At 49.2% G+C, this 213,867-nt stretch overlaps 2 protein-coding genes across 6 annotated transcripts; one reads left to right on the forward strand and one right to left on the reverse strand.

Annotated features, from left to right (window-relative positions):
- Nucleotides 1-3,814: 3,814 nt before the first annotated feature.
- On the forward strand, nucleotides 3,815-4,702 carry SMAD7 (SMAD family member 7; the record flags this gene model as incomplete). Its single annotated transcript, XM_009980345.2, has 1 exon — nucleotides 3,815-4,702. A coding segment is annotated over one exon (645 nt), but the record flags the coding sequence as incomplete, so codon positions are not given.
- A 32,155-nt stretch (nucleotides 4,703-36,857) lies between these two features.
- Nucleotides 36,858-160,897, reverse strand: CTIF (cap binding complex dependent translation initiation factor). Of its 5 annotated transcripts, none has more exons than XM_086629553.1 (12): nucleotides 160,709-160,897; nucleotides 155,486-155,569; nucleotides 141,226-141,348; nucleotides 136,824-136,897; nucleotides 135,295-135,399; nucleotides 131,801-131,876; nucleotides 105,271-105,347; nucleotides 77,335-77,776; nucleotides 75,262-75,591; nucleotides 54,230-54,385; nucleotides 38,923-38,976; nucleotides 36,858-37,073 (listed from the first exon to the last, which is right to left on the reverse strand). In XM_086629553.1, exons 1-12 carry the CDS (start codon nucleotides 160,886-160,888, stop codon nucleotides 36,858-36,860), a joined length of 1,917 nt encoding a protein of 638 aa, XP_086485679.1. In that variant the 5' UTR covers nucleotides 160,889-160,897. The 5 variants fall into 5 exon arrangements, with proteins under 5 accessions (XP_086485679.1, XP_086485678.1, XP_086485676.1 ...); XM_086629552.1 differs by lacking the exon at nucleotides 141,226-141,348 and adding an exon at nucleotides 150,518-150,531 and having other exon boundaries at nucleotides 75,262-75,561; nucleotides 155,512-155,569; nucleotides 160,709-160,888; XM_086629550.1 differs by lacking the exon at nucleotides 141,226-141,348 and adding an exon at nucleotides 150,518-150,531 and having other exon boundaries at nucleotides 155,512-155,569; nucleotides 160,709-160,888.
- Between the last annotated feature and the right edge of the window lie 52,970 nt (nucleotides 160,898-213,867).

The following is a 213,867-nucleotide window of genomic DNA, read 5'->3' on the forward strand; positions in this document are numbered from 1 at the left end:
GCATTCTCTCTCTTGTTTCTCATCCTCCGGGATTTCTGTGTGGATGTAGCATTCTCTGCAGCATCCCTCCCTGGTGCAGGATGATGCTCTGAGCCCTCGGGCAGCACGTGCACACCCAGTGCTCAAAAAGTCCTGGCTCTGGCCTTTTTTTTTGAGCAACTTCGGGCAGGACTTGAGGTTTGCAAAGGTCAAGAGAGGTGGTGGGAAGCCCTCTTGGTCTCTCAAGCTGGTAGGTGTGTTGGGAGGTAGCTGGGACGATGCTTTTGTGGAGCACGCTCCTTCCTCACTGAGCGACACGCTGGTAGAAGTCAGGGTAACCCCTCAGGAAAATTCAGCAGGGTGTAAAAAATAGGGGAAAAAAATCAGTTTTTCAATGGGAATGTGATATTGAATAACGTGGTTGTGATGGGGCATCACCATCTTCACCACTATCCACACCAGACTTCCAAAAAATGTTATTTTGGAAGGAAACACGAAACTATTGCCTTGATTTTTTCCCTTCCATGCAGAATTGTGCTCTGCTTCGGGTGGCTGTTCTCTTGAGACCCAACTGTGAGTGATCAATACCACTAATTTTCTGAATTCCTGAGGGCAGATCTGCTTTATTTTGAGTTATTTATATTTATTTTTTTCACAATAAGCTTGCGCAATGTGCCGGGGGGGGAGCCTGACGGAGCCCCTGGGCAGGCTCTAATGCAAACCATGGAAAATAGTAATAAACCAATGATAGCAGCAAATGGGAGAGATGCTTAATAACGAAATAATAGCGTGGATGTTTATAGCATTAAACATTATCATTGTTTGCTGGAATATGGGAACGCTCCCAGTTTGCTGGGAGTTTTCCAGGCATTCAGAAAGGGATGTGTTTGCTCCGAGGAGCTCCTAAAAACGATGCTTTTAACTCAAAAGAAGAATCCCAATGTTTTTCTCAGTTGTTGCGGGGCTGGCACACACGAGGGTATGTTGTGGGTGATGTGGCTGCAGATTTCCCGGGATCTGGGTTTTTGTGTGGGTTTGCAGCATGCTGAGACAGGAGTTGGATGGTGGGTCCAGATGAGTCTGGCGGGGCGTTTTGGGGCAAAATCCACCTCTTTGCTTCATTTGCCCAGACCCATAGTCATGGTCACCAAAAAAGCCTATTGGGGAAAAATAAAAAATCTCCATCCCTATAGGAAGCATCTCTGCATCATTTTTTTCTTTTCTACCGCAACCTCCTCTCCTGTCTCCACTGCCTGAGTGGTGGCACCAGCTTTTCCCATCCCTTTTCCTGGCGGATGCCAGAATCGGGGAGGCGGGTGGGAGCAGGGAGGCTTTGCCGGGGTCCCAGCAACCGTGAAAAGCAGCTCTGGTGGTGGCTGGCAGGGAGGCCTGATCCTGTTTATCCGAGCTCAACCCTTGTATTCCCATGGCTTTTTGACTAGACATCCAGTCAACAGCCGAAGCCCGCAAACGGAAGAGGCTCTGGCATATTTATACTGTGTGCTGGCATTGGCTCCTTAAAAAAAAAAAAACCATCCCGGATTACCTAAGACTTGTCCTTGAGGTCTGGTCACCCCATGTCATTGAAAAACCTAGTGGGATTCATTCATGAACTTCCAGTCTTCCATAAAGGTCTGTTCATTCATAGCCAAGGTAGTTTTCTTTTTTTTCTCCCTGCCCCCCCCCCCCGTTTGTTTTTTCTTTTTTTTTTTTTAAATGCACTGGCAATTAAATAACTCTTTGTAAGCAGCAATGAGCTACTTGTTAAGTGGTCTTCACTAATACAAACACAAATATAAGGTGAAAAGTCTTTTTTTTTTTCCCCTCACCACCTCCTCCTGAAAGGGATGCTTTTATGTTCGAATAAATAAAAACCTATAGGAATTTCAGTGGTGTTCTATAGCTGCTGCTCCAAAATTCCCTCAACTGCCATAAAACAAAAACCAACAAGCTCTGAGCATGGCTGGCAGGCAGTCGGTGCAGGGGCTGCGGCGGAGGGATGTGATGGGTGGTTGAGATGGGGATGGATCCAGGAGAATCCCTTCCCCCTGGAGCCAGGAGTATCCTTCCACCCTGGATCCAGGAGCATCCCCCCACCCTGGATCCAGGAGCATCAACCCCTCTGGATCCAGGAACGTCCGCTCCCCTGGAGCCAGGAGCATCCCCCTGCCCTGAATCCAGGAGCATCCCCCCGCCCAGATCCAGGAGCATCCTCCCCAGATTTCTGTCTCCCAGGCAGTGCTCCCCCCCCCCCCCCCAATTCCTCTATCTCCCAGGTGGATGGGGGAAACGCCATCCTGGGGGTGTTTCTTACCCCTCCAGGTGCACTCTTGGGTGAGGGGTACCCCATTTGGGTTAGAGGGGATGTAACTCAAACTGCCCACCCTGTCCCCCTCGATCCCTCGCCCAGTGCCAGGTTTGAGCAGAATGTAAAATTATTCACAACAAAGTCTCGGGAGGCACTGGAAAGGGGAGATGGAAGAAGGGCAAACCGGGGCGCACCTCAACGAATACTGTCTCGGTGGCCACCCCCCCACTGCTGGGACCCCCATCCCTGGTTTTACCCGGGAGTGAGGGTCCTTGGTTTGGGGCATACGCAGTCAGGCCCGTTTTTAGTAGCTGCCTCCAGCAACTGGAGAAGTATTTTCCTTGCTGGCAGAGAAATGAGGAAATTAAAAGTGTGTGGCTGGACTTTTTTTTTTTTTTAAAAAAAAAAAAGCATAGTGCAGGGTTTGAAGCACAACTCGGAGACGGGAGGAAAATGCCTGCACTGGGAAAACTGGCTTATTAATAGAAAAAAAAAATAGAGAAAACAGGGCTGTCACTCGTGCTCGGGAGGGTTTTGGGGTCACCCACCACCCCCAGTCCCATAGCTGTTCCCATGGGGCAGGGGATTATTTCACTAGTGCTCACTAACTTGCATTCCCAGCTTGATTTTTTTTTTTTTTTTAAATACAATTACAGAGATGAATAGTTCCCAGGTCTTAACATGCCTGGTGAGGCTGGGGAGGAATTACCTGCTGAGCAGCACTGGGCTGCTCAGGATCCTCCGTTGGGAAAAGGGGCTTTTTCATGTTTCTCATTCCCCCCCCTGCTTTTTCCTCCTCGGTTGTGTCCTCGTTCCTCGCAGGGGGTGAGCTGTGGACGAGGGGGGCGAAAGAAGGGCTCTGCAAATATGACTTTTTGGGGATTTTCTGGGTTTTTTTTTTTTGGTTTTAGTCCATTTCTGTCCAGAGAGATTTTTGGTCCCCACCCTGCCACCATCTGATGGTGCTTCCCCACCGGTCAGGTCTCCATCATCTCCATCACCCAGGCTCTGTCTGCAGGCAGGGCAAAGCCCCATGAACTAGAGCAGGCGAGTCCTTGTCCCGCCTGGTCCCACAGGGTGACCTTCAACGTGGTTTTTGTAGCAGCACCTCTTTTTTAATTTTTTTTGCTGTCTGTGCATAGTGGGTAGTTACTTATGGAAACAGATTCTTCATCTGGTGGGTGCAAATAAGGATTTTAGGGTGTTTGGTCTTGGATGCTGGCTGGAGCATCTCATCTCTTTTGTTGGCACTGAAGGTGGTCCTCATGATGGTTTGGGTGAGGGATGGCTGCAGCATGGGAGCTTCTGGTGAGTCTCAAGCCACTTCTGAAGGTGGACCTGGTGATTCTTGTATCGACCTGGAGAATCCATAACTGCTACATCCCTAAACCAGAGCTAGGCAGTGAAGCAGCACAGTTGACCCAAACCTGGGTCAACTTAAATGGTCTTAACAGTGGCCTTAGCACATTGCTTTGGGAAACGGTGGATGCGCTGTGGACATTGGTGTGTGCGTGGAGAGTGTCATGAAGACATGGGCAGGCAAGGACCTGCCAGCGTTGCATCTGTTTTGGGTCATGTTATCCCCACGGTCCTCAATTTCTCCTTTTCTTCCTTTTTTCCTCCTGTTCTGTAGATTCTCAAATTCTTCAGGAGCCAGGGGATAGGTCACACTGGTGTGTGGTGGCATACTGGGAAGAGAAGACGCGCGTGGGTCGGCTGTACTCTGTCCAAGAGCCCTCCCTGGATATCTTCTATGATCTACCTCAGGGGAATGGTTTCTGCCTCGGACAGCTCAACTCCGACAACAAAAGCCAACTGGTGCAGAAGGTCCGCAGCAAGATCGGCTATGGAATCCAGCTCACCAAGGAAGTGGACGGCGTGTGGGTGTACAACCGCAGCAGTTACCCCATCTTCATCAAGTCGGCCACACTGGACAACCCCGACTCCAGGACGTTGCTGGTTCACAAAGTGTTTCCAGGTTTTTCCATCAAGGCTTTTGACTACGAGAAGGCGTACAGCTTGCAGAGACCCAACGACCATGAGTTCATGCAGCAGCCATGGACCGGATTTACTGTTCAGATCAGCTTTGTGAAAGGCTGGGGCCAGTGCTACACGAGACAGTTTATCAGCAGTTGCCCATGCTGGTTGGAGGTTATTTTTAATAACCGATGACTCGAGACAAGAGTGGACTCATGACATTTATACTACTTTGCTGCTATTATTTCCTTCTGAGTGCTTGCTTTTCATGCAAACTTTTTGTTTTTGTTTTGTTTTGTTTGTTCCACCCCCACCCCTGCCTTTTGAGAAATAGCTTATGGAAAGATTTTTTTTTTTTGCCTTGGGTATTTTGATAAATATATCTATTTTTTAAAAGTGTGAATGACCAATAACTCAGAAGGGCAAGAGAAGGGTGCAGGGTGGGGGGTGGGGGGGTACTGGATTGCATACGATAATTATTTCACGCCTCTGAAAGGATTATCCTATGTGATCCATGGATTCGGAAGCCACTTGCTATATGTTACAGCTCCTTCTCTTGGATAAAACAACAAGATACCTGCATTTTTTTTTATGCACCACCTACCCCTTGCTGCGAGTCGTCCCTGATGACAGTGACACCGAGACTCCCTTCCCCAGTGGTGCTAACCCCACATTGCCGCTGAAGGATGCTGCAAAACCTTCCCAATCGGTTTTTTACCCACTCTTTTAATTTAATATTTTTTTTTCCTTGTCGCTGGGTTCACGTCTTGTCACTGTGTTCATCCTTCCACTGCTTTTTTTTTGTTTGTTTGTTTTGTTGTTTGTTTTTTTTTTTTTTTTACGGTCATGGATTGATGCAAGGGGAGAAAACAACAGCAGAGAAACCTCGTGCGTGGCCCGTGCTTTACAATTTGAGCTGAGATGTGAAGCGACAGAAGCCTAAGCCTGAAACAAAACAAAACAAAACCAAACCAACAAAACGAATGAAAAACAAAGGGGAAAACAAAAGAAAAAGTGTTCATGATAGTTGGTCTGTTGTAACCTGCTTAAATCAGGTTATCCCAGTACCATCCTATCTGGAAATGCAGTTGTGATTTCATTTCTTCTTGAATTCATACACGAGTATGATACTTTTACACTGTTCTTAGCTCAATGAGCATGTTTAGACCTTAACATAAGCTATTTTTCTAAATATAAAGGTTTAAATGAACAAGAGAGCATTCTCATTGGAACTTTAGCATTGTAGTGCTTTGAAAATAAAAGACACAAAAAAAAAAAGGACTCCTTAAAAAAACCCTGAGATTTATTAAAGAAAAAAAATGTATTTTATGTTATATATAAATATATTATTACTTGTAAATATAAAGACGTTTTATAAGCATCATTATTTATGTATTGTGCAATGTGTATAAACAAGAAAAAAATAAGAAAGATGCACTTTGCTTTAATATAAATGCAAATAACAAATGCCAAATTAAAAAAAAAAAAAAAAGAACACGAGGTTGGTGTTTTTTTCTATGGGTGTTATCATCCAGATGAATGTTTTTTCTAAAGGAGTTTATGTTCCATTAAAAAAATAAAAACGTACACTTGATCCCAGGCTGTGCCGAGTGGCTTTTTTAGTGGGGATGAGGCAGGCAGGAGTGGTGCTGCTCTACATGGGTACTACGTGGAGTCAGTGGTGGGGACACTCTCCCCAGCCCCGTGTGGGACCACTCTGGCGTGGGTAGCCAGACTTCTTCCCATCCTTCACCCTTCATCTCCTGTGCCTCTGGAAATAAATGTTTTTTTTTCCCTTACGCCCCTCTCACCCTACCTTCAGGCCTTCACTGCTCCACTGTGTCACATCCCACCTGGAGGTGTTCAAGGCCAGGTGGGATGAGGCTTTGAGCAACCTGATGGAGTGGAGGGTTTCCCTGCCCATGGCAGGGGGGTTGGAACTAGATGATCTTTTGAGGTTCTTTCCAACCCAAACCGTTCTGTGATTCTATGCACCTCTGCCAGGGAGAAGGTCCTGCAGCTGGCTCCAGTCTTTTGTGGAGAGGAACCTTGAGTGGAAACCATCAAGAGTCTTGAAGGATTTGGAGAAGTAGAAGGCCCAGATGGGCTTGGAAGGTCCCTCCCTGCCAAAGCAGCTGGACCCCAGGAATGTGACTTCCAGCCTTTGCTGTCGAGGAAGAGCACTCCTGCCCATGTGCTTGACACCCAGGAAACACACTATCAGAGGCCCTGCAGATGAAGGATAAAGCAGGAGGCTATTGCAAAGCTGGCTGGTGACTCCTCTGAGCTTTTCACAGAATCCCAGAATGTCAGGGATTGGAAGGGACCTCAAAGGATCATCTAGTCCAATCCCCCCGCCGGAGCAGGACCACCTAGATCAGATCACACAAGAACGCGTCCAGGCGGGTTTGGAATATCTCCAGAGAAGGGAGACTCCACAACCTCTCTGGGCAGCCTGTTCCAGTGTTCTGTTGCCCTTACTGGGAAGAAGTTCTTCCTCATGTTTAAGCGGAACCTCTTATGATCCAGCTTATATCCATTTCCCCTTGTCCCAGTATTGGATGCCAGTGAGAAGAGCCTGGCTCCATCCTCATGACAGTCACCCTTTCTATATTTATAAACATGAATGAGGTCCCCCCTCAGCCTCCTCTTCTCCAAGCTAAAGAGACCCAGCTCCCTCAGCCTTTCCTCATAAGGGAGATGCTCCACTCCCTTCATCATCTTTGTGGCCCTGCGCTGGGCTCTCTCAAGCAGTTTCTTGTCCTTCTTGAACTGAGGGGCCCAGAACTGGACACAATATTCCAGACGCGGCCTCACCAGGGCAGAGCAGAGGGGGAGGAGAACCCCTCTTGACCTACTAACCACACCCGTTTGTCTGCAGGAGGAGGGCTGCACAGGCACTATGGAACTTGGGTTAGAAAGATTCATAGAATGGTTCGGGTTGAAAGGGACCTTAAGGATTACCTTGTTCCAACCCCCCTGCCATGGGCAGGGACACCTGCCAGTACACCAGGTTGCTCAAAGCCTCATCCAACCTGGCCTTGAACACTTCCAGGGATGGGGCAGCCACAGCTTCTCTGGGCAACCTGTTCCAGTGCCTCACCACTCTCAGAGTGTAGAAGTTCCTACTTAGATCTAATCTAAATCTCCCCTCTTTAAGTTTAAAGCCGTTGCCCCGTGTCCTATCACTACACGCCCTTGCAAAAAGTCCCTCTCCAGCTTTCCTGTAGCCCCTTTAGGTACTGGAAGGCTGCTGGAAGGTCTCCCCGGAGCCTTCTCCAGGCTGAAAAGCCCCAACTCTCTCAGCCTGTCTCCACAGCAGAGGTGCTCCAGCCCTCAGATTATCAGGCCTTCTTGGCCTCCTCTGGATGTGCTCCAACAGCTCCATGTCCTTCTGATGTTGGGGGCCCCAGAGCTGAACACAGCACTGCAGGTGGGGTCTCAGGAGAGCAGAGTAGACTTCCTCCAAGTCTAGGGGCTGCCAGGTCGATGGCCACACTGGGGTTACGATCAGCTGACTGAGAAGCTGGATTTTGCTCTGGCGTAACCAAAGGATAGGGAATATTTGTCTCACTCGTACTTCTCCCTCACCCCAAGTTTCCCTGTTGTGCTGGCACATAGGCATGGGTCTTTACCCAGCAGAGATGAGATGACAGTTTTGTCTTTAATGTGCGATACCAAAGTTGCAGTGAGCTACTTGGGCACACCAGAGGACACTGTTTCAGAGACATTTTGCAGACGTTTCCACCTTGTTCCATGAGGTACGTACCATCTCATGGTGATTGAAGCCCTGAAGGCTGGAGATTTGGGTTCTTGTCCCCACTGATCAATCCATGAAATGTGACCAAATCATTTAACCTCACTGTTTCTCAGGACACCCACTTGTGAGACACAGAGGCTACAAACCGTAGCTCCTCCCAAGACCTGAAAGCAGAGGATGGAAATACTGTACCCCTAAATGAAAACTCCTCATAGCAGCTTTCCAAAATACACTAAGGGCCACAAAAAACATCAGAGGGCTTTAGCACCTCTCTTACGAGGAAAGGCTGAGAGATTTGGGGCTGTTCCACCCAGAGAAGAGAAGGCTCCAGAGAGACCTTCTAGCAGCGTTCCAGGTCTTAGGAGATGGGAACAGACATTTTAGTAGGACCTGTAGTGCTAGGTCAAGAGGCAATGGTTTTAAACTAAAAGAGAAGGGATTCAGACCAGATAGAAGAATTTTTTTACAATGAGGGTTGTGAAACACTGGGACAGGTTGCCCAGAGCAGTGGTAGATGCCCCATCCCTGGAGACATTCAAGGTCAGGTTGGACTGGGCTCTGAGCAACCTGATCTAGTACCCCTGCTCACTGCAGGGAGGTTGGACAAGATGATCTTTAAAGGTTCCTTCCAACCTAAACCATTCTGTGATTTTACGATAATGCGAAGAGGAAAAATGATCCAGCAAAGTCCAGAGCCTGGATGTGGAGGTGACCCCAGGATGGCTGCAGTGCTGGTGGGCTGTTGTATCACTTGCAAGGTGCAGCGAGGGTCTGCTGGGCCTGGGGTATCCACCACTTACCCCATTTTACACCTTGTCCTATGTGAATACCCCTGGCCGTGCCTGGAGACATGTTGAGTTGTCTGGACCTTCAGCTGGACGTGGCCTTCCAGGTCAAACGTTACAGTGCTCGTCTGGAGAATGAGCTGAAACACCTCGCAGAGGGCTTTATTTTATGAGGTCCTTACTTGCTTTTATCCATCAAAATAAAAGATCAGGCAATGCTGTTTGCAGTAAGAAAGTTGGGAAATAAGCAGCAAAACTGTGGCTTTTCAATACCACGGCAGCATGAGCTAAAACATTCCAGTCCTCGCCTCCTGCTGAGCTGATTTTAGCCTTCATTTGATGCAAAAATAAAATTAAAAAATAACAAAAAAGAGCATGACAGAAGGATGCTGAGCACCAGCTCAGCCGTGTCCCCTTTCACCCAGCGCTTGTTCAGCTCTAGGGCTGGCAGATGCAGGGTGGGAAGCAGTCTGAAGGCTGAAACAGAGATTGGAGCTTAAAGTGAGGATGAATTTCCCCTTGGTGGGGCTTTGCCAATGCTGTAAATCCATCATTAGGGCTCAGAAAAGCTGCAGCCACGTAAAGCAAAGTGCTGACCTGGTGTAAACCTGGTCCGACATGGCTGGAGACTTGGTCTGGTTGAACCACTCTTACGTGATGTTGGGTCCCTCTGCAGCTGGCACAAAGCCAGGCTGAAACACACGCAGAGCGCTAGAGGTGATTTCTCGGAAACGCAGTTATGCGGCCGCTCTTCATCTGGTCAAATTTGGATGATCCAGTTAATGGCCGGATGAAGGAGCAGAACCACAGATGTGACCTGCCCTTGGGTGGAGGAGCTGTGGGCGAGGGCAGAGCTGGCTCCTTCCCAAATGAAAACGCTGATGTCCAGCCTCCTTGTCACTCCCAGCAACATGATGTCCTTCTTTCTCCATACCCACAGTACCTAAATTCAGGCAACCTCCCCAGGTGTAAGCACCCCTAGCTCCATGGATATCCACGGGCATCTTCCAGCCACCCAGATGGTGGCCCTGGGACCTCATTCATCGTCGTGCTCTGTATGACTTAGCTGTGGTTTCCACTCTTCCCTCCTTGGAAATCACCTTACTGAAAGCTCATTCACTTAAGAGGCTTAGACACAAGCTGGCTGAGACAGTCTGAAGTCCTGATTTCCCAGTGGATGGTGAGACATGTCTCCCTCCTCTCTTCCTTATAAAAGGATTTATCTGGAAATTTGGGATGTCTGAAAACAGTCTGTTCTAGTCAACTGCACTCTTGCTTTGGACCACGGGTCCAGCATAATCAGTGCTGAATCTTCTAATGATATCCTGCAGGCCAGTAAACCACAGCACAGCTGGGCCTTTTTTCCCCAGTGTTGCCGAGCGGTGATTGGAGAGCGCAACAGAAAAGGGTCAAGCGATGTAGCCTTTTGGTGCTAAATCATATGTGAAATATGCTCAAACTGTCAACAGCCGACAAAAGATATCACTTATAATGGCTCCTGTACGGCAAGGGAAGGAAGTAAACCTCCACCATCTTGAGATGATGGTTTTCCACACGGGAAAACCGTTTGCAAATGGATTCCCACTGGAATCATGGCTCTGCACCATGATCCCAGTCTCATTTAGGTGATGCTCAGTATCTGGCTTGCTCCCCATGTACTCCGAGTCATCTGTGGGATCTTGTCTTGCAGTTTGCAGGCAAGCCTGTTAGGTGGATGGACCCTCCTATACATACCAGATGATGTGGTGGTTATGAGTTGGCGGCTTCACACAATTCAAAGAGTGAGTAGTTGGAAAAGTATTTACTTTATGCTGGTTGCACTTTGCTCTCAGTGTTTACCGGTGTAAAGTTGCCCCAGTGGAGCTTAGCTCAGTCTGCAGCCAATATCTCAGTTGGGTCTATATGTACATGCATGTCCTCGTCTGCAAGGGCTTCTGGAGGCAAAGTGGTGAAGAACTGGCTTAAGATGAGTTGATAAAACCCACCTGTATATGGAAACAGCATTTGCTTTGTGTTGTCTACATGTGTTTAAAGATATGTTCTGGTTTACTGGACACAGGGTTGGAGACAAGATGTCATGGTGAGGATAGATCTCTGGTTGTTCAAGGGAGGAGATGGATGTGGGCTGGAATGACTGATTGGGAGATATGTTCACAGCAAGAAGTGATGGATGAAACTATTCCTGTGCCATTTACTTGCACAGTGTAAGAGGGACTCACATGGGGTCCTGAGCCTTTTTGGGCCAGACATTATGAAGAGAAAGACCTTGCCCAAGCAGTCTGTGCATGAGCGGTAAAGAGAGGTGTTGTGCTGGGGTTGACAGTCAAGGCCAGGATCAGATCCAACCCCCAGTCCATGGTGGGAGAGATCTGTCCCCTGTGACCCCACAGTGTCACCAGGCTTTGACAGAAGGATGTCCCTGCCCAGCTTTTGCCCATTTGCACAAAGGAGTCAGAGGGACATCCCTGGGCACTCCAGTGAGTCATCATGCAACTTTCTGGGTGGCTTAAAGATCAAACAAAACAGAAACTGAAACACTTCAGAAGTTCGAGTAGCTTTTGTGGTTAACAGGGAAGTCACCAGTGTGTCATGTTTGCCAGCCAAGGTCCCTGTCACCAGCTTTGGTGGAAAATCCCGGGACATTTCCTCTTTGTTGTGTTGACTGGACCAGCATCATAAATGGCCAAATTACTCCTGGTGATGAATCTGACCATCCTCTTTTTTTTTAGAGACTCTGGTTTCTGAAAGCCAAGAGTCTTCAATTGTCACATATCCATCTGACCATCAGCTGCACACCCAATAACTCTCGAACCTTGCGATGTCATCAGACCTGAAAATGTGGTGGAAATCTGGGAGCAAATTCAACCTTCCAGGAATGAAAAAGGTTGGCTGGAGGGAGAAGACCTAAATCAGCAACTGTCCTGGCGCAGAGGCAGATCAAGCTGAGCCATGACTTGTCCTCCTTGAAGGACCTCGTGGTGAGAATAAGGGTGTGCTTTGCCATCTGGGGCAGTGGTCTTTTGGCAGCCGGGCTTTTGAGATGCTTGTTGGATCAGGGAGCAAGGAAGAGCAGGACCAAGTGGATGCAGGACTGTAGCTCAGTGGTTAAGACACCTTGTGCAAAGGGACGTTGATGTCCCTGTCCCAGCTCTGGCGTGAGCCTGGTGCCATGTGCCATAGTGAGATATTTATTGCAGAAGACGGAGGATGGAAAACCCATGCACTCTCTCCTGTAAACGCACACCCATCTAGGCTGAAACAAGAGGGGGTCCCCTTGCACCCACTCACAGCTCAGTCCGTTGGCACCACTGGGAGGTGGGAGCTCTGAGCTCCTTCAGCCAAGAGGATCTGAGCCTCTATGAGCCCGGTCAAGCCTAATGTTGCAGGCAGATGCTTAAAGCCCTCAGCTCCATCACTTGCAGTCTTGTGTCTGTGCAGGGTTAGGGCTAAAGGGAAGGAGGTTGAGGCCCGTTGGGTGTTAGAGCAGCTCTGAGAGTAAAATCTGGCTGGTTTCATCAGCTTTCAGTGGGGGGCAAAGTGTTCGTGGGGTTTCTTGGTATCAGAAAGGAACAAAGCAGCCGAAGTCTTCACTGGGAGGGTGATGAGGCACTGGACCAAGTTGCCCAGAGAAGTTGTGGCTGCTCCATCCCTGGAAGTGTTCAAGGCCAGGTTGGATGAGGCTTTGGGCAACCTGGTGTAGTGGCAGGTGTCCCTGCCCATGGCAGGGGGGTTGAAACTAGATGACCTTTGAGGTCCCTTCCAACCCAAACCCTTAAAAAAAAAAATATTAAAAGAAGGTGCTATGGGTGCTATGGGTTTCACATGTGGGAAAAATGAAAAAAAAAAAATCTCATATATTGCAAGGACTTAACTATTAATTTTCCTGTAGTGGCAATACTTACGATTGGCATTACCACAGATGTATTTATATTCTCTGTCCTGTAGAAAATACATAGGTTATTCTGAGGAATGTATATACCTGGAGCTGGAGCTGGGCCACCGGAGACCTCCGGGGAGTTGTTGTGTGAGAGCTGAGAGGGTCCCCTGGTACTCCCTACAGCTGCCCAGATGAGAATGCCGATCTGAATATGCTTAAAATTAGAAAAAAAACCACATTCTAACCCCAAAGGTATCTGTTTGCATAAGACACCCTCAAAACAAAGGAGTAGGACAGCTCGCGGTCCCATCATTCAACCAGCGAACGGACATCACTGGCACCCAGCATCACACAAACTGAAGCTTGTTAGCTCAGTTTACAGCCAACCTCCAGGGGAAAATGGGTCAGCAAACGAGTTTTGCCTCCCATCAGCGAGACAAGCCAAAGCTGAGAGCTTGTAAGAGGTGGGAAACAGAAAATAAAGCCATTGCAAAAGGTGTCCAGAGAAAGAAAGCAGAAACAAGGTGTCAAGGCGTTTGCCAGAGCCTGATGGAGGTGAAAGAGCAACCACCCTTCTTGATCTTGATGGGAGCTGGAGGAGCCGGGAGGGTGGTGGGGCCCCACACAGCAGTGGGTGGGGAGGGTGCTCGACCGAGGTGGAACACTGGTGCCAACACCACCAAACCCCTGGAGATGCCCCAGCACCCCAAAAAGCCCCACTGGAAGTGGTATTCACTCCTTCCCCCAAAAGCGCAAGGCCCTGTGGTTTGATTTTTCCAGCCCAGCACGCCATGGAGAAGCTGAGATGAATTTCATGGTTGGAGAATCTTCTGGTTTTAATAATCGATCAAGAGCGAGCAGTGGGAGGGAAAGGCCTCATGTGGCAACTCGCTGCCCGCGGGCTCCCCAGCCAAACCGCTTCCAGTGGCGAGACGACGTCGAGTGGGGCTGGAGACGGGGCATCCATCGCCTCGGCGGGATGGGCTATTAAGGGCTTAGTGCCTCCACCACCAGGCAGAGGGGATGGCTTTCATCTTCCTGCCTGCAACATCTGGAGCCTGGACTCGTAAAACTTTCATTGTTACTTTAACCCTTCGGGCCCTTTTTTTGGGGGGGGAACGTGAGGCTGCTGTTGGTGGAGCACTGAGCCCACATGACAACATTGCTGGCTGGAGACGCCACTGGCTCCGTCTGCTGCCTATGGAGAGAGGGACAGTGGGGACTCAACCCACAGTAGGGATCATTCCCTGGAGACCTTTGGTCAAAGAGGCTGTTGGGCTGGACTGCCAGCAAACACTGATGTTTTAGTGGGTATTCTATAAAAACAACATTTCTTGGGACTTCTGAGGTCTTTTGCAGGGATGCATCACCATTCTCAGCCCACGGCTCCAGGGTTGGATCGATTTTCAGCACGGTCAACCCTGATGCTCTTAATCCAAAGCCTTTGGGCTCTTGGAGGCAAATTTCTCACCTGGAGCATATTTTTGTTGGAGGAAAACAGATCTCCAGATAGGGACCAGCAAGTTTGCAGATGACACCAAGTTGTGTGCTGTTGTGGACATGCTGGAGGGAAGGGATGCCATCCAGAGGGACCTGGACAGACTGGAGAGGTGGGCCTGTGAGAACCTCATGAAGTTCAACAAGGCCAAGTGTAAGGTCCTGCACATGGGTCGGGGCAATCCCATGCACAAGTCCAGGCTGGGCGGAGAATGGATTGAGAGCAGCCCTGAGGAAATGGACTTGGGAGTGCTGGTGGATGAGAAGCTCACCATGAGCCGGCAATGTGCGCTGGCAGCCCAGAAAACCAACCGTGTCCTGGGCTGCATCCAAAGCAGAGCAGAGGGGCAGAATCCCCTCCCTCGACCTGCTGCTCTGCTCTCCTGAGACACCCCATGTGGAATAATACTGTGTTCAGCTCTGGAGTCCCCAGCACAAGAAGGACATGGAGCTACTGGAGCGGGTCCAGAGGAGGCCACGAAGATGATCAGAGGGCTGGAGCACCTCTGCTATGGAGACAGGCTGAGAGAGTTGGGGCTGTTCAGCCTGGAGAAGAGAAGGCTCCGGGGTGATCTTATTGCAGCCTTCCAGTACTTAAAGAGGGCCTACAGGCAAGCTGGAGAGGGACTTTTTACAAGGGTGTGTAGTGACAAGACAAGGGGCAATGGCTTTAAACTGAAAGAGGGCAGATTTTGATTAGATCTAAGGAAGAAATTTTTCACTCTGAGGTTGGTGAGGCACTGGAACAGGTTGCCCAGAGGAGTTGAGGCTGCCCCATCCCTGGAAGTGTTCAAGGCCAGGTTGGATGAGGCTTTGGGCAACCTGGTATAGTGGAGGGTGTCCCTGCCCATGGCAGGGGGGTTGGAACTAGATGATCTTTAAGGTCCCTTCCAACCCAAACCATTCTGTGATTCTATGATTCTATGACTTGCTTTGTTACAGGGAACTGATCTCCAGATAGGGACCTGCTTGTAGCTTGGGAAACTCCAGGAAGACGGAAATAGGGTGATTTTGGTGTTCAGAGCTCAGAAGCTTCAAATACAATCACCTCCTTCCAGTGCAGATAGACAGTCCAGTAAAACAACCTCAGCTGAAGCAATAAGGGGCACAGGATCATGATGAGGCAGAATTTGAGGAATGTCTAAAATGGGCTTGGAAGTGAAGATGGATGACGAGCAGGAAACCACAGGGATCAGCAGATCTTGGTCATACGCTTCTGCCCCAAAGTCTCAGCTGCTTTTTTTAAGCTCTGTGCAGCGTCCCCCACCCTGTGGGCTCTGCTTGGTGGCTCCTGGATGTCTATCACAGGCCCACAAGCATCTGAGAGCTCCAGGAGCTGTGTGGGTATGAAAAAGCTGAAAGCACACACAACTCTCCGGTCCTCTGATGGCAGGAGAAGTTTGAAAAGTGCAGGCTGAAGACTCAGAGGCTGGATGGGTGAGAAAAAAGAAGGGTTATTAGGAGCTATCTTGACTTTTAAGTCAGCCTGAGGGTGATAAATACACGTATTTTTTTCAATTGATGAGTTGGCAGGGCTTGGCTGGGCTCTGGGACTTCTGGTGGGAGTAGCTGAGGGCAGACCCAGGCTTGACATGCCCAGAGGTATGCAAAAGCTTCTCTGTCAGGCACTTAAACCTCCTAAAATGGATGATATGAGAGATTCACCTGGTCCAAGTGAGCTGCGCTGGTCTGGGTGATGGGGGTGGAGGAAAAATGGGAGACCTTACATGGAAACGAAACGTCACACTGGCTATGGATATATCCTTCCACATCCATCATCTCCTGACGCAACAAATTTCTGCCCCTCTGTGGTTTTGCTTTCAGTGGTTGTATCTAAGGGTCTGCCCCAGAACCCTAAAAGCTGGACTTCAAGCTTGGCTTTTGGTATCTGGCCCATGAGGGTGACCAGCATCTCGCAGTTACACAGCGGTCCATGGTCGCCTCGCTCTGCCAGTTCCTCCCACTGCTGCAGACTTTCGGATTCATCCCTAAGCTTGTCACATAGCAGAAATGCTCTGAACAACCTCGGGCAAGCTGCTTCTGCCTCAGTTTCCCCTTCATCCCATGTATCGGCCCCTGTGCCCTTGACAGCATCTGGGATGACTTTCCTCCACCAGTTTATTTTAGAGGCTGGTGATGGCTTCTCCCCGGTCTATTTACACACCTGCTGCCCCACTGAGTGCTGGAGATGAAGGCTGCGTGGCTTCCCGAAGGAGAACGTGCCATGGGAAGGCATGTTAGTGCGTTAGTGCTGCCGCTGCTGCCGTGGCCGGTGTTTGTAAAACCTCCACGCCAGGAGACATCAAAGAGGGTATGGCACCCTGGGCTGCAGGCAGCGGGGAGGTGAAATGCCCTTCCAGTTCAGGCATGCCTGAGAGTTTGCTAAAAAAAACCCGCTTCTTATTAATCTGCGATTGAAACCGTAATTATGTCATTGCTCTGAACAACCCCATCGGCAAGTTCGGGCACGGGGAGAACCGGAACGGTGGGGGCTGGAGCGCCGCGCGCAGCTGGGGCTGGCCGGCTCTCCCACGCTCACCATCAGGGTTGATTGGGCTGGCAAACCCCACCGTGGTCCACGGTGTCCTCTCCAGTGGGGTCAAAACTTGTCCCGGGCGGGTGAAGCTGCCTGTGGAAGGTGTGATGGACTCGCGTGGTGCGTGGTCACCGTCCCCCAGCACCATCGCTGTGGTCTCGTGGTTGTCCCCACCCTCGTGACACAAATCTGGGTGCTCAGCTGTCTCCAGCCTGCCTTCTTCAAGGTTGGCTTCCTCTGTTTCGTGCTGGAGCTGGCGAAAGGAGCCTGCGTCCCTTTGCAGACGTGGGGCTCGACTGCTTCTGCAGGGTGCTCGATCCGGATAGCAGACCCCCAATGCACTCAGCACCTCGGCTGGGTGGTGCCTGAGTCCCAAAAGGGCCTCAGTTTCTGATGCTGCTGGTGTCCTACCTCCCTAAGTGCCACCTCGGGTGGCTGGTGCTGCCCCTACGCCATGCACAGCCCCAGGAGCCATCACACATGGAGCATCTCCCGTCCTGGTGATGCTCAGTCCCTCATCCTGGGCTGTTTGACCCAGCAATCCCCCAAAACCACATCTCTGAGCTTTTCTCTCCCCAGGAGCTTCCACCTCTTCATAGAATCATAGAATCATAGAATCATAGAATGGTTAGGGCTGGAAGGGACCTTCAAAGGTCATCTAGTCCAACCCCCCTGCAAGGAACAGGGATATCTCCAACTAGATCAGGTTGCTCAGGGCTTCATCCAACCTGGCCTTGAACGTCTCCAAGGATGGAGCATCCACCACCTCTCTGGGCAACCTGGTCCAGTGTTCTACAACTCTCATGGTAAAAAATTTTTTCCTAATATCCAACCTGAATCTACCTCCCTCTATTTTAAAACCATTACCCCTTGTCCTATCACAACAGGCCCTCCTGAACAGCCTCTCCCCATCTTTCTTGTAGGCCCCCTTGAGGTACTGGAAGACCGCTATAAGGTCACCCCGGAGCCTCCTCTTCTGCAGGCTGAACAGCCCCAACTCTTTCAGCCTGTCCTCATAGGAAAGGTACTCCAGCCCTCTTATCATCTTCGTGGCCCTCCTCTGGACCCAAAGGTGCCCCTCATCCCCCCGGGAAGCCAACCCGGCTCCCAAAGCCCCACTCTTGCCTTGGTTTGCTCCAAAAACACTGGTTTCAGCTTTCCTTGCTCTCAGATGTTTTTTTGGACCTTATTAAATAACATTGCAAACACTGATGTTAATTAAAATTCCTCCTAACCGCTCCCTGCTCATCCTCATCTAGTAACCCCTCCTTAAAACCTCATTCATTTTTGGGACCTTCCCAAGCTGAGACTCTCCAGACCCAGCTTTATTCATGGTGTTTCTTCATGCCATGTGCCTCCTCCGTAAAAAAAAAAAACAAACCTCCGGGTTACAAAGCACTGTCTGTTTTTTCTTCACCATCATCTCACTATCATTTTGTCTGCCCTTGGACCTTAAGCTTGAGGAACATCAAAACGATTTATTACGTTTATGCTGGTCTTTATCTGTGCCAGGAACACAAGAGCCCTCACTATCGACAGATACATAACGTCTCATGGAAATAAGTCTCCATCTCCTGCACGCAGGGTGTACGTCTCTCCGAAAGATGATATTTTAGGAAGCTCCCATCTGTTCAGCATTGGACCTTAAATATCTGGAATAACGTCTACTAAATCCCCCGCGTTTGTCGTTGTTAGGAATCTCTGCTCTAGGTTTTTCAGCCCCCTGAGTGTCCTTCGGAGATTCGTTAGCCTTGCCGGAGGAGAAGACATCTTCCCTGCAGGAAGACTGGTCTGCAGACAAAGGAGAAAAATGCTAAAAAGTGAGACATTCCCATAAATTTCACAATGCAAAGCAATCAAGGAAGAAGAATGAACTGAATAATAGAAAATGGGGCTGGAAGAGAGCACTGAAAATCAGCTAATCTACCTCAAAACCCAAGGGCAATTCAGCTGTCCTTAAACCAAGCCGTTCTTAAAAATCTCAAACACAACTTCACTCTTTTCTCAGACCACTTTTCCAAACCTAACTATCCCCTTGGCTGGCAAACTGCCCTCTCTCACCCAGGCTGCATCTTCCTTCCTGCGGTTTAAGCCCGTGGCTTCTCGGCCCTTCCCCTGCGATGACGAAGAGTTTATCTCCTTTCTCTCAATAGATGCATTTTATGATTTAACTATGTCCCCTCACCCTTTTTATTCTCGAGACTAAACAACCCCACCTCCTTCAAGCTTCCTTTCTGGGACGTCTTTTAATTTCCTAAGCACTTTACGCACTCTCCTCCAGACTCCCTCTATCACTGCTTCACCTCCTTTATTACGGAATCGTTACCTAGCGTTCATTAGACATTACTTATTCAGGTAAATGCTATTTATTGCAATACCTTTATTCCTCTCATTATTATGGAATATAATAGCTGTTGTCCAGCCATCTGCCAGCTCTTTATGTCTTCGCAGAGGTGAGGGATGGGTGTGCTGAGGGCACTTATTCTCAGCACCAAATTGCAATAGGACCACGGGGAGCTTTCAGGGGTTTTAATGAGAACCAGCTCAGCGGTTCCCAGGCTTCCCAGTCATGGCTCAGATGTGCTTGAGGACCCCGTTCCCAAAAGGGTGTGAAACACACTCTAGAAATTCGTTGTTCCTATGAGGTCTATGTGGTTTTGGGAAACCTCTGGACTGGTCCAGTCTCGGCTTGCAGGGTCCCATGGAAAACTGGGCTGAAGTCCACAGATTTGTGCTGGGCAGGGAGGAGCACAGCGGCCCAGCCAGGCATTGAATGAAAACAGGGACAAAACCACCGCTTTCTATCCATTTTCAAATGATGTTTTCCTCCACAAAGGCATTTTGATAAAAAGTATGTCATGTTGTTTGTCGCAATTAGCTCTGAGCATACAGTTGACTCCGCTGAAGATAAGGACCCTCGACTGCAGAAAACACTGTCACCAGTGAGATGAGCAACAGCCATCAGTGCTCAGCGGGTCTCCATCTCAGACAGAGGATGACAGACCCCCTGACAGAATAAAAAATGTCGAGCCCTACCCAAACACACGCAGCAAGAAGTATTTTTTCCAGTTGAAGACTTGGCCTGGGATCTGTAGGACAAGCAGCGAGTCGTCGTGCGTTCACTGCATGTCTCCTAAAGATATTCTGAATGCGAAAACAACACAGTGCATTTTTTTTTTTTTTCTTGAAAGGTGTATTTTTGGCAGAGAAGTCTGTACACATTGCAGAGGTTTAGGTCAAAGAGCTCCATTTACTCTCCCACAGATTTTAATCCAGGCCATTTGTGACACCTTAAAATACACCTAACCACGTCTTCACTAGCATTTTTGATGGTGTCATCTCCATCATGGGTGACAATCCTGAATCAGACTTTCTGAGGCTCTGTTTCAAGCCTGCTGGTGCTCAAAGAGGTGGGAGGAGGCTGAGGTGTCCATGAAGTGGAGCTGAGGCACCTCCACTAATGACGGGCAGAGCAGTGAATTGCCCCAGAGTCCTGCTCCTTGGAGCAAACACGTTGGATCTGGGAAGAGGTGGCTCCCAGGAGAGTTTGGACATCTGAGATGCTTAGTGATGTCCTGCCAGAGCATTACTTGAGAGGGAGAAGATTGGTATTAGGGATACGGAGGGGGAACGCCAGGAGCAGAGGGCCAGGGAGGAGGCATGAATTTCTCTGTGGGATCCTGGTGGCTTTGTCACTCCTTGCTTCACCTTCCTCCTCTTTTTTCCCCCGTCTTTCTCCTTCCCTCAGGCCAGGATAAGATCTTTTCTTTTGTAAGTTCCAGGCACCTTTGTGAAGTGACCCTTAGACCAGGTAGTTTTAGCTGAGCAAAGCCCCTGCCAGCCGCTGCCGATTAATTATTACTTCCATCCTCCTGCTTCTCAACCTTGGGAAAATGCTCCCATTGGGTAATTCCTACTTTTTTTTTTTTTTCATAATTGGACAACAGTCAAAATATAACTTGTCCTGGCTTTAAAAAACTATTTCCTACCAAAACCGCAAGACGGAGACAAGAGGCTCTTTTGGAAAGGGGTCCATGGACGGCGGGATGCCCATGGGGATGTCCCACCTTGGAGGTGAAGGTTAATCTGCACCAGGGCAGCAGCATCTGGGAGCAAGATTCCATGGTGACATTGGTGGCCTGGCAAAGGGACACAGCGGAGGCTGGCTCTTACGACACTGAGCGCTTCAGCCCTCGGCACAATTTCCATTGGCACCTGTGTCAGGAGCCAAGCAGGAGACCCTTCCTACTAACTATTTCATTTTAATTAAAGGTATTCACCAGGCAGCTGGGAGACTAAATGGGTGGTCCCTAACTATTCCACCTGTTTTTTTTTTCACTAATCTGGGTGGTTTTGGTATTGCAGAGTTGGGGAGGAGATGGGCGTAAAGGGGGTGCTTAGGAAAAGATGTGTGAGGTTGTGCTGGAGCTTTTGGGGAGGAAAGGGAGGAAAACCCTTATGCACAGGGATGAAGTACTGAGCCATGCACAAGCTCCCTTAGTCCAGCCTGAACTTGAACCCTCTCCTCGTATATTATTGTGAACGGCCAGTTTTGGGTGTGCACACCCAAGAAGGAGGGTGAATGCATCACCCCAACCTACCCCGAGTGCTGTGGTCCCGATGCCACCCAGCTGTCCCAAAGGGCTGGGGAGATGAGGCTGCCCACGCCGTGCCCACCCCCTGCCACAGGGCTGCAAGTGCCGCTCCGACGGTGTCCCCTCCATGCTGACATCTGTCCCTTGTGAGTTGGGAGGAGGGGACAGCAGCAGGGTGACCAGGCTGTTGGCTGGCCCTTATCTCCTTCCTCTGCCTTATCTGCTTCCAGTAGAGATTGGATTGGGAACAGGTGCCCTGGGAGTGAGGGGGGAGCGGGGGGCTCAAAATGAAGTGGCCGATGGAGGTGGCTGATAATGGTGTTTCCTGGAGACGGAGCACTTGGGCAAGGACTTCTTGACAGCTCGCAGGGATGGCAAAGCCAAGATGGGTGAGACTGAAAAAAAAGCCCCTCTGCAGCGCTGGATTCCTCACCTGCCTGAAAAACAGCTGGCGCTGAGGTCCCGACTGACACCTTGGAGGCAAAACGAAGTGGCGAGAGACCTGAGGAGGTGGGATGACCCCACGAGGCTGAGGAGGATGGATGACACCAGTGGTCAAAGCTGCAGCTCTTGTGAACCTGGGGGTGGAGAGGGCAGCTCATGCATCTGAAGCAGCACAGAGATGTGGGTTATGACTGGGGATCTAGACTTGTCTCAAAAAACACGAGGTGACTTCCTGTAGGGTGAGAGATGTGGGTCCAAGTCGTGGTAAGTGTCCCTTGTAGGCAAGGACGGGTACAGTGCCCTGGGACCAGTGATGCAAACACGAGTGGGATTTGCACCAGGGCAGCTGACGGCTCTGCGCCCTCACTCCATGGACAGGTGGTCATCGAATCATAGAATCATAGAATGGTTTGGGTTGGAAGGGGACTCAAAGATCATCTAGTTCCAACCCCCCTGCCATGGGCAGGGACACCCTCCACTACACCAGGTTGCTCAAAGCCTCATCCAACCTGGCCTGGAACACTTCCAGGGATGGGGCAGCCACAGCTTCTCTGGGCAACCTGTCCCAGTGCCTCACCACCCTCAGTGTAAAAAATTTCATCCTTAGATCTAACCTAAATCTCCCCTCTTTCAGTTTAAATCTATTGCCCCTTGTTCTATCACTGCACACCCTTGTCAAAAGCCCCTCTCCAGCTTTCTTGTCAACCCCCATGCGTTGGGGTGCAAATCACCCCCTGGCAAGACTTCAGGCTGTCGCAGGGTCGGGGTTTATGCACACAAGGGTGACAGTAAGGGACAGAGGCCACTGGTTGTCCTCTGGAGACCCCGTCTGAGCTCCCTGGGTGAAAAGCACGGCGGTGCCCTGCCGTCTGGGCTCCTGTCCAGGCTCGTCATGGGACTCCCAGCAAATCCCTCGGGGCAATCCGATCTCTGGGACGGCCGGGCACCTATCCCTCCCTCTGGCACGTTGGGTTTTCCAGGGTTTAAGGTGCCAAAGTTCATCGAGAGTCCTGGTGACTTGGGCACACCCGCAGCCCGTGCCACCCGTGGTGGGACAGGGCAGGTCACCCGCCCAGGAGAAAAGAAAACAAACGAGAAAGCCACTTTGTGCCCCTATATAAAACCTTGGGGGAAAAAAAACAATAGTAACTCACTCTCGTGCCACATCCTACGTAAACACCAGAGGTTGTGTGGCTCCTCGTTGATATTAGCCGGTCTTGTCTCACGGAGCAGTCAGACTTGATGATGAAACTCGGTCTGAAGCTTCGTGGAGACAAATGACACGTTTCCCAGTAGTCCTTGAATGGCTATCAAATGTGTCATAGTTAGGAGCCAGCCTGCAGGGACTTTTTCTCCAGTAGCTCCTATTCCAGGAAATGTGTCTGCCCTGTGCGTTCCTTAAATCCATCAGTCATCCAGGACGCGTCTTTGTTGAAATTAGAAGGTCCATTTTGGTGAAGTTTCTACTAACTCCTGAGTAATTCAGGAGGTGAAATAACCAGGCAGTAAAATTCTCCTGTTTTTCACAGGCTCGTTGGGAAACACGACTCGCCTGGATGCAGTGCTGTTGGTCCCTTTGCAGATCCGCTGCGAAACTTCTGCCGCCGCGTCCTCACGCTGCTGCTGGCACCAGCTCCCACGGCCCAGAGGGGACCATCGCTCCCCGAGCAAGGGGCACAGCCCCGTACCTGCTCCCTGCACCTTCACACGGATGCCAGCCGCTTGCACAACCCACGGGGCCGGGGTCAGGGACGTGGAGCACGGCTCTGGCTCCCAGGACCCTCGGCGCACGTCCAGGCAGGCAAATTCATCTCCGCTCTGGGGTGGCCACGTGAAAACTGAGGAATAGGAATAGTGTCAGGTCGATACGAGCCCCGCGGCAATGCTGGAAGGTTGCCTGGAGGTCCACTTAGTTGGCACGGGATGAAAAGGAAGAATTTTTTGCACTGAAGGTGGTGAACCGCTGGGACAGGTCACCCAGAGGGGTGGTAGAGAGGTGGTAGAGAGCTGGAAACAAGGTCAGGCTGGACGGGGCGCTGAGCAACCTGATCTAGTGGAGGATGTCCCTGCTCATTGCAGGAGGGTTGGAATAGATGATGTTTAAAGGTCCCTTCCAGCCCAAACCATCCTATGATCCTATGAAAACTGTGCCAAAAAGCCCTCAAAGCATCCTTAGAGTGGAGAAGTGCAGTCCTTTTGGACAGTGTGGTACCCATCAAAACCACTCTAGTTTTCCCCTTTGCCTTCCCATCCTGGGCTGGGCCGGGACAGACCCAGGGCTGAGCTGAGGGCAGCACAGGGAAGGCTTGGTCAACTCTGCACTATCCCAGCCCCAAATATCTGACATGAAATAAATGACTGTGGCAGTATTTGAGCCACCACATCACCATCTCGAACTGGAAATACTGTGGGAAAAGCCTTTCCAAGCAGATGAGCAGTCAAACTCCAGCAAAATCACAGAAAGAGCAGGGTTTTTTTTTTAAAAAAAAATCCACTGTCCCTCCCTCGTCTCCCTCCCCACAAACTCTTTTGAACTGGGAATAACCAAAACAAAACAGTGCTGAGTTCAGCCTCAGTTCAAGTCATAGATAAAGTTCAACCTACTTCTAATTTTATCCCGATGGTTTCCACCAGAAAAGAGCCTCTGGCGTGGCATCATGGGGGTAAACCAGTCCTTAACCTTACCCCTCCACCAGCCTCTCTTGGTGTCCCCAAAGCCCCCTACCCACCATCTGCCATGTCCAGCTGGGACAGCGAGCACGAGGCCACATGCTCCAGCTACCCCATGGGACCTTCTCCTCTGGACTGGTCTCCACGTGGTGACCTCTGTTGGACTTGCCTTTGCTCAGGGTTCCTCTGGGTTCCATTTTTCATCACTCCCCTTAGGAGGGTGCTTTGATCCAGTGCCATGAGGGCAATGAGGTGGAGGACAGGATAATGAGGGGAGAAACTGGGAAGCAGTGGGTTGTGCATGGAGAGGCAGGAGGAGTCAGGGGACACAAGGGTCCCTGCAACCTCCTCACAGCATTTCCACGGATGACAGCAAGGTACATGGGTGGTGGCCATTGCTGGTGGGATTTTGGAATGCAAACCCAGCACACTCCCACCAAAGGGTTTGCTGCAGCAAAAAATGTTAAAAAGGGATAAAACTCTCGTGCAAGCTGCTGGGGATCTAAATGGGAACCACAGGGATCAGGGATGGTCACCTGTCCCCAGAAAGGTGAGCGCAGGTGGGGACTGGCACAAGGAGAAGCCATCATCCCCGAGGAGGAGACATCCTTGGCTATGGAGAGGGAGCTGAGGCAGCCAACATGGAGCCCCATCTGCAAACACAGAGGGAGCGAAGGGAAATTTAAGTTACAGGACAGGGAGCAAATGGGGGAAAAAACGGGTAAATTGGGCTGAAAAACAGCACCCAAGCAGCAGAGAGGGTTTATTTGGGCTTACGCCCCCCAGGAGAGCGGTGAGTCCCTGCAGCACTGCTTTGAAGTGCTCACAGGAGCAACAGAAACGCAATTTTTTTGTAAAGAACATACACAGGAAGATGAGTCCATGCGAAGGACTGTAGGAACCACTCACAGCCTCCACATGCAACACAAACCCTGTCCCAAACGCTTCGCCGCCCCGGGAAAAATCAGACCACGTTTATCTTCAGGGAATTGTCACAAAACCCGTGTTTCCAACAAACGCGGCGCATTTTCGTGCTTTAAGGGAGGAGCAGAGCAGACCCGCGAAGCGGGGTTGGATGTCCCACACGGGTTGTAAAACACAGCCCCGGGGACAGAAGCTGAAGTGTTTCAGCTGTAAAACGATCCGCTGGCTGGTGGATTTCACAACCTCCTCGTCTCTCCCTCCCTAGAGCAGTATTTTACAGCGTTTGCCCCCAAACCAGTTTTTCATTGGACGACACGTGTAATTACCACCAGGCAGGTTTTCGGTATCCCATCTCCTGACGCACTTCTCCCTCCCACCCTCCTGCTAAGGAGCCGCCAATTTACACAATCTGGCCTCTTCCAGGCTTGCCTTGAAAGGTGAATTTGACTCAAAATCCAAAGATATCAAAAAACGTTATTCCAAAATCGAACTCTCAGCCTCTTCCAGACTTGCCTTGAAAGGTGAATTTGACTCAAAACTCAAAGATATCAAAAAATACAGGTTGCCCAGAGAGGTGGTGGATGCTCCATCCCTGGAGACGTTCAAGGCCAGGTTGGACGAGGCCCTGAGCAACCTGATCTAGTTGGAGATATCCCTGTTCCTTGCAGGGGGGTTGGACTAGATGACCTTTGAAGGTCCCTTCCAGCCCTAACCATTCTATGATTCTATGAATCCTATTCCGAAATCGTACTCTTAGCTTGAAGGGTGTTCTTCTCGCCACAGCACACCGGTGGCATTAACTACTGGGAGACGTGGTGTCAATTCTCTGTCCATGGGGCTGATGGATGAGGAGAAATGCCTGGAGGTCTCTGCAGGATTAAGGATTGGGCTGGGAGTTTTTGGGAGGGCCAGGCCCCAGCAACGGTCTCTGATTGCCCAGGAGGGTTTGGAGAAGAGATGGTAGGTGAAGAGGATGGTCCTGCAAGGCTGCTGGAGGGGATGAACCTCCAGAAGACTGGATCCATCCCTTCTGCAATGCATTAAAACACGATTTTCCCCTCAGCCGCAGCACTGGGACATCTTTGGGACACACTCACCTGCAGTAAGGGGGATCTGCAGCTCTTGGGCACAGCTGGACAGCACACAGGAGGGTTTCTCCCTACCCATGATAGGTCCCACCTACAGGAGAACCACAAGTATTCAGATGTTATCAAGGCAGGGAGTAGTAGATGCCAATCAGGATTTCTTTTGGGTTTCATCCCACGGACAAAAAAGTGTCAACAGCAGATGATTTGGTTGTGGTTGACACACGGACCTGGGGAAACCCCAGCTCGGCCGATGGCTGACCGTGGCACATCAGGCCGATGCTGGTCACGACCTACCTGTGCATGGCACCCTGGCTCTGGCTCCTGCACAGGGGGATGCACATCTAATGTTGGAGCATGAGGCTGTGTGCCAAGACAGTCCAGGCTCTGGCAGAGCTCACTACTATTTTTTAAAGATAAGAGAAAGCTGCTCGTTCTCCATCTCCAAGCATAGGACAATAGCCAGAAGGAAGTCCTCTCTGGTGGCCGCATGAAGCAAGAGGTGATGGGATTCGTCTCTTGGACCAGGAAGCCTGGGGAACCCACTGGTACCTCTGAGCATCGCCCGAGTAAAACCCAGGCTCGGTGCTGCCTGCAGAAGTGTGGAAAACGGTCTCCATAACCACCTATTTGGACTTTGCACAGGTCCTAGATGCCAGGAAATCTCATGGACTGCTTTCTCCACCTCTCATGCACATGTAGATGCTCGTTGCAGTCCAGTTCCTCATCTGACTGTATTCACCACATCTCTGTCAGTTGCAAAGGCATTGATCTGCTCCAGGACCTGGTTTCTTCTCGCAACTCAATCATCAATGGCTACTGTGGAGTCACCAGCAGCACCAGCAGGGTCTGTGCAGCTCCCTCCCCATGTTAGTCTGCATCCAAAGCAGCGTGGGCAGTAGGTCGGCGGAGGGGATTCTGCTCTACTCTGCTCTCATGAGACCCCACCTGCAGTGCTGCCTTCAGCTCTGGGGCCCCATCACAAGATGGACATGGAGCTGCTGGAGCAGGTCCAGAGCAGGGCCATGAAGATGATCAGAGGGCTGGAGCACCTCTGCTATGGAGACAGGCTGAGAGAGTTGGGGCTGTTCAGCCTGGAGAAGAGAAGGCTCCGGGGAGACCTTCTGGCAGCCTTCCATACCTGAAGGGGCTACAAGAAAGCTGGAGAGAGACTTTTGACAAGGGCGTGTAGTGACAGGACACGGGGCAATGGATTTAAACTGAAAGAGGGGAGATTTAGATTAAAGGATTATTTAGAAGTTGTGGCTGCCCCATCCCTGGAAGTGTTCAAGGCCAGGTTGGATGAGGCTTTGAGCAATCTGGTCTAGTGGCAGGTGTCCCTGCCCATGGCAGGGGGCTTGGAACTGGATGATCTTTGAGGTCGCCTCTAGCCCAAACCATACTATGATTCTCTCTTGGCTGGGAGGGCACGCGTTCATGTCATGTATTTGGATGTCTAAGAATGACACGTTCGGCAACAGATATTAAAGGCCAAGGAATTTCCTTCTGGAAAGGCTGGGAGAAGAGGCGCAGAGGCTGAAGCAAGCCCAGGACTACGCAAGTCACAGTGGAGGTGATTGCTCCCACCAGACCGTCGCCACCTCCCGCATCGCTTCCCCAAAGCGGAAACTTTTGATGGGAAAGCTCTACGGGAAGTTATTGAAAAGGTCTGTGCTAGTGAAGTCCAAACTTTAAACTTTGTTTAAATGTTATTGCTACAGCAACACAACATACATCGAAATGAAATGCTTTGTTTGGTGAAAAACTCGGACGATTTGGGACAGAATGGAATTCTGAAATCTCAGCATTTCTCTTGAGAGCGACTTTGCATTTTTTCCCCATTAACTCTGTGGCATGGCTACGACTGGTGGGAAAGGGTCAGCACAGGATGAGGCATCGGCTTAGCATCCAATGCGCCAAGGCTGTGCCCTGTGCAATGCCAATAACCTCCCTCGATGGCTGCAGCACCGAGGGGAGTGATGATTTTGCATGAGATGGAGGATTTTTCTCTGGTGGTCTGCCCTGGAGCCATCCATCCTTGAGACCCTGCACTCACCTTTAACAGCCAGGATAACCAGAGCAGCTCCCCAAGAGTTAACAAGAAGTGTCTGCATCCCTGGAAATGTTTGAATAATTAAATTATAGACCAAGGATGTGGTATTTTTTGCAGAAATCCGGCTCCAGGAATTAATTCAGAGAAATCCTGAGGAGTGGGGTGGGCGTGAAGCTAGGCTCAGTAGTCACATTTATGCAGCTACACAAGTCTCCGGCTTTATAATTAGTGATCCCAACGCAGGACCTGAAAGAAAGAGGTCATACAGTGCTATAATGTGCATTTTAATATCGTTGCTCTGGTTGCACCCCAAGCAACAACAGTTTAAGCTACAGTCCAGCTTGCCAACATGGCAGCAATGCTGCTTTACATGAAGTATGAATGTGTTTTAAGATTTATCTTTGTTATCCGTTTTGCGAGCAGTCAACAACTCCGCTTATTATTCAGTGTTAGAAGTGGAGCTGCTGGAAAAGGAGAACATCTCGGCTGTTTGCAGGTTTGCTGTGTTTCAGGAAAGCCAAGCAAACTTACTCTGATTCATGGAGTTTCTTTATTTGCTGCTGTCTGGGTTTTTGGCAGCCACGAGGAATTAACAGAAATACTCCTGTGTCTTGAAAGCTTCAGATCTGCAGCAATGCCCATCCATCTGCTCCAAAATCTCATGTTTCCTGCAGGTTGATTTCTTATTTAATATATGTCGGTGGTCCCAGGCACCATCCTTGCTCTTGGCTTGGCTGCTCCCAGCCCAACACCAGTGTCGAGAAGCTCTTTCTGAAGCTGATCCAGATGCTCACAACCTTGATTTGGTGCAATCAATCGAACTCCAGCTCCAGCACACTAAGGAGCTGTAGGGTCCAGCTGTAGGCTGGGGACATTTAGGGATGGCTTTGAAGGAGAGATTTGGATGGTTTCATCCCTCATTTACCAACAGTGACTTGTCTCACTTGCTACAAAACTTTCTCCAGCCCAGTTGATCCAGCAACAGAAATTATGGGAAGGACCCGTTCAGCTGAGTACTGCTCTCAGCTCTGGAGTCCCCAGCACAAGAAGGACAACTTGCTGGAGCAAGTTCAGAGGAGGCCATAAAGATGATTTGAGGGCTGGAGCACCTCTGCTATGAAGACAGGCTGAGAGAGCTGGGGCTGTTCAGCCTGGAGAAGAGAAGGCTCCGGGGTGATCTTATTGCAGCCTTCCAGTACTTAAAGAGGGCCTACAGGAAAGCTGGAGAGGGACTTCTGACAAGGGCGTGTAGTGATAGGACAAGGGGCAACGGCTTTAAACTAAAAGAGGGCAGATTTAGATTGGATATAAGGAAGAAATTTTTCACTCAGAGGGTGGTGAGGCACTGGACCAGGTTTCCCAGAGAAGTTGTGGCTGCCCCATCCCTGGCAGTGTTCAAGGCCAGGCTGGATGAGGCTTTGAGCAACCTGGTGTAGTGGGAGGTGTCACTGCCTGTGGCAGCGGTGTTGGAACTAGATGATCTTTGAGGTCCCTTCCAACCCGAACCATTCTATGATTCCATGATTCTATGACCCAAGAGTAATTAGAAGTAACATGACAAAACCAGTTCCTACTGGGTCAGCTTTTCAGCTGCAGGTGACACGGACCAGCTTATTATTTTTTCCTGTGCTATCATCAAAATAACCCAAAGCAACATCTGGTGACTCTCTGAAGGACTAAACACGGCATTTATAGACTTCCAATTTATAGACCTACATAAACATCCAAGAATGACCTCACTGTTCATCATAAGACATTTTTGGGAGTCAATGGGCAATCTGCCCTCCATCACCAGAGGTTTTTTACATGCAGGTTGGACAAACTCCCCCATGTAGGGTGCTGATGTGGTTGGTCCTCCTTTGGGGCAGAAGGATGGACGAGGTCATGCCCTGCATCATGAGCAATGCTGCCTGGAAGGTCATGTCATCTACCTTCCATGTCAGTACAGAGAAGATGAGGTGTGGGGACACTGTTGTCCCCTGCGCAGGGGAACCAGCCTGGATGGGAGGGAGCTGTAGCTGGAAACGAGCTTTTTGGGGCAAATAAAACACAGGGGTTATGAACAGGGAAAGCAAACATCAAGGATCAACTCAGTTACATTAAGGACATGGGTCACTCTCCACCACCTGACCTTGGCTATGTCTAATTTACCAGTGTGGATGCTGCTTATGATGGCTGAGACCATGACCGCAGGCAGAAGAGCAGAAAACAGTGGGTTCTTTGGCAAATTGAGTTACGCTCGTCTAAAATGCTTTGCGTGGACTCTAAGGTTAACATCTAGCTTCCAGGAGATGCAAGAGGAGATGATCCTGAAAGCCAGCAGCACAAGTCAGGAAGCATTTGGCAAAGCCAACGCTCTTTCCCTACACAGATATGGGGTTGCACGGAGCACTGGGTGACCTGCACTGCTTGCAGGTGGCCCACAGCTCCTTTTAACATCTCAGCTATTTATTCATGGTCTTACCGCAACGAGCTGAGCCTCCAGCCAGCAGCGGGGATCGCTCTGACACGGCTCCACCTTCTTCCACCTCCTTTTTATATTTATTTCGCACGCCGGCTGCGTTGCAGTGAGCTCCGAGCCCACACACACGGCCATGGACAGCATCTCACAAGAATATTTCTCCAAAAGCAGGGATTGCTTCGCCTCCGATTGTCTGGTCGGAGCCTGATGACGCACGGGCACAAACTGCTCGCCTCCAGCGACCCGCGTGGCCTCCCAGGCCAACTCACGCGTTTCGATTAGCCAAAAATTAATTGGCTTGGGCTAGAGAAGGGTTTTCCAGAGGAGATTTCTTAGGAAAAAAAGCTTTTTCTTTTTTTTTTTTTCTCTTTTTTTAAAGGAGGTTGAACGGAGTGAAAGGCAGAAGGGGTTTGCCAGCCTTCGGCGCTGCTGCACGCTGTGGCGTTGGGTGAAATGGATGTGACAGATGGAGGGGTCCTCCAACAGACATCCAGGTCCAGCCGAGGTAGGACACAAATAGAAGGGAAATTCCCTTGGGACAGAGGCCAGGGAGTGAATGGTTGTGGTGGCCAAGCCAGGACAGGGACCCAACCCATCACCCACGGACCTCCAAGCCCTTTGCACCGCTCCCACGGGCTTCCTCCTCACCCTTGTGAGAAGTGATGGGGAGTGGGACCAACCCCAACAGGAGACACAGCACCGCGGCAGGATCCGACCCGGCGCCAAGAGCATGGGCTGAGCCATCCCGGCAGAGAGAAGGATCCATCCCTCTGCTACATCTCTAAGGAGACATCATTAGGGATATTCCATCCGCCTCACATCTTCCTTTTCTTCCACCCTAAACAAAGGGAAGGTCTCTCCCAGACCACGGCAAGCGATAGCGCGCACCCACAAAGAGATGGGGAAATGTCAAGCTTTAAACATTTATTACTCAGATGATGTGTTTTATAGCATACAGTGGGTCTGGATGTTCTATAAACAAAGACTGAACCACCACAAAGAGTTGTTAGCTCCCTTGTTTTAACAGTCTCTGAAATGCTGGAAACGACGAGTTTGTGTTTTGTCTAGTATGAATATCTAGTCTTTATTCTCCCCAAAACCTTTTTCCTTTTTTTTTTTTTAAAATTTTTTTTTAATATTTTTTTTAAAGCGCTTAGTTTAACAAATATGATTAAATTAAAAATGTCGCTTTTCCAAATGCAAATAAATACATTTAAAAAAAGAAAAAGAATTGCTAGCGTTAACTCCACGTTCTGCAGGACACCGCAGCTCCCTTGGCTATCCACAGTGGACTCTGCAACCCTTAGCGTTGTTTCTTCTGAAAAAAATACTGAAAGTATCTCCGGGACTGGCTAATAGCTAACACCAAGAAGAGCAAAATTAGTGTAAAACCATAAAATACCCAGCAGGGAAAAAAAAAATAAAATACCGTATTTAAGATTTTGAGAGACTTCCAAGTGAGGGATGTTATAAAAATAAGCATGAAAATAAATCATAAGTTATTCTGACAAGTTTTCCTTCAAAGCCATCAATCATGCCAAGAATAGATACTAATTAATCTCCTTTGGGGGAAGAGGGAAACCAAGCAAATAGCTTACTTTTCCTTTTTATCCCCATTTTCATTTCACCTCCATATACATAAGACTTCTCCAAAAAGGGGTGAAATCCTTTTTGGGGAAACCGAGCAAGTCACTTCATAAGTAGCAAAAATCTTCATTTTGGAAAAAATTTCGCCAGGAATGAGGCGAATTAGATGCTGGGGAGTCTGGCAGGGAGCTGGCAAACCTGCTCTGCATCCAAAGGGGGACAGGCAGGGCGGTGGCGCAGAGCATCGCTCCTCCACAGATGCTTCAGCCACTCACCTTTACACCAGCCCGCGGTTTGGCCCCACACATATTTGGCCCAAGGAGGTTATTTTCTCCGTTGCTGATGTAGCCATATGGGACAACGTATTAAACCCCACACGGATACTTACTGAGCAATGAAGATTGAAGCTGGCTAGTAACGACCAGGGAGATGTAGCTGGTGGCTCCACACCTTCAAAACTACACATTGTAGAACTACACTTTTTGGCGACTGTATCCTGGGCTGCATCCAAAGCAGTGTGGCCAGTAGGTCGAGGTGGGGGATTATGCCCCTCTACTCTTCTCTCCTGAGAATCCCCTGCAGTGCTGCATTCAGCTCTGGGGTCTCCAACACAAGAAGGACATGGAGCTGCTGGAGCGGGTCCAGAGGAGGCCACCAAAATGATCCGAGGGCTGGAGCACCTCTGCTATGGAGACAGGCTGAGAGAGTTGGGGCTCTTCAGCCTGGAGAAGAGAAGGCTCTGGGGAGACCTTCCAGCAGCCTTCCAGTACCTAAAGCGGCTGCAAAAAAGCTGGAGAGGGACTTCTGACAAGGACATGTAGTGATAGGACACGGGCCAATGGCTTTAAACTGAAAGAGGGGAGATTTAGATTATATAGAGGGAAGAAATTTTTCACTCTGAGGGTGGTGAGGCACTGGAACAGGTTTCCCAGAGAAGTTGTAGATGCCCCATCCCTGGGTGTGTTCAAGGCCAGGTCGGATGGGGCTTTGGGCAACCTGGTGTAGTGGAGGGTGTCCCTGCCCATGGCAGGGGGTTGGAACTGGATGATCTTTTGAGGTCCCTTCCAACCCAAACCATTCCGTGATTCTGTGATTCTCTGACTGTTTCTAAAGAAAACAGAAAAAAAAAGAGAAGAAAATACTGGATGACACCCCTAGGTGGTCTCACCAGATATCCTGAAAACTTCCCACTGCCATTCCCCATCAAATGACCTCATAGTACCTCTTTTCCCAACATGGTACCATAGTTAATGACGTCATGTGCCCACCAGCTCCTTACTGATGGAATTCAGAAAGATACCATTGGCAGCACGTAATTTTGGGGAAACGCCCCCATTTTTGGTCAACATTTTGATTCTCATGTATCGACAGAGCAACTGACAGACCAAAGCAGTTAATGGCTGCACGAGGGTACGTTAATAGCAGAGATAAATGGCAAGACATTAAAAAAATGATGAATTTCACATAGAAGTTCTTTGCTGGGAGAAATCCCAGTACTGGAGGGGAATGTCACAGGCCAAGCCTGGTCGGCGAGGGTTTCAGGATTGCATACCAATGGGAAAACTGAATAAACCCTCATGGCTGGTATAGGTAGAGAAAAGTTGAAGCAGAAATACTGCCCTGCGGCTTACACTTCACTGCTGAATGCCTCCTGATACACTGATGGGTGAAAATTCAGGTTTTTAGAAGAAAATTTTCCCATGTTCTGGGATTTTCTTTTTTTCTATTTCTTCTTTCACTACCTCTTGAGGGCAAATTCTAGGGGAAGGGAGAAGCTGTAGGGGCCGGAGCAGTGGTCTGGATCGCTGCCGGCAGGATCCCTGGCACCCCGACCCATCAGGCTGTGTCCCCGTTATAGGACTTTTCTGTTCTTTAAAAAAAAAAAAAATCAAGACAAAACCAGTTTTCAGGTCTTCTCCCAGAAGACTGACGCTGTGAGTGGGCACTCTGTGATGGGTGCTAAATCCCCTTCTCCTCTGCTCCCCAACAAATCAGGGAGCAGGAAAGCCAACAGCAACAGGTACAATCCTGAGCCTTATAATACTGATGGGCTTTGCAGCCTAAATCAAGTTCAGCTGCTCATTAATATTATCAAACCCCGTTGCTATTAACGAAGCTGACCCAACGCAAGGCGCCATCACCACTTGAAGCTCCTGGGCTCAAATCCACGAAGTAGAAATTAATTTTTCCAGACAAGTCCAGTGCATCCAGCAATAATTTTGCTGCTTTCTGGGTAGACGGGAAAACTGAAGCTCTTGTTTCCAGCTCCCTTCTCTTGCTCCATGCACGGCTTAGAAACCGCATCAGCAGACGACCAGACGAAAAGTCAAATAGTTTTGGAACTGCAGCATCAGGACCTCTGCCATTACCTCCTGAAATACATCTTCTGCTGAATGTCTCTGCCCTTTAAATTTTGCAGCGAAAGCTTCCTTCCCGTCACAGACAGACCAACACATTCATAAGGCACCCGAGAACATACCGCACATCCAAAGAGGTCGGGGTGAAATCTCTCTTCTCTACAAGCCAGCAGAAATTCAACACCTTGCTTGGAAAAAACGGGTTTGAGCTGCTGAGTTCAGACCCAGCCTGCCTGCTCCAAGGTCCATGTGTACCGGCGCCGTGGCATAAATTTTCTTTTTATCATTGGGAAAGGAAAGTAAATTGAATAACGGGAAGAAAACAGGACGAGCTGCCGGCCTCGTGCCTTCCTTGGCTTCACTTCCACCGCACAGACGGGACAGGGCAGCTTATATCCCCATTAGGCTTCACCAAAATAAGCACCAGAAGCGATTTAGTAGGTAAAGGCGTTGCTAGACAAGCAAATAAGGAGGTCGTCAAGTCTTGTTCGTGACTAAGGGAGCGATGCAACGGTGCGGTGTGTCCCTCCATCCCTGCATCCTTGCCCTCTGGGCATTTTCTTGCCATCATCCCCCTGCAGCCGCCCTCTCCCTGGTGATGCTCCAGCATGGAGCAACCTGGGGATCCCCGAGCAAACTCTCCCCCTCCGAACACACCGCCCATCCCTTGAGGACACGATGCCACTTAGACTGACCACAGGACAGGGCCATTCCTGTACACCGCACACCTAGGAACACCATCGAGCAAATCCATCTAGTGAGAAGCCAGGCTCAAAACCTCTATTTCTGGCTTCTTCTGTTTTTTCCTCTTCTTTTCTCCTCCTTTTTGCTATTCACATCTTGTCTTCTTTTTCACAGTCCCCAAAGAAGAACATCAAACCTTCATTTCTCCCTCGCCCTGTACATTATTAGGCCTGACTACGACAGGCCTGGATTTAAATGCATAATTACAACCATGACAGTAATTACAATAAAGCACTCCTTCAATGGAAACAACAAAAAAAAGACATTACCAAAAAACCAAAAAAGTTTATAGTTTAGCGGCTGAGGGGTAACAGAGCTGCAGAATCTCCTTTTTCTTAGAGCTCCCAGCTCAGAGGACATGTTTCTCAACCCATTGAGGTTACTGGCAAGACGATGGTGGCTATGTTACTTCTGCAGTGGCTTTTGGACTCCTTTAAAATACTCCTTCTGCTTCAGCATCTTCACGCAAACCGCGAGTCAGCTCGCGGGAAGGCGTTGCTTTCCCCGCCTCCGAGCTGCTCACAATTGTCCGCTCAATGATACAACAAAACAGGAAGAAAATACAAACGCTCGAGAAAAAAAGAAAACCCAGTGCAAATACGAAAGTCGTCCCGCTCTCCGATCCGCTTCCGAAGGGGTGGCGAGCAGGGTCGGAGGGACACACACGGAAAGTCGAAGACAAGAGGAGGGGTGGGAAAACAAACCTAACGCAAGCCCCGCTCGACAAAAGCCATCAATTACGAGCGTCTGGTGTGGTGTGTGTCTGGCTTTGTCCTCCCGAGACATCTGCTGCCTGCTGTCTCCTGCCAGTTGGCCGGGGCAAGGCAGGAGGATGGCGTGAAAACAATACTAGCCCCCACTTGGATTCAGGATCTTTTGTTTTGATTCGAGTTTTTTTTTTTGTTTTTTGTTTCCAAATTCTCCTGTCTTCTTTCGAAAGCCAAACAATAACCCGGCGGGATGCGTTGCTGCTGCTTGAGCAATGAGTTCAGAAAAAGAAATCCCTAAAACAAAACCACGGCGGGGAAGAGGGGTGGCACTTGGCGACGCAGCTGAAAAAGAAACATGCTTCTCCCTCCCCACCCCACCCCACGAACATATTCTCGAGCATGCTGGGGTTTGGTCTGCTGGGGGATTTAAATTGGAAAAGCTCTTGCCAGATCATGTCAAGGTGCGTGTCTTCTTCTCATCCCTTCCCACCCCACCTTGCCCTGCCCCTCAAGCCGTTAGTTTTTGGATGGTCTTGTTGTAGTACTGTGTGATGGTGGGCGTCAGGGGGTTCCAGTTGTTGGCGTGCAGCTCGATGACCTCCAGCAGCAGGGACCGCGTCAGCATGGACTCGGAAGGACACAGCATCTTGTCGCGGGCTATGGCCAACAGCTCCGTCATCATCTCGGGCAGCTGCTCCTCCAGCAGCCGGCCAGAGCTCTGCAGCTGTCAGGAGAAGAAGGGGTCAACCATGGCATATTGATCCTTACGGGTCCCTTCCAACTTGAGAGAGATTCTACGATGCTATGACACTAAAACACCACGCTGGCTTTCGTAGACACCCTCCACCCCTCCAATTCTCCCCTGCTCGATGCGGTGGGGCGGGCAGGCAAGGTTAAAGGCGTCGTGGCTTTTGAAAACCAAAACCACCCGGCAGCAGGCTCCAAGAGCTGAACACTGCGGGCGAGGTTTTCAAAAAGCATCCACGCCGGGTTGCTGGAGGAGCGAATGGTTCAGCTCCCACTGACTTCAAAGGCGGCAATGCTGGATTGCTTTTGGAAAAAAAGAAAAAAAAAATCCCACCTAAAAATCATGCTATTGTCAAAACAAAGTGCAGGCTGTGATGTGGTATTCCTGTCTTCTACCTGGCCCTTCATTTACTCGCTGATTCACAGCTGCCAGTGACTCCCAGTCATTAATCGGAGTAAGCAGAGCCCTCCTGTATGCATAACAAATCCTGCCTGCCAAGATCTGCATTTATACCTGTCGTGCTGCTTCTCTGAGAACAGTCAAGGGTTTTTTAAAATGATTACTCCTTGGAGAGCCTCCATGGAGCAGCATAAGCCCTAGGTGGTCCCATGGAGGAGAAGGTCCAAGCATGGACTGGACAGCAACAAGTTCACCATCACAGAAGGCTCGTGGGGCTTGAAGGCAGAGATCCTCAAAGTCCTAATCTTAAAAATTCAAACTCTTCTCCTCAGTTGCCTGTCGCTTTGCTGACAGTTGCTGTAGTGGAGGGTGTCCCTGCCCATGGCAGGGAGGTTGAGGTCTCTTCCAACCCAAACCATTCTATGATTCTATGATTTTAATTCCAATAATTTAGACTGCAATTTCAACCATTCTCTCCAAGAGAAGCATGCATCCCTGCAGATCAATCACTTCCCAAAAGCAAATCTAATGAAACTCTGCTATGTTTGTATCAGCATTTCTCTTCAAAGCTGCTGCTGGGCACAGCAAATCTCTCCACGTGAGCCTTGTGCTTAAAATACAAATGCAAAGTGAGATTTGAACGAACCAGGATAGTGTAATTCTGGGATGGGATCCCAGCTACCAAACTTTTTGCATCCATTTACATGTATCAAAAGTGCAGTGATACAGTCTCAAGGGCCATCTCTTATCTCACGGTGATGATGTCTTTTATCTACTCTGCTCTGGTGAGATCCCACCTGCAGTGCTGCGTTCAGCTCTGGAGCCCCCAACACAAGAAGGACATGGAGCTGCTGGAGTGTGTCCAGAGGAGGTCATGAAGAAGATGAGAGGGCTGGAGCACCTCTGCTATGGAGACAGGCTGAGAGAGTTGGGGCTGTTCACTCTGGAGAAGAGAAGGCTCCAGGGAGACCTTATTTCAGCTTTGTGGTACTTGAAAGAAGCTTATAAGAAAGCTGGGAACAGACTTTTCAGTGAGGCCTGTTGCGCTAGGGCAAGGGCCAATGGTTTTAAACTAAAAGAGGGGAGACTCAGAGTGGATAGAAGGAAGAAATTGTTTACGTTCAGGGCGGTGACACACTGGGACAGGTTGCCCAGAGAGGTGGTATATGCCCCATCCCTGGAAATAACCCAGGGCAGGTTGGATGAGGCTTTGAGCAACATGATCTAGTGGAAGACATCCCTGCTCACTGCAGGGACGTTGGTGCAGATGACCTTTAAAGGTCCCTTCAACCCGAACTATTCGATGATTCTACAATGCAGAGGCAACATGGCTGTTTGGGTTTGGAATCATCTAATAGCTGTCTAGCAAAGGACAGAAGGGGCAAAGCAATGAGGACTGAGGCAGATGGTGCAGGTGCTTCCCTACCTCCATGGAGCAGCAAAGCACAGCATCTTCCTTCACATCCTGAGATTGCAACAACTGCAAAGGAGAGAAGAGAGAGACAGTGAGAAATGCGTGACCTCTTCCTTCTCCCTTACGACCTCCCTGCCATCTCTTCATCCAGCTTGGCTCTTGCCACTTCCAGGAGGAAAGCACAGAACATCAGAAAGAGGGGAGAAAAGAGATTATCACCACCAAAAAGTAATATAAACAGTGACAAAATGCAAGGTAAAGGGCATCGCCAGCGTAGCCACTGCTGAGAGCCAGTGGGGCAGAATATAGAGAATTTAGATTAACAACTTTCAAAATAGACTTTATTTAGGTTACATTACTTTTTTTATCCCATGGCAGGCAATGAGAAAGTGGACTTTTTTCACATACACAGTGACAAAATAGAACCATCAGACGACAGCGCTGGAGCAGCACAGCCCTGGGAGCGACTGCTTGGAAGGGAAGGGCTCTGCCCGAGAGGCAGCCACCCACCTCCAAACCTCTCTGTCCCTGTGGGGACACTTCTAACAGCCACGAAATCACCTGATGGGAAAGCCTTACATCCAATACACCGTGATTAATACAGCTCCTTCTAGACTGATTATACAGTGGTGCAAGTGCAATGGGTTGCAGTGAAACTATGGTGTCTCAGGTGCACCAACTCCAACCCTGCTCTGCTCTCCATGGACTTTGCGTTACAGATATGAGCTTGCCAAGCGTGAGGAACTTTCATGAGAGATCCAAAATGTTGCTGTGCATGGCATAGGATGGTGAGGGAAGATGCTCGCTCCTCTTGGTTCAGATCCAGGGTGTGCAGTGAGGGTCAATGGCTCTACCCAGTCATGGCAAAGCGTAGGAGCTCAGCACATCTCACCACACAAACCCAGAAACCATGAGCAAGGACCTTCGAAACCGTATCAAAAATACACATCTTTCTTGCTTTTCATCTTTATGACTTTGTCACACATGCAAAGACGCCGTTTCAGGCTTTTTTTTTTCTAAAACCACAAGAGAAAGCACAGTTTTCTGGTTGTTTTTCAAGCAGATAAAAAATACTGAGATTCCCAGTCGGCCAACAAAATGAGATGAAGTGTTGTGAAAAACGCTGTATGAGGCGGCTGATAAAATCACTGGTGCTGGCAACACTTGAAGATACGATGCTTTCACTCCATCACCTTGGGTTGAACAAGCCTTGCTGGCCCTGAGCTAATCTCTGCGTGAAGCAGGGAGCTTAGCACGTGCACTAAACACAGAAAAAGAAGAAAAATTGGGAAAACTGAAATTCACCAGAATTTGGAAAAGCAGTTGGACTAATTAAAACGCCCCATATAAATATTGCTCAGCTTAACTAAGGGTGCTCCAAAGTCATGCCCTTCAGTTCAAATCATAATTCTGATTCTCAGTCTTATCATCTCCCCTTTCCAATCTCATCTTTTCATGTTTCCTTTCCTTTACATAAATAGGAAACATGTAAAACAAATAGGCAAATAAATACCCATTTGTTTACCAGATCCATGACTGCTGGAAAACAGCTAGGGAAAAAGGAGTTAATTCAAGGAATTATCATTGCTCTCAAAGTTTTGTCTTCACCCTCTTCTGTTTTCAGCAGACAGCGGTTTGTTTGCTTTGAAAATGATGTTTACAGCATCTCGATGAGCGCGCCGTCCATCGTCTTTTATCTCACGTTAGCCAAAGGTTCAGCCAGGGTTGTGAAGACACGCAACAGTCCCCTCACCACCCCAAGTTTATCCTTCTGATGAGTTGTTTGGAAAATGTTAGTTAAGCCCAAGCCGCACGCTCTGAGATAAGTTCTCACAAACAGTTCACGGATTCCTCGCGAAAAGACATGAGATTATTTTAAACTCGACAACAACAAGAGAAAAAACATAAATTAGGGACAAATACAAAAAAAAAATCACTTGTGGAGTATTTAGCTCATGAGCATGGCATGAAGCAGGGCTGCAAAACAAACATATATTCACCTTTCCTGGTTTTGCTATTCTTCAGTAAAGAATATAACGTGAAAATTAATGGAAGAAAAGTGGAGCTAGGATTGATTAGGAAGGACCTGCGGTAGCCCGATTCCAGCCCTTCCTCTGCCATGGTCTCCTCAATGATCCTGCTTTCTGCCACGGATATGTGGTCAGTGAAAGGCTGCAGCTTCACTTGAGTTTTCCTTGCCCCAGCTTCCCACCTGCAGGGCTGGGACATGCTTCTCCATCTCAAAAGGTGGTTGTGAGGATTAGTGTGTCACTGTCAAGTGCTTGGATATTTGGCCAGTGAGGAATAGTCTTATCTAAGATGAAACAGAGACTATATCCTACTCCCAGGCTTGGGCAGGCACCCTCCACCTTCACACTGTCCTCCTGAACCTCATCTGATGTGACTTGGCTGAAAAAGGAGAATGCATGTGCTCCATCTTGTGCGTCCGGGCAACATGTGCTCCACCTCATCCACTGAGACACCATGTGCTCCACCTCATCCATCCAAGCACCATGTGCTCCACTGCTCCATTGAGGCACGATGTGCTTCACCTTGTCCATTCAGGCACCATGTGTCCCACCTTGTCCATCCAGGCACCATGTGCTCCACCGCTCCATCGAGACACCAAAAGATACCAGTCCCAAGGGCCACAGTTCAACCTCTGTGATATGTGGGTTGGGGAGGCCCACAACATGCCTACCAAACCCCAGCACAGCCCTGTGCAGCAGAGCAGGGCCCAGCAGGCAGATCTGCTGGTGCTCTGGGAACCAGAGTCCAAGTCTATGCCCACAGATGGTTGCCAGCCACCTGCATCAGTGCAATGGTCTGAAACCAGGAGCATCAGAAAGATGTCACTGTTTCTCTGCATGTTCCTGATCATAACTATGTTTTTACCATGCTGGAGAGGGGCTCTGGAGCTTCCCTGGGCTGTTAGCACCAGCTATCTGCTGCTGACCCCTGCATGCCAGGATGGGAGGAGATGGAGGAGCCCAGTTTGCTCTCCCTAGCCTGGTATGGGCACTGAACTGCTGCTGAGAACAGACAGCAAGGGTTGCACTGCAAGAACCATGCTGCCTGGGGTCCTGCCATCAATGTCCTCAACCACTGATGAGGTCCTGCACGTATTTCTCCAAGGGTGCTTTGTCCCCACCCCACCCCACGCTGCCCTACGCCGGCACCGGGCACCCCAAAGCAACGAGGTGGTTGCTTCAGCAAGCACGCAGCGTTTCCCAAAGCTCTTTGACCCCCGTGTCAGCCCTGATGGCACTGCAAGAAAAACTGGTGCAAATGCTTCAAGACCTCTGGGGAAATCACAGCCCTGAAGTACCGGCACCGGCGTGACCATAAACCTGAACCCGACCGAATATATTAATTGTTTGCAATCTAATTCATATTTACTTGAAATATTTTAACGTAAACACACCAGACCCATGAAACTAGCACTCCCACACCGGAATTATTATTTATTTAACTATTAATAACCGCTCCTCCCTGCTTCTGCATCTGCCCAAATCCCACCACGGGCACCGTCCCAGCCCTCTCCACCAGGTTCCCACACGGTTCGAACCAGCTGATGATGATGGACGAGGGAGTTGGAAAAGGAGTGTGAGGCAGACAGCAGGGCAGGTGAGCTGAGACTCGCACGCTTCTCCGTTTAACCCGTCATCATCCCCTCCAGGCTGGGGCTGTCTGTGAGGAAAACTTCCCTTTGCTCTCCAGCCGGTTTCCCCTGTATCGGGCGAAGCCGGGCAACGAAAGTGGCAGTTCCTGCTGGAAAGCAGACAAAGAGTCTGCTTGATTTCCTAAGAGAGGAGGCTGCATGCCAGAATCTGCCCGGCTAGTCCTATAATACCCGACCTCGGTTGCGAAAGTCATCTCGCTTTTGTTTCTGGCGCTGGACTAGCAGCTTTGCAGACTGGTGGAAGATACCCAGCTCCTCCTCTCCCAAATTTCTCTGTCCTACTAAGAGAAGGAGCACTCAGTGTGCCTGGATGGATTCTGGGTGCTAAATATTTCCATAAGCAACCCAAAATAAATCGTAGAGTCTGCTCCTGGCAGCGTTGCGTGCGGTGGGGGAGCTGCAGCGGTGGCTATTGAGTGCAACTGGTTTCTGTGGCACGCTACTGGGACCAGTCTCCCCTCGCCTCCGTGGCCCCAAAACCTGCTCTTTCCATCTTTTCATCAATAAGCCCCATGGAGTGGGTATGCAACAGCGGCTGAGGGGGCAAAGAAGCCCCAAAACTGTAGCTCTGCTTCATCATGGAGACAACCAGCCTGGTCCTCCTGAGCAGGAACGGATGCACATGTCTGCGGTGCAGACCACCAGGGGCAAACCAGAGAGCCAAGCTGATGGGATTCATCTGCCCACGAATATTTGGGCTTATTATCTGCTTTCTCACGTTACCTGGGCTGCTGAGAAGCTAAAGCGCTTACTTGGTATTCTCAGGGGTGCCCACGCCATGAGCAGGACCGGAGAACCTGTCCCACTGCCCCTTATCACCAAACTTCTCAGGTTTAATTGTGTTCTTCAGCAGTTCTCCCTGGGAGAAGGAGTGGGAGCAGACCAATGCATACATTACCCTTTCCAGCTGCAATGATATTTCTCCTGCAAAGCACAGTACTAATTATTATGTGCGATACTGCTTGCAAAATGACATATAAGCAATGCTTGCCACAAACTACCTCTTAGCACGCAGCGTCTTCTGAAGCTTTGGTGATGACTCCAGCGTGAAAGCACTGAAAGCTTGAAAATATCCACCGAGAGCCGTGGAGAGGTTGGGATGTCTTTGAGACATCTTTGGCTGGACCAACCGCAGCCCACACGCTGCTTGCCCCAGCTCCCCGACGGGCATCTCAGGTTCGTCCATCCAGGTGGCTACACACATGGACATCCAGACAGCCTCAGGCATGAAGCTCCAGCCTCGCAACCGCTCTGCGGTCCCTGCCCACAGGTATGCTTTACATCTAATGCGTAGGTCACGAGGAGGTGCCTGCCAGTATTCCCCCTGGGCAACGTGGACCATGACCACAGAGGACCCAACGTGTTGCAAATGCATCATCCAGGTGTAGCAACCAGCTCACTGGTGTAAAACCAGGCAATGGGAGAAAGTGGAGACACATTTCGATTGGGAAGAAGGAAAAGAACTTGTGCCGCTCGGAGCTCAAGCACAATGAACATAGGTACTTGAAAAGGTGCAGGAGAGATGGTGCTTCCCAGTCTTGTTTTTAACCAGAGAAGACCTTGCCATGGCCGTGGTGGACTTTGTCCTCAACAAGACGGATTGGTTCCAGCTCTGCAGTTGGGATTGTCACCAAGACCCCCTTATAAGGAAGCTTATAAGAAAGATTGGGACAGACTTTTTAGTAGGGCTTATAGCGTTAGAACAAGGGGTAATGGTTTTAAACTGAAAGAGGGGAGATTCAGACTGGATGTAAGGAAGAAATGTTTTAGGCTGAGGGTGGCGAAACACTGCGACCGGTTGCCCAGAGAGGCTGAAGATGCCCCATCCCTGGAAACATTCAAGGCCAGGTTGGACCGGGCTCTGAGCAACCTGATCTAGTTGAAGATGTCCCTCCTTGTTGCAGGGAAGTTGGCGTAGATGACCTTCAAAGGTCCCTTCCAACCCAAACCATTCTGTGATTCTACGGTTCTACGATCACCCCCTACAACCGGGAGCGCTGTCAAGGCACAGGATGTGCTGTCCTGCTGACACGGCTCTGCAGGCACTCTCGGTGGTCTAATGGACCACAGTCAGGGAACTCCTATCCCAAAAACCTCCTGGAAGCCCTATGGTCTGCTAGATGGGTCCTCCTGAGACCACAAGTGAGTTCTGCTCTTTACAAGCTCTCTGCAGAAAGACATCGACAGCAATTTTCTGCTTTTTCAGCAGCCCCTTATTGACCTACTGTCGCAAGTCTTTAAGGAAGATGCCTGAGATAAGACCCATGGGACTGCTTGGCTGCTCTGCATGGGGAGAGTCACGCACTTCTCTGAGCTACAAGTCATTGCTACAACTCCACCTTTCTTATTGTCACAAAGCAACGGGGTGGTGAAAACAGCCAAGACTGGGGAAAATGCGAAGTACAAACGAGGGTGTGGGGGATGAGTAAATACAAAACACTCCACCAGCAAGGCCAGTTTCAGGATTTCTGCAATCTGCTCCCATTAGAAGTATCAACTTCTTGACCCAGGACATGAGAAGGTCAGATGGGCTGATCCTGCAGCCACCAACAAGCTGTGACAGTGCCACCCTCTCTAAAGGGGTACCAAGTCCCTCTCCAGGCATACACTGGGAGCTAGGGAAGTCAGGTGAGACCTTTCCCTAGAGAAGAAACAAGTGAGTACTTGGAAACAGAAGCCCTTTAGAAGTCCACAGGAGTTAGTGGCATCTTCTCTGCTCACCCATTTGATGCTGAGGTTGCTCAAACACTAAGTTTTGGGGAAAACCCTTCCCTTATGGAGCTGCCTGTGCTGATCTCTGCAAGAGGCACAGGCTCTGCTGTGCTCCAAAATGTTATTTCTTGGGCTTCGAAAACCCAGCTGGGCTGGGAGAGCCAAGCTACGTCAGGCTGCGTCCACCAGCAGTGGTGCTTCTCTTCACACAGCCTTCTGCTCACGCCTCTCTGGGGATCTGGCGAAGTCTTCAAATCCACTAAAGATGCACACGGTGCCACCAGTCCATGCATCTCATGGGGGGGGTCCCTCCTCCCAGTTCCCTAACCAAGCTGGCTTGCTCTCAGCCTGGGTGAGAACATGCTGACAGTGACTTGCGCTCCTCCATTAGGGAAGAGGCCGCCAGCATGTGTCAGCTGCTGGTCCCACAGCAGGGAACTGGGAACTGCACAGGAGGGAATTAGGTCTGGGCTGGAGCTGCTCGCACCAGCACGGCTGTGTCAAGAGCCGTGTCCATAGGAGGCACTTTCCCTAATGTATTTTGGACAATTTGAAGGAGTTTGCTTGGTGGCACATACGCCTTTTACACTGAGTAAGTGCTCTCAGCTGAGGAGGAGATTTCTGTTCTCCTATTACCCAACCAGGTCTCCCTGGGAGGATGGTAAGAAGAGATTAGTTTGTTTATTGCATCGAGTAAACCAAAACGTTGGTTATCCTCCTTGTCAGGCTCCTGAGGAACTCAGAGATACTTAACAGCAAATTGAATTAAGGCCAGAGGAACAAAACCCTGTACCCGGTCATGGGAAACTCCTCCTACTCCTTTCCACTGTAGATGAGGGAAACCATGAAACATGACCCTCTCTCCCCCCGATCTGGAACAGCAGAAGAGATTCCTGTGAAGATGGAAACCATTAAGAGGTAATTACTGGAGACAGAGATGAAGTGAATGTCACTCATCAACTCAGAGGCTGCAATCCAACAGCAGCCTGGTGGTTGCCCATCCCCTGGCTGAAGGTGGACCTCCAGGACCCGAAGATGGGTGAGACGGATGGATAGACCCACCCAGTCTGCGTGTACAGGGAGACCGAGCCACCCAGACGGCCGGCTTCATCCTGCCCGGCCGAAGACATAATAACCCTGGGAGAGGAGGATGTGATCTCATCCCAAGGGTCCCGGGGAAACACAAAACATGGAAAGAAACAGTGGCGAGACCATCGCGCTCGATTGTGACGGGCTCCACCCTGGCCGGCTGGACGCTCTCCGCGATGGCGGCAGACGCAAATAGTTGTGTTTACATCCCATTGAAAGGGTTTTTGGGAACTAACAATGCCTGGTATGGAGGGCGAAGGAGAAAAACAAAGCCACGCGAGGAGGAGGGACCATCCTGTGAGATGGTATCTAGCTTCATTTCTTTATCTGCCCTAATTGCTTCCTCTGCCTTCTCCGTGGGTCCCAGAGAAATCAGGGTGGCATTTCCCTCCTCTATTTAAAATAAGCCGTTAAGGTTCTAATGCTGCGACTAAACGAGCAGCTTTCCAAGAATGTACGTTCCTGCACCGTGCAGCCCTCCTTGTCTTGGTCTGTCCTCACCCTGTCTCCTTCACCTTAACTCTGCCCTTTGACCAAAACAATGCCGATTGAAGGGAATTTTTTTTTTCCCCATGCGGCAGGCACGGAGGCACGGGGACATCCATTCCTGTCAGGAGTGTGGTCCTACAGACAGGCATGCGTCCGTCCGTCCTCTTTGCAGACCCCTGCTCCCGCACGCTACCTGTTGCTGCTGCTCTGAAGGCCCACGTCACCGCACGCATCAGCCTACCCTGCTTGCTCCAAACCCCAGATTTATGTCCCAGCTCTTCCAAGTCTGCAATCTTTTTCTGGATTCCCATGAATCTCCCCATTTCTCCTCCCTTCTCCCACATCCCTGACACCCAATCTTGTTTTTCTCCCTCCTTCTCTGGCATCCCTTCCCTCCCATGCCTGCATCCCTCATCCCTCCTCCATCCTTTTCCCCTACAAACCACTTCCCAGTTTGTCCCAGTCCCACCAGACTGAAATCAAACCACTGATTTTTGCAGAACCAGATGGGGGAACCAGAAGGGGACTTTTATGAGGAAGTAAGTCCCCTTCTTCATAGAGGGCTTATGTTCCCCGGTCAGATTCGGCCCCATGCAGCTACCTGGCTGGGAGGGTCGTGCGGGGTCAGGATCTGTCCCCTCTGGTGCCTTTGCTCATTCGATAAAGGGAAAATTCTGTCTCATTCTCTGACTCGGAGAATCATCTTAAAAATCCTAGCACCTCATTATACTGTCCAAGACCCTTTTGTGACACAAAAGGCTGACGTTTTTAAAAAGTGAGAGTGATTAAAAAAAAAAGTTAAAAGAAGATAACAATTTTCTTTTCCAAACAGCACCACCCTCCCTGCTCATCCCGCTGCGGCCGGGAAGGTTTTCCTCTCTCTTCCTCCGAAGGAGACAGTGAAAAGGCAGTGCCCTCTTGAAGTTCAGACGTTAATTACCGTGCCAGAATATTTTGCTAAATTACACGGCATGGCCCCGGGAGATAACAGGCACTAAGAGAAGGGAGGGGAGTGGATACCCATCTACATGCCGCAGACTCAGACGTGGGGGAAAGGCAATTAGACGGGGAGCATTCATCCTCCCTGCACCACCACCCCGAGGCTTTCAGCGAGCTGCAGTGTACCAAGGCAGGGAAGCTATGGGAGAGTGCCAAGGTTTTAAATGATGCTGAAATGGGATCGTCTCTGCCAACCAGACTGGAGGTAGGAGACAACTCCGGCAGAGGAGGAACTGTCCTGCTCACTGCCCGCCTGCTGGGTCTGCTCTCCGCTGCCTCTGCAGGGCTGATACACTGCTCCAACGTGCTGCCCTCCGTCTCCAGGGATGGTAATAGGACCATAAAAGCATCTCTCTTGGGTCAGGTGAATGCTCACGTATCCCTTACGGGTGGTGATGCTCAGGGTGATATCCCTCAGGATAACAGCAGCAACACCCGTCCACCCCAGCTGGAGGATCTCTTCCAACCCAAATGATTCTGACCTCCACAACGCGGTCCTGCAGCCACAGCCTCCTGCACCAAGGAGTTTCGCAGTGTAATTAGTCTGTCTGCGATGGGCTGCTTGCCAGGGTTTGTTCCAAACCTGTCCCAAGAGCCCTGTCCGAGGCACCTGCGGGTGCTGAGAGTGGGATGGCGCGGCAGCAAGGCTGCTCCCTGTTGCCTCTGGAATCCAGTCCCTTTGTATCCAAGCTAGGACAGCCGCAGTGGACAACCAGGTGGGCAAAAAACTGGATGGATGGTTGGGCTTAAAGGGTTGAAGCTATTGGGTGACAACCCAACTCCACCTGTAGGCTAGTGACGAGGTGCACCGAGGTGTCTATCCTGAAACATGCCCTGTTTGGGGCAGGAGGAGGGGAGGAGCACGCTCTTGTGAAGTTTGTAGATGACACCTAATTGGGAGGATCACTCAATGTGCTCGAGGAGCTGCCATTCAGAGGGACTTCAGCGGGCTGGAAGAAGAAGTCAACAGGAACCTTAAACAGTCAACAAGGTACAATGCCAAGCCCTGCGCAGGAGAGGAGCACAGGGGCAGGGATAAGGGGTGGGGTAGGGTTATTATGGGGGGCAGGAGGGGGCAGAGCCCACTCTGTGTTTCTTGCCCTTGCACGACTCCAATCAGCAAGATGCCTTGAAGGACCACAGTGACATCGCCACCTGGCATCTCTCGAGCTTTAGGTCCCGCAAGCCAGTTTTTCCACCTCCTCGCTCTGCTGCCATAGGCAACTGCTCAGGTTACCTGGCTGTAAAGCCAGGTCTGACTGTGGAACGGCGTCATAAAAATAAACAAATACATCCAAAACAGCACTCGACACCACCCACCTCGCCTAGAAGCAGCTCCTCCTGGCAGAGGGCTGGCAGGAAGGTGGCAGCTCCCAGGCCCAGAGGCACCTCCTGTGTTGATGTCCCAACAGTATCTATCCAGGACGAGATCGAGACACGAGAGGAGCCAAACCTCCTGATACCCCTCATCTATCCCAGCTTCTGCAGAGCATGGCCATGGCTCCAAGCTGGCTATGATCCTCCCTTCCCTGCAGACCTCGGCCATCACCAGGTCCCTCAGGACCCAGTCCTAACGCTTCTCCTCCCCAGCAGCACCAGGGGATGAAGCGGGGAGGGCAGCGAGCCAGGCTGGCCCATGCCAATCCCACTGACACACATGCAACTGTGGGCAGCACAGAGCTGGGTGAAGAATAGACAGCTCCGACCACACTATTAGGAAAAAATTTTTTACCATGAGAGTTGTAGAACACTGGAACAGGTTGCCCAGAGAGGTGGTGGATGCTCCATCCCTGGAGACATTCAAGGCCAGGTTGGACGAGGCCCTGAGCAACTGATCTAGTTGGAGATATCCCTGTTCCTTGCAGGGGGGTTGGACTAGATGACCTTTGAAGGTCCCTTCCAGCCCTAACCATTCTATGATTCTATGATTCTATAACTAGGGAAGGCAAAAGCGGTGATAATTGGTGATTATCAATGGATGGCAAACAATATTATTGATTATCTCTACGTAGTCGGTAGCCACGGGGCTACCTACTTGCTGCACCAGGCACAGGGCTCTAGAGTGCTCCTGTCCCACTGATAGTTCAACTGACATTTCCTGGTCCCTGGTCTTAACCTATTTTCTAGGTGTTGCTGACTCTGCTGAAGGCCACAGAAAAGAAAAAATATGGCCAGGCTGCGAGACCCAAAGTCCCTTGGTTGCTCTCCTGGTTTACTTGGTTTTGGAGGATGTGCAAGGCAAAGTGTTCTTGGAGTGTGGCAGAACATGGCCCTCACTGTTTGGGCATGGGGCAGAGGCTTTGGGGTAGCAAGGGTGTCAGCAAGTTCACCCCGTCATTCTGGAGGACCAGAAAGAGATGTACAGGGATAAATTTGGTGTGGTTTTGTGAATAGGAGCGAGGCCAGAGTTGAGACTGCATGGCCATGGGGCTGGGAGAAGACAGTGGGACATCCTTCTTTCTTAGACCATCAAGCATGGGAGCCAGGTCAACCTCCTAAAACTTCACTCAGCTAGATAAAAGACTCGTGGAGAAAGGTGGTCCTGGAAGGTCACCGGCCCCATTTAAGGAGAGCCAGGGCTGGAAGCAGGCAAGGGTCAAGCCCATGGTGCCCTGGCTGCAGCACAACCATCCCCAGGAAAAGCCTTTCCCCAGGAATAATGCCCTCGTCCAGCTCACCCTCAATTCCGCAGTTCCGAGGGAAGGACAGGAGGAAAGTTCTTTCTTCTATTTCTGTTCAACTTCTCTGCTTTGTTATTCTTTTCCCCAGCTCCCCAGATTTGATGGCTGCAATAGTCCTCTGCTTCTCATCTCCAGGGGCTCTCCTCTGGTCACCATAAAAATCCCTCCTTTCCCCCAACCACTCACAATACTGAGCTACAGGCTGGGCTTGGGTATTCCATTTCCCTTCTCCAACTTAAATTATGCACTATTCCAAGCAGAAAAATGTGTTTTGATCCAAAGCACCACCCAAACTCACTGTCCTCCATCAAACCAATTTTAACAAGAGCTGGATCCACCTTTTACTTCTTTTGGCAAACCACCTCTTTGACCAAAACCCCAACATTGACCCCATCAGACCTTGTTGTGAAGACACTCTCCGCCTGCACAAATCTCGCCCCAAACCCTCAGAATGGTTTTGGAAATTAAACTTTTTGATTCTTTGGGGACCCAGCTCCTGGGAGAGGCAGCTACCATGTTGGACACAGTGGTGGACCCTTCCTTCTCTCCCCACCCCGTTTTCCAGCAAGTGGCTCAGGTGAAGGGTGCAGAGGAGGATGTGGCATGGACCACGTTTGTGCCAAGTGGCACAGCCATTCCCTTGGCTCCCAAAACGCTGCTCGGGTGAGGCAGCAGCTCTGACCCAAATTTCCTTTGTCGTGATTAACCACCCGTTCCCGTGGCTGACATCAAAACGCAGCGGTCTGCCCACTTCCCCCAGGACGGTGATGAACACTGGTTCGATCAACCAGCAAACCCCAGCGTTTATCACTCCAGTCTCGCCTGAAATGAACTTCTCTTTTATTTTTTTTTTTTTTTTCTACCCAGGCCACAAAACCAACCCATCACACTGCTCAATAAATAACACCGGTGTTGCTACCCCATGCCTTAGCCATGTCTCCAGCTCCTCCTCACTGGGCCACCCAGCGCCGATGTCCTCGCTTCCTCCCACCTGTCCCAGCTCCGCAACTAATGATGGTGTTAACAAGCTTTTATCTCGGGGAAAAGGGAAGGAGCTGGAGAGAGGAAGCTTTGCAGGGGGAAGGGAAGAGACATTCCTGCCTCAGTCATCAGGCAACTTTCCCCTTCCTCTTGTTCACTCCCTCGCTGACCTTTGGCTGAGCTGCCAAAGCTAAAAAGGAAAAGGAAAGAAGGAAAAAAACAAACACATAAAGAGACGGAGAAACCAAAAAGCAAGAGGAGCTGAAAGGACAGGCAGAGGGAGAGACATCATCTCGCCTCTGGTAATGATTTATCATCAAAGGACGGGTGGATGGAGGCAGATTGTGGGCAGCATGGAGGGGTTTTTCTGGGGGATGCCCAAGGGGGAAGGAGATAGGAGCAAGGAGCTGAGATTGTAAGCCGGGATGCATCTACTGATTAGCAGGAAGGAGAAAAAAAACATGATGACTGCGACTACACCTTGTAACCCCATCCTGAGGGAAGTGGAGGAATTCTCATGGCTGTCAGCCGGTCTCAAACTGTCTGGGCAAGGGGGACTCCCTGGGTCTCCTGCCCTGGGACACCAGCCCACTGCACGTGCTTCATGAAGCACACCAAGGGATCAGCGCCCTGTGCTACTAGGAAGCTTTCCAGTACCCAAAGGGCGTACAAGAAAGATGGAGAGGGGCTTTGGACAAGGGCGTGTCGTGACAGGACAAGAGGCAATGGCTTTAAACTGAAAGAGGGGAGATTTAGATTACATAGAGGGAAGAAATTTTTTACGATGAGGGTGGTGAGGCACTGGACCAGGTTGTCCAGAGAGGTTGTAGATGCCCCATCCCTGGAAGTGTTCAAGGCCAGGTTGGATGGGGCTTGAGCGACATGGCAGATGTCCCTGCCTATGGCAGTGGGGTTGGAACTGGAGGATCTTGAAGGCCCCTTCCAACCCAAACCATTCTATGATTCTGTGATTTCACCATCTCATGGAGCACCCTGCACAAACGTCCCTGTCTTCTCCTTCTGTGGATGGAAGAGCTCACCACCACCTCCTCGGCTGCGTCTACAGCCTGGCTTTGACTCTGGCAACCATCTCAAAGCCTGGTACCTATCACTGCTGATAGATTGTCTCAGTCTTCTGGGTTGGCCCTGTGCATCAGGATCAGCTGACGGCAGCAAAAAACAGTGGCAAGATGAAAACTCATCCCAGAGCCATTGAAGAGGAACAGCATGAGTCAAGGTCACAACCCTGTGGAGCAAGCAGTCACAGATCAACCATTTTGGGGCAGGAGAGCTGGAAGACTCAGGCTCCCTCATGTTAGCTAAGCTAAGAGTCTTCTTCTCTGACAAACCCCACCATGGGGACAGAGCTGTCCTGCTAAAGAACAGAGAGATGTATTTTCAGGAAGAAAATTTATGCATGATGTCTTGATAAAATGAGTACAGGCTTTTTATGGAGCAGCCCTGTAGCAAAAAATACCCCCGATAACGTGAAATTCATGTCCTCCCGCGCACCTCTAGATCGCCACCGTGTCCCCACGTACCGGCAAGGCGTCAAGGGGGACCGAGACGGCACGGCGAGGGCAGACAGGAGTGGGCAGGGAAAAGCCCTGGCAGAATCAGGGCTGGGTTGTGTCACGACTGCGATGGGAAGCGGAGGGGAACGACGACTTTGCTAGACGCCAAGATCTTCCCCATAAGGAGACACATACCGCTGTGGGCAGAGATTTTGGGGAAATCAGGCTATTCTTAGCATCCCTCTCCCACCTCCTCCTCTGGAGGATATGTGTGCCTTATCACGATGCCCAGACTCCTTCTCGCCGCTACAGTCACCGTCTGTGAACCCTACCCACAACATTACCGTGAAGACAAAACGCTTATGATGTGTTTGCATTCAGAGAAAGCTTCTCGGGCAGCTTCTTTGTCCTTCCCTTGCCCAAGGTCTAGCGGAGAACTTACTTTACAGCGAGTTACTTACGGCCCGACAGAAGCACTACTGACAATGTGAGATTCACAGCTCCAACCCCAGGTGACCAGGCAGATTTTTTTGAGAAAGTCTTCTACAGACAGCAGCAGGAGATAAAACCACCTTTGAAACAGGACGGGGGAAAGCCCTCTCCCGCTCTTGTGAACATTAACACTTGAGTTGCCTTTTCTGTTTGTCCTCACCGAGGTTTCTGCCACCACTCTGAACCACGCGGAGCTCAGGCTCTGAAATGAGTTGATCAGGAGCTCAGGCTCTGAAATGTCCCCAACCTTGGTGGCAGGGCTGGATTTCTGCTGTACTAGGTGGGGAGTAAGGACCTACGGGACTTCACCTCTCTCTCTTTCCTCCCCTCAGTCTGTCTCATCTATTTAGGCGGCTTCACCTGCTTTTAAGAAGCTTTTCCAGCCCCTGCAGCGGGGATTTTTGCAACGTTGGGATCTGCAAACTCAAACTCTGGCTTTGCAATCCCTTGGACGAGGGGTCTTGCTTGGAGAACATGCTTTTAATCAGCAGAAACACAATATGCAGGAGAAGCCAAGCATCCCTGCAGACGCAGGTACTTTTGAGGTGAGCAGTGCTGAGGCTGGCAAAGCAAACCTCTAGGAATCACAAAGCAAACGTCTACGAATCACGGGCACTTCAGCACCGCAACGCAACGGCTTGGCCCGCAGGTGGAGAAGGACAAACTCTGAAGGCATTTACCTCCCTGAGGCAGGTATAGATGGGGCAGACAAGGACTCGGAAGGGCTCTCCGGTGCTGCTCCTCATGGTGCCGAAGACTTCGCAGAGAAAGGTGATGAACCCCAGCCAGCGCTCCACGTCCCGCTGCTGCAACTCCTCCCGCATGGTGAAATCCTTCTGCAAGAGGGACAGAGACAACAGGCTGCATCAGCAAAACCACATTGCCACGGGAGAGGCAACGGCTGTCTAGAGAGAGAATTAGCAGGAAATTGAAACTCAGGGTGGGAGGAGGAAGACAGACAGACTGACTTTAGTAACAGCAGGGAGATTACTCAATGCATGTGGAGTGGCTGGAATTTCAACACAGCAAAGCCATCAGAAAGCAGGTACTGTAGAAATATCACCAACTGCTGCAATAACTGTCACGGCTTGCACTAGAGACGGCATCCCCCGTGCCCTGCCCTCCCCCTCAGACAGACACGGGGAGTCTTTTCCATATGCACAACCAAGATCAAATAAAAGCAGCAACATTAAATGAAATGGTTAAATGAAATGCAGGAGAAATGCAATGAATGCTGGTGGCCATGCTGGGTTTGGTGGTCCAGGTGGACCTGCTCAGCCCATTCATTCCAGTATCTTCAGCAGACCCAGTGTCCTGCTGGGGGCATCCTAATGGCCTGGCTGCTCTCTGGGGTCTCATAAAATTACAGCAGAGATTGGCTCCCTGCCTGATCAGAAGAAGATCAGGGCAGCCTGGACTTGGCATTAAAAGGTCACCCTGCTCCTGAGCTGATGGTTGCCATGACCAAGGATTAGCTGAATGACGTGATTTATGGAGCAACATCGGGAGGAAGCGTGCAGGCAGATAGCTGCCTCCCCATCAGTCCTCCAGCCTGGGAGAAAAAAAGGGGTTTGCCCGAAGGCAGGATATGAAAAAGGATGTGTGTGTGTTGGGAGCATGTGGCAAAGAGCAAGGGGCAACACAGAAAAGTAAATAAAAACCTTTCTAGAGGATGGCACAAGAGAGTGCTTCGCACTCAGAGCTGAGAAAGAGGCTTTCCCTGGGCTCTCAGCGATGCTGCAGAGCTTCCTGCAAGATGTCCCAGGCAACTTGGCTCGTCTGTCTCCATAGTGACCTTTCCTCGGTATTAAAAACTAGCAGACACTAAGTAGGGGAAAATTAAAGACAGGACAAGTTTGTTCTCAACACCGTGTGCTCCTAGTGCGAGTTGCACGACATCTGAAATCCAGCAACTAAAACATCTTGTATCTTTTTTCATCTCGTTTTATTCCTACTGCCGGAGACAAAGGGCTTTGCTGCTGCGAATGCTCCCACCTGCAAAGCCAGGGAGATACAAAAGCCACCACACCAACCTTGGCTTTCAGGCCCTGGACAATACACAGGGGATCTTTCTCCAGAAACAAAGGTAAGTGAGGCAGCTGCTAAAGAAATCCGGGCAAAAGCGCGATGATTATTTTCACGACAACCATATGTGTAGAATATCCAAGACAGGAGCTGTTTATATGTTTCATTACAAAAGGAAGAAAAAATAAATATGTATTTGCATATGCAGGAAAAGGACTTGTAAAAGAACCCAGGCACTTATTAACCAAACGGCGATGACTAATTCCTCTCTACACCCATTTCTATAAGGCAATTGCCCAACCGTGTCTGCGACTCCGAAGTCAACCTGCAGCCAAATCCTGTCGGGTCTTTTCAGACTCTCCGGGGGAGTTTGCAGAGTTCATCCTTTCGTTACCCAGCCGGTCCCAGGGCGGTGGTGGAGGAGAGACTTATTTGCCAGCTCAGGTTATCACCCCGGGGTTACTGCATTACTCGTTCTGGAGTTTTCGCTTGAATTTTAATTTTTAAAAAAGTCCAAGAGAAATGACCTCCTGACTACTGAGGAATTAAAAAAACAAGTGATAGCATCCTGTCTCCCTCGTCTGCATCGATGGGGATGTCCAGCCTCACCCACCCACAAGGTCACCCACCAGCCACCTCCGCCTTGGGACAAAAAGCACCCTTTGAACCCTGGAGCCGTTCCTCAATGCCCCAAGATCTCGCCATTCCCTGGCACCGAGCTGTCTCCTCCATCTCACACAGCATTCCGTGCCATCCTGCCCCTCCTGGGCTGGATGACCCCCCGCAGCCCCCCTGTCCTGCCTGGGAGGGTCTACACTGATGAGCTGGGCCGGATTTCGGCATCCCTGAGGCACGCTGGGAAATTCCTAGCAGCTCGGGATAACCACATGGGCTCTGCGGTCCCAAATTACAGGGAAAGAATAAAAACCACGGCAGGAAACTCCCCTCCTTCCCGTTCCTGCTTCACACACACCGCCCTGCTCTGCAGCCTTGCAAAAGAGAAAACTGAAACTTCAATATCTTCTGTTTAAAAAAAATATTTCTGTAAAAAAAATCCACCAAACCAACCAAACAAATAAGTTCCATAAAACAACCACCAAACTAAACCGAACTCATCAGGCCTGGGATGGGAGCTGGGCAGGAAGGGATGCCACCACCAGCACCCTCTTTTTTTCATTCTACGGCACCTGGTGGGTGATGCCACCAGGCAGAGACATCAATGAACACTTGCTCCCGATATTGCAGCTGAAGACCCTTGCAAAGGAAAAGGGACTGGGGTCCTCTCCCAACCCCACCAAGTCACCATGAAGTGGTGCAGACTTTGATGGAACCTCATGGAGGCCAGGTGCAGGGCATGGAATGTGGGATGGATGCAGAAGTCACTGTGAACATTTTGACCCAGAACGTGATACTGCAGCGGGAATAATTTTGCTTCATTTGCAGCCTCAGGTTGGGCCAAATTTTGCAGGTATCCATGGAGCAACTCCCTGGGAGGAAATGGAGATTGTTCGCATGTACTCTGCAAAAGGGGGGCTGATACCTATTCCTTTGACAAAGCAGGAAAAGCACCTTGCCAGGGTAGGAATTATGTCTTTTGGACTGTGCCTGCCTAGAGGCAAGAGTTGGGCTTGCCAGGAGCTAAACCTCCATGGTAGCCAGACTTGTTGCATCAGGGCCATCCTGAAGCCTCCTGAGATACCCATCTACTTTGGACCCACAGGGTGGTGCTACACCAGTGTCATGGTGGGCAGGAGGAAGGTGGCACAGGGAGCTTTGTCCTCAAGTTTGGCCTTTAGACAGCAGGTTTGACCAGTACCATGGCACACACAGACGGGCAAGCCAACACGAATGCCACCCGTGCAGAGGTGTCCCACTTCCCTTGGGGTGTCCACGTTTGAGGAGATCACTGCTGTCATCTAGGTAACTTGGCCAACGGAGTTACGGGTACGATTCAGCTGGCTGCACATCAGCCATGCTCCCAGCAGGACCCATGACCCATCATGCATGCCAGGCATGGAGGATGTGGAGAGCAACTCAAGTGTTTCTCCAAAGGGTTTGCAACCAAAACAGATGAGCTACACCAAAAGCGTGGGAGAGGCGAAGAGCTTCCCCGCAGCAAAGAGCAGCTCAATGGAGAACAAAACCCATGTCCCATGTGCCCAGGGCACATCCGATGGAGCTGTGCCCTGACCTGCAGCCCTCCACACCACTGAAGAGAAGCCTTGAGGAGGCTGAAGAGTGCTGAAACCAGACGGCTGGGTCACTGCCCTGCCCAGTGAACTTTATTTGCTCTGGAAATGCCTCACGGAGTTATACAAAAATAACCTGTGGATTGGCTTGCCCCATGCTTAGGTGGTGATGTCAGGGCAGTAAGCAAATTATCTTTCATCAGTTTGGCTGTATTTTTAAACACAAATTGTATTACTAATTTGGGGGTGCCCTGGCCTGTAGATAATCTGGGTGCATTTGCTGGATGACCTTCCTCCAGCACCTATAGTTTAAAATAACAAGTATTTATACCAGGTAGAAGGGTTGACCTCCTTTCTCTGCCTGGTTTGGGAGAAGAGCTCATTGGGAAACCATGCAGTGAGTGGGGAGATGTCAAGGAGACCTCCGAAAAGGTCTCACACAGGACAAGTTTGGGGCATAAACCAGAAGTCTAAGCATGTTCATCATGTTGCCAACAGCAGGTCGAGGGAGGGGATTGTGCCTCTCTACTCTACTCTCCTGAGACCCCACCTGGAATACTGCGTTCAGCTCTGGAGTCCCCAGCACAAGAAGGACATGGAGCTGCTGGAGTGGGTCCAGAGGAGGCCATGAAGATGATCTGAGGGCTGGAGCACGTCTCCTATGAAGACAGACTGAGAGAGTTGGGGTTGTTCAGCCTGGAGAAGAGAAGGCTCCGGGGTGATCTTATTGCAGCCTTCCAGTACCTAAAGGGGCTACAGGCAAGCTGGAGAGGGACTTTTTACAAGGGTGCGTAGTGATAGGACAAGGGGCAATGGCTTTAAACTGAAAGAGGGGAGATTTGGATTAGGTAGAAGGAAGAAATTTTTTACAATGAGGGAACTTTTTTACACTGGCACAGATTGCCCAGAGGAGTTGTGGCTGCCCCATCCCTGGAGGTGTTCAAGGCCAGGTTGGATGAGGCTTTGAGCAACCTGATCTAGTGGAGGGTGTCCCTGGCCATGGCAGGGGGGTTGGAACTGGATGATCTTTGAGGTCCCTTCCAACCCAAACCGTTCTATGATTCTATTCTATGATTCTTGGCCCAGACATGAGATCTCTCCAAGATCAGGATCAAGCTAGAAGAACCAAGACGACTGGCCACTCCACAGGAGAGGAGGAAAATCCCTCCTCTACCATTTTTGGTGGGCAGCGGAGTCAAGCGGGATGAGAAGCAGCATTTTGCCATCAGATCTAAGCCCTTCCTCCAGCCTAGACAGCTGCAGCTGAAAATTAGTCCCTCGGGAGTTTGCCACACGTTTTTTTAAGACGAGTCCCAAATAACTCTGCCCCAGATCTGGGTCCACCGACTCATGGCTGACTCTGCCAGCAGGAAGCTAGAGGGCAAAAGTTTAGCGTGGGATAAAAATGAGGGTTAATTTAAGCATTGCCACCTTCTGATGGAAAAAAAAAAAAAAAAAGAAAAAGACACATTTGGGTTTGTTGCTCTGTAAACACAGGGCTCTTCCTCTGGCAGCTCTGCTGTTTACTCAGCCATTGTCAAGGAGGCAGGAAATACTGAGTCAGAAATACTGTGCAAAAAGAAATATATAACGCTGAGGTATCAGTGCTGGGCGCTGCATAAAAAGTCGAGAGAGGCTGTGCTAAATACCTGATCTTACTGGCAACGTGCTGCAGAGGGTTGGGGCCTTAAATGGCTCCTTGGAAAGGGCTTGAAACAAATAAAACAGGTTGGAGGAGGGAGTTGGTGGGTAGGAGCTGGGACAGCATCCATCCCTTGTCGCTCTCCTGGAGAAATACACCCTCTGCCTGATCCCTCCCCAAACCTTCCTAGAAAGGGCTCTGATAAATGACGCTTTGCACACTTAACATCGCTGCATTATTATCTATTTATAATTTAAATAATACTTATACTTAGATCCTGGCTTGGAGGAGGCTCTGGAGTGTAGCTTTGCTTTCTGGGGAGTATAACCCAGTGAGATCAGCAGTTTATGGCACCGATGTGCAGAAGCAGCTCAGGAGGTGCTGGAGAAATCTGTGGCAGCACCAGAGACTGATCAAACACCTTTGCCTGTGGATGCTCAGGGTCTCACCAAGCTTTTCCAAAGCAGAGCTATCACCCACAGCTTCATTGGGAACATCTCACTCCACATGGACACTACTACACAAGCACCTTTGCTGTAATAAACCATCGGAGATGGTGGGACATGAGGTGGGACCATCAGTTCTTCCTTGGGCTCTGCTCTTCCTCCAACCACTCGCAGCAACACTCCCAGCCTCTCTGTCCGTATTCCATGAAATTCCCCAAGGACCATACCATGCCGAGATCCCACCACATCATCCCTGCCCATGCTACTGCCAGCCTAGGGACAATAAGACAAAGTAGAGTCAGATGGTGACAGAAAACACACTTTGAGCCAACAGCTTCCACACAGGACTGGAAAACGGCAGCACAGGAGACTGAGCTTCATTTCCAGTCCTGCGTGGGCTCCCACCACCTCTGTACCCTGATTTCCCAGCTGGCAAACGAGGACGATTTACTCATCTTCCTCTGCAAAGTGCTTTGGGGTGTGTGACTGAGACATGCAAATCATGGCAATTATTATTACTCCAACAAAGGAGCTATTGACATTTGCAGCAGACAAAGCTTTTAAATTACAGATGACACCCTGTGCCCAGCCTTGCAAAGGTCCTGGCTTTTCCCAGCCATGAGGCATTTCACTCCCACAAACTTTCATCACTCTGCTTCCTCCGAGCTGGATCTGCACCAGATAAACGTGCATTGGCTTCTTCTCGGGGTGTTTTATTCTGTTTGGGAAGAGCAGGCAAACCTACTGGTGGCCTTCACCATGGACCTGGTTTAATGATGGCCACAGCTCTCTGAACATTTCTAATCACAAAGGTCTCCAAAATGCACTGCATGGTGAAGGTCTAGGACTGTGACCACCACCTTGTGGGCACCTACCACCCATCAGCCGACCACCTGATGATATATAACTTGCATTAAACGTCACTGACCAATTCTGCAAGAACAACTCACCAAAGATCTTGCAGCCAACAGGCAGACACAAATATTGCTTATTCCTCTCAAAAGGATTTGGGCCAGAACAGGAAAGGTCAGAAAAATCCTGGTTCTTCTAAAGGAGATGCTGATCAAACTCCTGGGATCAGGAACACCCATGAATTTTAAACTCCTCAAGTTTGGGTAACTGAAGCAGTTGATAACCAGAGCCAACAGGAGCTGCGAGTACTTTCAGTGTCTCCAAACACCCCGAGGTGAGCAAGCAGGTGGTCACTTGAACCTCCTGCCCCTTGGTCTTGCCGTGACCTCTCTGTCTGGCTCCAAATCTGGGATCATAGAATCATAGAATCACAGAATGGTTTGGGTTGGAAGGGACCTCAAAGATCATCCAGTTCCAACCCCCCTGCCATAGACAGGGAAACCCTCCACTACACCAGGTTGCCCAAAAAGCAAAAGCAATTATCCACCCAACATGGGTGTCTCACAGCTTGAGCCACTGATATCCCTGAGGTCCTCAGAGGAGCAAGCAGTTATTAGCTGAGGTGGCATACATCAAGCTGTGTGGTGTGGCTGACACGCTGGAGGGAATGGATGTCATCCGGAGGGATCTTGACAGGCTCGAGGGGTGGGAATGTGTGAATCTCATGAAGTTCAACAAGGCGAAGTGCAAGGTCCTGCACATGGGTCGGGGCAATCCCAAGTGCAAGTCCAGGCTGGGAGGAGAATGGATTGAGAGCAGCCCTGAGGAGAAGGACTTGGGGGTGTTGGTTGATGAGCATGAGCCGGCAATGTGCGCTGGCAGCCCAGAAAGCCAACCGTGTCCTGGGCTGCATCCAAAGCAGCGTGGGCAGCAGGTGGAGGGAGGGGATTCTGCCCCTCTGCTCTGTTCTCCTGAGACCCTCCGCTGGAATACTGCCTTCAGCTCTGGGGTCCCCAACACCAGAAGGACATGGAGCTGTTGGAGCAGATCCAGAGGAGGCTACAAAGATGATCCGAGGGCTGGAGCACCTCTGCTATGGAGGCAGGCTGAGAGAGTTGGGGCTGTTCAGCCTGGAGAAGAGAAGACTCTGGGGGCACCTTCTAATAGCCTTCCAGTATCTAAAGGGGCTACAGGAAAGCTGAAGAGGGACTTTTGACAAGGGCGTGTAGTGATAGGACAAGGGGCAATGGCTTTAAACTGAAAGAGGGGAGATTTAGATTAGATCTAAGGAAGAAATTCTTCATTCTGATGGTGGTGAGGCACTGGAACAGGTTGCCCAAAGAAGCTGAGGCTGCCCCATCCCTGGAAGTGTTCAAGGCCAGGTTGGATGAGGCTTTGGGCAACCTGGTGTAGTGGAGGGTGTCCCTGCCCATGGCAGGGGGGTTGGAACTAGATGATCTTGAAGGTCCCTTCCAACTCGAACCATTCTATGGTTCTGTGATTCTATGACTAAAGTGTCCAGGTGGGAACATAATGATGGCTGTGCGAACAGAAAAGCATTGCTGTTTACCTAGCAGTTGCTAGAGATCTTGGAGCGCTGCATCAGTGGAAGCTCTGAGATGACCAGGAGTGTGAAGTAGCATGGTCTGCACACCCTAAACAGCAAACGCCATTTTGTCCTGGTGTAAAAATGTTCTTTAATGACCCTCTGAGTGCAGAGAAAGCAGAGCGAGGGGAAAAGGAAGACCAAAGGAGGAAATCCCCTGGTGTCCTGTTATCTCCTTTTCTTTTGTGGAGGTGAAAACATGGGGATTGAGATGTGGCAACATCCTGGGAAGACACTGTGTCACACATGTCAGCAGAGCTTACTGGTGAACTGGAGTAAATATCATTTCCACTGAACACATTCGCAACTTCGCCGGGTTACCAAGGCTTGTATCATGTTACCGTAGGACTATTTCTCCAAATAATTTTCTAATATATAGAGCAGAAATACTCTGGAAAATAGAACAGTATGCTCTGGGATCTCCAGTTGCTTCACCAGAGGATGTTTGCCACCATCTCCTCCAGCAGTACCCACGTGACAGAGTTGTCTTCCTCATTACTTAATTTTTATTGTGGCCCTTCCTATCTAGTGCCTTTCTGGATTCCTAAACACGTGCCAGGGTGTCAGCTCAGCCGGATAACAGCAGCTATCATCACGTTAAAGCCCTGTCATCCCACGAACCTGGACACAAACACACAGCGAAACAGCATCGTCTGCCCCAGCCAGGCGAGCAGAAGGACACGGACACAGCAGGACGCATGGACGAAGGGAACGAACGATATCTTTGAGAGCCAGGAGCCAACTTCTCAGTCCAATGGAGAGGGACTGGTGGGGAGAGACGGGACCATGAAGAGATACAAATTAATTTCCTTGCTGGGTTCTTGTCAGAGCAGCCAGGGCATGCATTCGACCTGGCCCTGCGGACACCCCATGGCTGTAATGCCCAGAGAAGGCAGCTCCTGCCCAGCAGACCTGCTCCTCTGGGGTGTTGCAGAAGATCCTCGTTATGTTTGGTTAAGTCCTGGTCCTGTGGGAACCCCGAGGCAGCAACGTGCCCTTTGCCTTTCTGAGCGTGCGTGGGAAAACCTCAGCAGACACCGCTAAGTCCTCTCCGGGACAGCCACTCCCTGAGAGTGGGGCAAAGCATCCATGTTGTCAGGAGGATCCCATCCCAGGCCAGTGATCTTCTCCCAGCTACACGGAGGTGGTAGGAAGAGAGAGGATCAAGCACAGTGGATCCCTGCCCATCCCAGCATCCCCAGCAGCGCTGGCACCCCCACCGCAGGGAAAAAGATATTAATATCAATCTCCCAGCCCACAGTCCGTGTTCCCCAAAGCATGAGCTCAATATGAGCCCCAACACCATCCCCAGCATCTGCTCAGAGGCCACTTCTGTGCCTGAAAAAATGTTCATCCCATGCCCAATGTCAACTTGGGGAGATAACTGGGACCCCAGTGGAGACTGATGGACGGATCTTGCTTGGAAATGCTGCAGCTGGAGATGTCCAGCCTTGCAACCCAGGGTGGGATGCACCAAGGACCAGGTGGATTTTGCCAGCAGGCTGCATTCTTATTTTAAGCTCTGCACATGCAGTGCGTCCTCTTTAAAAGGTGGAGGTGCCGAGGGGTCTATGAGGACGGGTCAAGTTTCCAAAGATGGATATAAGAGGAGGAAATAGGGGCTGTGGAGGCAGGTGCTGCTTCATCCAGGCACTGTGGCTGGAGAAATTATGCTTGCATTTGAAATGAAGCTGCGCCCCTTGAAACACCAGCCTCCCGGAATCCAGGCAGGGAGAATAAGCAGGCAGCTAATCCCATTTGCCATCAGGAGCTTTCCTGCATGGGAGCTCCTGGTTTACATTAGCTCAGTCCTAGGAGGGGTTTTCCTGGGTGACCAGGAGCTGGCAGCAGGATGCTTTCCCTCTGGGATGCTAAGACCTTTCTAGCAAGTACGCACTTGGTGATGCTTCACCATGGAGTGGGACCATCAACCTACTGAGCAGGCGGTGGAGTGCAAGACACCGAGGCTTGACCTCTGCTTCTCTGCAAGCCAAGACTGATGGATGAATGAAGCCCCAGTGGCTTCCCCCACCCCTGAAACCTGTCCCTGCAGTGGAAGTCCCTGAGCTGGGTGGCGCAGGAAAGCAGATAACCTTCGAATGGACCTCAATGCACACAGAGGGATACAAATAGGTCCAAGAGGCATGGGGCACTATAAAATCATTGAATGCTTTGTGTTGGAAAGGACCTTTAAAGGTCATTTTGTCCAACACCTCTGCAATGAGCAGAGACATCCTCCACTAGATCAGGTTGCTCAGAGCCCCGTCCAACTTGATCTGGAATGTTTCCAGGGTTGGGGCATCTACCACTGCTCTGGGCAACCTGTTCCAGTGTTCACCACCCTCAGTGTAAACAACTTCTTCCTTAGATCTGATCTAAATCTCCCCTCTTTCAGTTTAAAGCCATTGCCCCTGTCCTGTCACTACACACCCTTGTCCAAAGTCCCTCTCCAGCTTTCTTGTAGCCCCTTTAGGTACTGGAAGGCTGCTGGAAGGTGTCCCCGGAGCCTTCTCTTCTCCAGGCTGAACAGCCCCAACTCTCTCAGCCTGTCTTCAGAGCAGAGGTGCTCCAGCCCTCGGATCATCTTTGTGGCCTCCTCTGGACCTGCTCCAACAGCTCCATGTCTTTCCTGAACTGAAGACTCCAGAGCTTCATTATGGTCAGCGATCTTTGCTTTCACAAAAAAGAGAAAGATGGATATGCTAAAGCGCGGTGGCTGGGAGAGCACTGGGGGGATCTTGCAGGCAGCTGGCTAGATTCATCATGGGATGAGTTTTCCCTTCATCTGCCCAGAGACTGAACTGCATGGGCAAGGAGGGAACCGGAGGAGTTAACAGACTCACATCCAGGGATATTCGTGGCACCCAGAGTTCGTGCGAAGTTTCATACCGAGACCCTTCTCTAAATTCTTTCGGTCATGGGAGAAAACATTGCAACTGTTTAGTCTGCAGGGAGGTGGTGGCTCTGGCCCAGCACTCAACGCCGCTGAGCAAACATACTGGAAAGCAAAGGGGCTGAAAACCTTCTTATCTCCTCGGCCTGCTTTTCACCCCGTCTCTCCCACTGCCGTGGCCAAGCATCCGATGGGCATCGGGTACTGGTGACGGAGCTCCCTGTTGGAAATGCAGCTCCAGGCTCCCTGTGATGAGGGACAAGCAACCACTGGAAGCTGGGATTTGGAGGTGAAGTACCAGTCTGCTAAAAAATATTATTTACACAAAAGAGCTCAGAAAATCTTTCTCAGGGGCTAATATTTACAAATCCTACCAAGCCAGGGAGCTTCCGCTATAGCAAACGTATTTGGCGATTTTTTTTTCAAATGGATGTAAAAGATGCACTAATCTTTTCTGCTCATCCCCTGAAGCATGCAGATATGGAGCACCTTGCAACGCCTCTGAAGCTGTCCACTGGCACTGGAAAAGCTGAGCTTGCAGAAAAGGGCTGCAGAAAACAACATTAGCCTGCAAAACTCCTTCATCCCTCCAAACTTTTTATCTCTAAAAGGATGCTCATGATTACCACGATATATTCTGCATCATATTGGCAGAGCTGCTGACTGTGAGCATCACCATGTAAGACCACTAGACGTCACGGGCTACAACATTAAACAGATGCAAAGAAACACACCTTATTCTTACTAATGAAGCAGAAAAGGAAAGGGTTTGTTTTTCCAGCCTGACACTATTTCCTTAGCAGACGCACACTTTGCTGTCACTGTCTTCACTTTCAGTTCTGGAGGCAACAGTGCTGGGTTTGGGTTCACAGTGCTGCCTAGATGCTTCTGCCACTCTCTCATTATTAAAAAAATAATATACAGAGCAATAGTAATAAAAAAAAAAAAGAAAAAGAAAAATGGAGCAGTTTATCACTGGGAGGGGAAAAGGGAGAACTGGTTTTGGATGCTTGGCAAGCGGAGAGAGCACAGAGGGGACCCCATGAGTGGGAGCACCACTGATGAGAGCAGAGGACATGTCATGATGGGGTGGCATCACCCAGTCAAGCATCGTTTGCTCCTATCCTCAGGCTCGGACAGTATGTTTCACACTGGTATCAGCCCTGTTTGCCGGCCAGGTGCGGGACAGGGACCTGAAATACTTCTCAGGTGTCTCATTCCTCACCCACTGCATATCCTCTAGCTCCTCCACTCCCGGGACTCATCCCACCAAAGCCACTTCATGCCATCATTTTGCATTTACTTGTTTCAGTGTCAGCAGCAGGAAAAGATGAGGCTGTGCAAAATGATGCCCACTGGGGAGGTAAAAGGGATGTGGACTCCACGGCAGCATTGACTCTTGAAATCTAGATTTTGACAGGTAGGAACAGACAGAAACAACCAGCTTAAGCTTGGCTGGAGGACGCTGAGGGTGTCCGTGCTGTGACACCCACACTGCAGATCCCATGGGATTGTCCCTCCGGGATGCCACCACAGCAGGCCAGCTGTAAAGACCAGTCATACCCCACCTGTTCATGAGCACGTCAATCAAGCCCACTCAGTTGGAAACTAAACTTGGTATAAATTCTTGCAGCTCAGTTAGAAAACCTTTTTTTCAAAAACAAAAAGAGATTTTCTGCAGGATCCTGGCTGTCAAGCACAAGAGCATCCCCTGGGTCCCGTCTGCCCACAGCCTAGCGATGCCAGGGATGGGCAAGGCACAAACTACCCCATTTCCCCCCTTCCCAGGAAAGAAAAAGAGATGCTGCCTTCTCCAACATCCTTCTTCCCAAAACCCAGCTCCAGGCTCATGCTGGTGCCTGCATCTGCTCTGCCTTTGGCTCAGGAGGTGACATCCCCAGCATCTGCTTCTCCGGCGCTCCTCTGCGGGAAGGATCCTTCGTCCCCCAGCAAAGCGACTGGGAGATGTGGGGATTTGCAGAATGGGTCCCAGACAGGGTGATGCATTGCAGGGTCCCAAAGAGCCTCCAAAAATCCTGTCCCCAGGTGAAGAGAAAGGAACCAGCTACGGGCAGGGCTGGGGATGGCAGGGCAGCTGCTGGTACTGGCAGCAGGGATCTCCCAACCCCACAGCATCCCGAAATCCCCACCTTGGGGTGGCTGCAGCAGCCTGAGCCGGATTAGTGCCGGAGCAGGCAGGAGCAGATGGTCTGGCAGGAGGGTGCCTTAGGCCAGTTGAGCCCCTGGGCTGGCAGAAATGTGCTCCCACATCCCAGGGTGGGATTTGAGCCTTTCAGCAAAAACCAGAGAGCTGGAGCTGATGCCAGTCCAGTCTGGTCTGAGGGGATCTCAACACTGAAGTGCCCCCCACTACCCACTGCATAGCGGGTGGAAGGGGGTCCTCAGGCACTCCCTTGCCTCCCAGTCAATGGATAAATTTATAATTTATAAATTTGTAATAAATCAAATAGATTTTGAGGCTTCCCCCCCCCCCCCCTCCCCCTGCCTCTCCTACCAAAGCCCCAGGGGTACCCTGTGTGGTCCTGAGCATCCTCACCCACCACAGATGGTTGGGAGCAGACAGGAGTCCACCTCACCGGCAGCCTGCTGCCTGGATCTGTCCCAGGGCTGCAGGCAGGCTGCAGGCAGGCTGCACAGTCTGCAGTCTCCACCTAGAGCCCGGTGGAGCCTCTGCTTCACGTTGCCTCCACGCTGCAGCCCATGCACAAGGTGTGCACGGGTCCCACCACCCAAAAGGCCCCCCTGGTCTGTGGTTTCGGCAGGCAGCAAATGCAAGCAGTGGCAGCAGCTCAGCCAGGGATGCTCCCGACGCTGCTCACCACCAGCCTGCAGGACCAAGAGGAACCTCTGCTGAGTCCCACCACCACTGGAAGATGCTCAGATAGGGCATCCACTGGTCAGCGGAGATGACGGGACACCAAGTCCCATCCCTGAGGTCACACCACATGCTGGAGCAGGGGCTGGTCCCCACCGTGACCTTGCAGACTCAGCCGCTCCGGGGTGAAAAGGAGCCAGGAGAAACCAGGCACAACTTATTTAGGGAGTAAAGGCGACAGCTATTTTTTCACAACAAACCTGAGCGTTGCAATATAAAATCTTACCAGCACATTGAATTCAAGGCAAACATGCCACCTTCTAAACTCTAAGGCTTTTTTTGGTTTTGCAACTCAGCCCTGCTTCCCATCAATCTCTCAGCTGCACGATGCCCTGCTGCTCAAAAATAAACACCTCCCCTGCACAGAGCCGTGAGCGTGGCTGCGTTGGATGGACTTCAGCCCCCAGCTACCTGCAGGGCAGTGGGTATGACCCCCTTGGCATCCCCTGTGATGCCCACTCATACGTCGGTGGCCCTATGGCCACCTCCAGCTGCAACTCAACTCCTTGAGGGGCTGCAGGCTCTGGAACCCACCCCTGGGCTCGGGCTGAGGACTGATGTGCAGTGCAACTCTGCAGACAACTTAATTTGGGGTCCAGCCCCGCTATTCCCAGCTTCGAGGTCTCCTAGTGCTTGTGGGTCACAGCTCCTGTCCCCATTCCCTCCTTCCTAGCAGTGAAAAATTGTTGCCTTTTCTTTTTTTTTTTTACACTCTGTTAAAACCCCAGATCCTGGGTTAAACCCCTTTTTGCTCTTCATTGAACTCCCCCTCATCTCACCATCAGCCTCCAAGAAGGTGATGCCCGGTGTTCCCTCGCCTGTGCCACATTCCAGCATCACGGAAAGGCTGCAAAGGAGCCGGACGGCTCCTACGACCACTGCTCCGCTTGGGAAAAGCACCGAGTTTAAAGCACGTAGCTGGACATTTAATCCAGGGCTCTCCAATAACTCACAGAGCCACACGGGACCTGTCTGCCAGCGGCTCCCATATTCCCGAGGCTCGGCCGGGCTGATGGGTACGGCAGGGCCAAGCTCTAATTGATGCCCAGCTCTGCCCCTCACCTGCCGGCGCGGGCAGGCTGCCAGCCCGCTGCCCAGGCTCCCTCTCCTGCCCGCTGCCCACGCGTGCATGGGTTATGTTTGGCCCCAGATGCCTGTGCAAAATAATAATAATAAAAAAATAATACCAAAATATAAAATTAGTAAAAATGGCAAAGTTATAAAAATGTAAAATAACAACAATTATCATCATCACTCTGTTACAGAGCATCTTCAGAGATGCAGCTAGGGGCAAACAAGAGGGAACGAGTCTCCTTCCCTCTCCTCCTTTTCTCCACGCTCTCAGGATGCAGGTAGCTGGGGATGTTCCCAGGGCTGCAGGGCTGTGCTCCCCGTCCCCTCTCCAAGCCCGTATATACAGCATGTATATATGTGTGTGCATGAATTTAGAATTGCCCCTGAATTCACTGGACATATAAAAAATAAATCCCATCTGCAAAGCGGCATTTAGGAGGCAGCTTTCTCTGTCAAGTTCCACAGCGGTGCACAAAACCAGGACAGCTCCATCAACATCAGCACAGAAATGTAAGGAAAAAGGTTTCCAAGCTCTCCAAATTTCTGCAAACCCCCAAACGAAGCAGTTTATTCCAGGGCAACATTATTTGTTATTTCCCTGCCTGTGCTGGGCTCTTGTGGGGTGAGCACAGTCCATGGACACATCACTGCTGAGGTTCACCACCAAGATGTCCCTCATCCCCTCAGAAGAGCGGTGGGAGTAGCTTGAGCCAAGGAGGCTTTCCCCATTGAATTATCACCTCACCTTGGGAAAAGCTCATCAAACTCTTCTGGAAGAGAAATTACAGGCAGTGATGTTGGGCTTGTGCACAAATGGGAGAGATGGATGTAGTGCTGCTCCATGGAGCTGAGTGCGCAAACCCTCACTGCCGCGGCACTCAAGACACACGTATTTCTGGTCTTGGGGTTTGCTCCAGAGACCTTAGGACCTTTTTTGCCCCCTATCTTTCAGCGAAGCAACCTCTATGATGTCTCCTGCCCAATCTCTTTTCCAAGAGGAGTGTTTCTCACCACTGTGTTTTCTGTGCATGAACTAGACCATCTGTAATTAAATTGAATTAAGACCAGTCACAGAAAGAGGCCTGATGGGTTTTGCAGTCAATGTTGGCCATGGTGGACAGGTCAGATGCTCTCCAGCCCTGCTCGGATCCTCCTGCCTCCACCTCTGTCAAACCACAAACTGTTCCCCACCAAACATCCAGACCTTAATCATGTTAAGGGGGAAAAAAAATCTGGCTTTCAGCATTAACTGCGTATTACTTCCATGTCCCATTTCCCACCGTACCCCTCACTGTCTTTATCCTCACAACCCCTACAATGCAGAAAGGGCTGCTATCACTGGGAGGTTAAGTTGTTTGCTCAAATGATGAGGAAGCCTTCTGGAAAGGAAGGATTTCAGCTCATTCCTCCCAAATCCTCATGCTCAGCATGCTAAACACTTTCCTTTGCACCTCGATTGATTCTGCAGTACCCAATGCCACAACATCTACATCCCAAGAAGGGTTCCAACCTAAATTTTCATCTTCCGTTCTCCACCTGGGCTGACAACACCAGGTTTTGTTTTATGAGCTTGGCCACCATCTTGGTTGACCGCTCCAGAAGTGGTCACACTGACCATCTCAAACCCAGCTGAGTCCAGCAAAACCCAAACGCGACCTTCGCCAAAAACCCCGCGATTCAACTCAAGTTTCTACAACCAGAGCGAAGCCCAGCACTGAACCAAAAGGAAGGGCCATTTCTGGGGCATGGAGAGATTAAACTAAGATGATGAAGAAACCCTGTGTGGGTATGTGATAGGGCATGCAATAGGGTAGGCAAAAGGGTATACATTCAGGTATGCCATATAGGGCTAGGGTATGCAACAGGGAATGCAATAGAGTATGCATTCAGGTATGCAATAGGGTATGTGTTAGGGTGTACCATAGGGTACGTAATAAGGAATGCAACAGGGTATGCATTAGGGTATGCAATAGGGTATGCATTACGGTGTACAATAGGATATGCATTAGAGTGTGCCATAGGGTATCCATCAGGGTACACAACAGGTTATGCAATAGGGTGTGCGTTAAGGTATGTAATAGGGTATGCAACAGGGTACACACGATAGGATATGCATTAGGGTATGCCATAGGGTATGCATTTGCATTAGGGTAAGCCCTGGGGTATGCAACAAATAGCATGCCACTGGCACCAAGGCATTTCCAACTGCATGGACGTACCAGGCACCGGCTCTGGCCGGAGCGCGCGCTGCAGCGGGCTCTGCTGCTCCGTCTCGAGATGTGCATTTAGTGGTGTGGGTTTGGTGTTTTTTTTTTTTTTTATTATTAAAAGAAGGTATCAGCCTTCTGTTTGATGTGTTGTGGGCCGCGGTTGCTAAGGGGAGCAGTGTACAATTACAGCCCCAGTGATGTCCACTCTAATAATACCCTTGGCTCTGCATAGCTCAGATGCAGACACAGCTCTGCTATAAAGAGCACGGCCATTTCAACAGAGGAACACTCCAACTTATGTTACATGTGAAGGGTTTGCGGCACGTTGCTTAACACCCCCACCCTGCCAAAAAAAAAAAAAAAGCACTCAAGTCAGGATAAGTCAGTGGGTGAAACTATGACAAGTAAAAATCTCTCGCAGCAGACTTACTTTCAATTTATTAATTAAGAAAGTATTTCTAGAGGGGTGAAGAAACCATCCATGTACCCACCAAGATGTGCTTGTGTGTCTCCATCCATCCAAGCTTCCCGAGCCCAATCCGGCCAAGTCCATCCCAAGGGCTCACACAGTTCAAAATTGCTCCTTGTACCAAACACCAAACCAAACTCAATGAGCAGAAAACCAAACCCAAATGACCCCCCCCGCAGTGCTGAGCCCCAGCATGGCAGCATCTCCCGAGCCCAACCAGCCGTCCACCCCACGACTCGTCTTTCTGCCCCTTTCCGAGTCTCATTTCAGCATCCCGAAAGGTTCGCAGCACCCAAATTCAAGACTCAGACGAGATCTGGGATGAAAACACAGACTGAGGGATAAATTGGAACCAGAGTTTTCCTGATAGATCCCCTTAGAGCCTGAAACGATGCGACGCCGGCTGAAGAGATGCTCTTTAGAGGGAGGGGGATGACACGACAGCGTTCCTGTGCCGCGGCGCTGGCATCTGTTTTGGGATCAAAACAAGTCCCCTGAGATAAGCTGCGAACATGTGCAGCCCCCGAACACGAGCACCTTGTCAACAGCTGAAAATGTAAGAGGAGTCAGGTTAAAAAGACAGTTTATTCAGTTTATTGCCTGCTCTGCGGGAAACCCTGTGGCGCTTGCTTTAAGGTCCAGCAGGGTATGGGGATGCTGTCTATAGGTACTGGGATGCTGGTAGGGTGGCTAAATGGGTTAATGCATTAATTTATGAGCTCCTACAGTGGGGCTGGGCCGTTGCCATCACAATCCCAAGAGAAAGGGACAAACAAAACCCTACAAAACAGGAGCATCTGCCGGGAGCAGATGGGGGGGGCGAGCGATCCAGGCCCAGGCGCCAGCAGTACTTGGGGGGGGATCACGTTGATCCCGATTTATCACACCCCGGCAGAGTAATTCCCCAGCTCGCCGGTGCCCGGCGAGCCGAGCTCCTTACGTCCAAGGATCAGATTAGTCTGAAAGGTGCTAGAGAGACATAAATCCAGCTCTGGAGTAAGCGTTTTATTAAAGTGTTTTTTGTTGGTTTTTTTTTTTTAAATTAATGGTAAATTATCTAGAAACGGCTGATGGGAAATACCTGATGGTGGAGGGGCCAGGATGAGAGCTTGGTAATCTTCTATCATCAACTATATATCAATATATCACACTGATATTGATAACATATCATATATCCATACCATCAACCCCTTTATTTCACATCAAGGCAGCTGCAACGAGTCTTCTGCGCTTCATACCTGGGTCTGTCTCCAGTCGGGGCTATCAAGCCTGAATGTGTCACAAAAAAAAATCCAGTTCTGGGCTGACCAAAGTATGTCATGAATCATGGGAATGCAGCTGACTATTTTGGTTGGAAAAAACTCCCGTGCTTGCAGGAAGTCAAAATCCTTTACTATCAGAAAGCAAATGTTAAATTATTTAATTTCTCACAGCACTTTGCTTTTGACCTGTAGTGATCTGTCACCTTTTGCCCCAGCAAGACATTTTCAAAAGACGTGCAGTTTGAGGCTGAGCAAATCCCTTTTGCATGTTTTTCTGTGCTCTTGCACATGAAGTCAGTCACCTGGACACCCTGCTCACCCTTTACATTTCATTTCTTCCCAACTTTCCACAATGGACATCATGCTCTTATCACTGGCTACGTGTTCCTGGGAAGCACTTTGGGACTCTCTGGAGACAGCAGATGTATTATTTATCCTACACTCATGCTATGAAGAGCTGAACACGAAGTCAGTTATTGCACACGACGCTGCAGTATAAATCAGTCTACTGGGTCTGTAGGTAGGGGTGGAAATGCTGGGCAAGAGAAGAAAGCAAGTTTCAAGAGCCCTCCCTAACCCAGAAGGACTGCCATTATCCTCAATTTTTGGATTCATAGATTCATAGATTCATAGATTTCTAGGTTGGAAAAGACCTTAGAGATCATCGAGTCCAACCATCCCTAATCCCCATTAAACCATATCCTCAGGATAACACCCTGCCACTCCCTAGCCCATTGCTCCTGGACTTTGTTTTGGATTTCTTAGCATCACGCAGCCAAAAGGCAGAAGAACAAGAATGACCTGGCATGGGAGGAACAGGATGCTTGGAGGGGTCAGAGCCCCCTCCAGCCGTTTGATGCCAAATCTGGGACTGATGTCGACCACAGTTTATCTCCTGCTTTGTAATAGCTTTGGAAATAAATCAATCAGGAAAAAAATCACCATCTGGTACACGCAACGGGCAGATGTGTGTTGTGCCCAAGGGCTTCCCAGAGTAGAGCGGAGAAGGAGTGGGCTCAAAGATGCCAGGTTTGATATGCACCCAGAGCAATGAAAGAAGTAAAACTGGACCAGTCACTTTGCAGAATTATGTTAGGTCAAAATAAATGCTGATTTTCATTATTTTATTTTGCTCCTTATTTCCCTGCCTCCTGCATTGCCCAAAAGCCAACTCAGCCCGCACAAGGAACAGGCAGCCAGGCAGAGCACCCACCGGACGATCTCCAACAAAAGCAAAAAGGGCAAGATGTGTCAGAAAATGGAGTGATGCTGGGCACTGAACACGTGCAGAGAACAGAGAAATGAAACAAGAGCTTTGTAGGTGCCAGAGATGACACGTGTGCGTGAGGGAATGGCTAAATGGAAATGCCTATTAAATTGAGAATGGAAATTCACAGTTTCAGCTCTACATGCTCTGTCTCCAAAGAGGGAGAAAGATGGAGGTCCATGTGACACCCTCTCCAGAAAGCAAGTCCCGTTTTGAGGGTACACGCTCCCTACAGCAGATGACGGCAGGTGGGGAGAGTCCCGTTTGTCCCTGATCCACCATCATCATGGATGAGATACACAGCCACTACTCTTTTCTCCCCCTTCAAGTTGATGGTTTTGGAGCAGAACAGTCCAACAGTGCTGTGTATACCAGTAAACAAGTCACCCAGAATAAACAGCAAATGCACAAATTATTTCAGTCTGGGTTGCAATCAGAAACCAGGAGCGAGCCCTTCAGCCAGGTGATGCAACGAACGTCTACTTAGGGACCATGACTTAACTTGGTATCTCTGGTGCTGAGAAGGACTTCAGCAGAAAAGAGCAGCAAAGACCCTCCACTTTCACTTTTCATCATACCACAGCGACGCTGCCACAAGCAACCCACTCATTTCACAGACCAGCCCTGGTGTGATACACCATAACTCCCCGTACAGTTCATGATGTAGGAATGAAGAGCACCTTGACAATGCCCTCAATGCCACGTTATCTATGGTAACCATTAGAAATGGGCACAAACAAAATTGCAGGTACACTTCTCTTCTCCTCTCAACAGCTGGGTTCAAAAGGAGTTTGGAAACAGCTCAGCTCCTGTCCAAACACATGGTAAGATCAGGCAGGGCGAAGCTGCAGGCATCTAACTAACTAATTCTATCTCATTACCTGTAACATGTTGAGGAGCAGACTCCGGAATTTGGTTCCTTCCACCATGAAGAGGGCCATTTTGTCACAGAGCTTGGCTGCCGTGGAAGCGAAGCTGCGGTCCGTCACCGCTTTCTGGTAGATCGTCTTGACTATCTCCCCCAGCATTTCCTCAGAATTGGTAGAGTTCTGGGCCTCCTCCATGAAGGTGGTGAGCTTGGAGTCAACGTCGCTGCTGTTGTTCCTCATGCTGTTGAGGATTTCAATTAATTTGTCCATTTTGTTCTTTTCAGGATTGGTGGTTTCCACCGTGACTTCGTCCTGGTCCGTGAAAAGGGAAAGACAAGGCGTCTGTTACACAAGGAAAAAACAGACATATCAGCCCTTGTCCTTCCACAAACAGCAAAGGGGGTAGGGGGTTGAGGAGACATATAAACAGACAAAGAAAAATCAAAGCATCTTTTAGAGGCACAATGGTCTCATCTCAGCATTGAAAACCACGAGTGAATGAGTTCTGACCCAGAAATGTTCTCTCTCCCCATTTCCCACAGCACGCAATCCGAGAGTCCTCTCCCTTGGCTCAGGAAAAGATGTACTCAAGGGTCCTGAGCTAGGGTGCCAAGGTCTGATCACCTCTGACTGCCTTTGGCATCTTGGACAGGTTTCTGAGGTGTCTGCAACATGGTGATAATTGACATTTTTTGGCCTCTATTTTGAAAGCGCACTGATGTTTGCAAAATGCTCAGATAACAATCCTACAAAAATACCTACTTTTTTATATATATTTAATGATCTAAATTGAGATCAAAGACACCACATAATCCTAGCATTAGAAAAACTCTTAACTTTCCCACCACCTGGCTGTTACACATTTCACTTCATGTCATCACCATACAATTTATTGCTTCTTTTCAACATTTAGTTATTCATTTGCCCCTTTCCCCCAGCGTAAGGCATGCATCCCGCTTGCCCTAGTCTGCTGCCTTCTACTCCTCTAGTTCAATCTTAAAACGTGCTACACAATACAAACCTGTAGCAATTTTTCAGACAATCCCAACGCCAACCAGCAGTTGGATTTGTCCAAAACTCCCATCAGGAGGCCACTTGTGTTGACAACACTGACCCAAGAACGGGTGTTTCTTATAAGACTACAAATCCGCAGGGAGAGCTTTAAAATGAATACTCTGAAAGTCTCTGCTATACTCCCATTGCTTTAAAGAACATAAAAATAACTAACAAAATCTCTTCCTCCCCCTCACAACACATACATAAATAGTAAATGCATAAGCATTCAAAGGTATACATTTCCAACACGCATTCCCGTGGAATTGTATATATTCAGATTATTTTTGCTACGCATTTTGGAAATCTCGTCGGAGGTACTCCCACAGATGCACTTTCCAGTCTGACAAAAGAATCTCGAGAGAAGGAATCTGAGTTTTAGGGGGGAGCAAATGGAGATACCATCTCTGAACTCCTCAGAAATCTGAGGCTGATTATTGTTTCCAAAAAGGATTTCTCTTCCGTCACTTGCACGCAACAGTTTTGTTGTTGTTGGGGTTGTTGGAAGGAAGGGGGAGAGATAAGGGTGTTTCTATCATTGCCGAGATAAATGGATATCAGCTTTCAAGTAGCTGACTCCAACTGTTCAGCACTCAGAAGTCAAAGCTCTGTAATCGTGGAGACAAACTGCCCTTTCTAGATCTCTTTGCAAAGCAGGTGAGCTCTGCAGATGGGGAGGCAAGTGGCTGGGATCAGCTGCTGGTGAAGGAGCGCCCATGTTGCAGCTTACATGTGCACCAGCCTTCCAGAGGGTCTTTGCACAGGTAGGGGAAGAGTTCCCAGTCCTTCCTGGAGAACTCAAGCTTGTAGTAACCTCAACCAAGAGGTCAAGCCAAGAGCCTTAGTATTGTGTCAATAAAAGGCCTTCTGAAGAAGCACGAAGACACTTCAAGAGAAGTGTTGACACTGGGAGATTAAGATAAGTTGGGTACATTCATGCAAAGGCCCCTTCAGCCCACCCCACCCTTTGCATGGAGCAACAGCCAGACCCTTGGAAAAAGGGAAACTCAATGTTTCCCTAAGAAATAATACCTTTTCTTTTAGTCTCCTCCGCAGCCTGTCTTTGGAAGACTGAAGCAAATTGATCTTGGGTCTTTCCCCAATGCGCTCGTGAATACTGTCTTTCCTCTTGGTCTCTGACTCCTGGATGTACTGCTGAGACTGCTTCTCCACAGCCTCTGGGCCTCGGTGCGTCTCCACAGGAGCATGCACCGTGCAGACAGAGGTGTCCTCGATTTTCAAATTCTCAGTCTCTTTGGCATTTCTGTGCGTTTCTTTGTCATTGGGTGAGTGCTTCTGGTTGTGGTGCCATCTCCGGTTCTGGCTGTAGCCGTGGTGGCCTGTCCTGCTTGAGGAGTGAGGGGCCTGGCCCCCTTGGTAGAGTTTCTGGTGGTCCCTGTTATGTTTGGTGCCACCTTGCTGATGATCTGCGTGCTGCTGAGGCTTGTTCCCACCAGGAAGTCTTTGCTGTCTCCTGCAAAGTCAAAGGAAGTTGTTAGTACACCCTTTCCTGCATGGTCCTGTTTGGTCAACACACCTATCCCACCACACAGCCTGGTCCTTGGTGGGTGGGCTCTGTGGATGTTCGTGCCAGAAAACGGGAGTCAACTTCTTGGCATCTAACACAACCTGTAACCAACTCATGCCTCTAAATCTTTTTCAATAACAGGCACATTTCAGCTGAAAGTTTTCATGAATAGTTAGATAACATATTTTCCAAGAAAATCTCTCCCAGGTTTCTGTGTTTCCTGTGTTGCTTCCACGCCAAACCAGGGAAGACATGGGTAGTCCCAGCTCATCAGCAGGAAGTCAGGCAGGCAAGAAATTTAAAGAATCAATGAGTGGTTTAGGTTGGAAGGGATCTTAAAGATCATCTAGTTTCAATCCCCCCTGCCATGGGCAGGGACGCTTCCCACTTGATCAGGTTGCTCAAAGCCCCATCCAACCTGACCATGAACACTTCCAGGGACAGGACATCCACAACTTCCCTGGGAAATCTCCTCCAGTGCCTCACCACCCTCAGAGTGAAGAATTTCTTCTTTAGATCTAATAGGAATTTCAGGAGGTATTTTTTTCTGAAGACCTAAGGAGCTCCGGATATACCTGGCCTGCAGCATTGCTTGCTCCTTTTGCTTGCCACCCACCTCTGCTGTACCAACACAGCACACTGCTGCATTAGTTTGCTGTGCACCATTTTAAGTGTATCAGGAATTCCTAAGTGGAAAAAAAAAACAACTAAAAAGCAAATCACCGCGTAAAAGAGGTGTCCACAGCAAATGTTTTTGTTTGGCCTTTCTTCATGCATGTCCCTCATCATTGCTAAACTTGTGGAGAGGGTGTGTGCATGGATGAAGAAGTTGAGGATGACACCTGGAGGTCAGAAGCTTCTCTGACAACGAGGAGCCAGGACCGTTACCTCCAGATAGGAGGCTGGGTGAATACAGCTCCAAACAGATAATATGGCAATTCAACAGGCACAAAGAGGAGGAATTGCCCACCAATGGTTTCCTTGAGAGACTACAGCAGCTCAGAAGGGGTGAGCAAGCCCCTGTGTGCTGACCATAACTGGTAGCCAAGATGGCAGGTTACCAAAAAAACAATGGTTGAATGGAAAAAATGCTTTGGCAGCCTCGGACATTACAGACTTCCACACAGGCTGCAGCGTGGCTCTCCCCAGCAGAGAAGGCAGCTGGAATCATACAATCATAGAATCATAGAATGGTTTGGGTTGGAAGGGACCTTAAAGGATCATCTAGTTCCAACACCCCTGCCATAGACAGGGACACTTGTCACTAGATCAAGTTGCTCAAAGCCTCATCCAACCGGAACTAGATGATCTTTGAGGTCCCTTCCAACCCTAACCATTCTATGATTCTATAGTTCTATTGGGCAGCCACAACTTCTCTGGGCAACCTGGTCCAGTGCCTCACTACCCTCATTGTAAAAAATTTCTTCCTTAGATCTAATCTAAATCTCCCCTCTTTCAGTTTAAATCCATTGCCCCTTGTCCTGTCACTACACACCCTTGTCAAAAGCCCCTCTCCAGCTTTCCTGTAGGCCCCCTTTAGGCACTGGAAGGCTGCTGGAAGGTCTCCCCAGAGCCTTCTCTTCTCCAGGCTGAATGCCACCATCAAAGACGAAGCTAAGATGGTGACGGTCCCAGCACTGGCTGCCTTCACCTGGGATTCTGCAGGGTTAGTCCTAAGCATGACAGCAGCTCCCTGCCTGCTTGATGCCTTTTTACCACTCAGCATTGGCTCCGAAGGCACATGGATGCATTAACGCTCGGCTCCTGACAAGGCTGCTGGGGCAGCGCTGGCTGGAGGCTCACAAGGGACATCTCCCCAGAGCCATCCCCTGAACGAGGGAACAACGGTGAGCACTGTGGTGACCACACCGGTCTGCATCCATTATAACCCCCCTGCTCAGCCTCTTTCCTTACCCCAAACCCCTGCTTCCGTTCGGATAGACAGCAGTGTTTACTTCAAACCCGCCACATAGGAATTAATTTTATTTTCATCATCTGCACCGCCCGGTTAAATACACTCGGGCGAAGGAAGCGACCATTCACAAATACATTTCAATGGTCAGCGGCTAAACGGTCTCCAGCCCCGCCTGCCAAAGCCATCTGCCCATCAAATCTGTATTCCTTGGCATCCCCAGGAGCTAAAAACCTATTTTCCGAGGCCAACTGGCTCTTCACCATAAAGAGCGAGGGCTTGCGTTTGGCCAACGCAGGACGAAGAGGCTTGTTCATGGTGGCAGTGGAATGAATTTGTCTTTAGTCTCAGACCACCAGATTTGGTTTTCTGAAATATTTAATGCAGTTTGTTGTTTTTTGTGGGTTTTTTTTTTTTTTTTTTTGCAAGCTGAAAGGGAGGGATTTAAAGAAATCAAAAAAAAAAAAAAAAAAAAAAAAAGGAGATGGGGTAAGCTTTCCTGTTTGCTGGAGCTTACAAGCATTTTATGAGTACAGATTCTCCACATCAAGTTTTCCTGGCATTTCTTTGTTTCCTCTCAGTAACGCAATCACATAAACCGCTTTGTAAGAAGCAACACTTATTAAAAGGAGAATGTCAAAATAAAAGTTAGTTAGAACTCTTATCTAGTACTAAGCTCCCACATACTTAAGTGTGCAAGAGTTTTGCTGATACAATTGAGCTTTTGCTTTCTGTGGGTTTGCTCTTCTCTTGTCTCAAACGTCTGAGTTCAACTGTTTGGGTGCACTTTATTTAGATTTATTAGCCAGATGGGCTGCTACTGCATGTGAGTTGAAAATATTGCACTGAAATTATAAAAGTTGCACACAGACACAGCTTTAATTTAAGCAGAGGTAAGGCAAAACACCTGGAAATGAGCTGGGAACCAACGTCTGCTGTAAATTCCTGCAAGAAATGCAAGCAGGGACATTTTTTTTTCCTAAAGACATAATGATATTATAAACCAAACCATTTCTATTTAAGAGCTGCGAAGAAAGAAAAAAAAAAAAAAAGGGGTTAAGATTAAAAAAAAACCCTAACACTTAAGCCAATGTGGAATGTGCAAGATTTTTTGGTTTAGGGCTTTTGCAATAGGACAGGGAGAGCACAGGACAGTTAAAAGGCAATATCCCCATGGCAAGGGGCAAAGCAAACACAAACCGAAGCTCTGCAGTCATTGACCACAGGATGGAAAACACCAGAGCTAGAACAAGTTAGGGGGGAAAAAAATTGCAAAAAAATAAAAGGCAAAGGGAAGAGAATGGCAAACAAGAAGCAACGTCCGTGACTTGGCAGCAGGCAGGGGTCTAGACGATCATCCAGCATTCAGGCAAAGACTCATTGTGTGCTTTTATCTTCCCAACACCCCAGTACAGAAGAAAAGCCAAGAAGAAATAAGACTCTGCCAAGAAAAAGAGCCAAAGCAGGGAGAACGGGGCCCAGATCTTAAAACTTTTTTGACTGCACAGCATCGCAAAGCCCAGGAGGTTGGGATGACCCTTTGTTGCTCTCAGGTGTGACCAAGGTGCTGGGGACATAGAGAGCCCCAAGAAGGGGCAAGATGGGGACAAGGGCACCCCATCACATGCCAATGCTGTAGGTGGAATTGATGGAAACAACCTCACGCGTGCTCAAGGGCAGGACTGTAGGCGCCAAGATGGCCGCTTGGGGTGACCTGCCAAGCTTAGGGAACCAGACCATGTAGGAACCCAAAGGCACTTCTCAACCCAGGCTTTTCGGTTTGCGATGCTGAAGGGAGGAACACCTGAAGCTTGAGTCACACAGCAACATCCCCGAGAAGAGGCAGAATTCACCCCAGAGACATGCCGCAGCTATTGGGAAAACCTTCTTCCGTCCCTCTCTGCTCATCCTTTGCTGCAAGGACATGGAGCCTTGTGGGGAGCCCCACTTCAGCCACAGGACAAAGTATCTAGACAGCAAAACGGTCTCTTACCTGTTGACTCCGTTTAACGTTAAATAACTATTTTCACTTCTAAGGCCAAATTCTGATTCAGCTCAAACTCTCCCTGACTTCAGCGGGACCGGAGATTTGGCCATTGGTCAACGTGGAAGCTAACAAGACATTCAGAGTCACAAAGAAACTGCAGAAGCATTAAAAGCCAAGGGGAAACCAAGGGTCAGCGTTGCCAAGCTGGAAATAGGATGGTATTGCTTCTGCTACTGTTTCTCCACCGATTTTTTTATTTAATTAACTAAATGAGATACCTTCCAACAGAATTTAGATCTGACAAATGCCTGCTCTGTCAGAGGAGCCTATGCAAACAAATCTAAAGCTTCAGCTGTCTTGGTGATTACCAGCCTACGTGCTCAGAAATACGGGATTCCTACAAGTTTTTGCTACGTCGTTTGCTCCCAAGGAAAGGGGCTGGAAGGCACAAGGCTGGGGAAAATAACTCCAGACACGTGGACAGCTGTGGTCTAAAACACAGTTGCTCCATCCCGTCAGCCCTGCTCATAACCCGCCCCCCCCAAGTGAGACAAGTCCTCCCAGAGCCCCCACCATTTGTCTGGCACGTGAAGAGCCAGAGGACAACGTGGGGTTGCATTCTCCTGGTGGAGGCATGGAGATTTGGTTAGGTGATTCCTGCAAATAATGGAGAGGTGAGCAGCTACATCTCTAATGGCACTTGGAGACATTTACCCCACGGCGCAGAGCATCCCGTACAGTTGAACCGACTGAGATCCCAATCATGGGCTCAGGGGCTGGGTGCTCTGGACATCCTGGCTCTTGTCTTTGAAGAACCTGCCTGGACATCATCCTTGCCCTTGATCCCAGGCAACCCTCCCATGGAACAAACTCTCCTGGGCATGCTAAGCTCCTTGTAGAGGAGGGATGGTGGGTTTGTCCTGCTTTCATGCAGAGCCTAATATCTGGTGGGTATGGCCAGGGCCAATGACTTGCAGCCACTCAGGCACGAAGCTGAGAACAAACAGCAGTGCCATGGTCAAGGTCAAACCTTCTGCTTCCCCTTCATCTTCCTGGTGAATGAAAACACTCACTGCATTTCGCAAACAGAAAGTTTTTCTCCATCCTTTCTTCTGCCTTGGCAGAATCTCAACTCTGTGCCAGGATCAGGCCCAGGAATATGATGCTAAGTCTTGGGAGTATCTCATGATCAGCTTTGCTATTAACATGCCTGCAATTAATTCATAGTTGTTGTTAGAAGGGATAGACTAAGATCTGCTGCAGAAATGGACTCTGTGGGACCTTCAACTTCCATGAGGATCGCAGATCCCACTTATCCATGGCATCCCACAATGCTGGAAGACCAGAGCATCCCCAAGGCATGCAGCAACTGTACCTGCGAAAGGATGACTGGTGGGCTGGCTCTACGGGATGAAGAGCCACCTCTCTCCCACCTTCTTTTTGAAAATCCCACAGTAATTTTCCGTTAAAGAAGGGAGATTAAATAAAACTCTTAAAGACACCACTGAAAGAGCTAAATTCACAGAGACTGATAGCAACTGGTTTCTTCACAGCTGTACTAGCTAGTTGCCCTGAAAAGGGAAAGGGCAGGAAGGAGCAGAGTCCCCTGAAACATCCCCTGAACAAACCAATGTCTCCAGGCTCAGACTTTCTGAACTAAGCATTTCACGTACCATGAAACCTGACAGCTACCCCATCCCTGGCCAAGGACACAGTCACTGATGGCATGGCTTGGATGCAGGTACCCTGCCAGCCCCTCTGCATCCCACCATCGCGTTTCACCACCACATCCCACCTCTGCCTCCAGCACCCATGCAGATTACGTGGCAGTTTTGGATCTCATGAGTAGGAGATGCAGCTCCCCAAATAACCAGACTGGCACCGCTGAGCAAGTGCTGCTGGAGTGGTTTGCTATCGGCACTGGCTTTGGATACCTACGGGACGTTGTGGTCTAAGCTGGAAGGCCTGAAGGATCCCAGTTGGGAGCTGATGGAATTTTCCAGCATCTAAAACTGGTCCTGGAGGTCTAATTCTGCACTGGGAGGTTGACGAGAATATTGCTATTATTATAATGAGGAGGAATTTCTATTCTAGAGGCCTGACTTCCCCCAAAAGTATTCTTCACCAAGCCTACCTGCATCAAAGGCACCATGATGTTTCACACGCATGTATAATGATATCTCAGTGTTGCTTTGGTGCAGGGAGCATCACAGTCCAGCCATGCCCATTTTTTATCCTCACTATGATTGAGAGTGGGAAACACTCAAATAAGCTTCATAGTTCCACACAATTTAATCAAAAGCCTCAAAACCCCACAGAAAGCAACCCCAGCTCCAGGGATAAAGAACACAGGACTTCTGTGTGTTTTCCCTTTGGCTTTCTCTTTCAAACTGGTTTCACTTGGCTCCAGTTTCATTTTTGTTTGCATTTTTCTCAGATGAGAAGGGAACAAGATGTCATGTCCACTCCTGAAAACAAAAATGAAATTATTTACACTTCTTTTACGCCTTTCTGTCACCAGGGTTAAAGTCTATCCTGATCATTAGACCTAACTCATGCCTCTGGATGAACACAGCATTTTGGAAGCATAGAAAATCCACCTGTCAAAATGGTGGTGATCAGGATCTCAAATCATCTTTGAACAGCTGAGAAATGATCCATGCTTTAGGTCTCACATGCACACATCATCCTTGAAAACATACACTGAACTCCAGAAGACAAGCACAGCCAACAATAGCAATGCTATTAGGGTAGAGATGTTTTTGATGAGGCTCAAAGCATGTGGCTGCTGGGAAAAACATTATGAATCCTTCATTTGAGCTGCCTACCTGGGAACTACTCCTCTCATCATCGTCTTGGTCTTGGGGTGCAGCCACTGCAGGCAACCTTCCCTTGGGCCTGGACATCATGTCTGTCTTTGTTTCCCAGAGATCATAGAATCATAGAATGGTTAGGGCTGGAAGGGACCTTCAAAGGTCATCTAGTCCAACCCCCCTGCAAGGAACAGGGATATCTCCAACTAGATCAGGTTGCTCAGGGCCTCGTCCAACCTGGCCTTGAACGTCTCCAGGGATGGAGCATCCACCACCTCTCTGGGCAACCTGTTCCAGTGTTCTACAACTCTCATGGTAAAAAATTTTTTCCTAATATCCAATCTGAATCTACCTCCCTCTATTTTAAAACCATTATCCCTTGTCCTACCACAACAGGCCCTCCTGAACAGCCTCTCCCCATCTTTCTTGTAGGCCCCCTTGAGGTACTGGAAGACCGCTATAAGGTCACCCCGGAGCCTCCTCTTCTCCAGGCTGAACAGCCCCAACTCTTTCAGCCTGTCCTCATAGGCAAGGTGCTCCAGCCCTCTTATCATCTTCGTGGCCCTCCTCTGGACCCTCTCCAACTGGTCCATGTCCTTCTTATGTTGGGGACTCCAGAACTGGACGCAATACTCCAAGTGAGGTCTCATGAGGGCAGAGTAGAGGGGGAGGATCACCTCCCTCGACCTGCTGGCCACGCTCCTCTTGATGCAGCCCAGGACGCGGTTGGCCTTCTGGGCCGCAAGAGCACATTGCCGGCTCGTATTGAGCTTCTCGTCCACCAGTACTCCCAAGTCCTTCTCCTCAGGGCGGCTCTCGATCCATTCTCCGCCCAGTCTGTATTTGTGCCTGGGATTGCCACGACCCAGATGTAGGACCTTGCACTTGGCCTGGTTAAACTTCATGAGGTTGGTACGGGCCCACCTCTCCAGCCTGTCGAGGTCCCTCTGGATGGCATCCCTCCCTTCCAGCGTGTCAACGGCACCACACAGCTTGGTGTCATCGGCGAACTTGCTGAGGGTGCACTCCATGCCACTGTCCACGTCACCGACAAAGATGTTGAAGAGGGCCGGGCCCAACACGGACCCCTGAGGGACGCCACTCGTGACCGGTCTCCACTTGGACATCGAGCCGTTGACCACTACTCTCTGAGTGCGGCCATTGAGCCAATTCCTTATCCACCGAGTGGTCCATCCATCAAACCCATGCCTCTCTAGTTTAGAGAGAAGAATGTCGTGCGGGATGATTTAGTTTGGCCTCTACAATATAACTAGACTCACTATAAACCCACAGGGTAGCATTGGTTTTTGCGCTGAGGGTGGTGAAGCACTGGGACAGGTTGCTCAGATGGGTGGTAGATGCCCCATCCCTGGAAAGATTCCACATCAGGTCGGACAGGGCTCTGAGCAACCTGATCTAGTTGAAGACGTCCCTGCTCACGGCAGCAGGGCTGGACTAGATGGCCTTTAAAGACCCCTTCCAACCCACACCATTCTATGGTTCTATGATGGAAGGGCTTCACACAGAGACACTCAAGGTGCTCATGCAGTAACACGTCCAAAAAATAGGCGTAGGATTGACACAAAGCACGGTTCATCATGTTACGCACCATCTTCTGCGATGGGATGCTGACTGATCTGGCCCTTTCAAAACCACAGAAATGAACCTGATTTCTCCCTGCGCCTTCCTGCAAGATCACTTCACACCATCAGCGTCCACTGCTTCTCACACCATAGTGATGGACACTCCACTCACAGGACCACCAGATGAGGACCCCGTATGCAGGCTGTGCTGCAGGAGCAGAGACTGTGCTGCTGCCCGGAAAGGACATAGGGGCACAAAGTCCATCTGAGCAGACTCATCAAAGCATTGTAGAGCAAACCTGTCTACTGCTGAAGTCCAATGAAAGTCCTCACATACTGCAATGCTTGGCCGCACGGGCTGCCTGAGTCAGCTATTCTCTTCTAAGCCTCATGGAAATTAATCTTGAGGAGGAATTTAAGTAGCTGTTTTGCAACACCAGCTTGGGAAAGACATCCCAAGTACAGATGGCATGCAAGATAGCTCCAAAACAGCTCTTTAAAAGTTTTGCTGGATTTCCCACAAATCATTAAGGATGTCCAGAAGGAGGCCCTCGTTGCACAGACTGGGCAACCAGCTAGGAAGACACCCTCTGGACTTCAAGGCTGACTGCCCAGACTGGTGTAGAAATCACTGCAGTGATTTTACGCAGAAATTGCTTGGAAATGGTTTTCTTCGTAAACTACTTTGCTCGGAATTATGTTTTTGGATTCTTAGCATGCTGTGAACATGACTGCAAAAATTACATGAAAACCATAGGAAAATACAGTGACGAGGAACTGAATCCAGTTTAGCTGAAAAAGCTTAAAGCTGAAAGACACAGCCATGGTACATGACGTTTCCCAAACATCCGCTGAGCGCAAATACACGCATATTCCGGACTGCTGGTAAGAGTGTGAGTTGAATGAATAAAGACTCATCTTTTACTACTTTGCAATAAAAGAGCTTATATCGCAGACTCCAGGCTGCCTCCTTTAAAAATACACCAAGGCTGATCACTTATCCCGAGATCCGATAATCCTCCAAGAGATATAAACTTTAAACCCGTGCCGAGATGCACAGACACAGCCCACCACCATCCCTGCACGGTTCTGTCCCTCAAGACACATCCTAAATAGTACGTACGAGCCCCCACCTGCTGCTTTTTTGTTCAGCTGTCTTCCTTTAGACCTCTGTGACTCTTTGACCTGCAAGCAAGGAGACATCCTAGGTTTTTTCCATCTCCTATTTATACCAGTGCTTTCTGGTGAAGAAATAAATGTCTTTCCTGTAGAAGCTCAGGCAAGATCTGACAGGATCTCCTGACAGCTGTCCAGACGTATGAGATGACCCAAAGTCCATGGCAAGCAATTACTTCCGACACGGGGATCTGGTAAAACACCAACCCAAGGAGCAGAGATGCTTTGGTCTTACATGTGCCAGAAATCTTTATCAAACACATCAAACAAATTTCTTTAAAAACGATGCCGCATGCGATAGCATTTAGCGTAGAGCTTTGCAAGCTAAGATCTACCTGGACTTTGACTTACTGCAACCCAGGGACAATCCTTAGCAGTTCCCCAAACGTTTACCTGTCCCACTGTCAAAAGAATAGTTGTCTCTTCTTGACCCCATTCCTGCCTCCTCCCTCATGCTACCCCTAACGCTCACATGGATGTGCAGAGCTGTGCCAGAGTCTGAACCACTCCAAAAATTTACTTTCTCTCGAATGAGTTTCCACTCATCAGTTTGGATGGGAACATGCTGCCCGGGGGAAGGCACAGAGCTGGGTCACCTTTCTGCAGCTCCACGTAGCTGCTGCCTCTTGCTGCTTGGGGACCAGCACTACCAGCTTTAACCGGGAAATCGGGGAGATCCAAAACATCTGCACAATGCTGGCAATGGATGGAGCAATGTTAGTTTAAATGAAATAAAGAAGCCTGTTGCCCACTCATGCCCTGGAGGCTGTCACGCTAAATAAAGACATTATCAGAGAAAGAGCAGACACTCAGTGCCTTCAAGCCTGTTAATGACCCCGGCACCTTCTGAATCAATCTAAGGACTCACTTTTCCACAGATGGTCCCTTGGAGACAGACTGCTGTGGCTTTAGCAGGAATAAACGGAAACAAAACAGTTAACAAATATCCAAAACCAGAGTGTAGTTAACTTTTTTTTTTTTTTTTAATATGGAGATGAAAAATCCCTGGGTGATTTACGTGCCAGCAGAGACATTAGCTGCATATAATAGATGCAATATTTTTAATACTAATATTTTGAGCTGAGACAAGAGCGGGAATGGAAAGTATTTCCAGTGCCTTGACTTCTTTATTTTGCAAACATCAGTTGCTAACTGGGGTCAGACAGAAATATTGTTTCTGCAACAAGAGCCCAAACAACTCAAGCTGGCAACTTCTTCACACACTAACTATGCCAGGAGGCCCTGCAGAGCTTCGGAACGTTGCTCCCTCCCAGGTCTCCAGGGCCAACATCCCCAACTTGGGCTTGCAGGGACGAGGAGCAGGTGGTAAATCATAGAATGGTTTGGGTTGGAAGGGACCTCAAAGATCATAGAATCATAGAATCATAGAATGGTTAGGGCTGGAAGGGACCTTCAAAGGTCATCTAGTCCAACCCCCCTGCAAGGAACAGGGATATCTCCAACTAGATCAGGTTGCTCAGGGCCTCGTCCAACCTGGCCTTGAATGTCTCCAGGGATGGAGCATCCACCACTTCTCTGGGCAACCTGTTCCAGTGTTCCACCACTCTCATGGTAAAAAATTTTTTCCTAATATCCAATCTGAATCTACCTCCCTCTATTTTAAAACCATTACCCCTTGTCCTATCACAACTGGCCCTCCTGAACAGCCTCTCCCCATCTTTCTTGTAGGCCCCCTTGAGGTACTGGAAGACCGCTATAAGGTCACCCCGGAGCCTCTTCTTCTCCAGGCTGAACAGCCCCAACTCTTTCAGCCTGTCCTCATAGGAAAGGTGCTCCAGCCCTCTTATCATCTTCGTGGCCCTCCTCTGGACCCTCTCCAGTTAGTTGGAGATCTGATCTCCAGATCATCTAGTTACAAGCCCCCTGCCATGGGCAGGGACATCCTCCACTACACCAGGTTGCCCAAAGCCTCATCCAACCTGGCCTTGAACACTTCCAGGGATGGGGCAGCCACAGCTTCTCTGGGCAACCTGTGCCAGTGCCTCACCACCCTCACAGTGAAAAACTTCTTCCTTCTATCTAATCTAAATCTCCCCTCTTTCAGTTTAAAGCCATTGCCCCTTGTCTTACCACTACACGCCCTTGTCAAAAGCCCCTCTCCAGCTTTTCTGCAGGTCCCCTTTAAGTACTGGAAGGCTATTAGAAGGTGTCCCCATAGCCTTCTCTTCTCCAGGCTGAACAGCCCCATCTCTCTCAGCCTGTCTTCAGAGGAGAGGTGCTCCAGCCCTTGGATCATCTTCAGGGCCCTGCTCTGGACCCGCTCCAGCAGCTCCATGTCTTTCGTGTGTTGAGGACTCCAGAGCTGAACGCAGTATTCCGGGGGGGGGTCTCAGGAGAGCAGAGCAGAGGGGCAGAATCCCCTCCCTTGCCCTGCTGCCCACGCTGCTTTGGATGCAGCCCAGGACACGGTTGGCTTTCTGGGCTGCCAGCGCACGGTGCCGGCTCATGTTGAGCTTCTCCTCAACCAACATCCTCAAGTCCTTCTCCTCAGGGCTGCTCTCAATCCGTTCTCTACCCAGCCTGTACTTGTGCTTGGGATTGCCCTGACCCACGTGCAGGACCTTGCACTCTCCTGTAGAGGGGGTGGCTACTTGCCGTGGAACAAAAACTGGAAGTCACTATCCAAACGGTGCAGTCACACCATTGAAATGCTGCTAAGCTTCTTCAGACAGGCCAAGTCTCATGGAAAGACCTTGTGTGACACAGGGGATGCCATAAAACCTTTTTTTAACTAACAAAAGCATCAACCTCTGCTCGCCCTTAGCCCTCAGACAACTTTGGCAAGCAAACTTGTGGCAAAAAGCCCTCTGTGCTCGCTGCAAGCAATCACCAGTAACAGCACATTTATACTCACGGACTGAAAGCAGGAGAAAGAAACAAGTTATTTCACTTTACATTCACTTCAGCAGCCAGCTGCTGACAACACCTCCATGAACTCGTGCTGGAAAACAACGTGTGGATGGATAAACCCATTTCCAGCACTGAGGAGCCGTGCCGGAAACACTCCACCAAAGAGAAAGCCATTTCAATAACAGATCGGTTTCCTAGTGCAGAGGAACCTGCCGCTATATTTCCTTCCCTCAATTCTGGCCGGCTGAAATAGCATCACGTAGACGGTTCTGTTTTGCACTACACGACGCTCAAAGAGCAGCCTTGAAGGACAGTCTCATGGGTGACAGGGTTTACACATACAAGGGTCTGGTGGCCATGGCTTCACTGCAAGGTCCAACCACAGCCCCTTCCCTCCCTTCTGCCTCAGTTTCCTTGCAGGGAAAGGCAGGATGCTGAAAGCAGCCCTCTGCCAAAAAGCACTTTAAGGTTGACGGACAACAAAACCCCACAGCGTTGTTTCACCTCTGGCTGTCTTCCCTGGGGACAGCTCTTGCATTGCTTCCCCCTGACTCTCCCTACAGCTGGTTGACCCGAGACCGATGAGGACTTTCCTGCCAGGTTGGTCAAAAATAAGTAAGTCACATCATCAGCTACCAAAGCTGACCAAGGTGCCCTGGGTGGAGGGCCACAAAAACAATCCAAGAGCTGGAGCACCTCCCCTGTGAGGAAAGGCTAAAAGAGCTGGGGTTGTTTAGCCTGGAGAAGAGAAGGCTCCAGGCAGTACTTGTTGTGGCTTTTCAATACTGAAAGGGGGCTTATAAGAAAGATGGGGACAAACATTTTAGGAGGGCCTGTACCAATAGGACACAGGGTACTGATTTTAAACTAAAAGAGGTGAGTTTTAGACTAGACATAAAGCAGAAATGTTTTATGCTGTGGGTGGTGAAACACTGGGACAGGTTGCCCAGAGAGGTGGTAGATGCTCCATCCCTGGAAACATCCCAGGTCAGGTTGGACAGGGCTCTGAGCAACCCGATTTAGTGGAAGATGTCCCTGCTCACTGCAGAGGGGTTGGACTAGGTGACCTTTAAAGGTCCCTTCCCACCCAGACTATTCTATGATCCCAGAGTAGGCACCGTTGAATGCTTCTGTTGATGGTCTTGCTTTCAAAATGGCAGAACTCATTTTCAGTGCTGACTCCCACTTTGCTGAACACAACTGAAGAGCTAGGGTAGTGCTCAAAGGACCCTTAGTCTGCAGGCACAGCCACAGGAGCACTTTAACCCTCATGACATGAAAAGGAGTACCAGGAGGTTACAAGGGTTCGAAAGGCACATAGCCAAAGTCATGAAAGGAAAATCCATCAGGAGTTACTGGACACAAAGGTGGATGCATACGTGGTCCTGCAGATCCTCAAAATGTAAAGTCCTGGAGAATCATAGAATCATTTCGGTTGGAAAGGAACCTTAATATCATCAAATTCAACTACTAAGAAGAGGAGAGTACTGCTGGGAAGCAGCGTTACATGCATACCCTGTTCTTCTCATGCTTCTCCTGGCATCCATTGCTAGTCACCAAGCCAGGTGGTGTGGTGTGACCCATCACAGCTCTCCTCCTGCTCTTACTGACCTCCCAACCAGCTCCAGCACACCACTAGCACATCTAATTGCAAATGAAAAACTCCTGCCCTTCTGCTGATGCAGGATGGCATAGCAACCATAAGATAAGGTGAGTTATCTCCCAACTGGGTGGAGGGGTTGCAGTGCAAGGCACTCTGCACATACAGGCAGTGGCCCGCGCAGGCAGTTACCACCACAGCCGTAAGCTCACATGCCGTAATTCATTAAGCTGCAGTAATGCAAACACCCAGCTGAGCCCTTTTAGGAACAAATCGCCGAGACAATATTGTCCTCTGGGGACCTACAGTTCGGAGAATTAATTTAGTGTAATAACTCCCAGCGATGTTGCGGACAATCAAACCAAAAGAAACGATGATCTGCCTCTAAATTGCCTGCAACCGACTCCCCAGCCGATGCCCTACTCGTCAGCGACCGTTGGGCTCTGCTTGGGCAGGAGGGGCAAGTGCCAGCTCTTTGTTCAGGACTTTCATGCATATGAACACTTACTCCTTGAGAAACCTCATCGTGAAGGATCGGCACTCCAGCAAGGAGCTCTTCACCTTGTTCTCCGGGACGCTCAGCTTCAGCCACCAGCTTTCTTAGTCATAGGGTTTAGTTTTAGGTAGTCCTGAGAGGAGCAAGGAGTTGGACTCGATGATCCATATGGGAGTCTCCTAACTTGAGATACTCCATGATTCCTTTCCGAGATGCACCTTTAGTGCAGTTGTTCCTGAAAACGTGGCCTGTTCTTCAGCACTGGTTCAAAGTTTCTAAATCTTAAGCAGGACAGCAACTATTGTTTTAACAGCATCTCTGCTTAGGTGCTTCCAGCTGCCTAGAAGAATTTTTTGCATTGTTACACTCTAAACACTATGATTTAGTTAGATGCTAGTATTGCTACTCATCATTGCAGGCAAGTACACCACCAGGGACTTTTGTCCTTAAAAAGAAAAAAAATTATTGGTCCTGAGTTTGCTCAGGAGAAGAGCTCTCCCACAAACGGCAGCTTTTCACAGCCACCGTTACACTGGCTCAACTCCTCTGCACCCTGCTCAGGGTGGACAGCTGTGACATCCCCAGTGGGTTTGGGATGTTCCCTCTGCACTCCCAAAGAGAGTTTCTGTGGTAGCTCCAGTAACCCCCATGATGGGCTCCCAGGAGGGCATGGAGAAGACAGGAGCATAAGGAGGAGGATGAAAACCTGATTTCCGGATGCTGCTTCAGGGGTTCAGACCCACGTGCCAATAAAACTAATTAATTTGACTTGGAAATCCTACTGAGAAGGAAAAGCGTGTTTCAACCTTTTAGATTCCTCCCCTTCCTCTCTCTTTCTTCTGCTTCGACTCCATTTGTTGAGTTCACTAAAAGCACTGCAAATCATTCAGCTCGATGCTAGTTTTCGGCAAGCACCGAGCTCATCCAAAACATTTCGTTTTGTTCCAGCTAGGAACAGCACTTCGGCTCTAAAATAACGTCTTGATATTGTTGCTTTCTTTAATAAACATCCTCTCCTCTCACTGCAAAGCCCTCACTAAATGACCCTGGAAGAACAAAAGACATTTCTGTATTGTTTTAAGTTCTCTTCCTCTCTGAAAACCTCAATTAAAACGGTGAAAAAGCAAACGTGTCGCTAGTATACTCTGTAATTATGAACTCATTCCTATTCACTCGCCCAGCAGGAGAGGTTTGTCCTGCTGACCTCTGAGAACCCGTTTCTAAGGCTTTTCCAAAATTTCACAGCCTTAAAAACGACACATTCATGTCAGCCGTAAAACACGTTCACCTTCGCCTTCACCCAAAATAACTCGTAATCTTAAAATCCAGGGTGAGGGCCGCTCCTGTGACTATTTTTATTTGTGAAAGGAGCCCTAGTGCTGGCTATGAATAGACTGGCATGGGAGCAGCTCTGGAAATAGTGCGACCCTCCACGACAGCGTGAAAATTGCATGAATACGGGCTGTCAAGTTATTGTAAAGAGTTTTCAAGTAAATACCTTGCATGGCATGCTCCTGAGTGATGGTCGGGCTTTTCTCAGTGATCTTTCCAGCACAAAAACTACCTGACCCGAAGAGGATGCAAGCCATTGCGATCCCGACCTCTTGACTTGCCCACGCGATGCTGGCGGGAACAAGCGTGGAGGTGAAGTCCCGCTGAGAAAATGTTTTGCACAACAAAATTCTGGGACAACTCGGTTATATATGCACGTGTCTTGGTTATACGTGTGTGTGTATATATACCTTTAAGCAGAGAGTGAAAGATAAGAAGGATCAACAAGAGGGAAAAGCTTTTTTAAATGAGACAGACAAGAGGATGATGCCTGAGACTCAAAGTCAGGTAATAAGGAATACAGAATAGCAGATTTTCCCACAAAATAAACTAATACTGCCCTTTAAATACAAGCTAGAAAACAGCTTTAAAATTCATAAGCAGGACTACAAGGCATACTGCTTTAGGTTCCATTCCTGATCTTCCCATGATTTCATGCACCCATGACACAACCAGGCACATGTATTTCTTTCCTCTTAACACTTAGGACCAAATCCAAGGGAGAACACACATATCCACAACACAGCTTAGGCAGAGCTGAGGACCCTACAGCTCTCATCAATCAATTGCCAAAATAACACCCAATCCCAAGGGTTTGGGTCAGCTCACATTTTGTCTGAAATGTAAGTGTCAAAAGCATCACTTCCATGCAGGTCCTCAGATGCCACCACCTCCTCAGACTCTCCCAGTTCAGCCAGCTCCTGCCTTGGGACATACTAGAATCATCAACTGGGCATCAACCCACCAGCTTCCTTCTAGAAGAAACCTTCTAGAAGAAGGTGTGAATTGAAGTGAAAAGGAGGGTTGGAACTAGATGATCTTTAAGGTCCCTTCCAAACCAAACCATTCTATGATTCTGTGATTCTATGAGTCAGGGGTGGTAGCAGGAGCTGGTAATGCCTTTAAGGAGCTCAGGGCTAAACCCTTCCACCTACGGTGACAACAGTTCTGTTGACACCTATTTATGAAAAAACAAGGGCCAAAAAAGCCTACTTGTGACTGGTGTCAGGTTCTGCTCATTAGCAGCACCAAGCCAGCTTGGCTGTTAGACCTTGGTAGGGTCTTCCTACTCAGTTGATGGGTAAGGGAGGCTCGCTCTGGTGCATGAAGCCAGGCAGCCTCAACAAGGGGATGAGCTAAATGGGGGTGAGGGATCTCATCAGTTAAGTGCATCTTCCAGGTACAGATACAAGCACATTTTCTTCAGACAACAGAAATACTTATGGCAAGCATGGTCTGAAGTGGAGACTGCTGCTGCTGAAGCTTCTCGAGAATCATAGAATCATGGAATGGGTTGGGTTGGAAGGAACCTCAAAGATCCTCTAGTTCCAACCCCCCTGCCATGGGCAGGGAAACTCTCCACTACACCAGGTTGCCCAAAGTCTCATCCAATCTGACCTTGAACACTTCCAGCGATGGAGCATCTACAACTTCTCTGGGCAACCTGTTCCAGTGCCTCACCACCCTCTGAGTGAAAAATTTCTTCCTTATATCTAACCTAAATTTCCCCTCTTTCAGTTTAAAGCCATTGCCCCTTGTCCTGTCACTATATGCCCTTGTAAAAAGTCCCTCTCCAAGTGCCAAGGTGGCACTCTCTGCAAGCATGAAAATGTCTCGGTGGAAACCCTTGCTTTCCTTGGCTAAGAAGAGATCTCCCCTCCATGAAACAGGAGACAATGGGATGCCCAGTCTCAAGTCTTTGTTCTTACTGAAGAGAGGCCAAAACAAATCCCTGTCCCAGAGCTTCCTCTGGCGTGAGGTGTTTAGGCTCAACTCCTCCCACAGCTCTTTGTTTTTCAGACTTCCTTGGTTCTGGTCAACATGGGAAGGCATAATAAAGCAAGGAAACCTGTTCTCATAAGATGGCCAGACTAACTTTTCTTATGTGGGGGCGAGAAGATCTTGGTGAGATGCTTTCCAGGGCTCTCCAAGCACCTGTGATTGCCACCTTTGTCAATCCCCACCTTGTCCCAAGGGAAGGGGAATCCTCCCTCCTCTCCATGCAGCAATGGATTATTGTAGGGTTGCTCACAAAGTTCAGTCTTGTGCAGGACTTTTACCAGAGTGCCATGGTGGAGACCCTCAGGCCCTGTCCATACGTCCTTCGCATACAGAACAACTGCTCCTTAAACAGCTTACAGCAGCAAGATGCACTTAAAGCATAGAGAACATAGTCACAGGAAAGGGGTTACATAGCATCACACAGAAGGTGGGTTCAAATTGCCCAATTTTAGGTGTCTGTGACATCAGAGGCCAAATGTGAGGTAGGGATCTAAACTCCATGGCAGCCCGATCAGTATAGGTGGGATGGAGTGATGTGGCCAAACACCTGCTTTGTGCTGAGGCAAACCATCCTCCAAACTCCACTGACTGCATCGCCTCTGAGCACAACGGGACTTTGGCACCCAGTTCGTATATGGTCACAATAGCTACAGACACAAGCCGTGGGATTCAGACAGTGGTGTTACTGGAGATGCTTTATGGCATCTTATCTGGCTCCCACCCCATTTTGGTGCAGGTTTCACAAGGTTCGGTGTCTGCTAGTTCCTTGCACAGATTTCACGGTATGCTAGGGCATCTGAAATAGCACCTGCGACCATGGAGGTGAAGCCCAGCAGCCTCTAAGAAAGGAGAGAACTGAAATGAGGTCTCCCATGTCAAGCCCCCAAGGCCTTGGACACAAGAGTGGTTGCTTTGCTAACCTCCTCCCTAGTAGTACAGCCACCACGAGCTCCTGCTCCCCACTCCCTATTGCTCACAAGAACGGGCAGCAACAGAAAAGCAGTGAAGAGCTGTTAGTGTTAACAACTCCCTGCCCTCCAGCCCAGCCCGTGCTGCCACACAGGAACAAGATACTTAATAAATACTGAGTTTTGATAAAATCAGGCGTCCCTCCACCCCAGGCACATGCTGAAGTTCTCCTGGATTTTTTTCTGGAGCAATTATTTCGCTTTCTGTGAAGTAACATCATAAGACCCTGAGCTTATCCAGCAGGCCATTACATTTCTATCGAGGTTTCATAACAGTAAAATGTTTTGCCGGTGGTACACAAAGTCTTTCAATCAGCTGCAGAGATGGAGAAAAACAACCTGCAAAAGCCTCCTGATGCCATAAAGTCTACTGGCAGCTTGGCAATTCAGGTTAAATTTAGTCTGCAGGACAGGGGTCACTTTAGTCGCCAAGATCATTAAAAAAAAAAAAAAAGGGGAATAAATAAAAAGGTCTTGTGTTGTAGAGTTTTTATGTAATGACAAAGCCGCTCTCAATAGAGAGGTGGCAACCCTGCAGCTGGGAAACGCACCCGGCTCTCTCCTGCCACTGCCTCCTGGCATTAAAAAAAGGGAACAATGAAAGGAAAGGATTAAATTTGCTTAGATGAGTATCTTTTAACCCTTCTGCACCATGCCTTTAGCTAGGCACACAAGGAGCGGATACGGACAACGGCAATGGATATGCATCTCCTGAAATCCTGCTCATGTGGAGCCTGTTCTGCTGGACTCAGAAAGACTTAGTTTTAGTCACGAGCCCACGGAGCACTCCAGTATTTACAGAAGTACGTTCTCCCTGCATCACGTGAAGTAAAAAAATCCTTTAAGTTGTTGCTAGCATTGGGAAAGGAGCTGTAAACGTGGCACCTCCTTTCATGGAGTGTTTTGCCGTCGGCGCGGCGGCCGCACCATCCGCTGTCGGGAGTAACTCACGGCTGGGCACATGTTCACCGGCACCATCGGTGCGTTAAGGGCTCAGCGCCGACCACCACAGCAAAAACAAGAGCAGCTGGGTGGAAAACCCCTGCTTACCCCACCACAGACTGAGACGTGGGTGACGGGCAAAACAAACTCCCTGATGGATGCTAAATACCGACTGCTCCACCTTACTGCTACCGGTGTTTCACATGGACCACTTGGCTGGTGGGAACACCCTGCGCTTGCAGCTCCGGGATGGTCCTGGGGTAGGCAAGTGGCTCTTAGATGAGCCAGTCTAGGACTGATGCTAGATATAAACTTGGTTGAACTTCTGACAGCTTCTGCTGAGCTGTTTGATCATCTGTGTCCTGTAGGTTCCAGGGCTGGCATTACTACACAGGGATGGTGTTGGACTATTACAGCCCCATGCCATGCTGTGTCCTGTTCACCAAGCCCAGAGCGTGGTGCAAAGGCAGCGAGGGGTCTTGATGGAGCCAAACCACCTCGAGATCTCAGCTTGATGAGAAGCTGCAGTGCCACCCAGCAGCTCCACCCATGTCTGAGTCACCCGCAGCAGGATGCCCACAGGTCGTCAGGAGGTGGATTTTTGATCATTCGAGGACCACTCCTTCAACGAGGAGCCTGGTGCAGGCTTTGTTCTCAACAACCTCCTCTCGGGAGCGGGGTCCCAGTGCCATGACCCCTGGCAAAGCCTTCTCCTCGACGCCTGGAAGGAAGGGCAGCAGGGCCGGGCGATGCCAGTGCGTCTGGCCAGCGCGGCTCTGCGGGTCGAAGGGGCTCCTGCTTGACCCCTCCTGATACCATCTCTTCCCTGCTCCATCACCACCTCGCCCAAAGAGTCGCTGATGAACTAACCAGGTCTCAATGACACCAGGTCCTCGTACAGACCTACTGAGAGCCTTGCGAGAGGGTATGGGAGTAATTACAAACACGGGGAGGAAGGACCTCACGCCACTGCAATCCCCTCCAGTTCCCTACGTCTGTTACTCCTTTGGTGGCAATCAGGGCAGACCTTCGTCTGATTTCCAGTCGTAATTTAATGACCAGTTTTATCCACTTGCTGTTCCTAATAGTGTGTTTCCTCATCAGAAACAGCCCTTCTCCCCCTGCACCATTTACTCCCGGGTACCTCGAGAGCATCCACATCCGCTCCCAGCCTCTGCCAGGCAAAGATGAACCAGCAGACATGTGTGTGAAGCAGCATTTCCTTCTCTGGACTTTCAAGTTTATTTTGTCCTTCACTTCCCTGGGTGACCCTGGATCCTCGTATTAACAAACAGCAAAAGAAGGAAAAAAAAAAAAAAGAAAAGGCAGAAAACTTCTGCTTTACCTCTCATCTCATCTCAAATCCCCCCTGCTAATGGCTGCATCTCACTCCAGCATCACGTGGTCCTGCAACTCCCACTCCACCCCAGACCTCCCCGACCGAGGAGATCTTGCCCTTGAAGGAGCAAGCTGGGCAAAGCTGATTCCTGTGATGTTTTATGACAGGGTAAAGTGGTAGAGTGCCCTTTATGGTGTTTTGAAAGGAAATCGTACAGGAACAATGTCCTGAGCAGCGTGGCTATTGAAAACCCTTCACAAAAGGACTTTGCCACAAGAGGAAAAGCAGCTTAATCAGTCGAACTAATCACTGTAGGTGGTTGAGTGTCCCTGAGGGTCTGTAAAATCAAATATAATGGGAAAAGAAATATATCACAGCTTGCCTACGCTCCTCGGTGGAGCCGCCGGCGGATCTGGGACGTTCCCTGCTTGGCCCCGAGCCCGCCATGACCGTCCTTTGGGCCATGCCTATGCAGGACCACGCTCGCCTACATGCAAGATCCTGGATGGGGCCTCCTGGACCAGCTGGGATGAGCCTCAGGAGGTCCCTCAGCAATGCGGTGGCCTGTCAGGATGAGACGGGAGCTGAGCAAGGAGGCAGGACAGGGGTGCCCACCCCCATGCACTCACCCCAGCTGACCTGGTTTTCGGCGTGGGCGCAAGCAGGAGGGGTCAGCGGCGCTTACACAACACTCCTGCTTTGCTTCAGGAAGAGGAAACTGTCCCTGACAGCCACCCCAGGCTCTCCAGGGAAGGAGGATGTTTCTGCCTCCCCCAGCTCTGAATCTAATTAAACCCAGAAAACAACACCAAAAAAAAAGAAAAAAATAATCCAGACTGTTTTTTCCTGATCATTTAAGTGTGAAGCCAAGGGAATGGTAGGAAGTAAATTGGGACAACACAAGACAAAACTTGGGGACATTTCTGTAATCCTGTGGTCAAAAGCTGTAGGTATTTGGAGCATGCTGGGGGGAGGTATGGAAAGCACACAGGCCTCGTTGCTCCCACCTCTTCTCTCCATGTAGGAGCCAGGAGGACCTACATAGTCTTTTGCTCCACCTTATCCCTGCGCAAGGGCTTTATGAAGGATGGATACCCCAGGTGCAGAAACATCCCTCTTAAACCCCCATCCAACAGGAGAAGGAGGAGATGCTCAGCCCCAGCTAAGGGTGATGGTCCTTCACCCAAGGCCAGCCCTGGTCCCCAACAGCCCTGGCTGGGACAGGCAGAGCAGCTCCTTGTGGCTCTGGTTATCCCAAAGCCTGGAGACACACCAGCTGCGTGTGGAAGAAGCACAAAGGATCCATACCTTTTCTATTGAAAAGAGGAATTTAGATGCCTTTTGGAAAAAGGGGATTGATTAACTCTTAGGCTTTTATTCCATCCTCCCTGAGCCATGGGGCTGCGCTTCCCTCTGTCATCCTCTCCTGTCCTTTTTCCCATAGACTGACCACCAAAAGCACTGTGAGATACCAGCCAGCATCTACACACACATGAGGATTTCCTTTTGGTAAGGAATTTAGCCCAATTTGACTTCTGAATCCAACAAGATGTGATCGAACCAATGTGTTAAGATGGTACAAACTTTTTTTAAGACTTCCCCAGCAACCTGTTCCTGCTCCTCATCAAAACTGTCCCCTTCCTTAGGTGACACAGAACAATTTCAGTACTCTTAATCAGAAAAGCAAGAAGTAGGTACAAACTCACCTGTCTTAACCCATAGCAACTCCATATATTCCTTGTAAATCCTATCTAAACTGGGCGACATTTCTTATCACTCCTACAAGGCTGGTGCAAGCCTCTGTGCATGCATCTCCAGGCCATGGGGTTTGACTGGTCGGACTCTCCATCCCAAAACACATCATCCCAGGATGCCATGGGAACTGGAGAAACCCTGTGCATCACCAAGTTGACTTGCAATGCTTTGATAGATACTTAAAAAATGGTGTTTTCGGGAACTTTTTTAAAAACAATGGGCCAAACTCAGAACCCACCTGCCCAAGGAGATCACATCCCAGCACAGCTTGTGCTCCGCTAGCAGAGAGGCAGTGGGTTGGGAAGGGCAGAAGGAGAGGACTTGAGAAATGAGTCCCAGAATATTTCTTTTCTCTTGACTACTTGCATGAGATAAAGGCAGTAGAGGTCCTGCCACCATCCAGGGAAAATCCCTCCTTCACTACAGTTAGTTACCTATGGGAGGTCAAACCAAGCTGCCTTTGGTGATATCTAGGTCAGGTGGGTCTTGTGTGGCAGCAAAGAGTGGATTAGCGTTTGGGTGATAAAACCTTCACTGGTGTTCAACACTTGCTCACATGGACATCTGTGAAAAAGCTTGCCTCTTCTGCTCTCTTTCAGTGAACCCATCAAGTGGAGATCACCCTCAACAGAAGGTGGTAGTTACACCTCGCACGTTCAAACCAACAGAGGAAACACCAAGTGAGGGACTTCTGCCAGCTGAGGTGGGGAGGGCGATACCACTCCCTGGTCTCCTGCCCTGATTTTAAGCTCTTTGCAGCAAGCACCTTGCCACCTACTGTAGGCTCTTCCAACACCTTGTGCAATCAAACCCTCCAACAGATGTGATGCTGATCACCGTTACCAAAATGTGTCCAACAGACCCATGGTGGTCCTTAATTGGGAAAGTCAAAGCCTATTTTAATGACATCTTTAATTTGCTTTGTTTCTATCTTATGCAACCAATGAAACTCACATCCCATAGAAAAAATGACTCGTGTACTGTAAAAACGTACCGTATGCGCAAGGAGAGAGCTACGTTTGCACGTCCATAGGGTTGCTCCTCCCCATGGGAGCGAAAGGTGTAGGTGAGCTGCGATCCTCTGCAACGTGGTGACTGAATTTCCAGAGGAAAGGTGACGGGAAGGAAGCGGGGACGGGCGCTATTTACAGCACAGCGGACGTCAGCATCATTTCGCACGAGAAACAAAAGGTGCTTCGCTAGCCCAAGACGTGGCCCCTTCTGAATGTCACCGTCAGGGAGAGGTGAGGAGCCCACATGTGCTCTCGATGGGAACTGGTATCGTTTATAAGACCAGATGGAAAAAATTAGGCAGATTTCTAGGCGTCGATGTGCTTTATCAGCTCTTTTACAATAGCTGTGTCATATAAAGCACCAGCCAACCCGAAGGTCAGCTACAACCACGCAAGGCCAGCTGGACTCATGTAGAGGTCAGCCTGGGATCTGACTCCCTGACCCAAGCTGGATTCTCACTCGCACGTGGCAGGAGGATGCACACCACAGTCACCTGGGAAGTGCCATCCTTCCCAGATGAGGCAGGTCCTGGGCAGCGAGAGCCGGTGCCCCACGGACAGGCATTGGTCATGGATTCTGGGGTGCTGCTTAGTGCCAAGTGCTCACCACCTTCAGCAGAAGGGAAAAAGCTGCCTGATGAAAACCAGACCCAACTGCACCAGGACTTTGGGGCCACACCCGCTTCTAATCAATGGAGCGGGACAATCTCTTTCCTTCTCGCAAATCCATTGCATCTCAATCTCACTCCTACCAACTCTGTTCTAAGAAACCAGCTCTTCTTCCCTTGGGTCTGGGCATCCAGAGTTGCTTCCTAATCCCTCTCCCAATCCATGCACCACCAAATGGCCCCACTCAGCCTCTCCCTAGTCTTGCTGCCTCCAATGCCCCATCCACAGTCTTGCAGTTTTGAGTTTCTCCATATCCAGACGAGGTTTGAAACACAAAGCTCCTAAGTTCCATCTGTTTTGCTGGCCATAAAATCTCATCCTGAGGGATGTTTATACCACCTGCATGGCTCCACCAGCTCTGAAAGGAAGCTTTTCTCCCCTAGAATGATGCCTGGGACATTAAGATAATAGCACTGCCATTAAGTGGGAACAGCTTTGTAACCAGTTTGTGCTCCCATACAGCCTGGTGTTTAAGCTGCAAAAGAGTTTCATTTAGCAGGGTGTTTTTTTCCTATTCCCTTTTTTCCCCTGTTTCTACCCCTTTTTTTCCTATTTCTACCATGTTTTTCTCATAAAATAATCATTCTGAGACCTCACTTACTGCTAGAAATCAATTTTACGGAGCGAGTGTTCTCCAAGAGCATCTCCAGCAGCGCTAGAAGGACTAAAACTCCCCTCCTCGTCTTAAATACACGACAGAGGCAAGGGGACCTCGAGTGCTTATGCCATTTAGGTTCAAACCCCCCCAGCATCAAATCATGTGGTGTGGGAGAGGGGGGCTGCAGAGGTCTCCAGCCAAAGCCTAGGGGATGGGACCACGCCTTTTCCACTTAAATAATTCTTTAAGAGACTGTTGTTTCACTTCAGCTCCCTCTACCCGGCTTTCTTAGATTTTTGCAATTAAAGTAAGCATGTTTTTCTGTTTAAGCTTGGACACCATCATGGACATCCGTGCAGGACTGCATATCCTCTGTTCTTTCCATTTTATTTCATAGATTCATAGATTTCTAGGTTGGAAATGACTTTAGAGATCATCGAGTCCAACCATCCCTAATCCCCATTAAACCATATCCTCAAGTAGCTCATCCACCCTATTCTTAAACACATCCAGGGATGGGGACTCAACCACCTCCCTGGGCAGCCTATTCCAGTGGCTGACAACCCTTTCAGAATTTCGTTTGTGACTGATTAGGGCTGGAATGGGCCCACGTCTTCTCCCACATGATACAGTATCATCAACTGGGTTTTAAGGCTTCTGTCTCTCCCCCTGGGATATTATCCCAGTGCTACTTGGTTTGGGCTGCATCTCACCCCACGATCTTCCAACCCCAGCCCAAGGCAGTTTCTTTTGCTATTTCTCCTTGCCATGCCCTGAGGGGCTCAATGCTTCTGTCTGCTGATGGTTTATCTGAAGGGACCACAAAGAAAAGGAAATAGAAATACATATCTGATGCGATTTGTGATCCCTTGGATGGACTAGTTTTTCAGATGGGAGGGAAGAACCAACAGGTAGTTCCATGGCACATGGAACAGCACAGCTTTGGGCATGGAGATCTCTCCATGGCCATGGAAACCCACTTTCCTTCAGGCAGAAGAACCCTTGGCTCTGCAGGTCTCCTCTCTCGCAACATCGTGCACTCTTTGGATGGTGGAGGAAGACCTGCTCAGTGAGCTGGGATGGGAGCAGGATGCTCCAACCTCCACTGCAGTTCCTTGGGGACCCCAGCCCAGCACTGCAAGGAAGTCCACCCAGCTCACTCTTGCAACACAAGCAGACTTCAGCTTGGTTTTAACCATGTTTTGGTGATCATAGGGCTGCAACTCAGCTGAAACAATCCCTCCTTTTTTTTTTTTTTCTCCTAAATCACAAGACAAAATTGTCTTTCAAACCACATACAGGAAAAAAGGAGGAAGCCCCAAGGAGGACAGAAAATGGAGTTTGCTGCTAATGAAAGCCCTGCCCACAGAAGAATGTTTCTAGGATGCCTAAGTAAACTCTTTTCAGCTGTTTTTCAGGTGGTCGGTAAAATTTGGGAAAATCAAACCAAGAACAGAGTTAATTGCATCACGGCTGTTCTCGAGTCAAGAAATGATGGGGAAGATTTGAGGACACACTCCAACTGCTATTAGAGGTGTTCATAGGAGTCCCCTGAAAATGTCCCCGTGAGGCATCACAGCTCAGACACAAATTTCTGATCACTCTAAGAGAAAACATTGGCCACTTTTTCTCCTGTTAAATGACATTAACCTTGCAAACTCCTGGTTTTAGAAATGTTTTATTGCCCTGATTGTGTTGTCTCAGCCACAGCAGAACACACCGACACAAATGAAGCTGCATGTACAGCTAACTCCCTTATTCCCCACTTACTTTCACATTTAACCATAGTCATGATTCCTATCAAGGACTCTAGATGCCCTCATATAATTAAATATGCAATTTACACAATTAAATATCCAATTGACCCAATTAAATTAACTCAATGGATTGAAATCACCGACGCCGCAGGAACTCAGCACATCCCCTTCTTCACGCAGACAGGCGTCCGACGCTTGCTGCAAACCCCTCTCAACCATACCCACTTCGTAGGAGACCCTGAGAGTCAGCAAATTTTGCTTTTCAATAGAAAGAGAGGAAGCAAGTCGCAAGGACTCAAAGCTTTTATAGATAATGCCTTGCCAGCTGCCTCTTCTAACACAAGTTGGGGGATCTGGCTATGCTGGAATAAATATAAGAGGAAGAGGAGGTCCTTAAGATACTGCTGGAGCAATATAAGACATACCCCAGACTTAAAAGACAAACCAGGGGGAGGGACAGACTTTGCATTTCAGGATGTTAGTGCTCAAATAAGGGTTTATGCACTAACCCAACGCTGGCAGCTGCTAACCAGCAGTATTGTCCAAAGACACTCCATCAGACAGTGGGGGAAGATGTGCAGTGAAGAAGAGAAGATTAAGAAAAAAACTTAAAAGAGGTTTCACCTACCTCCGGTCGTTTCTCCTCCTTCTGAACAATTTTTTGGTGTGTGCGATTTCAGCTTCATGAGGCAACGGATGGTAACCCTGTAAAACAGAGGGAAAAGCAGTGATCAGCTCCAAGATACAGGAGGCATTGATATGGAAGGGGTCAGAGCGAGACAGAGCTGTACGCCCAATGTGTGGGCCTGATGAAAGAAACAGTTCCCATCCAAACATCCTTAGAACATCTCAGACCCTATCGAAGCCGGTCTGGAAATCCACAGACTTGTTGTACCCTTTCAGGGCTCTTGCAATGAGCAAGGAACGAAGCTGTTCACAATTTATGTATCGGAGAAACCACACAGGATAAATAACTGGACCGCATATGGATAGATCCCAACATACACCATCTACAAGGAATTCACCCATTTCATGCACGACACTGCTTATACTGGAGCATCTAAACCATCCATTTCCACTAGATCGTTTCCTTCAGATTGATTTATTTATCTGAAACTCAGCTGTAAAAAAGTGTGTACGGGGACAATGCTCAGCAGCATTTTGAGGACACTGCAGGAAGCAAACACGCGCCACAGGGGCTGGTCTGTCAGGGCAGTGCCCCCACACCATTAGCAAGTCCATGACCACATCATGAGCACCTCACTGAGCCTGCCCACCACCAGCTAGTCAACCCATGTCACCCCTGTGGAAGGGACGGGTGGCCTCTACCTACTGGAAACAACAGAGATGACAAGGACAGTAAATGATTTGCTCCAGTCACATCAGTGGAAGAGTTGTGTGTAACTCAAGCTGCTGCCTTGCTCTCTCTCCACTGAAGGTGCCGACTCTCTGACTTGGCATGTTCATCTGATAAGGGGGATGCTGTATTTACCATCCTACTATGGGCATCATGAAGCTTCACTAACATGAGCAAAGAGTTCTGAGGTTCCTGGACGAAAGGCACTATGTAAGTGCAAAGTATTATTTATTTTCCAGGGACTACAGAGCTGTCATAACCATCATGAACTTTATTTATGCAGTATTGTACTTTCCCAGCTGGCAATAAAAGCCTTGTAAAAGTCGCTCCTTTTATTTCCATCGCAACCTGTCTTAGACTCCAAGCTCCAGCCGCTGCTGGTGAATCACCGCTGTGCACACAGGGCCATGAGGGAGCAGCCTGGGCGAGGGCAAAGGCTGGGTGGGAAAGCATCTCATCAAGCAGCAGCTCTGTCACATTGGCATGACAACATAACACATCGACTTCAAAAAAAAAATTCCCCTCTCTCTGCGTGAACGGCCTTAAAAACGACAGTTAATTTTAGTAGCAGTTACTCAGATAATAATATTTTGAGTTTCTCCGGTGGAAGATGTAAAAGAGGAGAAAGGTTGATGGGGATGGTAATGAATTTAGGCTTGCAGACCAGAGAAGGCATCCCCGAGTCCAAGACCAACAGAGCTTATTGAGACCATCCATCCTGGCCATCTGCAAAGAGCCTGGAGAAACTGCTACTGCAGCAACCCTACAGCTCCTACAGCAGCTGGAGTCTTCCACTTTGGAGACCTTCACTCTTTGACGCTTCAAGCAATGAGGAACTCACCAAGCCCCTAGGTAAGTCCTGCTGCTGGCTAGCATGTCCCCAGTTGAACCTTGCTTTGGCTGCAGTGCTCAAGTGTGTTTTCTGAGAAAGTAGCTTCCCTTTTAACTTTTGTCTTCACTTTTAACTCTTCCAGAGAAAATTGGATACACCATGATCATACGGTTTAGCACAGGCATTAGAAAGCATGTTCAAGAGTAGCACCTATTTCTGGTGATCAAATTATCCTTCTCTCCCACTAAAACACCCATAACACAAAGCGGTGCCCCACCAGCCACAGCATCTACACGACTCCTCATAGCAGAAGTACAGAGGCCATCATTACGTGAAGTTGCCCTAGCTTTCTTGCAGATCTGCTCATCCAGCAAGGATCTGCTCAGCGATGCATGTTGTATTTTGGTCCTCTGCTCACATCCCTGCATCCAGCACCAAGAAAAGCTCTCTTCATGCTCCCCAGATCTTGTCTCACCAGTCAAATATAGCCCATCTTTGACTAAGAAGAGGTACTTTTGGAATAGGGAAAGCTGGCAGCCTGCTCTCCTAGGGCTGTGGTTGGGTTATCACCCAGTTAGCCAGGTCTGACTTGGGCTTCTCCTGCAGCCGAACACCCTATGGTTAATTCTGCGTGGAATCTTTGATGTCTAATAGCTTAAAAACATCCTGAACCTTCTTCATTACTGGGGGTTTGAGTCTTCCTCATCTACTTGATTACTGAATGCATAGGAGGAGCTTAATGTCTTCGAGATCTCTGTTGCTCTGAAAATTTGCTTGAAATTGGCCAATGGGTACCAATGAGAAAAGGATGGGAGGGAGCAGACAGACACACAGCCCAGTCGCATCAGCTGTGCTAGTTTAGGAAATCAGGCTAAAAATAATACAATACTCAGCGAGGCTGTTTCCAAACGTTCGACTACCACAGCAGGCTAAAGCTCGGGGTATTTTTAAGAATTTAAGCTGCATTGCAGACGTGCAAATATAATTACCTTGGAAACACGAAACTATCTCTGCAGAACACGAGGACCTAGAGCACTTATTTCCTCAACGTGAAGCCTTTGCTAAGTCTCAGGAACTGCCCTTCTGCTCTTTCCAACCAGAAATCGTATGGATGGCGATGCACCGCTGTGTGTCCTCCTTGCAGAGCAACCCTGTGCTTCCTCAGACCTCTGTCCACCAGCAGCAGACAGCATCGAGGTGAGAGATAGATTAATTACACGTGAATAAGGCTCCTAATCCAAGGAACATGCCTGTGCCTGAACAGAGAAGAACTTCGTGTCCCTGTTAGGAAAATCAAGCGCCTCCCTTCTCCAGCCAAGCAGTTCCCTTCCTTAGTCCCAGTCATGAGACAATGTTTTGGAAAAAAACAGTCACCGGTCCCTACTCTTGTCTATTTTGGTGCCTAAACAGAGCTAAATTTGGAAGAGAGAAAAGTCGACTTTTTTTTTGTGCAGTAAGCTGATGTAAAAGGAAGTATCAGCAACTTGCAAGACGGATGGAGTGCCTGGAGAAGATCGAGGGAGCTGGGTGGGTGAGGCCAGGCTGGAGTCCCAAAAGCATAGTGAGCACCTTGATGACAAGGCTCTTGGGTTTGTCTGGAGGCTGCTCCCAGCCACTCGTCATGCAGGACGGCAATGGAAGCTCCTTCAACAGAACTGGCTTGCTGACGACAAGGTGGATCTGAAATGCAGCTCTTGCATTTTTCAGTGGACATGCTCTTAATGAAGCTGAAATCCCTGAACGGAGTCAAAGGGATATGTCTTGCAAGGTAGAAGACCATTGTCTTCTCTGCAAAGGGTCTACAAGATGACCTACGCAAGAGAGGCATTTTGCTCTTGCTTGGGCCAGAAGACACCATAGAGCCCAGGTGTTCATGGTTTTCACAGGCAGCTTTGCAACTTCTCAGTGGGCAGCAAAATCGCATTCAGTCTCTCTCTGACATCAGTTTTGTTTTGGTATTTACTTTCAGGTGGCTCGAGGAGAATGTAACAAACCAACATTTCAGTGCTGCTGGTTCTGGAAGCAAGGGGTGTAGGAAAAGCAAAGAACAAGAAGCCCACAGACTCAGAAAGGACTGCTAAGAGGGGTTGGTTTTGATTTTGGAGCAAAACCCTCTGTGGTGTACACGGTGGGAAGCATGGAGCAGAACCTGAAAAGCCCATGGGACTTCTAATATATGTACGCTACGTACATATATCTTGTTAAATGACAAGAAAGGCCAACAGCTCTGGAAGAGAAGGGCTGCTCAGGACTGATCTGGTCTCTGGGCCAGTCCCCTAGAGATCAGCTATGTTGTGATGTGCATATTCCTTTTCAGATGTTTTGAGGAAAGCAGCTCTTGGAGAAGAGAAGGTGGTCTCTGGCAAGCTTAGGTGACTGTCACACGGCCACATTTTGTGCTTTACCTTCCCAGTGAAGGTATCTGTCCAACCCTCATGGGAATCCAGAAAGCTGTCGGCTGCCTCTCCACTGCTCCAGACCCATTTACATCAAAGTTTAATGCAAGAACAAATAAAAAGCTTTCAAGATCTCGTTGGCAATCTGCAGCAAGACCCTCTGCCTCTCCCCCACCAATACCTGCCCCTCCCCAGCAACATCCCTCTCCTGAGCCAACCCACCCCATGTCTCAGCCCACTAACTTGCAGGGTACTGGCCTGGGAGAGACACAAGGAAGAGAGGCAGGACCAGAGGAGGGAAATGGTTGGTTTTAGAGCTACTCTGCTATAAGCAGGAGCTTTGTTATCGTTTTTCTCATGCCTCCTCTGCAGCAGCATCAGCTGAAGATGTTGGAGAGAGCCACCAGCTCTGCCTCTTTCACTGGTGATGGTAAATCACACAGCAAATCACGAGGAGATGAGCAGAAATGAGTCAGGGTTTTTAACTGCTGCTGGTCCTTCTGTGACCCACCCTTAGGTAGGAAATCCCAGGGGCTCCTTTGGCATCTGACCACAACTGTGTTACAAAAGGAATGGACCTATTTGTGACCAGCCTGCACCCTCCCTCCTTCTCCTCCTTCTGCACTCCTCAGATGCAACTGTTGCCCAAGGTGACCAAGTTCATGGATGTTTCAGAAGACTCCAGGGTATATGAGAGGTTGGGGTTCATTGCTTCATCCCTGTGGTCTTCATGTCTAACGCAGCCCGACTTTCAGATGTGAAGTCTCACCCGACAAAGTGACTGTCCTCACTCATACCCACTCATTCAGACTCTTCCGTAGATGCTCCCCATGCAGCAGAAACACTTCCAGCCTGTGATGGTCCAGCAGATGAAGATGCCTGAATGCCAAAAAGCAACACTGAAACCTCAAGAGCGAGCGAAAGGTTGAGAAAAGCAACTGGGCTGATGGAGTAACTCAATGCTGGGGTGATGAGAGGAGGAAAAAAAATGATCCAGCCATATTGCAGGACTGGTCTGCATGAAGCTTATCTCAAGAGCCTTTTGTGCCCTCAAGAAACATCTCCGCCCTTGCTTATCTTAAACAAATGGTTGCAGAAGGCCTGAACTGAACAAACAGGTTATTAGGCCTGCGGTAGGTGCTGGGAGTTTCGCTTGGTTTTATTGCACACAAAGTTCAGGGTGGGATTTATTTTCTGGGGAGGTGGGAAGGGTGAGGCGGGGCTGGGTTCACAGCAGCCCCGAAGACGCCCCATCTGCCTGCATGAGGGCAACAACAGAAATGCCAAGGTTGAAGGGAGCGTAAAAAAATAAATATATTGTGGTTCCAGAAACGATCTGCAGAAACCAACCCTTGCAACGCCCTGAGATAAGGCTTTCATCAGCCTATAGGATGGATTACCCACGGCAGGAAAGTCCAGGACAGCACAGAGTCCGTCCATACAGAATATGCAGACATATTTCACTTCTACTGTGCTGGTCCCGCACTCGTGGTGCCTATGGGGCTGAATGTGCCAATACTCAGTACAACCATCTGAGCCATTCCAATTGCACGTGAAAAACGTTGCAAAGGTGCTGCTAACCTCCCCAGCGTCATCATCTCCATCGCCTCCACCCACCCAAGGCCAGCATTTATCAGCACACATGAGCCCTATGGGCACTTTCAGTAGAGCCACCTCCTTGGAGGCCACTTGCTTGTTGCCTCTTCCCCTTCCAGGAACTCCCGTGGTGCTGACCTGCCACTCACTCTCCTCGCTGACACAGGGGGAATTTTTTACCTCTTGAAAGGAGAGGGCTGAGGCAGAAATTGAAGCCTTGACCTGCTTTGGAAGCCATGGAAGAATATCAAACAATGTCAGGAAGCCGCCTGGAAATGATTTCCTCTCTGTTAAAATTTAAATGACAAATCTGTTCCTTCAAATTGCAAGCTATTCATTTTTCCTGGAAGGTGCTTGTAATAATAGCTGCTTCTGAGTAAGGAATCAGTCGGTGCTCAACGTCAACGCAACAGAAATTCTACAACGTACTCATCGGCCAAGATGAAACCCAGGTAAATCCTCGTGGCACTTTGCGGTTAAGGCTTTCCCATCACTCCTCACCCACAGCACAGCACACATGGGTCCTGGCCACCTCCAAGGATGCTTTCTTCAACCTCAATCGTTGGAGTCAGGGCTAAATTAAACTACAGGACTGGCAAAAGGACTTGGTTTCCAGACACCCAGGAGCTAGAAAAGGAGCAAAACTCCTCCAACTTCACCACTGCTGATCCGACAAGCCCCATGGCAGAGGAGGGATGCTCTGTGGGACCTTGACAGTAGGAAGTGCTTGCCAGATAAATTATGGGATGGCATAACATGCCTCAAATGGGAGGCATAGGAAGCTGTTTCTTGGGAGATGTCCCGGTTTGGAAGATTTCTTGATAAACTGCATCTCTGGGAAGCGTACCATAAATTGTACATCGCCAGCAAAGGCTGAATGTGTAGTCTTGGTGATTAGCACCTCAGAGAAGACTCTTTTCCCAAGAAAAGGGTGGAAGCACAGAGGAGTGATGGCTGTGACGGTGATCAGGACTATCACAGCTAAACACCACTCTTCAGTTATCATTAAAAACACTGGTGCTATTCCCTATAGTACTCTCCCACCCCACGTTGCCCCAAGGATGCAACCTCCTAGATTTCCACTTGCTGAGCATTAATGCTGGCTTATACATTCCCTCTCACAAAATGGTGGGCGTTCTAATGAATTATGGACTCTACAAATGCAGTCCCAAACCCAAAGAACTATCACTTAGACCCTTATCTTCCCATCACCTTTCCTCGGCGTTTGCTATCAGCTCCTGGCAAAGAGTGGACATCCAAAGGGTGTCTTCCAAAGGGAAGACAGCAGTTAAAACGGCGCCAAATACTTGGTGGCATTAGAATCATAGAATGGTTAGGGTTGGAAGGGACCTCAAAGATCATCTAGTTCCAACCCCCCTGCCATGGCCAGGGACACCCTCCACTACACCAGGTTGCCCAAAGCCTCATCCAGCCTGGCTTTGAACACTGCCAGGGATGGGGCATCTTCAGCTTCTCTGGGCAACCTGTTCCAGCGCCTCACCACCCTCAGAGTGAAAAATTTCTTCCTTATATCTAATTGAAATCTCTCCTCTTTCAATTTAAAGCCATTAAAGACATGGTGGCAGCTCAGCTGTCCCACCTCATCCCTCTGCAGCCAGCCCTGGGATGAAACAAAGGACAAAGAGAATGGCAGAACAACCCAGTGTGAAACTCCCCGCGTGGGGTGAAGGATGCAAACACAATTAAAGCATTAGAATAATTAGGCAAAGCATCCCAAGTGAAATGCACCCTGAACATTCCTCAATGCCTTCTGCTGATTACTGACAGCGAGTTTTCCAGGGTCTGTTTTTAACTCTCGGCCCTTAAGCTCCTGAATTATACATAATTCAGAGATAATAAAACTTTAAAATCCAGGACAAAGTCTCCTAGGAGGAACTGCCTCTGCAAACACACGCGTGCACATCAGTACAACCACGCTGGGCAGGAACAAAAGCCCAACCGGTGCCACCAAGCCCTGGCTAAGCCACCGAGATGGAGAGAGGCTGGAAACGCTGCTGTGGGCTCCTCTCGCTGTTCCATTGAAACAAGGTGCTCCAGACACACCGACACAGACACGCAGTGCCATAGGAAGAGTATAAATAACAGACAAAAGAAACCCCCTTTTGTTACAAGAATCCGCAAATCCAAAATCAGTTACAAGCTGACTTAGGAAACGGAGTTTTTTCCCATGTTATAGCAAAATGGGAACAATACTCCATGAGTGGAAGTAACTTTAATTGTTTTAACTGATGTTATTTTAGTGTTGTTTAGGTTTATTGTTTATTTGTATGTATTTCCTCTACCCCGGTCAGGCTTAAAAACAAACCTTACTGTCAGCAGTAAAGCAGCCCATCCATAAATAAATACATTTACCCAGTAAATATAGATATAACCACACTATTGCTTGGAGTCCTTAAATGCACAATATTTAAAGAATCATTAAAATTATTTGATGAGTTGGTGACTTGGGCTTGCTTTCCCCTGGAAAAGGGAAACTTTTTGAGCTAATATCGGGAATAAATCCTGCCCACATCACTGGAGAGCAGGAGGCACCACTCATGGTATTTCTTTTGTGGTCTGTCCAGGTAGCCCGAGTTCATCCTGAGAAAGGGCTGCGCTGCTTGGAAAAGCTTTTCCTACATTTTGCTTGGCTTGTACTAGTTTTGGGGGTGAGGGAGGAATTGCTTTAGTTGGGACTTAAGAGTGTTATGAGGCTGCTATGGGAAGATTTGTAACTCGAGCTGTTTCAGTCGCTCTGGGACCCTGCATTTCTTTAAAGTATATTTTTCCTCTATATTTTTCACGTTCCGCAGTCTGGTTTTCCCCATCTCTTGCCTCCTTCAAAGCCTGCCACCCCCGGTTTGTGCACCTCAATGTGCCATCTAACCAGGCCCCTCCAGCCGAGATGAAGCAGGCAGGTGAGGTGGCAGGAGGACCCTTCATTCGCCATCCACCCTCAACACCTCCTCCTCATGACGTCATGGTGGATGGTGTTGTGAGGGAGAGACCTGCAGGCAGAATAGGGACCTACCCGATGAATTTTTAAGGTGACCTACAAACAGACCCCATAGAACATCAGGGAGTTTGGGACCAGAGGCCAGGTCACTCTCTAAGCTGGAGGGTCTGTTGAACCTCTGCGTAATCCCCAGCATCAGCACAGCTTCCTCTGGCCAGGTGTGCTCACCTCGAAGCTCAGCATCGCTCTCAAGAGGAGGTGAGGGCTGTATCCGAGTTTATTTTCACTTCACTGTTATTATTAATAAAAGATTGCATGTTTTTCACATGCATTTGTGCAACAACCCAGAACCAAGCCCTGACAAATCTTCTCCTCAAGGGTGGACTGGAGTTTCAGTCCCTAAGAGTTCCAGCTGAACTCTTACCCTGCATGCAAGCTCCCAGGAGCTGGGACAGTCCAACAGCAATGAAACCCCTTATCTGCAGAGTGGTAACTTCATAACCTAACAAAGAAGAGGTGGCTTCTCTTTTCTTTCAACGTGGGTAGATCCAGCTAGGACAACTTGCTTGCTGCTCAGCACTTGGCACTTCCCGTTGGAGGCCTTCCAAGTGCACGAAGTTTTGCAACATCCTAAGATCGCAGGCAATAGTTAATAAGTCGACGAGTTTTTTTTTGCCATGATCCATACGTTGATCACTGTGATCCATACGTTGCACCACCAAAGCCAAAGGGAATTTTGCCATCACCTTGAATGAGGTCATGTTGGTGGCAGACCTTCTTGGTCCCCCAGTGGACCTTTCTCATAGACCTTCATGGCTGAAGCAAGCTGTGCAGACTATCACTGTCTTTTCCTTCTCCAAGCCCCTCACATCGTGCCGGAAACTTTTTCACACAACAGATATTCCTGTTTGCAGTTGGCTGAAGACACAGCCAACGCATTTTTCCCAGGACTTTACCACAAAGAACTAATTTTTCTCCTTTCTGAAGTCTCTGCTTAGTTTAGCTCAGGCCAGAGAGAGCAAGCGAGGATCCCATGTCGCAGCCACCCCAGCTCGGAAAATACCCCAATGCGGAAATGCCAATTTAATCCCATAAAAGCCACATTCTTCCCTTTGAAAAGTCCCATTCCTTTTCAGGAGTGTGGGCTGTGCAACACCAGGGCTTGGCTTTCTCCTTGCCAGGTTACTGGCAGTTGGTACCTGGGTGGAAGAAACTGCTTCTTGAGTGTCTGTCTGTGCCCTCCCAGGATTTTCCTTTTATGCATCGAGCACTAAGATCCCTCCTGTTGTAACGGTTTTTAATGCAGCAATAAGCACGGAAAACGTTATGCACTTGCCACAGAGTATCAATCATACCACATCATATATTAATTACACCGGTGGTTTTTCACTGGTGCTTTGCAGACCTCTGGGAGCCATGGACTACTCTGAACAGTAAAACGAGGATGAGTAAGAAAAGCGAGTCTGTAGCTGCTTTACATCAGTCTCCAAATGTGACATTTGGAAGTGGATCTGGTGTTTCCACCAAAAAAAAAAAAAAAAAAGTCCTGAGAAACTGATTTTTATCCAAAAGTTGCTACAGGACAGGCAGCAAGATGGCCGTATCCACTCTCCCGTGTCTTGGAAATGCTGAACATCAACGATGACAACTCCAAAGGCAGAGAGAAAGTGCAAGTTCTCCAGGCATCGTTCAAACATCAGCTTTCCTGACAGTGAAAGCATGTGTTACGGCCGTTTCCGTGATGACTACCAGGAGCTGGATGAAGCCCCTTCAACTCACTTCATGTTGGCCAAGAGGACGCACCTCCAGGTGTTTCATCGGAACCAAGCAGGGTCAAAGGAGAACCAGCACCAAAACTCAACAGAACAACCCAACTGCTGGATATTTTCATGTGCCAAGTGAGCAGCACCAAAGACCTTGCTTACTGGGATGTCTCAGGTCACGTTGTTCCTCCTTGCTAGGGCTTTTTTAGCTCCTTTCTCCTTTCCTCGGTGCCCCTCTTGCTGGCAGGATTGTGCCTGTGTGATGGGCTCAGCTCCAGAAGCTGGGAAGGGTCTAAGACAGTGGTCACCAAGAGCAGTATGACTGATGACCAGCAAGGGGCACGATGGAAAAACCGTGCAGATGCACTGCATTACGAGCAACGGGGAAGTGGCCGTCAAACTGCTCGCTACCAAAGAGAGACAGGAATTTTGACAACCAGCAGGTCCCCCCTGTCCGTTCAGCTGTCTCCACTCTCTGTCCAGTATCGCTGCCCACTGCCATCAGCACCACAGCCATAAGCACCCTTCAGATGCTCATGGTTACATCTTCACGGTGGCTCTGAAGTCCTGCAGGGACCCTATGGCAGCGCTGTGATGCAAAACAAGGTCTCCCATGCTCCACTCCTTGCTCACCTTTGTAGCTCTCCTACGGGTTTACCTATAGCTTAAATCATAGAATCATAGAATGGTTAGGGCTGGAAGGGACCTTCAAAGGTCATCTAGTCCAACCCCCCTGCAAGGAACAGGGATATCTCCAACTAGATCAGGTTGCTCAGGGCCTCGTCCAACCTGGCCTTGAAAGTCTCCAGGGATGGAGCATCCACCACCTCTCTGGGCAAAATTAGGCAGCCAAGTACCTTACCAAAAGTGGTTTTAGACATCCTTGCTGGCGTACTGCTCTTTGCCCACTGAATATAGTTACACCCATGTACCAGATGCTAACGGCACACGGGGTCCTTCCTCCTGCCTGCATCTCTGCTAGGATGGGAGACAACCCGGAGAGCTGGGATGGCTCAAGCCTGCCCTTCCCCAAATCAAGTCATCAGACGCCTACATCTCCGCGCTTGGCAGCCTCAGCCGTTCTCCCCTCATCAACGTCAAAAATCTTCATTTAACACCCATGGCCTTTCGCCAGCAAGGACGCCGCGCGAGGAGCAGAACCCTCTCCTCTGCTCCTCCGACAAACCGAAGCGGCCAAAGCAAAGACTCTTCCTCATGCAAAAATAAATAAATAATAAAAAAAAAATTCCCACCAGCTAAGAGAAGCTGGAGGTTAATATAAATTCCATGGGTTTGAGGGGGAAACGGAGCTGCGTTCAAAGACTCGATGGCTAACCACGCTTCCTTCGTCTGGCAACTGCCCGCTCCCCCAGCAGAGTTATTGAGGAAGTCAGACGAGCGCTGTATTTGTTCCAGCTGCAGATTTCCCTTAACCCCTAGTAGTGGTGTTTTTGAAAAAAACACAGATCTTGTTTTCTGATGGTGGCTTTTCATTTTCATGTGTGCCTCGGCTACAGTTATTAGCTTTAAGTGCTGTCATTCATAGATTAAAAATAAGGAAAAAAAAAAACAACTTTGCCATTCTAAGAAGTCCAGGCTGGAGAAGCAAAAGGGAGATTAAAAGAAGGCTTTCAGGAATTAGCTTGGAACAGGAAAGAAGAAGATAAAGGCATTATAAAAGCTTGTGCTAATACAGGAGTCCTTTTTGTTGTAAGTGTTAACGCAGCCACGCAAATTCCTACAAAGATTTATGAGTCAGGTCATATAATCTGCTCTCCTTCCTCTTCTGATGATAAAATCAAGGCTATTTTTCTCCACTAAAACGTTCTCCTCTCTCAATTAAGAGGGAGAAAATAATATTTTTTTCCAAGACCGTGTTTGTGGTATACACAAGGTCACCTGTGAGGCTGATGCCTTCAGAACAGCAAAATACAGACACTGAAATTAAGGTACCCTTGTAGAGATGACACTGTTAGGATGCTCCCCGTAAGGTGAGCACAGCCCCAGGTCCGTGGTACACAACACCAAATCACCTAACGGAGCCAGGATACGCTAGAGGTTTGCAGCACCATCCCCTTCTTCCATCATCCCAGACCTGTTACAGCATCTGCTGTCCCACAGGACCTCAGTCCACTAAAGGATCTACACGAATCTGCTCCTAAGTCTACTATTCACCCTGGCCCTCAGCCAGCCGAGCACTTAGGCACATGCTTAAAGTTAAGCACAAGAGTAAACAGAATGAAGTCAGGGGGACTTAAAATTAAGCACGTATTTCAAGGATTTGCTGGGTAAGGGCCTTAATCCCGGTGCATGGCGTTTAACTGGGATGATTCCCAGCTGATTAGCTCCCCCCTTTCCCCAACCTCCCCTCCATTGGACCAGGCAACAAACAGTTTCTGTTTTGCCATCACGCTAAAGGCTTGGCTTTAAAGAAACCTTGTCTAGCCTCCAGGCAAAGAATGTCTTTCTTTAATTATACCTGCCTGTGAAATACCTTCCAGAAATCCCCACCCAAACAAAGCCTCAGGAAAGGAAATAACGGAAATTCTTGATGGTTTCCACAGGGGAAACGATCCTAACCAGTGAGACGAGGCGCACGTAAGATGTGGCTGATGACTGTTGCTACTGTACACTGCTCCCAACCCAGAGGGGCTCCTTAAAGCTCCGGCAGAAACCCCCAGCTACCACAGTCCTCATCTCCCAGGGCAGGAGCCTCCTTGAACCTGGCCCCTGGATGTGGCTCTCTGCACGTGTTAAGATCTGAAAAGCCTCTTGATGGACATGCAGGGGAAGAAGAGACATGTGGCAACACAAAATCCATGAAACCACCATGCTCTCCCCTGTAGCAAAGTGCAGCACCCAACGGGGAACCTTCCAAGAGGCCGCATAGCTTCTAAAGGGCTAGATGTCACCTGCACGACTTTCTTTTTTGCCTTCCATGCCCTTTAATATGAGCTTTTTCGCCTTATTTCAGTTGCATCTATCCATGCTAGGATCTCGGTGGCTGCAGGCATGCGTGCAGGTGTGGCAGAGCAAAAGCCCTCTTGGCACAGAGAGGTAACCACTTCAAACAGGCAGCACAGGCAAGACTCAGAAGATATGGACAAAACAGATGACCAGAAAATTGGAAATCTGGACTCAGAAGACGAAGGCTTGCTGTTGGTACCTCCAGAAAAAGGATTGCTCTCATCAAGGAGCAGCAACTTGCCCAGACTTGACAATGGAGTTATAGAATGTCACAAAGTCCCACTCCCACCCCTCACCTGTCCTCATACAACTCGCTTCTAACCATCCTCCACTGCATTATTATTTGCTCCCGAACAGTCAGTCCTTCCCACCAGGGCATGAGCATCTGAGTTGCCTGTGCTACATAGAGCAAGGGTACTAAATAATCAAGTACCTTTGGAAAAGCACCTGTGAAAGATGCCTGGATTACTCCATCCCAACTGCAAACCACTCTAGGCAACCACTAGATCACCAATTTTCACTGCAGCATATGCAGAAAGACTTCTGTGCGTCCAAAACACCTTCTCTTTTCATCCAACCTCATGTCAGGAAAGCTACCTTAGACCTCCCAGAAGAAGGACATGGCCATCAGCTGCTGCACTGCAGCCTTGGCCTTCCTTAACCAACAACTCTCAGAAGTTGAGGACTGGCAGGATACATTCACGTCCTGTCTTGTATGCAAATCACATCATGAAAAGACACAAGTACAAAGCCAAACAAGGTGATCTGCTTCCACTTCAGACAGGAACAGCAGGATGGTCAAGTAGTCAAGGAGCTCCACCTCTAGCGCACCAGTTTCCCAGCCTTACGTACCCCTGCAACCCTTGGGGCTACCTGTGATATATTTTGGTGGCCTCGCTGGCCATGGGCAGCTGGGCACTATTTCTCCCAGACAAGGAAGAGCAGCAAAGAAGCTGTACCTTGGGAAGTCTGTCACACTTCACCTGCCCTCCATTAAGGTCAACATAGCCCACGTAATTATAATTTATTACCTCCATAGTTACGCTGCTTGGAAATACCACCGAAAACCTGCAGCTAGATGGTGTTTGCAAAGACCAGAAAGCTCTTCCAACACCAGGAGAAAAGCAGCGTAGTAACAAGGCTGAAAGAAAAACTCACGGCTTGCTCACTTTCACCTTCGAACAAGGGCATTGGAAAAAAAAAAAAAAAAAGTTTAAATAACAAATCTGTTTACCTAAGCATTTGTAAATTGAACTAAAAATAGTTTTCCTCTCAACTAAAGGACCCTGTAGCGTGTGTCGTCCCAACACTGTGGCACTGCAAGAAGGGTGGGTGTGAGACCCTGAATTTCTCCCTGGCCATGAGCGTTCCCACCATGCCGTTGAGACTTCAAGCAACACATGGGACAACCGCCCCCCATCTCCATCGCCAGGGGTCCAGTTCTCTGAAGGTTTTCCTTAACCAGGTTTGATCTTGCTTCAGCCCTCGGAGCATTTGCAGAAGAAGAAGAGTTCCCCATCCGCCTGCACTGACAAGGCGGACGAGGGGAAGGAGGAGTCACCACCATGCTCTCTTTGGATCATGTCAGGTCGCACGTACGTTTGAAGTTGGCCATCCAGTTTTCAGCAGCCAAGAGCAATCTCGTAACAGCTACTTCCTCCACTGCTCAGAGAGCTGATCTTCAGGAAAGCTCTGTAGTGCGAGGAAATCCTGACCATCGCCACCAAAGTGTTATCGACACAGTGAGGAGATAATAACAGCAGGAACTGCCTTACGGCAAAATCACCATCGTGATTCATGCGACTGCTTGGTGCCAAGGTCCAACATGCTGGAACACAGCGAGAGGAGGTCACATATGTTATTAGCTGGTCATTGTGTTAAAAAAAGAGGTGGGTTCCTACGATTTGAGGAGCATCATCCACTTTCCCTCTGGCAAATGAATCAGGTTTTCAGTGCCTGATATAGCGTACTCTATTGAACTCACCTTCTCACAGAAGGCCACAGATCCCACCTTCTTCTTCAGGAAGGTAGGTGGTATCTAGCCTGGTAGATACCAAATACCATTGCTGGCTAGTTGACACCTGGAAAAAGTATCACCATTCATGATGGCAGAACCCAGCATGGTCTGCAAATTTTGTGACTGCTCTGGATTCACAAGAAGTATCACAGAAACTACAGCAGCCCTCTGATTTGTGTACAACCTCCCCCAACAGAGAGGTGCAGGCTGCCTTGATGATGGACAGGACCAGTGGGCAAACCACTGTAGGTCAGGCCCCACAGAACTTCTCCCAAGATCTTTTACTCCAGGGATTACTGGCCCAGACCTTCATGCTCTGTGATATGTGTCTGAGGAGTAGCAGACACATCAGGAAAGGTGCCAGCTTGAAAACCTGGGCGCTGCCAAAAACTGGTCGATCTCTGAAGCAAGCACAACATGGCGAGCAGCCATGCCTCCTTCAACCCCATCCTTGCTGGAGACCATACACCACCAACACACAGGCTTTGCATGTGCACTACAAGAGCAACAGCAATCACCCATCTTGGACAACCAGAGAAATGGAGGAGGTCAAGGGCTAGTGAGACACGAGGGCTCACCTACCCTCTGTGGAGATCTGGCCACTTCTTGAGCAGATGCTGGGAAAGATGCTGCCATGGCATCATGGAGGAGCACCTATGTATGGTAAGGCGATAGATTTCTCTCCATGAGAAACATCCATCGGTACCTTCTCCAAGCACAACGCTCCACCAGAAACAGAGCATCACAGAGACTTCACTTTTTTTTATTTCTTTCTTTTTTGATTTTTTTTGCCCTTTTTGCAGCTCAGGATTACTGAGTTCACAGAGTCTCTCTTCAATGTCACATGCACGGCCCAGGTCCCTCAGGCCCCAGCAGAAGCAGCCTGGGATATTTGCACAGACCCCTCACAATGGAAGGAAGAGGGTGTAGGAGGGAGGATCAGGCTGCTGACCCCTTCATTGTTCTTGGGCCAGAAGAAAGCTTCCTCCTGGCTTAAGAACCACGGTGCTGAAAAAGTTTTCCAGCCAAAACGAGTCAGATGGAGTCACTGGGTGGTGGTTTTTATTTTTTTTTCTGTGTTTCTCTCCTTCCCCTGCCTCCCGCTTTGGTCAAGCGACGGGGAGTCACAGGGTTGTGCTCCATTCACAAAATACCTGCTGCACATCACGTAGTCCTTCCCCCCCGACGGCGGGGAAAGGCACTGTAACCCAAGCAAACGAAAATAAACCATTTTTTTTTTTTTTTCCTTTCTCCACAGATTTGGAAAAAAAAAAAAAAGAAAGGAAGAAAGGACCTTGCTCCCAGACTGACGCCTCCAGCTCGCACCCGCCGGGGAAGGGGTAGGCGGGCGGGGGGGAAACAAGACGATGATATGAAAGAAAACAAAACCAGCAAATTCTGCTCCGAAAGGATTAAATGGAGGTTTTCCAAAAAAACACGCCGCCATTATATAATGAGGCTTAACTCAGAGTCACCGAGGTCACACGATGCAGCAGACTGGAAAAACCGAAGCGCAGTGTAGCCCTTTAATTGTTAAGCCAACCGTAAAAAAAAAATAAAATAGAAAAACGATATTGCGATCGCACGACAAAGTGGCCGCTCACACACTAAGGGTCAGGGTATTTTTTTTTACCCCCTTTGCTCTTTCTGGTTGAAATACCATTCCAGTGCGAGCTCGACTCCTTGCCTTTCTGCTTATCGGGGTGGTGACCTGTTTTGCTGGGACACCGTTGGCGCCAGGCAGTGATGCCGTGGGGAGCGTGGGGACCACACCAGCTCCTGAAGCCTAAAGGCACACGGGGCTGACTGGCACCGAAAGCAAAATAATGCACAAGTGGAAACTTTACTCCAACAATCCAGGTATCAAAACCCATGGTTGAGTTTCCAGATCGAAATTTGCATGCAAGGAGATGATTTTTTAGCACACTGGTTGCATCTACAAGTCCAACCATGATCCATGGTCACACACCTAGTCCCCAGGCTCTCCGTAGCCTTTAGGTTGAGTTGGTTGCACAAGTACAAGCAACCCTGAAATTCCTCCATCCTTGACATCTCCCAGTGCTGTCTATACCAGAGGTCCTAGCTGCAGGGCTGAACAAGCTCCACAGATGCAATGGCATGGATGGAAAAAAAACAAATGAGAAGGAAGCTTTAAAAAAGTCCGCCCTAGTTCTCTACTTTTGGAAAACCAAGTTTTCATTGACTACAGGCCCAATAGCTGGAGCAGACCAGCCACTACCATCATGCCACGGCATGCCCAGGAGGTCCAGCAGCAGCGATGGGACCTGCTGGAACCATCAGGCTGGAAACCTGGAGATCATCTTGGACCTGTGTTTTCTTTTAAATTATAAAAAACGCAAATTTGTGCTTCACATTTGAATATTAAAAACTGGCTTTAGTGCAGATTATCGTTGCAGAGCAACCCTGAAACAAAAGGGCAAGGTGTCTCATCTCTCCCGCTGGTGCTTCAAACCATGCCCATGCAACTACCAACCCCAAACCTTTTTATCCTGATCTAGTAAACATGCAGCAACCCAAACTTGAGGAACACACATTTTTATGTTGTAGTTACTCATAGACCCAAGAGGAAGGCTGGCCAAACGAAGGCATACGCAGCCCACCAGCTGTAAGGAATAATGTTGCTCACGGGTACGTGACAGAGTGAGCGTCGGTGGCTCCCTCCCCAGGACCAGCAAGCAGAAGCAACCTGTATCTTATGCAATATCCACTTATTTCACCCAGCCAAGGGGTCTTTTTTGGCCCAGCCAAAGGGAAACAAACGACTCCTATAAGCATACATATTTTCTTTCCGTTCGGACAAGGCGCCTCAGAAGAATATACAATGAGAAACGAAATAATCAAGCGGGTCACAAAAGCAGGAAGAAATGAAGCTTTATCATTCTCCAGTGGTTTCTCTGCTCATACATTACAGGAATTAAAAAAAAAAAAAAGAGAATTAAAAAGAGAGCAAGCCAACAATGAGGAGTTTCTCCACAGCAGTGCCAGCAGGTGAGGGGCAGAGCAGAATAACCCTGGGACACAGTCAACGGGGCAGCATCATGTGGTCAAAGGCATGGAGACCATGTTCCTTGCGCTATTTCTATTAGCTCTGAATAAATCCTTTAACCCCACCATCCAGCAAAGGCTTTTTGGGGATGGCACAGAGTTTTCTTTCACTGACCATGCCAGCGTGCACACAGCTGAGCGCTTGCCATTTTTAGAGCCAGCAGAGAAGTTCATGGAGTATCTTCAAAAAAACCCAAACAAACCCCAAAGGTATTTTTAAAATCATAAAATGAGGGACAATGGGAACGTGGGACTACAAAGGACCTCTGGATTACAGAGCTCAGTCTGCTACTACAGGCAAGGACATGATTTAATTCCCTTCATAAACAGTTTTTATTTTCACCACAGAAGAGACATCCAGGCATCGTGTGCAGCAATAAATTTCCCACTTAAAGAACAATCTTTGACCAAACCACCTTGGATCGCAATAAACACTTATTCTGACACTAAATACCTATATTTACACCCATAGCTATATATACATCTCCCCAGGCTGGACGGGATTCACTTACCTGCTGCCTCCGGGCAGGAAATTCACATTTTTAAGCACTTCTGGTCTCATTTATTGTATCAATTTCTATTTCCATAACATCAGAGGAAAGGCAGCAGAAAGGGGGGAGGGAGCATCTTCTGGTTAAGAAGAAATTTTTAAATGCAACAGGAAACATTAACCTCATATTTTGTCAGACAAGGGACGAGGACATCCCCCATGAGCAGGATTTTCAGAAAGCGATGTGTTTCTAGGCTCTGTAGGTCTCTCCGACAACGAGGACGTATGCACGTCTCTCTTCTCTGGTCCTGTGGTATGTCTACTTTTTTTTTAAGAGAGAAAATTCCTTCCTTCCCTTTATTTTATTAAAAACTTCAGGTCTTTCACAGAAAGCGGGGAAGGGGATTAAGATGTGGAAACAGCCAAGCCAATAGAAATAGCTGCTTGACCAAAGAGACATTGAGTTTTCATTCGGGATCTTTAGAAATCTGGGTTTTCTTTCCTCTGCTACTTTTAATAGCTTTTTTTAATTTAATCATTACTCCACAACCAGCTTCAGGAAAATATTCAGCAAATTCAAGGGAGTGTAGCAAAAGCCCTCTCCGATTTCTAATGAATCCTCTGGGAGAACAAGGGAGAAAAAGATGTAACACTACTCAGAAGTTAAAATTCAGGCAGGATTTGGGGTGTGTGCTACAGTCTATAGAAAGGACTGGGAAAAACAAAACAAAACAAAACAAAACCTTTCAGGCTTGCTTTGGATATTACATAGCTGCACAAAAGCAAACCTTTTTGAAAGGGAAGTCAGCTATAAGGCTGAGAAAAGCCCGTGTTGTTCTCTGGCGTGTTTAAGCCAGAGCTCCACGTGGTGAGATTTCTGTGCCTCAAACGCCTAACGAGTTGTTAGTTACACCCCAGTACAACACCCCATACCTGAACCAGTTAATTCCCCAGAAAACTGTCGGTCTCAAGCCTAAAACTACTCGTGAATTCCTCAAAAGCAAAATAAAGGATCTTTCTTCATCATCCTGCCAGGAACAGCCTTTCCCATCCAGTTCTCCCATCCTCTTCTCTCACCTCCTTGTAGCCCCTGGTTGCAAACCCAAAACCCACCTTCCATTAGTAAGCCCAGCCTAGTCCTGCCACTGAGCCTCTTTGTGCCTACCGCTCCATCAGCCTGGCCCAAGGAAAATCTGCAAAGCAGCCAAAATCTTATTATTTGTCTTTGTAGCACAAACCAGTGCCTGGCAAACTGGGATCTAACAAAGAGAGGTAGGTCCAGCAGTGGACCACTTCATCTCCCTACTGCTGAGCTTCGCAAGTCCTTCTGTGTTGGATGGGGACAAGAGGGTAGATGAGGGACAGGGACAGACAGACAAATGGGAGCATGGGGCCCAGAGGAACACTGTGTATCTGATGGGGCAGCAGCATCTTCTGAAGAAAGGGAGGACCCCTCGGCATGACTGGCACCACTTCTTGGTGTGAGGAGCATCGCCTGGGACCAAGCCCTGCCAGAGCATCCTGAAAGACGAGAGCCAAGGATTACATTTGCAAAAGTGGGATTTCCAGGAGTCACAGAGGCGTCATGATGCAAGTGAGGGAGACCCGGGCTGTGGGCCACGTCTAACCCCTGGGCACCAGCTCCTCTCAGGGTTGTGGTGCTTGGACAAGGCAACAACATGGGCTTCACAGACACCTCCAGTTTTAACCCCACTCTGCTCAGGGTCTCCATCTGCTTTGAGGCTCACGATGATGCACGGAGCTAACCAAATTCAGTCCCAGGTGCGGAGGAACACATTACTCCCCACAAGTCCTGAGGTGTCCCATGCCAGGTGCGCACTAGGAGCCCGAGATGAACGCAACGGAGAGCAGTGCGACCCGACGCAGGAGGGTGCGAGACACAGGCACTGCGGGTGAAGTTTCTGCTTGGAAAAAAGCCTTTGGAAAAAGCCTCTTGCTTCCTCTGCACAGAGCGGCGCTTCGGCACCGTGCAGCGAGGCTGCAGTGCCCTCTAGTGCTCCAGGGACCCCCTCTGCCACCAGACCTGTCCCCTCGGCCACCAAACACCAAGACCAACCTTCAGAGTTGCAAGATAGAGCCACCCTTACCCTTTCCACCGACCCTCCTTGCACACCCCAAACTCGTGTCTCTGAACCTAGCCGACTCAACTGGGGTGCAGGAGCACCCCAACGCCTCCCATCCTGGTAGGAGCTTGTTACAGGTCCACCACTCTCCAAACAACTGGGCAAACCTGCCCAGCTGACCAGTACCAGCTCCAGAAACCACAGCAAAAAAGGCATCTCTCCGTGCCCAACAGGTTGGGAAGATCCCCCTGGGAATTACAAGCCAACATTGCTAAGTCTGCTTGAACTGAGTGACAGCCAGAAAAATAAAACCAACCCTCAGAAGGGAGAGTCCACCTCATTTGTTACAATCAGAAAGCAGCTCTGAACCCTAATATTAATAATAACAACAACAATAGTGGAAAAGTCAAAGCTCTTGGCCATTTCCCTGGTGTCTCCTTTGTGCAGTGACTAAGTCTACCATATGACATGGAAGACCATCATAATGTGAAAAACCCACTGGAAGATCTCCCCTTTTCTGCACATCCAATATAAACCATGGGGTTTACAACCTGGTTCAGGGCTCACTGAGACTCTGCTCCAGCACCAGACCCAAGGCTTGGCCCTTGCAAGAACCTGCGAGCTGATGACCTGCATGGAAGATTAGCCAGCTTTGCCTTGGTCCAGACCCTCCTCTCCAGCGCTCTGGAGATGGCAATGGTCCCATTTGCCTTCCTTGGTCAACAGTGGTCTTAACTCTGATGCTGAAGGGGTTACAGGTAACCATGGCTCCTTTCCACAAGGAGGTGGTTATTGTCAGTTATTGTCAGTTAAATGCCACAAAAAACAGACCACAGAAAGACCGTATCTTACTGGAAGTCACGGAAAAACAAAAGCTTTTTACAGAGCAACAGAGATATGACTCCCAATACATTGCAATCTATACTCAAGTAAACCTTGGCTCTTTGACAGGGACTTTCCACTGCAGTTTTAGCAGTTAGAGTATTGGAAAGACCCTTGGGATATGGGAAGCTGGCTTGTTAGACTAAAAAGCTTCTCTGAAAGCAATGCCATGCCTACACGCTCTGGATGGAGTCCAGTAGGATCTGAGGGTGGGGAGAAGAAATCCCCTTAGTGCCTGGGGCTCCTAGGGAACCACCTCAACTCGTTCATAAGTGTTTGGTGGATATGTAAAGGACATCAGGGTTAGACCCGGTGAGTGGCAGGAGCGACATACAGCGCATGGGGAACATTACATGGACCAGGTCACTTCCAGTGGGAGGGGATGCCAGACACAGGAGCGAGCCCATCCCAGCTCCACCAGAGCAGAACAGTCTACTGAGAGAGTGCCACATGGTTGTGGCCAAAGCTCTGAAAGAGGAAGGATCTGGGCTGGCTAACAAGCTGGCTAAAACAAGGACTACCCAACCTTAGATAGTTGGTTGATTAGTCCTCTCCTCTCATGGAGAGGATAAGGACTCCATAGGGTGATAGTAAGTAACACCACCGCACCAAAGAGCTGTCCCTGTGCTCTAAGGAGACTTGTCCCCCTGCCACCAAGACCCTGGGAGAGTCAGTGATCTGTAGGGTCCAGGAGCAAGCCCTCACACCAGTGCTGGACACCAACCTCCTCTCCTCACATGCAGATTAAGAGCAGAGGGGACGCTAGCCCACGATCCACCCTTCTTGCCCTGGACACCTGGGTTGGCTTCATCTCTCTTAAGAAACCTACTGTATCTGAACAAGTTCACATATGGGTTGGTCCCTTTGGGCTCCTTGCAGAGCTGACAGGGAAAGGACACGGGTATCCTTAGATGGGAATCATCTAACCTTCGCTAGAGCTCTACAATGAGATGCAACAAACCATGCCCCAAAGTGTCCATGCCTCTCCTATGGCAGGAACCCCAAATGAACAGCCTATGCACAGGTCCCACCTTAACTCACATGATCTTCGCACTGAATTGTAAGCTCTGACTTGAAAATACTTGTCAATGAGGAGGGGTCCCAAGGACAGTGGGCAAAGAATGCCTGTTAGGTGCCTAAATTCAGGTGGGATCCTAGCATGGTCAGGAGTCCTGGTGCTTCTAAGCCTGTTTGGACAAAGTCAGAAATACAACGGTTCTAAGAGGAACATGAACAACTTACAGAGTCTGCCTTTCTCCTAAGGAGCTGCTCCCTTGTTTCTCATCTAACGAGGAAGCTGGATGACAATCGTAGCCAGAAGAGAAACAAGCAGTTTATTGTAACTCCAAGCACATGACAAAAAGGGTTAAAAATCAGTAAGGAAACGTAAGGAGATGAGCTGTGAGGCAATTAAGATGCCAAATCAAATGATATCAATGCTGTCTTCCAAGTTTATCTCATAGCACCAGTAGAGCCCAGTACCCCTTTCAAAAGTACCCCATAATTTCTACCTCCTAAAACATAGTTTGGAGGAGGGCAGGCCCAGCCTGGAGGCACAAGCCCAGCCAACTGAAAGCCAACAACTGCAAGATGCCAGTCCAGAAACCACTTGGGATGTGTCCCAAAACCCTCTGCTCATGTCTAGCAGCATTCACAGCACGTCCCCATGACATGTAGCCTCCTGCATCCTTCATGAGCTTCACAGGGAGGATGGAGGGTATCTTGGAGGACATGACCCCTTGGGTTGTTTTCTCTGGTAAGTGTAAAGTTTGCCAAGGGCTTGCAGTCTGAAGACTATCTAGGACTGGGGTATTTGGCTGCGACACATCCAAGTCTGAAAGCCTTTTTGACCATTTGCCAAAGGGAGCAAAAGCAAAATGCACTGATTCAGCCCTCCCTGTGATGTCTTCATGATGCCAAGATGGTTACATGGTCTCCTCCAACAAACCAGCTCAGGTGAAAATGGAGAGGATGATGAAGACTGGCTCTGCATCTGAGCTGCACCTCTCTAACACAGCAGACAACCGGTCCTCTCTGGTCTGCAATAAAAAGCAGATCTTATGAATGGGGAACACTTATCGTCAAAAGAGTATTTTCTTCCAAAGTCACTTTTTTGGCAGCACTTAGGTGAATGAGCGCCCAAATCCATCTACAGACTCCTATGACTGAGGAGAGATTAAGAGGTTACGGCTCACGAGCTGAGCCAAAGTAACGACCACACGCGCTCCTAGCCGTGAAGTTTTCGAAACAAAGCCTATTTATGGGTAAAAACAAGCACCCCAAAGAAGGTGAGGCAGAAGGAAGCTTCAAAACACCAGTTGCCAACGCTGTCAGGAAGGAATCGCGCCCAGCGCGGAAGCGGAGCTGGATCTGCCTGCCGGTGCGTGTCCACGAGATGGCAGAGCATCGCCAAGGAGCGGGATGCAGGCACCCTCCAATTCCAAAACAAAAGGCTGACAATAGGCATTTTTCCCCCAGACAGCTATGAAGAATGAGACTTTGGGGGGAGGTTGTTTTGGTTTTTGTTTCTTTTTCATCTTGTAGTTGCCGAATAGTCATAGGTTTTCCTTGCAATATTTTGTTAAAAAACTATTGACAGATTCCAGCAGCAAAACTCATGTATATAACTCAATGTCCAGATATCCCGAATATTCTGCTTAACCCGTTAGGGGGTGATGGTGTCTCTCTGTAGAGATACATATACTGACCTGGATGTATACTGGAAACTAGTCCTAGATTCATGTCCTATGTCCATCATACTTTACCATCAAAGGAACTCAAATTTCCAAAGCAGCTGGCGAGTAAGACTCACTATCTCTCTCAAACTTGATGCTATTAACCCCATTATAGCTGCTGAAGCACATTCAGCAGTGCAAAACACCTGCATCCTGGAGGATGCTTGGACCGGCCCACTCGTGCTGGAGGATGCTGGGACCAGCCCCTCCGTCCATGCATGGCTGCCATAAGCAACCCGTGAGATCCCAAACACAGGCAGAACAAGAGTTTATGTATCTCCAACCTGAAAAGCCTCTTCATCAGGATATGACACAATCATAACCGCATTGCAGGAAAGCCCCACGGAAGGTGAAAGACTTTTCTTCCATAGGCTCACACAAGTATTTTCCCTTATGCCCCCACACACTGCGCTCCAGAGAGCCATTTAAAACAAGGGATAAAGACCAGCAACAGCACTGCCAGCATTGCACGACTGCATTCAAACCCAGTTAACAATAATACACCAGGATTACACCAGCTGTCTGCAAGTATTTCACTTGTCAACACCGAACAAGATAAATCCTCACCCAGAACTACCCAGGCTCCGGGTTCCCATACGCACATATGACCATTCATGCCTAGGTAAGTGCATCTCCAAAATAACGTAGCGTTGCACGAGTCTGCCCAGAGGCACAAACAAAACACCAAACCCAGCGTTGCCACTAGGTCTTCCAGCTTAGAAGTGTCACACTAACAATTAAACTAGATATTAAGGTGTATACTGGAATCCATTTTTGAGTTGATGGACTCAATCTGATGCTAGGAGAGGATGAGATGACAACCAGATCAGGAGGACCTGGCTTATTTAATCGCTGTTGATTAGGAAAAAAGTTAAAACCCTAGACATGAAAGTCAGCTCTCCGCACCAAAGATAGTTTGATTCCTCATTTCCAATTATTCCCCAGGGAAAACAACCTTATTCTGAAGTATTACTGGAGTCTGTATCAGCTGACTCTGATGTTTCTTCCTGTGACCTACAGTCCAGACATACTGAGCATGGAAGAAACTGAGCAGAAAGCAGCTGCAGGCAGCGCTCCTCCCTGCCAAAGTCAGCAGCACTTCTCCACTCTTTCCACTGGTTTGTGCATTTAGTGCCAGCTAGCTCACCCAAAAGAAACAGCCAGGCAGATCATCACATGGTTGGCAGGATGAGCAAGGCTTTTCCTCACATGATGCATGAGCAAGAAGCCCAGTGAGCTCTTTGCACAGCACTTGAAAGGGTGATGCTACCACGGCATGTGAGATGTCTCTATCCTTTCCTCTGGAGGCAAAGAGAAGACTTCAACAAAAACACGCTGAGCATCCTCAGAAACTTGCCCAGCCCAGAACACAGCTCCTTTGAGGACTAGGGCTCTGGAAAGTGAAAAATTACACGATGCTGACAAACTGACCTATTCAATTGGACTTTTTAACTGAGGGTCTCATCCTCCAGTTCCCCAACATCCAAGCATCAAAGGTCATTTAACCAGAACTACTGAAACTGGGCTGTAAACAGAGATCTGGAGAAGGAATAGGTTGGAGAGTATATACGGGTGGATGACCAGTGCATATAAACATACGCACACCCCATAGGGGAAACATCTGGGTCAGCACACCATCACCGCTGGCGTCCTGGCAGCAATTTATTTTGGAGCTGTCAGGAGGGTTGATGCTTTTCAGAATCTCCTTTCCTAAAATATATGAGCCCCGTGTATATGTATGTCTATATATATGTCTATATATACACTGTCCTCAATGTTTCACCTCCCTACGAAGTCTACGTGGTAACTGCCCTTGCCTAGCACCGAGGTTCACACCAAGGCTTGCTGAAACCACAGGCATGATTCTCCATCACGAACTACAAAGGACCATAGCTTAGCACATCCAGTCCAGGCCTTCCCAATTCTGGGGAGGGTTTCCTAAAGAAAGGTAAGGCAGGGAGCTACTGCTCTGTGTACCTCCACTGTACTGTGGGCAGGCGATGTCCTCAGCACCTACCTGCCACGCTGGAAGGACCTTCTCTATATCATTCAAGTTGATGCTGTCTCCGTCCTCGTATTTCCCTTTTCCAAGCCTGTGTCAAGAAGAAAACAAACAAAACCACATGAAACCTTGCTGGAACCAAAGTTAATTTTCTATTATGGCATATGGGGAAGATTAGTTCTTACTGCAAAAGACCCTCATGAAAACAAAGAGGCTTTCTGAAGTGAGTACGCTGTGCCTCCAAAACACTCCCATGTGGGTGTAATGCCATTAATACAAAATTAAATGCTTTTCCCAGCCCTCTCCACCTGCACCATCCACCATAGCATTCAAACACTTTTGGTAATAGCAGCAGTGAGAAAACCAAAGGCAGTTCTGAGCAGTAGCGTTGGGTGATTCAATTCCCAGAACAAGCAAAACCGAAAGCACAAGCCCATCTGGAAAGAAAAACAAGGATACAAAAATGTAATGAAAAATGTTTCCTTTGAAGTACTGCTCATTTGTTGGTCTCCATGGGAGCTCCTGTTTCCCTGCTGAGAAAGGTGTTGGTGAACAACCACAAACACACAACTCAGACAGCAATTGATATAAACACAAACACACGATTTGAAACGCAAAAACATTGGGTGAGAAGCCAAGCACCGACAGATCAAACACATAGCTGGCAGCTGAAGGACTTTCTGATACCAAGAAAGGGAAAAAAAAATCCAAATATAATTACTACCTAGATGCAGAGAGCTTGTAATGATACAGAAGAAGAAAAAATGAGTCAATAAATATAATCCTTCTGCACTTACGAACAATCAAGGTGATCTATTTTTATTATGGGAGAATGATAATGTATTTTTTGGTCAACTAGTGACAAGATATTGTTAAATAACATATATTATCAGAAACTTTGACAACAGCAGGCCCAGGTAATCAGTGCCTACAAGTCAAGAACAACAGATTTTGGTGGAATCACAGCAGATGGGGAAAAAAAAAATCCAGAAAAATGGAATGCGCTGAAGTATCAGGCTCAAAAAGCAGCAACACTTAATTTAATTAACACCTTAATTGTTTTATGGGAAATCAGAGGTGTTCAATAATTGACTTTCCATCATAGATGAAAAAGCTACTTTGATTTACAAAGGTAAAAAAAGTGCATGTGTATATATAAAATACATATATATGAAAAAAAGATTTATATTTATATATACATGAGAAAGATCAAGTGAAACATCTGAGGACAAATAATACCAGTTGCAGGTACAGAACAGACAAGCGTATTGTAGGAAAAGATTATCTGAAAAGGATGGAGACTGTCCCAGGGTGAACATCTGATGCTGGACTGTGGCATAAAGGCAGGGGACGAGAAGGCAGGGATTAGGGGGATGAAGGCAGCTTTCCTCTACAGGCAGCCCGGCTGAGCCTGAACTACAGGACCACAGGCAGCTCTGGCAGTCACATTTCAAAGAGGTGGTAGAGAAATTTCTTAGAGTACGGGAAAAACTAAAGTGATACACGGGCTTGGGAGATATCTGGAGTGAAGAGAAAATATCAGCTACAAAAGGTTATTTGAAGAGCAAAAGCACAGCAAGAGCTAATGCTGGAAATGAAAGACAGACAAATTCAGGTCAGAAACAAGGTACAGTTCCCTGGTTTTCCTTAATCACTCCACTTGGAGTATTCAGCATACCACCAAACTCAGTATCTGCAAATAAAATCAGATATCTTTCTGGAGGAAAACACTTCAGCCAAGCAAAAGACACTTGAGGTCAATCAACGGGATGCAGCTACAGGGCCAACCTTGGGCAAGTCATCAGATTAAGGAAGATAATGGTCTCTTACACTTAGAGCGTAGGAAACATCCTGAACAGCACCTTCCCCTTTTTTTCTATTAAATTTTCCATTGCACAGCTAGCATGTTAAAAAGCCCCACTGAAGCAAGAGGGAAAATGCCCAGCTAGCAGGTGGAGATTCTTGGAGGTTCAGCAAGCTGAATTGCTCTCAGCAATTTAGCACAGAACGCTGATGAATGCACAACAGAGACAGCTTTAAAAGTTAAAAAAATAAAACCAATTTCGTCTATGCTTCCTCTATTCTAGTGCAGGTTACCTATATGACCTGCATTTTGGGAGAGGTACTGCTTGTGCTGACAGCATCTGTTTAACTTTCCTGCATATATGGTAATTCTTATTTCATTTTTACAGCTGTAATATTTAGGAGTGATTAAATATCTCTTCTCCATACTGCCTCCTCTACCTGTTTGCACCCTGGGCATTCACAGTACAGCAGGAACTGGAGGCAGACCATAAAGCAGACCCTGCTGCATTCTCCCTATACGTAGCAGGTATCACCACAGGTAGGATCATCCAGCAAGTGCCATCAACCATGGAGCACATTACATCTTATTTTACAGAGGGAGCACATTGTATCTTATTTTACAGAGGGCCCTTCATCTCATTTTTCAAAACTACCTGTAGAAATGGGACTAAACATGACTAATGCTCTTATGACTTAGAAATTTTGCGTTACATTGTTCCAAATATTCTGAAAATTGGGAAGTCACCTGCAACCTCCTCAACCCCACCTTTTAGACCTGTTCTGATTTTTTTTTCCTTCCTCTACGGGCAGAAAATGACTAATGACTAGGAAAAAGAAAGACAAAAGTTTGATAGGATAAAATGTGGTTATTAGTGTTCTTGCTCTGTTTTTATTTTAGCAGAGATGTGCAGCGAGTTGCATCAGGGATGAGTTGAAGCTCTGTCACAACTTGGGATAACAGGACAGGTGATACTGCCTGCAGCCCTAGTTAATAGCCAGTGCGTTAAGCACCCAGATGAAACGATAAAGAGAGGAAAAAAACAAACTATGATTGTTTCTCAATCTGCAGAGAATCTGAAGAGAAACGGTGATGTCCATCTAAGCAACACTGGTGAACCACTTGGTGCCAATATGCATTTATTTGGCTTGGCCAACCAACAACCAAAGAGGAATCCAGCAATACTGTGGAAGCCACTGGAGGCTGTCACCACCAAAACGAGCTGTTTAATATTTTCATAGCTAGCAGATATTTTACTCCTGGCAGATAGGGGATGAACACTTGGATCTACACGCATCACATGGGTGCTTTCTTCTTCCCTGAAGTCTTGCTAGGGGGAAGAGCAGAAGCCCTGTCACTCATGGGAACTGTAACCAGGATCAGCACTGAGCCAGGATCTTTCCTTCAATATTCAGAGATGTTTACATCTAGGAGACTTGGATCCAGGAGACTTGGATCCAATGTGGTTTAAAGACTGAACCCTACCAAGCAATGCAAAAAACAGCGAGCAGCTCTGCTCCAGCCCAGAACTGGATGATGTCTGGAGCCAGACAAACTGAACGTGGCATCCTCAAACTCCATATGTGGTCCAGTGTCTCCTTCCCATGTCGTTCATATAAGCCATGCCACCAAGCTAGCATTCCTACAGCAAGGGAGAAGTTAGAGACCTTGCTGGAGAGCATGGTATCGCACGCATGGCACTCACCCTTCTCTGTCTATGTGAGGCAACGGGTGTTTGGAGGTGTTTCGCAGCTTCCTGTGAAATTGGGTGAAATCTAGTTTTTCAGGCTGCAAGTCCCACGTCGCACCACTAGGAGAGAAAAACAGGGAAAAACAAAGACAGAAAGTCCACTACTAATTAAACGCCACCAAGATGAAAAGCAGAGGGCACATCAGAGCCTGCAGACGAGGAAAGATGGTACTTCTGGAAGCACCACTCCCTGCCGCAAGGCACATGGATGCGGGCCTCCAACCTTCACGCTGCTGCATCACACGTTTCTTTTCATTTCTTCTGGTTTTCTGTGAGATGTCGAGCTCCTGTTGCTTGCACTAAACCCCTAGTTTTGATGTATGATGCAGCATGATGCAGCACACAGCCTGCCAGCTATAGAGCTACACTCTGTATCAAGGGGGTATTGCCAACAGGCAGTGGTCTGGTCCATGCAACGGAGACGTTCTCTCTGGTCCTGCACAAACTGCCTACTCCAATGGTCTGGAGCAAGTCCCAGGTAGGAACTCAGCCCCTGTAGACTCTTGCAGTGCTCCAGGCACAGAGAGTGATGCACAGAATTGGACAGAAAGCATATTTCACCACTTTCCCTGTGTTGAAGCAGCAGCTGAGGAGTCCTCCCAGCAGCTGTGAAGCCAAAATATGATCGCACCTCCAATTACTGGAAGAGTAAAATCCTGGAGCAGTAGCTCAGAGTTGCCTCAAGTCTTGCCTGCATGGCTCTTGGAGGATTCGCACCTTGAACACTGTGTTCAGTTTTGGGCCCCTCACTACAATAAAGATGCTGAGGTGCTGGAGCATGTCCAGAGAAGGGCAATGAAGCTGGTGAAGGGTCTGGAAAACAAGTGCTATGAGAAGTCACTGGGGGAACTGGGGTTGTTTAGTCTGGAGAAGAGGAGGCTCAGGGGAGACCTCATTGCTCTCTACAACTACCTGAAAGGAGGTTGTAGTGAGGTCGGTGTTGGTCTCTTCTCCCAGGTAGCTAGTGAGAGGACAAGAGGAAATGGGCTCAAGTTGCGCCAGGGGAGCTTTAGATTAGATATCAGGAAAAACTTCTTTGCTGAAAGAGTGGTCAAACATTGGAACAAGTTGCCCAGGGAAGTGGTGGAGTCACCATGTTGGGAAGCATTCAAAAAACGTGTAGATTTCAGGACATGCTTTAGTGGGCATGGTGGTGTTGGGTTGACAGTGGGATTTGATGATTTTAGAGGTCCTTTCCAACCTTAACGATTCTATGATTCTATTCTAAGTAACCATATCTGTACCCTTTTCAGATATTTGGACTGTAAACCCATCCAGGTGCCTCTCCTAAGCATGCAGGATGCTTTAAGCAGATTGATTGTGCTCAGTGCCACGGGCTAAATGGGGATGGGAAGGAGGAGCAGTGACGTGAGTACTGGAAGGGTACTCACCGGCACCTGGGTACCAGCAGGACGGACACGCGGGCAAAGCCTAAGACAGGGCACAGTCCATCTCTCTCTTAAAGCATTTTAAAACCAACTTACCTGAAGGAGTCAAAGGTGTTGGCAGCCCAGATGTCCGTGCCCAGCATGTCAAGGGAGCCCTCCTTGTTGCCATTCTAGGAGGGAGGGAAAGGCGGTTACTGGCCAGAAGGCACACGGCGCTATCCGGACCACGGCACAGCCCGGCACAGCCTCTCCTGCCGTCAGCCATGGAGGTGTCCCAACTCTGCACGTGGGCTCCTCCGCTCCTGTGTGAATCCACGCTCACTGCAATGCACAGTCCCCTTGCCCGCTGCAGAAGCACACCGTGAAGGCAAGGAGTGACACAGTTTCAGCCTTAGGGACACAAAGCTGTGGACAACACGGAGCACACAACACGTAGGCTCAGCTCTGACTCCAGCCTGTTCTTCTGCCCTACCATCCACAACCTCCAAGACCCACCAAGGTCCAGTGGGCAGGTTGACATCCCAGGCATGAAGACATCCAGTTTCAGAGTCACAGATCAGTTGAGATAGGAAGGGACCTCTGGAGCTCATCTGGTCCAACCCTCCTGCTCTAGCACGGCCACCTACAGCCAGGTGCCCAGGACCACGTCCAGCTGGCTTTTGAGTATCTCCAAGGACAGAGACACTCTTCACCAGCAGTTACCAGAGCCTGCTGTCACCAATAAGTATCGGGAAAGCTGTCACGCTACTTCAAGGAGCCACGGTGGTATGACTTTTCCTTGCTATAACAACAGACAGGGGACTTCAGAACCCTTCACCGTACCACCTCTGCCATGCACACCAGCAAATGAGTTCATATGGTTATTCTGGTACATGTCCCACCAGCACTAAGGTTCCTTTCCCTAAGAAGCAAGAGAATCATGGGATAATGAGGTGGGAATTACGAGAAACCTCCAGCAAACTGCAAAGCAGCTTGGATTTTGCTGTGCAGCTGCTTTTGGCTAACCAGTGACTCGAAGCAAGAGCATCGAAAGCAAAGACATCACCCCCAACCTTCATGGCCCCTTTATAATCATCGGCCTACACATGTCCTCCCCGCAGAAAGAGAACTGCCCTCTCCACCCTTGAAGAAGAAGTAAAGCAGGTTGGATTTTGCCAGGACCATTCAAGGAAGCAGACTTGACTCAGACTCATGCGGGCTGGACATGCAAATACATTACAAATAGGGAATTCCATATTACCAGTCTTCCCCTAACATTTCTTACACCTATTCAGATCATTCATAACCTTACATATATTCAGATTATTATTGCATTTCAGCCCAAATGGTCCCACTCTGGTGAAACAATTGTTGGAAAAGGTGACTTCCATATATTCCCCATTCTGTAATTTCTGCCATTTTCCAAAATTATTAATAATAACAACTGAGTAATAACAACTGAGACACTAAAAACTTATAAAAATGTGAGTACTTCTCAATGAAGTCCGAGACCTCAGCCTGCCCATGCAGTGAGCAATCTTCTCCCAATTAGTAGGACATGCATCCTTGGTGCACACTACGGATGGTTGGACTTTGCAGCCATTCCCAGCACGACCACCAGTTTAGACACCAGATACTCCAAATATGGCCACATTGCTCCTTTTTTTGTCTTCTCCATAGGGTCCATGGATCACAATTTTAACCTCCAGAAATTTGCAGATCAACATGTCTCTGCACAGAAACAAACTGCCAGAAATATATAAAATTCTCACGATCAATTGCAGAAGCTGAGATTTTTATTCTAGGCAAATGTGAGCAAAATTTTCTCACACCTAGGAGAGGAAGTAGTTTTCTAAATTCTTAGAACCATCTTCATGTCGTATAATGAAAATACACATGTGCAGGTCTTCATAGTTATCATCCAAAGAAGAGATATCTTTTTTATTTTAAGGTATCAAGGTATTAATTATTGACAGGTATTTTAAGTGCCTGTCAATGAGACAGCCACAACAGGATTTCCTAAGAGTGAAATATTTGAGTTCAGGGAGAAAGACTGGGAACATGTAACCAGTTGCAACGAGGCTGAGAAAAATCAGCAACAAAGATATTAAACAGCAAAAATTTAAGATAACGTGGGCTCCTAACGCAACAGGTTGTGTCCTAAAATTGTTGGCCAAATTCTGCTTGGTGCAGGACTTCTGAAGAGTCCCTTCTTGAGCCCTGAAACAAAGCACCTAGCCATCACCCTCTGAATACCAGCTTGAAATCTGTTTGGATGTGGAGGAAGAGCCTTGGCACCGACGCTTCCTAACCCATGGCATCAGCTCATCCATGATCTACCGGTGAGCACAGGTGGGTCAGCCCTGGCATTAATCCCAGTAATTACGGGAAATTGCAGCGATGCTTCCGGTGGTGCAGGAGGTCGGATGGGTGCAAGCTTTGAGGCACCAGTTGGATGCTCCCACCCAAGATGGGCTGCAACTCCTGCTTCTCTGGACAACGTCGCCATGACCCCTCGGAGATGCTCCAACCATTAGCCAGACTCCATAAAGACGTCACTGGGGCCAAATGATAACGTACCTTGTCATTAAGTCCTGAGTCACCACTGTCATTTCAAGACATCCTTTCGGTCTCAGATGACCTGTTTTTATAACCAGTTTCTGTCTCGACTCACACGGCAAGGAGAATGCTTGCTGCCTGAGCGAACCTGCGCTGCAGGGCGTTCACTAAAATGCTCACAGCATGGTACTGAGACTTAATAGTAAGACTTAAAAAAAGACAAATCTCAGGTCCAGGGACAAAAAAAAAAACACCTAATAAAATTGCATGTATTTAAAAAAATAAGTGATTTGCTGTCGGTTCCCCCAGGACTGCAATTATAATCATAGGCAGTTTTAACGTGAAGCTCCCCGTGATCCAACCCTCAGCTTTAGATAATCATTTTCACCACGAAGGGGTTACTACTGCTGAAAATTAATTAAGCTGCTAGGAATGACGATTCAGAGACACACTGATAAGAACAACTTAAACACCCAGAACGATCAGAGATGCGGGAAAGTCGATCCTACACCCAGGATGGTTTAAGTGCACATCCATAACCTCTGTCCTCCAGCCCGTGTGAGCACACATCATCTCCATCCACCCAACCCCTGCAGCTGCCCACACAAACAGAGGGACTGACCACGCCACCGGCCGCGTGGACTCTGACTGTTTACCCATGCATGCAGCTTCAGCAAATTCCCGGCAAAGTCGGCGTTTGCGTGCACGCAGCAGCTTTTCAAAGCCCAGCTCAGCGTCCCACCGGTTCCTCTCACCGCTCCTCGTTACCATCCTCCAGCAAACCACTACAAATGCCAAATCATGCTCTTCGTTGCACGATTGCAACGGCGTTAGCTCATCACTAGCATTATGCAGAACAACGTGAAGTGGTCAGCTAAGTCCGTGGTGGGAAGTCAAGAATTAAAGTCATGTTTTACTTCTTTTACATTTTTCAGTTCTATATTTGAGAAAATTCCCTCCTGAGCTGCCTACCACTCCTGGCTGCACTTTGGTAGAAAACTAAAAAGATAAACACCAAACTGTCTGAGAAGGCTCTGATTAAAGGTTTTCCTGTCGAAAACTGCAAGTTCTCATAAGAAAAATACAGACATTTTGAGGAAGACATTATTATCCCTGCTTAAAGAAAAACGGTTATGTTGAGACTTATTCCTCCCAGAAAGGACCATCACTTTCCAGCAATGACATGGTTCTGTAGGTCCTCTTCCACCACAGCATGGCTCAGGAGGACAGACTGTTTCCTCAAGCTCTCCAGGCTGGATGAAATGGATGCATGGACCAGGACTCTCACCACTGGCCCCTCATCTCCCAGAGTCTGTCCTCCACTTCTGACACAACTAATGCTCATGTGTGCAGAAGCAAAGCAACCCCAAGAGGAGAGTGGACAATGGAAGCTGACTAAAGCACGCAGAAGAGGTCCCTGGTCTGAGCTCAAGCAAGGAACAGAGAACTAAACGGGAACTAAAACCAAATCAAAAGCAAACTCTCAATATCTTTTGCAGGGCATGAAGGTATCTCCCCACCTAGCCCTGCTGATGGCTCCCACAGAAAGCAGCTGGACTCAAGGACACCATTTAGATGGTATCCACTCACACACCAACTTCTAATGAAGACTTGCCAAAAAGTAATTACAGACATCTCTTAATTTCCCAAAATTAAAATATCCCAACTTCAAATAAAGAGAAAGAAAACTAATTTCCTTTGCACTAAACCAACCGACTAGGGACTTCTTTTCCAATATTAAGGCACTCAGCACACTTCAACAGATGTCTTGAGGCTGGAGGACAGCTACAGCCCTCAGCAGCCAGGTCACATATTATGCATTAATTAAGCAGGTCTCCGAGGCGTCCTTCATAATGGACATCCTACGTGTAGACACGCACACAAAACACATCGTTAGGAGGACGCCTCCGATAAACAGCAAGCAAAGGACACGACTTCAGCACGTCGCTACCAGGTATACCTTGGTCGATTGCCTGAACTGGCTGCTTCTCCCGCGGCTGCCAGACCTGGATCCAGACCCACGCCTGGAGCCTGACCCCGGCCGGGATCCTGTGCTCCCACTGCTGCTGTGATCCCACTCTTCCTGGAAACAACAAACAGCTTGCTTTAGTCAAGGGCAACGCTGTCCCACACCCACAAAAAACACCGAGGTGGGCCTGTGAGAACTTCATGAAGTTCAACAAGGCCAAGTGCAAGGTCCTGCATGTGGGTCGGGGCAATCCCAAGCACAAGTACAGGCTGGGTGGAGAATGGATTGAGAGCAGCCCTGAGGAAAAGGACTTGGGGGTGGTGGTTGAGGAGAAGCTCATGATGAGCCGGCAACGTGCACTGGCAGCCCAGAAAGCCAACCGTGTCCTGGGCTGCATCCAGAGCAGCGTGGGCAGCAGGTCGAGGGAGAGGATTCTGCCCCTCTGCTCTGCTCTCCTGAGAACCCCCTGCAGTGCTGCCTTCAGCTCTGGGGTCTCCAACATGAGAAGGACATGGAGCTATTGGAGCAGGTCCAGAGAAGGCCATGAAGATGATCCGAGGGCTGGAGCACCTCTGCTATGGAGACAGGCTGAGACAGTTGGGGCTGTTCAGCCTGGAGAAGAGAAGGCTCCGGGGTGATCTTATCGCAGCCTTCCAGTACCTAAAGGGGCTCCAAGAAAGCTGGAGAGGGGTTTTTTACAAGGGCATGTAGTGACAGGACAAGGGGCAATGGATTTAAACTGAACGAGAGGAGATTTAGATTACAGATAAGGAAGAAATTTTTCACTCAGAGAGTGGTGAGGCACTGGAACAGGTTGCCCAGAGAAGGTGTGGCTGCCCCATCCCTGGCAGTGTTCAAGGCCAGGTTGGATGAGGCTTTGGGCAACCTGGTGTGGTGGAGGGTGTCCCTGCCCACGGCAGGGGGGTTGGAATTAGATGATCTTTGAGGTCCCTTCCAACTCAAACCATTCTGTGATTCTGTGTCTTGCTGAGCCAGGAGAACTTCAGCTCTCAGACCACACACAAGCACCTACAAAACCATGCCCATACATGGGGCTTTCTTGGAGGCCTTTAACATGTTCTGTTTACACATTGCGAAGGGATGACATTGTGGGAGGCTTCTATGAAGATGAGATTTGGCTATGGTGCTCTAGTCTACGCATAAGGAAAAATATGACTTACCTCCTTCCTCCATTTTCATGAGGATTAATTATGCATATTCAGTAACCCTACATCCTCTAAAATTACTTATAAATCCTTAATTCCAGTCCCAAGCCCAAATCAACTTCTCAGTCAGTTTTTGCCCCTGCTCAGTCCACCGTTGGAGTTCAGCTACTCACATACCTGAAAACACTTGGAGTTCAGGAGGAGACACATTACACAAATAACTATTTTTGCCTCTTTAAGAGTCGTCACCAATGTTCTCCTTTATTCTCCTAACACATGTTCCACTGTCAACTAACCTGCAGCTAGCTTGTTCAGCTGGCAGCCCTCAGGGCAAGATGAGTCACCCAAAAACCAGAACAACCCACCTGACCAGCCCAACCCAAACATCCCACAAGGTGTTTGGGAAGAAAGGTGGATATTGTCAGGGTAATTGCTCCAAAAGCTTTGCTCAGAGGCTTGTGAAAGACCTTTGAAGTGACATGAGATGATAAAGAAAACATGAAATCACAGATCACAGAATATTTGTCTCTTTCAAGTACTCTGAAAATTTGGGAAATATCAGGAAGCATGTGTTTCAGGACTGGTGTGAGAGCTGACACTTAAAGAAGGCTTCTCATGTCTCAGACGTTCTGATGGGGCTACACAAGTCCCTGCAGACACTGCCATGGGCTAAGGCAAGGGAAAAGCTACCTTGGCCTTCAAGAGCCAAAAGGACTTGCCAGCAGAGGAAGGCATGAACTCCTCTTTGCACACAACAGCCAAGTCCAGGTCACTAATTTGGGGGCACAGAGCAGGTCCCAGCTCCACCACTGCCACCTGGGTTGGATGGAGCAGGGAGACAGCTGCACAGCAGACCCTAAGCTACCTAAAGTGATGCTACCCAGTGGTCCAGCATGGACCTTAGTGCATGTGAAACAAATAAGTGTTTACCCAACATGAGGGACTGGAAGCAGAACGCATCAGTACAGGTTTCTGTGTTGCGCCAGCTGTGTGTTCTCCATCCTCAAACCTAGTAAGCCTCAAGCAAACTCAAATATACTGCAGTTGCTATAGCCTAGAATCAGTACTGAATTCAAAAGAGGGGGTCAACTGGTTTTCAGGTTGTATATAGATGAAATTTGAGAGGTTGTGGTTATTCCCACCACATGTTACAACAGTAGAAAGCACCTTCTTCCCTCCTTATCACACCATGACCTGAATCTCCCGATGGCTGAGAAATACCAAGTGGCACAAAGTTAAGGGAGTTCTTAAATTGGCATGGAGGGAAAAAAACTTGATCAATGCCACTTGTGAGACACAGGCAGGTGGCCACTTTGGGAAGCCTTGGGGAAGAGCCAGTCTTGCAGGCATCCTGAGAAGTAAGAAATATCTCATTTGACATGAGAAAGATGCGCACCAACTGAAAAGGTGGTTGGGAGAAATGAACCTTCATCATCTAGATGTTTGAAGGATTAATTACCAATTTACTGTATCCTACACACTGAACATCTTGTTCATCCGCATATGAAAAATTTCTGTGCCAAATGTACAATGGGACCAAGTCAGCATATGCATCCTTTGTTTTAAAAGACACACTGAAAATAAACATCACCATTTGGTTATACTCAGTTGACCCAACTTTTGATTGTGGTTGCCTGCAGACAACCTGAGGTTATGCAAATTCCAGCACTGCAGGTGGTGACAACATGAAACCCTTGTGAGAAACAGGGAGATTGGTACCACCATGCATCAATGTCCAAACTTACCGAGACATGACAGTGGATAGAAGCATCAACGAGAAGGACTAACTCTGTCCCAGCTGACATCAGGACAACCAGCTAGATAAAAATCGTTGGGTAACACTTTCACTAAATCACTTTGTCTCCCAGTGCTAACTCATGGCCTGGGGTCTTTTCCATGTTCACATTCCTTATCTTTACCACACCCTATTGACATTTATATTTTAAATCAAATTATTTTAAAAATAATAAAAAAAAATAAACCAAGTAGGGACTAAATACACTCATGTTCAAACTCACCAGCACAGCCAAGCTCAATATTTTACCTAAATTCCTGACTAATTGCCAGTAATGAACAACTTTTTACTGCTCTCTTACTGACAGGAGTTCAAATGTCCAGAACAGAAATACATCCACCAGAAACTCTCCCAGATATTTCTGGTGGCTTTGTGTCCTCTAATGAAGCCCTTTTGTGCTAAAATGAACCCTCTCTGCAGATCTCCTTTCTGTGGCACCAGGGGAGTTCACACCAACCTCATGGAGGATGCTGGAGGAGCAGGTGAGGGTATGCAGGTAACAATTGTTCTTGAAAAAGCAACAACCAAGCAACAAAAACCGCCACCACCACCATTGCAAAAACCATAAAAACCCCATCCCAAGCCCATACAGACAGCTGGACTTCAGCAGAAAGCCGAGGCTCCTTGGCAGTGAGATGCGGCACTGCTCTCCTCCATCCCACAGCACGGCCACCTACACGTCTCCCACACAGCGCTCTTGCTAAACTAATTCAGCACATTGCAGGAACCGATTTGTCGGCAGCTCTGACAGAACCTGAAGAAACAGTTGTATGGCATGAAGTTCTCCATCCCATGCCCTTGCCTCCTGCCAACTCAATCCCCCATCATCCAGCTCCATTATTCTCTGCTGTGCCCTCAAAAGACCAAGACACTCTCCTAGTTGCTCCCAACACTCCAAACAACCCTTAAACTCTTTTTCCCAGGTCTTATTTGGGCTCCTCCACTTACCATTCATGGTCTACACTCACCAGCAGGAGATGGGACCTCTGAGCCAAGCTTTCAGGCTTGGAGGGAAACATCACCTCCTCCAGAGACTGATTCCCAGCAGCTGCTCTCTTCCCATGACAATTCTTCTGGCCAAGCTCCGCACCCTCTCTGGAACAGCGAGGCTTGTGCACACTAACACTGCCAGCCACCCTCCTTTAGGAACTAGCTGTCAAATCTAACATTTGCATTTTAATTCGTAATAATCATATGTTTCACTTACACTGCAATTTTCACCTTCACAGCTAGCTCTTTGAGGCATGAACTAATTAATCCCGCTCCCTTTGCCAGCTCAAGAGTTAATACTTTCTGCTGCTTCAGTGCAAGCTGGAAAACCTCATTTGCAGAAAAAGGAGATAACTTTCCCCAGTGCAAAGGCAATAAATGGAAGCGCAGTGACCGCCTGCGTGGTTGCTCGCTTTGATCATGCTCTCTGAGCATCCTCTGAGGATGCTCTCAGAGGGCTGGAGCACCTCTGCTATGGAGACAGGCTGAGAGAGTTGGGGCTGTTCAGCCTGGAGAACAGAAGGCTCCAGGGAGACCTTCCAGCAGCCTTCAGCAGTACCTAAAGGGGATACAGGAAAGCTGGAGAGGGGCTTTTGACAAGGGCATGTAGTGATAGGACAAGGGGCAATGGCTTTAAACTGAAAGAGGGGAGATTTAGATTGGATCTAAGGAAGAAATTCTTCCCTCTGAGGGTGATGAGGCACTGGAACAGGTTGCCCAGAGAAGCTGTGGCTGCCCCATCCCTGGAAGTGTTCAAGGCCAGGTTGGATGGGGCTTTGAGCAACCTGGTGTTGTGGATGATTTCCCTGCTCATGGCAGGGGGGTTGGAACTAGATGATCTTTGAGGTCCCTTCCAACCCAAACCATTCTGTGATTCTACGATGATTAAGATGAAGTTGGCTGTGTTGTTAGGGGTGTAGACCAAGCACAGCAACGCCACAAGCTTTAAGTGGCCTGAAGACATCAGTGGATTCTCGACGGGATTCACGTTCACTCGTACACAAACATCTCAACATTCAATGTTCAGCATTCACAGTCTGAGGCAGGCCAGAGGAAAAGGAAAGACAATGGAAAGCTAGAAGACTTCTCAGGACACAAGAGCCTCTCAGATATTCCCCAGCATTAACAACTGTTCCATCATGTCACCAACAATGAGCTCCCTACACCATGCTGTGGGGTGTTCTTCAAACAACTCTCAAACTTCGAGTCTTAATCCTGGTCAGAACAGAAGACAGTTGTCGTGTAAAAGGTCCTTTCTCAGGTTTTTCTGCAGCAGAGGTGGTTTTCACACACCCACTTCATGCTGCAGCTAAATATGCTAGTTATGCAGAATTTTGACACTAGACTCAAGTATTTAATGCAAAATCTCCCTGCTCCTCCAGATCTATTCTAGAACAAACACTTCCACAATTTTTCCACAGAAAAATAATGATTTGTATGAAAATAATTATTTTAATAATTTTAAAATCACCTTTTACAAAAAAAAATATGAGAACACTCCAAACATTTTAGAAGGGACAAATTTCCAGCTTCTTTCTTCTCAATGTATTGCATAAAGCTGTAAGAAAAACAGAAAACTTACCCTTATAAAACTATCATGCAGAAAAATCAGCCACTTGGCTCTGCTCCTTCCCTCTCCCAGGTCCATGTCCTCCTTCCCCTGCCCTCCTCAACCTGGTATGGTACTTGCTTACTGCTTTGGAAAAGGCACAGCAGAAGGGACATCAAACATTGCGTTGACCGCTTTTCCCACAAGGAAAAGGAAGATTTTACTGTGGCCTGTGGCACAATACAGGACCAAAAGAACTGATGGGTTTGGAAGTGTAGGAGATAAAGCCTACAAGATCTTTCTGGACTCCCTGTGAAAGGGCCCAGCCTGCGTGGTTGTGTTCCCTCTGGACAACATCAGAACAGGCATGTGAGCAACGGATGTTAGATATCTCATTTACGCACATGGATGGTGATGAGAAGGGGCACTGAGAGCACCCAGAACAGCACCAAGAACTTCAGACTTGCCATGGAAACCCTGCACAAGCCTTGAAGCAAACGGCTCACATCGCCCCTTTCCTGCCAAGAGCTTCAGCACTCCTTGACCTACTCAACCAAATCTGGAAGAACAACAGAGACCTCAAACGTTAACTTGGCTACTGCATGTTTCATGAAACTAGAGCATGGGAAGCTCTCTTTTCAGTGGGCAGACCAGCATCACCCTGTCCACTCTACACATGTGGAAATGGAGGGTGACGAGACGTCCTCCCACATAAATCACTAGTGACACCAGGCCTAGAAGACACCTTTCTCCACTTTCCGTAAGCACCAAGTTCTCCGAAATCAGGCAGCAAAGCAGTGAAGCATTTCGCTCCCAGATCTTCAGACATTCAAGCAGGTGTCTGCCTCACGAGAGGTGGTGCTGCTTCATGACGTGTATCCTGAACAGAAGCCCCAGAGAAAGTTTAACCTATATATTAGCTAAAGGACTCCATTTCTTTCTTAGCAATCCTCTCTGACCATAATTGAACAGGGCTGCATTCACTACATGGAAAACTGTCACCCAGCAATTACAGGCAGAAAACTAGTGGGTGACTGGTTTTCTCAGAGCTGCTCTTTGATCATGGGCACGTCACCCCAATTAAAAGATTTAACTTCGCTCTCCATCAGGCAGGGCTACACCAACCTGTATTCATTGGCAAAGCCTCAAAGTAACTCCCTGTCTTTCACCTTCTCTTTTTCTTTTCTCCCTGTCTTTCACTTTTTCTTTCTTCTCCCACTGTGGAAGAAGATCAAGTTCGAGACCATTTAAGGAATCTGAAGGTGGACAAGTCCATGGGACCAGACGAGATGCATCCGCGGGTCCTGAGGGAACTGGCAGATGAAGTTGCTAAGCCACTATCCATCATATTTCAGAAGTCGTGGCAGTCTGGTGAAGTTCCCAATGACTGGGAAAGGAGAAACATAGACCCCATCTTTAAAAAGGGGAAAAAAAAAAGACCCAGGGAGCTACAGGCCAGTCAGTCTCACCTCTGTGCCCGGCAAGATCATGGAGCAGAACCTCCTGGCGACTATGCTAAGGCACATGGAAAATAAGGAGGTGATTGGTGACAGCCAATATGGCTTCACTGAGGGCAGATCCTGCCTGACTAATTTGGTGGCCTTCTATGATGAGGTTACAGCATTGATGGATAGGGGAAGAGCAACTGACATCGTCTACCTGGACTTGTCCAAAGTATTTGATATTTGTGGTTGGGGCTGTTCAGCCTGGAGAAGAGAAAGCTCCAGGGAGACCTTCTGGCAGCCTTCCAGTACCTAAAGGGGATACAAGAAAGCTGGAGAGGGACTTTTGACAAGGCTGTGTAGTGATAGGACAAGGGGCAATGGCTTTAAACTGGAAGAGGGCAGATTTCAATTAGATCTAAGGAAGAAATTCTTCCCTCTGAGGGTGGTGAGGCACTGGCACAGGTTGCCCGGAGAAGTTGTGGCTGCCCCATCCCTGGAAGTGTTCAAGGCCAGGCTGGACAAGGCTTTGATCAACCTGGTGTAGTGGAGGGTGTCCCTGTTGATGGCAGGGGGGTTGGAACTTTGAGGTCCCTTTCAACCCAAACCATTCTATCATTCTATGATTCTACAATAAATGAGACATAGGTGACTGCAGCACCTATCAGCACCCACTTGTCCCAACAGGTCTTCATCATGGTGGCCAGCCTCCATCAAATTCTATGTACAAACTGGCCTGGGCTATGACACAAGCGGGTCGGTGAGATGGAGAACCCCAAACTGCTGCAGGATGATCCCTTGTGTTTTTGCTGAGCGAGAAAATCACAGCACTTCAGATCCAGACCCAAGGATGGGCAACTAAACCCAGACATGGGCAGCCAAACCAGCATGGGGAAATGAATTACACCTTTGGTCGGGAGATCCTGCCAGCCTCTTCGCAAGCAGCACCCACTCACTCTCCAGCTCTGATCTGGTTAGCCAAGGATTTGGGGCATTACACGCTGCCTGCTGATGTCAGTGGATTTAAGCCAGCAAGCAGACCACTCCACTGCTGACTTGAGAAGTTTGTATGATGGTGGTGCTGGTCACATGGGCCTCAGTCCAACTCTGGATGTAGTGTCGTGGCCACTGCCTGAGACCTTGTCCAGATCCTTTGTCACCTGCCTCTGCAGCATCCATTGGGAAGGATTTCCTCGCGTTTGTTCCCAGGCAGTCAAGCAGCACTGATGCCTGCAAGAAAAATCTCTGGAATTGCAAGAGAAATTTGCACTGATACTTTGGGTTTTGCACTTTCTATAAAATCACGTTTCACTATTCCCCAAGAGACAACCTTCACACATCACACCCTCCCTACTACTGCCTTTGCTTTGGCAACGTAGCAGCTTTTCTAGCCATGACTTCCTGTGGTTGGAAGCCAAGTGCTCATCATCAGAGGGGGGTTCATAGAATCATAGAATCATAGAATGGTTAGGGCTGGAAGGGACCTTCAAAGGTCATCTAGTCCAACCCCCCTGCAAGGAACAGGGATATCTCCAACTAGATCAGGTTGCTCAGGGCCTTGTCCAACCTGGCCTTGAACGTCTCCAGGGATGGAGCATCCACCACCTCTCTGGGCAACCTGTTCCAGTGTTCTACCACTCTCATAGTAAAAAATTTTTTCCTAATATCCAACCTGAACCTACCTCCCTCTATTTTAAAACCATTACCCCTTGTCCTATCATAACTGGCCCTCCTGAACAGCCTCTCCCCATCTTTCCTGTAGGCCCCCTTGAGGTACTGGAAGACCGCTATAAGGTCACCCCAGAGCCTCCTCTTCTCCAGGCTGAACAGCCCCAACTCTTTCAGCCTGTCCTCATAGGAAAGGTGCTCCAGCCCTCTTATCATCTTCGTGGCCCTCCTCTGGACCCTCTCCAACCGGTCCATGTCCTTCTTATGTTGGGGACTCCAGAACTGGATGCAATACTCCAAGTGAGGTCTCACGAGGGCAGAGTAGAGGGGGAGAATCACCTCCCTCGACCTGCTGGCCACGCTCCTCTTGATGCAGCCCAGGACGCGGTTGGCCTTCTGGGCCACAAGAGCACATTGCCGGCTCATATTGAGCTTCTCGTCCGCCAGTACTCCCAAGTCCTTCTCCTCAGGGCTGCTCTCGATCCAATCACCACCCAGTCTGTATTTATGCCTGGGATTGCCACGACCCAGATGTAGGACCTTGCATTTGGCCTGGTTAAACTTCATGAGGTTGGTACGGGCCCACCTCTCCAGCCTGTCGAGGTCCCTCTGGATGGCATCCCTCCCTTCCAGCGTGTCAACGGCACCACACAGCTTGGTGTCATCGGCGAACTTGCTGAGGGTGCACTCCATGCCACTGTCGACGTCACCGACAAAGATGTTGAAGAGGGCCGGGCCCAACACGGACCCCTGAGGGATGCCACTTGTGACCGGTCTCCACTTGGACATTGAGCCGTTGACCACTACTCTCTGAGTGCGGCCTTTGAGCCAATTCCTTATCCACCGAGTGGTCCATCCATCAAACCCATGACTCTCTAATTTAGAGAGAAGAATGTCGTGCGGGACAGTGTCAAAAGCTTTGCACAAGTCCAGGTAGATGACATCCATTGGTCGACCCTTGTCCACCGATGCTGTCACCCCATCGTAAAAGGCCACCAAGTTGGTCAGGCACGATCTGCCTTTGGTGAAGCCATGTTGGCTGTCACCCACCACCTCCTTGCTCTCCATGTGCCTTAGCATGGTTCCCAGGAGAATCTGCTCCATGACCTTGCCAGGCACAGAGGTGAGGCTGACCGGCCTGTAGTTGCCCGGGTTCTCCTTGTTCCCCTTTTTAAAAATGGGGGTTATGTTCCATCTCTTCAGGTGAGACACACGAAAGAGGGACTTGAAGGGTTTGAGGGGATGTGCTCTGCTCCCACCCTACGCAAAGCAGTCGAAGACACCTACCCTGGCTGTATCTCTTCATATGCAGGCAGGTCAGATGTCCTCTGCCTACAGCCTGAGCTCAGAGAACGTGAAGTATCTCCTGCCTGGGAGCATTCTGGCACTAGCACAGCACTGTCTTTCTTTGAGTCACGGAGACATGGAAGATAAAGTTTCACATGGTATTAGCTTTGATTTTGTGAGAACTTCTCATGCTTTCCTTATCAGCAAGGCTTGGGCTTGGGTTCAGACATCCTTCGGCAGGACGTGCCAGGCTCAGTGACAACGGCACACAATCCCTGCAAAGCCCTCTACATCTCCACGCTACCAAACAGCACAGGACACTCAACATCTTACTGTGGTAACTTATCAGCACAGCCCTTGGGGTGCTCTTGGACAGCTAGTCCTCTCCAACCAACACCCAAGAGTGGAAACCCACCACCTCTGCCTGCCACAGGCATCTTGCTGTTTTTACTGGCTCAATGCAAAAGCAAACCAAGCCATCTTGTCCACCACCAGCTCCTTTGGGAGGACAGCAGAAGGGTGCTAACGGCAGGGTGTAGGATAATCCAGATGTGATCCACACATGCTGCCTGGTCCTTCACTGCTCAGTAGATAGGCAACATGACCACCAACCAGAGAAGGCTCTGAGGTCCCCAACCATGGAACAAGTCCCTGCTGCACCCAGCGGGACGTGGACACACATGTAAATAAGCAGTAAAACAAACTGCAGTCCCATTTACTGCCAACAACGCCGGCTTTTGCTCGGTGACGATGGGTGACAGCCAGTCACCACGGGGGAAGAGATGGACTTGGCCAGGAAGGAGAATTTTCAGCCCTCCCTCTCCCACTGCCTGGAGAAATGGGACAAATCCGCAGAGTCGCTCTGGTTTTTGTTAATGTCCTTTCCGTAAGGGGAGCCTGGGATGGAGCTGCTGCCAGGCCTTTCATGTACCAAGAGCTCCACTGGCTCTCTAAATACATACCATACCAGAAGTCTCTTCCTTAATGAATTGCTCTCAGAAATATATCAAAGAGCTTCCTACTTGCAACAGCCTCACAAGGGGAATGCAAATAAAGTATTATATAAAATCTTCCCACTGGGTCGTTTCGGGAAAAAAAAATATCCAAACATAAACCAGATGTAAAATTATTCCATTATCTAAACTTTCCTCATTTTTAGAGGTGATAACGGTGCACAGATAGGATCTCGCATTCATCAGTGGAGTGGTCTTCACCCCAGAGGGGCACGACGTGCAAGCAGACCTTCTGGGGGGTATTGTTCAAATGCAGCAGGGCTTAGTGGAGCACGGCAATGCCACGCAGCAAACGAAAGCATTCACAGAGGGAAACAAGGAGAATTATGGATGATCTGACTATAATTATGAAGCAGGGATTTTCTCAGTATACCAGGAGTTCACAAAATGTATGACATGAGATCTCCCACAAGAAAACTGTCTTCTCGCACCCATCTGCCCAGAGAACTGGAAAGACCGGAGTAAAAGGTTTCCAGGGGCAATTTTCTCCATTTTTAAGCCACTGCTTTGTATGGGATGCACAAGTGCCAGCCTATGGGCACGGACCCCCATATAGTCTCTCACAGCTGCTAAGCAGATGTCTCACCTATGAGTGCAAGATCAAGGCAAGTATGGGGTGGTCTTTCCCAGAGACACTCAACAACATCAGAAAAATAGCAATTTAGAAATATCCTGGACTGCAGGTTTCATCAAGACACCTTATCATTACCCTTAAATTGCACATTATTCAGGAATCTCTCAGCCCCACACTTACAGACATCCTGTGGATGCTTATATACACAAATACTATATATAAATGTCTATATAAACACATAATACACCTATACACACACACAAAAAAGCCCTTTCTTCTTTTGCCTTAAGCTTGGTGGAGACAAGGATTTCAAAGGCATCAGGTACTTAGGGATGCAGACGGTGATTTTCAGGCATGGGAAAGTCAGCTTCACTCTAGGCTCCCCCGTCACCTTTAGGAAGCCAATTACTTTTGAAAACGTGGCTCTGGACTACTCTGCCTTTGCAGAAAAGAAACCAGATGCTGAATATATTTTCAGGACTAACCAGGATTTCCATATAAATGCCCTTTCCCATCGTCAGGTTACAACTGTGTGAGGCGTATCATGGTCACCAGTACATAACCTACATTTTCACTGTTGCTGAAGCCAGCAACACTCTCACATCCAAGAATTTTTCAGCTAAGACCAGTGTGTATTGCACAACCAGCAATGCAGAAACCTCAGCTGGAAATCAAATAGGAAAAACAAGAATCTGACTTTCCAACCAAACCTCTCAAAATCCATAAAAAATTGCAACAAAAAAAACCTTAACGTCCCTTGGAAAATAGTTAGCCAGCTTCTTCCTCAGCAGGTTTGAAGAGTGACTGATAATTTACATGCAAGACAAACACCTTATGACCGAATTATTTTTTTTTAATGTTTAAAGCTACTAGTAAAAAAATCAACATCCAGAAATGGTAATAAACTGAACCTAATTCTCACCAGCAGTGTTTCAATCAAATATCACTAACAGCAAGAGAAACGCTTGCCTGGACTGAAGAACAATAGCTTGCAGCTCCTCTTTGGTGCCAAGGAAAATTTGTTACTTGCTGTTAAAGGAAGCCCAACACGGAGAGAGATAATTATTAGCTTGGCTGCAGGCTGGGAGAGAGCCCAAGCACAGGGAAAACAGCTCAGTCATTGGTGAATGCTATTTGTATACAGAAAACAAGCTCCATGCTAGAGGAGATCAAATAGGTTTCATGCCCAGGAAAAAAAAAAAAAAAAAAACAACTAATGAAAAAAAAACAGAAGTTGAAACAAAAGAGAGCACAGTACAAGGTAGACAGAAGATGTCAGGGCTGCGTTGATGGGAGTCAGGAAAGCATCACTCGTGCATGACTCCTGCATCCTCCTGTGGTACCCACTGGACACTGGCACGTCAGCTGAGCCCTTGGGTGAAAAGCCAGGGACCTTCTTCCCCAGGGAAAACATCTGGTCCTGCTAACACCCCCAGCAGCCCAAAGAGGCTTGATGGAAACAGTCAGCCTCCCAGCTGAATTTCAAGCAACCAGCTGTGATAGTGGGAGGGAGCCCAGCCAGGGTTTTGCTGCTGAATATTTCAGAGCAGATCAAAGCTATAATAAATTAAAACCCGAATTCCGTCTGGCACCTTCAGAGGCTCATCTAAAGCAGCATCTCCACACAGCATGCACTTTTCTACACAACAAGATCTTGTCTTTGTTGTGTGCAGGTGTTTGTATAGATGCTCCCAGCATCCTTGCATCCAGGCACACGGCAGGGAGGGGACACGAGACCTCATCCTGCAGCTGAGCAGCTTCTAGCACAGCTCTGTGCAGGAAGAAATTGTGTCCAAAATGGGATACAGGAGCTGCAATACACACTGCTCAGACTGGCAGGGCCTCTTGTACCACCCTGCAAGGGGCTCCCACGCATCTTCTCATGGATCCCACGCATGGGACTGAAGCCTGGAGGACATCAAGCAGGGCAAGAGCACCAAACCCACCGAAACCCACCAACCTGAAGCCTCTTCTTCAGGTGGGAAGCAACTGCAAATGCCACTCTACCCTTTCCTGTAGCCTGCCCAGTGCTATATCTCCTCGGGTGAACACTGCTCTTACAGAGCTGATGGTCACATGATTCCAGAGCAGCTCCTCAACCAGGTGACAGTGGTCAAACCCATGCCTCCATCCTACCCAACCATCTCCCACGCTGGTGCTCGCACAGAGGAGGGGCGGCCACCTCCAGCAATGCCAGCAGTGCTTGGTAAATACTCTTCACTGATGCTCACACCACACACAACCACCAAAACCGACTCACACCTGGATTCCGTCATTGCGAGCCCAACACAGGCTCCCAGCACGCGCAGTTTTGCTTCTTCTCCCAGCTCACCCTCTCAGCTATTTAATCCTCTTCTCTGCAACACCATCCTTGTGCTGCAGCACACAAGCAAGAAGCACAGCTACACAAAGATCCCTCATCCCAGCTGCATCTCATACTTCCAAGTCAGCTTTGATGCTCCAAACAGGTCCCATGCACAGGTGGCAATAAGAAGCTCTCCAGGAATAAATTGAGACACTCCATACCTTTTCCCCTTTATCACGGAGCAATAAGCTCCTGGTCAAAGCATTCATCCCCGTTTCGGGATGTTGCCCATCTCCCACGGTTTCAGTGGGAGCGAGCTTTGGGATGCCGAGCAGAGGGACGCGTCTCCCCTTCCATGGGGAGGGAAAACTGGCAGCACGGGCAGGGTCTGCACTTCCAGATGAGTCAGTTACAAGAACAAAAGCCAAGGTTTGGCGAGGAATTGCTAAACACAACCCCTACCTGATTGTGTTCGTGAGACGACGAGCCCTTCCCTCGGGATGGGGAACAGCTGCCATCAAGCTGCTCGCTGCAATCCGCCGTCCACTGTAAAAGGGATAAAAAACAGGGATTGTGTAAAATAATAGCCGGGCTGGGAAAAACTGCTGTGTCAGTCCACAGCGCACAGCAAACACCATCCGGCCACAGGCATCGCCGTATGCTTGCAGCTCCTCCCTTTTTGAGGATGATCCCAAAGGCTTTGGCGCAGAAACGCTCCACCCGCTGACAGTGAGCAGAGGGAAGATGCAGAAACAACTGCGGGAAGGCACCTGGAATGATGCTTTGCAATAAAAACCATTCTCAGCATTTCCTTGCAGACTCCAACAGCATTGGCACACACCGGGGCGGCTTGACTTGACTGCTCTTTTCCATGGAGTCTTCCATGGGAAGCTGGGAAGCTTCTGCTTTTCCCAACTCTGTTTGCTTCAGGAACAGAGTCCTGAGCTGCAAAAATCCTGCGTTTTTATTTCAAACAAAACAGAAAACACAGCTCAAAGCTGCAGATTTGGCCACTGTCGTACATCGCAGCTGTGATGTGCAGTCTGGACGGCAGCCCTGGGGTCACACCGGCTTCGGCCCACGGTGAAGGACACGGGCATCAGGGGACTTCCCAGCTATAGGGGATCACGAGCTGTGAGGCCAGCTTCTCCCAGGGTTTGACAGCAAGGTGCCTCCACCCAAATAATTCAGTTTGGGGGCATTTAGGGTTCTTTCTCCTCCTCAGAGAAATGAAGGGCTGCCTTCATTTCATTACTGGGGGGAAAAAAAGATATACATATAAAAAAAAGCCATTTACACTAGACAAATGTGAAAGATGCTGCTTAATCCTAAAGTCATTCTGTCCCTCCCCCTCAACAAAGTTGAGATTGAACCTTGGTGACCCATCCCATTTCTGAGGCCTTTCATCCTGGAAGTGCTCGGCTGCTCCAGAGACATCACCACTTGGATGCAATCATCAAGGCTGACACGCCAAGAAAATGAACAGTCAGTTCCATACAAAAGCTCTCCATACCTGAGAGCTTCTTGGTAGGTTTGGGTGAGGCCACAAAATAAGAGGAAGAAGCACCGCGAGAACTGCCCATCATTCCTGCACAGCTCTGTACTCATCGGAGAGCCCGTTCTAGCCCACCAGATGGGGGGACCGTAGCCTCACCTTTCATGAGTTCATTAAAGAGCTGCCCATCACTTTCCTGCCACCTCTGCTGACCTATCTGGAGAAGCTCATGATGCTATCACGCTTGAGAGACTTCTGCTAGACCCATGCCTATGTCCTTTAACATTTTTGAGTGCCACCATGTGCCTGGAAAGGTCTCCCAAGGTACAGTTCACCCATTATTATGTCCACAGCTAAAGGAAAATTGCACTCTCCCTCTGACTTTTCTCTTTTTCCTGGTGGGAGCAAGCTTGGAGACATCCCTACCTATCCCTTCCCATCCCTACCATGGGAACATACACACTTTGGGATTCTCTAGACTGGTGATGGATTCAGCTTCCACGTGAGTGGTGCTGAGGATGAAGCAGCCTACAATGTGCCTTTCCTTCCTGCCTCCGGCACAGAGAGCAGTTATCTGGGGATGTGGTACCATCCAAGCATCTCACACACATGGGTGAGTGGATTTATCCTCCGTCAGGCAGGGAAAACATTATTACATCCACAAGGAAACTAACTGCAGAGAGATTAAGTAACTTGCCCAAAGTTAAAGATTAAGTTGCTAGCAGAACCTTGCAGGTAAAAATTTCTGGGTCTCAGTCTAGTGCCTTCCCCTAAAACCACCCTTTTTCCTCCAGCTCTCATTAAGAGGGGACATGCCACCTCCACCAGACTGGCTTCCATCAGAGTTACTCCAGCAAGCTGCAGGATACATGCCTGTTTATGGCTTGCTTTGATACGAAGCGATCGGGAAGAGAAAACCAGAAATAAAAATTCCTGATTCTTTCTTATACAAATCTGTGGAACAAGGTGGGAAAATTAGTATCTCTGGGAGATAACAGATAATTCCTTCTTAACGCATCCCTTAAGACACAGCTTGATAAAAGCCAGTGACCTACGTAAAAGCCTATCCTCACTTCTTCTTCCATATACAGCCCTAAAAATAAAAAATACTGCGTTTTACTCGAGTTTCATATAGAAATCCTAATTAAACTTGAACGCCAATGGTCTGGGGTACAACCAAAATTAGCTGCTTAACTTCGGATAACTCTAAAAGAGGTCTGTTTAAAAGGTTCAATGCTCAGATCTTTCATTAGTATTTATTTTTATTTTAAAGTAAAATCTGACCAGCTTTAAAGACAGCATTCCCAGAACAGACATTAAAAACACATCAGCTCCTTTTCTTCAGGGTAGCTCATGGGGGAAAGCTAAAATCCCATTTCCACAACTGGAAGATGGATTTGGTTGTCACAACCAAGGACCTTAATGCAAAAATTGTAAGTGGGCTACCATGAGAACTAGCAGCTCATGTCCTGAAAATGGGCAGAGGTACGGACAGGCTGCGAAGTGGTTTTAAAACTTTGACTACTGATTTCTTTCTAATTCCATAGTATTTCTAAACTTGACACGCTAAATAAAGCAGCCCTTGCCTGTTTGACCTGAAGCCTCTCCAAAGCATCACTTCAATCACTGTGATTTCCCAGCCTCAGGTTAAAAAAATGCACTATAAAGCACTTTGGGTCACTTGATTCTTAAATATATTTTCTCCTAACAGCTTTGATCCTCAATTTGTAAAAGAACTCTTCAGCAAAATCTATTCTTGAAAAAGTTCCTTTGATTGCTAATTTCTTTATGCCAAGCTAATATATAAAAAGTCAAAAGCTCTGTATCAGATTCTCAGCTCCAGCAAACCTGCATAGCTCAGATATCAGCAGTGTTGATCTGATTTATCAGGTAAGGATGGAATCCTTCATATATAGAATGGTTTGCACTGGAAAGGACTTTTAAAGATCATCTAATTCCAAACCCCTGCCATGGGCAGGGAAACCTACCACTAGATCATATTGCTCAAAGCCCCATCCGACCTGGCCTTGAACACTTCCAGGGATGGGGCAGCCACAGCTTCTCTGGGCAACCTGTGCCAGTGCCTCACCACCCTCAGAGTGAAAAATTTCTTCCTTAGATTTAATCTAAATCTCCCCTCTTTCAGTTTAAAGCCATTGCCCTGTGTCCTATCATGACATGCCCTTGTCAAAAGCCCCTCTCCAGCTTTACTGGAGCCCCCCAGAAAGTCTCCCTGGAACCTTCTCTTCTCCAGGCTGAACAATCCCAACTCTCTCAGCCTGTCTCCATAGCAGAGGTGCTCCAGCCCTCTCATCTTCTTCGAGGCCTCCTCTGGACCGGCTCCAGCAGCTCCATGTCCTTCTTGTGTTGGGGACTCCAGAGCTGAACACAGTATTCCAGGTGGGGTCTCAGGAGAGCAGAGCAGAGGGGCAGAATCCCCTCCCTCGCCCTGCTGCCCACGCTGCTTTGGATGCAGCCCAGGACACGGTTGGCTTTCTGGGCTGCCAGCGCACGGTGCCGGCTCATGTCCAACTTGTCACCCACCAGTGTCCCCAAGTCTTTTTTGCAGGGCTGCTCTCAACCCATTCCTTCCCCAGTCTCTAGTGATATTAGGGACTGCCCCAACCCGGATGAAGGATCTTGCACTTGGCCTTGTTGACTTCATGAGGTCCACATGGGAGAGCAAGCTCCTCTCTGCTGGACTTGAAGACATTGGCTTTTGCACACTGGGGTGCAAGGGGCAGGGGATGGGAGAAGCAGGCACCTCTGGCAACTGCCAGGGGAGTGCCTTGCCCTCACTATCCCAACCCCTCCTCCCAATTTAAAGGCAAAACAAAGCCCTAGGGGGGCAGAACCTCATAAGTAAGCAATTAATAGACAAGTGTGAAATGAGAGACAAAATGACCCACAACAAAACTTCTCCATATGCTGGAGGAAGTCATGGTCCTGGACAAACCCAGCCTGGACTCTGCCCTTCTCATCATCATCATACCCCCAGCTTGGCTTTGCCACGCAGCCTCATTAGTTGTTAAGCTAACGTTAAGGCTTAATGTGAAGTGGTCCAGGAATCTCTGCTCGGGATCAGTCTTCCTTGCACCTCACAAATAAACCAAGACCCAAATCAGACCAGCAGACCCTTCCAGCACCTCAGACACGTCTCAGCCATCTAACGATAGCCATATCCTTACCCTTATGACCCTTCAGCCTCAAAACCAGGATGTAAGTGGTCTCTAACCTAAATATTTCATCCTATTTGGAGCCCTGTGGGGTAGGAAAGCACCTCTACAACACACACAAGATCATGGCAGCCTAACAAGCCCAGGGGCACGACCAGAGCTCAACACTCCCTGCACCACGGGCTCCTTATCCCTTTGACAGTTCACATCTTCAGCACGCATCTAGCATACCATGGCACCAGAACACAGTCATTTCCCTTCCATCATCAACTACAGTTCAGGAGGTTTCATTTCTCCTTGTGTTGGACCTAAAATGTCCGTTTTACGAACAAACCTGACTAGGACCACGTCATTCCTAGCGACAACACCAAACCACATCCTCCCTAAAACCATCCCTCTGCTGGGTATTCACATCCTTTGAACTACAGCAATTTCCTTCTCTGATATAACAACCATGAAGCAAGCAAACAGGTTATTTATTACACACGTTAAAATGCCCACAAAGACCACACTTTTGGAGATCATTTGGGGCTTTTGATTGACCTTCTGATCTTGGTTGTTTCAGGGACATCCCTGTGCATATGTATGGGAGCACATCTCCCTTTTGAGCAACCCCCTGCTGCAGCCCCTGCAGCTCTTCCCAATCCCTCCAGGATTCGGCAAAGGAGTTTGGGATGGAGAGAGGCATCCTTCATTTACAAAGGACATGTCATTCCTTTTTAAACAGGAAACCTGGAGAAGTCAAAAGGCTTCAGGGCATACACCTCAAGGCCATGGAACAACAAAACCCAGTTGGCAGGAGAGGTCTACCAACTGGCAGAAGACCTCTACCAACTGGTTGGAGACCTCATATATACAGCCAAACAACCAAGCTGCCCCAAATCCAGTGTTTTATCACGTCCTGCTACACATCCCAACCCTAGAAAAGCTGCTTCAGCTGGGCGTGCATCCCAGATGACAAGCCAGTGGCGTCCCCCAGCCCCTCTGCCACCCCACACCGTGTCCTTCGCCCACCTGCGAGACGTGGGACTGCGTCTTCTCGCTCTCGCCGTCCCCCTCCGTTTTATCGGTCAGCAGCCCCTGGACCTGGTACTCCAGGACGTAACTGTCGATGAAACGCTCCAGCTCCTCAATCTCCTGAGAGCGGCTGCTCCCCGCCTCCGAGGAGGCTGATGCCACCGACGAGTTCTCCATCCCTTCAGGAGAGATGCTGAGAACGGAGGGGGCCTGAGAAAGTGAAATGAAAAAAGACAAGAAATGATTTCCCAGTAATTATAAAAAGGTAAAGAAAACAGTAGCCAAAGCCTATCTGTTACCACAGGCAGGATACTTCTGCTGTACATCCAATAACATTTATAACAACCCCAGGTGGCCACACTTAAGAGTTTCTATGTGAGCACAAACAAAAAAAAAGTGCCATTTCTGTAATATTCCTACATCTAAGGACAACAACAGACATTTTGCCTACCCTCCTTCTTAAAACCCAAACTACTGGAAACCTCCAGACACATCCACGAGAGAAAAACAAAATTTAGAAACTTAATTTAAAAAGCCCGAGGCATTAGCTGCGGTGGATAAGGGTGATAAGCTGGGGATGATGGACAAGAGCATGATGAAGAGGATGATAATTGAAAAGCTTCTCTAGGACGGCAGTAGTAAATGATGCTGAGTCAACGGCGCGACTGTAAACGGTCCAGCAAGGAGGTTTGCACGTGGAGGTGAAACAGAGATCACCCCAGAATCTATTTTTAAAATCTCTTTCTGCAGGAGAACGGCTCTACAGAACACATAGAGGCTTTATGAGGCTCTCCTCCTTCCTATTTCTCCATGGCTGAATGCCAATCACACCTTAAAAAAAAAGAAACCATCAGCTCCTGTACCTGGGCTGGGCATGTTTGCACATGAATTAAGCTTTGGAGAGGTGTTTTGTGGTAAGACTCGTACTCCTCCTTCCCTGTGGTTATGGGGGAAAAAGACAAGGGAGCTCCCACCACGCTGCAGAACATGAGGACTTCATCCCTCATCCCCTCCTTCACCAGGAATTGGTATTTATGGGCTGTTTTGAGACAAGTATAAAATTACCAAGCAAATTCAGAGTGAGTCACACGCCATCCGGAAGGGAAGGGTAAAAAAAAAATGAAATATCTGCTCTCAGCTCATGTAATTTCCAGCTCCTGAACTGTTTCTCATCTGTCACTTCTGAACAATTGTGGCTTCACTTGGAAACTGCCGAGAACGAGCAGTTCTGGCTTAAGGATTTCATCTGCTCAAGGAATTATTCCCAAATGTGCCCGGACTGTCAAAAAGGCTCATTATGTAGATCAATATCACACATTAGCTCCTTGAACAAAAATCATGCGGCGTATTAAAAAGGAGAAAGAAAAGAAAAATTGACAAAAAAAAAAAAAAAAAAAAAAAAAAGAGGAGTCCCAGAGAGCATGGAGCCCGGAGGAGGGCATGATTCTCCCCCTTTAGCTAATTAGTGCCAATTGCCAAATGGAAAGCACCAATTATTAAACAGAGAGTGCTAAAGAAAGAGCTGGCAGAAGAGGTGGCTGCAACGAGTCCTGGAGGGCACGACGGTGTAGGAAGGTGACTGCGTGTGGCAGGGGACAGCCAGTGCAGGTGGCATTGCTTGGGGTGGAGCAGGCAGTCAGAGGGTATCCTCCATCCCCTTGGGCCACGCAACACAAAACCAAAGGGTTTTGCCTGTTTTACTTTATTTTGAAGGTGGCCCTGGCGGAAATCGAGCCCAGGGCTCTGCCTTCTGGATGCTCCTCCTTGAAACCCATGATGAAGCACAAAGCAGAGCAAGGGCTAACACACATGACTCCACTTTTGGGGTGCTGACCCCATGTCTAACGACCAGGAGAGATGGCGGACTGAAAAGGAATGGGTTTGTCAGAAGTCACCAAGTCCAGCTAATGAGCACAAGCCACTTTTCTGAGATACTTATCACAGAATCGTAGAACGGTTTGGGTTGGAAGGGACCTCAAAGATCATCCAGTTCCAACCCCCCTGCCACGGGCAGGAACACCCTCCACTACACCAGGTTGCTCAAAGCCTCATCCAACCTGGCCTTGAACACTTCCAGGGATGGGGCATCTACAACTTCTCTGGGCAGCCTGTGCCAGTGCCTCACCACTCCCATTGTAAAAACTTTCTTCCTTAGATCTAATCTTCTTTAGATCAATCTATCTTATGAGTCTCTAGTAGGAAACTCTAAAATCAAGTCATCTTGCGGTACCTTCACCTCTCTCTAAAGGAAACCTAGAACTTATCAGGAAGAAAACTCCCCTATGTTTAAGGATGATGAGTTACTACATACACCTGAGATAGGATCATCATTGTATACAAAGATCCCTAGAGCTGATGTCCAGGCATGGACAGCGAGTTGGTTGACATGTAACCCTTGTAATAAGATAAAAGACTAACGAGTCACAGTCTGTAATCTTCTTTACATGCTTAGTCTGCACTAAGTTGTTGTGAAACACGTAATGACACAGAGACTGGCTGTCCAATGTGGACATCCCAGCATGCCAGCTGTGCTGGGGACACTGCCAATATGCCACTGCCACCCAATCCAGGCCCTCAGTAGAGAGGCTCAACACGCAGAGGAACATCTTAACTTTGTGGCATCTCCTGGCATGCCCTGGTAGCAATCAGCTCTGGGTTTTCTGAATTTGTCTTTTGAATTCCCCTGCTGACCACACTCCCTTCCTGTATCAGGGTTCATGGTTAGGACCACACGTGCCTGATCACCACAGTGGCGAGGAAATGTCCCAACCTGATGCTGAACCTGCTTTGGGCAAGTGCTTGGACTAGAGACCTCCTGAAGTCTTCCCCAGCCTATTATGTTTCCACAAGATGAAGTTCAAGCACTTTGTTGCTTAAGAAAGCCTCCCCTGCTGTCTCAGCCTACTTCATTCTGAGCAGTCTCTCCCATTTTAGACAAGTCTCTTCCAGTTATTATGCATCTGCCTTCCCTGCTTCCACCAGCCTGCCCAGAGATGTCCCAACGCTCAGATGAGGGTTGTTTTGGTCTCCATCCTCTGGAAGCTTTTTTGGGGCAGGGCTTTTTTAACTGTTATCTATTGATTTCTGGGCTCTACCTAATTTTACCAAGTGTGAGATACGCATACATAAAACGTCCTTGACAAAACAAAAACAAGACAATCACATGTTTACAGAGGCCCATTTGCTGGGTCCTTGTCGTGGGGCAGGCCAATCTGGCAACTAAAACCCACACAGCCGCTCTCTCACTCCTTCTCCAGTAAAGTGGAGAGGAGAAAAAAATGTAATAAAGGGACTGAGGGTCGAGACAAGAACAGAGGGAGCACCCATCAACCATGGTCCTGGGCAAAACAGACTCAGCTTGGGAATAAAACAATTCATTTTATTAACAGTTACTTAAAAAGACAAAGAAAACCAGTTAATCAAGAGGATAAAAAGAAAACAAGGCCAGATCTTAAAAACAACACCTCTCCAGCCCTCTTTTCTTTTGTTCCCAGCTCTACCTCCTCCCCCAGCAGCACAGGGGTACAGGGAATGGGGGAGTGCAGGTCAGTTCATCCATGTTGTTCCTGCTGCTCCTTTCTTAAAGGAGGAGGAGTCCTTACACCATTGTCCCTTGCTCCAGTGGATCTCCTACTCACGAGGAAAATCCACAAACTTCTTCAGTGTGAGTCCTACCCACAGGATGCAATCCTTCTCCATCGGATTGCTCCAGTGAGGGCTTTACCACAGTCTCGGATTCTTAGGGAGTTGTGGCCACTCGCTCCTGGGTGGGTCGTCCCACGGACTCTAGATGCCCCTCTACCTTGTCGTGCATCCCATGCTCCACGATCTCTCTCAGGCTCAGGCATCTCTTCTCGACGTGGCTTCTCCACGGGCTGCGAGCAGGTCCCTGCTCCACTGAGTCCATCCCTGGCTGCAGGGGGCCGCCTGCCGTCTCGCCACCGGCTGCAGGGGAAACTCAGCTCCAGCACCTTGTCCCGTTCCATCTTCACTGACCTGGTGTCGGTGTGGCCGTTTCTCTCAGATCTCAGCCCTCTCTGGGCGAACTCGGCCCAGTGGGCACCCCGGGAGCGGGGCGCTCCCCGAGTTCCCCAGGCAGCTCCACCACCACCATCCTCAGCGGGTGGCACCGGCCTGGCGTGGGCAGCCGCCCAGCCAGGGGCCAGGGAGCAGGGGCAGCGCCCTCCTCCCCTCTCCTCACTCCTGGGCAAAAGGCACCTTTTCCAGTTCCTTTGTCCCAAATTGAATAGGGCAATTCGCAGAGGCGCCGATTGGCTCAAACCCCGAGGGGGATGGGAGTCCGAACTGGGGAGATCACAGGGAGCAAATCCCCTCTCCTGCCACCAGAACACCCCCCCCACACATCAAACCATCACAGTCCTGCAAGACAGTTCCTCGTTCAAGCAGCCTGGCCCTTCAAGAGGGATAGATTTTGGAGCTCAAATGGTGGCCTTTCTTCCTTAGCAGGAGGCACCTTGGGAAGGGAGTTTGCCACCTAGATTCAGAGCAATGCAAGTCCATCCACAAAGGTTTAATAACCACACTGAGGCCTGACTGATGCTAAACCTTCTCTCCCTTTCCAAAATTAACCCTCTCCACCAGGAAGGCGGTGTGGGCTGGATGGTCTCCTGCTCTTCTTGATGCCGCTCATCAGGAAACCTCTGTGCCTGGAGCAGGTTTCCCATCTCGCCTCGCCCTCAAAACACGTACAAACAAGAGGTTTTCAAAGAAAAAGCCAAACCCACATTTGAGCATCAAAGCGGTTGATGTCTTCCCAAACTGAGCAAACACATGTTTCTGAGAGCTCTTCAGGGAGTGGTGATCCCTTGGATCTGTGTTGGCATAGTGACTACAACCAAGGATTCCCAGACCCCCGATACATTCTTTAATGATAATTAACAAAGATCAGCCTCAAATCCATATTTTTTTCCCTGTTCCCCACTCCTCCCCCTACTTCATCAAAGCATAAAGTCTGTAAGTTTAGGGGATCTGAAAATTACCTTCCAAATTTTTCTTACGAAGCCCACGGCTCGTTACTATGACCATAGAAGAAGGAATCATCAGCAAAGTCAATAGATGTGCAAACTGCTTATTATGACTTAGTAATTATCAGCATTACTGTAATGTATAATTATTATTAATAGCTGTTATTTTAAAGAGTGACACAAATGGAGTTCCTGCTCTAGTAGGATTATACAGTTTATGGCAATTACACAGTTTTACCCTTAATCAGCAAATAAACTCAATAAGAACAAGTATTTTTTTATGACATTTGTACATTCATTCCCTTTCTCCCAAAGGTGCTCCAGTCTTGCTGAACTTGTGGAACCAAGTAGTGGGTCTGATAGATAAGGAGTTGTAATGGAGAAGAAATCCATTTTGGGCAAGATAGGTGAGAGGCAACAGCACAGGGGAACTTGCAACCAAAACAACATAAGAAAAGGTGAGTCCATGATGAGAAGACGACAGACATGCAGCTGAGAGGACCCCATATTTACGTCCTCCCCCAGGGAAGATGCTCCAGCCATCCTCTCTCCAGCACATCAAGACAAAGCTTCTCCAGAACCTGGACTGCAACAGCCTGGCAGTGCCGAGGCAGCACCGCAGGGCAGCCTCACGCAGCTCTTCCCTGGGGATGGGACCCACCTGTGCCACAGCCATCCCAAGGGAGCAGGGACTCCAGCCCCATACAAACACCATTCCCTGAAGTGAGGAGCAAGGACTTTTGGTCCAAAACATGCTGACATGGCAACCTTGTTGGCAAGACTGCTGCCCACGAAGAGATCTTCCTAAAACAATTCCAGCTCCCAGTCAGCAAGACAAACAGACACCCTAATCTACCATTGAGCCAACAATCGCACACCTTCTCACTCCTACCCAAGATCCAACCTGGTCGAGCATCAGTGAAGGAAACAAAATAAAGAGGTTGCTTTTGTCATTTTTTTCCTTCCACTGGATGGATGATGAAAGCCTCAAACACTCTCTCACACTTGACAAATTTCTTTGAAGGTTGTGGCCCTCAAAGACAAGAGAACCAGGAGCACCACACTATCACACACACCCAAATAGTGAAAGTTGGAAGTGGATTCACTCGATAACTTCACTGCCAGGAGTTAATGCTCAATGCTAACAGTTAGGAAAAATGACTGGAAAAGATATCTAAAATACAGAGCTCATGTAGAACTGCTTAACACAGTGCGTAGCATGAAGCTTCTCCAGATTTAGTCACCTCTGTCAAAATCCAATTATCAAAAGATCCAATGACCACCAAATACCAATAAATGGCAAGCGCCCAGCCCATCTTCCCAACCACTTGGCCTCAGCTGTTTACAAATGGCTTTAAACGACTCACTTAAGGCATTCCAGCCGGAAACTCCGTCCCTTCCTTACTTATCCTCCACTAGAAGTGCTGAAAAAGTTCCCACGGCAATCCTCTGCTCCTCCGTGATTCAGAGGTAGGTCAGGAGGAATGCGGAGCAGCCTCTCTCTGCAGCAGCTTTATTCTCCAACAATGCCACCACGGGCCAGCCGCCGGGCAGCACGGAGCTCACAGGCAGGCTGCGACAAGCTCCAGAGCTACCCTGACACCTCACTGAAAACCTTTTTCTTGCCATATGGGATTTATCATCCCGGGTTTTGCTAGGAACAAGAGATGCTTCCTATAAAAGGCAGCTGCAGCGCAAATTCTTAGCATTCTTCGACGCAGCCACCTCCTTCCAGAGTCTTCTGTGGTGGGATCTCCAGTGTCCCTCTTGTGTTTGCTCTATCTGGGGGGTTTATAATAAATAAATTTTAAATATCTGCCTATCATCTCAATAGCATGGCAAGTGTTAACTGAGGATCACCTCCTCTGCAAGAGGATCCTTCTGCTCGATGGCACCAGCAGTGAAGCATGTGGCACCAGCCACGTGGTCAGTGCGAGTCTCATCCCAGAGATGGAAACTTGCCCTCAACGCAAACTTTCTTCATTCGTAATGGCTGGACTTACAGGGCATCACAAAAAGTCCTCCAAATTAGCCTTATTGCCCTAAGACTGAGGTTTCACAGTTTCTTTCTCTCATGGCAGGTATGCTGCTGGGAAAGCACTGTGGAAGTTATGGAGGACCGTGGAGTCCTCTAGGACAGGTTTAACCTAAGTAGGCAGCAATGAAGCATGGGGATGTAACAACAGATGGGCTTAAAACCTGCCCCAGAATTGCAGCCTGGCCCAGGTGTCAGCAGCCATGGAGAGGACTGGAAGGTGGCAGTGGCCCCCTGCAGCCACCCATGAGCAGAAGAGCTGCAGAGGCTCAGGGCAGCCCCTCTGCACTCACAGCCTGCTCTGACCCAGGAGGTCCCTGCCGCTCTGAGACACCTGGGACAGGCACCAAGAAGGACCCCAGGAACCCACAGATTTATTGATCTGTGCCTGCATGGCATGGTGGTAAAGTGAAACTGAAGAGACCCCCAGCAAGGTCTGTGAGAGGCTCCAACCCGGCCCCAGCCAGCAGACACCAAATCTTGCCTCATGAGCAACCAGCATCAACTTTGACATCTCTTGTCCAGCCTCCAAAACTCACTCCATCACTCTCTACTCCCTACAGAGAGGACTTGTTGGACATCACCTCTCATGGAGATGACACCCTCTTCTTGGGCTGGGCAGAGAGAAACGGCACCCGGTCAAACCCTCCATCACCATCTCCCTCACACTGCCTGCCCATTGTCTTCTCCAAGCTAGCCTTTCCAAAGCCGTGGCTGACATGCCTGGGGAGAGAGGTCCCTTCATCCCCAGACCTGGGAGGTCTTCGACCCCACAGACGAGCTGGTGCGGGGCAACTCTCCTGCTTCTTACCTGCTTCTTATCAATGCCTCCAGGTCAACTGAAACTCTTCAGGCTTTTAAGTCTGCAAATAACCATCTGCCAGCTAACCTCTGGCAGCAGCACAGGCAGAAGGACCTTTGACCGTCTGCGTTTGGGGTTCGAACTCCTGCCTATCAGCCCGGCCGCGGCCGGCGGGCAGCCAGCTCGCTTCCCAGCATCTCCTTTTAACCAGCTTCTTCAGTAGAAATATTCTCTCCCTCCTAATCCAGCCCACTTCCAACAAGAAATAATTAGCAATGTGTCTTTCTGAAGCGGTGAGAGCATCTCAGCGAAGGAAAGGAGCAGTTTATCTTCATTGCCAGTGGCCAGCTTTCGTATCCAGCAAACTGCAAGAACAGTTACTATGGAAAATGAAAGCAATCTCAACAACCCATGACTCCCTCCATCAGGTATTACCGCGTCTCCATGAGCACAGATGAAGCATCACGTGTCTGGTTTGGGTTTGCTGTTCCATGGCTGGCATCTTTCCAGATGCCAAAACATCGAGGGCAGCGAGATAAATTATTATATCCCAGATCTGACCCTTTTGGAATTAAAAGGTAAACACCTTTGAAAAGTGACTGCTGCTGCATCTAGCCTTCGGCTTCTCAGATACTGATGCATCCACGGCTGGCTGAGGATTTTATATATTTCCTCACCTTTCCAGTCTGAGGTCTGGTTTCTGGTACCTGGTGATGCAGAAAAGCCCAAGTGACAGGAGAGGAGCCCAACAGCTGCCACGTTGCAGTGCCTTCCACGAGCCTGGCATGTCACAGAGCAGGCAAACTCCACAGCTCATCAAAACAGAGTCATTAAAAAAACCCACAGAAATAAATGGGAGAAAAAAACAAAACAAAACAAAACAAAACAAAACAAAACAAAACAAAACAAAACAAAACAAAACAAAACAAAACAAAACAGGAGAGAGCCAGGAGACAACCAAGTGCAAAAGACCACAGAATCAGACCCAAAACAGCCACCTTGATGCAGTCGTCCAGTAAAGACGGGACAGGAATAATCAGAATGCCAGAAATCCCTCCTTCTGAGCCAGACAATAATTTATAACGTAGCTTGCTTCACTGCAATAAGGAATTCTTTGTGGTTGGGAGGTAGATTTGTTTTTTTCTTTTTAAAGAAAAGCAAAGCCTTGTCAACTTCAGAAACAGAAAGTCTATCAGCGTGTCAAATCTGAGCACGAGGTTGGAGTGGTTTCCCACCAGATGGGTTTCCCTGTTACCTTTCACTTGTGATGGATGTTGCCAAGAAAAAGAAAGGGAAAAACCAGTACACACCTAATAAAACCGCTGTCTCAACTTCAGGAGGTGAATGGAGGTGGGTTGACAGCCCATCACACACTGTGGGTTTACAGTCCCACACCCTGTGGTGGGACACTCCACTGCATGGGATGTCAGGGCAAGGAGTCTGCTGGAGCATCGCCCCGGCTGCAGCCCAACAGCAAGGCGCACTTGGTTGCAGTTCTAGAAATAAAACCTGAAACAGGTCAGAAAAAAACCACATCCACCAACCCCTGAATCAAAACAGCCTGAGCTTTATAACCTGTTTGCACATCGCCTCATACTGCAACCTGTGACTGAAGTGAGACACGATCCGTCTTCACATTCCCTTGCTTCTGCTAAAAGCCAATGGAACAAGAGCACCTCAGTCTTGTTACTTTTCACCTCTACAAAGGAAATGTTGACAAATAGAAAGATTTGAAGAAATAGCAAAGAAAACCAACGAACGCAGATTTCGCACACGCTCCACGATCTCCTCTTTGGAGCTGCGCTGCTTCTTGCCCAAGAGCACGTGGCATCGCACCGGCAGGCTGGGCAGGATACAAAGGCTGCAGGAATGATGCCAGAAGACAGAACGAAGGAAGTTCTCCTGCCAGAAGAGCTTGCACACATACACTGTGCACACGTACATCATGCACACACGCGTGCCTCTCTACGATGCACTCCAAGGGCAGTGCTCCTCACTCAACCTCTGCAATCCTGGGGGATGAGCCCTGATCCCATGGAAGCAGCAGCTGGGGTGAAAGACTCCCTGTGCAGGCAGAGAGCACAGCCCACGTCCTAAATGAAAGCATTATAACAACGAGCTGACCCGTACACTTTGCAGCCGCACGTTTCCACCGCGTGCTCGCACGCCGGCGCCAGCCGCCACGTACCATCCTTTACAAATAACCAAAGGGAAACCATTACCAGAAAATGAATCTTTTCTTTCCAGGCACTCGGGCAATACAATGGGCGCTTGGGCTGTGAAAAGCCCTGTAATCCTAAAAGACACATCCTCCAACTCTACGTTGAGATGTCAACCCGCTGAAGTAATCCATCCTGCAGGCTGGGAGGGATGGGGCAGGAGCATCATCCCCCGGTCAGCAGCAGGGCAGGTGCAGAAGGTGCTTAATCCCTATTAAACCGTGCCCATAGTTTGCTGGCAAAGAGCATTTTTGCATCCATGTGTCGGCTTTTAGCAGCATTCAGAGGACATACCTCAGCTGCCAGACAAAACGCTGGAGCTGCCACTCTGGATAGATGGAGGGGATTTTATGGTAGGAGAAGCCAGCTGGTCCTCTCCTCCCAGGAATCATAGAATGGTTTGGGTTGGAAGGGACTTTTAAAGATCATCTAGTTCCAACCCCCCTGCCATGGGCAGGGACACTCTCCACTAGATGACGTTGCTCAAAGCCTCATCCAACCTGGCCTGGAACACTTGCAGGGATGGGGCAGCCACAGCTCCTCTGGGCAAGCTGGTCCAGTGCTCCACAACCCTCATTAAAAAATTTCTTCCTTAGATTTAATCTAAATCTCCCTTCTATCAGTTTAAATCCATTGCCCCTTGTCCTGTCACTACACGCCCTTGTCCAAAGCCCCTCTCCAGCTTTCCTGTGGCCCCTTTAGGTACTGGAAGGCTGCTGGAAGGTCTCCCCGGAGCCTTCTCTTCTCCAGGCTGAACAGCCCCAACTCTCTCAGCCTGGCTCCATAGCAGAGATGCTCCAGCCCAATCATCATCTTTGTGGCCTTCTCTGGACCCGCTCCAGCAGCTCCATGTCCTTCCTGTGTTGGGGACCCCAGAGCTGAAGGCAGCACTGCAGGGGGTTCTCAGGAGAGCAGAGCAGAGGGGCAGAATCCCCTCCCTCGCCCTGCTGGCCACGCTGCTTTGGATGCAGCCCAGGACACGGTTGGCTTTCTGGGCTGCCAGCGCACGGTGCCAGCTCATGTCCCACTTGTCACCCACCAGTTCCCCAAGTCCTTTTTGCAGGGCTGCTCTCAACCCATCCATTCCCCAGTCTCTAGCGATATTAGGGACTGCCTCAACCTGGATACAGGATGTTGCACTTGGCCTTGTTGAACTTCATGAGGTTCACATCCTTGTGAAATCTCATCTCTGTCCACACCGATTGCTTCCCTTTGTCTCGGCTTTCCTCTTTTTTTCTGGGAAATGAAGCTTTTCAGAGCAACAAGGCTGGGGGCAAGATAGCCTCAGGTGCCTCCCATATGCAAGGTCTTTGAAAGATGAAATGGGAATCATGAAGCAAGATGCTTTTTGCAGCATCAGCCACCTTCTGCACCATCAGCAATGGAGAAAAGCAAATCATCTCTGTATTCCTGTTGCTCCGACCAAGCAGAAAAATCCTTCCTGGCCTCGGATCCAGTGACTTTTGGACTTGGGTTACATGAGGAAGACATGCAACAGATTGCAAGGAGCGACAGACAACTCCCTGTGACTCAAGGTGGGTTCATTTATAGAGGACCTCCCATGTCTTCTGCCTAACATGAACTGCTCAACTGGAACTGGAAAGAAAAATCATCCAGTAAACCTCTGCCGTTTTGCAGAAGAAAGGGAAAACAACTTACCATGCTCCTCTCTGAGCAATCAAACTTTCTGACTCCATGTACAGATAAGTATATTCTGAGATTTTCTGAATCTTTAATTACCTTCAGTGCTAAAAAAAAAACCCTAAAAAAACCCACTCAACAAAACCCACAAACCAACAAAATTTTCAAAACATGCCTCTGGATCCTGGACCTGCACTCCTCCACCACATCCAAATGTTCAAGTTAAAAAATAAGCAGCAGCTTGGCTTTTACTTCAGAGCCACGTCGGGAGCATCAGTCGTGGACCTTATCAGTTCCCACACAGGCAGCGGCCATGGCACCATCACCAAAGCTATCTTCTAAATATTCTAGTGGAAAAGAACAAGAATTTGGGAAATTGGCAATTCTGTATGTGCAGAAGGAAAAGAAATCCCTTCCTTGTAACGCTTACAGTCTAATAATAATAAATGAGGCAGCAGGGAACCAAACAAAAAGGACAGGGAGCCTTGTGGGGTCAGTGCTCAACACCACGTGAGCAGGTCCACTGTGACACAGAGCTGGCCAAGGAACAGGGACATCAGTGTCACAAAAGCTGAACTTTCCAGGACCACTGTCCCTGCCTCCAGATTTAGGAGATTTCTCCTCCAGATTTAAATACACCAATATGTTTATATATATACATTTCTACCTATATACTCATATTGCCCAGAGAAGTTGCGTTCAAGACACAAAGAAGTGTTCAAGGCCAGGTTGGATGAGGCTTTGAGCAACCTGGTGTAGTGGAGGGTGTCCCTGCCCATGGCAGGGGGCTTGGAACTAGATGATCTTTGAGGTCCCTTCCAACCCAAACCATTCTGTGATTCTATATAAGAGCTGCAGCCGCCTCCAGAGACAAAGCCACAAGCAGCATCCTCCATGTCCTACTTGTTGAACCTTCTGCTTGAGAAAAAAGGACAGAACCTGACACACACCCCAGCAAGGCGTCTGACCCTCACACACTTAAGGACAGGTTTCTGACCCAGGACTGAGTTGGTTGCCACAGCTTTCCCTTCCCCCAGGGCTGGACATGGTGTCCTCCTTAGCTCCTGCTCCTGGCCATGTGGACTGAATGTGAATCACCAGCAAAGTGATTGCATTTCAGTGAAGCGATTCTCACCCCAACCAGAGGAACCATCTGAATTAAACCTGGCTCCCTAAGACTGCTGTGGGCAAAAGGCATCATCTAAGACAGCTCTCTCAGCTTGTGAAGATGCCCTTGCAGCCCCTAAATTCATTTTTCAACCTACAAGGACCTCCTGCACGTTCTCCCATATAGTTTTCCATAGCAATTGGGAGAGCAAACATGATACCCAGCCGGACCCAAGTTTTGCACCAAGTTCTTGATAACTGTCCAGGAAGGGACATGACCCTGCACAGATACTGCCAAGGGTCCCACCAAGCCACGGGATGCTGCCACGTGGCAGGGATGGGCTCTCAGCTCCCTGTGGACCCATCACACTGGCCAAAGCCCCAGCAGCAGGCGATGCCCAGCCCTGGATGGGTGGGGATCAGACCCTCCCCAAGCTTTGCTTTGCCCAAGCAGCACGGATCAAGCCCATGAGCCTAACCCTCATCTTGAATCCATCCCCAGATTTTAGCTCCTTCCAGCAGCTCATGAGACAGCTTGAACCAATACAGGAGGATAAGCCTCCCTTAAGAAAATGGCCCCAAAAATACCAAGCAAAGCACCTCCCCAGGCAGGAATTCTTGGGAGTTACTGGCCAGCCACCAGCCTCCTTTTTTGAGGCTCGAAGTATGTTTTTTTGCAATCACTCTCAGACTATCGCTTTGCTCACTGGATGCTCTGCAGCAACAATGCAGCCACACATCTCCCCAAAAGCCCTTACTGAGTGGCCCCACTCCCTCTCCGGTTATTCCCTCCCTAAATCACAGTAAAGGGGTGATAAGAAGCCAGTGATGGGGATAGGAAGAAGAGAAGCCTGCCAAACCCCAGGGGGTAAAGATGCTGCAAGTATTTGTGCAGCTACGTTTATCACCCAGGGGACCACTGGGTTTGATTAATAAGAGGTAAATGAAGCAGCTCAACTTGGCTGAGCCCTGGCAGGCGAGTGGAAGACAGGGAGGTTTTCATTAATACAAAGCAAATGGAGAGACAAGTACTTCCAGGACACAATAGTTGACCTATTTTGAGATGAACATGAGATCAACCAAGCTTTGGGAGTGTCTATTTACCTCCATCAGCAGCAAGGACAGTCTAGACGACTGACCCAGACCAAGAGAGCTGATGCTCAGCCTTGGGATCCACCAACCTTATGTCCTAACATGCCCTGCTGACAGTGTCCTTGACGTAAGTCCCTTCTGCAAGCCCCAGGTGTTGGATGCCCTGCTGAGCCCCAGCATTACTGCCGCTATACTGGGGACAAGAACCTCAGCTTCATCCCAAAATGTCCTTGAGCTGCTCCTTGTGTCCAAGTGCTCCATCCATCACGGACCCAAGCATGCTGCACGTGTGACTGGGATGTATTGCTGGGTCCTCCAGGCAGGCCATCATACCTCGTTTCCCTCTCTTGTAAAACACAAGCAGCTCTGTGAGGACTTATCTTAAACACCTGGCGCTTTTTTTTTTTTTTTTTTTTTTTTTTTTTTTAAGCTTGGGGAGGAGGAAAGAGGTCTTGGAGCTTCAAGGTGCTACCACAGGGAAGGCATGACAGATCGAGAGGATCTTTGATGAACATCAGAAGTTTGGTCTTAGTTTTTAGAACATCTCTGGGGTGACTGTATTGAGTAAATACCGAGCAGCACAGGAAACCAGGCCAAGAAGGCTCTGAGAGAAGCTTTTTCTCCACAAATAAAGCCTGGTCAGGGATAGCGCCAGAAATACTTATTTTGATAAGTTTGCCTCCTGACCCAAACGGAAATGCCGTTCCTACAGTGCTGGATGACGACTGGAGGACCCAGGACCACCTGCAGATATCAAAAACCAAGAGGATGCATCTTTCAGGACAGCTGTGTCCACCTCAAGACCCCACGTGCAGTGGAAAACCCATCAGCTACGGTATCACCACCGAGGACTGACCTTCCCACAGTGACCTGATGACCTGCAGGCATGAGGACAACCCAGAAACACATCCATAAACGAGTTTCACACTATTTTTATTATTTTGTTGAAGGGTCCTTCATGTTCATCGTGAAGGTCTTCCCATGATGACCTCCCATCACATGGCAACCCCACCAAATACGGCTGCAGGGACCGAAGGAGCTCATGCCAGGCCACGTCAGCATCTGAGAAAGTCCCCTCCTGCACCTCCCTGCACCAGCCAACCTCTGCTTACTCCTAAGGGATTAACTGCGCTGAAGTTAATCACAATGAGAACACGGGGTGAGGACTGTAATTGCAGCAAAGGGGAGCAGCATCAGCAGTTTCAGCAGAAACACCAGAGCAGGACGCCTGCTATTCACATACCTTTGACCTCAGAGATGCAAATAAAGAGCCCAAACTATCTAGCTTTGGGGAAAAAAAGAAAAGAAAAGAGGTAGGGGAGAATTTGATTAATCAAGAGACTGTATAATGCAACATACCCAGATGGTGTCTCACATTCAAGAGCCTCGTAGGTGGAAGCCCATTGTTGCCGGCTCTCGGATGCTTGTACAGCCCAGGTCAGATCCTTATGACCCACTAATTAAGTAGCTGAGCTTAACAAGGGTCTGGAAAAAGCACTTGTGAAATAAACTAAACAATATGAATGATCAAGGAAATAAGCTCTGTGCCTAGTCCTGAGTTACTGAAAGCACTTGGAGACATCAGATGAAGATGCCACTGGAGACATCAGAGGAAGATGCCACCACTGCTAACATAACCACAGAACGCCAAGGCTTGGGGCAGGCTTTCCCCACTCCCACTAGAGTTTTCTTTGGGGCTTTCCCCTCCCAGAGGGAGCTTTAGGAACCTCTGTGCTTGCTGAGGAACCCTGGTCCATGGGGAGACCCTGCTGCTGGTGAGCATCCCCACATGTCCACAACATCCATAAGAAGCCCAACATCTTCCAGCATCATGAACCAGAGGTGACACCCTGCACTCAAGTCCCACGTGTCCCCTCCTCCAGTGTGGACAAGAGCCACCTCTACCTCTACCTCCCCTACCTGCATTCATCCGGGGAACTGAATTTCTTTTTGCAGAAGCAAAAGCCTGAACCCATCAAATAATGATAATTAAAAAAAAAAAAAAATCACTTGTTTGCCAGCAGCCCAGCTTTGGCTTTGTGAATTTTAAATAGTTTTGGTGAAGTCGCTGCAGCCAAAACGCTGGGAAGAAAATGCTGGAAAAAGTTCTTTCGGGTTTTTTTTTATGGTTTGGTATTTTTAAACAAAGGTTTTTCATTTTAATTTCACAGTGATGTCCATGATGGAGAGCTGTGGGAAATTAATGGTGTAAAATACTTAAAAACATACTTCATTTTGGGTTGATCAAAGCAATTTTGACTTGACATTATTTGGTTTCCTGTTTTAATGAAATAAAAATATCTACTCTGATTGACCCCAGCTAAAAACTCCCTTATACTCCACAACTATCCTTACTGTCATGATTTTTCTACATACTAATTAACTGGGAAAAAAAAAAAAAAGATACAGTTAGCATCAATTATTTGTTCTATGGGCTGATATTTAGGAGTGTTCAGAACAGCTAAGGATAATTTGGGGTACCCACCCAAAGGATGCAGCAGTGCTCCAGGACAGGAGACATCATTCACATATATTTTAGAAAATCATAGGAACCTCAGGAAAGTTCACATATATCACTTTTTTTTTTTTAAAAAAAAAAAAAAAAAGAAGAGAGAAAAAAGGAATACAGACATCTACACCCCAAAAAGAGAGAAACGACCACTGCAGCCCCAATTCTGCAGGCAAGGTGAGACATGAGGCACAAGCCCAGTGCCAGCCCTTTCAGGCTTTATCCTCCCAGTAATGTCTCTACTTTGGCTTATTCCCAGCTCTTCCACCAGCTGCTCTGTCCCAGAAGACAATATTCACTCTCGGATACTATTAGGCACTGCACCAGGTAACAGCCAGGGCTGCAGAAACCCCGATGCAGACGAAGCCCCGCTGATGGTTGGATGATGCCCTGCTGCATCCTCTCCCACTCCCTTTCAGGTCAAATCCCATGTCGTACAGGACAAGGGGAAAAGAAAAAACAAACAAAAAAAAACAGGTTTTCAGGACAATGCTGCTGACTTGTTGTTTTCCAAACCCTCTGCCACCAAGCCCCTGCGGTGCTGCTAACCTCTGCTGATCCCATCAGGTGGTTTAACTGGGGAGCTTAGTGGTAAGCCCTGTCCCTGCAAGGAGGCACCAAGTTATACAGGGTTATTCTCTGCCCGACGGGGACCATGTACAGATAGCACAGGGATAATTCCCAACTTCAATTTTCAGGAAGAAAATTATGTTTGTGAATGGAGGCAGCTCACCCCAAGATGAATATTTTGTTGTTGGGTTGGTTGGGTTTGTTTTTTGTTTGGGTTTTTTTTTTCCTCTCCTAGGCTTTATTTTATTTATGTTGAAGTAGCTGTTAAATCCTGTTAACATGCAGCAAATCCCTGTCTTGCTGAAAAAAGAATGTGGCACCTTTAAAAGGTAACTGGCCTACATCTGTACCCAAATAAACCCCTTATGGAAAGGAAAGGGGGCAGGTAGGGAAGGGAGAATCCACGGCAGGGCTGGTAGGGAAGCAGGAGGGGTCTGGTAGAAGGAAGGGAAAAAAGGGATAGGGAACAAAAAAGGGGGATAGGAAACCAAAAAAAGGGAGATAGGGAACAAAAAAAAAAGGGGGATAGGGAACAAAAAAAAAGGGGGATAGGGAACAAAAAAGAAGGGCGATAGGGAACAAAAAAGAAGGGGGATAGGGAACAAAAAAAGGGGGATAGGGAACAAAAAAAAAGGGGGATAGGGAACAAAAAAGAAGGGCGATAGGGAACAAAAAAGAAGGGGGATAGGGAACAAAAAAAGGGGGATAGGGAACAAAAAAAAAGGGGGATAGGGAACAGAAAAAAAGGGGGATAGGGAACAAAAAAGAAGGGTGATAGGGAACAAAAAAGAAGGGGGATAGGGAACAAAAAAAGGGGGATAGGGAACAAAAAAAAAGGGGGATAGGGAACAAAAAGAAGGGGATAGGGAACAAAAAAAGGGGGATAGGGAACAAAAAAAAGGGGGATAGGGAACAAAAAATAAGGGGGATAGGGAACAAAAAAAGGGGGAATAGGGAATAAAAAAAAGGGGGATAGGGACCAAAAAAAAGCTGGGGCCACCAAGCCCAGCAGGATGGCCATCAGAGTAGGAAAAGCAGTACACAAGCACTGCACTATATCTGGCTACAAACCTTATTTTCTGGCTTCATAGCCCGAGCAAACAAACAGCACTATTAAACAACAGATGAGAAATCAAACAGCAGCTTGGAGAAACCAGGGAAGCCTCCTGAGAGCCAAGGAAACCTGCACTACCCAGGGAAGAGCGAGATTACAATAATTAGGTCAGTTGGCGATAAGCCTTCTCAGTGCACGCGGGCACACGCGCGCTGCTGCCTTGCTAGAAGGTGGTGATGTCCCCAAGGAGCTCAGAAACCCAACAGTGATACGCCAGGGGCAGGGAAAAGACTGGTAGCAGAAAGTCTTCTCCAGCAGCAAATCACGGCAGCTGCTCACCTCAAGGTCTGAGGATCGGTAGCTGCAGCGTGGGAAACTCTGATGGGATATTATAAAATTCCTTCGCTGCGAGCGTGGTTCAGCAGCACTCAACAGGTGACCCAAGGAGGTGTGTGTTCTCCATCCCTGGAAACAGTGTCAAGACTCCGCTGGATGAGACCCCGAGCAGGCAGGTTTGACATAGAAGCTGGCCCTGTGCTGAGCAGACAGCTGGACCAGAGGACCATGTCAACAGGTTTCCCAGACGAGTTGTGGATGCCTCATAGCTGGAGGTGTTCAAGTCCAGGCTGGATGAGGCTTTAAGCAACCCGGTCTAGTGGAAGGTGTCGCTGCCTGTGGTAGAGGTCTGGCTGGAACTAGATGATCTTAGAGGTCTCTTCCAACCCAACTCACTCTATGATTCTATGACCTCCAGAGCTTACTCCAATCCGGAATAACTCCAGGATCTTACCTAGGGAGACCTTCCCTTAGCCCAGATCTTCAGGACAAAGTCACCAGGTCTTACCTCCAGCTTAATCAAAACCAGAAGAAACTCCTTCCCAGCAGAAAGTGGCCTGGAAGTCCAGGCTGACCTTTTGGAGAGGTATCAGAGGTTTACATGAAGCTCAAACACACAAGAACCACTCAGTGAGCAAAGCCTCCTGTTGCGGGAGGCAAGGAGGATGGTCCCACGCAGCAAGCGCTGTTCAGGGTAAGTATGCAATTTTCCCTGCAAAAAGGGAGCTGGAGACTTTCTATTACCCATCTCTTCCTCTCTGGATGGTTCGACATCAGCTCTGCCCATCCTGGTGGCCTCAGGGCTCAAGGACTTGAAAGAGACCCAGCTAGAGCCTCAGAGCGGGAGCTGGACCAAGCTCACTTCCAGATGTTTGACAGCAGACCAAGCAAACAGGAAAGGAAGACCAAAGAGGAGGATGTGCTCATTGCCCTGACCATCTTCCTCCCCATCTGTACCCCGCAAGAGCCATCATCTGTCTCCAATTTGGCTGTCCAACACTAGGGCCCAGCCTCCAATCCAGAAGACAAAAACCAGTCAACTATTGCTTGGGCTTTAGGGTCTCCCTCCGGATAGTGACTTGACTGAAACCCCCATCTTCTAAAAACCACTCGCTTTTGTTAACGGTGGAGACAGATACTCTTTTCGCGGATCTGCCCAAAATTTTTTCTAAGCTGCTTTATCGCAAACACCTCACCAGTATTCCCGCGTGCCCCTACAACCCACATCAGCTCCCTGGATGGCTCAGGGCAACCCACACACCAGCCAACGGCATGAGATGCTCTTGGGAAGCCTCACACTTTCAGACCACACAGCTGTCCCTCCAGCAAGCCGTGTTGACACCAGCAAGCCTTCCCCACCAGCCAGCTGCTGAGTACTCCACCAATACATAAAGTCTTTCAGGGCGTAAGTACTTCACCAACCGACTGATACCAGTGGAAACCCAATCTTCACACAAGAAGAACATCCTACAGACATGCTTCATGCAATCATGAAGTTCCTGCAGTCATTACAGCTCACTAGCCAAAAAACGGCAGCCTCCCTTTACATACACAAATATTTTTCCATACTCCTAGGCCACGCAGAAGACCTCATGCACGATGATCACATTCAGCCTGCAAACTCTTCTCATTAGCTTCCCAACTGATGCTTTTATTTCATTATGTACTCCAACCTCCCTCCAGCACGTTAGAAAAAGGTGGCTACAGTTTCTCACGTACTTTGAATCAAAGTTCACGGCTTTTTTGTTAAAATAATTGGCTAATCAAACCCATTGCTTCCAAGGTGATGTTCCTCCTAATGCTTCAATCAATAGACAGAGACTCTCAGAAGAGAGCTAATATGGCCGGAGCTGAGTGTAGGTGCTGGGAGGACAAGGCTACGGCTTTTCATTCGTGTCACTGGATGATGTGGAAGAGACCTGAGAAGAGAGAAGCTGGAAGCACGTGATGGATGTGTCTGCTGTAATAAAGTGGATAAACAGACAGAATTAAGGAAATAAGTGGGAAATTATAGTCTGAAGCTTATTAGCCTATGGAGAGAAGGTGAGGAAGGCTGTCCTGGCTGATACTTCACGTCAAGCTCAGTGTAACACTTGTAGACACATGGAAAAGGTCAGAAGCATTAAGAGACAGAGGGGAGGACTCGCCAACAGATCCACCTCTTGACATCCAGTTAGATGGATCCGAGAGTCCCCTGGACGCTTTACAACCACCACAGCGGTCAACTAATGGCCTCTGACAGGTTCATGATTTGGTTAGATTTCTTAAAAGAAAAGGAAAAAAAAATGAACACAAGCAAGCAAAACCCAAGCTGGGTCACTGAAGCATTTCTAGGTGATGACCAGCTTCAGACTTCCCAGCACACCCTACACTCCCACGCAAATATTCACCTTGGCTGCTCAATTTCCACAACTCCTCAATTACAAGCTTTTTCACAACATCAGCCATCTGGGGTTTCTTGTAAAAATATCAAGAAATTCTCAAAGTTTACATTTACTTACTAGAGACAGCTTAACCAGTAGCATACCCATCAGTGTACCACCATATTTGTTGACTACCAGACCAAAGAGATGGCTTCTTTCCAAAGCGCCTCCTTCATCTTCCCAACCAGCCTTTTTGCTTGAGCATTCACAGCTGGCACAGCCAGGAGAGAGCCTCCTCCGTACACTTTCCATGGCAAAACAGCTCCTCGAGAAGGTATATGACGTGAGGGGCAAGTGAAACCTGTCTCTTGCAAGGCTACCACACCTCCTCCAGAAACATCTGGCTAAACTGGACAAGTCTGATTCAACAGAGATCCCAATAAAGATCAGAGGTAACTTATGAGTCCTGGGCTCTGTGGTCCTTACCCCAACATTCTGGGCTGGTCAAGGCCCTGTTCTGGGCCACTCAACACGTTTGCTACCAGCAAACCACATTACCTGTTCAATATGAGGACTCCCAGGTAGACCCTATGCACTTGGAGGTACCTTAGAAGTCTTCAGTCATGCTGCAGAAGCTTGGTCTAGCCCTGCTGAGCAAGCCTACTATTACCAAGCTATTAAAAACTCTGCTGGCACCAATCCCGTGACATCACCACCCATCAGTGCCAAAAGGCCTTGCTCTTCAGTTCTTCTCAAGCACCTGGCATAACTGAAGGGTCATGCTGAAGGTCCACATCAACAGCTACAATCCCTGGTGACAAATGAGGTGTTAATATACACAAAAAAAAAAGCTTGAAACTTGTGACCGCCAGAGAAGTCTTTGCTCACAGCACATGTGCTTCAACAAGGCCATGTCTGGAGTGACTTGATGTTCTACCAAAGGCTTGTGAAACCCTAAAATTCACCACTCACTGAAATTCAGCCATGTCAAAGTGGGATCAAACTCTGCTGCATACACCACACAGACCAAGAGTGAGGACAGACCTATTACCATAAGCTACCAGAGAAACAGTGCCCAACCTTCAGCAACACATGCTCACAAGACATTGCTCCCAGCCACTGCCAACCCAGGAGATGAGAGACCACCCGGGAGAGCTGGCTGTCAGCAAAGGACAGCAAAGGCATAGGAGGCTGTGGAGGTAAGATCTGCCCAGCAAGGATCCCATCACCTACATCCTCAGCAAAGATCCCATCACCTACATCCTCAGCAAAGATCCCATCACCTACGTCCTCAGCAAGGATCACATCCTTGAGACAAGAGAAGATAAAATTTGAGGAAAGAATAATTGGAGACAAAGATGATTCCTACTCCAACAACTTTATGAAACAAAGGAATAAGTGGCGCACATTGGAATTTCTTGAACAGATCAAAATTGCTTTCAGGGTTTGAGTCTCTGGGTTTTAGAGGGGGAGAGGAAGGGTTCTGAGGAGCTTGGGAGTTTCTTCTTCTTTTTCTTTTCCCTTCTCTCCTTTAGAAAGAAGCAGAGTTTGCAGCCAGCTGTGCTGGCTTCCAGAAGAGGACAACAATCAACCTGTAACGAACGTGCTCGTTTTCAATACAGTAGATGGCATGTCAGATGCCTGGTATCACTTAAGAGTGGCAGACAATTTCATGACTCCCTCGCTGCGTCTGAAAGCCCTGCGGAGAGAAAGTGATGTTTCCTCACTGGTATTTAGCAGGCGGTTCAGCTCTGCCGTGAAAGGCGAGCTGGCAGCAGTCCTGCACGGAGAGAGCGTCATCATCCATCCATCATCCACGCAGACCTCTGCCACCAGCGCCCAGGCGAGCATGGCATCCTTCAGCCGCGCCGGCAGCACGACCGGAGTCACCTCCTCTCCCCGATGAGTCCGTGCCATCAAATTTCATCAATTTTTTTTTTATAGCATGACTAGGCTAGCCCCCAGAATTTCACTTGGCTGGACTCGCCTGTCTCTCCGCAGGTGTCTGTGCTCACGGATGAGGAGCAGAGCAGGAGACCTGGAGCTGCTGCAGGTCTGGCAGCGTGTCCTCCTCGCTGCCCTACTACCCTCCGGGCACAGGGAAAGCTCCTGCTGACAGCTCATCCTCCCCCACCATGCCCTTCCCCACCGAATCGTGCGGTGAGAAGGCAGACAGGCTCCCGCTGAACGAAGCGAGCGTAACTGGAGGTGCTCAAGGAAAACCTCGGCAAAGCCAGCGAGGGATGACTGTGCAAACCAGAGGAGGGGAAAGGCTGAGTCACTTCCTCCCCCAGAGCCCAAAATAGAGAAGAACGTAAGGAAAATCATTCTCCAAACTGACAAAAAAGGAAGAGAATCCCCAGTCAAAAAAAAAAAAAAAAAACCTGAAGTGCACATAGTGACAGCAGAAGGGGAAGGGACAGAAAAGGCATCCTCGTGCTGCACCTGTAATGGGAAAGGCTGTCGGGGCAGAGAGGGGCAGAGCATCACCCCGGATCCTTCGGGAACTGGGAGCTCACTGATCACCTTTAACAGCAGGTCCAACTCCAAGGCAAGCTCACGGACCATCGATGGCGTCGAAAAGCCGCCACGCTGCTGTCTCATCTCCTCCAGGTGATGCTGCTGGCCGTGACCTCGGTCTTGACGGGAAACCCCATCGAGCCAGGGCAGAGCCTGGCCAAGCTTTCAGGGATGGATTTTATCCACTCCCCATCGTGCAAACGCTCCACGTGAGCTTCTGGGTGGCAGCACATGAAACGTCACTGTTAGGAACAGTAACAGTATAACACCTGATGGTCCATGCCAGCAGATACATGGCCAGGCGAAGGTCAAGGCTGGAAAATCCTTTTGAACTGCGGGATACTGGTACAGGCAGGAGACTCTGGAGAGAAATCAGCCACCAGCTTTTCACTGCAAGCTCGGTGGTCGTGCACAAGCACAAAGTCCTGGGACAACAGCATGGCAGCACAGCATAGAACAGTTTGGGTAGCAAGAGACCTTTGATGGTCATCTAGCATCATCCCATCACATCCTCCTCAGCAGCATCCCTACAGCCAGCTCCTCCTTCCCCACCATCAAGGTGATTTGGGTTATTTCCTTAAAAATAATCTAGTGAGTTACTAAAGCCACTTCTGAGTTCACCGACCCACTCGCACCCAGACAGATAATACTTAAGGTCACAATTGCTGCAGCCTTTCCTTGTAGGCAAGAAGAAATCTGGATTTGCCTTTTCCACCCTCTCTCTTACAGCCTGTAAGTTCTTATCTTTAAGACCTGCAGTCCTCTGTCAAATTTGGCTGAAATTAGTCCCTGGGTTAAAAAAGCTTCAGGAGGAATAGCAAGCGACAGCCAGTCTGAGTGCATAAGCTTCATTTCTGTTAACTAAAAAAAAAAAGGCACAGAAATACAGAGAAGAAATTTCAAAGTGGCTGTTTGCAGGCGATAAATAAATCTTTCAGCCTATGTAATGTAAATATATTAAACAAAAAAAATAAGAAGCTGTGCAAACACCCTCTCTCAGAGCCAATTCCGAGAAAGACAACGTGTGCTCTGCAGATGCTCTGATACCCAGGAGGAAGGGAGAGGAACCAGCACCCTGGGATGAGTCTTTGTATTAACAGCATCCGAGCAGGGAAGGATGCTGCGGCTCCTCCGACAACCAAGCACTCCACAGGGCGACGATGTCCTGCCCACCACCGATGCTGCTCCGAGCATCCGTAACGGCAGGACAAAACGTTCTCCTGCCTGCGGCAGGCTGGCACGGGGATGGACAGAGCAGGGATGCAGGGAAGGATGGAAAACTCGCAGTTCACCAGGAGAGCTTTCCAGAAGCATGTGTTTCATTTCAGAGCTGCTGTTGGGATGTAAGAAACTGCTGGTCCCAAAACAAGGAGAAAAAGCTGTCGGAGAAAGCCATCCGTCACCTCATCATAGCTGGTCGCCTGCGGCTCTTCAGCCTCTTCCTCCACATCTGTGACTTCCTCTTCCTCTAGAGGCGTCTATAGCCATTGTGGTGAGACCCCACGGCCCCATAAAACTCCACCAATAGAAGTCATTTCCAAAAGCACCACGAGCTTCTACGTCCTGCTGTAAAGCCTCCAGCTGCAAAAATTCTTGCTGCGAGTTTTAAGGCCGCCAGCCCGGCTTCCCGAGCCAGAGAAAAATGTAATCAAAGATGCCTCCAAGCCTGTTGCCTGGCTGGGAAGAGGCATTTCTTGGATCACTGATATGCCCCGATTTAGAGAAACATAGCTCCCGCAGGAGCAGGCATCCGCCTCCTCCGGCTTTGTTGCAGCAGGACACATTGCCCAGGAGCCCTTTGGCCCAGGGGGTTTGCTTCTGGCCAGGTGATGCAGGGAGATGCCAGCACCCAAAAGCAAAACAGCATTTGCACACCCCTGCTTCAAGCTGGCTTGGTTGGACCTAGACTACACCGTAGTCCTGCTACCGACCAGACCGCAGACTCCTCTTCAGGACAAAAAAAATCCTTTAAAACTCACCCCGCAATTATTCCTGCAAGATCCCCCACTGACAAACACTCAGATGTGTTTTCACAGACCTGAACACCCTCCAAAGCCACCTGCAGAAGCTGGCGGCCCCAAAACAACATCTCTGTGGCCCATGTAGCAGAAGAAGCAGCTCACAGCCACGAGTGAGCTCAGCTCTGCAAAGCAGCTGCCCCAGCCCCAATCTCGCCCGAGACTCTGCCACCCACGACCAGCTCCACACCGGGTGGCGAAGCTCTGGCTTCACAAACAAGACGCTCAATGCTTGTGGCAGCTGAGGCCCCTGAAACATCTGCCACGCGTTTCTGTTCTAGCTGGAAAGCGTTGTGCCTGCATCAACAGACCCGTGAGATTTAATCAAACAACGCCAAGCACTTGAGGTCATACCTGCTTATTTGCAGAAGACCTCCTCAAGGCTAGCTTGGGGTCAGACCGGGTGCCAACCCTGCCACGTGGCACAGCACACTGATCGCAGGGACCCGGACTGCTGTGGTGTGCCGTGCTGCCATGCCACAGCCTCCCACGCCACCCTTCCCACGCCGACCCGGCCGCTCGCCTTCCGTGCCAGCTACCACCCAACGCAACCGGCCGCAGAGGGGTAGCGACAAGCTGGTACCACCAGCTTCTCCCAAGCTTCTCCCGAGGTCCCAGTGAACACAAGCCAAACGCGGTTCCTCCAGGATTTAATGAGTTTAAAAGTGTTTTTCAGAATTGATTACAAACCCCTATAATGGTTCCCCATCACGGGAACCCGGTGGCAGCTGTGCGTCGCCCTGTAGCTTCTGCTTCGGTGCAGGGCAGGCTCCAACAGTGGTGAAGCCCTCCTAGGGTGGCACAGGTTGTACAAACCAGTCCCAGTGAATCAGGTCAAATCGGGAGGGAAGGGGAAGGTTGGATGGGGCTTTTTTTTTTTTTGCATTAAGGCCTATTAAAATAGCTGGTGAGAAATGAGAAGTTGTGGGTACCCACGTGCATCCTCAGGTCACCCAGGCATGACGTGACACCAAAGGATAGGGGACACCATGCAGCTGCCCACCTCCGCTCCCCATTCCAGGGATATTCCCACTATGGACACATCCCACCCACAACCCCTTCCGCCCTGCCACCTGAGAGATGCAGATGACATCCATCACCACCCAACAGCATGCTGGACACAACCATGCTGGGGAAGAAGGTGAAGCCAAGCTAGTGCTGGTGGCCACAGAGGAGACACCCTCGACAAATTGCTTCATGTTATGAAATACTCCTGCAGCAGGCTTCTGGCCAACAGGCACAGCAGGATTTGGTCCTGCAGAGATAGCAGAGACGAAGCTTAGCTGTGTCACCACAGCTTCTCCTACCACCTAAGAAACCAGGTTTTTCTTCTTCTGTACCACAATTGCTACGTGCCTGGGGAACAGAGGCCACAGGTTGTCTCCGTAGGAGAGGAGATGGGAGCAATGGCTTTTCTGGAGTAAGCACGAGACTACTCCTAGTCAACTTGTGGTCCCTAAAGCCTTGGAGGTCCATGGACTACCTCAAAGGAGTCTCCAAAAACTAACTCTGAATAGCATAGATCTCAAATCCATTAGACAGTATTTCCATTCCTGGCCGCTTTGGGGGATCTCTATGTTACAAAAGACCAACAATGACTATGTAAAGCCCAGCAAGCGAAGAACAACTATGGGACAGCCCAAGACAGGTATAGAAGAAACAAAGTCTCCCTTTTCATCAGGGAGGTTGATGGTTAAATACACAAAAGTTTTGAGAACACCCAATGTCATTCCTAGTTCAGCCTGAACTGAGCAGGAAATATATTTTTCTTAGGATCACCAGCAAGACACCTATGCTGAAAATGAATATATGTATCTATATGCACACGCATATATATATAAATGAATAAAAATAAAATAGTCTCTCAAACAAACAGAAAATGACTGGTTAGCTACACTAGCCCTTTATTTCGGATGACTCAGTAACACGCTAATTACACTCAGGTAGCTGACCTGCACCTTCTCCAAGGAGTTTCACAAGAGCATCCCAAAGCATTTATGGAGATTGCTCGTCCAGAAGCCTCAAGGCTTCCAGATTTTCAAGACAGGAACAGTTGTCCTTTCCCCAGCCTGGTGAAGAGTGTGAGCTACCCCAGAGCAGCAGACTATTAACTCTGAAACTTAACAATGTCATGTGTAATGTAAATGTCTTAATACTTCTGCCAAACTGAAGGACAATGAAATCATTAACAACATTTAATTGCTCCATATTTTAGCAGAAATAGTCAGGCAATATACTAAATCTGACCCAAATATCACCTGAATTAGCTCATCAGCTGCCTCCAGCTTCCACAGAAACCATAGGGTCTTGCTGTACTTTCAGATATAGCTCCTCACAAATACACAGGACCCCAAAGACTCCCTTGAGCAGCAAGAACATGAAATTAAATAAAGTTCAGGAGGGTTTTCTTGCTACTCTGCAGAGACCTGTGGGCAAAAACTCAACTGCTGATAACTACCACAACTTCACACCGTTCCTGCTAGGAAAAGACCGCGCAGCAGCAGGGATGGCTGCATGGAGAAACAGGAGAAAGACATCCAAAATGAGAGGGAAGGGGAGAGTTAGCATAGCAAAATTTGTCCTCACCGGGAGTCCACAGTAGAGTGAACACAATGGAGCACTTCACCCCAAAGTGAGAATGCTCAGAGAGGAGAAAAAAGAAAAAAGAAAGTATTTTTCACACCCAAGGCCGAATGCTAAAGCAGGGACATCTAGAGACAAAGCTCAGCACCTCGTCATCTTCCCTTCCACAGCCTGGATCAAGGGCTACCAAGTACAAAGGATGTTTTCATGCTTTGCACGTTATCTTTCACAGCGCTCAGGAACCCTCCATAGACCATTCCCATCCCGTTTGTGCGCGAGGCTGACTAAGCTACGGCAACAAAGGTGTGGAAGCCAGCCAAGTCCCCCCAGATAGCTCACTCCTCTCCCACATCCCCCTACACAGGCCAAACTGGTGTTCAGTTCATCTCCACCAACAGTTTCTCCCGTTTCCCATCAGTCAAGGAGCTCCTGGATGCTGGGCTTTACCCTCCAGCTCACCTGAGACAAGTTGCTTCCCCACATCACCTTCAGCTGCAGCATCCAACCACTGCTCCTCTGCTTTCCTTTAAAACCAACCTGAGATCTTACAAATGATTTTTAAAAAAAGAAAAGCTTCCTACGGGCTGGACAAGTCCCACGACACGTTCACCACAACACCTTAAGTTCGCAGAGCCCTCCAATGCAGTGCTTGCTTCGCCAGGAGGGCTCGGACGGAGCTCGGAGGGAACAAGTTTTAAAAACAAACACAGCCCCAGCTTCCCAAAACAGACACCGCTCGACTCCCTGCCAAAGATAACACACTTAACACAGGGAAGCCACAGCCTACCAATTTTACTGAAGGCTCGAGGGAATAAAATCCAGTGCAAGGTTTTGCACTTGGACCTCAGCAAGGATGAGCGAGGGCAGAGCAAAGCCTTGACGGTCCTTACGGGGAAAACCAACGTGGATTGACACAATAAAATGGGTTTTTTCCATTTGCTGGAGACACAGCGTGAATATTTGCTTGGCATGGTCACAGAAGCCGTAAGCGGGGCGGGATGCTTCCCTCTCCATCCTGCGTGGCACACCCCTGCCAGCGTCTGGATGCTCACAGGATGGTCCATCATCAAATGGCCTTCCTAGATTTTGGAGAGGAGGGTCTATTAAATCACCTGTTCTTATTCTGGCATCTCTGGGTTGAGAGAAACAACCTGGAAGCGCAATGTATCTTCTGCTTCCTCCCACCTCTTTCATTTCTGGTAACAAGGCCACGACTTCAAGCTTCATCCTATACCCATTCAAGTGGTGGAGGAAGAGTAACATGGATTAACCGGAGCAGGAGCAAAGGTGGCACAGATGGACACATGGAAATGGCCTATTTCAGAGGAGTCACCAGGTCTCCAAAGAGGCCCAGAGCACTCCAGCCCTCCTCAACGTGCTGGGAAACAGCACCTGCCCCACTCCAACCTAATGAGATGGCTACCTCATCCAGCGTGGGGTCTTACTGGTGGGGGCCTCACCCCTTCCAGAGAAGCCTGGACACAGAGAGACGAATCTTAGTCTCATCGTATGGAAAAACAACTCCAAGGGCAGAGTTTTGAGGCTCTGGGATGCCAGGGACACTCCACAACTGTGCTTCCAGACATATGGCATTGCCGGGGGCAGCTGCCGCAAAAAAAGGTCCCGCGACCACCGGCTGCTCCGCTGCCACCGGCATGTGCTGTCCCTTACTGTCACCCGTGGTCCCGCAGACCACGTGCGACCAGAGTGACTCTGCAAGAAAAACGGTTAACAATCAAACCACAACAAAATCCAGCCCCTGGCTGAGCCCTCGCTCGCTACACCCAAAGCCGACCCTGCACCAAGGATGGGGAAAGCACATCCCAGGAGGTGGGAGCACATCCCGGGAGGTGGGAGCACATCCCAGCGCAGCGGGCGACATCCCACCCGGGGATGTCCCCCCGTGGAGATGCTCGGGCTCCAACCAGCCGGTACCTCTGTCCCTGCGGACGCTGCCACGGCTCTCCCCCTCCTGCCCCGGCGCTGCAGGAACCGCCACCGCCTGTGCTGCGCAGGGGACGGCGACCAACGCCGCTAAATGGCCACGGGGACCCACCGACGGCTTCCACCCGACCGGCCCTCCTCGCCTTCGGGCCCGCGGGGCGCTCGACGGAGGAGAGGGGCTCAGCAAGCGGCCCGGGAGGCTTCCAGAGGCCGAGCGCCGTACCCGACCGCGGCCCCGCCGCCCCCGTTCGTGACCGCCCTTGCCGCCCCCCGCCTTTACGAGGAGCGGGACGCGCCGGGCGGGGGGGAAAGGAGGGTGGGCTGCTCCGCGCGTGGCCGCGGGGTGGGAGCGGAAAACACCGCGGGACGAGGCGGCCGCTCGCCCAGCGCGGCCACCGAAACCCGCCGCCGAGGCCGAAGCCCCGTCCCGGCTCCATCCGCAGCACCGACCCCGCTGGGCCGCGCCGTCCGCAGCGCGGAGCGAACCCACGCGTGGTGGGTTTTTTGTTCTGTTTTTTTTTGTTGTTGTTTTTTTCTATCATTATTATTTCCGAGGGAGACAAAAGGCGGGACGTGCTCCCCTCCCCACCCCCCGCCCCCCTCCACCGCCGCCGCCGCACCGGCTGCTGTGTCATCGCCCCCCCCCGCCCCGGCCTTACCGTGCGGCGGTGCCGGCGCTGTTAGACCCCCGCCGGGAGGCTCATGGGCGAAGCGCTGAGGTTAAAGCGGGGGGGAAACAAGGGAAGGGCGGCGGGGGGTGGGGGGGAACACAGCAGGGGCGCCGCCCGCCCGGGAGGAGACACCGGCTCCGGCTCCGGCAGAGGGACGGGCCGGGGCGGCCGGAGAGTGACGCGCCGCCCGCCCCGCCCGGCCCGGCCCCCGCCGCCGCCGCCGCTCCTCCGCCGCCGGCCCTGCCGGGAGATGTAGTCCGCGCCCCCGCCGCCCCGCCGGGCCGCGGGATGGTGGCGGCTGCTCCAGCGCCCCGAGGGGTCTGCGGCAGCCCCCTCCCCCGGACCCCCCCCCTCCGGACCACCGGGAGCGGGACCGGCTGTCAAACCGCTCCGATTGCAGCTTTCGTGTCGTTATTTATCGCCCGCCCCCCAACCCCACCTCCCCTTCGCTGCGATGCTCGTTTTCCCGCTTCCATCAGCCTGGCCGGCCCGGCTGCATCCGTCGGGATTCATCCCGAAAGCTGCATTCTCTCCTATCCCTCCTTCTCCGCGGTCGCAGAATCAGAGAATCACAGAATGTCAGGGATTGGAAGGGACCTCAAAGGATCATCTAGTCCAATCCCCCTGCCGCAGCAGGACCACCTAGATCAGATCACACACAAACGCGTCCAAGTGGGTTTGGAACATCTCCAGAGAAGAAGACTCCACAACCTCTCTGGGCAGCCTGTTCCAGTGTTCTGTTACCCTTACTGGGAAGAAGTTCTTCCTCATGTTTAAGCGGAACCTCCTATGTTCCAGCTTATATCCATTTCCCCTTGTCCGAGCATTGGATGCCAGTGAGAAGAGCCTGGCTCCATCCTCATGACAGTCACCCTTTCCATATTTATAAACATGAATGAGGTCCCCCCTCAGTCTCCTCTTCTCCAAGCTAAAGAGACCCATCTCCCTCAGCCTTTCCTCGTAAGGGAGATGCTCCACTCCCTTCATCATCTTTGTGGCCCTGCGCTGGGCTCTCTCAAGCAGCATCCATCTGGGATTTAAGGAGGTGGGTTGTAAACTGAGTTTAAAGGAAGGAAACGGCAAATGTTTCCGTAGGAATCAAGAGTTTCTATATAAACCAGACATTTCCATATAAATACACAACACTCTGAGTCCAGAAACGTGTAAAACAGCCTTTAAGCACCTTTTAAACAGCCTTCTAGCCAGCCGGATCCATTTAGCCCCTTCAGACCTGCTCCAAGCCACTTGGAAACGTTCCCGCGAGCGATTTAAACCACGTTTTGCTCACCCCACCGAGCTCTCAAAAACACCAACCCTCCTACACATTCCTCTTTTCTTGTTGTTTGGGTTATACTCAAGAGGCAACTTTACTTCCAGCTCCGGATACGTCGTTGCTCTCCGTCTAGTTCTGCAGTAACGTTCAACCCGGTAAATGGATCATGCTAACGAACATCAGTGGAAGAACCACAGCCACAAATCAGGCAGAAGAGCCTTCCTCTGAAAGAACCTTAATTCTACTTTGACAGCAGAATCGGATTCAAAAGATCTCTCTCCCCGCTGTGCTTTATTTTTGGCCGTATCGTTTGCTGGGCAGGTTGCCATGACAACCTTATATTCACCGTAGGGTGGCTATAACTGGGAGAGCACGTTGCTAATTTAGCCCCGGATTTGTTTTGTTTTGTTTTGTCGTATTTTAAGCAAAGGGGAACTGCCTGGATATTCATATTTTTATCTATGATCATACTACAGTTTAATTATTAATCCGAGCGCCAGTAGCATTGTTCCAGTGAAGGCTGAGCAGCTGTGCAGAGCTCACCGGGCAGACAACGGCTCTGCCCACATCCCGTTTCTCTGGCTCATCTCCTCCTGCAGCCCCCCCCACCAAATCCTCTCCAGCCCTCGAGCCCCTAAGCTGAGAGGCCCCAGGACTCAGATTTCTCAGGGATACTACAGGGTATGGGAGCAGGGTTGGGGGAAAAAAAGATAGGATCTTCTCTTGCGTCAATGATCATTTTTTGAAATGCCAGTGTGATTGATATTGCCAACTTTAAGCTCATAACAATTCATCTCAGCTACTTATTTGTGGCAAATCTCCCTATTTTGGAGAACACCAGCCCGTAATATTAATGGCGTGAACATTTTGGCATGTGTAAAGTCCTGCTCCTGGGTGGGCACCTCAGGTCCTGGTCCCACGTGGTGGGACCTCTCCGAGCATCCCACTCCTGCCCCAACTTGCTCAAGGCATCCTTGACCGGGTGACATTCCAAAATGCCACCAGGCGCTCACCCCTGTCCTTGCTGGAAGGAGGAGGGTAGCTGGGGGTGCTCTGGTTCAGGAGCCCAGATGGGCGCTGGATTAGGGCACGCCACTTCCAGCCTGAGATTTTGGGAGGAGTGGAAATGACCCATCCCACGGAGCGTGGGAGGCAGCTGGATGCATTCCTCTAGTAGGTGGGGGGGGAATTTGGACTGGGATCATAGCAGGATGACTGCAGGGAAACCCAGGGAATGTGGCACGTGGGACAGGCGCTGAGCAGCATCAGCCTGGGACTCGGGAAAACGTGGCATCTCTGCCATCTCACTCCCACCCTCGCGTGGGTTTGAAGCTCCATGGCCGTGCTGGTCATGGTGTTCATTATTAACCTGTCCCAGCAGGAAGACTGGTATCCAGGGACTTTTCTCCAGGAGCTGGCGTGGCTCCAGGTCCAAAGAGCAAATCGGAGCTGTTGATCCTGTCCCCGTGCGGGTGCAACCCTGCTCCCCTCCAGCCTGGCGCCTCAGCCCTGCCAACATGGATGCCGCAGCTCGGCCTCCTCCTTTTGTCCCTGCTTCTGGCTTAATCCCATCATGGAAAGGAGGGAAACTGGGAAAGGAGAGGGTTTCCACTTAAAAGAAAAAAAAAAAAAAAAAGACAGGAGCTGTGAAAAGCTGGGCATGGAGGAGGGAATGGAGACATCCTTCTTTCAAGGAAAAGATGCTGTGGCTGCTGTTCTGGGTACCATACGTCAGGTAATAACACGAGATGACTCAGTGCTTGGGAAATTAAATTTGCTCTTTATTAAAAGCGTGTATTTAGGGAGGTAGTGAGGTGTCAGGGGAGTTCCTCCGTCATTTCAGCAGAGAGAACCGAGGCAGGCTGCCTGGCTCCTTACGCTGCCAAGCACAGAGTCCACAAGATGCTGGGACCCAGGCAGGCAGGCCTGTATCCTGCCTCAGCATCCTTCCAGGCTTGCTCCCGGGAAAGCGCTGAGCATCTCTGGGAAGATGTTAAGAGCCTCCCTAAACTCTCTTCTAATTCAGTGGGAACTGGTGGATCTCTGCCAGTGGGAAATGCTCCAGCCTCAAGACTTTTATCCCAGGAAAATAGGAACAGACGGAAAGAGCAGCCGGGGACGCGAAGATATTTGAGAGCGCGAACTGCAACCAAAAAGGTGCTGTGCCAAACTCTGCCCTCGCCCTGGCAATACATTTTAAACTGGTTCAGCAATGACAGGAACCTGCTGCTTCAAAGTGGAAATACCAAACATTTACAATGTACCTTGCTCGTAGCTGTGGTGTACTGGTAGCTTAGTGCTCCCTCACTAGCTTGGAGCAAGTCTTGGCTTCACAGTGTTGCTGAAGGCAAAATTCAATGTACTGTATTCTCCTTAAATCATACATCCCCTGCGTGGAAAGCTCAGTTATACATACAGATAGGTACTGAAAAAATAAACGAAAGGAGGGAATTCCTTTCTTCTTCCCCGAGTACTTCTGGCACAGGTGGGATGATGGGGATGTCTCCCAGGAGGGAGACACAGTGATGCCTCAGCAGGTTTCTAAGGAGTGACTTGCAAAATACCACCACGGCCATCAGGTGCTTAGATGCTCCATTAGACACTCCTGTGGGAAAAGAAACCCTTAAAAAAGTTGGCTCAACAATCTTCCTGCCAGAGTCAGAGAGATCATTATTCTGGCGGGGCTGCAGTTGAGTTGAAAGCAAATAGACCTCCTTTAAAAACCCAGATAATAGACCTACTGTAGCAGCAAGGACTGGAGACAGATAAGGTCTTTATTCCTGTCCTGATGGAGCCTGAGCGAGCGGCTCTGCCCTCCTTCCCGAGCACGGAGAAGTCTGTCTGTGCCTGGGGAGCCGGCAGCGTTGGACGTGAGGCTCCAGCGGTTCCTCCTCCACCCAAATCCAGGGTGAGACAGCCTGGTTGCAAAGCTAGAGAGAAACTGAGGTGATGGGACACGTGTGTGGTCAGCCAAGACAATTGTGGCAAAAGAGACGGCATAAAGCTGTCAAGACTCTCCCTTATATGAATATGAAAATGGAATTTCAGAGCAGGGTACCCATGGGTGAAGCAATGCAAGAGGAGAAGCTGTTTTGAAACGCCGAGCATGAGGACAGGCTCCTTCCCCCACTTCTGAGTTATTTTTAGAAGGGCATTTGTATCCAGAGCAGCGATTGGTGCCAAGGCTATTTTCAAGGCTAAATTCACTGGTATTCGGTGAAGGTCTGGAATGGGATGAGTCCGGGCTCCTGGAGAGCTGGCTTTAATAAGACTGCTTTTCTGCAGATGGGTCTAAATCCGGCTCTGATCCGTACTGCAGATGAGAAGATGCGACTCAGAACATCTGGATTCTCTGCTTGACCTCCCGTGTTGCTTAGAACAATATCCCTAATTTCCTGTATTTCACATAACTCAGCTGCATAATGGGGCTACCTGGACATAATTCATGACTTTCCACCCCGATTTAATTCACAGCTACATCTTTAGATTAAAGAGGCCTTGCAAAGGCAAAGTATGATTACCCAGCTAAGAACAAATTGCCCATTTAAAGGATTGACACTATTCTAGCCCTGGGGAAACACATGGGCATTTGCAAAGGTCAAGCTGCTGAGGAGGCCGAGCCGAGAGCTGGCCGAAGCATCGCAAGGACTTGTGATGGGTGATGAAGGATGTCCTTCCGCACCCGGAGAGGCGGATCTTGTCAGATGCCTTCTCAGGGTGACAGAAAGCGTCGCTGACAGGGACATCAATAACTCTGGGTTTGCTGGAGAATGAATTCAAGTTAACCATTGACAAGCACGTTTTGCAGAGGCACGATCGGCCAGGAAATATTCCAGTAACCCAGAAATATATTTCTCTTCCCTTGGTCGCAAACAGGATTTTTTTCCATAATCCCTTATGGTGGATATTAGTTGCATCAGAGGATTGTGATGCTGCTTAGAGGGGTGCAGCAGGAGGGAATCACTAATCATCAGTGGGATGGGAGGAGCAGCAGGGGAATTTCAATGGCATTAGGGTGAGGGGTGTTAAAAATCCGGGGCACTGGATGGAGCACGACAACAAGGCACTCTTCTAGTTTGACACTCCAGAGAGACCTTATGGTGGCCTTTCAGTGCTTAAAAGGAGCTTAAAAGAAAGATGAGGACCGACTTTTTAGTAGGGCCTGTAGCAACAGGACAAGGAGTAATGGTTTTAAACTGAAAGAGAGGAGATTTAGACTCAACGTAAGGAAGAATTTTTTTACAACAAAGGTGGTGAAACACTGGGACCAGTTGCCCAGAGAGGTGGTAGATGCCCCGTCCCTGGAAACATTCAAGGCAAGGTTGGACCAGGCTCTGAGCACCCTGATCTAGCTGAAGATGTCCCTGGCCATGGCAGGGGGGTTGGACTAGGTGACCTTTAAAGGTCCCTTCCATTCCAAACCATTCTATGGTTCTATAACTTGGCCATTTCATCAGTCAATATTTCATACAGGCAATTTTATCAATACCGTTGAAATTTAACCTCCGAAAGCTCCTTTTTATAGCCTCAAAAGACTACCTGGAATGAGCTAGTAGCAAGAAGGAGACTGAAACTAAGAGACTTTGGATGAAAGCTGTGGTTTAAGCAAGCTGGAGAGCTAGCACTCTTCTCCTGGGTATAGTTTTCATTAGAAACAAGGTTGAAGAGAGAAGGCTGGGCACCACACCGAGCTGTGATGGCTACACTATATGAGGTGGCTCTACCAGAGCCCTTGGCTGGGGTGGACGGCAGCATGACTCAATGGGCTTGGGTTTGGATGACCTGAACTCTGCCAATGATGATGACAGATGAAAGCCTTGAGTTGTCGGCTTCAGATTTCCTTTCCTGAAATGGGTACAGCTCTACTTACCCTGTTGGTAAAGTACTTTGTGAGTCAGCTTTTGCCAGGTGTAAATCACCATCAGTGTTTGTAGAGCTGCCAGCAGCCCGGGGTTAGCAAGGACTGAGAAGGGCTCTTTGAACATCTGTCTGTGGTCCTCAGGACAAAGTCCTAGGAGAAAATCTTCCTCTTTGGGAAAATGAGAAGTGTGCTCAGGGTGTTTCAGTCTTGTGCCTCATCTCCTTCAGGGTGGTGGCACCTTCCTTGCCTGATGTTGGGTTACTCCAGGATCTGGTGGGGAAGAGCATGGAGCCCACCAAAGAGGCTTTCACCACACACCTACTCACACCAGCAGTCCAGCTTCTTGCTTCTCCTGTTCCTGGGAGCCCACATCCTCTTCAGTCACCTTTCTGCACCTTCTGTTATCTATCATGCATCTTCTAATAGTGCCTTTCCTGGTCCTGACTCACCTGCTGGTATGGAGATCCTCCCTTTGCTCACCAAATCCTCTCTCATTGCCTACCTGCAATGCCTTCCACAAACAGGAAGGAAGGTTGGCAGCAAACATCACTCCTGCACCATTTAAGGTGGGATCATGCTTGGCTGAGCTTGGAAAATAAGTCTATTTTTTGTCAAATAAGTGTAGTTTGTGTATTACAAGCAAGGGAGAAACTATAAGGGTTGCTCAGACTCTGTTCCTTTGAGGAGAGGGACTTACACACCTACCTCCACCAAGGAGATGTGATTCCTCAAAGAACCTGAGTTTTTCATCCTCTTTTTCCCCCTGGTCATCTCCTCATTATGAAATGATAGTCCTTAACCACATAATAAAACCCTACTCTGGACAAGGCAACTTGTGGTTTCCACATTCCAGCAAGTCAGGCTGAGCAATGACAAGAGCCCAGGATTTATCCTTGGTCTGTTAATAAAATAAACAAGCTTATCTGCACGTGGGCTTCTTATCACATCGTTTTGGTAAAAATACGCCTGGCTGAAGCCCTCACCTCCCTTCCCCAGCTGCTGCCGTGGGCTGGCACCCCACTCTAGACCCCTTCGCCTTCCCAGTAAGGTGACTGGGGTGGAAAGGGACACATTTTTGTTTCCTGTCCATTATAAAAAGCTGTTAGAAGAAAAGGGCTTGACACGCTCCTGCTTTTGATAGGGAAAAAAAAAAAAACAGATAACAGTATCAAAACACAAGCACGCCGGGAGTATGGCAGGTATTTTATCGTGCTGTGGCCTTCAGGAATCACAACAGGGCGGATTTATATTAACCATGCTGGGACAGAAATATACACATGCTATAAATATCCTCGTATTTATCTATACACACGGGATAACATACACACACGAGATGGAAATTTGCAGCTGCTGAATAACCAACAGCCTGCAGGTACCTACTGGCCTGCACAACAGAAGTTACTCTTCTTGTTGTAACTTTTTTTTTTTCCTATCGTCAATGTTTTTGCAACACATATATATGAATCAGGAACCCTGTTATAGTCCTCACTGAATTCCTCGTTGCCAGGAATGAGCCGTGCTTTCCACAAGGCTGCCCGTGCCGTTCCCACGCTGGCTCTGCTGGCACGTCCCTGATGCCCTGGGTACATAAACTCCTCTGAGATAGGTGCTGCTTAAAGATATGACTGTTTGAGAGCAAAAGTTCTATTTGTTTGCCCCAAAATACACAATGCATGAAGTCTGAAATAACAGAAGCAACAAAAGATCTTTCCACCTGGCTCTGACCGACACTTTTCACCCTCGAGAGCTGGAGTGGGTCCCTGCAGCTCAGGGCTCTGAACGACCAGAGGGTCTGGGGGGAGCATCCCACCTCCCCATCACCCCTGAGTGCTGCTAACCACCCACCCCTTCCTCTGGTGCCTTAGCATCCCTCTCCCATCAGGCTGTCTGGCACTTAGTAATTTTTTTTTTCCAAGGAGACCAATGCTTCCCGGCTAACAGCCTGCTTCCCCCCTTAGTGTCCTTCACTGCTCTCACCAGATGCACCTTACTTGTCACCTTTGTTTTTCTCTAGCTCTTCCCCCAACAGCCTCATCTGACCCCACACAGTGACTAACACCCAGAAGGGAAACTGAGGCATTTACAATAGCCATTAAAACGCAGTACCCGGCATTCCCTGCATCTCCAGGGTGGTGGGTAGCTTTTTCCCCAGAGTCTCAGCAGTTCATAAACATATCACACTTTAGCTAAATCGGGTTGTTTTACCCAAATCTCCTCAAACCATCCCATCGTGCTGACTATAGGAGACAGTAGGAGCTCTGTGCCTAGGGAACGGCTTCCAGGATTCTGGGCTGGGACTCCCCAGGAACAAGAGGATCACCAGGAGCCTTCATCTCCTTCTACCCCTTCCTCATCAGTTTCCCCCCATCAGCCAAGGACGACGGAGTGCCCAATGGCAAATCCATCAACCTCAAGTCCTTCTCATCCTTGAAATTCATACCCTAGAAGGATGCACTCATCCCTCCTCCCATCTCACTCCATCACCAGCACTTCTGAGTTGCCTGTTTTCTAGGTTTCTGGTAAGAAAAAGACAGCTGAAGGACCACTGCCGTAAGAGAGCTGATAATCAAATCATAGCCACAGCTGTCCTTAGGATGTTTGGATCACACAGTTGCTAAATATTTTATCGGATTTCCCAGCTTAGACAAGAAGCCAGCTCCTACTTGCTTGGAAGGGACATGTTTCTCCAGGGCATCCCTTCCAGGGGAATGTGCATGCACCGGTGGTAGCACTGAACGCCGCACCCCAGTTTGCTACAGGATCTCAAATTTCCCATGCTTTTTCCTAAAAAACCCATCCAAATGCTATAAAAGAGGGGCAAGCTTTTTCTGAGCTTTGGCTGTAAAATAAATTTGCTTTTCTAATACGTCCCTATAGCATGAGGGTGCTCTAACCCAACTGGGCACCCTCTGGCAGGGATGGTCCCCCAGCACCTTGGCTTTCCTGTGTACCAGGACTGGACTGTTTTCTCCAGGGATGGGACACAAGGAGATGTTTATCAATGTTTCCTCTCTACATTGAGGGAGGAAATTCCCGTTGTTTCAGAAGTGACAGTAAAATCTGGGAAGATGCTGAACTCCTCTGTCTTTAACTTTGCCCCTGTGAATAAACATTAGCAGGTCTTTGGAGCTAGACCAAGAATGAACAGGCTCAGCCCTTCTGTCAGCAGTTATTCCAGTGTCCCCTCTTTTTCTACTGCTGAAATAAAACGTTTTATTTAACTTAATTTCTAAATTAGCCTAATTAAAAAGGTCTAGCAACCCAATTAAGTGCACTCCACAGAGAGAGACAACTTTCTTGAAAGGAAAGTAATCATGAAAGACCTGTTTTTAGGCTCCAGATAATGTAATTTCCAGCAGACAATGTTTAATTTCTGTATAATAAACCCATGTTCCCCAGCTGGGCTTCGTTCACACGGGCTGAAGTGCAGACAGTTAGAGCAACAGTAGACTCAAACCTTGGTTTGCATCTTTCTGGTCCTGGAGCTAAGAAAAACCTTATTGATTAGAAGTCCATGGAGTTTGCGAGGCACTTTTAGCCATTTGGAGAAGCAGAGTATTGCAAAACCAAGCACCTCTAAATCCTCAGCATTGTATGGAAAACTCTGAGATTTGGGGTTCTGGAATAGAACAGTTCAGTTGGAAAGAGCCTACAATGATCATCTTGTCCAACTTCTCTGCTGCTGAAGTTCTGAGCAGTTAGGAGGCACTTGGCAATCGTACCAGGTAAAATCCTTTCTTAATGATATATTTAATTCATTTCTGGATTCTAGCAGATTGCTGGAAAAGGCATCAGATGTTGCCAGAGCCATGCTACAAATCACAGGAGAGCAATGTGATGGGAAATTATTTTCTCCAGTTTTAAAGACAAAAAGTCCTGGTCACCTCTCTCAAGTGACATTTTCCCCTAGGAGAGACTGGACTTCAGAAAGGGCTGAACTTTGCTGCAGAGGTAACCCTGAATGAATCTCCTTCTACTCGTTCTCTGCAGGACACAGTAATTATAATCGATGAGAAATTACGAGGAATACAGGGATGCATGGCAGGACATGAAAGCTGGACGAATTGATTTGCAAGCATTTAACAGCAAATATAATTAAGGGCGTGGGACCTGGGGCTGCGGTGGATTCCTCACCAGCTGGAGTCTTTAATCAAAGTTGTTTGATTTTTTTTTGTGTGTTTAAAACAGTGTGCTAGGGTTTAAACAAAGCAGTGGACATTGTTTGGGGATTATGGGGTGCGGTCCTTTGGGCTGAGTAGGAGAGGGCATCAGAGGACATCGTCCCTCCTGGCCTTGAGCTCAGCGAGTCTCTTCCTGCTCACCTTGGGAAGCATCCACATGCAGACATCGCCTCGGAAATCCCAGATAAAAATATTTGGGTGTGCTTGGATCTAAAGGGAAGTGTTAAACCTTGTGGCACTCCTGGCTGTGACAGGGCTGTGACTACCCTGCGAGGGCACCGGCCAACCGAGGGCACCGGGGAGAAAACTTGTGAAGGTAAATAACTCTATCTGGAGAGACAAGAGTTTTGGCTTTTGATAGATTTGAGTTTGTATTAATTTTGAGTTTGAATTAAACAGGCTCTTTGCAAAGTATCGCCAAGGATTTATCCACCAACCAGATCTCAAGCACTGGGAGTCCCAACATCCCTCACAGTGCTGCATGCCTGAAGATCAGATAATGTATCTGATGGCCCCAAGTAGCTAAGATACTTCCTACACGTATAAGGAGGTTTCCATTTCCCATCTTCAGCACTGAATTATTGCTTGTGCATGTCTTTACTTCCCACCATTTGGCTCCAGCAGCGTCAGATAAACCTCAGAGTTTGAGCAGAGCTGTTGATAAACCTTATCCACATATATATCCATGTAATATATGGGAATATATTTGTCTCCTAATAATGGGAGTATGTACTTCCCTGTAATATATGGGAATATATAATTCCTTATAAAATATGGGTATTGTGGGAGGACATCTCAGAGCACAAAGGTCCTTTCCGCCACTGGGAGAACAATACCTCCACCAAGGACCGGACTGAGGAGCTCCTCCTTGGTCCCTCTGGACTCCTTAACTAGCTCCACGTCAATCACACGTCCTCCAGAGCCACAGTGCTGCGAGCCCTCCCTCCTTCCTCTCCTTTTAACATCACAAGGTGTTTGAGACAAGAGCGGGGAATTCACTGCCTGCCCTATCCCAGCAGCACCACGTCCCACACCACATCCAAAGGCAGCTCCAGCTTTGAACCCCGGCGCAGACAAAGCAGGCGTCAGCCTTTGGAACCGCTGCCCTGGGCTCCCGTTGCAGGTGACGGCGGGTGAAACGTGGCAGCAAAGTTTACATAAAGCGTAGTCAAACAGAGCTGGGTTTCTGCCCCTAAGCCATCGACCGCAGCAGCTGATATTTTGTTGGCTTTCCATAGGTTTCATGCAATAGTTGGCCACCCGGAGAACAAATTATAGGAACGCTCGCAACCACGGTGAGAACAGGTTCTCACTACCATGACCCTGGTATACCAGTAGCCTCCTCTTCCCACCTCTTTTCCCACATCTGAGCCTTCGCCGGCGGCAAAGACGAGCCCCAGGGCAACCTGAGTCAAGTCCTGGACAAGAGTGGAGAGGAGACGAGTTGTCTCGTTCCCCTGTGGCTGCAGAGCACAGCTTGTCCCAGCCTTGGACGTTTACTGCTCGTGAGAAGGAGGTGTTTGCTGACGTGGGTTATTCCTGTTCGGCGCCGGGCCTGAGGACACCCAGGCAGAAGTACAATTCTTGGAGTGTTCACCTGGATGTTCAAAACACTAACCCGGAGCCACGTTTCTCCATGAATGCTACTGAAGCACACAATTTATTAGACCATTTCTCTTAGACCATTTCTCTTAGACTATTTGACCATATCTCTTAGAGACCCTCACCCTCAGCATCCCCAGCCATACAGTAACATACAGTACCACATCCCTGCCTGGTACCCTTTTCTCACACAGATGTTGTTCCCATCACTCTCATATCCATCCTCTGTCTGACTGAAGTCACTAGCAGCGAAGTGTGGAGTGGACATCAGGACATTTTTCTTTTGGATTTAGGAGTTCAGGGAGATAAATCTCATTTTGGAAAAAAAGAGGATTTGTTTAGTATTATTTTGCAGGCAAGTCAGCATAACAAATAGAAAGGGCTCTATTTGTGCCAAAGTGCCCAAACACAAGTGTCTTATGCCAGCTGAGACACTCTAAGACATCTGCATGGGCACATGGGTGACACAGGACCTCCAATACCCTCCTGGACCATTGATGGGGGAGCTGGGAGACCTCAGAACATCCCAGGTGGATTACCTGTGTTCTTGCAGCTGAACCAGCTCTAAAATACCTTGGCTCTGTAGAACAAAATCCAACTCTACAAGCCCAAAACAGATGTCTGGGCACAGCATAAACTGAGGAAACATTGGAAAATCATGCTCAATCCACATTGAGGCACTCATCTGTTGCAGCCACCCTGGTATTCCTCCTGTCTCCACCACTCATCTGCAAGCAGTGAAGGAGGGAGGAAAGAGGTCTCAATGCTGTAGGTCCCAAACCCATCCCTGCACAATGCAGCCTTGGGCAGGGTGAGAAACCCTCCTTAGGAGATGCTCAAGCTCTAATTTGGGCATCCCAGGTTTACGTGGGGGTCGGTGGAGAGAAGCAGGCTTCTCCTTTTGCAGGAATGAGCCTCTCCCCACAGAGACCTGGGAGATGATTAGATGCCTATGAACCTCCTCTGTTATTTGCCCGCCACGAAGCTCCCTGCCCCTTTGACCTCATCAAGCTTTAGGATTTGAGACACACTAAGTCAGCTGAATCCTTTCACATCTCAAATGTCTGGACCCCTCAACTATGTTAACAGCAGCACTATTGCACAGTCGTTTCCAAACACTTTACAGTCAGATCAAGCCCAAAGCCTGAGGTTTATTGTTTACCCTACCTACAAGTTAGGAGGATAGAAAATCAGGAAAGGGAAAAATAGAAAAAACAACCTGCAATATTCAGGTTCTTAACACTGAGTAGTTAAGAAAGTGGGAAGAAGCATATTTTATATATTCATGCTTCTTCATGAGTCTGTCCTTGAACAGAAGATGGGATTAAAAATGCAATTAAATGTAGAATTAATATATCTATATATGAGATAATATTCAATGCATGTGCTAGATACAAAAAAAAAGATCACCAAGCAAACCAATGCCTTCAGGAGAGGTTGCCATTAACTACTACACTGGATTGAATGATCTCTTCTTTGAATGATCTCAAATGATCACATCCTTCAGAAATTCAGACAAGCAGATCTCATGCTCAACCCTCTCAGTCTTGGATTAAAAAAGGATGGTGTGCTTTCCTGCTTTTTCAGCTCTCAAATGGTTTCCTCACTGAAGGCAGGAACATGTTCTCTCTGTCTGCTGAGGAAGCCACCGCCGTCAGACCTGGAAGCTTCAAACCCTGGCCCCAGGCTGAGCCAGCTCAGGTCCAGCTTTCTGCAGCAATGTCAGAGGCAAACGTGCTCTGCTGCAACAGATACAATTTAAACCAGACAAATGGATATTAAGCTAAATACTCAACTCTCATCTGAAATAGCTTTGTTTTAGGAAAGATCCTGACATGCTACTTAAGCCAAACTGCATTTTATATTTAAGAGTCAAGGCTGTATTTCCATCCCAGTCTAGTACATTATTCTGAAACCAGGGTGCTCCTGTTTGTTTCATTGTCATGCAATGACTAAATCCACAGTTTTGCATCTGTCTGTGCCGTGTCAGCCTACTGAGACTGTTAAGAGTCATGATACATGGCACTGGAACAGGTTGCCCAGAGAAGTTGTGGATGCCCCATCCCTGGAAGTGTTCAAGGCCAGGTTGGATTAGGCTTTGAGCAACCTGGTGTAGTGGAGGGTGTCCCTGCCCATGGCAGGGGGGTTGGAACTGGATGATCTTTGAGGTCCCTTCCAACCCAAACTGTTCTATGATTCTATGTTTTCAACCTGCTGAGGGAGGTGCTATCTCTAACAGCTTATTACTTGGACATGGAGCTACTGGAATGAGTCCAGAGGAGGCCACGAAGATGATCCGAGGGCTGGAGCACCTCTGCTCTGGAGACAGGCTGAGAGAGTTGAGGATGTTCAGCCTGGAGAACAGAAGGCTCCAGGGTGATCTTATTGCAGCCTTCCAGTACCTAAAGGGGCTACAGGAAAGCTGGAGAGGGGCTTTTTACAAGGGTGTGTAGTGACAGGACAAGGGGCAATGACTTTAAACTGAAGGAGGGGAGATCTCGATTAGATATAAGGAAGAAATTTTTCACTCAGAGGGTGGTGAGGCACTGGCACAGGTTGCCCAGAGAAGCTGTGGCTGCCCCATCCCTGGAAGCGTTCAAGGCCAGGTTGGATGAGGCTTTGGGCAACCTGGTGTAGTGGAGGGTGTCCCTGCCCATGGCAGGCGGGTTGGAACTGGATGATCTTGAAGGTCTCTTCCAAACCAAACCATTCTATGATTCTATGATTCTATTCTTTGGTGCGAAGCTGCAAGAGCCTCCCACGGCATCCTTCCCAAGCGTCAGTGACCGTATGAGACTGCTCTTGGTGGGACTGGCTGCACTCACGCATTCAGCGACCAAAGGAGAAACTCAAACCCCTTTCCCATGTGCAGGGCCAGTTCTCCTCCTTGCAAGCCTCCCCACAACAGCCAGTGCTTCCAGGGTCTTGAGGGGCTCAGTCGCTGCAGGACCACTGCCCAGGCTGGAGCTGGCCACAACAAACATCTTCCTAATCCCCTCCCATCCCCTCCCCTCCCCTGGGATGGGATGGGATCCCCTCCCATCCCATCCCATCCCATTCCATCCCATCCCATCCCATCCCGTCCCGTCCCGTCCCGTCCCGTCCCGTCCCATCCCATCCCCGGCATTTGAGAGCTTGGTGTTTCCAACCCACCTCCCCCCTGTTTGCAGCATTGAACAAACCATGTGTCTCCATTTCCACCCATCCCTTTCCCTGCACTGTAGTGTTCCCCCATGCAGACCAAGCCCTCCCTCTCGCCTTTTTTCCCTGCTCGTTAATTTCTCAAGTGAGCGCCTTCATGGTCCCCTCCCTGAGGACTTCAGAATGTGTTGGTGAATCGCAGAATCCCAGAATGCCAGGGATTGGAAGGGACCTCAAAGGATCACCTAGTCCAATCCGCCTGCCAGAGCAGGACCACCTAGATCAGATCACACAAGAATGACACATTATGGCGAGAATTAGCTGCCTTTTTGAATCTTCATGCCATGCTGAGAGCTGAGCACTACATCATGGGTGAGAACAGGAGCTGAAATGGCTGGAAAGGACCCCGGAGCCAAGCCAGGGCTGAGCTGGCATGGCTCAGAGCAGCAGCTCACACAGCCACCGGTGAACCACGGTGAAAGACAACCTCTGCTAACATGGTACTGCTGCGTGGGCCTTGATGCCATGGCCAAGGCTGATCACCACCCAGGAAGCTACAGAAAAATTTGCCATTGCTAAACCCCAGGTGTAGCACATGAACACAGCCCGACGTCCTGCTAAACCCATCCTGGCTCTACCATGAGTGAACCTGAAGAGACATTCATCCTTTCTAGGTCAGCCTGAGCTCTTTTCAGACAAGGCAAATGTTTTAGATCCATCTTGGGTTTAATGGAACTTGAGAGCTCTCAGCACTCAGCAGCCTCCAACCTCAGCATTGCATTTTGCTCAAAGTCCCCATGAGCATCCAGCTACATGCTGACACGTGGTACTGAAGCTTTATCACCCTGGACTCTGGTTGCACACACTGACCACATCCACGAACAGCTGACACAGAAGTCCAGGTCACTGGATGACAAAACAAGTTTCTCTTTGGAGCCAGGAGACTTTTCTGTAGAGGTTACAGGTGCTGGGCAGCCCCAAATTTCACATGGGGTTACTGGAGCTTCTCTTCTGCCAAGGCATCTTGGAGAAGAGTGGCATTTCCAGGGGGGGCACTGACATTAACAATAAGTCTAATTTTTAAGGAATAATAATCTGTTTTGGCTCCTGGAAGGGGTTCCAGCACAGCATGTCTATGAGGAGCAAGTTATTTCATCCCAGCTGTGTTGTTTAATACGTAAAATCCTCCCTTGTAGCTGTTAAGCCACTGTTAGAGCAGGAATTGTTCTCAAGCGCTGGGTTTAGCGATGAGTTGAATTCACCCTGGCCATAAGCTGCTGCTTGTGCCTACGTTGGGGGGGTCACCACTTGGCAAGTGCCTGGCTGCTACTTGCCAGCTCAGCTGGTTTGAGGTAGCATTCAGAGATGACGTGAAGTCTGCTCCTCCAAGCCACAATGCTCCTCATTCTGCCTCAGGGCTGCTAATGGTCACTGTGACCCCTTAGACAGGACAACCTTCATCCTCCATGTCCTCCTGGGCAAATCCAGTCCAGACAAGGTGCGTGCTCTGGGCATGGGTGGGCAGAGGAGAAGAGCTGCCTACCTGATGTGCTGAACAACAGGATCTATGAAAGACAATAAGAACAGCTGTTACATCAGTGTATTTGGTATTTGCTACCACCTGAGCAGAGGCTCTGGGTACCTCGCAGCACATACACACAGTTGGGCACCTCATGGTCATCACCAGGTGCTTAACACCACACCACACTCCACAAAGCCCTTCTCTGTGCCCTGCACCAGTTATTCCATCTGCACCCTTCGTGACAGATGGTTTGGAAATGGCCTCGTGTATGGTGCTTCTGCAGCCTGGTGCTCCCTCATCCTCGTGCTCCTGCATCCCAGCAGCATCCCCATCACGATGCTCCACATCCTGGCCCTCTGGCATCTCCATAATCCCCTCCATCCCAGTGTTTTGGCAGCCCGATGTGCTTGCACCCCGGTACGCTTCCCCATCCTGGTGCTCTTTCATCCCGACACCCATCCCATCTCAGTGCCCTCATTCCGGCACCCTCACCCCAGCACTCCCATCCTGGTATCCCCATCCCAGCACCCCCATACCGGTACCCATCCCCCCCCCGCCCCCTCCCAGCACTGTCGCCCCGCCCCTCCCGGCAGCTGTGACGGTGCGGCGCCCCCTGGTGGCGGCGAGCAGGGACTGCGGGCAGCGGCTCTGCCTGTGCTCCATGTACAGAAGGACACGGAGCTGCTGGAGCGGGTCCAGAGGAGGCCGCGGAGATGATCCGAGGGCTGGAGCACCTCTGCTATGGAGACAGGCTGAGAGAGTTGAGGCTGGAGAACAGAAGGCTCCGGGGTGATCTTATTGCAGCCTTCCAGTACCTAAAAAGGCTACAGGAAAGCTGGAGAGGGGCTTTTTACAAGGGCATGTAGTGATAGGACAAGAGGCAACAGATTTAAACTGAAAGAGGGGAGATTTAGATTAGAGATAAGGATGAAATTTTTCCCACAGAGGGTGATGAGGCACTGGCCCAGCTTGCCCAGAGAAGCTGTGGCTGCCCCATCCCTGGCAGTGTTCAAGGCCAAGTTGGATGAGGCTTTGAGCAACCTGGTGTAGTGGAGGGTGTCCCTGCCCATGGCAGGCGGGTTGGAACTGGATGATCTTTGAGGTCCCTTCCAACCCGAACCATTCTATGATTCTATGTATCTATCCCCCCCAATCCCCTACCTGCACCCCCCGAACCCCTGCCCGCACCCCCTGAAGCCCTGCCTGTACCCCCAAATCCCTGCCTGTACACCCACTGAACCCCTGCCCGCACCCCCCAAACCCCTGCCTGCATCCCCGAGCCCCTGCCTGCACCCCCCAAACCCCTGCCCACGCCCTGGATGCAGCCCTGCCGGCACCCCCCACCACTCCCCCGACCTCTCCCCAGTACATGCGCCTGGCAGGGGGGCTTTGCCCGCACCCCTGCCTGCACACCCACAGCTCCCGCTGGCAGCCAGACGACATGGGAGGGACCCTTCCCACCCAAACCCACACAGGACATCTCCCAAACCTTCCCCTACAGCGCCATGGGGGGATGATGCAGAGGGTGCCAGCAGCGTCATGGGGCACCCCAGGGAGTGGGATGAGGGCAGGAGGGATGCTGAGGGTGGTGGGGACGGGAGCTCAGCAGATGGGTCTGCAAGGAAGGACCACGTCCACGAGCTGCCCAGCCACCCCCACATCTCCTCCACCCTGCAGAGCACCGAGGAAGCCCCAACAGCCACATCCTTGGAGCAGGATGGGAGGCATCATGCTGCGCTTTCAACCTTGGGGTGTCTCGGCAGTGGGAAGGCTGGCGACTGTCCCACAAGATGCCATGAGGGATCATCTGGGATAGGCTATCTCATTGCATTTCATTACCCATCACATTCCCCTTGGGCTCAGCAGCTGTCCTGCTCTCAAACCAGATGCCTGAGATCTGCTCTTGCAGACCTTTCTCCAGGTCACCCAACCCCCCCTGCCCACGCTCTTGCACAAGATGAAGTTTTCCCCTTACGCTTTGCAGCCAGCGAGGAGGGATGGAGTGTTCCAGGCCATCCCCGAGGATGCCCCTTCCCCCAGTGACCCACCGCAGGGCCCAAGGCTGTGACAAGCAAGCGAATCCCTTTTTGCCACCTCGGTGCCCAACCATCCTGGCAGGGTTCATGTATGAAGAATTAAGATTTCTTGCTCAGAGCCTTATCGGGCAGCTCTACTTTGGGGAGAAGTTTGGGAAAGGAAATGGTCAGCAGGGAAAGACAATTGGCTGATGGTGGAGATGGGGAAAGCCCACAGCACCTGCTCCCATCCCAGGCTGGATTTACCACTGGCTGCCTAGCAAAGCTGTTTGTCGCCTGGGTTGGACGTGCCAGCTGCTGAGGGTGCTCCCGTGGCCGCAGAGATCTTCACCACCAAGATTTCAATGCCCGGGCAGGGTCCCAAGCTGAACGCTCCCACCTACAGCAGTTTGGGAGTTGTTTCCTCTGCCCAGGTTGGGTCATGGCAATCCCAGGCACAAATACAGACTGGGCAGAGAATGGATCGAGAGCAGCCCTGAGGAGAAGGACTTGGGAGTGCTGGTGGACGAGAAGCTCAATATGAGCCGGCAATGTGCTCTTGCGGCCCAGAAGGCCAACTGCATCCTGGGCTGCATCAAGAGGAGCGTGGCCAGCAGGTCGAGGGAGGTGATTCTCCCCCTCTACTCTGCCCTCGTGAGACCTCACCTGGAGTACTGCGTCCAGTTCTGGAGCCCCCAACATAAGAAGGACATGGACCAGTTGGAGAGGGTCCAGAGGAGGGCCACGAAGATGATAAGAGGGCTGGAGCACCTTTCCTATGAGGACAGGCTGAAAGAGTTGGGGCTCTTCAGCCTGGAGAACAGAAGGCTCCGGGGTGACCTTATAGCGGTCTTCCAGTACCTCAAGGGGGCCTACAAGAAAGATGGGGAGAGGCTGTTCAGGAGGGCCTGTTGTGGTAGGACAAGGGGTAATGGTTTTAAAATAGAGGGAGGTAGATTCAGATTGGATATTAGGAAAAATTTTTTACCATGAGAGTGGTAGAACACTGGAACAGGTTGCCCAGAGAGGGGGTGGATGCTCCATCCCTGGAGACATTCAAGGCCAGGTTGGACGAGGCCCTGAGCAACCTGATCTAGTTGGAGATATCCCTGTTTGTTGCAGGGGGTTTGGACTAGATGACCTTTGAAGGTCCCTTCCAGCCCTAACCATTCTATGATTCTATGATTCTATGATTCTTCAGCTTCAGGCATCCTAAGGCTGAAGACATCCTTATGAGATCCCTCTGAGTGTAACTGTGGTCAGATCCACTCCAGACCTGGTGTCTGGTGGTGGAGCAAGCTCTGCCCTTCCCATGTGGACACGTATCACACCGTTATAACCCTCTATGCTATCTTTGGGGATGGAGACTTCTTGCAGAAATGCTGCCAGGAACAGCACGGTAAGAAGTGACCCAGCTTCCAGCAGCCAGAAGTTAAAGATCTGAATTGGACATAACTCCCAACTCAATTTCTTCTAACCACTCCTTCCTCTGGGAATACAGCTCAGAGCCTTCCTGAAGCCAGGGCTGGAGATGAAAAGGCAGAGAAAACTTTGCAGCAGCAAATTCCACAGCTGCCTCTTTGCAAGGAGATACTTTAAAGTTTGTTTTAACTTGCTCCTTGACCTCCTTTGGATGCCGTCTCGTTCTTCTCCTGGAAGTAATGAATATTTCGCTCTCCAGAGGCCATCACCACATCCATACGTGACTGTATCTTCTCTGCTCTTGGTCTTAAGACTTCATGGGCACAGCTTGAGACCTGTTAGGCTTCCCGGAATGTCATTTGCACTGGGGAAAGTGCTGCGAGAGGTAATTTGGGCTGCAGCTTATTTCAAATAATGACATTTTTAAATACAGGACCCTGCTAGCAAACTACGAACCGCACTCAGGTGTAAAGGTCTGGTAGGACACTAGGAAGCTCTTCCCGTGCGCAGGAGAAAGTCCAGGGCTATGTCTGCGCTCCCTGCCAGAGCAGCTGGCTGCATCCCAGCGATGCAGCTCTGTACCAGAGAGATCTCTCCTGGGTTCCTGCATGTTGGCTCAGCAACCCAGCAGCACAGAGGCCTTTGATTTTAGGATCAGGACTTTGCCTCTGCCTGTGACCGACGCAGCTTGCCCAACAGCGAGGGTGCAAGTGGCGTGCAGCTGGTGGTCAGCTGGGTGCTGATGGGGTGGGTGGTGCACGGGATGCTCTGCTTGGCCCAGACACCCTCCCAATGGCCACAGTGCCACACAGCAGGTGGTGACAGTGTAGTGACACTGAGCCCACTGCCGTCTTTTTCTCCAAATGTATCCAAGCAAAGGCCCCAGGTCCTGCTTTAAACCCAAGGGCTCTTATCCACAGCTTCCACCATTTGGGGAAAAGCCCTTCCAGGCTCTCCTTACTCCTGCCCATCACCTGCTTGAGCACAGCTGCTCCAGGGACCCCCCACCCATACACAGAAACCTGCTCCCCGCATGTGGCGCAGCCAGACACGCCACAGTCCCACCATGTCCCTGCATGTGGCCCAGGAGGGACCGATGTCTGCAAGGGCCAGCCTTGCCCCAGATATGCTCAGCACTTGTCCAGAGGCAAGAAATCTGGGCCTGTTTCCAACCCTGACACCTTTGCAAGGTGGGTCTAACCTCTCCAACTGCTTCCCCATCTCTCCCAAGAGGCACAAAGACAGATAGGAAATGGAGTTGAGGAAAATCCATCTTTCCTGAATTCCCTAGGAATGGAAATTAAATTAGGGAGTTCCTTTGGGAGCAAATGTAATGAAAGGGTTGGGTTAAACAGCAGGATAAGCTGGAGGCTAGATGAAGAAGGGTGGAAAGAGCTCCCTGTTTCTCAGGAGCATCACGGCCAGGCACCATGGGAGCAGGCTTTTGCTGGTCTGCTGGGATCCAGTGATGGGGGGACTGGAAGGGGTCAGGGACTGGAGAGGGGAACAGAAGGCCCCAGGGACCCTCTGACCTGGGATAGGAGTGGGGGTATCAGCCCTCCACAGAGCTTCCCACCCGCAGCTGTGTTCCCCCATGCCGGCCCGGCCGTGGGCAGCCAGCTTGCAGCACTGGCGTTGTATTTTTGGCTATTTTAGGTTTCTCAGTTGTTTTACAAGGGTAGTAGTTTAGAGGAACAGATGAGGGGGTTAGAACCCAGCTAACAGCATCACAGCTGCACCATCCATAGCCTTGTAACACCAGCTTTCTGCTATTTAAGGCAGACGACAGCTACCACCATAAGCTCTGCACGTGGATAGTTTCTATCTCCACTGGTAGCAGTAAATCATTGTAAAAAAAGGCTCATTTTCTTGCTCCCCTTCCCCAGCTGTAGGAACACTGCAGCGAGGGTTGCACCCTGGCTGTGCCCAGGCACTGAAACCCCAAAGCCTGGTCCCTTCCTTAATGCTTTGCTCCAGGTGCCCACGTCCATAAGGACCTCCTGGCCCTGCAGGGAGCAGCAAAACACAAGGACAAGAGGGGTCCCATCTTTCATAAGGACTTGCTGGCTGGGCAGATCGGATTTAACCTCCCCTCTAGACCCTTCAGAAGAAAGTCAGCCCACATCCCCGGGCTGTGATTGTGCAGGTGGCCACACAGGGGTGCCAGAGACTGCTTGTCTGCAGCCATCCATGCCTCTGCCAAGCACCAAACCCATGGCAGACAGCACCCTCCTGGTGCTGCAGCCCAGCAAAGTGCCCTCTCAGGAACGTGGTCCAGCATCCTGGACCCTGCAGACCCTTCGCATCCTGTAAGCTGTGACAGCCAAGCATGCAATGCTGCTCGCAACGTCAGAGCTATGGTCTGCTGCGAGCCTCACCAACCGTTTTCCATGCAGAGCAGGACTGGGAGAACTAGGATTCCCTACGACAGGAGTAAGGAAAGAATAGCGCCGAATGCTGTTTAACCAAGTTCTGTCCCTTTGGAGTAACATTTTCCTGTTGTGTTATCAGAAGGTGGTAAGCGCAGGTAAAAACACACATATTGGGCTTGGAGCGAGTCATAAGGTGCAACCCGTGGTTTTGAGGAAATCCTCAGCTCTAAACCCTGATCTTCAGGGAAGCCCGAGGATGACTGGAACATTCTTTTTGTTCTTCCATGAGGAGTTAAAAATCTCTTTCATCAAGTCCCA

This window comes from Tauraco erythrolophus, chromosome Z, assembly GCF_009769465.1.
Source record: "Tauraco erythrolophus isolate bTauEry1 chromosome Z, bTauEry1.pri, whole genome shotgun sequence".
In the NCBI taxonomy this organism is placed as follows: Eukaryota; Metazoa; Chordata; class Aves; order Musophagiformes; family Musophagidae; genus Tauraco; species Tauraco erythrolophus.

Excerpts from the sequence above, each read along its gene's own strand:
- CTIF (XM_086629553.1), bottom strand. The coding sequence starts at position 160,888 with ATGGAGAACTCGTCGGTGGCATCAGCCTCCTCGGAGGCGGGGAGCAGC. Across the intron at positions 136,898-141,225 it reads AGTTCAGGCAATCGACCAAG|AATGGCAACAAGGAGGGCTC; the intron begins GTATACCTGGTA and ends CCTCCCTCCTAG. Across the intron at positions 77,777-105,270 it reads AGGAGGAGAAACGACCGGAG|GAGACAGCAAAGACTTCCTG; the intron begins GTAGGTGAAACC and ends TTGACTTTGCAG.